The sequence below is a fragment of the Spodoptera frugiperda genome, chromosome 2 (assembly GCF_023101765.2).
Source record: "Spodoptera frugiperda isolate SF20-4 chromosome 2, AGI-APGP_CSIRO_Sfru_2.0, whole genome shotgun sequence".
In the NCBI taxonomy this organism is placed as follows: Eukaryota; Metazoa; Arthropoda; class Insecta; order Lepidoptera; family Noctuidae; genus Spodoptera; species Spodoptera frugiperda.
Genome location: NC_064213.1, coordinates 6,792,708 through 7,081,065, shown reverse-complemented (window position 1 = coordinate 7,081,065; position 288,358 = coordinate 6,792,708). Strand labels below are relative to the sequence as shown.

Here is a 288,358-nt window from a genome sequence, read left to right as displayed (position 1 = left end):
TACGTAATGAAACATCTCACGCTAAGCGTAAACCCCCTAAATGTTTATAATTAGATACTAAACGCGCCCACCAAGCTTAATCATTAAACTTCAAGCATTATGCCCCGATAGAAACGTAATTAACAAAACGATATTAAGTGGAAATTAATACAAGTTCTCTTTACAGCAACAAAGCTCGTCAGGGCTCGAGGTCGGCTGAAACTTGGCTTAGCGTGTTTCCACCAACATAAACTAACACTTGAATCACTCACCACTCGTTACACACACCTCCTTATTGTTTAAAACTTAAGGTTGATTTTAGTTTGTCGTGTGCGGATGCTGTCTGCATTGAATGGTGGTAGGTGTGAACAAGTAGAGCTAACTGTCATTGTCATGCCTGGCCTTTGTACTAGAAACAGGGCTAACTTAATCCACGCTCATGTCGACGCGCAATTGACTTAGTCAACATAATTTGTATTTAAACCATATTTATACTTGTGACGTCATAGTTTGTGGTTTAAAATAGACGTTCATTATAGCTATTTTAGGGAAAGCAGTTATTACATAATGATGACTGTTGATGGGTTGTTTATGGAATTAAATTAAATAAAATTACCGGTAAACTATGGCAACTTTACCAGACCCTTGGCAACTTTACCATACTATAGGTATTCGGTATAAACTCATTTATCTAAAAATCTACCCACTAGAATTCTGTTTTGTAATAGTAGTATTTTTTAGACTTTAAATGGAAATATTTACTATATTTTGCGTAGACGTAAGACTGCTATTATGCCAGTAATGGCCGTTACAGTGTAGTGCGTGAAAATGTGCTAAAAGTTAGTAGTTCCTAAATTGTGCTCACAGAGCCTAAATTATTTGTCACAGGTGAGTGAAATTTTGATCTTGTATGTATAATATAGTTGGGATTACTGTTGTAATGTCAGCAATTGCTTTTTCTTTAATTTATTGATAAATAATCGCTTCGGTAATGTTGACACAGGTTAGGTAAAGTTGCCACGGCCTGCTTTGTGGCAACTTTACCTACAGTTAGGGTTGGCAATAAATGTTTTTTTCCTTGTTTGTGTGTATGTAACCATTTTCGAATACCTAAATTTCCCAGCATAATAGTGAATATCCTGGATGATAAGTTATAATGTATTTAATAATACCTTTTGTTTTAGAGCCAAAATGGCTCACATGAAACAAAACCGCAGAAAACTCGGAGCTAGACAATATAAAAAGTATACGAAAGTAATGTTAAAATTAGCTATGGAGATAGTGAAGTCAAAAAATTAAAAAGTCAAAAGATTAAACATTATTTTGTCGCCTTTTTTTACAATTTTAAACATAAATACTTAAAATTTTAGAACTTAATTTAGTTTAAAAGGGAACAATATTTTTGTCAGATATTTATGCTTTTTTTTACTTTAGGTTTAAGGTTTATAATTTTTTTTTTAAATATACATGTCATAAAAAAATTTCTCATTTTTTGACAACCCCGAGCGTAACAAATTATTTGTATGTAAATTACGATGAAACCCGTGGCAACTATACCTACTGTCTGTGTAGCCGTTATCTTTATAGATTTCCTCATATTGTTTGCATTATAATACGAAGAGGTCCTAGATGAAGCCCTCTGTACCTCAACAACTCTTTAATATGCAATACACGATGAATACGGCGCGTAGGTAAAGTTGCCAAAAATTTGGTATCTTTACCCATGTTGTTTTTTCTTTACTACGGCTAAAGTAAGCGTTTGTATATAATGACGATTACAGTAAAGTGAGCCAGATAGACTACAATTCTAAATATATAGTTTTGGTTTCTATTCGTCTTATGGTTAAAAATATATTTCGATTTTTGTTCCAAAATATGGTAAAGTTGCCATGTTTTACGGTATGTGTGATGTGACGATCATGTTATTCGAGATAAAGGTAGAAGGAATAAGATCAACATCACGTCTTTAGATGTCCAAAGAGATTGGTAAAGAAGCACAATCAATCAAACGATTGACATATCAGGACAAGTGGATACTTCCGCCATTTAGGTTTAAGGCATATAAGACAGATTGATACATTTCATGCTCGTTGTTTTAAAGCTTTTAATAGTGTTAATCATATTTAAATATAATATATATAACTGAAAGGTGACTGACTGATAGATCTATCAACGCACAGCTCAAACCACTAGACGGATCGGGCTGAAATTTGGCTTGCAGGTAGATGTTATGACGTAGGCATCCGATAAGAAAGGATTTTAGTCATTTATAACCTCCAAGGGGATAAAATTGGAGATGAAAGTTTGTATGCAACTTTGCCAATTTTAAACCGATCGGGCTGAGATTTTGCATGCATAAAACTACTAAGACATAAGAACAAAAAGCTTTTGGTAAATTCCATTAACACATTAAACGCCATGGGGGGCGAAAGTGACCGGCACTATTATTAATAATACTTCTTAACGCGAACGAAGCCGCTGGCAGAAGCTACTTTCATAATACAAGACATACATACACATACATATCGTCACGCCTTTAATCCCCGAAGGGGTAGGCAGAGGTACACATTATGGCACTGTGTACACCCACTCTTCACAAATTATGTTGTAAGTCCCATGTAATAGATGGTGAGCCTATTGCCATCATAATACAAGAATGTAGCCTAAAACAAAAACAGTATTAACAAAAACTTTATCTATTATACAATAACCCACACACGAACACCGAAACTTCTTCGCGCAATATCACGTTAAACTAAACTCGTCACAAAACTAGTTAGCAATATAATTGCGTATCTCCACCGTATCGTCTTGCTTCTGTAACTCGAGTACGGTATGAAGCACTACACTACACTAAATACTAATTAATTGTCTCAATTAATTGCTAGCTTAGCTTTACACAACCACTTATCTGTAAAATCAATATATGTGTGTTTATTGTATAGGTTTAAGACTGTTTGTTTTGTGATTGATGTGTGCTACTGTTTCTGGGTATTCATACGAAATTATTTTTTATCAATTATGTCATATTTGTATAGCAACACGTCTGGGTGATATATTAGTGGCCACTGCTGACCAAAAGCTCTTCTCGCATGGAGAATGTTTGAGCATTGACCACAATACTTGCTCAATGCGGATTGGCGATTTAAACCATATAATTAGAAATTAAGAGCTGAGGATTCCTCACGATGTTTTCCTTCACCGTTTGTCAGTGGTGTCTAAATAATCATAGAAAGTACCGTACATATAATTCGGAAAAGTTACATTGTTATTTGCCGTTTGTAGGCTTCGAAGCCGCACCCTCATGCATCAATAGCGAGTCTCTTAAACCTCCGGGCTACCACTACATAACCGACATACAAATATTTACTTATAGTGTCAAAAACAAGAATTCTGACCAAATAAAACAAATAAAATAATAATTGATAATAGACCAAAAAATAACTAAAACAGGAAACACAAAATTAGAAAAATAAGTGCTTTTTTACGAAGAACGTAAGAAGTAATTATTATAGTGATCTACTACTGCCCGTCCCCTTTTCATGCGGGTAATCGGCTAGTTAGAACAAATGATTAATTACCATGCATAGCACGTGCAATACACGCAACGAACCTATTTTCTGAGCAATAAATAATGTACTTAACAAGATTAATTTTATGGAAGATAATGAAACAAAGAGATATTGATAGACAGCGGCCTTAGGTACAACTTTTCTTAATAAAAAACTGTGTTTGGCTACCTCGTAAGTCTATAGATTTTGACATAATAAAGAGTGGAATTTTATATATTGTTACTTACATAAAATTCCAATCCATAACACAAAACATTGGGTACTTAAGTCATATAGGATCGCCATAAAAATTAAGAACTATAAAGGACGTAAAGGAGATGGCTAAATGACTGACCCAGGCATAATAACAAGAATACGAATTTCACGCTAACCCGTATCATTTAAATATTCACATATGAATTATTTTATGTTTAACTAATTCTTATAACTTGGTGAACAAAAATTAACAAAAATAAGTTTCATATTTGATTTTTTTCCGTTGTGGTTTGACATGACAACACGGAAGTAGGTACTGCAAGCTATTATTAGGACATTAGTTTCCCCGAAAATCAAATCGAAATAATTAAACGAACATCAATTTTTAATAACGGTAATATAATGACTTTTTTCTGAAACCAAATAATTGAAAATGTTTTGATCGACACAAAATATATATTTTGTATAAGATTGCACAATCTTACTATATATTTTGTGTCTGTCCTTGGTTACTTTGTGTTCATTATCTAGTATAAGCAGAATTGTTTACCTATCTACCTCATATACAAATAACTTTCGACTCAGGTACATCAAAACGCCTTGATAAAAGTTCACAGCAATGTTGTGGTTTGAAGTTTTTGTAACGTTGTTTGACGTAGGAGCGCTACTTTATTTTCAGGATTGCGCAGATATGCTAAGTTTCTGGACCTTCTTAATTACAAAATATCAATTTTTAATTATGCGGCTTTATTTATTGCTAGGTACCATATTTATACAATATTTATTTGTACGGGTTACGACGTCCATACTTTGGTTTAGCCATGTCCTTTGAACCACTTTTTAAGTAAATACTCAAAAAACAGCATACTAAACTCAATATTAGTAGAAGAGGGGAGATTCACGCATTCACTCTTTATAAACATGTACAAAGAAATGTAACTTTGACAATCTCAGTTCCACACAAGAGTTCCCAACAAAAACCCATAACAATAAATCTTTTAAAACTTCCCAATGTACACGTCAAACTGTCTCATTCTCCTAAACTCACTACTAAATTCCAAGACTAGTCCTTTAATGAAGACGGAACCACAAGCTGAGCTTAGCTGTACCTCTACCATGGGTTCAAAGCGATAGTAAGTATAGTATCTGTCGATACGCGATAGCGACGACGCAACTTTTTGTGTATGCCAAATATTACACCGTCCCTAATGGTCATTTATGGAGCTAAAATTCTGGTACAAAAAAAAATTAGGCCGTCGTTATCGAGTATCGACAAATTCTGTTACTTTTGACCGCCACTGTGGGTGTGTGGCAACGTTTTATTAAAAAAGAAAAAAAAAACTACAGACAAAATATACTTTTCTTGTGGGCTATGGCCAACAGTGTCAGATTGGCCCAGATTTTTTTTATGAACTAAGCCAGTGAATGAGCAGACTTAGTAATTGGGCCTCCGGTAACCTCACTCACACGGCGTTGTTTCACGTCGGTTTTCTGTGAGGCCGTGGTATCACTACGGTCGAGCCAGCCCATTCGTGCCGAAGCATGGCACTCCCACAATTTGTCGTCTATAGCCGACTAAACCCATAGTAGAGGCACTGGTACAAGTTAACTATCGGTACACTGGGTACAGTCATAGGCTTAAAGCTGTTTAACTGTTTAACCGCGTTAAGGGTTGCGCTGTCACTCCACCAGCCACACTCCCAAGCTCTCAGAGCTAACTTAATGTGATGCCGAGTGTACCTAATTATATCTCCACTACGATATGGTTGGTGAAGAGTTAGTGGGTCGCTTTGTAAACTTTGCTGTGTGTCTGTTATACGGAGATTTTGTAGTCCAAAGTTATTTCTGATGAGAACAGAGTATTAGTATCTACACCATGTACTTTGGTTTTCTCGACTATTAACTCTAATAGGACTATAGGTTTAGCAATTTGGTAATGTTGCTAACCTTCTAAACCAATCCTTAGAAATTGACTTCATATTTAAAAAAGGAAACCTCTCCTGCTATAAAATAATCTAAAAAAATGAATGAGGTACTCAAAACAAAGTAAAAACTACAAAATAGCACATTTTTTACCACAAAAAATCTCCTACAAAGCCTTTAAAACACACACCCACAACGAATGTACCTACTGAAATTAGCCTCAATATACAGCACATACATCTAACACACACAATTTGCCAGCGAAATGGCTGGCAGTGTTGCGATGCTGCGATACGAGCTATAAGTCAACAGGAAGCCCACGGGCTCCTTATCTAAAATGACTCGCCCCTGGACACACTCTCGTGACGACGGGATCAGCTACATAAAATATACAAACACAGCATGTGCAACTACCCTAATCTGTCAAACAATTACAATAAAATTCCAACCTTATTAATTCTATGATAAAGTCTAAAATGTGTCAAGCAATGTTAACTGATTAGGGTAGCTTAACGTGCGGTTGTCGTATGAAAAACACATACACAGCCACTAAATAAGACATACTGTCTGTACATTTCTTCCAAATTGTGTACAACGGTGCCAAAACGCTGATTACGTATTTTCTTCAGCTTAAGCTTCCGTTACTTGGTGCCAAAGTCTTTCGTATGTCTGCACAAATGGTATACGTTAGTCTAAGACATCGCTTGATCCTGAGATTAAAAGGTAAAAAATACTTTGCTGCGACTTTTAATTGCACTTATTAACGCTTAGAACCCGTAAATGTAAATTAAAATGGTTTTCCTATCTGTCGCCTAACCTATTTCCCAAAATGTGTGTCCAAGCCTTCATACAGGTCATTACTGGGTAACCTATTATCCCAATACAGTCCATACAAACGAGGTACATCGACAAAACAAGGACCCTTTAATTCCTTTGAAATTCGAAGCGACATTGGCCGACCAAGCAGCGAGTTTACCAGTCAACCCATCGCCTCTAATGAAGCAGTAAATTCTCCGAAACTGAAGTTTCTCTAACGGCATGCCATTTCAAAACCGCATCAAATATTATTCACGACGGGTTGGACACCATGAATAATGGATACCAACCCGTGCCCAGCTTAGTGTCAATGAGATCACGCGCACCCGCTCTCATATTGGATTATTGCGAATAAATGACAAAAATGGTTTTCGATCTAGCATCAGCCGCCGCCGGCGTATACAGGATTCGCAAAATGCAATTTCTATCACGTAGGATATCGAAATGAGCAAGATTTTCTCTCGCACCGAATTAATTATATTCGCTATCTTTTGAGAGGGTAAGTAAACTTAAAAATACATCGGTATAGGTAATTATGGTAAAAGATTCGGTCGGATGGCCCCCAGCAACACAGGTAAACATCGCCTCGTATTTTCCCTCCCTTGTAATTGAATAACGACCCCTGCTGGCTCAGCGGATGCTCAGAAAAATAATTCTATTATTGCCGTCTCTTTCTCCTGATCTCACTTTGCATAGAACATTTCAAAAACAATATTCACTCTGCGAATATGCTGGATATTTTGAAATTATAATTAGTTTTGCCTTGTTACGTCAGCAATGCATCATGTTGGAACAATAAATCTGGTTTATTCACTCCGTGTGTGATTCACGGAATTGTACGAGTAATATGCAGTACGCGGGTTTCGGTTATTAGTTTCTGATTAAACAATTTCACTCATCAACGTATGGACTTATATGCTATTATCTATTCGATGCTATTGCATCATTAGTGCGCTATATAATATCAGCTTCAATGCTCTAATAGAGTGGGTTTACCGGGGCTTTTGAAAATCAGGAGTAGGAACGGGGTGGTTTTTAGTCAGTAAGAGTCTGACACTCTCTCTGGCCTCGCCTAAGGCGAGAGAAGTCATAGGATGATTTTCCCCCCTTAAAAAAAGCATTGCATAGGCTTTTCATGCCCACTCCAAAGTTACAATAAAACACAGTAATAGATAACCTAGATTTTACTAGAACTAATCCAGCAAACGACACGTTGAATTCGTAACATCGTCTACCATAATTCAGAATGTCTAAGACGTGGGTTTCGCCTTAATTTGATACTTGACAGGAGAATGAAATTCATAACGGTTACACTAACGACCTATGAGCACTAAAGTTATACGTATTTGAACATTTAGACCGTTGAAAGCAGGTCGCTTCCTCCCGGTCGATTTGGAAATCATTGAGCGAAGAATATGATCAGCAGTAGGCGACTTGTACTTGATATGATGTTGATTATGAGAATTTAAACATGTTTTGTCTGAAAAACAAATGTTATCTAAATGTTCGGCTCGAATGGGCCGGCTCGACCGGAGTGATACCACGGCCTCACAGAAAACTGACGTGAAACAACGCTTGCGTTATGTTTTGCTGTGTGAGTAAGGTTACGGGACGCCCAATTACCCCAACTTCCCAATCCCCGATTTACCAATAACAACCCTGTATCAGAATTCTACAACCAAACATCCCAAACATAAGTATTTGAAACAAACACATAACCTCATTTTGCGAAAGCCGCATCACCAAGCACTCAATCAAAAAGCCAGTTTTACGAGCTCACATTAATAATATTCGCAGGACCGTAAGATGAGAGGTGAGAATGAAATAAAAGTAAAACCAATTAAGGGAAACAAGGTGGCCGTGCCTACGGATTAATTACCTTAATTAACGGTTAAGGAGCCAGGGAGGATCATTAAAGGTGTCTCGGGAACTACTTAGTGAACCAATGTCTTCCACCGACTAGTTTATTTCACTAGTTAACAAGTAAACGAATGGTCAACTGTGGTGTTAAGCTTAATGTGTGATAAATTGAATTAATTGATTTCAGGTTTAATTCAAGTAACACATTTTTTTTTGTGTTAAACGGTTTTAATGCCTCATAAAATGTATGATCATCAAGATTAAGGGTGTATATCAAATATCAGATCGGTCGGACGTCAGAAAGGGGTTTAAATGTCAATTGCACAATTTGACTCAAACAAACAAGGTCAAGCTATAATATAAAAGCACATTTAATAAGAAATCTTCTGTCGTCTCTTGAAGGAGTTGTTGAAATTGAGTTCTTGCTGAAGTCTCACTATTCCTCATCGACCATTGAACACTATCAAAAAATATTACATACAACGTGAAGTGATAAATAATATACATAAACACGCAGTAGCTTCTAATAGAGTCAACAGACGTGCATACAAGCAATCAAAACGTCATACTAAATCCATTGACAGGTGAGTGCACTGACCTCATAAAATAGCTCACTAAAATCTATAGGAATTGGAAATTATGGGGACACAATTATTAACCCAGGGATCTATGTCGTAAAAATAAATGATCGCTTTTATAGCGTCGGCGCGAGTCCAATTTTATGATGTGGCAACTTCAGTAGCCACAGAGTATAATATTGCGTTTATCTCGCCGTCGTCTTGGACCTAGTCGGGGGTTACATCTACTAGAACTTGTTTTATGAAGTCTTTACAATGTGTAAATGGATTGTAAGAGCATGATTTCATGATATTGTAACAAAATGAATTTATTTGGAAAATATTTTATACGTAACTTGCGTAAATGCATGAGGCCCAATTACCTCCCTTCCCCCTCTTTCCAATCGTTCCAATGCCTGATTCCCCAAAAACCATTAAATTCCTAACCCCCAAAATGCCGACAACGCACTTGTAACGCCTCAGTGTTTCGGGTGTCCATAGGCGGCGACGATTTACCAGCTTATACCATAAAAACATCTACTTTTATGCTTTACTTACACAGCCCTGATCTCATCTCTCTTGAAGCAATCCATCATCCCCACCTCCATCAAAAATATATACAACAATATTAAAAACTAATAAACTCTTCAAACTGCAAAATCTGCACCGTAAACCTCGAAACTAGCAGCGGCAGCCGGCAGCATTCCCGAGATGCTGTACATAAAATGTTCGCAGCATAACGTTACAATTACGTACACACTTTGCAAGGGATTCACGCGATATGTACGCGCAAACAAATTGCATTCCTCTCCTCGCAGCTAGATATTTTGCCTTGCCGTACAAAGGGGATATGACACGCGTAATAAATTGTCTATCCATAGTGCCGGCGTACCGGTTGCGGACATGAAAACATTAAAATGACAAATTGTTCATCGCTGTGATTCCATTTTTCACGACGAAGGAGGTACGCCCCAACATTACGCCTAGATGTACGTATATTAATTCGCGCAATTTAATTTACGTCGCCGATTGATGCGGTAAATTGACGAAAATGCTCCAATATACATTTTTTTTCTCATTTTCTATATTGATTGCCAGGTCTACGATTGATTTGGAGTTCACGGGTTTCTGAACACAGAACTTAATAATCCGCCATTGCTGGGAATTTTCTAATTATTTTTTAGTTGATGAAGTGTTTGTTCAGACGAAGAACGTTATAGCCAGACGATATAAATGCTCACTTTAAAAACTACTTATTAGGTAAATGGTTTATTAGTTTTTGGATAGTTAGTAATGAAATTTTGACAACTTTACCAAAGAATAGAAGTTTAAGTATAAATTTACAAATGAAAACTGTTCTGAATATTTAAATGCGGTGGCATTTAAATATTCAGAACTTCATCCATAACTTTAACATAGTAAGTAAAGCACATATGCCAATAAAACAAACACATAAAAAACCAACCTTTACCATTCAATAATAATAAAGCAAAACTAAAACAAAGAACACAATCTAACAACACAATTTGTCAAGTCCCAGACGGTTTCTACGGCGCAGCAGTCACAATGCAACTCCAGTACAAACAAATTCACATTTAAATGCAACTAAAAGTTTGTCGACTCCGGGCTTAGGCGCTCGACACACGACCGAAAGTCGTTAACGTTGGTTTAACTATTTCTTCGAGTTAAACCTTAAGCCCGTTACACACGTAATACATGTGTAGACATATCAGTGTCGATTGCTGAGCCGCTATCGCAGGAGGATGACGGCAGTAAAATGTGACTGGCTGTTACACCGTCGCGTAATGGATATTTAAATAAAAAGTATTTTTTGCAACCCTTAATTTGATGACAAAATATAAATTACTTTGATCCTAGTAAATATATTAGTCTCATTCCTAAGACGAACTCCATCAGAGAGCTGGTGCAACGTTTTACTCAAACAAAGTACAGAAGTAATTCATTCATCTCTAGGTCCCTGTACTGCAACAATACTTTACAAACTCGACGCTAATGCACTTTAATTATAGTTGAAATTGCGTTGCAGCTGAGACAAAGACATGAAAGTCAAACATCCAACTAGGTCGCAATGCAAAAAATATAAACTAGTTTACTATTCTTTGAACTGAAAGAATCGTATATAGTTTTAGAAATAAGTCCCCATAAATAACGCATTATTTCACAGATTTCCAACTGAAAGCACAAATCAGTAACAAAGTTGCGAGAGACGCTTATAGTTCAGTCGTAAAAGGATGCTATCAATCCGAGACGGTACTAAACACGGGACACGAAAGAAATCGCACAAAGAGACAAACGGATCCGTGATTGCCGAACCTTATCTGTGACATAAACGAATGCCGTAAAACGATTATCAGTCATCTACGCGATGTTAGTGTAAACATAGCCCGAGCCACGTCGCTCGTCGCTCGTCGCTCGTCGCCTGCCACTCATCCGCCGTGTAAACAACAGGCTGTAAACGAACGAGCAAATATAATTTATTGGCGGCAAAGCGCTCACAACGGTGACATTACCATTCACATAAAATCGCTTAAATTCAAATCGTCGTGTAGGTCCCGGCGCGGTCGCGTAGGATTGAATCGCTTAAGCGACAATGTCGTTTCGGTTCGCCTCAAATTACTCGAATGGGTTTTCGATATACCGCCCATTTGATGGGGAGCCCTTTTAAGTTAGGTGAAAGCTCCTGGCGCAAATTGTAACCACTAGCCGTAATGGCAACACGTAGTATCTATTAGGGCACCACTCTATAGGCACTTGAGATGAAGAAAGTATCACTTAGGAAATAACATCGGATGAGCTCCATCCTAATGCTGCATTACCTAGATACCGTTCTATTTCTTCTACTCATAAAATTGCTCCAATTCCTTGAAATTATAATGAAAGAACGAATTTATTAAACCCGGTTCCAAGAGAATGTCGATCGTAAAATGCGAAGTTTTGTTTAAGTTAAAAATGCGGAATAAATGGAGAGGCAATTCTTGTTGTCTTTCAGTCCTCTGTAAACTGTGATGGTCCGAAGAACTAATATTTTGCGGGGAAGTTTTTATTACGTTTGTTATGATATCCACGGAGTAGGATCCTGCGATGAATTTGGAGATCCGTTCCGTGATTTTACTAAAAACACTTTCCGAGTGTCGGGCGGGCGCGGGCGGGCGGCGCGGAGCCACGGTGCCTTGCCACCGACTCGTGCAAAATACTTGACTTATATAACTTTATACCCGCCACTCCTGTGACGGCTCCAATTTATTTATTTTGTTTTTTATACGAAGACTTTCTGTTTGGTGTGTTATGTTAATTTCTAGCTATTTATTTGGGTGCTTCGGGAGGAGAAATAGCCACTTGAAAACTATTACCGACGTAAATACGAGAATTAGGTACTTGTAGTTTGTTTTATTCTGAGATAGATCAAGACATTTAGATATTTACAGTGCTATTTGTGGTGAAAATCGGTGTGTTGAAAGTAGTTGAATGTTTTGGCGTTAGATTAGTTATTCAATAAAAAAATACACAGCTTTATAAACCATAATATTCAATGATCATAAATATATCTCTTATCCATTGCGATGGCTACCTACATATATTTTTTACCATAACAAAGCAATAGTGGCTATATACAGATTCATTTTAATCTAGTAGACCCAAATTACAAGGGCAACCCGAAGTATATTATTACATGATATTTGACCCGCACAAAATCTATTATAATAATTAATCATAGCGAGTATAACACAAGTTTAGGGCTCACGAATGATTGGCCCAATAAATTGTGCCACAAACATGCGCAAAACATCAACAATTTGAGATACCGACTTGACGGCAGCAAATTAATGAACACCGGTCACAACGGATTTATTAGGGTCCCGCGGGGAGTGTGCTCTCATCGATTACGTTGCTCCAGTAATTCCTAGCTTTGGCTCAATATGCTCTTTGAAGTGTACCGAACGGGTTAGTGCTTACACAAACGTTCTTCTTTCAAACACGCCACAGATTTCTCTAGAGAATCCAATCGGGATTATCGTCGGTTATTGAACGGACTCTGTCCATTTGGGATAAGTCATTATTTTACCAAATAAAAGGATTTTCTAAAGGTTTTCAGGGCAAAACCAATCACTATATCGGACAATAGAGCCACGGCTGATTACATTACTGGATCTAATAAAGTAGACGAGCCTTTACAACAGCAATTTGAATATAGTGAATTTTATTAAGTACGTGAATGGTTACGGCTCCATTGGCACACGACCGGGGCACAAAATTATCTAAGCGTGCGCTCCCGCTAAAAGCGCCTTATTTAGTATTCAAACTTAGTATGGAACCTTGCCATTCAAACTAGACTAGTGAAAAGACTGCTTAGTTGTAGTACAGTGCGCCCAAGCTGAATGAAAACACTTCTCGAAATGCTGTTTTGAATACTTAAATGTTCACGAAATTCGTACTTTAATGACGGAATTAATTCGTTTAATTTTTATAACATGGTAAGAGTTTGTAGCAAACGTAATTATTAATATCCATTTTACCCGTAAATGCATAATGTTAACGATAATTTAATAATATTTGTACAAACAAATGAGTAAGTCGACAAAGATTTAAAACCCAAATAACCTTATGAGAACGTCTGACAAACCGCGAGTGATATATTTCTTTCGTCTGCTAATAAAACAACAGAAAATAATATCAAACACACTGTACATTTTCACTCAGATACAGAAATAGACTGGAACGATACATAAAATGTGACATCAATGTCGCGTTAAACTTCATGTTTTACTAAAAGACTAATAAAAGTCTGCACATTTCACCGAAGGCTTAAGGCCTACCGTCAAAAATATAGCCAATAAACCCGGCTATCAAACGACCCCATGATAAATGTGTGACAATCTATAAGTTTTGTTCGCGAACCGTTTCTAAATCACTAGAATGTATTCTTTTACTAAAAACGTACGATTCTTGTATTGAATAACTCAGAAAAAGCCGTGGATAAATGGGCCCATCTATTTCACCAAACGGAGCTATTTGTGATCTGAATTGTAGATTTTTAGTGTAGATAATGTTTGTCTATATTTCAGGGTTGATACGAAAGTAGACCTACCTACGTATTTGATAGTGATTGTGGCCGTGCCTTGTTATTTTTGTCACAGAATAAACATTGTCTACTTTTTTTGCAAACTTTTCTAATAACTGTGACAAATAGGTACAAAAATAGGTCTCAACATTTACTTTACCTGTATTATAAAGTAAAGTATACAGTCATATTGTGGACTCTAAGTTGTCGTCTATAGTGAACATTTCTCACAATACAAAGTTGTACCAATTTATAGTCATTCATTATTGAATGAATGATTGATTAACTACCTTTTGATAGGCTGTTAAATGTCACTATTGAGAACGAAGTTTACATTTCCTACTCAGACATAATGTACTGTGGATAATTTGGATTTCTATTAGTAGTTTAAAGTAAGTCTACTATTGAAAGCCCTCAAAGCCCTAGCCCTAGTCAAAAATCTGTTTGTACCTATATATCTTCATACGGGAAATAATAAACGACTGCCTCGTTGGTCGAGTGGTCGCAAGTGCGACGGCCGGTCTCGGGTTCGATTCCCGGGTCGGGCAAAGTACCTATTACTGGGCTTTTTTCGGTTTTTCGAAAATATCTCAGTAGCACGGAGTCTAGAGATGTGCCCGGTATATGGCAATAAGCTCAACACCTATTACATGGGGCTTAAAACACAAACAGTGAAAAGTGGGTGTACATTGTACAGTGGCATTACATGCCGTAATGTGCAGGTCGATCTCTGCCTACCCCTTCGGGGAAAAAAAGCGTAAAGCAGTGGTAAATAACAAAGATGATAAAAAAGGTTGTACGTTAAATTAGTTAGCGATCGCCTACAAACAAACCAATAAAAGTTAGTTAAAAAATACCGTCCAGAAATATCTAACGCGAGGTGTAAAATGTATTTGGCCGGTGTTACGTGAGTAATATTTTCACGTTGAACTTTCCCCTGGGTGGGGGTGCATTGATGAAGTTTGCTCCATAACTTTTTTGTGGTCATTGAATTTGTTTGCCGTCCACTCACCACCGAGCTATAGAAGTTTGATGAAAACTTATACTTTGCAAGGATACTTTTGGCCTCTTTTGTATGACTTATATACGAAGTTCGAAATGTTCAATGTTCGCCTAACTAACTTAGCGAGCACGTTGTGAAATTAAAATGAAGTTAGACGAGGATTGGTTGCTGTTAAGTTGTTTTTGTGTGCTTGTAAATTGTTGAAATTAATTTAAACTATATTAAGTAATCATTTTAATAGTTTTAGAATGTGTTTTGGTTAGTTCAATACGCGTATTCAATGGTCTACCTTTTTATTTACATGATTTGTGTTATGATAACGGATAACAAAGGTGTATAAATCTCATTACTGAACACGACTATCATCGAACATCTAGAATGAAAAGACATCATGAACAAAGCACTAATAGAAAAGAAATATCACATGAAGAATTAATAACAACACAAAGATCATTTTCAAAGCAAAATATACAATATACACATTGTAAATTTCAAACAAACAGACAAATAAATAATAAAACAAATCCGATAAAATCCGTAACAGTGAAGGCTCATTAGCGAGATAAAAGAGAACAAGCCACCGTGATATTGAAAGCAACTCTGTCATCATTAAAATAAGAAGGTCTTTTCATTTTCAGGTATTAGACGCACATAACGCGATCCCACTAAAGATGGAGTCGTGAAATCTTTTGACAGCCCACCGTAAAAAATGACAAAAGGACTTCATATGAAGAATCTTCTTTTTTATTCGGGTTTCAAGTTCGCTTGTAAAATGTGAAGACTACTAATAAAATGTGTGCGTCGAGATTGTGTTTGGCCCTTTTTGTACCGACGGTCGTTTTTTGAATAACAATAGAATTTAATTCGGTACCGTGCGCAATTTCCGTGTGTTTCCATTATTCGTTTTTTCTCTCTTTGTGAGGTTTTAAACTATGGTTGATATTGGTTGCTTTAAAGCTGCTCAAAAAGCGGTTCAGCGATACTAATCAATATAAAGGCTACTGTAAATATTTAGAATATGTTAGTGTAAAAAAATATGGAACCAATACGCAATCAAACGAAATGCGCTGTACCGATACGAAACTATTTCAACAAATTCCACGCTAACATGCACGTCAATTGGTCTGTTTTGGATTGTGACAATGGAATGAATCAATATATTGTTTTCAATCACAGAGACTGAAATGCGTGGTAATAAGCCTACCCCTCTAATAACAATGAGGCTTACATAGTAAACTAAATACCGCTAATCTCTATAGGTATATAAATGTGACCGTCCAACAAAATAATTTGCGTATTCTGCAGATCAAACAAGACTATTTGAAGTATATTCAACCAACAAAGGAATTAAGATTTTCAACATCAAAAAATGTCTTTGCCTTCACCAAAAGCCGGAGTAATCATGCCACTAGACTAAGGAGCATTTAGCCAAAAATATAATTACACTGATGAGCCAAACAAAGCAAGGAGACCCATAAACACCTCTCTTAACAAACACAAAGGCTCTTAGACCCGAAGACGTCCTCTTAACTCATAGCACTTTCTGCGATAATATTTCTTTGATGTAACACGAGGGAGCAGTTCTAATCTAGCCATGTTGAACTTTGCACGGTATGTACAGACAAACGCAAGTCCACCTACCTAAACCTCTCAAAACTCCTTAATCAATTTTGAACTTTATCATACTTCGACAAGGTTGAATTTCTATTGAGTAGTTTTGACAGTTACGGGTAGGTTGATCTGCAGCTGTTTGTATTGAGGTGTCCGAGACCCAGTGATGATACTGAGTTGTTTAATTGAGATGAAATGCTTACCCTGGGGACCAAGCTCAACTTAGTGATCAAACTGTGATGCCTAACTGAGGCCAATTTATAAAGCAACTCCGATTTAAATGGAGTTTCATAACTTTAATGTTAATTAACTATTACGTAATTGAGGTTTATTGCAGTGTTTTGCTGTTAGTTGAGTGGATATAAACTAATAAGCTCGGCTGGTTGATTATTGTTTCTCGCGGTTTTGGCTCTGTAATGTTTTGTTCAACTTAGATAGACTGAGTAAAATATTATTCGGTGTTTCTTCGTCATTATTATCATAATTATTGGCTACATGACTGGTAAAATATTACTGCCGTTGTCTAGTTAGTAGTAGAAAGTAATTGTTAGCAAAAGAAAATAATAAAAATGTGTCTAATATTTTTAAATAATTTAGAAAACGGACGTTAAAATAAAAATAGGTCATCTACCCTATTGTATGCAAAGCACCTCTGCTTGTAGCTTCAGGGATAAGTAGGCGTGACGTTATATTATAAATTAAGTGTTATAAAATATTTATCTACAAATTCCCAGTACATTTTAGGGTATGAATATCTCGTATTACTGTTTACCAGCCCACAAGACAAACGAGGCATCAAGAGACGTTTCCTAAAGGCAAATATTATACATATTTTTACGTAACCTACGTAGATTCCAAGTTACAATCTCGACGTAAACATCAGACGTACAATATTTGCCTAATAAATGTGTACATTATATGAATACAAATACATTATATAAATAAAAATGTCCTCTATGTGTACAGCGAGTTTCTGTTTACAATTTTCTCGGCACGTTTTTATTTCGACGTCGCACGTGGTCGAAAATATTATATTGAAACAAAGGGACACGTGACACGGTAACCTTCAGGGGAGGGAAAATTAAAAAGAAAATTCTAGATAGAGTTTTCATGTTGGTTGAATGGCTGGAAATCTGAATGCCAATGAAAGGTTTCATACTCAGTAGAAACACGGAGTTCTGAATTGTATTCTGTATTTTGAAAGTTATGTAATACATTTGGACACATAACGGAAAGAAAAAATTAGTTGTCATAATTTCTTCCTTGATATTTGACACCTTTGCTAACCAAAAACCAGTCTTCCAGCCAACCACTTCAGATAATTTCTCTGTCTCATTTTATTGTTGACAATGCCATCCATGCCGACTCGGAGCTGCGAACTCGCTAGCGGGTTTACCGGGGCTCAGGCTCGAAAAGCAGGAGTAGGAACGGGGTGGCTTTTAGTCAGTAAGAGTCTGACACTTCGTCTCGCCTCGCCCAAGGCGGGAGAAGTCATTGGATGATTGTGTCCACCCAAAAAAAGCCATGACATTAAGTCCGCCCATGTAGTGAAAATGTAAATGAGAGATATCTTTGAGTTTTTGCACTCACATTTTGTCAGTTATTTTATAGGAACCAGACTGACATATTCAGTTATCAAATATAATACCAAAATTTCAATATCACATCAACAGCCTAAAACTGACCACTGTTGACCAACGGCCTCGAAGAAGGTTTGATCATTAATCACCACGCTTGCTCAATTGAGCCGTGTTGCGATTTCAAACTTATAGTTAGAAATTATAAGCCCAGGTTTCCTCACGATGTTTTTCTTCACCGTTTGTCAGTGGTGTCTAAATAATTTTAGAAAGTACATACATATAACTCGGAAAAAGTCACATTGGTATTTACTGTTGGTAGGTTTCTAAACCTCCAAGTCACCACGATGTTCCACCAATATCACGTAAAAGAACACACCAAGACCTACCTACAAGGTGCTAGTAGGCGAACAATCACACGCGAAGTTTTTCCAATTTCGCTGACCACGTTTTAGACAGTTGCTTACATAAGCACAAAGTTATAACTACAGCCTCCGAGTATACTGTGATCGTCTTGAAACTTGTAAATTGTCACAAACTACTGTAATAGTTCGCCGAGACTCGTCTATCTACAATCTTCGTTTCAACAAGCAATTTGGACGAGTTTCCAAACGTTTTGTTTACCACTGTTCGGTCATTTTGTAGGTAATTTTCAATTTTGTGAATGTGTTTGATAGTAGATAATGCTGTGTGGGAGATTTTTGTATCTCCACGGTTGGTAAATGGGTTTATTTTTATGGAATAAGTTGGTAAACGAGCAGACAGATCACTTGATGGTAAGCAATCGTCGCTTGTCATAGACATCTGAAATACAAGAGGCGTTACAAGTGCGTTGCCTGCTTTTTGGGGGTTAGGAATTTAAGGGTTGTTAGGGAATCGGAGATTGGGAAGGGGGGTAATTGGGCCTTTGGTAACCTCACTCATACAACGAAACACAACGCAAACGTTGTTTCACGTCGGTTTTCTGTGAGGCCGTGGTATCACTCCGGTCGAGTTGGCCTATTCGTGCCGAAGCATAGCTCTTCCACACTTAAACACACATATTTCTGTCTCCTGAGAGCTTATTTTATACCTGCGGAAAGAAAAAGCGTGGCAAAAAATAATGTATTAAAATTAACTATCGTCACCCGGCCTAAACATAACATATTAGTATACAAACATATGTTTGTCTGATTGTCCATGCAAGTATTGAAAATCGATATTTTAAAATTCTATTACACCCCAAAGGCTGACTTTCACTACAGTGTAGATGGCACGTTGCCAGTATCGGAAACGACCAATATACAAATTAAGCCCCCGATTCATATATATTTCACTAACCGAGGGTCGAAGCCAGACTAGTGTCATTAATGTTCTAATGGTTTCGTTACTGCAGTAATAAGAACCACAGTATTTCATGGAAATAGCTTCCTTTGATTTTAAATTAATATAACGTTCTTAATAAAAGTGGTTTCATAGAAATGCAGCGGTTTCATGCAGCCATATTCGCATTTTGAAAAAAAAAAAGTAAAGACTCTTCATTGACGTCTTACTCGAAATGACAAAGATAGCAATATCGGATGCTTTCTTTCTATTCACATGAAATTAATTTTTCTTTCCCACCAGATAACTAATAAAAAACAAAAGACACGTCAATGACGTCACGCGCGAAAATGAAAATGAAAAGGATAGCAGCATAACGCTTTCTCTACTCAAATGTGTGTTCTTCCACAATTGAATGAAAAACAAATGACACGTCAGTGACGTCATGCATAAAATGACAAGGACAACAACATAGCATTTTCTCTTTCTTCCAAACGAAGTTGTTTTTAATCATACACAGATAAAATAAACAAAATCTTCACCATGTACTAGTATGTTTTAATTACATAGCCCTACCGCCGTACTCACCGAGTCATTTAATGATTCCTTACCTGAACCCAGTAATTTGTAATTATTGTTTTTTTCGAACAAAATCGTTACTAAGAAATAGTTTAATTAATCATTGAATGTCTCTGAGAACGACAGTTAAACTTATTTCCAATGTAAATTCAATAATTTTCCCATAAAAATCTGTCGTAGATTTCTGAGAAGCATGTAAAATGCTCACAAAAGCTTCTTTCAATTTATTGGATCTCAGATTATCCCGCAATCGAGCAGGTTTATAAATATTTTTTTGAATACCCAATCGGATTAGCGGGATAAATTATCTGTGAATGGTAATGTGATATGAGTATACTCAGGCTTTTTTATAGTGAAGCTTTTGATATTTCATTCATTTTATAATAAGTATCTAAGGCAGACATGAATTTCTATAATATGCTGTTGTAAATTTTACTCAAGTTATTCATCAATATGAATGTATTTTATTATTTTTTTCGCATAAGACAAGCTTGTTGCTAAATACGGCGCCGTCGACTTCGGGTTCTATTCCCGCACGGAGCAACTGCTTTTGTGATCCACAAATTGTTGTTTTGGGTCTGTGTGTCATGTGCATCTGAACTTTATTGTTTGAAACGACACAGGAGACGATCAGCAATGTTATAGAAAAACAATCAATAATGCTTTTCGACATAAGGCAGTTCCCTACCTTGACAGATATGTATTATCAATTACTTTTAGTAGTTACTCTCCCATAAGATAATGAATTACCTCAAAAAAATTTGTTTATTCATCTATAACCCAGCCAAAATGCATCACAAAGCCTGCAGATAAAAGACCTCTATAACAAAACTAACCCGCACCACTAGTTATCTACATTTTGCCTGCGAACCGAACAAATATTTATAAAGAGTTTGCGAACAGCCAATTCAGTGAAATAAACCATTCGGAAACAGCATCATCAATTAAAAGCCAGCAGTTTTATTTTTTCAAATAACATATCCACTGTTAGAATTTGTGCATGTTTGGCCAACTCAGCGAACATTGGAGCCAATTAAACTTTGGGAACAAAAGTATTTACCCTGTATACAGCGTGTGTTACTAATATGAAATAATTTATAACGCTCAGTATGCAAAAGTATTGAAATAACAAATCTCTTGCACCGGTACTAGGTTATATATACCCACTTTTTACCATTTGTGTTACAAGTCCCATGCAATTGTGAGCCTATTGCCATATACTGGGCACAATTCCAGACACCTTACTACTATAATAAAACAAGTTCTCAGTTTGACCTATATGTATGTATCTATGTTTGTTCGCTATTATCTCGTGTTTGGCTGAATCGATTTTGATGCGCTTTGCAGCATAGTAGTTTTCTGACTTAGGAGAAAACTAAAAGTGGTTCCCATTTAAAACAAAAATTAGTTTAAAGTTTTGACTAGACTTAGTAAAAGTCTAATAGATACCTATTAGACTTCAATGACATAAAAATGATAATTATTATTTCATATATCTGACACACGCTGTATACGGTATAGGATGATTCATATTTTGCATGACCTGATACCGAAACCGTTTAATTTAGTAGGTGTCAGTTTCAACATACGAGTGTATTGCCAATTCAAAAATTGTTCCGACATTAGAGTGTTGTTCGATTAGGGAAATTAAAAATGAAATTGAGTAGCATTTGTTTAGTGGTATTGTGATGGGTGCTTTAGGTATTAATTAGGTGATGGGAGCATGTTTTTTTAGCTAAATAAATAGTACTTTTAATATTATAGTTCCGTTCAAGTATCGAATTTCAGTTTCGTGTAAAATATGGTCGCAAATATTTTTGAATATTTAGCACCAAAACATTGATCTGTAAAACTTTCTTCTGTAGGTTTTAGCAGACACACCAAATTGGTTTTGTATTTGATTGTCATTAATTATTGTAAAATATCTCAGAGTCAAATTCATTTCTTCTGATATTGCTTCTCTTTTTTTTTACAAATAATTACAATGGAAAAAAAAAACAAGTTATCCGAATTGTTCCAGTCGTTTCGTAGTTGAGCACTTACACCCAACCAACCCTAATTCACACCACATACATACAAAAATCCAGATTAAATCATCTATTACAATATTTCGCCTACAAAACAGTGTTCTAGATACTAAAATATCTCATGCAAGTTGTATTGGTCATTGATTTTACAAAGGAGGCCAAGAACCATCGTCTACAGTCTATAAGTAGACTACTTAGGGCTCGCCACAATGCCTGCACCAAAGAGGCTTAATTTTAACAGCCTTGTTTCAAGAAAATGTTATAGTTTAAGGTGCTTTTAAGATAAAAGGTAGGTAAGACAAATATAGTAAGATAAAAAAAATAAGACAAATAGAGTAAGTAATTTTTCCAAGAAGTTTTTTCGGTGATAATTTATTCAAATAAATATCTAAAACTTTTTAAGTGCTGTATTAAGGAATTATCTTTTGTTAATTCGATATAGTTTCTGTGAAATATGTAGTATGTTTTTGCGACCCGTGTGAAGAGTAGAGGTTGTTTGGTTAAATGTATCTATTTAACTCTGCTGTCACCCTATAGCTTCCATAGCATAATGCTTGAAATAATATACGATGTTTGCAAATAAACATAACTTTTCATACTAGAACGTATGAAGACATTCCAGTATATTTTATAATACAAGTGCGTTACCGATCTTTTGGGTGTTTAGAATTTAAGGGTTTTTGAGGAATCGGGGATTGGGAAGGGGCTAATTCACACAACGTATCAATATTTTTTGTTTCACGCTCCAAAACTTGGCTATACAATACTTTGTATATTTACTGAATCCACTACAATATGTGTGTTACCATACAGTTGAGTGAATCTGATTTTTATTTAAAAAACCATGCCGTAATAGTACAAACACACTCACTCAATTGGTTTTGAACGTTACTGTCCAGATATAAGGTCGAAAGTCTCTTAAAGGGATTTGACAGATTGGTATACGTTGATCTGCTGTTACTGAACAAAGTCAATAAAATAAATTCATTGGTACCCAGTAAATATTTACGAAGTATGCGTGGGTACGACAGTAATTAAAAAAAACACGTTTTGCCTATAAAAAGTCCAATAAATATTTTTAAAAGTTCAATGAATAAATAGTTTTAATTCGTAGTTGAGCAACTTTCATTTATTGATGGTTAAAACAATTTTGGTGTTTTTTTGGTTTACATTATTGGTCAGGCAGCTTGAGGTCTGGTACTGGTCTGGTGGCCTCGTCAAACAGTTACGTGAGTAAGCCGATAAGATAATAATTTATACGGTGACAAAGATAACGGTTGAAAAGTGAATTGTTGCATCAAAAATGAGCCCTCTTCTTATCCTTTTGTGGCATAAAACTGCAAGATTTTATGATGTTGATTAAAATTACCTATTTCAGACACTATGGATTAGCCATTAATTTCCATATTTAAACAAAACGTTATAATTATACTTAATTTATTTCATATATTCCCTAATTCTCTTATGGACTAAACAAAATTTTCCGGTACATGTGACTTTGAGGGAAGCCAACTCAATTTGTCGAGTAACTTGTTCGGAAGGGTACTTGTGTTTAACAACTTTAAGTTTCTTACTACTTTTACTTAAACTAAGCCACAGTTAGAAATTAAATTGTTTTGTGTGAATGAATATTATTTGAACATAAACTTTAACATTTCTGTTACAAAATCAACCTACTGGTGGACCCAGTGTACGGCAATAGGCTTACCCCCTATAACATAGGAGTCGTGGTTAGTAACTAAAAAGCATGGTACATATAGTCCAAATCCTGATATATTTTATCGACAAAGGAGCGGAATCAAAGGTTTAACCTTTTTCACAACTCACATTCATAAATACATCAACAGCCTAAAAGTGGCCACCACTGACCAAATGCCTCTTCATACACAGAGAAAGTACAAAGTACACATAAATATTTGCAAAAAACCAAAACGTAATTAACACTGCACATTCAGAAACCAATCACATTCCAATACAACAAATCCAATCTCATAAATAATTCAACAAGCCAAAAGGCAAAAAATCAAACACATCCAAAAATGAAGCCAAAAGATTTGTACTTTAATTAAATGCAAACCACTGTTTAAATCGCGACGAAAATCCACTTCAAAATCCCTTATAGCAGTTAAAAAATGTTAAAATGCCCTCCCTTATAATTACACGAACCTTTTTACTCGATGTTTAAAAGAGCACTCGCATTTTATACGACCACTGGGAACCCATGAAACATTGTTTTAATAAAAATACCTTAATCATTAAAATGTATGGGAATTAACAGACGCGTATATTCCACAAGGCTATATCGTTTAGTGAGTTTTTAAAGTTTCACGCTGATGTTGTTCTCTTGGCTTTGTTGTACCCCAGAGTGTAGTCTCTGGGCTCTTCTATTACTCAAGTTTTTCCGTACAAAAGTTATAAGTACATGTATTTTTAGCTTAGTTTGCTACGCACTCTTTAAGAAACAATGTAAATAAAAGAACAACCGGGTTACAATTTCAATTTACTGCCTCACTTTCGCCATTATATATTTATGAAGTAAAACTCCTTTACATTTCATTTTAACGAAAAATATGATTATGTTTATAAATTATTAATCAAGCACTGACGCCCGGATACTGAAACGGCTATCAAATATTAATTGTGTTAAAGAAATAAGTCAATATAAGGTCAATTTTGATGGTAGATCGAATAATAATAATAAGACTAGAAGAAGATTAAACATACATGTACCTATTTTCTAATGCAGCCGGCTACATTAACAGATGGTCTTAAAAATATCCAAAACTTAAGCAAATATAGAATACTTATTGCAGCATAACTTTCATAAATTAATTGCAAGTTTTCCACAAGCAATTTCGAATTTCCGCACATTTCTTTAAATACGTACATAGGTACAAATTAGTTGTAGTTCAATTAGGGAATGTAATTAGGAAAGCTGCGGTGTACACCGACGGTCCGTAGAAATAATTACGATATTGATGTCGAGCAGGGTCGATTCCTACCTAATGAATTACCTGCGAGCTGCAAATTAATTACAAGCTTCACTGCCCCAGCCTCCCAGGACATTGTCGGCGACGATATCGAAATGACTTAAATGTTTTTTCAGTTAATTATACCACTTCGCTAATTGGATTCCCGATTCCACATTTCCAACTTCACATACTCCTATAAACACAGTCATGTTGGAGCCACAAAATGCATGCGTCTTCAGATAAAACGTTAACGTCGCCTGCAATTTACAAGTTTCGCAAATAAAGCCCATAGATATGCTAAAAGTTCCGCTTATCGACAATCTTCCACATAAAATTGGTATCCGCCACCACAATACCAATGCGATGTCTTGGAACCCTCGGCGTCGCCCTCCGATCCCGTCCCCAAGGAACGCAATGCTGACGTATTGGATAAAGAGGGGAGATAAAAAATTGCCTCACGACTGTGACCACGCAGCTGAGCCGGGGATGCATGTGCATTCCCGCCGAGTAATTTGATAAATTACACCAAATTCAAAGTGATGAAATTTCCCTGTGAGGAGATTACATGCCGCTTCGTTTTTGAAAGCAATAAAACCTTGCAATATGGGACCACATTTTTACTACATCGCGTTGTTTGAATAACGTTTTCGGTATGTCAAATAAATATTTTACTGACAACCGTAAACAAATCTTAAATTAACCATATTCATCCCACGGACGGGAGTCACGTGCCAATTTTTCAACCATTTTTATTTTATAACCGTATATTCAATTCATAGGCCGTAACATAAGTGACTATATTATTATGAATAAAGCAGCGTTTGCATCGACCGTAGTTATAAAACGGGAATGGTGCTCGTAAAACGAAGCAGTTCTGAGTTGTCTCACCGATCCATAAGAGTTTTATATTTCCTATAAAATATTATATTCTGTGGAGCCCGCAATATTCCAACATTCTATACAGTGCAATTTTCTGTCTATTCTAGTCGTCTAAGAAAGTGCAAGGAGGTTGAGGGGTTAGGTATTCGTGCAATCGCTTTATGAAGCGAGGGCGGGCGCAAGCACTCAATTGATTTGCATCGCGGACTCCCGGACAAAGCAGTGCCAGCCCGACGAGGAATCCCGCTCAATTCACTCCTCAAACTAAATCGACAGATTAGAATTCGAACTGTGAACGACCTGCTACAAAGAATTTCTTTTAATCAAATTAAGATTTTCATCTGTATACGTACAATCGCTGTTCCTGGAGAATGTAGATAGCCGAGGTTTTTATACGCAGCGAGCACAAATGAAAGAAATAAAAAAGAAAGTATTCATGAAGCAGCAGGACTTGAGCGCTTAATATTCAGTTCTTTATCATTGTAATTAGAAAAATATAATCAAGGTAGATATTGCATTTTATTGTATTACGGGCGCAGTGCACGTTCTTATTACGCAATAATAATACAATGCAGATATGAAGTACGGTTGAGTGAGTGCTACAGCGTAATGAAAAACAGTTGAGCGGGGTATTAACAGGTTGCGCTTGCACAAACAATATTAAACTACAATTGCAAGTGGTTGGTGTAAATGAGTCCCTCGTTTATATTTCCTTTCGGGGACAATGGCTTCGCCCCGACGTTATTACCCTCGAGGACAACAACGAATAAGTAGGGAAAACGTAAAAATATCTAATTGAATTTTTCATCTCACTCTAGGATCCTCTGGCGCTTTATTAAACTCGTTGAATAGCTGCGAGGGGCAATCGGAGCTCCCTTGATTTGCATCAGCGAGTGAAAAGACACAAAGCACTGGCAGGAATCTAGGAAGGAATTGTGCAGTCAAAGGGCCTGAGCCGGCGCCTGCGACCTCTCGGACGCGACAATACCATAATGCCATTGTGACGCATTTAAAATTGTAGCCTCTTACACGGATACTGCACTACTGAATTATCAAATGCTAGTTTTAGTTCTAAATATATTTTTTGTTTTACATTTGATGGTTCGACGTTTGGCCGCTATCTCGCCTCATGGTAAGTCTGTCCATAAGCAAATACATACAAGATTGGTGGGTGCTATTTTAAGTTTTTTCTTCCATTATAAACCTTAACAACAGTGTCACTTATTGAAAAATAAACACCTATTTGGTTCAGATACATGTCATAAATAATGAAATACCTTGTAATCTAATTAGTATCTACCATGAACATTCAACTACCTATTTGGTATTAGAATTTATCCATTAGCAGATCAATGGCAGCAAATACCCTGTATATGTATTAAACCGCAGAGCCTTTTGGTCAGTTTGCCAAACTATTACATACAAATTCGTTCTCAGTCATATGATATGATACAAACTGCCAAGCAAGGGATTCGATTTAAAAAGTCCAAAGTACAAAGTGTAATTTGGATTTTCGTTCTTCTTAATTTTATTGTCCTCAAGGTTATTTTCTTTTTCTATCCCTTTGACTGAATATTAGTGTTACATTGTTCTCACATAGTTGAAGCAATCGAAACAATGTAACCAAGAATTGTATTGTGAATCTGATTGTAAAAGAGTAATACAGAGTTTCTTGCTCGTTCTTCTCCATAGGAATCTACACTTTGAAACGAGCAAATAGCTTCACTAGAGGATTGACCGACAAATAGACATTTTTAATATTATTTTTGCTTTCACGCTCAAAAGTGCTTGTCTGGTCTATTTGAAATAAATAATTTTGACTTTGACTTTCACTCTTTTAATTATCTATATAAAAACAGAACAGTCAATTCGAATTTTCAAAGTGAGCTCGATCGCATTCTCGCCCGTCATTGGTCGAGATTATTCTCACAACTAATGACATGGCGGACCGCGATTGAGTTCCAGAATAGCTTAGCAGATTGAAATTTCACCTTGGTTATGGTAATTCTAAGGACTCATCCCCATAATACAATGACTTGGAACTCTTAACTAGAAAAAGCGAGTAACTATTACATTTACGCACACTTTTGCAAAGTAACCCAATGGACGTAGTTTAGCACAAAAAGCATGTTGTGATGTTTATGATATATATCATGATATCGAGAGTAACACAGTTTGTTCTATCCAAGCTTGTTTGATTTATACAGCATTTTATTGACAATGATAAAGGTCTGCATTGCTACTGACATTTCGTTATGTCGGGGTGAAAAATGGCGTCCTGTCAGTATCGCGATAAACCGATCTTATGTCGCATTAGCTTGTTTTTGTCACAAATATATGATCATTATCTTAGAAATCCGGTCGAGGAAAGTTTTTTGATGTTTTTGTTTCGATATTGTGTCGAATTTTTTGGGAGAGGTTTGTTTTAAGTGTTATACCTAAAACAGAATGGTCGATAGGTTTCAAGCTACTGTGGGCTCAGAATTATGATTCTTATATGGGTAGTATACTTGCAATGATATAAGTAAACCGTAGTGACTTACTAATTTAATAACGTAATATAAAATTGACTATGTTATATTGTGACATTTTAATCCAGTAATTTTACAAATTTTATGTAATCTCAATTAATCTATACGACCTTATATATGGCTTTGTCATTTAACATTCATATGAAACGGACAAGTAACAAATTAACCGACTTCAAAGTAAAGTAAAATAAAGCTAATATACATAAGTAGCTATGTAAACGTTAACCAAACGAAGCTCCAGCAAAAAGCTTGCGTTTATTAATAAAATTAAAATTAACTTTTCAAATTACACAAGTCAATTACACTGAAGAATCTTATTCCGGTTTCCAATTACGGAAACAATTTGTTTGTAATTTATTTCAATGAAAAACGAATCGTTTATCGTCTTCACGTGCGAGAGAATTGATAAAGAAATCGGGAAAATATTTGGCAGTTGAACTCTTAATCTTGCTTTAATTAAAAAATGCTGCGACTTTGTCGTTGATTGGCAGGCTTGCAAGGGAGGTTTGGGATTCGATTCCAAGGTTAAGTAGAGTATTGGTAAGCGTATTAAGGCAATAAGATGTGAACTTTTTATTTGAACTATGCATGAGATGAGCGAAATTTTAACCAATTTCCTGCTTGTACTAATTTTAAGAAGAAGCGTAATCATGATACTACCACTGATTTACATACCTAAGTAAAATACAAGGAATTGAGAAGATGTTAATGAGGAAAATTACTGTTTTTAATCATGCACTAAGATTCTAAGACTTAATCAACTCACGGTGGTAGCCAATGCACGTAATAGAATAATACTCTCAATTCTGTCAGTATTCATTCACTATGCACGGTATACACACGGATACAGTGATTTACCGCAGGTAGATGTGTCCAGTGTGCGGTCAGCGGCACAAATTTTTATCGTCACCACTAACGTCCGAGCGTCGACTTAATTGCTTTACTAAATTTCCCCACAAAATGCTATCGATGTTCTAAAAATATCTCTCTAAAAATAACGTTTTAGATGTATAGGTATATAAAAGCTATGTAACTGAAAAAGTACATAAACAATACTCAAATATTCTATCAATACTCAGTTTTTATACAAAGATACGTAATAAGATAGTACATTCTGTATGTTTGCTACGAACGCGATGAAGGCTACGCATGCTTGCTTTCTATCTTTCTTGCTACGCGTCTTTGCTACGAGGTGCTACGCGCTACGCATAGCAAACTTTTCTTTAAGATACGAACCACAAAAATGCAGTAGCTCTTATGTTAGATTTATTTTGTATGATTGAGGAATAATAATATCTTCATAATAAATGCATAGTTCTACAGTTAGTATTCAGACATAGAGAACACAATTTACCATTTTGATTTGAACAGCGCGATGAATCCGAGTCCGTTGGCTACAATATTCAAACATTCTGTGTTATGCAGATTACACACAGTATCCTAGTGTACGGATTTTCATAATCACGCCAGCTAACTGTAGAGAAGTAACGCAGGTGTGGGAAACTCGCCCCTCACAGGAAATTATGAAATACCTATATATATACGTCACTTTGACGTATAACATATATGTGTACGTCGTATGGACGTATGATCGTTAATTCTCGTCTTGATTGAGACGTGACATTTGTTATTGGATACACCACATGTTAAGTATGATGGAACTTTCCTTATTTATATGTAAAGCAGTGTGTGGGTCGTAATGATTTATTTCTTTGATATTAAGAGTGATGATATTTTTATGACGATTTCTTTCTGATTTAGGTTTTAATTTGTCTTTGACTAAATGCGGCTAGATGCTGGTTTGTTGTATCTATTTCTCCTACTATTACTTTTTCCTGAGGGGAGAAAATCATCCAATGACTTCTCACGCGGCGAGAGATGTCAGACTCTTCTTGACTAAAAACTACCCCGTTCCTTTTCTTGCTTTGAGCCGAAGCCCCGGTAAGTTACGTTGTCCGAAGCTCCGGATCGGGCATCAGCCCTACTGAGTCCCATCTGTGGTGGTCCGGCTAAATGATATAAGCAAGTATATATTAGCAATATACACTATATAAGGTAATATCATAAATTTTCGTCATATAATTATGCAGACTCGTATGCTTAACTCAAGGTACTAGCAAGTTCTGGACTTAATCTTTACAATAGCCATATTATTAATTTTTTTTTTTTTATATTGAATGGGCCGACGTTTGGCCGCTATCTCGCCTGATGGTAAGTGATGATGCGGCCTACGGTGGAGCACGTCTGCCCATAAGCAACCTATTCACTCGGGCTTTGAAGACACCCAGGTTGTACCCATCAGGAAACACAGACTCCGGCAAGGAGTTCCACTCCCTAGCAGTTCGCACAAAGAAGCTTGAAGCGAAGCGTTTCGTGCGAGTGGGTGGGATATCCACCATGAAACGGTGACGCCTCGCCGATTGTCTTGTGGTTCGTTGATGGAAAGGACTAGGGGAATCAAGTTGTGCAGTTCCCCTGCACAACTTGATTCCCCTAAAAATAACAATCTTAACTCCTTAAATATACACGAGACAAATAAACGTCATATATCTTCGGGCCTCATCAAATAAAAACATAGTAATCAAGAAAATAACTTCGCAATATTTTTCCTGGTATTTATTCATTATAAGTTATAGATACAATATCTGAAAAACGAATAAGGAAGACGAATTATTATCCTTGATGATCGATAAAGGACATTACACACAGATATATGTATGTATATATGTATGTAGTTGTATATATACGTTGTCTATATGTTTACAAACATACGGCAAGATATGTATCTTTCAGCGAATAATGTTTTGTTTTCATATGTACACTTCATACACACGAAAAGACGTAACTTTTTTCCTTATTATTTATGATACGCGAAAAATTCCAATATATTCTTGATTTGTCAACAATTGCCCTTACCAGTACCGCTGCTGAGGGCAGGAACTTGGTTTCGATTGGTTTAATCCACGGTTAAAGTAAAGTATTATTACATTTTTAAATTAATTAATACAGCGGTTATGAATGTCGTGAGGAAACATGGACGTATAATAAACATTACATAATATGTATATTTTGGGACTGCGGACTTTGCAGTTTACGGGGAGTCCGGCTCAAAAAGCAGCAGTAGGAACGGGGTAGTTTTTAGTCAGTAAGAGTCTGACACTCCCTCTCACCTCGCCCAAGGTAGGAGAAGACATTGGATGATTTTCCCGCCTCACTCAAAAAAAAAACAAATAATACTAACTGTACTCTAACGCACAAGCTATACATATTATTGATTTTACTTTGACTTTGACAAACAAAACTCTTGCCTCAAACTCAATACTTTTACACAGCTACCAAAGAATCGGTGGGCAAAAGTCACAAATAGTCCCGCCATTGGATTTTTATGGCGCAACTAAAGTGATATGGTGGGTAGAGGGAGCATGAACCATGGCGTTACATGAAAGCCAGTCAATTTCCAGTAAGTACCTGTACTAGTGCCCAGTATACGTTATGAGCGTGTCTTTTATGTTATTAAAGAGTTTTTTGTGATTGGAGAATGGAAGAGGTTTGATTCTTGAGTCTTAAATAATATGTTTGAAATCAAGTTTTATTTTACAATAGCTTGTACAGTTCTGCCAGTGGCTTCGCTCGTGTTCTCGTGAGATAAAACGTGTTCTTTGTGTTATTCTAAACCATAATCTACACCTATTTCAAATTTCATCTCGATCCATTCAGCCGTTTTGATGTGAAGGAGTCATTTGTATCTGAAATTGTATCTGATACAGGAGCAATTCCCAATATGGGCCTACATTTAAAAAAAGACGCAATAGTGATATATCATATGTAGTTTTTCTTTGACTACGTGTGTAAATTCATAATAGCCCATAAGATTGATATTAACTAACAATCTCAATTATCTCACCTTCACTCCTATCAAACTGAATTAATAATTATTTAAAATCTCACAGAACTCCATAGCAACAAAACCTCGTCTTCCTCGAAACAACTCGCTTATTATGTAGCCATGTTGTTGTTATATCGTAAGGCAACAACAACTTCCAACAGGTTCATGTTCTGACTCAGAAATTAATATATTTACATACAACAACCTGCCCCTGTAAGCCGACCTCATTTACTTGAGAAATTAGATCAAGTTTCGTTAACAATCATTACTGTTTTTATGAGTGTTTTAATATTTATCGTTGTCTTGTGGAGTGTTTTAAGTTGTAAGCTGGTAAACGCGCTGATGGATTACCTGATGGTGAGCAATCGCCGCTGCCCATAGATACCCAAAACACCAAAGGCATTACAAATGTGTTGCCGGCCTTTTGGGCTCGGGGAATTAGACGATTTGGAGGGGGAGAAGTAATTGGGTATCCGGTAACCTCACTCACACAACGCAAGCGTTGTTTCACGTCGGTTTCCTGTAAAGCCAGGTCGAGCCGGCCCATTCGTGTACTTGATAGTAGTGGAGTAGACTAAAGTAAGATTATAAACTTAAAAAATATCTATAGTAAGTACTCTACTTTCGGGTTTAATCTCAGAACAGCAAAGTTAGGTGGGCTTATCAAATCTTACTTAAAAAAATTCAGAATGTAGTAAAATAAAAAATGCTTGTAACCGGAATACCATTGAAATATTCATCGACACAGATTAGATCAACTCAAAAATAACTTGATATCTTCACACCCTATCATTTCCATCAATTCAAAAATATCCACAACATTCAAACTTCGTAAATAGCACGATTCTTTTCAATCGTCCATCTTTTCCTCCAATTACGCGCAGAAAATACTCATCTTAGCGGGAAAAGTTGTAAAGCGTCAACAAAGTACGGTACGGTGGTCATCACAATTCGCGAAGCACTTAAGAAACATAATCCTCAAAACATCAGGTCGGCGGACAACGGAACCCTCAAATTAACTTAATTGCAATTGTAATTGGGGAACGCAGGGGACCATGGTACAAGGAAAATATTTATATTCCCTCCCCTCACGCAGATATTCCTCTCCCAGTTTCCAGATTACAACGCAAATTGTTTCAATACTCCCAGAATTATAGTACTCAACAAGTGCTTCGGAACTGAGTCCCTAATTAGTTTTATTCCATTACAGAATTACCTGTAACATGAAAGTTCGCTAATGAACGTTACCAGCACATAATTAGTTAGGTTCACGAAATGTTTCGGGACACCCCGCACCCGTATTTTTACCGAGTTTTCAAACAACGACAACTGTGGGTGGCAAAGTTTTTGTGGGGACTAGACAAAAATATAAACATGCATATTTAGTGAACAGAATGGAATTGAGGGTTGCTTTTATAAACTATCACAATTAGGAACTTTAAATAAACCCCATTATTTACCTACGTAACAGGTGTGATTCTGTTCTGTCTAGAGAATTAGGTAGACTTTTAGTGCACCTATAGTGAAGATACTATAATTTTTATAATAACTATCGTGAGACATACTAAATTAACTAAAAATACAGGTTTTCACACATAAATTAATGGAGAAAAGCTCTACCACTTCGAGTCAGAGAGGAGTCTTCATCATGAGAGAGTCTATAAGATATGATAACTTTTTCTATTTGTATAGAGATTTTTAAGTTACTTGACGTGTGAGTTGTCTACAGACGCTCATAGTTTATAGTCGGTCTTTTAAAAAATCTCGTAGCAACGACTACAACGTGGTGGTGACGCATAATTTGGCATCCAGTATCCAGTTCCCCTTCCTACTGTTTACATGTCTATTCGGCAGACAATAGCCTCGTAAATTAAAACAACAAACCCAATAACAGTAAGTTAAGAAGCTGGGGGTGAGCCGCAAAACGTGTTTTGTTTCAATTTTATTTTTCGAAAGCGAACAATTGGCGCCAGCTCAATTAGTATAATCTAATTAAACAGAAATGACGTCGGTCTGTGTTGAAATAAAAGAAAAATATTATCATTCGCTCCGGGAAGCCTCTGCAAGATTGTCACCGAGTGTTAATAGGCTATTCTGAGCCATTTCCAGGGTTTGTTCAAAGGGTTGGACAGTTTTATTCGCTTCGTTAACAGAACTGGAATGACAAGACTGTATTTATTTTATTTTTTTTATTCCATTATAGCCGCTGACAGCGTTTAAACGAGGCTTTCCTCTATTGCTACTTGGATTTACGTGGTCAATGTTTTTGTTTACATTATGCAGAGGAGACATCTTGTAAAAGTCAGTAATTTAAGTATGATATTATTATGTGAATGAATAGTAACATCAAATAATATTTTCCCATCAAGTTCCAGATAGTATTAATAAGCAGTATAATGTGATAGTTAGTAATTATGGCAAGGAAATTTGTTCACTAATGATACTCGGAAGTGAGGTGTGGCCTCATTATCGTCCAGATTGCTCATTAGGGTCACTATACTCTGTCGAATTAAATTACTCTCTAATTAACACCAATAAGTACTGACAGAAATATGAACGGATTTTGATATTATTTGACGAATCAGATACAAATGTAGTATTTAGTAGCACAAACCATGAACAGATATCACACATTAAAGAACTAATCCATTTTAAAAACATTAGGTATAAATAACGAATTGAGGAATCTAAAACAATAATACATAAGGACCTTTAAAAGTATCTGCCACTGGGAGGTAGTGTTATGTTTGAAGATTACAATAGTAAATATAAATTATTGATTATGAGTATTTTTTTCATACAAAAATTCTATGTTTCAGTTTGTGATAAAAGAGCTACCTTTTTCAGTGTCTCTATCGCTTCATCGGTTAAAACAATTGATAAAATCTGATCCATAATTTGGTTTAGAACTGATAACTCTTGTTTACATTCACAAATTCACATTCAATTCACATGGATGATAAATAGTGTAACCAATCATCAAAAAATTTGTCTTAAGAAAACAATATAAAATTCTACCAAACACATTCAATTCACATGGATGATGACCACTATGACCAATCAATAAAAATAAAAATCCTTTAGAAAAAAACATAAATTCTACCATACATACAATATTTACGTAACCAATCCATACAGCAATCGTTGAATCCACAGTAAAATGTAATCACACAAAAGTATTCGCTCACAGAATCCCTCACATTGCTCCTAAAATATGAAGATACGATCGTCGTAATATCCGGACGCACGTCTTAATATCCGCTTACATCTATCAGCCACTTAGATGTCTAACTTGGATTTACTTAATTCTGATTAGTTGCTAACGAAAACTTGAGGGCATGTTCAAGGTTACCAACATGAATTAGGTCGACTAGATTAGGTTTTTTTATGGTATTATCCAGTAAACGAGCAGACGGCACCCATGTACACCAGAAGCGTTACGTCAGTCGGTCTTTCGGGGAATTGCGCATTTAAGGGTTATTGGGGAATCAAGGATTGGAAAGATTAGGGGGGTCTCCGGTAACCTCACTCACTCAACGAAATACATTGCAGGCGTTATATCACGTCGGTTTTCTGTGAGGCCGTGGTATCACTCCGGTCGAGCCGACCCATTTGTGCCGAAGCATAGCTCTTCCACACTTAAATTGTTTTTCAGTTCTAATTGCTACATTAATGTAATCATTTTTAAGGTAATATTGAAATGTTATCGATCATCATAAGATACTTATCTCCTTCTTCTGTCTGCATCTATTCCAAATTACTTGCACTCTCCAGTTGTTTCCAAATCAATCCAATCCCAATCCGACTGTAATTTCTTCAGTCTTCAGATCCCCTTCCATCTAATGACGTTTATATTATAGTCACATGACTTAAGTGAAAGGAGATGGCTAAATGACTGATCCAGACATAATAACAAGAATACGAATTTCACGCTAACCCGTATCATTTAAATATTCACTTATGAATTATTTTGTGTTTAACTAATTCTTATAACTTGGTGAACAAAAATTAACAAAAATAAGTTTCATAATTGATTTTTTTCTGTTGTGGTTTGACATGACAACACGGAAGTAAGTACTGCAAGCTATTATTAGGACATTAGTTTCCCCGAAAATCAATTCGAAATAATTAAACGAACATCAATTTTTAATAACGGTAATATAATGACTTTTTTCTGAAACCAAATAATTGTAAATGTTTTGATCGACACAAAATATATATTTTGTATAAGATTGCACAATCTTACTATATATTTTGTGTCTGTCCTTGGTTACTTTGTGTTCATTATCTAGTATAAGCAGAACTGTTTACCTATCTACCTCATATATAAATAACTTTCGGCTTAGGTACCTCAAAACGCCTTGGAAAAGTTCAGAGCAATGTTATATTTTGAAGTTTTTGTAACGTTGTTTGACGTAGGAGCGCTACTTTATTTTCAGGATTGCGCAGATATGCCAAGTTTCTGGACCTTCTTAACTACAAAATATCAATCTTTAATTATGCGGCTTTATTTATTGCTAGGTACCATATTTATTCAATATTTATTTGTACGGGTTACGACGTCCATACTTTGGTTTAGCCATGTCCTTTAAATCCTTTTTTTATTTATTCATATTGAATTATTCTTTATAGTGGACTTTGGCTAACATAAGACAATATTATATCTACAAAATAGGACCCAGCGTTACTTTGTGAAGATCTAGTCGAAAAATATCTAGGCTTTTTCGTAGTCATATTAGACTACAAAGAAGCGTAGCATGATCAAATCTAAATATTTTTAGACTGTACAACATTTTCTTTATGTAGTATTCTAATATTATGTATGTTTTTCTTATACTGTATCCTTAGAACGAGTTTGCTTTACGGTTTACCAAGATGAGAACGAGAGCGCGTTCGGCGCCCTGATTGGTTGATTAATTCGTGCCGGCCAATCAAAGTGCCGAACTCGCTTTCGTTTAGTATTCTCAACATAAAGTAGACTCGTACTAACTGTACTACACTACTTGTACTGGTACAAAGAGAATATAATTTCTATACTGGTATAGAGAAACATGAAGAAATATGTAGATATACTTAATTAATCTTACCGGATTAAATCATTATAAAAACGCAGGTTGTTTCCTACGCAAATTGTGTAGAAACACATTACCCTCGCTGTTATCGTTTGATTCCCATGAGAGAGGTTGTTACAATTTACAACAAACACAAACTTTCGGAAAGGTCACGGCATTTGCACCCACACCTTTATGAATGTTATTGCTCCTAGTATTATAACTTATATAATGTACAACGTTACTTATAATCAATTTAGGTACATTTATTGATTACAGTTAAAAGGTTTACTTTTAGAAGCTAACTTCATACCAGACTAAACATAATTCTATTGTACCTATTGTATATACTACTAAAGCTAAAGCTTTTTAAGAAAACACTCTGAAAATGTTGTCCGAATTTGACGTAAGGTAGGTTGAGTATAAATATTTGAAACGGCTACTATCCTAAATCTACCTAGTAGTTACCTACCCTTATAGTGTCATTATCGATGTGAGTATTTCCTGTATATTTATAACAACTATCGTGAAAAATGCTAAATTAACGGACAAGGCGACGCGAGACCTCGCGTAGCCTACTCGTCACGCGACGTCACCGTTTCCGCACTCGCTGCTTAATGAAGAGTCCCTCTGTGACTCGAAACTACATAGTAGAGCTTTTCTCAATATATTTATGTGAGTAAACCGTTGTCTCTGATTAATTTATGTTTGTAAACGCACCCACGACACAGGAGAAAATTCTAATGTAGGGCAACGTATTAAATATTTTGGACGCGACATACCCGTTGCGCAGTCTACTTGTTACGTTATGTCGCCGCTTCTTTATGATGGAGAGTCCCTCTGTGACTTTATAGAGCTTTTCTCAATATATTTATATGATTAAACCATTGCTTTTTATTTAATTTAGTATTGTCTATATTTTAAAACGTTAACTTTACTCTACGCTTTATAGTTCACAATACATTTTGAAATAAAAAAAAAGTAATACCTTTTTCAACAGAATCGAAACCAAATCCTCACACTCCACAACAATCCAACTTAATAAAGTTATAACCAACACACCAACAGTTTCATTATAACAATAACTTAGACAAAATCACACACTAACATTTCATACCAACTTAGTTACTCACTATCCTTCGATCTCCGAAGCTGAGAGGTCTACCCTACTGGACCTTCATAACCGCGCCAATATTACATAAGGGGGTGTAAATTAGGGTCCCAAATACCTCTTTATAGAGATTGCCTGTCCGTTTTGGGAGCAAGTCACGTAATAATACTGTGGCGAACCTAATCGTTGAAAACGGTGTATCGTGTGGTATTTACTTAAAGCATTTCGACTCCCCTCCGTTTCGAATGCTGTGGTGTAATTCGTGTAGTTTTGTGTTGCATTCGGAAACTTAATGAAGAAATGTTGTGCAGTTGGTAGAGCTGTTTAGGTAATATTGGTCGAAATTTATTAAATGTTTGAATTAAATAAACATTACTTAGGTGGTGCTAGTTTGCCTCTAATATTTAAGAGAGAGCAAGAATTTTCTCTAACTGACACTCGATTCAACAACGTATTGCACTGTCATTATCATCAGCCGAGAAACGTCCACTGTTGAACAAATGCCTCCCCCTTTATCCTAAACAATTTAGAACCGTACTAGTAAAAAAATTGTATGTGATAAACACCATCATAGTTTGGTTTCATCCAATTCATGAAGTCAAACCCAAAACTCATATCATCATTATGAACCTATACAAACAAATAAGTACGTATGTAAATAAAAAATCGTATCAATCAAATCTATCTATCTATAACGTCACGCCAATCCCCGAAGAGGTTAAGCAGAGGTGCACATTATGGCACATAATGCAATGTACACCCACATTTCACAATTTATGTTGTAAGTCCCATGTTGGTGGTGAGCCTATATATCTATCAATCAAATCGTTTCCAATAATGTAGCTAATGAAACTCCGCGGAAAATCTGTCGTCCGTCCGTGTGACTAACGAACGACTAATAGGTTAACAGGCTAATAGGCTAAACCTGGCTAAACCTGGTTAAACAGTTAATGGCTAACACATCAGCGGACAAGTCCGTGAACCAATCTGACAACCACATGCCAGATGTGTAATGTGATCCGACTTGCATCGGACTGGCTTCCGAAATCCAATTGATTTTGTAAGCATTAACAGACATGTACTCTAAAAAACTCGAATGAAACGTTAAAAGCTTTGGTTAGTCAGTTTTAGTTAAATATAGTTACCGTGAAAAAAATAAGTTAGGCAGTTTATGACTTATATTTAAAATACTTTTACGTTTTTCTATGCCTATATTATCTGTCCTAGTAGGAATTTAGTCAGTAAGAGTTCGACACTCCCTCTTGCCTCAGGTAACTAGTTTGTGTAGGAAAACTTTGTGTTACCTATTAATAATTTCAAAATAAATTAGTTCTCTATTTCACAGAACTCATTACCTCTAACATTCTGTGCTCATAACATTACAAAAAGTAGGTATAACTGTATAATATTAAGACGAAAATACTAGAAGCATAAAATTCAAAGAACACAAAGAAAAATAATTCACTAAAAAAATAACACAAGGACTTTAACATTTGCATTCATATCAAGGAAATAAATTGTTAGATAAGCGTTCGTGCGTGACAGAGCTTAAACAAAACGATAAAACAGCAAACAATCATTACTCATGTCACCCTTTCCATAAAGGGAATCGATAGAGCAGTTATTACGTTCCTAATATAGACATATTAGCGACAACTTCAATGCAGACTGACACACCTGCTCGCTCCCACAACACAAAGCCCGCAATCATACAAAGCAACATGGCGGCTTAAATGCTGTATAAAAATAAAACATTGATAATAGAAAAACGTTTCCGCTTTACTCTATTTTTCTGGTTTGCTCCCGCTTATCAGGCTCTGGACGTATTTGAGAGGTGGTTGTCACACCGTACTGTGCTATTTGTTGGTTGAATAATGGAAAATAGTTTTAAGCATGAAATTACACTGATTGCTTTGGAGATCTCTAAATTGGTTGGAATAGAATACGTAAAAATTCGATTGCTACGCGGAAGACTTCTTTAAAGTTTGTAAATGACACGAGAAAAGAAATAAAAGAAGAAAGAAAGAAATACTTACAATATATTTTATTTGCACCATTACAAAAAACAATACAGATAAAACAAAACAAAAACATCGAAATCACGCAAAGAGACTCAAATAACATACGCCGTGGACCGAGCACGATGACTCGAGTCACGGCGCTGATTTTCAGCACTAGCCAAATTCTACGAGATATTCGTATATCATTTGTTGAGTTCATAGTAAGCATAATCGTTAATCACCAACCATGTACAAAAATCACTATAAATTGTCTTCTCATACGCTAATTGATGTGTGTGTTGTATTTAGTTTCAGAAAACTGGATGTTAATAACTGTTGTTCTATCCAACTTATAATTATGAGATGAAAAACGAGCTTAGAAAATATCCCGGGGAATATTGAAACTCTAGCAACGCGCGTGGGTGCAACAGTCTAAGGGTGATTTTCCAACAAATGTGCTATGCTACGTTGCTGTGGAGGCGTTTAGTTTTCAATAATCATATTCATTGGTACACATAGCTTGGTACCATTGATGTAAACGGACTCAGTTAAGCTATGTTTTTTAAAGATGCGTGTTGTGAATACGTGCTATGATTGGCTTCCCTACTATCGATACATCGCATACTCGAGCTACGCATCTTCCTCGCACAACAACAACATGGAAACGGTCACATAGTTTCACAGCTTAGCTATTACATCTTCGTAGTATAGCTACATAGCACATATCTGGTGGAAAAACAACGTAAGACCAATACGGAGTTATGAATAGAAATAACATTTATTACATGCTGTCTATCAAACTTTTTGTTTACAGTTCCATTTTCATCAAAAAACAAAGCAGACAAGATATTCTGTACCTAAATAGAAACTATTCCTATTTATGAAACTTCCTAAGAGCAATTCTTCATGTCTTATCTCTTTATCCCTATATTTGGGGTAACCTAATACAATCTTAAGGGTAAACAAGTAACCAACCCCAAACCGCCAACGTTAAAATACGAAAATAGATTCGCAAAGAATTAATTACAGTGTTGAGTATACGTATCCAATCACATTTCGATTCCCCCTTGATAATTGTATCAAAAAAATGGTGCCTAATGATTTCGCGTTCCCTTGGTGTTACGCTCCTATAGTCTTGTTACGCTAGGGTGTGATATGCAGCCGAGTCGCGTGTCAGTTGACGGATGGGCTGAGCAATAGATTAATGGAATAGAGCACATACCACGGACGCGTGCGGCCGAAACGGATTTCTGTCAAAGCTGTCAGTAACACGTGCGCAAGATGCCATTTTCACGCCTTTTCTAACTTTGCTCTTATAGTTTTTTGCGCGTCATCGTTTTTTATCGAATTTGTAAATTATGTTTATTAATTTAAACTGTTAAAGTTCATGGTTTGGACAAGATTCGGTTTCCACGCCATAGATTTAGATATCTCAACAAAAAAGGGGCGACAAATAATTTAATATCATTAAAACATTCAACGCATGGACATCTAACCGACATTACCAAAGTCGCAGTCAAAAACATTCAGTATCTATACGTATAAGTAATATTGTACTATTCGTTTATTTACTACAAATCAATACTACCTTCCATCAACATAGCAGATACATAGTAGACAATCAATAGATACACAATATAAACATGTCCAAGCAATACACGGCACAGGAGCCTGTCTACAAACATTCAAACATGACTATGTGCAAACATCTGTCATCCATACTCTTTGACCACGTCGACGTCGCTTTACCTCAAACAGACATCGATCTTGTGAATTCCAGGTAAGATACTGTGAGCAATAACGTGTGTGACGTCACGTCATCCTTTGATGGCAAGTGTATACTAGCTATAGCTAGTGGTATACCACTAGTATAGTGCTATTTTTGTGATGACGAGGGGAAACCTTCAGGCGCCTAACTTTTTGGGAAGAAAGACTAAGAAGTGTGGGATTTTACCTCACTAAAACCACCCCTGGTATCTTCAGCACCTATAAGGGGCACCGAGTCCTCTAATTAGACCTGCTCCGGAGCAACTACTAGCACTGTGCCTAAGTATAATTATAAGTAATTTACTTTGTGGTACTACATAATAACTTATTTAAGTAAAATACATTATAAAGGAGTGCATATAATTCGTGTAATGAACTAAGTTATATACACTTTATTTTTATAATAACTATCGTGATACATACTAAATCGTTCAAGAAAAAGAAAACTGGATAAAAAAAACACTATCAAACGAATAATAATTTTAGTCCAAAAAACTGTGCACCATGGCACCATGACAGTGACTAAGCATCATTATTTAAAACACCTGTCATTCCCCCCGATTTAGGTTTATATTTTAAAGTCTAAAGCCGGCCTAAGCTGGAACACGGAATAAATTGCTCAATTTATCTTTTTTTGGCAGCAGTACACGCTTTCGGTCTATTCGTATCTGACTATAATATATTTAGCTGTCTAACGTGAAAAACAAAAAGTTATGTAAGCCCTATGTAATGTATATCAAGCAAGAATAATGTATTGCCAATAGATGAAACATGGTTGATTTAGAGGTCAAAGGCTTCTCATGTATAAGTACTTGATGCCAAACGTCAAGTACCAATGTGACTTTTTCCGAGTTACAAGTATTTTCTATGATTACTTATATTATTGATTTAGAGACCACTGACAAATTTTATGTGGAAACCAGGACTTATAATTTCTAATTTGAAGTCTGAAATCGCCAACCCGCATTGTAGCAAGTGTGGTGATCAATGCTCCATCAACCCTTATCTGTGTGAGAAGAAGCCTTTGATCAGTAGTGGCCACTTACAGATTGTTCATTATATCATGTTCTGCTTTTTATAGATGAAACATTATTATCAACCAATAATGCTGTCTCCAATTCGCGTCCTCGCGTAAAATTTTGTCACAAATTCAATTATAGCAAAACTACACACTCGTTTTGTTAAAGGCGTTTATCGTTTAGGATCAAAAAATCCTATAGATATCTAAGTTTTGCCTAAACACTGCGAGTGTACAAAGAATAATTTCTAAACGTTTTATGGCTACATGTTAGGTTCTCACTCCATAGAATGCCGATAAAATGGACTCATTGCTGTTTCTAAGTCAAAATGTTATAAATAAATACTTTTGATTGATTTGAATATCAAATGTCATTGAATTCTACTGTATTCTGATCTAGTACTTAAGATTTGTTTAAATTCTAAAAGCATAAAGTCTTCTTCCTTTTATTCCCTTGAAATTCATATCATCATCCAGTCTACACCTTTGAACTAGAATTTTATTTTCCTTTTTATGATTTATCCCCCCACAGGATTTTATGACTATAATACTAGTTTTATGACGTGAAATAGAACGCTTCTAATGTCATAAAAGACCAGTAAAATCGTTGCATTGTACAGTGTGGTATGCATGGCCCATAATATTCTGTAGAATAGTTTATGGCTAGGCTAGTTTCCTACAGTCGCTAAGTCTTATAGTTAATCTTGATTAAACTTGAATTTCTAGGCACTGTGTTTTGGGTAGTTAGCTAAAACTTGCTGTAACTAACTGATTATTTTACTTCATTGTGTATAACTTTCAGGTTTATGGCTATTAATTATAGCATCCTATTTACATCCCAAGCCTTTCTAGCTGCAGACTACCTAGCGGGTTTACCAGGGCTGCGGCTTCGAAAAGCAACAGTAGGAACGATGTGGTTTTTAGTCAGTAAGAGTCTGAGACTCCTTCTCGCCTCGCCCAAAGCGGGAGAGTTACAAGGATGATCTTCCCCTCCTCAAAAAAAATCCCGTATCTAACTATTAATAAAGATCCTAATACGTAGCTATTAACAAATTTAATTTCAAGTAAAAAGGCACGTCATTTAATTTATTAAACTCTTTTAAAACCATCCCCATAAATATTCACTACATCTAGCCACTAAGATACAAGCTATACATATTATGTCCGAATACTCAAACGCTACTCAATTTTAAGACGCTCTCAAAACTAGTTCTGTCTCTATCAATTCTTTATAAAATGACAGAGATAGCACGATATTTAAGTACAACTTAAAATTGAGTAAAATTTCAGTATTCGGGCGATAATTTGTTTACCACGTCAACCTCAGTTTTCTATCGACATATTTATCACCACATTACCTATTTATAAATGCATCATCGCCCAATAACTCAATAGCAAAATACAGTCGACTCCATTGTAGTAAACACAATTGAATTCTTGCAGTCACCATTGTGCGGTGGCCAGTTTTTCTTATTTTTCCCAGAGTCCAGACCACAGAGTATACGGCGAGAGTCCGTCGTTGTCAGCGAGTCATTTATAACGCCTCTATTCAGCCGATCCATCCATCTATCAAGGACATTGTTCCTAGCTGTGTGGTAGAACCTTTATTTAGGGACGTTGAAGGCTAGAGGAATAAATTCTATTATGGTCTATTGGGCGGTGGGGACTTGTTTTGATGTTAAATATCACATAGGAATATTTTGTCTTGAAGGTCATATTGATGTGGTGTTGCTAAAATTTATGATGGGATTAGTTGAAAATGTGGAATACGGATCTATCCTAGCGCATCTATTACTTCCACCAAAGTAAAGGTGGGATAATACTCGTGTAGGTACTTGTACTACTGATAACAATAAATTTACTTAATTATTATATTAATATCTACATCCAATTTTAATTTCGAATAAAATCACATAGTCTATATAATTTTTTATGTAAAAGTGTATTTATTATACACTATATCTTCTATGTGGAAATCTGAATTAATAATACAGAACAAAACTGGTAAACCAGCTCTGCTTACCCTTCCCATAACTTTTAAATGGATTGGACATCTGCCGGTTAACATAGAAACTAAATCGAACATGAGACTTCATTCCGTACTCCGACATGTGGTGAGTGAACGGTGTTGTAGCGCACCGCTAGGTGGCAGTAGTGTTCCCAATCTGTATTTATAGCATAGATGGCAGCACTGAGCACGTTAAATGTATGTGTTTGTAAACTTGTTGATATCTTTAGATAACAAAACTATTCTGACGAAACAACTGAAAATTAATATAAACAAAAAAAATGGGATAATTACAATCGTGCATTTAATCGTGGACTGGATCGGAACGGAGTTATCCTTGAATATAATTTAAATACAAGCAGGTGATGTCAACCAATGAAAATGTATTTCAGACAATTTGATTGTTTCTAATCGATAAGCTTACATCAACATGTAATCAAAGTTGATTGAAACACACTCACTCAGCCGCCAGTCCCGCCGCCGCCGCCTAAAAAGTCAATTTTAAAACTACGCAGTGTGGTGTAGCGATTCTGGTGTCTGTATGGTAGCTTACGGACATCACGATGATGCAACTGGTTGCGCCGCCACATCGTCCCGGCAAAATATAGCCCTTAAACTATCTATCACAGCACTATCACCTGCTAACCTCCTAGATTCCCACGCACAAACAAACGGGTTGCCCACAATACCTGACGCGGGCACCGACTACCTGCACATACCTTGCAGCCGGAATGTTTGACGTAACACCTAGTTGTAACACTGGAAGCCAGTTGGCACACCCACATTACTGCCTGTACCCTGTAAACTCTAATGATTACTGGCATATTTATTGCGGATAGAGTTTCTCAGTTGATCAGAATAGGCGAAGGAATTCATAAATATGTCTGGAGCTGTTTCTAGAGCTGTGACAAGAGATATGATGGATAGGAATTGGTTAAGCGGCTTTATCAACTCTAGAGATATTCTGGAAGTAATAACTTAATAATCTATCTGGATTAGATTTGGCTACTAAAGAGATTAATTTTTTTATGGTATAAGCCGGTAAACGAGCAGACAGATCACCTGATGGTTAGCAATCGCCGCTGACCACGGACACCCGAAACACCAGAAGCGTAGCCGTTATAAGTATTATTTAAGGGCGATAGAGCCTCCGGTAACCTCACGCAAACGCAAGCGTTGTTTCACGTTGATTTTCTATGAGGCCGTAGTCTTACCCCGGTCGCGCCGGCCTATTCGTAGCAAAGCATGGCTCTCCCACACTTAAATGTGTCAAAATTCTATCAAACATATCGATAGAGAGATTAATGAGATTGATCAAAACAAAAATCGTGATGCTCAGCGCTTTTCAATCTATAGATGGAAGGGAGTCCTGATTGAGTCAAGGATGATTAATGATGACATAAACTATAACAACACAAACAATGAGTCCTGTTCACATAATGGATGTTAGATAATGCTTGAATAAATAAAAACAACATTATGTCAGGTTTCAATCCAACTATAGTGTCTATAGTCCATTCACTTCTTATTATATTATATTGGATACCATTAAAGAAAATAAAAATGACGAACAGTCATAGCACAATATACGTGCCATGAACATTAGATAAAAGATGGAAGATTCTTGAAACCAACCTGTATATACTTTTATCTCCCTCATAATTGTCTGACTATCTCTTTCTTAGCAGGGAAACTATTATTAAATTTATCCCAGCATTCAGCAGCATTAAATATGCCTTCAATTTAATGGATTCCAAAATTTGTATAAATAAATATATAATCAATTCATATTATTTAATTCAAACTAATGTTCAAAGATTTTCATCCAGATTTACCCTATAGCTTCGTGGTACGTGTATGTCACTTTTATAACAAAGCCTAAGCCCTACAAATAAGCTTTTTTTTTACTTTTGTCTAATGCTATTGTGAATAGACTTTAGAGTCTGTCTTCACAAGCAATTTTTCTCCCATATTCCTTAATTCCCATCATATGTAGGTACGTAGGTACGTACACATCTAATTGATAGTTTTGTAACATGTCAAAAGATAACGATATTATTTATCAATGAGAAACAACACTATGTAAGCTTAACGGACCGATTTGCAATAAATACCATTGTACAATAAACTATTGGCAAACACAAGTTATATCTAAAGTAATATCGGCAGCTCGTGATTGAAATAGAAAGTACTAACCTATGGGTGCTATACACACTTCAATTCATTTAAATTATTACCTATTACATGTTTATCTGTCGTTATATCATTATTTGTACATACGAAAAGGCTGCCCCTAGGCACCCATTACTGCTGATAAGTCTACACAATGATGCAAAGGGGCCATGGATGACATATAGGAGAAAACGTGGAACACTGACACCAATCTCAGATAGCAACCTCTGATTTGACCCGAAGCATTCTTATAAGGAATCCGCCCGTTAGTCACTCGCCATCGATTACGGTTGCCACAGAGCGCTGTGCGGTACGTGGTCCCCGCACAATTAAATTGCAACAAGCAACCTCACCGCGATTAGTTCGCATTATTCCAAAATGCTAAACTGTGACCTCAATGGTAATTGGAGTCGTGTACACTTCAAGTTCAATGAATTTGTATCAACCTCATAAAATGTTATTGTCTCTACAGTCATTTCGAAATTTGTTTCAGTTTATTGATCTATTAAATATAATCCATTAAGCACTATAACGGACATTTATATTTACGCCAATTACTGTAATAACTTTAACGGAAATAATTTTAGTTCAACGGTCACCGTCACACAGCTGGCTTATATGTTAATTTTCACTATGCTGGGCTCATTTTTTGCCAAACAATAACTTGAAGCGTGTGCTTGAATACCCGATCTTCATTTAAACATTCTTAGGTGGTTATACCTGCGACTTTAGCCGCGAGAAATGTGTGAGATAACATTTTATAACCATGGCTTATTGTGGGCAGCCCTGTACTTTCAACGGCTAATCTCCATAAACGATATCGCAGCGAGGACTCAAAGGTATCATTCAAAGTCGGAGAGTGAAGCTACGCGTGTTTGACATAAATCTGCGAATGTATCTAAAATAGAGAGTCGGACTCGGTAACAGTAAAGCACCGATTTTTATGGCGCCGGCGCAGCGTTCCCCTCACTGACTTGTGAAGTGACTCACTGCTTCTAACTCAATTTAACTGTACTTCTCACAGTTTTATTTTACGCAGATCAAGAAACAATCGCTTCAACAGATGGCGAAGATGCCAAGTGCATATAAATGTGCTCTAGAATACAACTGTCGCTCCTTAAAGAGAAATGAAATAAAAGTGGGTATTTTATTGTTTCTATGATTGAGGTTGTATGGGAAGTGGCCCAACTCAACGACAATTGAATGAGAAAGGCTTCACCGACTGATGAATGCAAAGTTCAAGAGTTCACGTTTGCATAAGATTATTGGTGATCACGTTACAGATACATTAGAGTCGTTCAATAAGGTCCTAAACGATATCGAAACTGCACACATGCGGCGTGAGACACAATCCGCAATTTGTTAATGTCAGTACGCTGTTCTGGGCCATTGAACGGGTCAACTGAATGGCGGGCCCGCGTCTGGATTCAAATCGCTCTGTTTTTAGGTTGCGCACATCAATCAATATTGCTTTTTATTTCGATATCGATTTAAAAGATAGTGATAACCGGATATTTGACCCAACATGGCCTAGAAAATCATGAATTGACATAAATTACGAAATAGGCAATAGATACACGGTAAGTGTGCAATTACTATTACACACTTGATTTGGAATTATTTACGAAACTTTCAATTTTTCTAAATTGTATAATTGTTTTTGCGGACAGAATTAAATTAGTCACTGATTTGGCAGGGTTTTCTTCTAAGAAAAGCCGATGAAATAAGCAAAACTAAATGATGACATTATCAATACTTCACTGCTATAAATAGAACAAGTAAATTCAGAAACGCAGACGACATTACGATACATTACATTGGTTGTAATAATAGGTGCTGTGTCTCGAAACATCCAGTGAATGAGATTACTCACTCGTTAGCTATGTGGGTTAGTATTTCTGCAATTTGTGCCTCGACTGTTGACCTTTCACTTATCTCTAAGACAACCCCCTCGTTATGTGCTATATTATTTATTATATTAATAGTTGGATTAAGACGTGTGGAGTGAACGGCAGCCGATGACCAAGCCCCAGGTTCGGCCTTCGTGTCAGCTGTCCCACCCACATCTATTGAGTCATTCGCAACGTCGCCCACCGTCTTAAAGTTACTCCCTGTCATTAGCATAATCTTTGTATAAGCATTAACGGCTTCCACGACCTTGATGTCTATACTTATTTTATTAATTATATCAATCAATGTCATTTAATGTTCTGATTCACTAATTGTTCCAGTCTTTAGTCTTGCTATAGTTAATGATCCAGCATTATCGGATTACCGTTAATGTTTAACATATTGTACTTAGAACAACTTCCTCTTTTTTTCGAATTTAAAAATAACCACTTCTAGCTAAGTGTACGCTCTAATATGGAAGGCCATTTGTTCGGCGACGCTTCAACGACATAAGTTATGATGTCAGTAGTCATGACATGAATATTTGAACGCCGCAACCGATTCCGCGAATCCGCCGTACCTAGCTACAACGTTTAGGAAATGTTTGCGATTCCCAAGTTAACGATGTACAGGTTAAGTTCTTTGTTCATTATAAGGAATGTCCACATGAAAGATAGGTTTGTAGACATAAATTCACAATAGATACGGATTTCGTTTCTAGGTTACTATGAACATAGAAATTAGCGCGACCACACACTGTGACACTTGGGAAATAAGTGAGAACTCACGTCGCACCTACAAAAGGGTGTTATTTTGAACCAGATCTTGATAAGATACTGGTGCACCTGACCGGCAAGTATAAGTTGGTATGTATGTCATAACGAGTTGTTTCATAGCCTCGGTTTATACAGGGGATCCTGTCCGGTTTTACGACGTCCGGAGCATCAAGTCAACGGACGCAGGCGCGCAAGTGAAGCTCCAAAATTAGCCAGTGCGAATGCGGACCACGTGACCGGCACTCCGGGCCCGATGCCCGGTGAGATAATAATTGCGTGTTTAGACGTGCTAAGGGGATACACACACGTGACGAACGCAAATTCGTGTGTGAATTGTAGCGTTTTTGCTAAAAGGATAATTGGTTTATCTCTCAATATTCAAGCAACGACTACGAATTTTCGAACGAGCGGTAGGTCGAAGCCTGCCGGGTGCGGTGAATCCGTAAGGGCTACCCGCACCACGGGCACAGGCAGTGGAGGAACACCGCAGTGGTTTTAGCCGGTAAGAGTTCGGTACATCTCTCCGTTGTCCGCACGACTTGGGAAGTCCATGAGGATTTCCATCGCGATTAAAAAAAAAAAAAATACGCAATTATTTCTTTTACTTTTTAGTGCATATTAATTTGTTTTGGAATATTTATATTTGAAGTCGGTTTTTCTTGCTAAAAGTTCAAGTTCGAAGTTAAGATACTGATTCGCATTTTAAATACTATCTTGTCTAACAGATTAATCTTGTTTGATATTACACAATATTTATATTCTCGTAGTCCTTGTGCCCTAGAATGTAGAGGTGTGCCAAATACAGTTTTAATAATGTCTAGGCCGAGACCTTTTCGGGCTTAAGCACCCGCGCACTTTGTATGGAGCCTCTTTTCGAGGCCTTACAACAGCGTCATTCATGAGCTCCTCGTGGCAGAGTGTTGTACGTTGCCCCTCACATAGACGGGAGCACGAGGTGCTGAGGAGCAGGGGGAGTGTGCGCATGAGTCACACGGCGGATTCCATGTCAATGTAGCGCCGTTGAACTTGCGATTATAATACACTTCGTCGCGCAGCTTAATTGGTGCTACGGTTTTTCTGAGTGACTGAGATTAAATTGGCCCCAATTACACACTTTTGTATGCAATTACTCCTTTATTATAGAGCGCATAATGATTAAATAAAATGTGTAATTTAATAAATTTATTCGGAGCCGCCACTTTCTGGCTACTTGTGATTCTTGGTAAGTGTAAAAACAAGACGAAAATATAACACCCTTAAGTGCAGGAGAAAATAGCAGTTACTACAAGTTTACGATTTTACGCAGGAATGTTTAATGCGTCTGCGCTGCGTTGGTAACGTGAACATTGAACGTTTAGTTTGAGGGTATATACCTACCTATTACGTCACTACATCAATCTGAATGCAAAAACGTACAAGACAAGACAATCGGACACCGGCTAGTCTATCACCTGTCATAGTAATGAGAGGGTTCGCACGAACTGTTTTCTAATAAGGCGAGCATTACGAAACATCAGTGTTGTTATTCAACAATTAGGTGACAATTCGATGAAGTGAGATAACGATACAGGCGGCTGGTTTCTGATGCTGTTTTCTCCCGACCGTGACGGCCTGTCTTATTAACATTCTTGTTCATTCACACACCGGCACCGTCTTCTGACTCGACGTGTCGATGAACAAGCGAAATCTATCGATACTCGCCCACGCCTACGATCAATCAAAACAAATATACGATTTCCGCATGTATTCAGACTGCAAAATTATAATTTTTATTACGACATTATGCAATGTGGAGTTATAAAAAACTAGTTATAAATTCCATGGCTAACATTTATTTCATTCACCGAATAAATTTCTTCTTGATTGAAACGAAAGGCGTTAGTTATCTAATTGATAGTCTTAATTGACTCATCAAGTCATCACTCGCCACAATTCAGTAGAAACAGTAGTAGACCTGATCAATCATTTTCTCCTATCTCCGGAGCCGCATTAAACTTTCATAGTGTGTACTTTCACGGCTGTAATGACGAATGAGATTGTTTATTAAATACCGACCAGTTTTTTCTTTATAAACGTAAGAATCGAGCGCCACGCGTAACGTATCGTTAATTATAGAAACTGGAACCAACCTTACTGAGTTGTCGTAATGGTCTCTCTCACGCATTGTTCTGAAAGGCCTTTATCAACAAATGTATGCGCGTAGGCAACGTACCTTCTCTCTGAGGAATTGAGTTCACGTTAGCACTTAGGTGATCGTTTATAGATTTATCACGGTCGCGTGACATAGATACAAATTTTCAAATATCGTATAACTGAGAGTTAATTGAAATCTATAAAGTTATTATTGATTAACACAATTATTTTGGCCTTTTCTCACCTACTTAGGTTAAGGTTGAAACTGGGTTTTAGATACAACTATATTTTTTGACCTGAAGGTTGAAAATCAACAGAGTCCTAGCTACCATCATCGAGTCTGAGGAAAACTAAGGGGACTGTCAAACTCTTGCTGACTAAAATCCACCTTAGTGTACATAGAAACATATCTAGGTATTATATCTACATTAGTGTCCCATCTCACTCGTGGGCATGCAGGTACGTAATCTAACTCAGTATTTATTGTATTTCTTAATCAGACACAGTACCCTATTTTAAATTTGTTTGTTGACTATATTATAAAAGACAATTTATTTTGTATTATTTTGTAGAAGATTTTAAAGACAAGAACCCAATGATTAATTTATTATCTCCTAAAATCAAATTTGAAACATTACAACGCATATGTACAGAGTTGTTTATACACATGTAACACACGACCGTTCGCAATGGGGTAATGTAACAAAAATATTAATAAATATAGTTGCGAAAACAAAAAGTGGCACGGTCTCATTACGTGCGGTAAGAGGAGATCGTCTTCCTTCATGCGGAACGATGGACTTGTTTAACTTAAAAACAATTCGGTTGTATCATTTATAGAGTTACAATATTGAACTGAAGAAGCCGATGTGTAAATATGACTGACGAATTTGTTATCATTCACAACAAAATTGTCCTCAGCCTATAGCCACTGCTGACCAAAGGCCTCTTTTCATACGCAGAAGGTTTCAGAATTAATCACCACGCTTGCTCCATGTGGGTTGGCGGTTTCAAACTTATAATTAGGAATTATAAGTCAAGGTTCCTTAATAAACTTAGAGAGTACAATATGACACGGAAAAAGTCACATTGGTACTAGCTGTTGGGAAGTTTTGAGCCCGTACTCTCATGTATGAGAAGCGGGGTCTTAGACCTATGAGACACCACGACACGACACAACAAAATTGTAAAGTATACCTATATAAACAACGTTCTGTCATCAGCTGATCAGGGAGGAAAATCCTCATAGAACTCCTTTCTTGAGGAGTACGGAAAGGCTATCGATACTATTTTCCGTATGCGTATAGAGTGTGGGAATCTGAACCTGTATCTAGACTAAACGTACCCCGTCTGACTAGATACAAACCTAGAACCTCATAACGAAAGACTATCTAGACAATCATAATTATGAAGCTTTGTACAACCGTGTGAAACACTAAACAAATATCCGATAGTAATGGCGTGGTACATCGCTTGCTCTAGAAACGTCAATCATATCTCTGGACAAGTGCATTTGATTATGTTAGTTGTTAGAACAACGTTGACTACGGTGCTTCAGTGATTGTAACCAAAGAATCTCACTATTGAGGTTAAATCTTCTAATATATGTATTAAAACGAATTGATGTTTGTTAGTCTCGCCAAAACTCGAAAACGGCCAGACCAATTTGGGTAAATTAGGTCTAGAATGATTTGTAGACTAAAAGGTGGGAAAAAGCTGTTGGAGACGGCACAAAGTTCGCCAGGTCAGCTAGTTCTAAATAAAAAATTATTGGTACACATCATAACGAATTTTGTGCTAATAGGCTCGACTCCCAATTAGCCATTACAAGAAACTAATCGGCTAATTGGCGAAAACGATTTATATAATCTACCAGCAGCTTAGGGAAAATGATGCAATTTTCCGTGTTTGATCTTGGCTCAAATCTTGTAGTGTTCTCAGAAAAACAATTCAAGATATTACCACCCACTAAAAAACCACCTCCGGGAAAATCTGATCTGTTCACTTTTAGATGCCGACTAATATTGTTTACAAGTACAATTATAATATTTATACTTTTATTTCAAATCAGTGACATCCACCAAAAATATCTTGTTGCCAAAGTCCTTGACTTCGGGGAAAAAATAAATATACGTTTTATTTACTACAGGGCCAATCTGAAATGTAAAAATAAGATTAGTCATGACTAATGCCTCTCAAGGAGCGAACTGTTTCAATTTCAATGTCTGGCGCGCAGTCAATGACTTCCAAATATTTAATCCGCACAGACTTCGAACAATTTATTACGTTGTTTACATGAATTATATGGAAACCATGATATAATAAATACGAGTTTAAATGTTACTTTAATTCCACAAAATAAGACATGTGGAGTCGACGATGTCTTGCCAGAATATCGGGCTTAATTAATATTAATTTTCTCGTTTCCCTATAGGCATTTACGTCAGAAATGGAGTTTGGAAGAAACCGGCACAAAGCCAAGTCTTTCTTATGTATATGACGTAGTTGTTTTCAAACAAAACCTTTAGAAGAAACTCTATGGGTTCTGGAAACCGCTCGCAATCGCTCCTCTGAATCTCTGATCTGAATCATTAACATGTATGATCCGCATGAACTATTAAAAATTCAAACCGAAAAATATTCCCAACCATCAAAGGAAGTAATTCGATTTTTATTGCTGAAATGATATTGAAATCCGTTCTACAATTTAAGCGTAACAATCAAACGAGCGTGGTAAGTATTCTATTCGCAAGAATATCAAACGCAAAGCGGCGAACGTATCGCAGACGCACATGCATCAAAAGCTTTACCTACTTATCAGAGGCGGCTATTTGAAAGGCCGTGATTATGTGGTCATTATTAACTAAATGTCGTATAACGTTTTTTCAAGAGTAAATAGTGAAAGCAATAAAGTTTTATAGACGGTGTTTAATATGAATGAGAGTAGTAGTAATGTCGTCCGGCGGACGCGGTTCGGTATGGCTCGGCTGAGCTCGGCGGTCGTGTCGGGCGCCGCTGATGTGCGCACACGCCGGAAACCACAGGTTCGCAGAAGCGCCGCGTGTAAATATTATTGCGCTTGCGCCGAACCCAGTGCCGCTCTTTAATAACGTGGCGAAATGCAGGCCGCGGGAAACATTCCGCTGTACCGCTACACGATGAGCTATTGGCAGGTTTTTGACCGCTACGCATGTTCACCGCCAACAATTTTCTTTGTCCCGCTCAAGTTCAGAACGAGAAAGCGCAAATATTTCGGAGTTTCTTAATCCATACACACGCGTGCCACAAAGAAAAGCATACAATCAATGACAGAGACTCGTAGCTACACGCACACAACGACGCATATCTACGAAACAGCTGTAGATAATTCGATTCATTAATGAACAGAAAGGGAACCATCTTTTCTAAAAACTGGGCCAAAGCAAACGATTCTTCGAAAAACTGGAAGTAGATTTAACGGTGTCGTGTAGAATCAGTCCGCGGCTCATTACACACCCGAGAGTTATGTTTGTTCCTGTGTGGACATAAAAGCTTTGATGGTGACCAAATCTAGACAATCTAAACAACAATATTGCTTAGAAAATCCAACTTCTTAAATATAAAAGACGATGTAGGGAACAGGTATATTTAGACATCATATTAGCTTGAAGTGCAGTCGCTAGCCATGTGTGGTTTCTAAGAGTTGGGTTAATGTTCCAAAGCGGCGTGTACACGCGTTTCCCCGGAACGAGTGAAGGTATACACACATGTGGACAATAGGGATGTGTCGTGTCGACGTGTCGCCGACAAAGACGCGGGCACGAGGCTATTTGTCAGTCAAACCTACACAATCACGACTGGCCCCGACGTACATACAAATGAGATGAGCCTCCACAGGATATGTAATACAAAAAGTCACTTCGTACTCTTGTTACAAAGTCAACAAGGTTCATGTAACCCGTCAATAGTCAGCAGTCTTTCAAATAACTATTTTTAGTGCAGAGAAACTAAAAGTTATGAAAAGCCCACTTTTTTGTCAGCAGCATAACTAGTATTGTGGGTTAATCTACCTGGTTTAAGACCTAATCTACTTAGTTTTTGTGCGACTTAATCTGGAACACTCACTCGTAGTAATATGATGTGCCTTACTGAAACACATTAATCACATTAATCAACAATTGCTGTGCAGTATGATAACTCTTTTCTTTATATCCACATCAATTTCTTTACATTGTGTGTCGTCATCAGTATTAGCTTGTTATTATCAGCACAACATTATAACACAAAATGGCCTTCTAACAAGATTAACGCTTGAAAAATTCACACATTTCTATTTTCTTTTAATTTTTCTTTAAAGGTTACCATTTAGCACCAAAGTTTCGCTTACCAACACTTTATAGCAGCATCGCGGCGAGTACTTTGATCAGCATTAGAGAAAGTAAAATATTTACTACCAATGCAACCGTAAAAATTCTATCATACGCATCATAAGATTTTGTTGTAAAAACATTTTAGGGAGTGAGAGCTATAAAGCTGATTTAAGGGCTTATAAATTAAAACACCTTTCGTTTTAACTTTCTTTAAATACGCCTATCGAATAACTTGTATTAGTTAATGATCAACAACCATTCATTACTTGAAAAGAGGTCAAACTGTAAGGAAAGCGATTGTGACTATACGAAATATTGATTACTTTCCAAGTTATCATTTGATTAATTTATCGCTTAAGTCTCGACATGAGTTTGTGTGAAATAATAAATGTGGTATTGGTTTGGTCCTGCGTTCCCACAAATTGTGGAAGCATGGTGGATGTATCGGACGGTTCCACCGGCTATGACGGCTATGAGTCACCATCGACTGGAGGTCAAGAGCACGCCGCGCCGGCTGACTACCTGATGAGCTTAGCGCTTGCCACAAATCAACCTCTCCACGCTTTTGCACATTTATATACATATTTATTATCTCCATTGAATTAATTTAATGTCTGTTTATCAACTGTCTTAATTAAAACGTAATGATACAAATTCATGAGCGGACGGAAATTATGTTTCGCAATTTTGTATAGAGTCGCAAATAGCTACCTATTATTTTGTTAATTATAACAACTTGTTAAATGAAACAAAGGATAAAATAAACATTGTAAATAATAATTACGGTCTTCTTGAAACAGCTTGATATAACCAAAACAAACTTAATTGTGATATATCCATTATGTCGCTGGAACTCATAGCAATTTACAAAGCACTTAATTACGTCCTGAATCAAAATTTGAGAAAAGTAGTAATTTTTACAGATAGTAAAAGCGCACTTCAACATATCGCTCGATGCACCTCTGGCTACAGCAGAGGTACATCGATAGCGTATGATATTCTAAAACTTATAATGATACTGGAAAATAATGATATAGAATGTAGATTGCAGTGGGTTCCAGCACATATTGGACTGAACGGAAACGAGGAGGCCGACCGTATATCCAAGTCGGCTGTAGTGGAGGGATGTATAACTTATTATGTACCTGATTATTGGGAATATACAAGTAAATACAAACTTGCATGCTTTAATTCCTGGAAAGATTATTTTTTCAAAGTGTCTATGGATAAAGGTATTTGGTACAAAAGTATTCAAGGTCAGCCAGCTTGTGTTCCCTGGTTTGAGAATACTAATTTAGATAGGAACTATGTTAAATTAATATTAAGACTCCGTTCGGGACACTATCCGTCGGCAAAATTCGCATTTCTTATGAAAAAGGCTGATTCTCCTAATTGTACAGTTTGCAATCAAATTGAAGATATTCAACATTTGCTGATGGAGTGTGTTCGGAACGGAGTAGAACGTGAGTTATTTGTGAAGGATTGTAAGATAAATAAATTTGATGTAGGCGTTATCCAATCCATTTTATCTGTACCATCTTCGACGATTATGAAAAAGCTGTGCTATTTGATTCTGGTCCTTCACGAATAACAATCTATTAAGTAGCTCTAGACTAATTGTATACAAATAGACAATTAATGTAAAAAGGGTACGATGGGGCTGACATATCTATGATAAAAGCCCCTAAATAAATTTGGATTAAAAAAAAAAAAAAAAAAAACAAAACAAACTGTCATGAGATCCGGTATAAAATGTTTTTGTTCATCTCACGTATTTGAATTGAATGGATCATAAAATATGATCTATGTGTTTAGCTCATAGAAGAGAAGCCGTGACGCTTTAATATGGAATACAATCCATTTAATGAGCTCAAACGATAATTGAAAATTACCTCTAAAATACCGTAAAGGATTGACTTAAAATTGACCTATTAAGAGTCTATAATAGTCCATCTGAAAGCGGCGATTTTAATAACGATACAGTTGAATCGATTGAGTGGCTATCGCAGTATACTGTCACGCTCTCTTCGAATCGCTTTTAATAAAGGACAAACTAGCCATGGTATTCTCACGATAGTCAAGTGTAATCTTTATATGAATAGCGGGTCCATGCGCCGCCGCCGCCCACGCTGCCACTCTCGCCTCGGGCCGGCAGTCACACGTGACCAACGGACAGGAACGCCATTCTTTACTTATTATTGTACGAGTACTCCGAGCAGAGATCGAGTACCCTCGCGTTCGCTCCTCAGGAATGCTTGATGGGTGAAGCATCGCTGAAGATTTGCATTACTGTCATTCCCATACGTCTTGTAGACTCGCTCAATGGTCTACAATTATTGTGAATGGAACGGTTGAGAACACAAAGCTTCAGAAATACCCATTACTTGTAATCACAGAAATCGACAGGCGTTTTCAGATCGATGGTAAATTATAGGCGTATACATCAAGTTTAATGTGTGCAACATTATCTAGTAATAACGTGTTTAACGAGTACGTCGGTATAATATGTGAATAGTGGATCATTATCCAGTAGTTAATACAAATTTCGCCGTGTGTTCGTGGAACAATTTCAACCGTAATTATAGCAGCGAAACAATTTGTTTGATCTTGCTCGGCGCTACAATATTCATGCCATTAGTGAGCTTTAAAAGTTTGTTTACCTACATTTAATGTGTTCTCACAGCTCGGTTTAAAACTTCCCGTGTAACGTATACATGCAACAATAGTTACGTAACTATTACTTACATATTTCAGAACACAACCAAAAACAAAACGTTGTCATAATAAAATGTAATAACACAACAAACTATTATGACAGTTGAATACATTTTATCTACATGGTAACATCTGTACTATGCTACTTATAACAAAATAAATGTCGTTGCAGATTATTTATGTGATGTTGCGCTTGCGACATAGCACGTAACACGGCGATTGTATCACTGTGTTACTGTGCTAAGGAAAGTGAGATTTGTATTGGGAGATCTATGAAAAAGTGCTCGGGACTGCGGCGGAGTTAGTTAGTACCCGTCGTTAAAATTTGAATGCCTTTTTACGGTGCGGGCGCAACCTAGAAACCTGTTTGCGCGGGAGGATCGACCACACACCTCGTATCATAGAGCATCGAGATTGCAACGCAGAAACGTCTGCAACAGAAAATATAAACAAATCCTTTTTATTTATAAATTTTCTCTGATCTCTGATTAGTCATAAGCTGATTAAAATACAGACGAAAATGAGTGAATGTTTTTTCATATGCTATGATAAATCGCATTGTTCTTTCGTTTTTCTAAATAAACAAGTATCTAAACATAACCAACGTCACGTGGGTGTCGTAAGAACTGACTAATGGCCAAAATTATGAATCAAATCATAATACAAAATCTTTGGATCTAGATTCTTGTCAGAAACTCCATTGTACACCTAAAGGCAAAATCAATCTTAATACAAGGACTTTGGATTGAGATCGGTAATTAATTTCGATCGTAAAGGACAATTTGACAGAGACTGGACAGAAATGCAATCTGTACCCTTAACAAAAACGAAACGAGACCTCGTTCGGCATTCTGATTAGTTGGATCATTTGTGCTGGCTAATCAGAGCGAACGCGCTCTAGTAAATCTGAATCTGTTAAACTTCAATTTCAAACAGACCTGCCAATTGCGATTATGGATTTAGGAGAGATCCCTCGTAAGGCATTTGTAAAGAAGACCCTACAAGGGTCCAGCAGCAAACTTTCTTCTATTTAATCCTTTAACCAGAGTCACTTAATGGTTACTTAACCCAGTCCTTAGCAATTGTTTTCAGAACAAAAACGTTACTAAGGAATAGTTTAAGACATCATTAAATGTTTCTGAGTTCGGGAGTTAATAAATTAAAATCATGTCTTTTTGCGACAACTACTTGCATCTTATTAACTTAATTAAGCTTCATTCTCCCAACCATATGGTTAATTCAACAAAAATAATTGTGAAACGCTTCAGAAGTTAAGATTATCGCAATCTTATTCACTTAATTAAACTTGAATAATACTACGAGTATATTTCGTTCGTGAAACTCTTAATTAAATTTAAATAATAATAAATTATGGTGATCATGTCATTATGGGATCATCATTACGTCTTCATCAGGTTTGTAACGAGCTGCAGAAGATAGACCGGCCTCTTTGCTGTACCATAATTCGAGTCTTGTATTATGTATTTCATTAATTTTCTTCGTATTTTTTGAAGTCAGCCGTTAATTTAATAAGTGTATACTTATGGCATGGTATAATACGTAGATAATCAGTGATGAGAAACCTTCACTTGAGTTTTTTTACATTGGATCTTGCCTATGATTTCCCTAGAAGTTCGATTGTAATCACGGAACCCGGAGCACAAGACTAGCCTCCACATTTTGAAATGGAAAACCCAATAAAAATACTTCAAATTACCTTGAAAAAAAATGTTCATTGTCTCGAATCTTCATTTGACAAACGCGACTTGAATTACTTTTTGTCAAAAATGTTATAATAGCACATATAAAATCTCATCAAAACTGAAAAAAACGTTAGGTAATAATGAGAGAGAAAAAGGACAAAAACTAAATTAACTAAAAGTCACGGTTTACTCACGTAGTTGTGTTGTGTACACATGTCTTACGATAGTTATTATAAAAATACTAGCAAACTCCGTTTCGCCACCAATGATTTTCCCTGTTTTCCTGTTTTTTTCCTGAATTTTCTGAGCCCGAGACCTTTCCAAGGAATGCAAAACCGTGGGAATCGGTGCGTGCGTTCTGGAGTTATAGCGTCAGGGAGAAAAACCCGACTTATTTTTATATTATAGATAGAAACTCAAAATATCTGGTTAATCCACAATCAATATATACTCTTTTTATAGAACGTAACACTTTGAGTGCTAACACTAACATCGGAGATAAGGGAACGGATTGGTAATGTTATGGTCCAAATGTAGGCCGAACAAATAATGATAACACCGTACCCACCATAAAGATAACGTTGGCGAAATATTTCAACAGGTACTCGGCAACAAATGGTTTTGTCCGATGTTCCAAAAAAAAAAAAGTTAGGAAAAAAATTGTCATGGATACGACATACGACCTATAGTTGCTCCAGGGGTGTTCCCGCTGTTAAAGTCAATTTTTATGCTTGACACAGACAGTGTCTACAAAGGGGTGTTTGAAATTCGATCCCCATTTTAAAGTAATATTGGGCTTTTTCGAATCGTAGTGTACCTACTGGAAATTTTGGGAACTGTCCCACCTCAATAAAGTCGAGGTAAAAAAACTGTCGATAAAATATACTTAAACATAACAAAAATAAAATACAAATTGTCTAATATTTCAGGCTGCATCTCCTTAAAGAATTCGTCCTTTCGTCGTAAGAGGTCGTCATCCATTAGCCTCTGTTTGGCAAAAACATCGTAATTATCAATCCAATGATTTATTAAAATAACCTCTACGACCGTTGATGTAGAGGTCGTTAGAAGTGTACATCGAAACACTTCAGACAAACTACGTGACGATTGCGGCACAAAAACTATCATCTCGACTCCACGATCATTAACAAAGATCTTAATCTCATCGATACGAAAGTCACTATCGATTTCCACGGAACTTATGTTTGGAATGTCATTACAAACTAAAACATACCACCCACGGCACGACCCATCGATCACGTTGCAAATTATGAAGTATTTCTGATGAAATACAAGAAATTTCGCCAAGTACCTCGACGTTCACACACTTTCGCTGAGACAGTTTGGAGTCATGTGGGTTTGAAGTTAATCGCCAATAAATCTAGACCTCACACAAAATACATATTGCATACTGTCATTAAAGTTTTTAAGACCCGCTGTAGATCACTTAATAATGGACGAGTACGTACGATATTACAGGCTTGGTGGGCCACCCAGGGAGTTCGCGGTGGGTTCTCGTTTATTTCCTATTATCTTATCTTGCCTTAATGATCAGTATGGGTCACATTGGTTGGGTTCTGTAGTGTTCTAAAAATCCTACACCGCGTGTTTGTAAAAAATATGTCATTATGGCTTAAAGGTACAACCGTGACTTATAATGTATTGGTAATATTAGATCGAATAACCGTTCCTCATTTTGTTTTTATTTATGGACGTTTCGTTTGTTATTCTTGAGTCAGTATAATACCACATCTGTTTTTAGGAAAGCAGGTGTGCAACTGAATCCACATTTAGTAATCGCCAAACTCTTCATTTTACTCAGTACCCTTAGTACAAGTTTGCATTCAGCGCTCTGATTGGCCAGTTCGAATACACCAACCAATCGGAGCGCCGAACGCGCTGTCTTTTCGATTACTTTAAACGTAAAGTAAACTAGTACTAAGGCTAACTGCTATTTTGAATGCTACAAAACACTGATGATACGTAACCAAGATCAAGGTTGGCAGACCGACTTATATTTATTAGCAAAAACATAAAAGGCATTAATGCAAAATATCACTTCTTACAAAGTAACTTATCCAGTTTCAAGGCTGTGCTCAAGGAATCATCACAGATATCTTCATCCAACCAATAATTTTAAAAGTAATCTTAAAATTGCTGACCACACAGCTTGTAGCACTCTTGATGTATGAAAGGCTCGATTTAACTTTATTTATTTTGTCATGTAAATATTCCTACATGTTGCAAAATATTTATAGTACACTCGAGGAGGCTGTTCAAGTCGGTGTCGACATTATGCAACACATTTTGACCATGACCTTTGTTACTTGCAATCAAATTCAAGTGTATGACACTCAGTCAGCATTATTTGTAACATTTATAAGAGGTTTGCGCATTTTTCCTGCATGGCTGTTAATTTTCCGCAACATTATGCAAATGTTTGCGTCTTGCTCAACACTCGTCTCACATCTTATCCTGCTTTGTTATATCATACACCATGAACAGATTTATACCACGAAAGTAGCATAGATCTCACGAATAAGGCTCTACGTGGTCTACGTCATGAGTATGAGCATGTTTCACATTTACAAACACTCAATATCACACCCGCGCACTGTCAGGCCACATGAGAATTCATTGACGAAACGCCGAAAGCAAAATGACAATGGGAAAATATTTGCTTACGATTGATATCTGTTCAGAACAAATATTTTCACACAGAAATAGATTGCTACGGGTGTTGTATTTTTCCAGGAAAAACTGTATATAAATTAGATGTGGCAACACAAAAAAATACTGGTGCTAGGCAATTTAAAGTTCTATTTTTAACTTCAAATAAACATTCGTTCGATCGTTTAAACTGTTGTGGGTTAGGTCGGTTTTAAGATTAAACACATGAGCGTATTTAAGATTATAATTTCGTCACACAAACATGTACCTATTTACAAACTGGCTATAAATAATTATACATCATGTCTTGTATATAAACGATAACGTTTTGACAAATGATTGAACATTAAATCGCTTTGCAAATTGTCGATTAACGTCTGATCAACCTTGCGTGTAGACTCCACTTAATTGCGGTCTAGCTGTGATGTATAAAAAAGTAATGACGATTATATTGGATTGGTCATTTCACAAGCATTAATATAAACTTCTGATTACTGGTACAACTCAATAAAGTGACCGAATAAACGTGGTAAATGTGTCCAGTGTCTTTGTTTCACTTGGACATTAAATGGGTATAAATCGTTTAGTATGACAGCTAACTTGCTTCTTAAAGACTTGGAATGCAGCAGCAATTCGAATCGGGTTATTTTGTTATACATCGACTTTATTACAGCAAGTGCATATTGCGTCAGATGCCGTAAGAAGTTTGCGCGCCAACTATGTTCCTCTCACTCCATCAGGGTTACCACTAAACACCATTCGTAATGTCAACATTTGGTAACTAATAAAAAGTTCTTTAGGAAAACAGGTTTATCTCGGCCACTGATGTAGCTAATTTCAATTTCACAATTTATCCACGTCCATATTTCACAGTATGGTACATTGGCAATTTTATTGTATTTTTCCAGTAGATTATGATCTTGTATCTTATTGTAACCTCAAGAAGCCTCAACTTAACATGTTGTTGGTCCCAATTCAACTTATACAACTTTTGTTTTAAACCCCAAAAGCGAAAAAACGTGATTCGAGATAATAACTTTAAAAGCAAGTATCTCTGGACACTTCCTTGCCTTAACCTTCGATAAAATTATGTGATCAAACTTGAAAGTGCTGAAATATAAAATGTGAACACTAATAAACATTTAAGACTTACAAGGCATGCAGCCAATGGCCGCGGTTACCTTGTTTCTTTGTCGCCGGCGTGCTCTAAATAACTTCGAGTGCACATGCATATTTGACAGCCCTATTTGGCAATATTGACTCGAGCATTTAGCGGTACACAAGCAAGTAATCTGTACCTACGCTCACGTTTGCTGTATGAATGTAAATATCGAATTTACAATAAACCAACTGACATTCGCCAGTGGCTACTTAGCACTTTTCGTAATGCCTTGTGGTCTTAAGCAACATTATTTGCCATTCTCATAATGCAAAGAAACAGTTTATAAACAGAAGCTTAGCAAGCAAACGTCTTTTCACCGGTCATTAAGTAAAATAAATAGGATTTTATCTTCCTGAGGCCATTACGGCCACCTTGGCCAAAGTCAACTAAACTCCAAATGTTCTTGTCACTTCCGCGACCATTTGCAGTCCGAATACTTTGCCTTGGCGATTAAGCCATTACATTACCTGATCGACTAAGTACAAAAGGAGAGTACTCCTACTCGGAAATAAGTTCACAATGATTTCTTTAATCACCTGTAATTTACAACGACCCAAATACAAAAGAAAAGTGAAACTGAGGGTCATTATCAGAGTTGATTGATGTCGTGTCATTCAATAAACCACATTTCTACATGAAGGAGATTTATGCTGCGCTGTTGATGTTTCATTTTTACCGTGGCGGCGAAAATATGGCATGTTCGTGTAGGCATGCTATACACATGCAAGTATGTACTCTGTCGCCATTTCACTCGTTCATAAAGACAATGACCGCAAACTCGAGTTTGCGCTGCCCCAAAAGTTTGTGAGGACGCCGACGGCTTTGCAAATGATGAATATTTACGCAACGCGAGACTCGACACTCGACAGTGACAATAATTTACAGCCGACCTCGACCTTGCCGCAGAGTGCTCCCACTGATTGCCGAATGCAAACCGCGCAAAATTCACAATAAAACACGCCATTTCGAAGCACCCACATGCACTACTTTGTTATTCCACAAACTGGGACGCACACGATGTAAATTTTGATAGCCTTTAACTTTTATAGCCAGAGGTTTTAGTTTAAGGTCGTCCTGTTTTATGTGATATTTTATTGCGAAATATTCTTTTGATTTGCAAATTAATTATGATCAGTAACTGTAAAGTTATAATCAAAGTAAATACCGCGATGATGTAAAGTTCCCATGATCAATTCGAGTACAAAGCAAGGTTTGCCAATAACCGCAAGAAATTGAAAGCAAACTTTTTGTGGGTGAGACCTCGATGTAGGTAGTCTATGTTTTATATGTTGGCATTCTGCACGGCTCTGCAGTTGTACTAGAATTAAATGGTCCATTGTGAATGTTGTACTATTTGTCAAGCATCGTGATAGGATCACTTGTGCAGCTTCAAGCCACGGACAAATTAATTGCTTCGCCAGAATAAAATGTTATTGTGTCAAGGCTCCGAAGTTTTATTTAATTCTCGACTATTATTATGAATAGATGACCTAATTTTAAAATAAACTGTTACACAATTTATACCAATTCAGCGGCTGTATTTTACAAAACTCTACAAATATTTGCACAGACAATTACTAAAACTTAAAATACTATTGGCATTTGAAGAGAACCATCTTGTTTACTATTTCAAACTCAATTGACTTATTACTAAAATAACTGCAACACTACTCCACCCGTGCGTGTGACAGCTGTTTTTCACTTCCTTACACAAAATTTGTCGATGCAATTCTATCCAAAAATAAACTCCCAAAATAGGTCGGGTCTGACTTTGCCACGTAGTACCGCCATCTGTTCCGCCCTTTAGCAAAAAATGTGTGACTTATTTTTTGTTCGACGTCTGGTAGTGTCACGTATTCACCTCCACTCATTCTGAAAGTGTCTGCTAACAACAACTCCAACCAAGGTTCTATGTGGGTTGAAACCATTTCCACTTGATACTTTCTTAAATCATTTTTCATAGAAGAAACAATGCATCTTAATAGGCCGCCTACACATGGTATCTTAAAAACATCTTAACTAACTGGTTGACATTAAAAATGTATTAAAAACAAAACGAAACAAGTTGTCTAAGCATACCATGTTTAGGAAGTTCAACATGTTTCCTCTAGTATTGGACCATAAATCAAGTGGGAGACGTAAGCATATTCAAAGAGCTGCTTTGATTTACTTTTCGTAAATGCAAGGCGGCAAGAAATGAGCGAGCAAACGATGCGAACGTGTATACATTCGCGATTGTCGGAGGACCCATAAAACACCTACACGCTAATTAAACACCCTTTATTTGACTTATCTGACGCTGTCTGTAGACATCACCGAGTGCTTACATAACCGTGGAAAGTGAACCTGTCCAGGATTGCCATTTGTGAACAATTGACGCTTCATCGAAATTACAATTTGGAAAGGACAAAAAGTGGTTCGAATATTTACAGAAAGTTGTCGCAGGACAGGGGGCATCGCATTCGCTTTCGTCGATCGAGCACGAAAGTACTGTATTGTAGTGCTATCCGGTTTTCTGACCTTGGTACAAAACAACAAAACCAAACACTTATGGCAGGCGTGACTACTCTATATAGACCACAAAAAGAAATCACTTGCGAACTTTTTTGGCGAACTAATCTCGAGCAGTTTGATCTAGTGAAAGTTAACTACTTACTTTACACTTAGCTGTACAAATATGAATAACTATTTATTTGTTACTTCTCTCTTTCAATTAACTCGGTTAACGATGTAACCACTGGGAATTGGACACTCCCTTGAAGTGGCTACTTAATTGAAAAACTTTCTTCTACCATTTATACCTACCGTTAAATTAAAGAGGAAAATTACATCATTACTGACTCATAGAATCTCACATTCCGAAAATCCGCTACGGTTTGTATTGTGAGAACCAGCTAAAATTATAACATCTTCTAAAAATACGGTCATATTTACTTCATCATCCGCCTTATTTTCACCTGAACAGAATGTCTTCCGTGAACGTTAGTTTCCAACACTTGAGATGAATCAACTAATAGACCAATTTAGAACCGAGAACCAAACATCTTTACACAGATGTTACACGAGTCGTGGAGTTATCATCACGAGCGATGCAGTTATGATAGACCGGGTAACGATTCACACTATACCGATGAGTGATTTCACATAGAAATCAAGTTAGTGCGATAATTATCGATTCAATTTATTACCCCGACCATAAAATCCGAGAGGTCGACGACCGAAATTAAAAAATATGTGTATCTCGATGCTCGCTATTGAATGGAGTATCGCCTAAAGCCTTTTAACCGACCGAAGGCGGGGTCTCACAATTTCTCTATAAGTTTACGTCTTCCAAGTTATGTAACATTCAATTACGAACCGTAATGGGTATATCTTTGACAAATTATCAGCGGCCGCTCCAATGTTGGGACAATGCGAACTTTCCTGGAACCTCATCATCATATAATAAGTCTATCAATCAACGAGATTATTCTATTACAAACATGCTTGCATTCAAATTAGCGGAGCGTGACCGTCGTCACACAACAATAGGTGCGGGGCGCGAGTGTCGGACTGGGAGGCACTTTCACTGCGGCCTTATCAGCGGCTCGAGGCCCGGAGCGCAGCGCAGCGCCCTGGAGGAGGCCGGATGGCCAGCACCCGAGCCACGCGGAACTGGCCCTGCTCGCACCGACTACTGACCAACTAGCGTTACATAAACCAACAGGATGACGTCGTTACGAAGTTTCCACATTTCTTTACCTACCTTACCTACCTTGTACGGTCATTTAACTAGACTTCCGTAGTTTTAACGCGAAACACACAAAAACGCTCTAAGCGGATTCTCTTAATGTTTTTCTAGCCTCCATGAAGAATCGCCAGGAAGGGGAACATTAACCGCGTTTGAAGCATCGTCGCTGCTCTAAAGTTCCAAACATTAATTAACCTACAAGTTTTATAGAGTTGAACACGAAGTGTCGGCAATTATCACACCTTTTCAGAAAACGGCCGATTGATGTCCTCATCTGGACTTTTACGAGCATCGCAGTCGTTGTACCACGAAGTCGCGAAACAATCATAAGTAAACTATTTAGGTCTCCAAGTAAAAAAGCCATAATAAAGTAGGCTAACGAGCGTCCATGGTTTGTTTAATTACAAGCTCATATTTATGCTTACGTGAACATCGTAATGTTAGGTGGCAAGTGTAACTTATTGTGGTTATAGCAACCGACGTGAGGCAACACCAATGATGTATACTTGCACATTACTGTACAAAGGAACTATTTGTCAAATGAATCGTACCTTACCTAAGCTGGTGGTACCTACTGCCTTATTCAGTGCTTGGAAGATTAGGTGACTGTTAGGAAACTATTCATATCCTTAATAATATAATTTTGAAAGTGTGTTTGTTTATCCATCTTTCACATCGCAACGGAGTGTTTATATTATTGGTCAGGTGATCATTAGTAGGCTGGATAGTTCTGTAGGTTAAATTTTCCATAGACGAGGCGGATACAAAGGCTTAACTTTACCTTCCTAGGTATTAATAAGTTCCTACTTATTAATAAAATTATCTATAATGAAGTTTATTGTAGTAAACTTTATCAAAATCATTATTCACACTTATTGGGATAAATCAATGAACACACTTAGGAAAAACCATATCAAACAAATAAGATTATCTTAACACTGCAAAGTCAATGTTCACAATGTCAACTATTTTTTTTCGCAAATGGACCAAAAATTTTGCAATGACCGCACGTAGTTCATGCTCTAACGCGGATTGTTCCAAGCTACTAAACATTTTTGCTACTATTATGATAGCAGTTGTTCAAGACTAGCTCTCAATAGTAGGTACAAACAAATTCCAATTACGAAAACGTAAAATAAAATCTATAAACGTTTGATACACAACAACAACGACACCCGTTTTACCCCCGAAGGAGTAAGTAGAGGTGCATCTGCACATTACGGCACGTAATGCCACTGTACAATGTACACCCACTTTTCACCATTTGTGTTATAAGTCCCATGTAATAGGAGGTGAGCCTATTCCCATATACCGGACACAATCCCAGCAGTGCTACTATTGAGAAATTTTCGAAAAACAGAAAAGACCGACACGGAAATCGAACCCGGGAACCCCTTGTCCGGCAGTCGTATTTGCGACCACTCGACCAACGAGGCAGTCAATAACGTTTAATATAGTACTGACATAATTAACAATAACAATAATATAGTATCCGATATCCAATCCATATCGATAACCAAAACCCAACACTACATAGTTTGTAATCGTTCCTTTACCAAAACAATGGACTTGATACTTCATAGTACTCTTTACATTAAGTATGCCGTCCCCGTACCAGCTCCGTTAACCCTGTTATCTTCATAGCAGGCCACACAGCACACCGTTACATGACTATATGCAATCAGAACTTACATCGCTCCAAATCCTTTAGTTTTGATGTCTGTTTGCCGAAACACCGTCCATAACCTACGTGAACCGACCACCAACCGTTTGATCTTCCGTCAACAACCTTGTCTAAATTACTTCGTACTTGACTTTATTTGGATCAACCAGGAAATTAAGCTGTGTTAAATTGCCTAGCCACAGGCCGGCAGACTAGTGAGACAATAGAGATGACAACTAGACACATTCAATACTTTTTGAGGTTAGAATCCGCCATTTTGGCAGTTGTTTAGAAATAAACAGAAGTGATGTAAGTAATGTTATTTGGATTATGTTACTGAATTTGCGGCAAATTTTGTAAATGTACTGCACGGTTTGTGCGGTGGCTGGACAACCGGCTGTCGCGCAACGTGTAGCAGGTTGGATTCTCGCACGGACCTACTCTTTGAGTGATCCACAAATTGTTGTTCCGGGTCTGGATGTCATGTGTATGTGATCGTGTATCTTTGTAAACGCACCCACAACACAATCAGACATGTGTCAAAATCCTAGTGTTAGTAGTAAACAAAAGTCTCGTCAAAATCGGTCCAGCCATTTCAGAGATTAGCCGGAACAAACACAGACAGACAAAAATTGTAAAAAATATTATTTTAGTGCATGTATCGTATGTAAATTCATATGCACGTAGTAAAAAGCGGTTATTTCAACATTACAAACAGACACTCAAATGTTATTATTTAGTCTAGATAAACTTAAAGTACGTATAATAAGAATGCTTAGTTCTCTTTTAAAGTTTTGAAAATGAGAAAAAGACTCTCAGAAGCTTTAATACCTATGTATGGAGTACTAAGTAGTATACCTCTTGTAGCTGTCGTTACCTCCAAAGTTAAGATTAGTCCTTCCTCAACAGTTAGCGTAGTAACTATTGAGGGAGCACTAATCTAAAAAAAATGTGAACATAAAACATCGACATTTTTAACCATTATGCAATTACAATAATACTAAGACAATCGTTCAACTTTTCAATTGTTTCCCTCTGTTTGTTTATACATTACGATGCGGTGATACGATCGATTTAATAATAGGAATGCAATCGGTTACCACTGCAACCACAACACCGAAACAATATCCGATTGATTGATTTAAATTAAACGACAATTACACCACTGAGCATTTTCTATAGGTCAAGGAAACCGCATGTACGAGTGTTCTCGGACTCAAAACAAAACAAATAATCAACCAATGAGGTTTGTCTAACTGCAGTTCCGAGCTCGGAAAACAATGAAGTCGCTAAAAGGTATGTTATGTGGCAGACGCCGATGTATCTCACGCTCCATCGACGCCAGTTTAAATACGTATTCAGTTCCATCGACCTGGATTTCCTACTAAGAATACAAATAGCTCAACCAATAGATAGAATTAATAGACTGAATCACGTCGCGTAATACTATAGGTTTCTGTGTCGTCTGATAAATCAAATGATGTAATATCATATCATACATTGTTACAACTATTCAATAGATATTAAAGTCCCGCTATTTACTTTCTTGTGACAAGTTACTATAGTATTACGAAACTATTACGCCTATAGCCCGCGACTAGATAACTAAGCACATCAGCGGAGCACGTGATAACATCAGTCGAGTCGAGAGCGCGAGACTATTTCCATTTGCCATTTCTCCAATTGGTTAGTCATGCAATTCATGCAAACGTGTACCAATGTTATTAACTTATCGCTTCTCATTATCTAGACATTACACTTAACAAAAAATACCTCTCTTTTTATCTTACATTCACTATTCAGTATTCAGCGACCAATCACTGTAAACATTTCCGAGAAACCTTGGAGCTGGCACAATCGTACATTGCTGAGATCCTAATTACAACATGTATACATCCTAATCTGAAGAAATCTTAATTAATTACAACCGGATTTATGATAAGAGACTCGTACTTGTAGTTGACACTTTGACATGTACTTGAGACGTAGAGGAAGATAGCCCGGCCTAGAAAGCTCTCGCCGTGTTACGTCCAGCGTCCAGCGGCAGGCGACCGCAGCGGCTGTTACAGCACCCACCTGCCGGTGCTACGCCTCCGCCATTCATCGCGTAAGAAAGCAAAGAATATTATAATTTAAATAACAGTCATAATCAAGCCATTGAACTTGCGTCCATAGGCGAACAAGTGATTAATCCAGAATACTTTCACTCGAAACGGCCAGTTATTGCGCGACTGAATTTGACTATGAAAATTATAATAATTAAGAGAATTGTATGGGCAATGAGTCAGCTAGCGATGCTCGATAAGCAGCCGACAATGTCATCGGCTGCGGCCATTGTATCCGATGAACTTTCGATCGCTGATTCTTTGTAAGTACAGAAAGAAAGCGGACATTTTCTTTTACATAATGAGACGGATGATAATTCGCACGACTCTCATGGGAGCGTGCACTAAACGGATTTCTATTCTAAGCCCATACGGTCTGTTAGGTTAGAGAGTTTAGAGACAATAACCAATGTTTCGCAATAGCCTACAAACTGAGCATGACACTGTAAACGCGGTAATAGTGTTACGGAATATTCGCAAATTTTCAATACAATAGCGGTGTTAGCGAGCTTTACGCTTTTGGATAATGGCCTGCTAACAGTACTTATAATATCCGAACGCCAGATATTGTTCTTGAACTAAATACAAGATGCAAATACACTTCACGGTTGTGTCTGTAACATTTTGATCACTGTATGATGATTTCGAGTCGGTTTTCTCTCGACAGCAAAGAACATTTGGTTAGATAAAGTATCGTCGTTAACTTAAACACATTTCTCTCACCTATGTATTATAATTTCCATAAATATTAATGCAAGTAAAAAGCAAATCAAAATGAAAGACTATTAGTCATATTTACGAGCGAGGCCACACCTCCCACGTTTAGTCAAAGTGCACTATTACCTAAAGCATAAATTAAAAAGTACGATTAGCTGGTAAATTGGACGTAAAGAAATTATGTATGGTTACATAACGACACAGCATGTAAATCACCTATAATTACTATAAATGAAATAGTGTAGGTAATACCAACAGGTGGGCCTTAGGCTCTAATATTTTTAATAAAGTATTACGCAATCCGAATATCGTAGTGGAACGGACTGGCCAGAAAGTGGCTGGAGTAAATGGTTTCATTCATACACAAAAACTTGTTTTTATGACTTTAAAGTCACTTTTTCTACCAAAAATGTACAACCGGTATCGATCAATCAATTTCTTGTAGCATTCGTGGAGCTTTATCATTATAATACTAAAGGTATTGAAGTCTTGCTCAAACTATTCATGCGTAGTTGTTTTGTGTTTACAAGTATAACATTTGTTTTTCTTTTTTTTTAAGGGGGGCAAATCATCCAATGACTTCTCCCGCCTTGGGCGAGGCGAGAGGGAGTGTCAGACTCTTACTGACTAAAAACCACCCCGTTCTTACTCCTGCTTTTCGAGCCGGAACCACTACTGGGCCCCATCTGTGGTAGTCTGAATCTTTGAGTATTTATATTATGTTGTTATAACAATGACTTTTGGTCTAAGGAATGGATAATTTATTAGATTCATAGTCCAGTAGATGGATTTTCACGAATTGTTGGTCTTACTCGGTTTGGACTCGATTTGTTCAAGTAGCTTCTCCATTGGTCGAAGATCAAATAACATTGTCAGTCCTAATCCTTGTCAATCGCAGAATATGTTATCAAATCAATATATTAATTGAAATGCTATTGTAAAAACGGCTTTAGTACCCATATTTCTAAGTTATGACATCCCCTACCAAAATAGGCCAATGTCAAACAGCTAACTGTTCCTGCTGTTCCTGTGATCCTGTTCTATATCATGTAACATCGTTTCGCATTGAGGGGACAATCGCAAAAGATCATTCAAATAGACAGGAACCATAAAGAAACCGGATGAGCAACGAGATTTTTTTAAACCAGACATTGAGGCTTGGGGCGTTTGGTCTTTTGGTTCTATTATGTCTACTTACATTATTAACGTTACCTAACTTGTTTTATTAAAAAGTGTTATGGGCTTCTCTCATTCTTTCTACTACCCTTACCTTTTCTCAAACGTCAATTTTATCAAAGAGTGCCTTTTCTTTCATATTCGAGTCAGTTCGTATTCGTTGCACAATCTGTGTGGGTATGTTTAAAAAACTAGTTTAGCTTAATGACATAACAAATACCGTAAAGTCACGTTAGTTTTAGTCAAAATGACTTTGAATTTTCCCAGCAACCGCTTAACTTGAGCAAAGATCATAAAGATAAACTTAATTAGGGTAATCAAACGATCGGCACGCAGCACTAAGCTACGTTAATATGAAAACGATGATATAAAGTTCCTATCACTTTATTACATAATATCTGGGATAGCGGACTAGTCTAAAAAGGTAACAACAAAGTGGGAGCATTGACCTCCGCCCCTAGCGCCGACCGTTACCGATTGATAAGGCAGGTTAAATGGTCCGTGCCACCATGAACCCATAACAATACTTCTCTATTGATACACGCCATTCAATTCGCTAATGTCCCCTTAATTGGTTGAGTGATTTATCTGAAAATAACCAGATTTACCGGTTTCAATTTAAATCATTTAAAAATAAACTCTAGATTTAGCAAGACAAATTATACAATTTTCCTGCTCCATTGACTGAGATTATAAATTATTCTCTAATTATGTTTGTTTTTGTAATTTTATTGGCTTTGCTAAACCGGTTTTTTCGACGAATAAATCTTTTTGCTTGTTTAAACAAACAGTCGAGTCTAGATGTAATACGAAGTGTAGTGTACCGAGAAGTTTATTGCCTAAATATCAAAAGGTAATTTATTTTTGGTTCTGTCTCGGCAGGCACGTCGTATCTGTTACTTTTAGCTCTCAAGACTCAAGCACATGAGACGTAGAGTGAAACAGAACGCCGCCACTCAACCGTCTGATAAGTCATCGTCGGCCGCCGAAAACTTGGGACAATATGAACATAAAAAGTTACCAGAAGAAAAAATGCGCTTGTGTGTTTCCATTGGACATAAATGAACACCAAAAATGCCCTACTACCTATGTTAATTTCATCAAATTGTCTAACTTTTATCACAAATCAAATAATTTTAATGCACAGTGTGGTCTACAATTTTAATGCAGTAGGTAATATGTCCCAATTATGGGCTCAGAATTACAAACTAGAGTCTAGAACACGTCTCTTAGGTACTTTTTCATGTAAGACTGTGGTCTAATGCATCCAAATATCGTCACTTTTTTGTTTTTTAATACACCTAATGTCTCTTTTAAATAACAAATTAACAGCACTTCCTTCCTTCCTTCCTTCCTCTACTACTTTTGTAATATTATTGTTCCCAAAACTTGGATGAGAATCAAAAACCCATTGTTAAGTCAAGTCTTTGTCACTGTTGTCCATTGTCCAGACAGGGAAGGTATCAGACAGCTGTATTCTTATTCATTAGGCACCAAGCTGTCTACCTTCACACCTTAATTTAATCAAGCCATTAACTTGCAAATTGTTCTTAGAATATTGGCACTACAATGTTTTGTTTATTAGTTAAGGAAAGTTGAAAAAGCTATTCAAAAAGGTTCATTTAACTGAATATCGTGCTCGAATGTGTCATGGTAAAAAACACCATCAGTGGTTGTCGTCTTTGAATCGACGGAAGTCGCCGGCACGACGCGATATTTTGAGCAAGGCGCGTCGAGTATGCGACTTTAAAGGTATAAATAAATTGTAGTCCCATGCCACAACGCTGGCTCTAGGTTTTGTAACGAACATTTAAAGAACGCTACTTCAATTGCGAATTAAATTAGTCCTTCTTCTGTTAATAGACACATTTTTTTTCTCGACTCTAATTCTTGTAAAGGGCTGAGTAAGATGACCAGAATAAAATCAGGGTCTTTTTATTTTTAGATCGCTATAAATAGATAGTACTAATTTTTGTGACTTTATAAGACGCAGAAACATATTTTAGCGAGAAACAAAAATTCTCAGTAAACGTAAGTATGTAACAGAGCATAGCAGAGAAACCTAAGTATTTGCCAGAAACATAATAATTCCGTCAACAAAAGAAAAACTTTCTTCGTTTTGTTAAAATGCAAATTGTGCTCATTTTACTTCGCAAACACTTCTAGCAAATTACAGACAATTTGTTTAGCTAAAAATTACAAAGTAAGTATACTTATTTGCTGTTGGTAACGGGAAAATGGCCATTAGTAGGGTTTTACAGCCACAAAACAATTAATATAAATAAACCAAATTGTATGACAATGTCAGGGCAATGGAGGCCTATAGGAAATTCATACTAGTACTTGTACTACTAAGTCGCAATAATCTATAAAACTTAGGAAACGAATTACTAAATATGCATTGTTGGATCTTCTTACCTCAATCCTATTGACCTAGCTATAAAATGTAATAAAGAGTATGTCTATATAGGAGTAACCATACAGTTACTATATGCAGTTTTGAAGCAACTATATTAAAGTTGCTATGTTTCTTAAGCATATCCAGCAAAATTGCAATCGTAGGCGTACAGTCAATCTTTAGGACAGTCTTTAAGCACAGGGCATAAAGTTTTAGAAACGTCCATTATGTGTCTCTTAGTTTAATGCTTGTACAACCGTTAGGCATGTTGACAAACGGTGAAATATTATCCAAGCAGGCAGGTACCATTAGCATTTATCCTTGGACCGAAATAGAAAGGATATCCGTTCGAACTGTGTGAACTTACATCAGATACATTATTTATCTAAAATATTTCTCTACTGCATTATTTATTTATGACATCATTATTATTGTTGAAGGGATTTCTGGAAATTGGTATAGGATTCAAAATTATTTTGAGTAAGTAGGTATTTACGTTACTTATCTAGTAATAAAGAAAAGCTATAAGTATTAACTTAGTGTTAGCTATTTGTTTGTTAGAATTCAAATATACTAACTTAAGTCCTGTAAAAATTCAAAACAAAAACATGGGAATAGAAATTTCCGGTTCCAATGATGCGAGTTGAACTCAACTCAAGGACGCACCCAAACCACACCCAATTTCCGTTCCATGAATTGGGGTAAAGTTTATTGTTACCTAGTGAGTGAGCAAAAACAGGAACAGATGGTTCCTGACTTGCCAACAAGCTACAATATAAATAGGATCTTCCCAGTATGATAGATATAACTTAATGGCCAATTACGTTGTAAACTGTTTAAAGCGAGGTCAAACTCAAAGTTCGCGGAATCCCTTCCCTGTTCACCGGTAGAAAGGTACAAAACACTATGATCAAGTTGTCGCATTAACACTTCACTTTCCCTACAACCCAGAATTTAAAGCATTTACTCATCTGCCGGCAAACTACCAGTAATTACAGGCCCTACAGGGGTGGTTATCCGAGCCCCGTAATGATAAAGGAGAAACTCGACGCACTCCTTGATAGATAGCCAATGAAGGATCACTTTCTCGAAAATTAACAGAAAGTAGGCCGTGCGAAATCGTTTTTTTTTTTTAATTCGGAAATATGCAATGAAGGCATATCTCTGTCGTCGAAGGCCAACCACTGCACGGTGCGCATGCTTTCCTCTGCTAAACAGCTGCTTGTTTATATTGCCATTCGCGCATACCGCGTTCCAGTCGACTACAACTCACCCGTCCACTTCTGTGATAGTTCGACAAGGTGCATCATCATCCACATGATCGCTGTAAATTGCTGGATCGACAAAAAAGTTCTCACGGTGCATTGTTGTGTATAACGTAGTTAGTTCGATATTCTACATGTATGGTTGCAACTTGTAGTAGTATAATGTTATGTTGCATCAATAGCAATTCAAAATAATTTATTTTAAAATATAAGTACCTAGATACCTCGAATACGTTCTAGGAATCCTATTTAGATGGCTTTGACGTCAATTTAGTAAAAAAATATGTATCCAATGGAATAGCCGAACCTGTAATTTCAAGCGGCGAATGCATTTTGATAATAATCTCGTTGCAGTAGGATACTGAACGCAGACGAATGCAGGTTCAAAATAAAATAAAATGAACGTAACGTAATAATGAAATGACTTGCGAGACGAGGCGGGAAGGATAGGGGGCGCGGTAGACGCGGTCGCAAGCCCCTCCACCCGCCTGCACACCCGCCGTCCCCGCAGTCAAGCGAGAGGCGACAGCTCGCCAGCTGCGCGTCTTGTGTTTTTCGGATTTTACGGTGCGATCGACGTTCCTTTCTTATTTTGTTGTTATTTATATAAAAGTAATCAAGTTTAATTAGACAAGATACGCGTGTGAACTTTTTTTCTAGTACTAATATTTAACCGTCAGTGAACTTTAGCGGTGCATTGTGACTTTTTAAAGTGTTCAATACATGGATACCTGTGTCTTTTGTCTGTAAAACAGTGGATTATATGAGAGGTGGTGATATTTAGTTGTTCAGTACGTTATTGTCAGATCTTGTGCCCGTGGACCCAACAGTGTGACCAGTGATTGTTGTCGTGGCCGGTTTCCAGTGAGGAAACTTTCCAAACGTGCATAAAACAGTGGGTAATGCTTTCCTAGCGAATGCGGGCCCTGCCTGCACGCATTCCGTAGGGAAGCAAGTGCCGGCAATAAGCATTTTACGGTGAGTAAAGCGCGTTCAAGTTCATCGTACTTTGACCTAAAATTATGACAACGGATGACAACGCCTGTTGACCATCCAGTGTCAAAATGTCAAGATGTTGTATCGCGCAGTGCATGTCAGCGTGTGAAACGGCCGAGATTTATTGCGCTTGCACCAGTGATAGTTCGTGGAATTAATGAATAAACTCGACTGTGGCTAGTAAATTATCTTGAACGTAAGGCGAAACTAGCTCAGTGGGCTTAATTAGATGTAGCATACAGCACCAGCTGGCACGAAAACTACTTGTAATGGTAAACAAGTGGTTGCTCCCATTATTGAATAACAATGTGGTGGTGAGGCAACACCCTCACTTGTCATTGTTCCAACAACAGCACTGCTGTGGAACAACACACCTGTGGAGCTAATCATTAATTATGCTTTTATTTACTCAGTGGTTACTTATAAATAATCAGTGTTTGCAAGAAGTTCTACTTGTTTTGAAACAACTTAAAAATTTATTTTGGTCTGATCACAACAGAACCTATATTAAATCACAGACTACAAAACAAGAAGTATGGTACAGATAACAAATATGGTAGAAATAGAAATTAAGTACTTACCTATGTAAATGTAATCATCAAAGATAAGGATAAACTATAAATGGGTTAGCCTTCTTGCAAAAAATAAACAAATGATAAAACTGCAAGTTCTTATCTCCCTTACTTTGCATAAGGTGTAGTTGGGTTTCTGTGGAAGTGAAGAATAGGTAAGTTACCTATTGCCATTTAAAAATAATTGTATCCCCTATCTTCACTAGTTTCTATGTAGTTAATAGTTTTCCTAGTATAACAGATAGTTGTAACATACTTTTGTAAAAAGATTATATGTGTATGTATTTCTCTTCAACATACCATACACCTAAAAGCACTTCCCATTGCTTTTTATGCCAATCATTAGACATCATTACAAACATTTTTTTATAGAAAAGTCCTTTCTTGTTTCATTTAAAGAAAAAACATCTCTGCATAAGTTTCTCTTAGGGAATTTGTTCCAACTGACAGATAATTTAATGTTTTTCCATAGCAAATTTGTCAAAATATGTGCTAGTTAAGCTATCAGCCAGTTATTCAAACATGGTTTATGTCTTAAATGAACTAGGTAATTTCTAATGCTTTGCAATGCCTTCCAGAAATGAAATCATTGTTTATGTCATACTTATGTATGCCTAAAAAGTATATAAAGGAAAAGAGTATAAATAAAAGGGTGTTATTTAATGGCATTACTCATAAAACCATGACACAACTACCTATATTATAATGTAGGTCCTTTTAATAATTTTATTAAAATAAAATATTAGTTATTTATAATTATAATTTAAAACTCACTTGCACACAGTACTCACAGTAGTCATAAATTAGAAACATTTATTATTAACTTTACCAAGAATTAAAATGAATAATTTATTTAATTTCATATTATTTAAAACTTTTCCTCGATATCAGCCTTTTCAGTGTAAAAACCATATTCAAACTTTTATCATTTCATGAACAGAACTTTTAGTGATAAATAAAACAATTCGTATTCATTGCAGACCATCATTCATTCATGTAAATGTTAATATTATTAAACTATGCTAATCAATTTTATTTCGTTTCTCAACTGTAGACCACCCAGTTAAGTAATAAACAAATACATACCTACCACAAATAATACATTGAGTAAGTGTTCTAGCCATTCTTTCTTCAATCCAAATTTCTTTTTCCAACATCTGAATGCTGTGAACCAAATTGTTTGATAAATAAAAGTAGAAACAGTCTCTATTTTGGTCACAGTCTTACACATGTTTACAACAATCACCCCTAAAGTCATTTTGTTTCCAACCTTTTTGATTTTATTTCCTTGTTAAGTATGTAAAGAAACGGGAACCATTCTTCTCATTAAGTTGTTTCTACTTATTTTTATTTCATGTTGATGTGAAACAAATGTTTAAAAATGTCATTAAACTTGAATAATCGCTTCAGATTCCAAGATAAACAAGCTATTGTGAAAGTTTAATGTATGTAATCTTTCAAGTGCATTTAACTTATCAGCATTAAATCAAATCTTCCTATATTGTATTACTGTTATCTAAAACACAATTCTCTTTAACCCATTTCCGTGATTAAGGTTTTATAATAAAACTAGCTTGCTACATTTCTGTGAGCACAAGAAAAAACAGTTCTATAATAGTTATTACAATCCAGTCTCCAAACAACCTCCAGACATAAAATGACAAACAAACACAATTTCGCATTTTTGTATTTATTTATTTAAATCAACACATCCTAACAGGTTACATGCAGTATTAGTATGGAAATAAGGATATCATCATGTTTATTAAGACTCATAGACTCCTATATTGTTAACTTTGTCTAGCAAAAGAAAGTAAGAAGTCACTGAAAAGACATGAACTAAATAGAACAAATGCACCTAATGTATTCTTAACAAACATCGTAATATCCATATTCCAAACTTACATTGACATGTTAATAGTAAACCCTTCACTGAACTGACAATACATTCATGAGAAAGAACCATTGTTAACATTTCTAAGTATTTTGGAATACTCCTGTTTTAGACTACAGCAGTACAATCTATGTTTTTTGTTTTTAAACTACTGACAATGACACTGAATGAGAGGCAGTGCATAATACTTTGAATTCTACTTAAAGCTGCTTTGTCAACAATTTTTATCTTACTCCAGTTGGCTTAGTATTATTTAATTAAGTACTTTATTAATATAACTACATCTGTAACTGGTTATGTAAATCTTACAAGGGCATTCACCTACATGAATGATATGATAAGATAAAACATGCAGCATCAGTAAGTAAACAGTTTTTCAAAGGGTTTTAAGCAAGTAGGTACCTTTATCACCTCTTTATCTATTGCAATAATCTGAAAGCAGTTTTAGACTCATTTCTACTAGTTTAACTTTGAAATAGTTATCACTTGTCACACTTAATTAGGATTCATTCAAAATATTAACTAACTGCTACTATAGATATATAAATAGTTAAAAAAATTTATAGGTCCTAGGTCACCAAATTGTTGTTTGTTACAAGATTAGATACCCTTAGTTAGTCATGAAATATTGAAACTTTTTAACCACTGTGACATTCAAGTTCATTGACATTTATCATGACCAATCACTACTAATGATTCTTACATTTACAAGCTTATTTCAATTAAGTATTTGTTTATCTAATCGATCTGAGGACTAATTTAATTGTCATATAAAACATATTGATGCATTAAATGATAAAAACATTTGAATTTATTTCCTAACTACTCATATAATTATAATATCGGAGAGATCAGGTTTCTTCGACCCTAGAGGGTAACATCCCAAATTCTAAAACCATTAGGAATCTATAAAAAAGTGTAACTATATTAGTTTTTCATTGGTCCAAAAGTTTGGGTCATTATGGTAGGTTCTTTATGAATAAAAAATGAATCATGTGGTCATATTCAGCCTTCTAATTTGGCACTACTTCCTCCACATAAATATGAGGATACACAGGCAGGCATACACTTCATGGAACTGTTTTAATAAATGAGTCAGAACTCACATCTGCCCATAAAACATCAGTTCTGTTAGCAAAAGGCCACTGCTGATAAATGTTGTTATCTTTGTACACATTTATTATTTAATGAACCTTATAAAACTTATTTTTTGAAAAACATTATACTAAGCTTATTTTGCCTCGTGTTTCTAATAGAATTAGGTAGGTTTCTAAGTCAAAAATAAATTACCGATTTCGACTTTTCAATAAAATATTCTAAAATAATCACACTCTCATTCATAGATTAGACAATCGAGTTAGTTACTTAATTTTCGTACATTTCTCCCCAATTTTTTTGGAATGAGTCTGCTATTTGATGTAAAAATGTGAATGAAAAAAATTTGATCTGATAATATCTCATAATTCACTATTTCATAAAAAAAAATTGTTTTTGATGTTTCGAAAAAAGTATTGAATTTGACTAACTAGTAGGAAACTAACCTATTGTAAAGGATCACTAAAATATATCTTAGTTACTCAGTGTAAAGTTCAGTTATTTTCTGTATTTTTTTGTATATTAACTATCTGTAATTCTGCTAGCTTTTCACTACAGATATCTCTGCTCATTTCACATTAAATAGTTACATATTGAAATGAATAGGCATTGTATATGTAATGATCATTATGTAGGCTAATCAGCAACAATTTATATATTATTGCTCTAATGGTTTAATCACACAGAATACACACACTAATGACACAAATTATTATGAAACTGTTGCCGAATTATTTCCTAAAATGTACCTATTGCGCATCATATACCATTTCTAACCCAAAGTACACATCTAAGTAATAAACAAAATCATTACCAAATGTTACCAAACAATATTCGACTGCACCGTTGGCGCGGTGGCTGTGCAACTGGCTGCCGCGCAGTGTGTAGCGGATTCGATTCCCGCACGGAGCAACTCTCTCACAAATTGTTGTTTCGGGCCTGGGTGCCATGTCTATGTGTAAACTTGTTTGTTTGTAAACGCACCCACGACACAGGAGAAAATTATAGTATGAGGCTTACAAAAATGTAATAACTCTATTTATTTTCTATGAAGAATGTTATTACAGCACAATTTTGCACATAAAGAGAAGTAATTGTAACTTCTTTAACAAATCGCCATTATTTAGTCTAGCTACCCAGTTAGTACAATGGACGTATTAATCGACTCCAATTTCGCCTAATTGACGAAATGGCTGAAAACGTGACTCTGTCACCTTTGCCTATTACTATCTTGGATGGTTTTCTATTACTAAACTCCTCATGAAATGTGTAATTATTAATTAGGACTCGTTTAGCTACTGTTCCACTTGTTTATTTATAAATAGAGTAGCCCTCTATCATAACATTTGAATAATAATTTTCATCAAAAAGGTCGAGAATGAAAAAGTTTTAAATTTTCAAATTAACGTGTAGACAGGACAACGTCTGTCGGGTCCGCTAGTTTCCTATAAAATATAACATAATTTCATATTTATCGACTGATGACACTGAGTTACCCAATTTATGTAGAAGCACCCAAATAGTTACTTACTATTAAGAATAGTTAGGTATAATCTGTGTAATATAAGCTGTACTAATGTACGAAAAGTGGGTGGGTCTAACCATAAGTATGACTTGGTCTACTCCTTCTGTAATAAAAGACATTATGAGGTTACTATACAGTCCAAACAATTCAATAATTCTTGTAAACTTTTCTATGTCTTAGTCCCAAAACACAAACGTTTATTGAATCCCAAATAACTAGCTAACTAGCTATTATTCTTTTGAATTTGAAAGAAGACAAAGAGACAAGGGTCATGGCTTACATCATAGGCGACCTGTCACTGCTTATAACTGTTGTGTAGACTTTTGATCTTTAACCCGACTAATAACTCCTGGATTGCTTCAACTCTTGGCTACAGAATTGGAGATTACCAATACCCTCGCAGTTTTCGAACTCAGATTTTAAATACGATGAACATTAAATAAAACCTTTATGACTAACAAATTGTGTGTAAAATACTCGACATAACTATCAATAAAGTATCCGTCCGTGATCAAACCAGTAAACATTTCGATTGAAAATATTCATGTTCACCAAAATATTATTACTTACGAAAAAATGCACTGTTAAAAATGTCGCTTTCCAGTTGAATTATGAGTTTTCGAATTCGCAAATATTCAGAAAGTAGGTACCTACTTCAACAGTACATGGGAAGGAAATTCTTGAGTTTATGTATCGATCTTACAATAAATCAATCGCGAATTCGATCTGCGACTTTGGAATTTACACGAGCGATGCAAAAATTAAGGTTCCGTTCCTTATCGAAACAATAGTGGACGTAAAATACGTTATAAAACATTCCTTTGCTCAATGATCCAGGTACACACACATACCTAGGCAGTTACCATTCCATTAATTCCTCTAGTTTATAGAGTCGCAATGTTTAATTCCTTTGTTCTACATGGGAGTACTTCTGATGACTAACGCTTGGCAAGTCAACATTAGCTTAGTTATTAGTTAGTACATCGCTTTTGCAATTGTTTTTATAGTCTACCTAATTATGGTTATGCAATAGACCAATTAGCTCTCTACCATCTCAGCTGGAGTCTTCAAGGTCTCTGTTTTTCTGTGCTGATTGCACTAAGAATTTCCCGTGTTATTGCACATTTCCAAACCGAAATCTCCTATACAAATGGCCAGTAGTTGATTCTAATCCCCGTTTCGTGAGAGATTCGATTCCGCAACTCGTAGCGTAACAGTCGATGAGCCAGTCACTGCCAAACTACCTAAATGATCATTTGTTTAGGTACACTGGCACTTCCATCCACTTTTATGCGCTGATGACGCCATGTTGCAATTACACATCCGCCAGCCAAGCTTGATGATGATGACATCATCGCTAAGCCGATTGGTAGTGAAAAACTATGGCAGTGAATTTGTGAAAAATTAGCTTTGACTGACAAATCAGCAACGCTTTTTGGCTCGTGATCTAAGTAGCGGTTTTCTGTTATTTATGGGGCAATAACATTCTAGAGAAACAATAGACTGATAATTTATGATTATAGTCTTCATGAAAGTATTGTCTCCGAACTTTTTTAAATAGCCTTGAACTAAATTTTGCATTTTATTCATGCTGTCATGTCATGCAAAGGCTGTTGCGTGAGTTTTTTTATTTACTAGCATATTGTGGCTTCGCCTGCGTGCTTTTTCTTCAACCTCCTGACTAGTTAACTCCAGAGACAAATACCATAGCCAGTTACCGTGGAAATTCTCCATTGTAACGTAAGAGAAAGAAAAGCAAACACACTTTTGCATTTATAATATTATAGAAAGGATTTATTGATTTCACGTAAAACAATACGGTATTTTCCCACTACAAACATGAGATGTAACTAAATAAAAATCTCCTAGCCATCGAAGAAATGTTTTGGTTACTCACGATAACCATGGAAAACTGAAATCATCTCTCGATGATTTCATATAACATCTATCATTTCATACATTCCCATTGTTGCCTGCATGCATGCATTGCATGTACACGTGTAATATAGTTATTTTTTATTTCTCAAACTATTTTCTGTCTTTCTGTTACGTCATAGTCTTGTGTTTTGGCTGCGTTTTCCATTTCGATATTTTTCGGAAATTACACTAAGTCCAGAATTTTGTCCTTTAAAAACAGTAGTAGATTCGTCTCCTATTCAAAAGGACGAGTAACTTTTATTTCTTGCATAATATGAATTGACAAATCGCTAGTTAGATAGTTAATATGGACGTGACAGAATTCAGACGAGCCTCCCATTATCTGTCTAGACCAGACTTTACTACAATAATGCGTAAACGTCGTACTCGTTATCAGAATTATTGTTATCGATAAATAATTGGTTCCATGAAAACCCATTTCTCATTTTCCTGTTCCCAAGCAAAACCAGGTCCATTGTATGTAATCGTACTAGTTAGTTAGTTGTGAAATGGCCAAGCCTTGAAACATTATTCTAGCTAGGTCACAGTATAGAATAGATAGACATGTTCTAGATTCTGAAAAAAATAACAATAGAGAAATCTGTTTTTACAAATGTGTACCTAGTTATTGGAAGTTGTTGTACGATATGTGCAGCGCTTTACTAGTTACCATTTGTAGCAAATTAACTACTGAATATGTATATCATCAGAAGTTAATGAAAATCTTTCAATAACAATAAAGCTAACTAATTAAAAACAGGTCATTCAATTGGTTCTAGGAACACGATAACATAATAAATTCTCCAGACTTCTTCGCAAACACAACACACCACTGAGATTAAAGCCACGACTATTCCCCAGGTCATGGGCAAATTGAGTTTTTCTCCTAGGAACATGAAGAGTTAATAACTACAGGGAAAGATTCATAATGTTGGCTACACCGCCTGGGGGGTTCGGGGAATACATGCGAGATATTTGTTATTTAATGTTGTGTTTACTGTGTGCAGAGAGGCGAGCGGCGCGGGTGGCGGGGCGGGCAGCGTTGGGCTGCTGGCCATGAACGCCACCCAGGTGCAGTGCGAGCCCCACGACTCGGTCGTACTCATTAAATGTAAGTAACACCCACTCATGTTCACCGTTACCTTTCAAGTGTACCAACACGCTATCTGTTATCAACGTTTGTGTACGCACGGGCCTGCGTCACACTTTGTACTGCGCCGTGCGTCTGTTGATGCTGCAGTGCACGTATTTTGTAAGTTTCAGTTCTACTAACTGCAATTAGTACTTGGCAATTGACTTGAGCAAACAGAATACTGTAATCGTGCAGCAAAGTAGAATTTAATGATTGACAATATTTATCAAAAAATTCTAACGTGATGTGCATTACATAAATAAATCTGTTTTATTCTATGGTTTTCCTAGGAGATCCAATACAACGACATGGCCAATTCTATTTAGTGAGTATCAAACTATGAGTAATGATGAATGTTGCAGATGTTCAACCCAGTATGGATGCTATAAACATTAAAATTAGTTACCATAGCCATGCTAGCAGAAATCCCCAGCACTCCTGTCCGTATTTATAGTTAATGTTGTGTTTATTTAAGTCGCTAAACATAATCGAGTAGTTGACTCACGCATCTAGATGGTCTCTCGACGTACTGCATCTTTGCATTTCATTTTTGTTAGACTAAAATGGCAGTATTTACGTATCACCGCTACATCTACAAACCCACATAGAGTCCCGCTCAACGTCTAGACTAGATACAATTATGTCTTATTACTCTAGATGCCACAGTACGCTTTTATGGAAATATATTTAGCTCAATAATGTTGATTTAAATTCGTCCGCCGTCGTCAATCAACCTTATACATTGATTAAGCAGTGTGGAGCACGGCTCTGCAATCGCCATAGATTCATTGGCCTCATTGCAATATGCTTTTGTATATTTTTGGACTGGTCTCCACTGCGTACTGCGTCAGATCGCCGTGTTGTTTGCTGGCACGACTATTTGATTACATACATCTTGATTATTGAATGTGCGTTCGTATTAATTCATGTGCCATGTAGCTATAGCCCAGCAATTTGTCATTACGCGATCGCTTCTGCAATATTTATACTCGGTTATTATGTATTATTACTTGGATCGAATATCTTCCCAGCGTGTGGTATGCATTATTATGGACAATCCGTGTTGTTGTAAACGCAATAGCGAGAGGCTCATCAATCGCACGTCAGCTGACTGAAATCAACCTTGAACTCAACCGATGTAATTTATACAAATAAAAGCTATGGTACGTCTATCAAATACATCAATCGGATCTTAATGTAAACTTCAGCTCAGAGATTCATTAGAATTACATGAATCATATTTGAATGCAACAACATTCAACCCGCAAAACATTGAAAGTCCTGGAAAGATAGACCCGAACAGAATTTTCTCATACATGAGTGCATTTTCTTGAAATTTTACCTACTTACCCTTTCTTTTCACAAGCAACTGAGTCACAAATCATACTGGCTTTCAGGAAAACAACAACATTCAACTAGATTATTACAGCATTCATTAAAGAAGTCACTTAGTAAGTCTTCACCTGATCTATCATAGTTTCCATGAATGAATGAATTTCGCGATAATGTTTCCTCGTTTGCGGTTAAACTATTCATAGGTTTGCGGTGGTTTAGAGCAAATTAACCAGTAAACATTATTCCGAAAGCTTTGAAGTCGAGTAATTATTGTTGTAAATCCTGTAAATACCCAATGGAAAATATTCAAAAACCATGCAAAAAATATACAACAATGTCTGCGATCCCTTTACACTGTCGCAACGATTAATATCCCCTTCTGAACTCGCCATTTCTACAAATAGTAACAATTGTGTTTATTTCCGTCACAGAAAGTTCTCCCGTTGTGCCGCCTCCGATGCGCTCAATTGATGCGGGAGGCGCACATATTTACAATTAGCTTTGTTTGCGTGGCTGATAATAATAATTACTGGACGTAAGCCAATGTTGGTATTAATTTTTCAACATGGCTGCGGAGTGGTAGGCTCGGCAATTGCCACAAGCACCAATTATGTTAATCCGGGTTAGTTTTGAAGGGACTGTGCAGTACGCTGCACGTTGCGAACGATGCATTTATTAATTTGTAGAAGTTATGTGAGAAAATTGTGTTGTTTTTGTGTGTGTGCCGGTTGTGTGCGACAATGCAGTTTACGTTGGTGATCGTCGTAAACAAAGTCAAGCTATGTCCGGTGATAGAGGAGCCGGTGAAACCAATAGGTAATTGAATACGACACTCGTTGCGTAATGTTTTGTCTGAACGATTTCTAACACATAGTTAACATCTATGTTTTTGATTTTCCTGAAGCTATTAAGGAAATCGTAGTTTCAATTATAAAATCACTTTTAGTACCGTAACATGCTACATTGTGTTAATTAGTTACCTACAGTAAAATATGTTAACGGTACAGTTTTACTCCATGTACTTTTCAGGCTTCAGACCTTAGCTTATGTCGATAAGCCGCAGTCTAATTATATTATCAATGCCTTATTAGCATATTCAATGTTAATGTATCTGTGTCAATGTTCAAAATGAATTACCCTATTGGAAAGTAAATAGGTTTTATAGCCTACATTAATTTGCACTTAAGAGACTGAAAATAATATCGACATGCGTTATTACCCTGCTTTTAGATAAACCCGCGAAATGTTTTGGCAAACATATTTAACCTAGAACGATATGAATCATAACCAGCTTAATCTATACTAATATTATAAAGCTGAAGAGTTTGTTTGATTGTTTGATTGTTTGTTTGTTTGTTTGTTTGAACGCGCTAATCTCCGGAACTACTGGTCCGATTTGAATAATTCTTTTTGTGTTGGATAGTCCATTTATCGAGGAAGGTTATAGGCTATAAAACATCACGCTATAACTATAAGGAGCGAAGAAATAAAGGAAAATGTGGACAAAACGGGGGAAATTATTAATTCTTGAGGGCTTCCGTTGCGTGCGCTGCGAAAATGGTTCAAGATACGAAAATTATATGTATGAAAGAATTATTCCTCTTAAAATGATCTAAAAAAAAGTCCGCGACAGTATATGTCTATCTTTTAGGATTAACTTACTAGAATCGTTTTTATGGTAATCAAACTGGATCGAAATTAATGCATTATTTGTTAAGAGTTGTATTAACGAAAAAATATTCATCTTTATCGAAATAAATGTGTTGTTCATTAAGAGTATTTAATTGTGAACAAAATTGTCTTTGACATCACTAAACTTCAATAAACATCTTAGAAGATATTACAATTTTAAAATAATTCCGATATAAAATTCACCCGCGCCGCATGATGTGCGAAACACGACGCTGCCAGGAGGAGAGGCATTGTTTGCGAACGACGCGGAGCCTGGTGTAACTATACTCAAAAAAAATATAGTCTTACTAACGAAGTAGGTAAATCATTTTTTAATCATTGACCACAGAACGCGACGCACGGTACGCACGGGTCTGGTTTTGATCGGGCGACGAACTACTCTTACTCGCCGTCCGCAGACCCGCGCTTACGGTGACCGGGGATCGTCACGCGATCCTCGACGCCCAGAGTGTCTTCTGCGGCGGCTGGGGCGTGATGAGGATCGTTCCCTCACGCGCTCCGCCTCCTCCTTAGCTAGGATGACTGCTTCGCAGAAGGGGGAGACGGCGTCCCTTTCCCCCTCGCTCCTTGGCCTGAACTAGAGCCGGACGTGAGAGGTCGCCATTCACATCCCTAAGGACATGGCGATGCTCAGCACATGCAATGCACACCGCCACTGTATGCTCCACCATATCTTCCGGGCGGTCCTCGCAATGACGACACCCAGACGAAACGCCCGGGTGTTTCCTCCAGCCGAATTCGAAACAGGTACCAACCGAAAAACTTCCGTGTTCGGTAAGTACCTGCGTCAGGCGGTAGGTGAGGACGCCGTGACGCCTCTCAAGTCACTCTTCAAAGATGGGACTTACCACTGCTATAACGCGTATGTAGCGAGCCCATCTAAAAAGTACCCTAGGAATTTTATTTCTGAAACACAAACCGGGGTGGCGGTTACCCAACCTATAGGCGCAGGTTTCCGGAAAACAGTGGAAACACATATAGTTGGTATAGAAATGAGTGTGGATTATTCCTTATAATCATAATCCAGTGCTATCACGAATTTTCAATGCACAAATTAACCGTGGGTAACAGATATAATTTATGAAGCTGAGAAAGTTGTTTGCAAAAATAAATATAATGCCTAAAATAACTATTCCACGCGGACGAAGTCGCGGGCACAGCTAGTATATTTTATGCATGAAACGATGGAACCGTTAGAAGGTAGGTGTCCCCAGCTGGAGCCCATGTGTGGCAACCACTACGAACAATATTATAAGTGACATTCTTAACCATCTGAATAAACGTAATTGGACAATTTCTATCAACCCATTGCCCTTATCTACTTGTGGTAGTAGCTGGACAAATTCGAAACACAATTGGCCGCAGTTAATCATCGTAACGTCTTTAAATTCAGTCAGTTAGTAGGGCACTTTTATTGTTCTGGTTTCGAAAGTGTAGTAAAATACAGGTTCAATATTACTTTTAATAATTTGAGCTATTATTCTAATCCTGTGGTTTGAATAACGAGAAAACCGCACGAGTGTTTGAAATTACCTTAATTACTCACCCGAATTGATATTATTCCTTGTATTTCCTGACTAATGTCCCCATGACTCCTGAATTGACGTCAAGCGAATACGCGATAAAGCGAAGGAACAACATAGGTACTGCATGTGCAGTAGAATGAGCCCACATACAGTATGTGTGTTCCCGCACACCATGCGTCAGAAATTATGTCAAGCACATAATAATGGTCGGCTTCGACGACCGGCTGCAACGCCCTATTTGCAGCATTCTTATCTAAAACTTGTAATATGGCCGTATGAATCATAATATCTAGACGGCCTAACAATGAAGCTGACTGACGGGGTGCGGCGCGGCTCCTCAGATCTCGCCATTCTCGACCCACTGCGATACTCAGATTATACTGACCGAACATAAATCGAATCTTGTTATGGACCTGCTATTTCGCTATTTACATTTACCTGCATCAGATTATCCCATCTAATGAGGTTATCGGCTTCCACCCAGTTACTATTGTTCCGACTCTGTGCCGCTCTGTCGTGCTTTATTAGTTCCTTGCCTAATTTAGTCAGTCTCGAATTGCTTTTATTATAAAGTGGGAATGTCCATTTTGCGCCTAAACGATGCAGTTTTTCGCACACCACCGGTATTCGCGTTTGGCGGAAACTAAAAAGCCAAAAAAACTGTAATCGCGATCTGGATTAAACGTCTACCGCTAAGTAAACTGACAAATAAAGATTATTTATTCATGAAATGCAGTCAAAGATAACCTGGTCCCGAAAATATTACGGAAACTGATTTCTGCACGTGATTTGTCGAAGGCATTGAACAAATATTCAAATATGACTTGATTTTTAACTGTGGCTACACCCACATGTGAGTGTGACGCATTCTGACATTTGCCATCCTTTCCGGCACAATAAATTAAATATTATTAATTCAAATGTTATTCTTGTGAGCAATTTATTACTAACCGATTCTTTGTCACCGCTCCATGGAGTATTTCTTCGAGAAATATCGGAGCAGTTACGAGAAATGTCGGACCGTTTAACTCATGGTTTGGTCTATAAAATGCTATCTTTCCTCGTCGGTTTGAGTTATCTTTCACCCCGGTTACAATATCAACAGTAGGGAGGTCAGTAATGTTCAGGATGTAGACGTCTTAGTTTCGTCCATTATGATAACACTTGGAGTCAGGGCTGCCACTAAGACAATGCACACAACACATTATTGGATAGAAGTTTTTGTATTACCGTCTTTACAAAAATGTAAAAGCAATTATTACGTTCCACAGTATTCATTGAAAAAATAAATACAGACCTGTAATACCTCTCTAACTACCATTTCATTGAAGAATTGTCTGTGATTGCAAAGAATAGAATAGTTGATACTCGATATGCTACTAAGTACTTTTTGATTACCTTACACGAAAATGTTTCATCTCAATTAATAAAATAAACATGGTAAGGTCTTAATTAGAACAAAACAAACAATGAAACAAAAGTTTGCAAATATAATTTAATAGTCATTAATGGCCGTTAACGGGTCGTCAACCCTGGTCAGTTAGTGGTCGGCCTCTGTCAAACTTACTATAATGATACGTCACTTGAACACCATCAGCTCATTGAGAAGTTCTCAGTTAGTGTGTGATCAAACATCGCGATGTCGACACGTGGCGACGTTAATTGTGTTTATTGTGATAAAAATTAACCAATTTAATTCCTATTCGTAATAGTAATATGTACTTAATTACTTTTTATATTTACCCATTGTGTTGTGTTGCTACCGTGCCATTAATGCAAGAACCTTGATCTCGCAACAGAGGGCGCAATTACGTAACGTGCTGTGATGGATATGTACCGGTATAGTGACACGAAGAATGCAAGAAAGTGTGATAAAATAACTAAAATTAAACACAAGTTGATAAAGAAACACAGGCTAAGTAGGTAGTTATGGTAATATTAAACTTTTATGCATCACGGTCACGTTGGAAATTATGTATTGAAATCATATGCAGAAGTTTTAACGTGTTTCAAAGTCGCGGTTAGGAACTGTTGGGCGTATTTACAAAACGTGGTCGCCTCTGCCGCCTACACTCGGCTTCAAGGCCCCTGATCCAATTAATCAGAGTTTCGACTTATGAAGTCGATTATAACTTGGAAGAAATATTTGCAACGAACATTCCCAGTGTATTTCTCCATCTACAATGTTGCTTTTCACGCTAAATTAAACTTAGATAATTGATGTTACGTACCAAATTGGTATGTATTATAAAAAAAGAATCACACATTCGCTTTGCGTTCATGCTTACTCTGTCTGTCTGTTTCGAATCCTCTGTAACGCCGAACGTAATAACTTTATCTATGGAAATTAGCCCCTATTCGAAACTACCGACTTTTTTGCCCTTATTCAATTACGACACTTCTAAGACTCAAGGTTAAGTCAATATTATCCGTTCTCACAGAACTGTGTACATATGTAACTAATTGTGATTGTGTGTCTGTGAATATTTGAGATAAGGAATAGTAAGGTTTATCAGTAGTAGTTTACGATGTGTGACAAAAGGACGGCTACTTGAATGTAATAAATAATATTACAACATAACAACTGGTTTTGAATCACTTTTTGTTCTACATTAGTCATCCCCTATGTAGCAAAGGGTCTATGATACATCTCATACATCATCGGTTAACCAAAAATGTCTCGTCAATCAAAACTTGTGACCAATAGGCCAGCAAGGCAACAGGGCACATAAATTATGGACCCAAATGCCCAATACTTCTCGGAATCATAATCATGTTTTGACTGACTTTCAACCGATATTGTTTGAGTTATTGTTTCAAAGTTAAATACTACCAGTTATATCATAGAAATATAACACCCGGCTACTGTAAACATGAAGCTATTGCGCAACAATTAGGCTTCTTAGCTTAAATATACCTTTTTTTATATACGAACATTGCTTGCTTCTTTTATAGTTACAATGTTGAATAGTATAAAACACATAAAGCAGTGTATTATTCCAATAATCCGCTTTGAATGTGTGTATACCTGACGCCGGATTTTTATTTTTTTGTTTTGTTTTGGCAGATGAGCATCGGTCAGCCGGCGGCAGTTGGGAGGAGCCAGTGAGCGCCGTGCGGAACACACCGCTACGGCGCTCACAGAGGCTCAACTCGACCCTGGACTCCAGGTAACGAACCATTGTTTTTTTATGTCAGCTATCCGGTTTCTTTTGAATCGGTGAATCTCCGGACATAGTGTTCTTATTACGCATGATTTTGCCCTTTAGCTTTCGTTCTAATTCGCAGACGATAGTGCACGAATTTACGATTTTAATGCCTCGTAAATTAATTTCTGAGGCCCAATTAGGGAGATAATGAGATTCAATTGTGTGTTGGTTTGAGAGTTTCGATACAAACGTGACATACCTATTTCAATAGGATCGATACTCATCTGGAAACAAATGTATCAGTGTAGAAACGGTAAGCTTGTTTACAGGATTTTGTCTAGCTTTCAACCAAATGCAATAAATTCCCTATCATTCTTAGTATCGATTTGTAAATTATACAAACAAACCTCTTTATTATTCACCGACAGATTCAGTTTTACTCAGAATAGAAGCACTTTGATTTCAATGTCAAGGCGACTCAGTAAAACATGCACATCAATATAAAATATTTAACGAAAAAGAAATCAATAGTTTTCTTACTTAAAACGTGTTGCGTAAATAAATTAATCGGTAATTTATAGTTGTTCCAACCAGTGCAGTTAAACGGTTACGTACCTACGTCACGATAATTAAAGTAACAGCTCCAAGTCGCCGCTGTAATAAAATTAATATTATCTTTCGCAATTATTATTATATGAAGCATTAAGTCGATACCACTAACATAATGTTTCGTAGCACGAACGTTACACATGTACAATCAAACTCGAAAGTCGTTTACTCTTGTCAGTGGTAAGTGTGATTGATTGTACTTCCAGAATTAGAACCAATTCTCGCCTTTTAGGAGGGTGGATGTTTATGTATCTAAAATGGAACACGTTTTACTGTCAATAAATTTACTACTGTCGACTTGATGTATACTTTTTAATAGTCGCGTTGTAACGTATTAATTTTCTACGGACACAATAGGCTCAACAAAGGAAACCAACAAGTGTTGTGGTTAATTTTGAAATTACTGTTGAATGTGTTTGCGGATAAGTGCTTACTCATAATTAATTGCTACATGAAACGCAGTACATAATGATATGTGATGGAAGACCCAATGATGCGCACGCGCATTGTTGACAGTCGGCGCATGCGACTTCCCGTCGTTGCGCGGTGTGGTCCAGTCTCGCTCGACAATTAGCGAGCGGCGCTCGGCCAATTAACACGAATTTCCTGTGTTCAAACTCCAGGGGCCAGCGGAGGGCACTGCCTCCCGACAAAATGTTCGGTCACGGTTTAATGGATGCCGTCTATTGTCATTCAGTTCAAGATCCGATCGCGAACCGTACACTATCAAGTAAACAATCGACAGTTTCAGTTAATTTACAAGTCTGTGACTAATCCTATAGAATTTGTTATTATTCCATGCCACATGTTTCTACAGTATTTACATACGGCACTTAGTAAGAGCTGAACAGCATGCAAGATGTTAGGCTTGGCTGTGGGAAATAGGTTACGAATAAACCATTGTTAGCTAGACTAGCCCTAATTTTGTTATATCTGATCCATTTTTACAACCGATTTTGACTTCGCAATGTGTTTCATAAACATGAGAACACTGAAGTTATACTATTATATCCTACTCCTTAATTTTAATGGCTTTTATTTCAATATTGTTTCGAAACCCACCTATTAAAGCAAAAGTAATATCCAATAAATCTTTAGTGTCGTTAAAACACCTAAAATAGAGCTGGAACGTGCTAATAAATGGTTTCTCAACCTCACAACCAGGATTATAAACTTAAACATATTCCTGGTGTAACTTTAAGTTAAACCCTTTTATTACTGACAGAATTTCTATATTTAAGAGATAAATTATTGACTTGTGACTGCCATAAAAAAGCAGAAGATTAAAAAATAATGTCAAGGCTCCAGCGATTTGCGTGTCGATGATGATACCAAGTCGTAAGTCACAATAATAATATATTTTCGAACGATTCTTCGTGACCCCATGATGTTAATTTTATGTTGATGCTTGTTTAAAACAATTGTTGGGTTACTTGGTTAGTTAAGTAGTAAGTAAAAATAAAGTGTAGTCGTGGTAGACGGAGGCTTAAGACGCCCGATTCTCCTACATAAGTGTGCTACCATTCTTTTATTTTTTATATACCACTGACAAACGGTGAAGGAAATCACGGTGAAATAAAGGAAATAACGGAAACCTGGGCTTATAATTTCTAGTTATAAGTTTGACGTCGCTTATAGGGATTGCAATCCGGTCCGGCGGATCCGGTAATCCGGCGGATCCGGCGTGTTTTTGGACCTACCGGATCCGGAGAGTCGGCGCCGGATCCGGTGGCGGATCCGGTAAAGCAAAAAACAGTTACTTGATGGCGATTAGGCCAACTAGTGTTGAGGCAGAGAGGCTATATTTGTAGTGCCATCAGAAGCAGACTAGGAGACAGTACAATAAACACTATTTTTTTACTATTTTTCAGGCACAGAAATAATTTTCATTTGAATTTTGCATTGCAAAAAATAAATGCTTCTTGTTTTGTTTCTTAGGATTATGAACTGAAGTTGTTGATTTTATTAGTACAAATTTAAAAGACTGTTTTGTTATATAGGTAACTGTGTTGTTAATAAGAGTTTAATAGTATTATTATTACTTAAGTACTTTTAGATACTTAAATAGGTACAGCAATAAGTGAGAGTCAGACTGATTAGTTTATTATTAAAAATAGTTTCATATTTTTCTCCAAATAGTACCAATTTAGTACAAATAGTACCGAAAATTACAAGTAATACCAAAAAATATAATTAAAAGTGATTTTATTTTCCATAAATACGTATTTTATTTTCTTTTTATACATTATTATCAAAACTAAAACCCACTAAATACTAAGCCCTAAGTAACTTTAAAATCCGGCCGGATCCGGACGGATCCGGCCGGATTAGCATCAATCCGGTGAAATCCGGCCGGATTGAAAATGATACCGGATTGCAATCCCTAGTCGCTTACCCGCATTGAGCATGCGTGGTGATTAATGCTCAAACCTTCTCCGTGCGAGACCAGGCATTTGGTCAGCTGTGGCTGACCAATAGTTCCAAATGATATGGCTTAGTTAAAAAGGTATACAATTCAATATAACAATAACTATTGCATCTTGCATCTGTACTTTGTACTAAATCAACCTCTATTTCCTTACCTACGTACCAAATAGTTTGACTGACTGTACATTTCGATTATTTTCTATGCACCTTATGTCCGAATACTCAAACGCTACTTAATTTTAAGTCGCTCTCAAAACTAGTTCTATCCTTATCAATTCTTTATAAAATGACAAAGATAGCACGATATTTAAATACAACTTAAAATTGAGTAGCATTTCAGTATTCGGGCGTTACCTACGTAAAATAATTGGCTGTCAACTTTATACAATCATCGCTTCAATAAAAACTCAGGCGCCACGACATCACGACACCTTTCAAATAATATAACGCAAACAGTTTATCACACGATAATGTTTGATTTTATTATCTCGTTTATGTCAGGCGCCACGATACAGTTTTCCTGTAACATTATTGCTTTTATGATTTTCCTAGACTTTAAAAAATTAAACTGACTACTTAACAACATATTTATTACCTAAATAAAAACGTGTCGTGCTAGTTTTTATTGCAAACCTGTTTGCTAGTAATAAGTGTCTGAAATTTACGGAAATGATTTATTGATAAAGTTATTTTAATAACTGTCGTGAGACATAATAAATTAACTTTAAAAAACACGGTTTAATCACGTGAATATATGGAGAAAAGTTCTACTAGTTTCGAGTCACGTCGATGTCACGCACGCTGCTCATGATAAAGAGTTCCTTTGCGACTCGAAACTATTGGATCTTTTCTCCATAATTATATTAACGTGTGTAAACTGTGATTTTATTTAGTCGATGAAGTTATATGTCGACTTCGCAGTAAAAACTCATCGTTGTAAAACATAGTCGTAATAGCACTCAAACTGTGTACAACATAAACTTTCAACAAACGAACTAATCTGTAACGCAATTCATTAACATTGATTGTTTTGTCATTGACTATAGTTTTTATTTTCTCTAATTGAGGTCAAATGGCTGTTAGCTCTACAACTCGTGATGTTTTATAAAGGAAATAACTTTTTAGGTCTAGTTTTTTTATGTACTAAAATAAAAAGGTCATGCTTCGTCCAATTGCAGATGACTAAAAATGTCTAATTAGTTCTGCTATGAGGAAGTTGGTGCAACCTAGATAGCCAGGGTCGTTAACGAGGGTTACGGAGGTTCAGTGTCACAGAGCAGAGGATCTTTAAACATATTTGTGTATACTATCTGTGAATGATGTAGTTATTTTTTCTTGATGAGGATCTTTGTTATCATCAGACTGTTTCTATCTATTGCTGGATATAGGTATCTTCAGGCCGGCAGGCAGGAAAGTAAAAATTATTTATTTCAAATAGACCAAGAAGGCACTTTTAAACGTCAGAGTGTATTTTTAAACTAAATCACAGTCATCGTATTGTTCTTATGTAACATTACTATAAACGTTTACAACTTCGTAATAGTTCTCATTCCTTTTTCATTCTGCTCTACTTTAGTGGTTGCGGTTTTAAAAAAGGTTTAGTTAAAGAAAAATCTTTAAGTGTTACGACATAATAGTGATGTACACTGGCTCTCAGCCAATACGAAGTGCGCTTTTATCAGCATTTCATTATATTGCCTAAGTAACTAGCGTAAGATTGGTCCATTCTGAGTCATGAAGTAATAATATTATGTTCGAAATGATTTTGAATGCAATTAATAAAACAATTACTTCCTTATCTTGGAATGAAATCAAAAGCAACAAAAATATTCAGCTGCTTGTTAATTAAAATAACAAGGTGTTTCTTCTAGTTATAATATGTATTTATAGTTGTTACTAGCTGATGTCCGCAGCTTCGCTCGCGTGGATTACGGAGTTTGTGACTTAATTTTCTAAAATAAAAATAGACCAAGTTACTCCTTAGTACATCAGCTACCTGCCAATAAAAGTCCCGTCAAAATCAGTCCAGCCATTTTAGAGATTAACCGGAACAAACAGACAGACAAACAAAAATTGTAAAAAAAAATATATTTTGGTACTTGTGTGTGTCTTACGATACATACTTACATTCACATGCGTATAGTAAAAAGCGGTTATATCAATATTACAAACAGACACTCCAATTTTATTTATTAGTCTTGACCTAAATAAGTGCTTTTAATAAAATTATAATAATGATTCGAAAAGGATAAATGTGTGTGAGGGTTGATGAAAGACAAGGAAATGGATAATGAGATCATGTCACATGTCTTATGTTACGGTACTAATGATCCTCATATTTATCTTTCCATTAATTACTTGACTAATGCACATTTTTATTTACTCAACCTCTATGACAGAGTAAATGCATTTGCTAATTTGCAAAGACAAATCATTTAACTCGACAAACATCGTTCGATCGACTTGACTAGCTCTTTCTTCTTAATTTGTAATACTATGTATTTGTTTGTTTCTCTTATCAAAACATTGCAATTTTCCGAGAAAAAATATACATTCTACAACAATGATGAGTCCAACTCGTTGCTGTTGCTAATGCCGACTTTCCGATCTATATCATAATGTCAGATTGCGTGTGCGCCGGCTGAGAGCACAACATTAACTCGTTTCCCTCACTTTAGTACAAGACGGTAAACAGAAACACCTGATACTTAATGTTTAACAACTTTTTTAATGCAAACTACACGACTGTATAATCATGTCCCTGTTTTTGCACAGCTGTGCTTGTTTATTACGAAGAGGAAATCTTAATTAATCGATGATAATTACCTTTAATGGAAATGTAAAATTCATGCTTGGTGGTAATGGTAATGCAAACAGGAAGATGTTTTTATCGATTTCATGTTTAACTTATTCCGAGTGTTGATTAAATCGTATTTAACTGGGATCACTAATAAAGTTGTTCCTGCTAAGTAATCTAAGTTTATCTTTACGAGAACATTAATACTTGGAATAGCTACTGCCCATGTGTCTACAGACAGAGTGGTGGTGGAGTGGGGTTAAAAATAAGTTGGAAGAAAGTAAATGTCACGAATCTCTAGCAACACAAGGGGAATAGACGTATCGTCGCTTTCTGTCTATATTTACTGTGATACAAAATATTTAAGAGATGTATATGCCCTGTATAAAAGCTGAAAGAGAAAGGTCAGGGTCGAATCTGAGAATGAGGTCGCAATTTAAACCTTAGTGAAGAAAACATAGGGGATACAACGGTTATAGTTTAGTATTGTCTTGGCTACGTCCGTTAGTCAAAGGAGTTTAGACTCTAGCATCCTGAATTTGAAAAGCATTTGAGTAATTGTCAAATGACTTAGGAATTTCCTTTCGTAATCCAATTTTGCTTGTTGTTGATGTTTAGTTGAATTCTTCACAACGCGCCTTTGTTTATTCCTTTTGTCCATTCATTTAATTACAATTCCCTTATGACGTTATGTTTTCCTTATTTAGCCAAAGCAATAGATATTAATAAAACATTACGAATTTATATGCAAGCCACTTACGTTTGAGTATTGCGGTTTACTGATGCATTAGCGGTGAGCGGTATCAGTGTTTATTATGAGTAAGGGTCATTGCAACAGATAAGCTGACTGGAAGCAGACAGTACGTCGTCAGTTATTCTTTATTACATATTGTACAAACTTCATTACATTTTCTACCTTATTGCAAAATAGGTAAGTTAAAATTCTATTAAAAGATTGACACGAGTTGTCTTGCTGCCGTATGCGCAATTGTACAATCATCTTCTTTACTTTATGACCCCCTGTACAAAATTACTGTTAGGACGAAATGTACGTTTCCATTGTTCGGTAGACAATATTTTAATGCACAGGATTCTAATTAGCAATATTATAATTATAATTGGTTAGCACTAGACCTTTTGTAGTGTTTGTTTATACTTGACTGATTGGCAGTTATGATTATATCTTTATAATGATGTTTTTGTTTGGACTTAGGACTTTAACCTTGCAGGCCATGCATAATTGGCTTATGTAATAAGAGGAAGTTTGTTTATCATTTATTGTGATAATATTATCAACTACTTGCGAATAGTTCCGTCCTACCTTCACTAATATCCTTGGTTCCACGATATATTTTGTGAAGTTTATTAGGTTATTTTTCGTAGATGTTAATTACCAGTCTTTTCTGACAACACGAATATATACAGCAAAAAATAAGCATACACTTTAGTGCAGTCGTGCAGGATGCTAATACATAAAAAAGTAATTTTGAAGTTATCTCAATGCTTTACAGAGAAGTCATTACAGACTCAGACTCGTATTCGTCGTTATAATAAAATTAATTACAATCAACTGACAACATTTACTTGTGTTGAAACAAGTTGAACCTAATCGTTTATTTCCTAAGTTGTAAAAGCTATGTTTGCAATTAAACTTTTAAATAAATTACCACGTATAACATTACTAAAAATAATATACTTATTAATTTTGCATTCAATTTTAAAGATACTTTTTTTAAGGGGGAAATATTATCCAATGAATTCTCCTGTCTTGGGCGAAGCAACACGAAGTGTCAGACTGTTACTGACTATAAACCAACCCGTTTCTACTTCTGCTTTTCGAGCTGGTAAACCTGCTAGCTAGGCTGCAGCTCCTGGATGTTAAAGTTACCTAAACAATCTCCACCCTGCCTTTCAAGCGTAGAGATTAAGAGGTGCCTTATAGTCCAGCAGTGGGCTCTCTCAATGAAATAAAGTTACCTCATAACGCATGAGAAGATTGACTCATCTTTCAAAATCTGACAGTGGGTCGTGAAAGCCAAATATTGTTCAAGTGTTAGATTTTGCACACATACATTTAAGATGACGAATTATAGGTAGGACTATAATTACAAAGCTAACTGTTTGTGCTACCTACTGTCAGTGTTAGCCAAGGTGAGTGAGGACAAATAGGAAATCGTTTCTGATAAAAACTTTATATATAAGCTTATTTGTAGTAAGCAGCTACATCTATCTAGATTCAAGATTATGTTTACGATTAGGATAGATCGTGTTGATGTCGAAAAATTAGTTTCTCAGCTACCCAAAACCGTTTTATTATCCCCTAAAATGAGATATTGCAGCAACAGCTTGAGCAATAGCTGCTACGAAAATATCTAGCAACATAATTTAGATACCTATTATTGAGAGCTGAGAGAAACAATAAACGACCTTGGTGCTCACATTTTTTTGGTTCAATTTACAAATAGGTGACGGAAAACACTAGGCAACAGCGATGGATACGGTAGCGTGCCCTCGACTCGAGTTGACACCCCCATCATAAAAATTGCATTACGCAGATTGCTTTGGGTTGAGCAAGCACAAAGACAATATTTAGTCTTTCAACACATCATCACCAAATAAGTTGTAATGTATTCGCGACTTCATACATAATTCAATAATTTTATAACTCTTGCTACAGTGTTGGCATAACCTTCAGCTTATTCTTTGTTTAGTATTTAGTCCGACTAATTGCTCCATTGTCGTTTTATTGTTCAGTCCGACGATTGTTTCATCTGCTGTCATCGTTAATTTGAATGGTATTGACAATAAAAATAATATGACTGATAATTGGATTACGTTGAACGATCAACGGAAATTCATTAGATAATACCGATTAAATGGCCGCCCAATTTGCCTATTAAGTAATTGTATTTCATTTTATAGCCTCTTTATTACTTACATTATAATTTGCCATAGTAAATAAAAATATGTTGCATAAGTAATGGCTAGCGATTGTACTTAAAGTAATAGACTCGTAAAGAAAGTCATCGGGTTGCCTCTAGTTTCTATAACAAGTTTCACCAGTAATTATTGTTTTCTATAATTAAATGTACGTCTTCCGTGTTAGTTAATTGTCCATATCCTTCAAATTACGTCACTGCGAGCTGAACACCGGCACAAAAGGTAAAGGGACTGGTCCACTTCAAATAACTATCAACTACTTTTATTTCCTGTTTCCTCGTCGAAAATTTGAGTTGTGGAAAATGGAGTTAATCATTTAGAAAATAACGTTTTCTTGGAAGCTATGAGAACAACGTTTCCTCAGGTATTTTATTGCATCCTATCCTACATCATCGGCTGTGACAGCTGCGCAAATATTTGACCACGAACGACTTGGTATTTTACCCACAAAAACGCGAATATCTTCAAGTTCCATTAACTGACATCAGATGCCTATCCTCTGACGCTCATTATTCGGTTAACAACATTGTCATCAACAAAAACATTATTCTGGAGATTCACCATCTTTGTCAAAGCTGTTTATTAATCTATTGAAAACTTCAGTCATTCTTATCAAAGCTTATGCTAAAATATATTGAGCTGCGGAGAACCACAAGGTTTACCGTGTCTCCAGCTCGAAGCAGTAGTTGGAACGGGGTGATTTTTAGTCAGTAAGAGCCTAAAACTCACTCTTGTCTGACCCAGGGTGGGAGGTGTCATGGTATTCGCCGCTCAAGCTTAAATGTCTTGATCATCTACTTATTTATATTTGAGACCTACTAGATTTTGATGTTTCCTACATCAAATACTAATTATTTTATGTAATAAAAATAATTAAATCTAATAATTTTGTCCAACAGGAGCACCGGTCAGTTGCGTAGCACGCTGAGCCGCGCTCGTGAGTTATGCGAGCGATGGCGAAGTGGCGGTGGAGCGACTCCTGCGCCGCCGGCTCCCCCTCCCGACGACGAAGGAGGGGGACGACTGGCCCGATGGTTCAGCGTGCGACGCGGCTCTTCTCATCAGTACGACATGCATGGTCACGAGTCCGACAAGATGCCCAAACTACCAGAGGTTTGTAAAGAATATATGTTTTTAATATGCCAAGCAAATTCAGGAATGCAATGCAGGATAAGTTTTGGCGTTACAATACCCTTTAAAAGCAGAGCCTCGTCTTATAATTAGATCTACTTCCTATTATAAATCAATTTGTTGAAAAGTGTCTTCAGAGCAAGCGTCAAGGAGCTTATATTTGGCAACCTGATGCAAAAGATGTAAGCACTGCAACTGCAACTACTGTAAGAACCTTTTCGTAAATCATAAATATTAGTTTACCACGCCTGATGTTCCCGGATACGCAAATCGTAAATACTATTTACATTGCGTTCTTTAAAATGCTAGGCGCAGTATAAATAATCCTCATTATATTATGCAGACTCTAATAGCTCTAGCTTGACTTGGGCTTGTGGATTATTTTTATGTTTTGACACCAATTACTAACTCCAGTTACGAAGCTAAACCATTTATTAAATACAATGAAAACGCTTGTTCTACCTCTGTATGCTGGTTTATTTCCAGCTCAAAAGCATTATCGGTTGAACGGTGCTTTCTATGAATAGACAATAATGAGACAGTTCGTAATACTTTGTCGATCACCAGTACACAATTCTCATAACAAGTATTTACTATTCAACATTCACTTTGTATGAATGACCACTCTTCATTCAATGAAGCCTCATACGTACAAGGAATGCATTTAAGTACTGGTATCAATAAGTACATCCCTGCCCGACCAGTTGTGACGACAGTGACATCTCTGGAATGAGTTCCTCAATGGCCCTATGTAAGGACCGGCCATTTAATATGTAACGTTATTATCAAGTGTAATATACTTAGATGATTCACAATTATGTATATTTCAGATGATTCATGATCGGGTCATTGAGTAGTCAGTCAACAACAAACCGCAGTAACGAGTGTATCGTAGTGCGCGTCGCCTCCGCGCCTCTCGGAGGTCTAAGTCGCTAAACAAATAATCTATTTTAACATGTGATATAATGATGTCACAGTGGATACCAGTCAGCTACCATACTGGATTCATGTACACGATAGTAATTTGCTTATTTCAGTTTATTTTTAGTGTGACTACGTGAATAACGTGTGATTCGTAAATGTCAAAAGTTAATTCAATGCCAGTACGCTTGTAGACGATATCGTAACAATGTTTTGTCCGTCCTGCATGAAACTTCTCCATGACAAGGCTCAGTATACGTTGTCAAGTTTTAACGTAAGTCACGTGGTTGGGATGGTGTTACTTTTGACGTTTACGTTTTATAAGTGAGACAGTGGTTCTGATGACGCGATTTGTGACGCGACTGGTTTCGGCTTTGTGAGAAATTGTACGCTGCGGCCGGAAAGCGTCCTCGAAACGCGAGTTACAGCGGCGCGAGTTGAATAATCACAAGTTATTTCTGTGCGTTTACCAGACACGCGACTCGGATCGCGTCATCGGAAACTTGAGTGAATTGTTTTGTGAAGATTAGTGTTGTGGTGCAGCAAGCTGATGTGTTGTGTGATGGTTTCAGTTGGAGGAGGATTTGTTCTCATGCGGCGGCGAAGTACGAGGCGGTCGGGTGCCGCCGCCCTCACTGGGCGCGCCACCGGACTCCCTGTCCCCGGTGCAGCTGCGCCGGCGACATGTGGTCGCTGCCATCATACACAGCGAGAACTCATACGTCGCCACCTTACAGAGGCTCATCAACGTAAGTTTAAAAAACTATAAGCCTTTAAATCGTCAATATTCAGTACAGAACTTACATTGTAGAGTCACATGCTCGTTTAGTTTGCAAACAATAGGACTAAATAATACGTAGAAGTAGACATGACTGTAATTATTAAGATAAACATACATACTTCTAACTTCACACACTCGTTAATGACTGTTACGTGTTTCGTTGTAAATATTGTTCTTTTTATCTTTAAGTGTCCAATACAAGATCCGTGTCGACTGTCCGTACTTCTACCATTCTTGCATTACAACTAACTGCGATGACAAATGACAACTCTATGACTCCATACATGACAAATGTCAATAAGTAATGAAGATTGACATCACTGACTCGTATAAAACTGTATAATTGACGTGTGACACTGCATTGTTCTAATAATTAATTAATTACTATACGCTTTGTTCTCAAGCAAACATTACCCAGATAAAATATACAAACTACAGTAAATAAACAAGCAAAAACAATCACATTTATCTTTGGCAAATACAATCTGTAATTATCCGTACACGGTAACTCGCTAAATATTTACGTTGGCCATTTATGGTCAGCCGAAATAAGTACACTGTCAACAAACTAAGTCACAGTAGTACGTACCAAGAACCGGTTTCCAACGATAATAATCTAAGTATATAAACACGCTGACATTTCACATGGCTCCGGTGAAATTCGTGATCGGGAAGGAAGCTTTAGATTGATGGCATAATGACTTACAATTATAATGCCGTCATAACGACAGTTCCCATTGCGTAACTCATACTCTTGGTACATTGCCACTTTTGTTTTCACCAAAGACCTGATTGACTTGACAAGCGACTTGATTAAGGAGTTGACTTGCAAAGTTGCGTGTTAGAAGTTAGCGTCCAGGTCGCTATCGCTTTACTTATTAATGAGATTACCTGTTCTGAAAGTGGAATAAGGTTGAAGTAAAGTTGTTTAAGTACTTTCCTTACGTAATAACTATGTATAGAATTTAATGAATGCCAATAGGGTAGATGACTTATTTTTATTTTAATGTTAAATATTAGACACGTATTTTTAATTTTCTTATAAAAACTAATACTTTCGAAGATATTTGGATTTGAAATATCGGGCGACGTCACTTCTAGGTACGTTTTATATGTAGAAATTATGTATCTGTTCCCACTCCTAAATTTTGATTTGTTTTATCTAAGTACATACATATAAAATAGGTACGTTCTTCATACCCCTTCAACATCCCTATTGAAGTTGATTTTGTTGGTAAAACTTTTTGTTTTGTTCAAAACAATGACTCTAGATGTTTATGGAGAAATCACATCATCAATATCCACTTAATTAACGTTTATTTATGTTTATTATTGCAATTGCAATAATCTCACAGATCTCACAAACAAACAAAGGAGAGAAAGCTATATTTAAACAACCGAATTTAGTCTTTCTTATTTTCGCAACTTTCGTTTCTTTTTTCTTAATAATATAAAGTTGTAACAGTATATGTGTATGGGTAAATAGATGTCGCATTTGTAATGTCAACTAAGTAGTGTGTGTAAATATGAACCTGTCTGGCCCACTTTGGTATTGTTTCGCCCACAATTCACATGCCATAGATTAGCATATTAGGAAGTGGGGCAATTTGAATAGCCACTATTTGCAAGCGGTACACGAGGTCGTCTCTAATGAAAATGGCGCCGACGTCCACTGGTCTGTGTTTAATGCGGTAAATTACTGCTTTTGTTCTAAATGCTGGCCCGTGTTTTCATGGGACATTTCCTATGAATATATCTACATGATTCTACGTGTGTTTGTGTATGACAAACGCTTCAGGCACGATAGAAAGTTCAGCACATCCTCGTTTGCAAATCTGTTTTCCAAAACTGCCAAAAGGCTGTCCTCGATTTTCTAAAAATACTTCTTATGTGACTAATGTTATGAACGCATATAGTTTTAACTTTTTGCTACCATATTTTAGTGAAATGTCGTTTCTGTACTACTAAATTAATATGCAAATCACCTGAATGAGTTTTGTAACATTACAAAGAGCATACTTATGACCCTACAAGGCTAAAATATGATACATTTGTCGCATAAACTTCCCACTATTATTACATATAACTAGTAACGTCACTGGTAAAACTAATATGGAGTACAACATACCTCTGCCCAGGACTTCGGGGAAAAACAAATACACAATAAAACCAATGAATGTGTCATTGACCCTATCAGTTACCAAGTAAAATTTCCTCATGTCTCCATATAAACAATTATACCCAATTAGTCTATAGTCAGTCGTGTCCAATGATACGATTTATCCTTATTATTTGAGTATTCTATAAGTAAATAAGCCTATTGTTAAAGTTATTGCCTACCATCATCCTTAACCTACATGGCTTTGGGTTTACGATCAGTTCTTAAATACATTATAAATAATATACATAACCTAGTTTGTTTGTTTTGTATTTATCGCTAAAGAACTGAGCCGAATTCGATGAAGTTTACACACAGAACGAACCCAGCTAAGAAACTAGACATTTGACAGAAACCATGGCACCTATCAGAACCTTTTATATTTTGATCTCATTTTGGCCAACACCTCTAATGTAGCGGAAGCCTGTAGTCCAGTAGTGGACTATCACGGACTGATGATATTGATAGAACCCAGCAGACAAGCATTCTTATTGATGTTAGTGAAATTGCGAGCATAATTTAGACTACTACGTAATAGAATAAATCAGTGATGCCTCAGAGCCTTCGCGCAACCTTGTACAGCTTTTAATTAAAGCTATCTTTATAAATCTTCATGCTATTTAATGTCATACGTAAGTAATTATCTTAGGACCGTATATTGAGCACAATGCAACAGTTACCATTGAGAAACATATAAAATGCACTACGCACCGTACAAAGGATTCTTATGTCATAAACCTACCAGCATAACATGACCATTTATGAGTAAAAAATCCAGAAATAATTACATAAACGTTGACTTGCGAAGGACGTTTTCAGTAGGAAATTAAACAATGCTCATACATATTTATCTAAGCTAGGTTATCTGAGAAAAGGGATGATGACGGGGTATGAAAATTAAAAATCTAATTAGTCCGTCAGTTAGGTAATGAAAAAATATTAGACACGTATTTTTTTATTTTGTCATATAAGATAACAATACTTAGATAACACGAATCAAAGTTTAGGAGTGGGAGCTAACTACGTCACTATAGAGTATAAAACGTGCTCTAAAGTGACGTCACGCGATATTTCAAATCGATATATCTTTGAAAGTATTTGTTTCCGTAAGAAAATAAAAAATACGTGTCTAATATTTTAAAATAATCTACAAGACGGACATTAAAATAAAAATTAGTCATCTACCCTAATATAGTTGTTATAATACATAATATGTAATAACAAGATCGCAGTTTAAAAAGATCATGTTTATTAGAGAGCGTTGCTGCTATGTCTCTGCCAAAGTACATAGTCACTCAGGATGATTTTCCAACAGAGACGTGCTATGCTACTTTGCTGTGGATGAGTTAGGCTTCCACCAAACATATTTATTGGTACACATTGCATAGCACTGGTGGAAACGGACTCAGCTAAGCTATGTTTTTTTATGGAAAGATGCGTGCTATGGATGTGTGTATGTGTGGATATTTTCTTTTTGCTATTTTTATTCTCTGTGCCTTATTTTCGTAACCCTTGTATTTAAACCCTAAAGTTGCCTGGTAGATAATGCCATATGGCGTTAAGTTCGTCTTATGTAACACGGTATTGTGTACTGTTACATTAATATTTAAAAAAAGAACTAAATAGAATTCTCTGCTCTTTGTTGTATGACTGGAGCATAAATCTTACACTCGCGGAAGCAATCAATGTCCCATACACATTTTTTTCCACCTCATAAGACCCATATAAGTTTGTCCACAATTTACATTCAATAAGCCTATAAAAAGAAATGACGCAACGTATGACGGCTTACAGTTTTTATATCTAAACAAGGCTGAACAAAATCAACATGCCTGACGGACTTTGCTTATTTTATTTTATAGCACAAAGTTTATTTAATACAAAAAGTGATGTTTGAAGTGTCTGGTATCGATATTATTGGCTTTAACACTAGTATGTTTAAGATGTATGCAATGGTTATCTGAACTTCAACAGCCCGTGTCAGTCCAATACTAGACTATATGCCTCCTCTACTATATATCTATAAGAGATCTTACCATAATTTCTAGGTGTGGTAGGCGGGTTGGAGATCGCAGTTTTGAAAACTCAGGTTAATCAGAGAGCTTATTATCTATGTAAAATGTGTAGTCCTGTAGTCGCCTCTTAGGACCCACACATATTAGAAGAAAAGGGTTAATGACAAAATTCCACCATGAAATTAAGTTTAAACTTGTCCTGGTCTTTGAGAAATAAAGAGTACATACATACTTCACGCCTGTCTCCCATAGGGGTAGGCAGAGACAATGGACTGCCAATTGCTATGACTCTTACTTACATACCTCTTTCGCAGAAGTAGAGAAGCCTCTTTTAAATTGTGGACGAATGCAGTAGAATTTTCACGTCGTGTCTATGTTTTCAGAGAATAGCTCTTGGCGCAAACTATGATATAATCGTTGAATGTAAATGAACACGGTAATGCAGGTGCATTAGTATGTATAATTACGCTATATTACAGGCATTACTGCAAGTCAGGGACGAACAACTTTTTACTCGTGTGTCTATGTAGCAAGTTCTATGACAAACGAGTTAACGATGTATTGTGATTTTGTTGTACATACTTGGAATTGTTATACAAATCTTTATATGAGACAAAGCTAATATAATATTATGTTTGAATTAAGTCCCTGAAATCTATAATATAAAAAGTCGGGTTTTCCTTCCTAACGCTATAACTCCAGAACGCACGAACCGATTTCCACGATTGGGCATTCGTTGGTCCGAGACCTTTCCAACGAATGCTCCGTGAGGTTTATAGCAAAGAAAATTTTGTAAAAGCAGGAAAACAGGGAATCATTGGTAGCAAAACGGAGTTCGCCGGGTTTGCTAGTCTCTTATAAATCAGGTGTCCATGTAAATTAAGAAGGCACAGGAAACTGAACTCAAAAAAACAAGTCTCTCAAAGTTTAATGCTAGACGGCTAGTCTGCTAACTTTGAATACCAACAAAAAGTTCTTATCCAACTTGTTTCTAAAACAAATCATGATACAAAAACAAGTTCACTGATTCAATTATCCTTTATTTGATTTCCTCTACAGCAAAGTTGCAGACACATATCAAATCTCAGTGTAAAACTTTACACTACACACACAACAGATAATGAAATAGCAGGCGTTTTGAAACCATTTTATTTAAATTCTCATCTGAAATGTACATACTCACTGTGTACTGTGTACAAATAAATATTCTTAAAACTTTGACTGCCAACAAAAATCTGTTGAAAGCAAATCCTCCGCTAACGCCGGTCACTTTTGGCGTCTGGTGGCGCCTTCTGTGCTGTACAGAAGATACAGTAATGTATTCATGTTATTTTAAACAAGCTAACCATGTAACCCTTTACTTACAGGACTACAAGAAACCCCTCGAGGAGAGTAGTCCAGCGATTCTGAACGCCAGCAAGATCCAAACCCTGTTCCACCGGCTACCTGACATACTGCAATGTCACCTCCACTTCCGAACGGCACTGGCTGATTGCGCGCGGACGTGGGACCGCGATGAAAAAATTGGTAATTATCACACACTCTTACATAGCTTCTATATAATATCTGGAGCTGCGGACTACCTAGCGGGTTTACCGGGGCCCCAGCTTGAAAAGCAGGAGTAGGAACGGGGTGGTTTTTAGTCAGTAAGAGGCTGACACTCCCTCTCGCCTCGCCCAAGGCGGGAGAAATCATTGGATGATTTTACCCCCTCAAAAAAAAAGTAGAAAATCTCCTTGTAGTTAGTAGAAAATCTGTTGTTCTCATAAAATTTATATTGCCATTGACATTATAATCATCTAAGCTATTCTGTAACTGTCAATTTGTACTTTCGAAGAAAGCTTTATTGCATCTCGCCCGTCATTTGTCAAGATTATTCTCACAACCAATGACATAGCGGAACGTGATCGAGTTTAATTCTGTTCTATGGCACAAGCCCTTGCCTTTAATAAAATGAGCTAAGTATTAAGTAAAACCTTTCAATAAAAACACACTAAACCTAGAGTTGATTTCGCAAATACCAAACAAACGTTCACACTATAAAGCTTAAGATGATGGTATAACCACTTTGTCACTGGTTCTACAAACATTTGAAGGAAACCAAAATAACAGTTAACTTTTCTAGTTTTAATGTAGTTCTTAGATCTTCTCTCAACAACTCGAGGGCTTCATGTCTATGACATAATAGTTTGTAATGCCATGCCGCAGTAATTACGTCCGTACTCGCGTGCACTTCTCAATCTAGAGTCAGACAAAAAGTACACAATTAAAATTACCGCTAATCAATGTCAATGAGTTGAGCTTGTGACTCCATACTAATATAAATCCTCCTTCAAGCCATTAGCTAGTTGACTTTTTCATCGTCAACATCAAACATTATCACCTTGTTTTCGTCCACTAATGGGTATAGGCCTCTTTAAAGAGACATCAGACCACCACAAGGGGGCCCAGTAGGGCTGATACCTGCTCCGGAGCTGCGACTCGAATAGCAGTAAGAGTCTGACACTCCCTCGTGCCTCGCCCAAGGCGGAAGAAGTCATTGGACGATTTTCCCCCTAAAAAAAGGCATAGGTATCTCCAACAGCACGCCACTGATCTCTTAAACGTACTCTTGTAACTTTTGTAATAATAATCATTGATCAGATCAAAGAACTCACATTTATTTTTTTCTCAATACGTAAAAAGTGTAAATAAACGGATGCGGGCGGCATCATTGATTTTTTAAACGTTTCACTGACGACTTAAATTAAACCCGTATTAGTTGATGCGTATGTCGTCTTCGGTAATTGTCACAAAAACAACCTTAATCCGTACAATCTATAAATTAGTCGTAAGTTTGTTTTACTTAGCAAAAAATTAGAAGGACTACGTATAAAAAAATGAACTAATGATGAATTGAGTGGCTGATCTTGTATCTAGTTTATACCTGTTCTTAAAGTTCAACGGGTATTTGTACAATCATCTAATTGGCTCTGATAATGATTTAAAAAATGGCATCCTGAAGATTTGCTCTCGCCTTGTATTGGAGGTGTTTTTAATAGAATTATAGTTACGACAAATAGAGAAATAATGTGAATGTTAAGACTAATCTCCTGATTACAGGACATTTGTGTCAATGCCAATTTAGACTAACTCAACGAATTGAATTGACTTGAATTGCACGGTTGACGCGGTGGCTGAGTAACCAGCCGCCGTGTAACGTGTAAAGGGTTCGATTCCCGCACGGAGCAACTCTTTGTGTGATCCACAAATTGTTGTTTCGGGCCTGGGTGTCATATTATGCATGTGAATTTGTTTGTTTGTAAACACACCCACAATACAGGAGAAAATGCAGGATACATGCATACAGTGGGGCAAACTTTTTTTTAATAGAAAAATGTTTATAATTTAATTTTCTTTATTTCGCAGGCGAGGTCTTTTTGAGCGCGTTCTCGAAAGCCGTGGTGTTGGACGTGTACTCGGACTTCATAAACAACTTCTCGGTAGCTATGGAACTGGCCAAGATGGAGTCGAAACGCAAGTCGGCGCTAGCAGACTTCTTCAAAGTGAAGCAGATCAGCGCTCACGACCGACTCTCATTCTTTGGTCTCATGGTCAAACCTGTGCAGCGGTTTCCTCAATTTATTATGTTTTTACAAGTAAGTTTTTTGTAAACATATACATTTATAGACTTTAAGACTTAATTACACCGCTTTTTATAGAAATTTGAACTTTGTTCACTAGACCATAAGGTACAAATTCTTAGGAATGATCGAACCGCGCAACAACGGCGCGATCTATTTTTGTGTCTTACTTATATCGCCCTTAAAGGTAATAATAAGGAAATGTGTACTAGACAAATACTTTAAAATTATAAGTACTTTAGATACATGTATGCGGAACAATCTAAAGAACTGATAAGAGAAGTGCAATTCAATTCTAGGTACACGTGTACTCAGAGTATTACGTTATATTATGTACTAACTTCTGCACGCGACCTCACCAGTGTTCCTGGGAAATACAAAGTAGCCTATGCATCCTTGTTCCAAATTTCATCCCTATCCCTACAGCCGTTTTGGCGTGATTGAGTAACAAACATATTACATATACACAAACTGACTATAACATCTGACTATCAACATTTTAATTTATAATGTAAACAAATATTATAATAATCAATATTGATTAACAATTGTAATCGGATACCGATGGCTTTAAGTAGCTTTATAGACTGACTAATGAATATTAATAACAGATTATGCATATTTAATACGACAGGTGTCAAATACATGCATAAAATCACAAGTTTGTCAAACAGGGGTAGACAACAATTACAGAGCGCTACCTAGTACAATATGTCGCAGCGCGAATTAAGTTTTGATTATGAATTAGAATCAATGCACATGCCATCGGCCGTCGCACCATGTCCATGACACCTTTCAGCAACCATGTCAACACAACAGGCTCAGCTCTGCCCCCTTCAGCGATCTAACCGAACTATTGACTCTTAATACTTATAACTACAGCCGTAATCCAATACATGGTAGTATATCGTACTCAGGAACAATAGCTATCCTCCACATATATTATTCTTTATTGCATACCAAATAACATAGAAAGCACTTTATGTTACTACACATTTCTTTAACTTAGCCGTATTGTACGATAACTACACTGAGGGCCTGTTTCACAATATCTGATTTATTTTTTCTTATGTCTCTTAACAGATACATTTTATCGAATTAAAAATGCCAATTAGTCTAACTAAAACTGTTGTTTATGTTTACAGGACTTATTAAAACACACGCCACCGGGACACTTGGACCGAGTGGCGCTACAACGTGCCTTGACGAGGCTAGAAGCTCTAGCCGATGCCTTGAATGAAAGGAAGCGAGACGCTGAACGGACACAGGTAATGTTTCATATACTAAACCCATTTAATCGCTAGTATTGTTATGGACCTTATTACATTTTATAATAGGGTCTAAATATATTTAAGTTTCTATCTCGACTAACTTAAGATCTATGTAATCTTACAGCATTGGATAATAAACATTAACTGCTAAGATTGAAACGAAGAGGGCACGAAACGATATTTCTCAAAAAGTTTCTTGTATGTTTGTGTCTGTCTTTGGGACGGCGATGAGTGGTAATTTTGTGTAGTGTCTGGTATTTAGAATAGCATTGAAACACTATCCCTTGCAACATTACACAGGCAATAGAACATGGAATATTCGTACTAATGTATATATTTATGTTTGTTGCAGGCGTTCCGAGCGGCTCTCAGACGGTTGACGCGCGGCGGCGTGGCGGGCGCGGGCGGTGCGGGCGGCGCCGCGCGCTTCGGGGCCGCGCGACTGCTCGCCTCGCGCGCCGACAAGCGGCATCTGCTGCGCCAGGACGACTTGCTGCAGTTGGTTAGTAGCATATAAAGAAACTAATAGGCATGTTTCCTACTAGTCAAATTCAATACTTTTTTCGAAACGTCAAAAACGATATTTTCTACGAACTTTGTATGAAATACTCTATTATGACGTCATAAGTTTTTGACGTCAAATAGCAGACTTATTAAAAAAAATTAAAGAAAATTAAGTAGTTCATCAATGAATGAAAGTATGATTATTTTGACCCAGTCATCATCCCAATTCAATAAAAAAGTTAATTGATTGATTGATTAATTTATTTATTGTTCTTATATTGTTTTCGCAGGAATTCAACCAATCAGGTGGTCTAACGAAATGCAAGCCCCGTCGTTTGCTCCTGCTGAACGACTTGGTGGTGTGTGTGTCGGTGGGCGCGGCGGGCGAGGACGCGGAGCGGCTCGGGCTCAAGTGGGCGCACCCCGTGCAGGACGTCGACGTACTCGACACTGGCACCTCGCCCACGCTCAGCAGGGTGCTCGCACAAGGTAACTTATTCTTCTATATGTTTCAGAGGTCTACTAATGGTCGAGATTATTAATCCAAAATCTCTCTGAATCGATCTGGGGCCTACTCTAATTCAACGAACGAACGAAAATCTTCGCAGATTGCATACTACATTTCTATGTATTGCGAATTTTCATGAACAAAAATGAACGAATGAAATGAAGATAAATAAATAGGTTTTGATATGAAATTAAAAATAAAATGTTATTTCAAGTAATTCTATTAGTAAATCAATAAAACCTACGGCCGAAGATTAAATAAAACTCCGGATTCGAGAACCGGAATAGGCCCTCTGGTTTTGGCAGTAGAAGGAGAAATTTTAAACGCCGCCAAAAATTTTGGATTGAGATCTGTTATTTATTTTCCATTCCATTAAGACCCATTTGCTACGAAAGATAACGAATGGTAGTTATTTTATTCAATAGACGACCCTTTTATATAAAATTTTGTACTTATTAGTATAACAAAAACTAAACAATGCATATTATAATGTCTCCAGGTATGAACCGTAGTGGCAGTCTCCGGTCCAGCTCAAGCAGTAGCATGTCGACCTCGACAGGAGACTCCCTCTGCAGTGAGATGTCGGCGCTCATGCATGACTATGAGACCGTGTCTCGTATGGCGGACCTGGCCGCGTCACTTCGCGCGCCATACCCTGAACTAGGCGCAGATACCTTCCGAGCCTTGCTGCAGAATATTCAGAGGAGTATACAGGTATGGATCCTTCAAATTATATGTTTGTCTATAAATTAAACGGAGATAAACGGTCCCAACACACCTCTAATTGACAAACTTTAAGGTTAAGAGTTAATTATTTAACTGAAATAAAATAATCAACTATTTTAAACCCAGAAACTGCTTACTCCTAATAGTCGCCAATTGAATCTGACTTATCATTGTCAAATCAGCCAAAAGACATCTACAGTTAAACATAAGCTTCCCCTAACGACTTCCAAAAAAGCTTAAAGGGTCAAAATAATTTATCTTTATCTTCTATAAAACAACCTAGTTTGATCATAACCATCACCAATCTTTATTACAGAAAAAAGACGACGAGATGGCATGGGTAGACTCTTGCTGCCTCCAGCTAACAATACGAGGCCGTGAGGAACCACTGACCTTCCGTGCCAGTGAGCCGGGCGCCCGCCTGGCCTGGGCCACGGAGCTCAGGCTCGCGCAACTGGCGCAGGCCTCCGCCAACTCGCCCGCCTGGAGACTGCCCTCACAACTCGCGCCGGCGCACAAAATGCCACTCTTCGTCGCTGCTACACCCGTGTATTCTTCGCGGCAACTTACTGAGGTTTGTAATATTTGTGTCTGATGGTTTTTTTATGGATTACCAGAGGCATAAGTTATAAAAGTTAGAGAAATATGCTTTTTTTTTAAGAAATGAAAGAAGGATCCATAGTATGTAGCACTCTCTGCCATGAAACACATTATATTACATTTATATTGATGGTTTAGGTGACGCCGTGAGGGTAATGATTATTCAGGTTACTCAGTTTCATTTAGAGAAAACTGATATTTTAATACTATATGTAAAGTACAGTAGGCTTAAATAAGTATTATAATAAATTGTTTGCAGGTTCGTTGCGGTTGTTTCTACACGTCGTGCGGCGGCGGTCGCGGCGGTCCACTACGTCGCGCGCGGTCCTTGCTGTGGGTGAGCGCGGGCGGCGCCAGCGACTCACACGTCGCCGTGCTCACGCACCGCGCCGCCAAACTCAAGACGCTCGTCACGCTAGACCTGCCCGATACCAAGGTACTGTCTCCACTCATTCTCCACATTTCAACTCAATCCTCCGTCTATCAAATTCAATCGTCAGTAATCTGTGAGTTAACACATTCCTACTTGTATCGTTTACAGGTTACCTCAATGGAATTCGCACGTGGAGTACGACAAGCAACAACACTCTGCGGCGACACAGTATGGCTCGGAACTGATGACAGGAAAATCATAATATTTTCTGCAGTTGAACCCGAGAAGCAAGAAAAGTTAACCGAAGTGCCAACGATCGCGGCTATCACGCAGATTCGATATCATTGTGACGCCATGTTCGTGGGGCTGGCTAATGGACGAGTGTCTGTATACCGACGGAACCATGACGACTCCTGGGCACTCCAGGAACCGCTCGCCATAGAGCTCGGGGACCGACCCGTGCACTGCGTGCTACCTGTAGACGGCATCATATACGCGACCTGTGCACGCAGGGTCTTCGCCATCAACGCACTCACCGCGGAGATCATGCGCATACTCGAGCTCAAGGGGGACGGCGACCGATCCGTCAAGTACCTCGCGCACTCCGGCGTCGGACTCTGGACCGCCTTCTCAGACTCCACCTACGTCAGCTTGTACCACGCTGAAACATTCGAACACCTCCAAAACATTGACATTGCTGCTGATGTCGCGAAAACGATTGGTGCTAGAGAGGGAAGTAAACCAGCGTACGTGTCCGCGCTGCTCGCCTGCCAGGGATTGTTGTGGGTCGGCACTACTGCCGGCGTCAGTGTCACTGTACCACTGCCCAAACTGGAGGGACTCCCGCTCATCGGTGGACACATCGCCGCATCATACCACGCCCATGCTGGACCGGTGACGTTCCTACTTTCATTGATGCCAGAAACTAAAGATGTAGATGTAAATACAGTGCGGCGGAATCTATCCAACGCTCGTGCTCTCGCCGATACCGTCAACCACACGTTACATGAATTTAAAGAAGAGAATGGTAAGGAAGATAATGATAAACCAAAACTAGAGCGACGGATATCAGAAGACGCCAGCCCGTACCGACCGCAGCGCGTTCAGTCTGCTGTGGTGCGGCGGAAGAAACCGGGAGACGTGCGTCTCAGTAAGACGTTACCTAAATGTGCGAACTTGAACGCTTGTGACGTATACGGGTTGTACGGAGACTTGATGTTCGTGAAGGACTGTGTCGGCGAGGCGGACGTGGGAGGCTCGGGCGGCGAGGCTCTCAGGAGGAGTGACCCCGAACTGGCCGCCATACCATTCCGAGTCAGCACGCTCGACCGACGTCTGCGCATGCGGGCTGGTAGGCCCAGGAGTTTGGACCTGTCAAGCTGGTCGGTGGACTCCCGCGCCTCCAGTCTGTGCACGTCGTCGGGCAGCGAGGAGTCCATGGCACTGCGCGGGGTGTCGCGGACTAGTTCGGGTGCATCAGGTGCGGCCGCCTTGGCTCCGGTGGCTGCGTCGACGCCTGACTCATCGTCAGCCAAGTCCAGCGCGTCGGAGCGTTCGTCGTCCCGCGCGGAGGGCGGCGCGGAGCCACGCGCAGGCGCGGGGCGCAGCCTGCGCGGCGCGGACTACGTGGTGGGCGCCAGCGCGGCGCGGCGCTCGGTGCTGACGGTGGTGGGCGGGCGCGGGTACGTGGACTGGCGCCAGACGGCGGACGCGGCCGAGCGCCCGCAGCCGGCCGCCGACCCCAACCCGAAGGACGCGCACCTCATCCTGTGGGAGATGCGCTTGTGACCGCGCTGTACGGCTCGACTCGGGGAGTTCGCCGCTCCCTTGGGATCGTTCGCTCGGCGAATGTTTGTGTATACTCGGCGATTTACGTGTCATATTAAATTTGTCGACGGCCTGTATATATAGTGCTAATACGTAGACTCGTTATGTTAAGGGTTACACGAATACGAAGATGCTACTACACTTATACACGTCCGTTAGCATTGCACTGAAATTATATTGATGTGTGACACAAATATTTACATTTGTAAAATTATGCGAAGCTTTAAATTATTTTTTGAAGTTGGAGCTACTTATGCGCTGGCTCGACGTTTACATTGGTTTAGTATTAACACTTGCGAAGTGGTGCATTATTTTGTGATCATCTATTGAAATGTTGATAAATTCATATTTAGGGTACCTTATAATGTAATTTTACGTTCTTTAGCGACTCTAGTTGTGCCCTTTTATGGACGACTTGACCAATCACTTACATATTACGTGTTTATAAAATACAGTTTTAGAATTCACAGTTATCATGATTTTTAAATAAAACTTAAACGTTATACACAATTATAAATTGGATCTGTGATTTGGCCTAATATTTTGAATTGGCAGGACCATAAGACATGATTTGCAGGTAACGTCATTATGAAATCATTTGATTTAGAAATTATTCAATCAGTTAATCTACCACTTGAAGTTACTAAACCACGTCAAATGTGTAAAGGAACGAAACGAAAATTTTATTACTACGAAGATTGTTATGTAAAAATATAAATTAATCAATGTATATTTTCAGTGTAAATTATAATGAATAACATACCGCCTCTGTTTAAGTTAAATTACATTCTAATAAAATTTGATTTTATGATCCTGAAGAAATTCCAATAACATTAAATTAGTTTGGTGTCAATATTAACATTTTACTAATTTTATCTTTAGTTTTGGATGTAAATCGGTTTGCATAACAATTAACATTACACATAGTGGTGGCCTTATTATGTACTTGAAAATTTCCAGTGTATGATTTGTATAGCATTTGTTTAAGCTTTATTGTTAGACATTAATGTCGCTTTAAGAATTAGACTGATTTAGCTAAGCGTTAAAATGTACTGTTAATGGAGTTATTAGTAAATAAGATAAAAAAACGACATTGATCTTTCTCAAATATCGGTGCACTTTAACAAAGCAATGCTCGCATTGCAGCGAAAGGGGAGCACATTTTAAAATCGAACGAAAAGCTTTTACAAACTTGATTCGAACATTTTGTTGAATTTATTATATTTATGTATATTGTATGTAATGTTCTTGATGTTGATCTTGTCTACACTATGTTGTTAACCACGGCCGCAGTTCCGTATGAAGTTTGCTCATGTTTTGTCAAAGTTTATAATTAAATTATCACTTTACAACACATGTTGTTTTCTCAATAGTTGATATATTCTTACAATTCTATTAAAGTTAATCGTTATTGTATTTGTTTTCGGTCAGTAATCTCACAAAGCAATTATTGTTTTGCACGCCCAAAGAATTTCATAGTAAGTCAGGCATTACGAATATTAGATGAACCACAAATTGAAATGTGCCAAATTGTAATTATCTGATACCTACTTATTATTTGGTGTACATACATTTTGTACAGACGTATCATATGACATGTATTTCTTTTCTCATGTATTTAAGCACAAAGTTATATGATACATGAGAAATGAAATATCTCTTTATTAATTTAATTTTGTAAATACAGGAATGTAAAAGGAAATCTTGAAATAGACACAAATCTGTTTTTGTTTACCCACATATATCTATTATACCATTGGAATATTTATGCTGCAAAACGTCACAAGTGTACTTTTTGTGTAAATAAATTTAAGTTTATACATATACACACTGTATTTGTCGTTTTATTATCGTTTTCCATAAAGTATTAAAAAACCAGTATATTTGTAAAGGTTTATTGTTTCTTAAATGTTCATTATTAGATAGGATTGGTTTGTTTTTGTAATATTGTTGTTATGTAGGTGTCTTGTTCGATGGCTAAGGTAATCCTGCAACAAAAAAATAGCTAATTTAGGAGCATGTCTGCCCATAAGCAACGTATTCACTCGGGCCTTGAGACACCCAGGTTATACTGGTTATATATTTAATATCCCATCAGGAAACACAGACTACGGCAAATAATCCATATATCTAAAGGTCGTGTGCATTTAACACTTACGGTAGTGTTGTTTGCATTGTTTCAGTGCTTCATTGTATGCTTGGCATTGTGAGATGTCATCGTTATTAGTTGCACAATGCAGAAACTGAGATATTTCGTATGCGCAGGGACCGCTTGGTTCCGATCCTAGTTGGTAGTCGCGTGGCAGGGCGTGCACTACTTCCTCTCGACGTCGACCACTAAACAGGCTTGTTATAGCTTCGCCCGCCACGTGGCCCTACAACAGTAGAAATTGTGAAGCAAAGCTAAACTAAGAAAAACATTCAAAACATAAATATTTTTGGACAATCTTAGGCAGTTGTCCCACCAACGGCGAGTGAACGACTAACTATCGGCTATTTTCTCGCTCAAGAAACGTACAATAGATATACTTTCCGTGTAAACAAAAGAGATGCATATACAAATAGTTGATCGCTGACTGTTCACACTGCCGGCGAGTGCTCGCTTCACTAGTTTGTCGCTGAGCGACAAGAGCTATGAAAGATAACACTCGCTTGGCGACACTCGCCAAGCGATTAAAACTCACGCTGAGCGAGCAACCAGTGGTCATTTCTCTACAGTGCGTATCGTAGTGCGAGTAATCGCCCGCCTCACTCGCACACTCGCTTATAGCCGAGCTACACAAACATCAGAACTACACACTCGCTCGCCACGTCTCGCTTAACTCGTTTCTAGTTCTAGCTCTACTCGTTACTCGTTCATCGTTGCCGGTGGGACAACTGCCTTACTCTTACTCTACATACCTAATTAGATAGTGAGATAGATAACCTGATTAGAGTGACGTTATCATTTATTATATCTCGAGTTCTTTACGTACCAAACAGATTATGATTAGAAATCTCATAAATAAATATTATTGCAACAGATGCAACTTGACCCTGTGTGAGGCTGCGAGGCAATATTTTAATTACCTACATTTAGTACAAGTGTTTACAAACAAGTAAAACAAATACAGTTCATTTTTACAAACTTAATTTAAAAACTTCAAGATCCAAGAACTTGTTTCGTTATTCGTACCATAGCCGTGCCGACGGTGACGCCTCCAGCGATAGATGCCGCATCTCTGAACAAAGATCTCTGTTGCGGCATGGGTGTGTAAACTGGGGGAGGCGGGTGAGCGGGAGCATGTTGGGAACCCCGCGAGTATCGTGAACCGCCGCTGTATCCAAACGTTCCACATTAAGATAGTAGCAGACTTAAAGCGCTTAATACCTAGGTACTATGACAAAATCTATCAAATAGGTACTACCGTTTCTTTCTTGCTTGACATCTGCTACACATAGGTATTTTTCTATTGTAATTGTAGGTTGATTAGACTGTTGGTACTTAATTATTTCGAGTAGAGCCTGCAATGCAATTTAATTAAGTACTTAATTCCACAACGACATCTTAGAAACATTTACAGACTCGACTCTTTGAGATTATGTAAGTCAACTAATATTGGGAACATTTTCTAAATAAATTACACAGTACCTACATGAGTAGGTATTTCGTTGTATTAAGAACTTGCTTCGCTGTGTAGATTAGTGGTTCCCAACTGGTGTTCACTGTATTTATACGTGTATGAGAAAATCAGTGTGGGACGACATGAAAAAAAGTAATAGTAATAGTGGTTCCTAACTAAAAAAAAGTGGTCCTTGACCAAGAAAAGGTTGGGAACCCATGGACAGCACAGATCCACTCAGCCACGGCTGATAATTTTACGTTTTGCGACGTAAATGTATAATTCGATCAGGCGCTTCAATTTATTAGTAAGTAAATCAATCGATCGATGTGAGTGCACGTTAAATTTGTATAAGCGGTTGTTCTTAATATTCAAGGAATGGTTATTAATGCAAGTTTTTTTATTTCAATAAAGATTTTTGAGGGTTACGTTTGACCAGTCTAGGTGGGTAAGCAAATACATTACCTACCTCCTGCTAATAATAGGTTAGCAGATCTACTAATAAACTTCCTATTCCAAAGTTCCTATTTCAAAGTTCTAAGTTCCGATAAAAATCTCACAATTTTCCAAGTGTGTTTATTAATTGTACCTATCTGTATTATTGAAAAGAAAATACCTATGATGAAATGACATGAAAATAGAATAGGATGATGAAATGATAAACATAATTTAATTTACGTCGTCCATTTATGACTCAGGTACTCACCTGATACACTCACAACTACGTAGCTACTATCTTCCTATGTCAGGAACGCCAAAATTGGAATCAATTGCATTTAAAATACTTGTAAAACCATGAACTCTTTCATAGTTCAATAACGTGCCAGAATATTCTTTCTTGGCAATAAAAATTTGGCGTTGGTCCAACAGTTCCGTCCTATGCCTATATTGTGATAACGTCAGCTGCGTAGGTGACAAACCTAGCTGAAACTGCCTTTTTTTCAGAAACGAACCGGTTCTTCTCATTACTCGTAATTTTGTGAATCACGCCAAGTATGAAACTAGGATTTTTGTTCTTACTAGTTTACGGAATAGTTCTACGGTAGAAAGAACAATAGTACAAAGTACTTAGTTGTTGATCAATCTAGCTAGGTATCTACTCATAGCACCATGTACCTTACCTACAGATGTTGTGATTAATGCCCGTGTCTGTTAGATAAATCTAACCTTAACTTTAATGGATTGACTACTATCACACAGTAAGGTATGAAGTCTAGCTGAAGGAGTGGTAGGTCAGGCCACATAAGTCAGCTAACTGACAGCAAGCGAATCGCAAGAGGTCCACACTCAAGGACGTAGTAATACATACAAGGTCGTAAGGAGTCCCTGAATGAAAGCCAACGTCAGCCTTTGATCAGCAATGGACGTCTTGTGGCTATGATGATGAATAATGATGATAGTTTTAACTGTCTCATTTTCTGTTCTAGGAATTATCAGGTCCGACTTGAAAATTCTTATAGGAATAGGCAGTACTTAGGCCTGGTCTAGTCTTGCTAACCGTCGGCATTGATAAATCAATTTGCAGGTACAGCTAAGAAGGGAACATTCCTGAATCGTGCTGATGGCTTGGCGCTGACGTATCTACGGCTACAGATGTACGTCATATTCCTTGACTGGCCTAATTTAAGTAGTAATTTTTACATAAACCAGGCAATTTTTGCAAGACATTATCCACTTAGCAGTAATTGGTGCGAGACTCAAACTGTTAACACTAACAATCAAAGCCGATGATCAGCAGTTTAGGATGACTGTAAAATAAGTGTGTAAATAAAGAAAATGTGTTTACGCTTATTGCACAATTTTATGAAATTGTTCCCCATTATTTGTTGGCTTGACAAAATAAATAAAACACAAGTATTGGTTTTTGGGTTGTATATTTTACTGTTCTAAAAGTTCTAGAAACGAAACGGATATAATCAGATTATAGAATCACAATAAATTGTCTTAAAATATTAAATACAAAACAAAAATAAACCACTAACAATTTGCAACATGATAACCTAAGAAGCGTAGGAATTCTTCAAGCTAAGTCAGAAATAGTAGATACTAGGTAGGTGCCCCATTTGTTTATCTAAGTAAAATGTTTTTACACTACAAAAAACTTTTATGTTAAAGACAGATTTATACAATCTCTTGTACAACATAAAAAGATGTTTTGTAAAATAAATCATTATGACAATAATTTAATTATTATCTAATGGCACCTTGAAGAATTAATTTACATGTGGTTGTTAATCTTGCATTGACGCAAAGCCTCATTAAAGCCCTCACAGAGGGTCAAGTCGTGCTGTTGTTGAGCACATTCAATGAACTGCTTGATCTCCCAAGCACAAGGTCCCTGAGGAGTCTGGTTTTGGTATTGGCTGAGAGTCTGAGCTGGTGGCTGTGCTTGCGCGTGCTGCTGTGCAGGCTCACTGCTGCTGCCTCCACTAAACAAGCCAGTGAGGGCACTACCAGCTACATGACCCTGCAGCAAAACATGTACAAATCCTTAAAAACATTCTTTAAAAAAATTGGCAACATCTCTTCATTCAAGTAGTAATCTCACTAGAAAGAAAAATCCATTATGCCAATAATAAAACATGCAATAATAATATTTATTGTGCATAATGTCAATTCATGTAAACAAAAACGACTGATTCATGATAACGTCACACTAACATGTGACCATCTTCACATTGCTTGGCTCCTAGCCCAAACTTAATACAACTGCAAAAAGAGGCATAATTCCACATTTTAATAAGAGTACGTAAATTAAACTGTAAATCAAATAATTCAAAATTTAAGGTCAAAAATACATGTTTACGTTACGTAATAACAAATTACGCACCACTGCTGAACCGACGGCGACACCTCCAGCCGTGGCTGCCATCTGCCCGAACATAGAAGGCTGCTGGGGCTGGGCCATAGCCGGGGCTGGGGTGGATGGAGGAGCATGAGCTGGGACGCGGCTCGGAGCTGGTGGAGGTGCAGCCCTAAAAACACCTCGCTAGGTTATCTTTTGAGCATGATGAAATAAAATGTAATTCCAAAGTAAAGGACATAACTTACCTCCTTTGAGGAGCTGGCGGTGGGCTCGCGGATCTTCCACGTCGAGGCATTCTTATAGATACTTTATTTATTTGCGATTACACAGAATTCGTGTTCAATCAAGAACAACACTTCCAATAAAACTGACACTTCGTTGCTTCACTGTCAAAATTCTAGCATTGATGTATGGCAACTGAAGAGCAACAAATTTTCTAGAATATTTTATAAATGGAATCACTATTGCTATCTCAGTTTAACGCAGCTATTGTGCCATGTCAGAAAGAGAAAAAACATATTGGCAGATATACCAACATCACGGCAATAAAAATATGGATGCGTTCTTATTCTAAATCGGTTGTCAAAACGCGAAAAAATATTAAAATAAAAAGTATTTTATCCACTTACATATTTTAGCATGTTTTTTTTTCTTATAAAATAATAAGCTAAACTATAACGTCAATAATTGTATAATAGGCACTTACAACATAAATAGGATGGCGAAACTGAGGGCCAACAAAAAATCTCTTCTTCTAAATTAAAGTAAATTCTAAATTAAAACGATTTACCTGCTTCTAAAACCTCCTCCTCCTCTACCTCTACCTCCTCTCGGCATACTATTTTGTTTTTATTTTTGATTATTATTTGGTTCTGGTTATTTCGGCATTTTAGTACTATTTTGATTTTGATTGTTTATTTTTTTGGGTCGATAATACTATCTATTATTATCTAAGTTATTTCAAGCCAGTTTGTCGCATCGTTATTTGAAAAAGGTTTATACCTACATATACACAAACGCAGAAAAGCACGCAAAAAGCTTTTAGAAGCAAAATATACAAACTTGTAATAAGTGCTGAGGAAAGGTCTCTTCTCACACGAAGAAGCATTAAAATACCTACTGAGTATTGTAATCAAAGTTGCTGAAAGATTTTAAGTCAGGTTACATCACTATCCACCTGATTGCCTGGCACTGCACCACCACCTGGTGCTTACCGACCAGACATAGAAGTTTTGGGGATTTAGCGGGAGGAAACTGGGTGTCGTCACTGTTAGGACCACGGAGAACACGGTGGAACATACAGTGGTGTTGTGCCATGGTTGAGCTGAGCACCGCCTTATTCTCAGTGGATCCAAGTTTGGTTTAGACCATGGTGCGGAGCGAGGGAATTGCGAAAACGTCTCCTTCTTTTACGAAATAGTCAGCTAGTAAGCTAAAAAAGAGGTGGAACGTGTCAGGAAGCTATTCTCCTGACGCCCTCAATGATAGCTCCCGATCAAAACTAAACCCGAGCGTACAGGACACCTTGCGTTGGGCGCGCCCCTCAACAATCAGACAATCACAAATGTTGCCTAGTAGGACGATTCCCGATTAGAGCCGAGGACGATTTTGCGAAGTACCGGGGCCCCATCTCATGCCCCATTTTAGTCAGTAAGAATCGGACACACCACAGATTATTCCTTAAAAAACAACCGATGCTACAATACATATTATTGAATAAAAAAAACTTTAAAACTCTATAAGACATACGGCTAAATTTCAAAACTATTTTGCCCTTTATCACATTTGTAGAATAAAAGGAAAAGAAAATTTGAAATGGTCTCAAAACTGGTAAAATCTCGTTTAAGATAGAAATAACCTTTTGTTGTATTAATTATGATAAATAATCAATACCACGTGGTTCGCATGCTGTTGGATGTGCGAATAAAATAAACTTCACTGACCGCGTCGACCTTGCAACAGTACGATTTATTTATTGAACAAAATGTTCTTTCATTCACTCATTCAATGAACGTAATCTATTGTATCATTCATTCGCGTAAGTGAGAAACAGCAAAAATATCTGTGGTCAGTTATTGTGACTTTGTGACCGCGTGATCGTAGCTGTCGTGATTTTCGATTCCGTAAATTAAAACGTTTTCGTGAAGAATATTGTGTGAAAATGGGCGGTAATTTAGCCGGTCAGAACGTAAATGTATTCCTTCTAGGAGGAATTACAATATTTTTCTGTGTTATACTGCATTTTGTATACAAGATCGTTTTCAAAAGCAAGAAAAAGGAAGCACTACAAGATGAAAATGAGAGCAATTCAGGTAAGTTTAATATTAAAAGAATACAGGTAGCAATAAATTATGAAAATAAAAACAATTCGCTTCAATAGTTAATTTATTAATTAAATAAAGGTTGGGAGGATGTTATAAAATTCATATATAAAAAAACGGCGGCAGAATTTCTTCGCTGGGTATCTTGCGGTTTTGTTGGATGTGAATGGACGAAGCTATAACTAACTGTATACGAAGAATGCAGCTGACACACTTCGTGTGTGTCATGAATAGATATATCTTTTGCTAAGCATCTTTACCCACATTTCAAGTTGGCTAAAAGTTAGCTAACAAGTAGGTAGGTCATGCCATGTGCTCTCTCATCCCACAGGACTATAAGTGCTTAGAATGGCGCTCATATAAATTACTAGCCATTTATTTTTATTTTATTTAACTATAAGGAAACAGTTTATGTTTCTAAAAATGAGGATAAATAAAAGTAAATTAAATATTGACAAAAAAATTACAAAGCATAATATTTATAGGGTAGTACATTATTGAAAAATGCAGTTGCTAAAATCATAATAACTTTGTGTGAGAGATTGTTGTTTATAAAAATATTTAATAATTATTTCATTCATTGATAATTAAGATCTAATCTCAGGTAATGTCCCTGTTCAAGATAAACAGGTAAAGATAACAATTTAGATTGATTTAATGCAGAATTTAATTTTATGCATGCACATGGTAACCTTCTTGCACCATGTGGCTGTATTACAAACCAGCAATACTTAGCTTATTTTTTGTAAAAAACAAAATTTTATTGCTAAAAATTTAAATAAATTTTACATAAAAAGGTTGTTCCACTTATTGCCTCTAAATAACTGCTTTGAATTACAATAACATTTAAAATAAAATATATTATTGCTCAAGTATATATTTCCTGGTTTGTTGGTTTTGGGGCACTATTTCATATTTACCCGTTATAAAAAAAAAAATGTTTAATAACAATATTCTTAGAAAACTTTGTTTTATTTTCATAAACATTTGATGTAGGTATGCCATGCTATAGTTATTCAATCTAAACAATACATTTTAATATGCTATAACTAAAGTCTACATTTGAGCAAATATTAAACTATTCAAAGAATATTATTGAACTTGTATATACAGTTAAATAATATGTACTATTTATTTAACAATATGATTCATTCTGTAACAATATTTATTTGACTTTTCAGGTCACTTCTACCTTACATTTTATTGTATTTTTTTTTATTTATTGCTGTTTATTAACCATACAATTAAATTTATTTTTCCCATTGTGTTGAAGAAAAAATAAACAAAAAAACATGATGATTACATATAATAGATGATATAAAATAAAAAAAACACAGCCAATTAAAAATACATACACTTTTTTATCTAAATAAATCCTTGTTTTTTAACATAATCTGTACTGTTGATCATTAAGGAAATAATCAAATGTTACTTTCGTGATCATTAAAAGTTAATTGTAATAGACAGTAGGAAAAAATAAAAACAAATAATATTGAAAAAATAATTTCTCAATCTAAGTAGGCAATATAAGTTTTATTTCAGTAACTACAGTATGCTGGTCTCACTTTCTCTCGACATTTAAGTGAACATTAACTTACGTAAGGAGCTTTAAGTCGCTTACTTTCGACACTAAATATATTATAGTGTAAATACTAATGTTTTTTCCTCTCGATTTCATTGCATTTAAGAATTAACATATGCAATATTTCCCCCCCACATCACTATATTTTATCGTGTTTAATTAAAACGATCAGCTTTTCTGCTCGGGATGTTACCCGCGTTTTCGGGATAAATAATAGTCTATGAGTTTTTCCAAAGTATAGTCTATCATTGTGCTAAATTTAATTCAAATCTGTTCAGTAGTTTTCGCGTAAAAGAGTGACAATCGTACATATATCCTCAAAAACTCATGTTTAAAATATTTCTAGAATAAATAAAAGGACTGAGAAAACAATACAGATTTTTTTATATTAGTCATGTAGTCATTCTAGGTACTCGTATTTAAAAAAATACGGTTGCCAACCACATGGCGATGCTTAGAACTTTCGAGTCGGTCTACCAACATAATGCAACAATAACACCATCTGCCGCCAACGACTTTGTACGAGTTGAATGTGCTCAAGACCATAGTAAAAAAAACAACAACATAATACGTACCTTACAATTCTTTTGTTCAATCCTACCTTTCGAAGAACGAAAGAACTTTCTTTCGTTTCCAAAGTTATTAACTAAACTTGCGATCCGCTTTAGATATAGTTAATTTTCAGCGGTAAATTAGTTAACAGCTCACTAAACAAACAATAGCTTAAAAAGTCTTTCAAAATTAACTTTTCGCACGGCAACCACGCCACATTTCATTTGTTTAATTAGGTATAACTGTTACAATAATGACATTGTTAAGCAGTTGCTTGCTATGGTTATTATTATAAATAATTATTGCGATAGGTATTTTCAGGTGTTGTGTCATTAGTTTATCCAAGAAGGCATAAGTTTATTCAACTCTTAAGATGTCTAGAGCGGTGTGTTCACCGTTTGATTCGCCTAAATACATATAAAATTCTGATGAGTCATTTTAGAACTGAGTAATCGCAAACTGATTATATTACAATTATCTTATCCGAGATCAATACCATTCTCACAGAATGTTCGTTGTATCGTAGGTACTAAGGTCTAATTTGGCCAAAATATATCAATGTAATTAAGGGTCGAATGTAAATCGGCTGTACGGGAAAATGTTGGATTGTTTTGAAAAATTGATCGAAACTATCTTATCTGTGATCAGCGCAACATTTCACAGAATAACATTTTTATCGTGTACTCCGTGTGTACTAATTAGTAATTTGTCAAAATCAATTGATAAAGTAAATATTTAGTCAAAACAATGTGAAGAAAATGCAATATTTATTAACGTAACGGAAAATTTTATGTTTGAATGCTTCGAGAAGAAGGTACCTACTGCCTACCTATAACTTGAATTCATTTTCAAAGGTTGTTAAAACATACGCCTACAAAAAGACACACGTTGGTGACTGACATCATCCTCTAATTCCTACACGAGACAGGTACGTCCGTACGTACGAGGAAACTATAGACTTACAATTGTAACAACATATTATACAGTGTATGTGGCCGTAGGAATATCAGTTCAGACATTTTTGTCCGTTAGTCATCACGAGATCATGACTTTTTATAACGGGAATTTTATAAGCATAACGTCAACCTAGTTATTTTTTAGCTGGGTCACTAACTATTATAATGAGTCGTTTCGTCATCACAAAACAATTTTTATGATGCATTCATCATTGTAACTATTGAAGCATTTGAGAAGAAGGAAAAGATGTAAATAAATCAGCGCTAAAATAGAGGAATGTCCAATTTGTTGTTTAGTGCAAAGTGAATGACCTGTCCCCAGTCCGTTCTGCACTAATATTTAATCAATATACCACTTAATATTTTTTTGGAAGTCGTACAGACCGTATAGAGTGCAAGAATCTTAAGTTCATCGTCCTCGCTTAATCGGTGCGGTCGGTCTGTCTTTTATTTAGGTAGGTATAGGTACCTGTAGATAATGAGTGTGTTACTTGATTTATAGGCGCTCCCGCGGAAGAAGTAAGCTCCGAACCGGCGACAACTGAGACACGCGTTAGTGGGAAATCGAAGAAACGGGCAACATGGAAAGGGAAAACGGAATTCAGTCATCCATGGCTGTTAAAGAATCTCAAGGGACACCCGGGCACAGTACTTCTGGTGGACTTCTCAGCCAACGGCAAGTTCATGGCCGCTACATGCGATGGTGAGTTGCCTTGCTGATAACGTACTTGTAACTAATGAACATTCTCACGCTAAGAATGTATCTTAATTACCTTTGAACAGTAACGGGCTCATTTTCAATTTACACTGTAATCAAATCTGATGCATGATAACTAGATTAAAAATGTAAATACAGTATGTGTGCATGTGTTGTAAATATTATACGCTATGCCAGGGAAGGGAAGTTTTAATGCAGGCATACTTTAAACTATATAAAAAAAACTTTAAAATATTTCGTTGAACTGTTAAATATTTATTTATCTTGAATTATGAGGCCGTTAGACGCTAGTCTTTGTTTAACAAGAAAGTAGGTGTAATAACTGTTATGATAATATTATTATTTTGGCTTTTAATCTAGAGTATATGCATGCGTACTCTCTTGTTACACCAAACTAGCAAAATATATTTATTTATTTCATTAACATACAGATTTAATGAGGAAACACTGGCTGGCATGCTTGAAATTCTATATGACTTAGTTGGCTTACACAAAACAGATAAAATAAATACAAGTTTACATAATTCGTTTATTATGTTTTTACATAACACATAAAGCTGGTCTGGCCTCACTAGATTTGGAGTTACGTAATGGATCGGATCTAAATTTCAACAAGATACCGTAAAAACGGCGTATACACGTAGTAAATTTACTAAAAAAATCAAATAACTCGTTTCTAGTATAAATCTTGCTGAAATTAAGATGAACGATCACGTGACTTATAATATCGTATTTGTAGTTTGGACATAGTGCTCTCATAAATACTTATGACATCTCAATGAATCAATGTTAAAGTCATTTGTTGCAATAGTTTAATGTTCTGGAACAAATCTGTCGTATAAAGAGAGCAATGTGTCTAACTTTATCAATCTAAAGCTTATCGTGCAGCCATTGGATAGTTTTGATTCGTCTGATATAACATTTTGAGAAATGATGGATATCGTGAAATGTATTGTTTGCGTGGATGGATGGCTTTACGTCTAATGACTGCATGAGGAAGCGGCGGGCTCGTGGTTCCGTCCAAGGCCTCGCGTTTTTGTCCCACTCCGCTACGCCACTGTTATGTGTAATTTGGAGGTCCGCCGGTCGAAGTCACTCCCAAGGCTGTTTGCTACTGGAATCATCCAGACTCTACGACAAAATATGCACTTAATTTCATCGTTGCATAACCTGCAACCAATATTAGATTTCCTAATCGAGTGAAAGGCGTAAACAAAGTGAAGTTGATTACCATTTTCAAATATTTAAGCCGAAGTAAGATTCCTAGAGCGTGAAATCGAAGCTTTATAATACAATTCTAATTAATTATAAGTAGCTCCATGATAGAAGAGATTGATTACCACTTGATGACTCTTCTTTTAACAGAGTAGTTACTTAGTTGTAGTATTTAATTCTGATACTACTATCTAATCTAATTATGTTAATAAGTGCATAATACCACATAAGAGTGATAGTCGGTTCATTCAAACGTTATCTATTGATAAGTTCACTCTAGCACGCAACGTACCAGCAATTCAAAAGGTACTATATTTAGCAATTTTCGTAACAAAATCGATAAACTCGTATTAGATTCGTCTTCAAAACAGTATTGTATAATATCGCACTTTAATTAATAATTTACACAAATGTTAAATTATCATAACTGGTATCTCAATATTTATTTTTAAAGATTTCGGTACTTGACTATTACAACATGAGCGGATTCCCACTATAACTGTAGGCATATTGATATTGATAAAATACCTTATTTATTATGCTTCCTGATATTATTATCGATTTTGATATCGGATAGTTGTATAATAGTGTGCATAATCGTGACAGGCAGCTGAGCAAATCGGCGATATCCGAGTAGTCAACAAATGTTTCATGCTAAGAAAAGTAGCAAAGCGTCTCGTCTGTGAGGACCACCGTAGCTAAATGCTAAAACCGTTCATTTTGTTATTGAAAAACATTGCAATAAATCAGACAACGTGTATGTAAATTCAACGTACTCCTTATTATTAATCAGATGCACCGGACTCTTAAGTTTCGGTTCATTGCTGTAACTAATTATAATAATTCTTAGTTATCAGTCAAAGTCAAGGCTCCCGTCAGTACATGTTAAATGTATCGTGGAACGTACTGCATTTGTAAATGGGTTAATTGACGTAAACAATTTAATGACATGCCTTATTCGACCGAAATGTAAAAATAAACCTTAAAAGGCGTGAAGTATAATATTGTAATCAAAACAAAATGTTTCATGTTTATGTAATTTCGTAAATGATTACTTCATGGCACTGTAGCAATTGTATTACAGCTATTGAAACGTTATAAAATTGGTTTCTCGCTCTAGTTTGCTAGTGAACATTAATTGGTGGCTGCTTCTGTACCGATAAGCTAACCGGAATGATCGCCATGATAGCGGGGTCACTCACCTCGCCCAAACGTCTGTGACCCTGTTCTGCAGGCTTTGTTTACAATAAATAACTAGGTCACACTATTAAAAACTCTCAATAAGGCCGGAAATGTCCACATGTGAAGTGCGTACAATTAAAATTATCGATTATTTTTTCACATCTCATGGAAAACGTATATCAGGTAGATACGTGCTTATCTTATCAGTTTTTCGGAGAGGAAAGTTGACGAAATGATTTTATTACGTAGCTTGATACAATTATTGAGTAATCTCTATTAAAATGCATGTCGAAAATAGTTTTTTTTACGGGAAAATGAACTATGATCGCGTGTAAACTATTTTTTTTTTCATTTTATAGTGGCGTGGGTTGAAGTTGGTCTTACAATCACATGTTGGCATGAAGTGAATTACATAATTTAAACACGCAATGACAAAGATGCTGAATAATGATAGACATTATTATGATTAGCAATCGGCTAGTATAGCCGCAGGGCGGAAGCATACGGAAGGCTATGCCTATGTAGAGTCGTATCTGTACATACATAATTCGTGAGTAAAATATTACCTCTTCATTCTAACATAAATCATGTTATTTACATAAGGCGTAGGCTTCATACTTTCAATCGGATTTATACGTTGGATACGCTATGATTTATGTTTTGTTTTTTTGCGTAGAAGATAATAGATTCTAATATGACATGATGAAAATGATAATTGCAAAATGCATCACGGCCAATTGCGTCGTTTCTAAATAGTAATAGTAAAAGAAACAATTAGGAGTATTTGTGAATTTAAATAAAAATATCTAATTTTCTAGTAATTTCTTAGTCGTTAGTAATGATGATATGCTACGATGAACCATATCTTACAGATCTATAAAACTGTGATTGCAGAATAAAATCCGTGATAGTGACAATGACGCGATGACGGTCGTCGTTCCTAATCTTTCAATCGCAGATAAATGTTAGCCGATCTATTTACGTAGCGGAACAATAGATAATGTTTTGTGGCCTGCAAACTACAATATGAAGTTGTCGTTATGGTCCATGGATGCGGCGGCGAGGACGCGAGCCCTAGGTCGCTCCATGGCCATGCTTCACGCGTCATCGCTTGTTGTATAAGCTATACCCGATCCGTGACTGCCTCGCGACCGGTGTAAATAAATCAGCTAACAGCTGTAGGAACAAGATACTGATGATTGCATGCGTAACTAGAAACCCTACGATGTTAGAAGGACCGGCCCAGCGATAGTGTGGTGATAACTTTATAATGTTATGTACCAAGTTTCCTGTAAATGTCATGCCATGCAAGCGGGCCGCTCCCGTTCGTTTGGGATAACGAGTATGACACGGTTGACATTGCTCTATTTTAAGACCTGTTTTTTTTTTAAAAGCATCCAACTTTCAGTTGTTTTTACATAACAATGACTCAATATAACCAGTCAGTTGCAATGGCAACATCGTATTTGCCTTCATGTTAAAGTCTTTAATTTTATGTCCAAAAAGGTAAGGACGATTATAATAAATCGGCGTATTTTTTCCTTGTGAATTCACATCTACATTATGCTAAATGTTGAATGATAAGAATTATCTCGTTCGTAGACGCGTCGTTCGTGACCTTGGTTCATATTTTATAACGCTTCCTAGTTTCGGCAGAGCGCTCGTCTTTTTGTTAAACTTGAAGTTTTTGCTTTAAAATGTCCCCTTGGCGATTGTAATGGCTGATAACGATACTTATTACTTTTATCTAGTGCCAGGTCTATTCGGTTAATTTTGATTTCCATGTCATTAAATTATACATAACATTGATAATTTTTGTGTAGTTCAGAAATGTATTAAAATGAATCTAGTTTGACAGCATTGTACCTAGAATAAATTTAATTGATACTAATATTTAATAAGTTGTGGGCACTTGGAGCCAATTCCATTAAAACCGAAAATTGTTTACCTTGACTTTTTTTGATGTTGTAGTCTTTAAATATCAGCTTTTGCCAGTTTCTTCTCGTTTGCGTGTGAGTTTCTCTATTGCACAGCTGTCTCGTAAAATAATAATATACAGATGAAAATTGAGAGACAGCATTTGTTTTCCATGTAATCCATTGTTTATTGGGCCTCAATCAGTCGAACATGCAGTGCTTATAATAACTAATATAGCAAAATAATGACCTCGTATAGGTCTATCAATAATTTAGTTGTTAGCAATCTGTTAATTTTCAATTAGATTCAGTTAATTAACAATTCACATTGGTTCGTTAAACATTATTACGATTCGTATGAAGATTTCATAACTTTTTACATAACCTATGTAAGAATGCGCACGTTTCTTTTTTTTTGCTAGAGTTTGCCGTATTCTTGTAGTAGTGTGCATAATACGTAGTACGTTTGCATTCGATTCATGCTAATTCTAGCAACAAATCTTACAGTGTACAGGGCATACGTATAATAAGAAATACTTTTCTATTGCTTCCAAACCGTGACCACGTTATGAATTTTGTTATTCAAGTTTCGTAATGAACTTTACAGGTACTTACTCCTTGTTTTCTAATAGTACTTACTGGTGCACGCAATAAGCGTTACTTGTGCAGTTGGTGGATACATCGATTACCTTCAATTACTGGTGTAAAATCAGTGGAAAGGAAGAATTATAATATGAAATTAGAAATCTCTTCGATAAGATTTCTGGTTGGCGATGACGCCGCTAATCTCGTTCGTTAGGTGTACAGGCAAACCGAAACGTCGACCAATACAATGGGTCATTAAATTATACGACAGGCAGCATGAGCGAGTTGTCAGGCAAGCCACGCGACGTCGCCGACCTCTGAAACACTCGTTTATACCTATCGTGATGTAGGCCCCCCTCGCATAGGCTTCTGGGTGGCATTGGCCCTCAGAAACTGCGAAGTGACTTCATTAAGCGAATGCATGCATGCCCCCTTATTTGTTGGCAATCAACATACCTACACACATGCACTCAAATCACCCATTATGCACGAAACAATAAACTATTGCTTAATATTGTTATTGCATTGAATTATGGGAATTTTCTATTAATTAAATGGAATCTAGACTCATTAGATGGAGAACTAGAAGACTGCCTTGACATCATTGCTTGGATCATCTCAAAGCGCAGTGTTTAGTGCATTTCAATGGACAAATTACGACTTGAAATAAATCTTGTTGGTTTGTCTTCTATAGAAATGATAAACAATTGACGAAAGTATGTCAGCTTATCGTTTCAGTAAAACTGCATTTATTTTGCTGTACCTATTTTCTAGTTTTTATTTGCAATTAATAATTTATTTTAATAACGTTGCCCCACACTAGGATTTTCTCCTATGTAGTGAGTGCGTTTACAAACACATAAGTTCACATACACATGACATATAAACCCGAAACAACAATTTGTAAATCATACAAAGAGTTGGTCCATGCGACAATCGAACCCACCGTCACCAACCGTCAGTCGTCATAATTTGTCTATAAAACGTAAAATCCATAGAGAATTTATAGTATAAGAATAGCATCCTTATAAAGCCGGGATTAAGTCCTCCTTAAAATGTTATTGTCAACATATTTTCAGTACTACGTCAGTTCTTTGTGCCTAAAAATAGATCCTTAATTAAATGAGATTTATCTTCATCAGAGGATATTTATGAAACTCTAAAAATAGCCTCTGTTATTGTAATTCCATATACAATTGAAGGATAAAAGATTACTCGATTTCATGAATCGTTATTTACTGACAGATACGGTTCATTATTAATAACAAATTGGATACTATTTGAACATTAATTATGAAATATAAGACCACATACGAATACTGTAAATTAAAATAATTGGTCCCAAAAGGAGAATTGTAATATTACATCGTTTTTCAATTTAAGGATGTGGTTGAGTTTATCAGTCGAATGTAGGGAAAATAAATGAAAACTAATTAAAATCTTCTATTCAATCGGGGAAACACTGGCATGACAATAAAAACCTATTAATATAAAGCTATAGTGGGTCAAATTATCTATGTATCGAATAATCTTATCGGTCAACGAAATGATCAGGATTTACCTAAGCATTTTTCTATCGAGTGTATCACATAGTTGCTCCGATTAGGCAAAATTTAAGTTGTAATTAAATGTCAGAGTCATGGGCACACCCAGTGTAATTCCATAGTATTCTTATCAAAATGTAATTACGTAGTTACGTACTAATCATTGCCGTGCACGACTGATAAAAGTTTGCGATCAAATTGTAAAATAAAAAGATAAATTCCCTTCCTGGATTTAACGGTCTTCGTGTTACTAGTTGTCGATAACAACAGTTAGTAATCATGTAATTATTACGTTAAAAATTATAGCTTTACGTTAAAACCTATAATTACATATTACTTTTATAAAATATCTATCAAGATCTATATTTTAACGGTAAAAGTGACGTGGATGGTATAACAAAACTTTCCCTGTACGGTAAGGCGGTGCAAGCTACGTAACTGCACTGCAACATATCGATATTACAGGTTGTAATCATGTGCTAAACTAGCACTAGACTGCTAGTAAAACCACAAGAAAGTTGGCTCCTTCCTTTAAGCCCCACCTACATGCCAGTACTGACGAGAAGTTAAATGATTAGTATTGTAAGACAATTTTAAATGTCAATCTAATAAATCTATTCTTACGTGTATACTATGGGACATCACTATGCTATGCCTTTGCCATTTTTGTTCATTCATTTCCTTGTTATATGAAATCATTACTTCATCATTATGTGATAGATTTTCTCATAAGTTGTAAGCGTAATAAAAACGACAACTTCCCAACCCGTTTACATCATTAAATTGTTTTAGGCTTAGATTCTAGGAAGTCTTGTAACTTGCGTCACGTCTATACGACATCCGCCGGAATAAGACGTAGTTCCTCTCCATAGTAAACGTGAATGATTTTTTAAAGGTCACTTTTTTATTTTTCATCTATTTGGCAGTGATCGTGATACATTGTTAGAAAGTGACATCTGCCGTATTTTTAGAAAATTGTGTGTGACTTGACAGATCGTTTCGATGTCAATGTCATTCTACGCGTGACACACTTTTTTGTTACTTAGAAAAAAAAAATAGAAAATTTCTTTTCATTTATAAATTGTATGCATAGTAAATGTTAGTTTGCAATTTATTACTTTACATGCTTTGTGTGTTTACTTTATTGTCGTAAATTGTATTGTAATTTACACTAGGCAACGATCGCGTGTATTTGTTTCAAGTTTTATTATTCTCTTAAGCTTTATTGCTATGGTTAAACAGCTGATTTATTTTATAGAATTATTAACTGTTTTGCATATAACAAGTCGCTGCTTAGAGGTGACGAAGTGCTATGTAAACAACCTATCATTTACCGAAGCCATGTATTCAGACATCAACTTTGTTGGCTTATCGCACTTTATCTAATTCTAAAGTTAGACATACGATTAATAACATCGGATTAACAGTTATACGTTATGTAGAACTCGGTGGATAAAGGTAGCAAATTGGAAGTATACCTATTTATTTTACTGAGCTTACGTACATACGACATACATTGTAAAAAAGATCAGTTGTTTTGTTTGTACAGGAAAACCTTTAACCTCTGACCGCGCCTCGAGACACCCAAAAATTTCCATAGCCGTGCGCACAACAGACTATTGTCATATGGAGTTTTGATACAACATATAGGAACTAACCTTGTTCGTTGAAAATCCCCCAAAAGAGCCTTGTGCTTATGTTTGTCTTATATACCCGTTTATTGCATAGTCTTTGTAAATATTAAATGTGCCGCCTTATCACTCGTGGTACAATTTGTGTGTATAAGCGTTGTTTTGTGAACACGAAACGTAGATGGTGTGTATTTGTTCAGTAACGAGCATTGTGCTCATGAGATCAGCGATGACGGTGCTCTAAGGTCACCGTAGACTTTAGGCCTCGCTAACTCTGGTAACTTAATTAGGCTATTCATTTGCGCTGTCCTAAAACAGGTCTGGTAGGATATTTAAGCTACCTATTTATATCAGGAACGGGGTCACCGTGAATCTATTTAGTCATCAAAAGAAATCTTAGTCATCAGTTCTATATCAGATACCTGTTTACTATTTTAGGAAAAACTTACGCCTCAGCTGCATTAATATGATTCGCAGAAATTGATGAATGCTGCTAAATCAATTGGGGTTATAAAGTTGTTATTGGTTTCATGACAGTGATATGACGAAACACATCACTGTTTACATAAAAATGACTTTCCACTTTATCAGTAAACTACCCACCTACTTTTAGAACGCTGTATCAGTACGTATTATTAGCGACACAAGTACGCAATTCATCTATATCAGTAAAATTATGGTTACCGCTGTTATCAATAAAATGCGTATCGGAATAAACAAATCCGAAGAATAAGGGAACTGTGCTAAAGATGATAATTGAAATATTTATTTTAATCTGGTCAGCGGTACAGAATGTAGGTGTCAGATAGGAAGACAAAGAACTCTGCCTACCTACAAACGTTTCACTGTCATGGCGTTATCGCCACGACAGAGTTCTTCTCATTTGTATGTATTGCCAGGCTGTGAGCTGTGACCTTCCATTGTTAGTTTCTGTAAATAGGAGGTGTTTAGTGCGCCGACATGTTAATTTACCGTGCACGAACAATGTTTCCGTGGATGCTGCGCCAGCGCAGCTCGAAAGCGAAAGCTGATATTTTTAAACAAAAGTTTTGCTGCCAAAGCGGATACTTGCTCGGTTCGTATAAGCAATTCCGCTAAGCGACAACACTATCAATGTTTTAACCGATTTAACGAAAGCGTAGTATTTATTTTTACTGACTGTTCGATATTGCCCGCGTAATAAACGAGTTATTAAAATCAAGCATGTTGATACATACTTTTATTTGTAAACATTGCTTGTGATATAATCCTAAAGTCGGATAAAGTGATATAATGTATGCGCGCGGCGCTCCGGACTACTTTCTCTTGAATTCGGTCGCGAAAGTTGTCTCACTGCGCACTTTCTATAGTTCAGCATGAGTGTTGTGCCTTCATATTACTATGTATATTAAATTTTACGTTGTACATTTTGCAAGCGATAGAAATACCTTTTTAACAGTTAATTTAGCATTCACATTAGTAAAACAATGCGCGATAAATTATCTATGATATAATCCCTATCGCTTACAACCGATTGATAATGATTTGAGCACGATATAGCAAAACATTGTTCATGTAATATTTACACATGTGTAACTAATTTATGGCCTTCGATTTGCTAACTGGTCATTGGATAAATATAGTATTATGATGTGTCTATTATGTATTATTGTTTCCGTAATAGCTGGCATTGATCAATGTTGCTAATGTTGGAAAGCTAGGTGAAATGCCTAGCTCGCTGGGTGCAGACCAAGTCACTAAACAAGTCGATCCACTTTCACCCTCCTTGCATCCGAGCCAACTCTCAATAAGCGCTAAATTTTCAAACGCTATATTGTCAATACTTAAACGTGCGTATACGTACTAGTACTACGATACGAGAAATTAAATTGCGTACAAATGTAGGTAAATGATTTAGCCACAGTAAACATTAATCTGTTTATATTTTTTACTTGTTCGACACAGTTTACATAGTAGGTACTGAGTCGCGATTTACGATGATTTGTTTTGTACCGACCGGTGAACCACGTGGTGTGCGTAGTGCGCGTATTGTTAGTAAATACGTTTTTACTATTTATGTATGAATTTAATTACTATTGCCGTATCACTCGGTGGTCAATGGCCTTATTCTTTTTAATTAAATCGCTGATTAAATTTAATGAATATCGGCACTTATTATTCTTTTGAGAGGGTTAACTTTATTTTATGAAGGAGAACTACTAGAATGAAGTTAACAACATTAAATATTATTTTTCCGCCACGATCCACGCCATCTAGCAGTGAATTGCAGATTCACTAGCTTCAGTCAGCTTAACTAAGGTTCTATGCGTAATCGCTAGATGGCGCTATGAGTTCTTAAACTTAATTTTTCTGTCGAGTTAATATTTGATGTTAATATAATCAATTGTTTTTTTAATTAGGTATTTATATTGTTTTATTTTTAGAGGTATACAGGAAGTACAAAATTAGTCGATTTAATTTCGAAATTATTTAATTAAATAAGAACAACATATTTAAAACGAAAACTCGTAGGTGAGTTTACAATTTTAGGCGCCGATTAGGTGTGATTTACAAACATGCCAGTTAATTGTCGATTTCAAGGGCGTTAAAATTTACAAAAACTAGGAAAAGAGTAAAACGTCGAGGTCTTTTGTCTCCAAACAGCGGCGTCACCCCACAGTGCGGAAGGTCCTCGGTCCTAACCTTGATTTCATGCACATTTACACAGTTTGTTCAGTTTTTTAGTTCATTTACTTCAGTTTTACACTTATTATATGTTTGATGCATGAGAACTTTGAATTCAGAGGACTTATCATTTATTTATTACTCACAACGAGCTGCTTACTTTATATCTAACGTAGTTTCCTTACTCTTTGCATTAGTATGCATTAAAGTAACTCGTTTTCTCTTTTCTATAATTACTCACATATTACTTCAACATTAACTTTGACAAAAGTCATGATGTCGACCAAATGAATAAATATCCAGGAAAACCTGTATTTAATTTATTCGAGCATTGTTGTTCACGATGTATTTGTTGTAATTACGCAAATCTGCTGAAGCGAATCGTGCACCAGTTAGCATTTTGCTATGAATGACACTAATGTCATTATATTAAGTAAACAAACATAAGACCATGACATCAGCCTGCATGGAAATATGCAACTGATCAAGTATTTTTAAATCCATTGACATTTAAAAACAAAATATGTAATAAAACCTCTCGGGTTTTTGAACTTTGGATGGCATCCAATGAATGTATGAAACTGGTTTAATATTATTAGACAGCCTGCGAAAACATGAAGGAGCAATTATTTATTGTTGTAATTTCTACGAAGTAGGTACAATTATTATTTTCCTTTGTTCCCCTCAGACTTACATAATGCATGTTGTTTGTGTACTGCGTACTACCTACTATTTATTTTAACGACTTAGCTTTTTTAAGTTATTCTCACTTATTATTATTTTAAGACTGGTTATTATATTTTTCGTTTAGTACAAGATTTGACCGTTGGACCATCGAAAATGCACATGACAGATCAACTGTAACATAATGACTAAACCGCTACGCTTTATTTATTAACACTGGTGATGGTATATACTTAAGATAATACTAAAATATTATGTTTATAAATAAGACTTGCTTGTGTACACAAAGAGTCGAGATATAGCGCGTTAAAAATGTCTTTAATTTAAAATCCGGAACAGACCACGTGCTGTAAAAGACTACTAATTAATCGGTTTAAAACGACCGGTGACTATGTCAAGTGACATCGTAAAAATATGTAAAACATTAATACTTTAATTCATTCATTAAATTAACCCGTGTTTTCGTTCGCGTGCTAAAATACTCCGTAGTCTCCGAACTATCGAAAAATACAAAAATAATACCATAAAATCGCTCTGTAGTGACGTAAAAATACAAACACTTTCGCGTTTACAATGTTAGGGTTGCTGAAAATAGCTAATGGTTTTTGCAACTAATTTGACCTTCATCAACGTTCACTTGTAACTCATTACCTAACAGATACTAGTTGCCAAGGGCTCAAAGATTTAACTGTTGATGAAATCTAGCCTCTAATTTAAAGGATGTTGGATCTACTTAATCTTGAACTCGTTCGCTGACCGATAACGCCCATCCTCAAACGTTTAGAAGCAGGAAATTTTACTCAAGAGTTTCGTCTGCATTTACTAAGAAATCTTAGATAACGATTAAGATGTGTTCAGAGAGATATGAAGAAAAGATGACTCATATTACCGTGAATTAGTTTCCTAATTTTCTACGTCTAATATTCTTTGAAAAATCCCATGCACATATCATGGGATTTTAACAGTTGTATACAGTACATGTGTGCGTATTCCGAAATTGCTGAAGGAAAAATGCTTGCATTTATGTACATAGGTATATAAAGTTAGGTCGAAAATCCCACGATAGATATAGATATAGAAAGTCTATCTTCTGTTTTTATTTAAGCAGCTGATAAATCGATACGATGCTTTTTATTTATTTTATGTCATCAATCTTTCATCTGCCAAGAAACTGTCTATGTTTTTACGTAGTCAATATAGAGATATAGTAGAGATATGTCTAGTTATATCCATTTGTTGTTCAAATAATACCATGGCGCGTGGTATTTATAGATACTTAATATTATAGAAATTATGAGGTAATAATTTCAAAGATGCAGTCTTGTTCACTCGGCTCGGAAAGCAGGAGTAGGAACGTGGTGGTTTTTGGTTAGTAAGAGTCTAATAGTCACCCAAGGCGTTAAAAGTTATTAAAAGATTTTCGATCCTAAAAAATAAACACTACCTAACATGGTATTTTCCTGCAAGTCAAATGAAATACTTTTCTCTAAATGTCAAAAGTAAATGAATTTTCGAGTTATGACGTTATATTGTTTTGCGTCAAATATTATCTTATTTCCTCTTAAATAGCTAGAAAAATACAGAATCGTTATTTTGACGTATTATATTATTAATAGTTTTTTTTTGTTTTTGTGAAAACAAGTTATTTCTGATTGAGTCATCTCAATTTTTAAAGTCTAAGTCATATGGGATAGGATTCAAAATAGAATAAATGCTAAATAAATATAAAAGTAACAGGCGTTCTAGTTACATTAGTGCCATTCAAATTAGAGCGATGTAACGTAAAAACGCGTAGTCCTTGGGCATTCAACTCTAAACCGTTACGAATCACCGTTCAAAGCTTCGTACAGTGTACTTATCTTGTATTTTTCTTACGTACCCAACTCAATTAGAGTCTTTCCACTAAAACATACCAGTTTCTCACTAGGTCAACATTTTCAGCCGTGGATATAAAAGTTTAGTAGGAAAAATACAAACGTGTACTCGCGAAAGGCCACACCAGCATAATTAATAACATTCAACAATTTCAAAAATGTTTACGTATAACATCCTGCAATTTCAAGAATGTAAAGTGAATCCTTAGTGTACAGAAAACACAAAGGGGAATCGTGGCGCTTGTATCGAACAAAGCCTGTAATGTAAGTAGGAAGTAGGAAAATAATTCAATGACAGGCGCATCTGAAGTACGAAACGACTGCGTAATTTATTGAAAATGATCTGAATATTAATGCAAGAATAGTCACTTGGTACTGAGGGTGTATTGTCTTATTTGCCGGGTAGGAAGGAGTCATTGTGCGTAGCTGCTACAGTTATGTCACAAGGAAATATATAGATAGTAAATATGATTTGTTACATAAAATTACCGACTAAACACAGTCTGTTAGTGTGGCCACTATCTGCAGATCTATAGACACAACTACATAATTGCGCCGTTCCGCACTGGGAAATGCTTTTCAAACAAGTAAATTAGTTTTACCGACGTAATAAAGAAAAATTTTCTGCCAACCTTTTTCTGATTGAATCAAGCCCCGCAGTCTCAAGAAAAAAGTATGATTCAACAACATCTTTTTAATTTCATTTCCAATAAGCTTTAAGATTTCTTTGATAAGAATTTACACAAGCACAAGAGTGCTTAGTCAGAAATTAGGTCAATTCGAAACGAATTAGTCAGTTATGTTTGTCGTATTATTATAGTCAGAGCGGACTTTGATTTCTCTCATCTGATTTTTGTTTGCTAATTTCTCGAAGTTGCTAGAAGCGCATTGCCGAAACGGCCATGTTTGCATAAGGCCATGGCCGCCGAAATCGCGTCACTGCTTCTTTCAATAGGCAATAATGGCTCCTAAGTAACCAGTGATTGACTAGTTTTGGCTGACAGTTATTTAAAATAGAAATAGATTGTTATAAATCTTCATGCTTATTTTAGCATGAACTCTGCGAAACTATTCTGCATGAAGTTTATTTACAAATGAACAACGTATGTTTATTATTTTCTGCCTATTTGTTAGGATCAAAGGATAGTTGAACTCTGTGTGAAAACCTGACATTAGGCTATATTTGGCGCAGGCCTCGGTGCTGACCCTATCCAAATTGGGAGAAGGAAGCGATTGCAAGGCTTTGTTTTGAAAACGATAACTATTACACGGCTATCTGTTCTGTATTGTGAAAACTAGTAAAAGAAATACAAATGTAACTTGTGTCGATCATTTTGAAAGCTCTTTTTACATCAATATTAGATATTTAGGTGACGCAAGACCGGCAAACCTAATTCGGTCTCATCATCAGAAAATTATTATTTCGAAATTGCCATTTTCAAATGACATTGTTACATAAAATCCGTCGTCTATTACGATATTGCAGTTTTAATTATTATAATTTAACAAAATTAATGGTTATTTTGACTAATTGTCGACAAGGTGATTTACTAATTTAGAGTAGTAGTTAGTACGAATGGTTAGTCATCGGCATCGGCGAATATGACTCAATGTGACCGGTCCGATCGGAGAATATGACCAATTGGTCTTCATACTAATTGACATACTTATTACTATAGTTATTTGTAATCTCCAATTGCACTATCAGTGATAACTTTCTATCCTGTAAGATATTTTTCACAGATTAGTATTAAAAAAACAACTTGAAGCTAGCTGCATATTAAACAAGATAAGAGTAGGAATTTCATAGAAGTTATTCAAAACACGGACCAATTGTCTTGTGGTATTTATTTAAATATTTGAAAGCCTAGCAACATATCTGTGTTGACATTTGTATAATTTAGAATAATCGAATAGTTGATGGGATTCCGTTATTCACTAGGTATGTTATAAAAAACATAGTCAAAACAATAATGTTTTATTTTATGTGTATCGCGTGAAAATTTGACTCTAATCGTCATTCATGACACACAAATTAAAATCTGAGAACAAAAGAGGTTCGTTCCGTTACTTCCGTTAACGTCATCCTGCAATCCACACAGTTGCTGAATAAACAGAGGAATTCATAGCTATACTGTAACCCAATTCCGTTGCCAATTGGCAAGGGATCGTATCCGGTACGAATTTACCTTTATCGATTACTCGCACACTTATCGAATCAAACCAAAATAAATAATTATTATGATACCGCCTTATGTAAGATATTTTCCTTATTTAGAAACAAGACCACGTGCCAGAAAATATAGTTATTTCGCGTGTAAAAGACGTTATGTCTCTTGACTTGCGAGGTCAGTTTGACCATTTAACTTATGGTTAAATTAGTTACGGTTTACTAAACCTCAAAGTTGTTTAGCAGAATGGCTTAATGTACGTTTGTTATATTTTTTCTATGAATGTTGAAGAAACTCTTGATTCTCCTTCCTTATTAAATTAAACGTTTCTTTTTTTATGAGAACCAGTGTAAATGGTGTACTTTTTATTGTTGTTCTTGTTGTAGTTATAATGAAAACTAGTTGTGCGAATCAATCGCCTCGCCCACTGAAGTTTTTAATTGCAAGACCTTCAGCCCCATTACATGGATAACTCGGCTTGCATAACACTCGTACAAAGGCACTACAGCTTAGTGTTTCCGTTTAGAAACCAGCTGGTTAAATTATTAAGCAACTGCGATGTCTGCGGTCGCGTCCTATTCACATGGCACTGGTGTTCAAGGGTAGCTCCGTCAAAAGGCTAATCATCACTATTTATTACATTAAAATTACCTTCTTAATAAAAAATCCACGTATTATTCATTCTAAGCGTAACTGGAATCTAATTTGAATGTAGTATTCATATGTGTCTGTGTATAATTCTTCAATTAATGCGAGTAGAGCGTAAAGCTGTAGTATTTCTTAATAATGTAATGACGTATCTTGTTATATCATAGAAGCGTTTTGTAATTCTAATTTTCCTTGTTTTTGAGATCCGGTAATTCCTCTGATACGTTGAGGTAAACGAATTATTCTGTGTATATCCCGCTGCGCTTGTGAGTAAGATGTTTGACGTCACACGTGCAACATTAATTTGGTCGCACATCCTCTTCGAAATGTAACGTCGGTGTACAACTCCGGGTGAATGTTGCTCGTCTCCTAGTTAATTGGCACTACGCTGTAGTAAACTTTAATTCGTATACCGGCTGTTACAAATCTCTCTTGGTTACGTATTTGTATTTCCTATACTTTTCAAAGCTTTAAATCTGTTTATTAGTAGTGGTCACTGCTACTAACAAAATGAACAGTAGTGCTACTTATCACTTTTTTATAACTGTTTAGCATAATGTGTGATTAGCGTTGTCAACATCAATCAATCAAACAAAACTGGTTTAATTACTATTTACATTACAAGACTACATAACACCATACTCTTGTATTATTTAGGGTTAGACAGATAATGCACATAATAAGTTACGTGTTGCGCCGCGTATAAGGTGCGTAGCCGTAACGTAGCGCTCATAAGTTACTAGCTACGATTGCGTAGAAGATGCGTAGTAGACGCGTAGGTCGATGTATCAAACTCGTAGTGCAACGTAGTAGATGCGTAGCGTTGCGTAGCCGACGCATAGCGCTACGTGGAAGTTGCGTAGCACGGTGTAGTAGATACGTAGCGCATCGTAGTAGACGCGTAGCGTTGCGTAGTAGACGCATAGCAATCTCGTTGCGTATTACTTGCTGAACAGAAGCGTCAAGCATCTCTTGGTAAATACATATGCGTATCAATAGATTCTGTGTGGAGTTGGATATTGTATAGTTACATACGTGTCACTTAATTCTACTTAAATATGTTTACTTAAATAATACAATTCTTTTGTAATTAATAGATTTTTAATAAGTAAACAAACAACACTACTATTTTCTTTTACTTTTCTTTCTTAATGTATTTGCGTAAACAGTGAGTTGTTCATTTGACTTTTCCTTTAAGATTGTTTAACCTTGGTTAACCGTTATGATTTTTAACGACCTGTGCGGCGTATAAATGTTAATAACTGTGTTTATTATGATACCACCATTTTCCTAGTTTTGTTTTGAACATATTTCTAATGAAATCTTACTTTAGACTAAACGATTATTATATTCGATTCCTGTAGCACATGTTTATAAAATGTTTCATAGAAAATTAGGTGGGAACATTAGCCAGCTGACCAGATTGTAGGAAGAATAAAAAATCTAAGATCAATACTAAAAACATTTACTGAACCCGAACTTAAACTCGAAAGACTTTTGATCGTTTCAGTACTAGGTTACCAAAATTAGGTATTTATAAGTACCTACTAGATTTTGACTCATACTTAGCGACAAAAAGGCGACAAGTAGGTGACTATAATCATATTATGGTAGTCAACAATTTATCAATTGAGCTCTACTGTAATGTTTGACCGGATTACTTGACGAGTTGAACCGATTCGGGGTCGGAACTAAATCAACTACTTAATGTTGGTCTTGGCAACAAATCGTTGTAGATTCAAATGTGGCCTGAATTCTAGCTCTGGCACTCTACAACAAATTCCTATTTATCTTAGTAAAGCCAGTAGAAGTTATAGTAATGTTGAAGTGAATTAGTTGTACTTACCATATCTGGTGTAGTAATACTCTTTGTAAACGATAGCGAATTAGCCTTTGAATTACATTGATTAATTTTTATTGTACTGTACATGAAACAAGCTAGACGCACGATTTCAGCCACTCCTTTCGTCGGTATTTCGTTTCGATAAAAACGTTTAGTTTAACATTTTCGTGACTTTAATCTTACACGTCGATCGTGATGATTTAGTGGGTGGCATTGTACTCTTCTGTAAATTAGCGCAAAGCAATTTGCATATGACGACAACAACGCTCATAGAATAACAGGGCCGATGACCGCCATACGTTTACTTCGCTCGCCATCTAGCATAAAATCATCGACTTGTTACACATATGCTTAAATAACCTGTTATCAAAGAAACAACTTCATGTATAACGCATATCTGAAGTGGTTACAAATCATGACAAACATTTGTTGAAATTTCCATCTATTAGCTATACTTCCTAGAAAAGTGGTAATAAAAAAATACCATTTTACCCTTAGCCACCAAAGAATTGCAATTCGCAGAAAAGAACAATACTTACAAACCTAATGCTTACTTTCTTGTGTACTGGGAGATAGCAGGAAGCAACTTAACTATGGTCAATCAATTGTTATAAAATTCGTTGTAAGAAATGAAAGAGACCGCGTTTTTTGGTCGAATAAAAAGTCCTAAACTCCTTGACTTTTTTAATATGAGAAAATGCTCCATAGAAAAAGTGAATAAGTCAACCGGTAACTATTACTCAAGGTACTCCAAGGTCATGGGCACTATAGACAATTGGTGGTCAGGAAGAATGTTGTATGAAGTCAAGTAAAAGCAAGACTCGTTTGAGTACTAGTAGTCTTTTGATAACTGATGACATGTCAGAGAGAGGAAAGTGATTATATTTATCTCTTTAGTAATTGTGCTAACAGATTTATCGAAAGTAATTAGAGTATGAGTTATCATATTTTCGTAATGAGCTTATCAGATCTTTGCGTAGTATGAGTATGACGCACGTTGTAGTAGCGTCGTACATTGGCACCGCGCCACTGAGAACTCGGGTCTCCGCCCCTGCTCGGTCAATCCGATGGCGCGTGTCACCGCCTCGTTTGTCCTCCACCTTGAAATTATATTGATCACTGCTAAAAATAAGACATCGTCCCCCGACCAATTTATCAATCTATAATAAACCCATTTCGAAAATTCCTCAATGAAAGTTGGCGTCACAGCGCCGCTCGCTAGTTTCCTAAAACTTTGACATCATTACGACCCGTTTAGTTTACGACAACACAAGTTTATTTACATACACAAATGTAGATTTATTTAAGTAGGTCGTATATAATCAACTTCAGTAGGCATTTAGGGAAGTGTGATTAACATTATTAAGAGTATAGTAATAAAAATAAACATAGGCGATATACAAGAGGTTCCCTTGTACTGCGCAGTTACGTGCAGATAAGCGGTCAATGTAGGAAATTACATACAAGTCTTATTACTATCAAATAGTTTCAGACGGGTCGCTGTCTGGCATACATTACGACTTTTAAGCAACATATATGTGAAAGGGTAATTCTGAGAATTTTTAGGTAGATCTTTTCAGTGTTCATTTAATACTGGAACAATAGGTGATAAAAGATTTTACTGTAGGTCAGGGTGGGAAAAGATTACGTGGTGATTTATTTTATCTTACAAAAGTAAAGTAGACAATATTAACAATAATAATATGCTTTAAGTCAAAAGATTACAACAATTAGACACTTGATCTTTATCTAACGCCATAAAATAAGGATTAGTCGTTAGTACAAAAGTAATAATAATAGGCGTATGTGTGGGCAGCAAAACCCACGTGTTGATTCTTCTTGCTACCAAAACGAATTCTCTTTTCTAGGTAATCATTAGGATGTAACAACACGTAGCTGTTGTCCATGTCACATGTAAAACGTATGTATTAGGTAATTAGTTCTATATTTGGTCTTTCAGTGTTTCTCTGTTTTATTCTGCACTAGGTTTATTACCCACGGCTTCTCTTGTATGGTCAGAGATTTTATAAATGCATAAATTAATATTCACTGAGTTATAATACCACAAAATCAACTAGTTACAACGTTAAATAATTGATTGCAGACAGTTAGATTTTGAGGTCACATTCAAAAGTGAGCACAGACGGGCCCCGCAACCACAAACAAACAATTCAACACGTAATATTAAAAAAACAACAGTGAACAGTACTGCGAGCAGTAATCGATACGTTCTAAAATCGTTTTCAAACGTCGACTCGATCATTATCGGCTGTCCATGAGTTTTCAAACGTCAATTTACTCCCATTTATCGTTGACTTTGATGAGTATAAAAAGTATTGTGCGATAATTACTAGACTGCTTTATGTAGGTGGCTCTGAAGGTAACGCTGAACATACATCTCTGTCGATAAACACTACTACTATGTCCTTTGTAATATAGTCAACAGTTGACGCCACTCAATCTTCGGACTTTGAATTCAATCTTTAATGTATTCCCCACACAAAAGGAAGAGATCTAAAATGGAGTTGTTTATTATAATGACTAGAACAACATGGCAAATATGATATGATGCGACCGTTTCAGATGTATGCTTACATTCACGTCTCGTATAAGGTAGTATGTGAACCACGGTGTCAACGCTGTAGTTCGGACGTGCCCCGAAAACGTTATTTTTCCGGTTTGTTACAGACTAGTTTGGACGTCTTCACTTAACCGTTATTTCAATAATCCTTATTAGTGCCAGCGTTTGCTGTTCTTTAACACGTAGACGCCATTTGATTACCTATTTGAATAGATTTTTTATATTTAATGGTAATCTTACTGATATCGTTTACCTACTTATAAATCTTTACGTGTTCGACGTTTATTGGCTACTTGGCCACTTGAGTGGTTGCCTATTCGCTTACATTAGTGGGTGTGTTTGTGTGATTGCGACTTTTATTGTCGTATTTGCATCACTCACTATATTTCCGTTGTTATGTTATTTGTTATTTATTAGCTGTTACTCATTTCCTCGAATATTTGTAAGATTCAGCGAATGTTATAATCGATAAGGTTATTCATATGGCTTAAAACTGAGCCATTCATACGGTTTGCTTAGTCACAGTGGCTACGCAAGCTCCTTGACCTACTTGCAGTTGCGTGACAGTGGTCAGCTGCCGATGATGTACAACTTTCACCAAAACATTGGCTCGTGATATTATCAGCTCGCTGCAGCTTTGTTGTTACTCTGTGACCCACACACTGATTATCACAGTTATTTTGGAACGTACAAAACAATGAGAACGTTAGATTTTTTCAAACAATGAATTAATTTAACATAAGCTGTAGTTTTATGATTAAATTAAAATTATATTTCTTTTTTAAAAACAAAATTTCAATAATATTAATGCAAAGCAATACGTTGCGTAAATTGGTAAACTGGTTGTGATGTAACAGGTTCTTTAATTGCGGGTTGTCTGATAAATACTGTTGTCATCATTGTCTGAGCAAAAACAGCAATACAAACTATTTTTATGTTGATATTAACAAGCAGTACCAAAATTCTTATTTTTGGGACATCTGCGTAATAAATTTCATTACCCATTCAATAATTTCCCAATATGGCCACAGTGTGTCGGCAATATTTAACGTGCGCGTATGAGTTAATACGTGGAGTTGGTCTGTAATCATTTACCATATATGGTTTTACTGTCAAGGTCTTTTGAACTTAACATCGGTAACTGAAATTTTAAGTTCCGGTAATACTCATCGGTTACCGTGGCCCACTGACCGCGATCGCGAGTAGAACAACAAAAGTAGGCGTTTACGTTTATTATAGACGTCGCAGCAAGCACTTATTCCATTTATACAGTTCTCTTATAACGGGGGTCATAGCAATGTTGAAGTGAATCCAGAGACGCGACTAGAGCATCGACATGGATGGGGATGCCTCGGGTCCCGGTTCATCTATTGTACGCGATTCGCACGTTACATAAACACGTTTGCCTTATGAGCATTTAACGAGATCATATCGACTCCATTGTGGCCTTAATATACTTTAACGATCCAATTAAATAACCATAAAAATGTCAATTTTTACAACTGATAGATTAGTGGATATGTTATCATAATTTTATCGCTGAAAAATAAGTACAATTGACATACTCCACAATCACCATATTAATGTAACCGTAATTTGGGTTCTAGTGCATGAAAAAATGCCATGTTACAAGTGTTCATATATAATCTATTTAATTTGCATACTACCAACGCACACACCCACAAAACAGAGTTTCATTTCAAACATTAGAGTAGATCGTCCTACATTTTCTTAAGTGGGTAATCTGCTGGTAACATATAGGCGGCAAATATCTACTTGTAACAGTAAAGTTATTACAATTAATAGAATTAAAACATTTACATTACAAATTGTAAGGCATTTTATTTAAACAACTGAGTGGTTGGAATGATTTTAACGAATTTGCTACAGACTTAGTAAAAGCTTTTCACAGAATTTACGGTGCCAACAACATAGTTGGTCTGTAAGCTGTGCGATCCGGTGTAGAGTCCGGTTTCATTTCCCAGAGTGGCTCTACCGAGTCTAGTTTTTGCACATTTCATTGAGTACCATGCGCGTTTTGATGATGAGGTATAAACGTAGCGACATGAAAGATTTGAACAGGGACGGTATCGGGTTAGACAAAGTGGTCGCACGGGCCAATACAAGTATCATGTACGGTACCGTTCGCCGAGCCGATGCGCGTTTGACATCGAAGGTTATCGTCGGTGTCAGCGACCAGGCGCGCCGCGCCCACACGCGCTTCTGTATACAAACAACGGCCCAGCACACATGCTCACACATTCATGCTATATACGTGTCTGTATACGTGTATACTAGTCGACAGCAACCGCACGATGTACGCACCGACAGACAGACAAACATATCATTGCGATTATATACCGTATCCATCGTGCGCACATGCGCTTGATAGCGAAGTTCAATACAGATTATTGATCCGAATAAAAATAGCTTATTAGAACGATTATTTATCAATAAAAACAATTAACATTGTATACAAACAGATATTATATTTAAAGATACCTAATTATTTCAAATGATAAATAAAGTAAACCAATAGATAAAACTGATAAAACAACATTTAATGTTTTAATGGAGTTCATATATTCTCAGTATTTGACCTATTTTTTACCATAAAATATCTGCCTTAAGTCACGTCAACTTTTTCCGCTAATCTATGTGTAAGTTAAAAATAATATCTGTGACTCACTTATCTAAACAACTTCTTTTTAAAATCGAGCTTACATATATCTGGGAGTACAAAAGAGGACATAGATTTAATTTATTCCTTTCATGGGAATTTTGTAGTTTAACATATAATGGTCTTTATTGAGCCCTTCAGAACTTAAATAAACAACAAACAAATGGAGAGTTTAATTAAATACGTTCTTCTCATACAACGGAGTCAGGGTAGGACAACGACCGTCCTTCCTTCCGCTACCGCCTGCACCAAGTAACAAGTAACTCATTTTGTGACACAAATACTTCACCAACAGTATCTGTCAATGTACCTTAGCATTTTCCAAAAACACTCAAAAATCAGTTTTGTTTAACGTTGGTTTACAATAACTATGCATTAACGTCTTAAAACTGCATGTACTTCAATGTCTCCCACATAAAAAAAAAATACTTAAAAAACATGTGGCGTTTTTATTTATAAACACCACGCGGAACATCAGCTGATCTGTGTAAACAAAGCGCGCGGGACTTTCTCAATAACATTAAGGATTAGAAGTATTAAACTAATGTCTTCACTTAATTGTCATATATTCTTCAATTTACAAATTACCATTTTATTTAATAACAACATTAAAGCTTTTATTGTTTAGAAAAATGAGAATAGGCCGGTCGATTTGTGTGTCCCGTTAACAAACGAGCGCTACCTGCACGTATCGTATAAAGCGTAGGCTGCCCCACCATCGCGTCATTAGTACAGCGGCCGCGCGCGCGATAGCACGTACGTCTGCTCCGGCCACGCGCTCTATCTCGATTCTCGTTATTAATGAAAACAACAAGTAAATCAACATGCATCATTTCTGCTTACAACTTCAAAACTGGTTCTATGAGGAGACTGTGTCCACAGTTGGGACGGATACTACAAGCGCAGCATCACGCCGGCGCAAGCCGCGTGATCGACGCCGCCCCCCGTCCGCGCCGCCGACGCCGTCGACGCCGACGAGAATCGCCAATGAAGAACTGAAAGAAGCACTTCAGCATCATATACTGTCACCAAAAAAGATGTGGACTCTTGGATATCCGTTGGAACTGGAGCCAAATTCTTCGAAGGCCGTGGTGTATATTAATCCGCCGCCTCGACCTAGACCTCTGCCTACCTCTTGGGATGTCAACGCTCCGGAGTTTGTACCCGGTTCACAGGGTGACAGCGGTCGCGGGTCATGGGGTTCGACCCCGCGATCCGACAGTGACGAAGAGGCAGACACCGTAGAACATACCTGTGTGAGATGTGATCGACAGTTCCGAATGACTCGCGATGGTGAATATACCAAAGATGAGACTTGTATTTATCATTGGGGACGTGTGAGTGAGAGTCGTTACTTGTGTTGCAAGTCATTAGTGGGTTCTAAAGGCTGCAGCGTGGCCCGATTTCATGTGTGGAGTGGCACTCGTCCTGGAATGAATGGGCCCCTTGAAGGATACGTACGAGCCCGTTCACCTCGCGGTGGTGTCTACGCCTTGGACACCGAAATGTGTTATACAACTGCAGGCTTGGAATTAGCTTGTGTTGCGGTTATCGCCGCTGATGGACGACTAGTGTACAAATCATTTGTAAAACCCAGTTCACCTGTAGTGGATCCCAATACTCGTTTCTCGGGCATCAGGCCGCGCGACTTGGCGCGCGCGACTAAGACGTTGAGAGACGTTCAAAATGACATTCTTGGATTTGTGGGTACTGACACAATCCTGATCGGTCATGCACTCGAAAATGACCTACGTGCACTAAAACTTTTACACAGCGCAGTGGTGGATACGTGTGCAATGTATCCTCATCCTCGGGGCTTTCCCATGCGAAGATCGTTGCGGGCTCTCTCCGAGGAGGTGCTGGGTCGCATGGTCCAGTGCGGAAGCGCTGGCCACTCGCCCGTGGAAGACGCACGAGCGGCGCTAGATTTAGTGCTACTGAAAGTACACGAAGAACGAGCGAGCCGTTTACGCGCTCACCAGCACCCTATACTGCAGCCGTACGATCCGCTAATTAGTGGCGCTTAGATATTGTGTTAAGTGTAAGACGACTGTTCTATGGACATGACTAAAATTATATTGTGTGAACGGACTTTTGTAAGTGACAAATTCGTCACGTTGACGGAGCTGCGCGTACTGTAACAGTATGTGCCTTCGAATTGCAGTAACAGCAATAAACGTGATATTTTTCTATAAAAACTTTGTTTTGTTTTATCCTTCTCCTAAATGCACAAAATACGTGGTATGTAAATAATTTAATAGTACAGAATAATTCTGAGACTAGGCAACTAGTGTGATAAATATATCTTTAATCACTCCTTCAGAATAGCATCCTAATATGTAAACAAATATGCACTTACGAACTTTGCATTTGTTTCGAGCTTAACTCTATAAAGTATATAAAACATGCCGAATAAAATTAAATGTGACACCATTTTGTATTCAACATTAATAATCCGTTAGATTAAATTGTGGTAGTGTTTTGTGTGTCACTGTAGGTAGAGCCATAAAAACTTTCACTGTGTTAGGTTTCTCTACTACGTAACCAGTGCTAGCTAAGCTATGTAACTCGACAGTTTTTCACTCGCTCAGTTATATTTTTTATCGATATAAATACTAACAGTTGTTACATCCGAGAGATATACGTAGCTACTGGGGACCGTATATTAAACATTTTATGACGTAAGGGATTCCCAGATTGCGAGATAATAAGACTACTATCAATGATTCATGAATACGGGGCAACACGCCACAATTACGTAGTTTTAATTTCACAGGAAACTTATGAATATGAAATGAAACTTCCTTTAGAATTTTATAAAGCCTGATTATTATCAGTATTTGTATACATACACACTATACAACAAATAATAATGATGTAATTTTCCTGATGACTAAAGTCTTAGCGTCAGCATATATTTTGTTATTCTCAAGAACTGAGTCAGCGCTCATTGGTGTAGTTTCCCGGTAAAGATTTTTCAAATACCACCAGACCTATATGATGTATGAGAGTTATATTATTAATCATCACACTTTTAAATACAAATTTAAGTCTCAAAATAAGATGCTCTAGTTCAAATTATAATGAAGTGCTTACTTAATCAGATATAATTAAGTGACCGTGCACTCAAAGCCAGTTTACATAATGCTCTTATATAAAGAAAAATGATGAAACTGCTATGACATGTCTATTTGTTCGTAATTATTGTTAGTAATAATGCTCAATTCATTAAAAAACTATTTAAATCAGGACAATGAGTATTAAATTTACAATAGATTGGTAAATTCCTAGGCTAGATAGCAGTTTTCAATCATCCGTGTTTAGATGTTTAGTGTATTGTATGAAATATCTAAAAACATCGTGGTAAAAACATAAGATACTGCGTATATCAGGCTAAGAAAGAGCAACGCCCTCTCGCCCGGTCGTCTGTATGAGCGCTGTGTTTACGTTTAGTGTCCCCCAAAACGTTTATGTTCAATTCACTAAAAGATCGCACATCAACAAACTCGAGCGAATATTACGCGCCACAATACTTGCTGATACAAACAATAATAACTACCAGTTAATCAAACAGGGTCACTAATCATTAGGGACATTTAGTACATTTAAGATTTCCTTAACAGATATTCTTATCTAATCTTAGGTAACAATTAAATAGGACATAGTTTTCTGAACGTTTTCATTAAGATGCTTTATTTATCTCGCGATTGACATATTACAACATGATGTCAAATATTTAAAATAAATACAATAACAGCCGGTTTGTTATGAATGATAGCATAGTTTGTGATGTGACTCTTAGTATCAACAAAAAACACAATGACGCGCTGGTTATCGGTGAGCGAGACATTTCCAGTTCCATCAAAGAGAGCAGACGACAGGCGCGCCACGTCAGCACCGGATCGAATGGAACAGCCTAAAATAGATCGGTAGAAACGTAAGTATTGTACAGTGCGAATCCGTGATACCGATACTGATATCAGTACAATCGGATGATACTGGCATGTTGGTATCGCTGGCGTTTGTATGTAACCTCCGTATCGTGTTCGTGTTGTCTGATTGTTACAATCGCTGTGTCGTAAGGTTTGTACGAAAACTCGATAAACGCGTGTTTAGTATCGCAATCGAAGAAACCAATTATTACATTAACACTTAACTGATTTGTAAATATTTATATATTTGTTTGGTGTTTACGATACTTGATCTTTTTCTTAACCTTCAGTTATAAATGACGATACATATAGGTACTGTCATTAGACAAAGTAGATGGTAATAAAGTATTTGTTTCTTGCTCGTGTGTTAAGTTTTTGTCCAGAAACATTGAAGTGTCGTTGGTTTAACATTATACGTAATGTAGAGGTGACTTATGCATAATGGTATTGACAGTACATTGAGGTGGCCTCCATGGCGCCGTCGTTGGACTCGCCTCCGCGTCAATAGGTACCTCTTTCACAATATTACTTGCACAAAATGAGGCGTTGTTTCGTCACCGGCCACACTCCGACACGCCTACGTGGACCTCACCATGCAATACTTTATTCATAGACGCTTTGTATAAGGTGAACATTATACTCACACTATTCTAGCTTTTAAACAGGCCAGAGTTTACTCGATTTTGAAAAAAAAAACTGAATGTCACTGAACTCTTTAATACGATGACTAGTGTATGAACCGATGAATCACAAACAATAGCTAATGTCTGTGATCTTTAACGAAATGATTGAAATCTTAAATGAATTAAATGCTTTGTTGGCAGTGGTACATGTGTAACTGCCTTCTGCCTACATAAAGAATCGCGATGGTGGCTGGCCTCAACCAGACTGACAATGCCATTGGACCTTGAATTTGGTACGAGTATTACTGACACAGACGAGTTTTTGTCTCGGATAAGAATCAGTGGGCTCATTATGTATGTATGAACCAAGAAGTCATGATTATTTTAAATAAACACAAAAATATGTACCTATGGAATAATCATACAAGATGGCTATTGTATGTAATGCGTTATATACAAATATAGTTTTTATCACACCACCAACACTTCCTAGTTTTTGATACTCGGAAAGGCCAATGAACGAAAAGAGTTAAACGCGTTGATAATAAAATAATAAAAAAAATCGTTACGGATCTTCAGGCAATATTTTAATTGCTAGGATATAGAATATAGACGGAGCATCGTGACATGAATTATTTAACAAGATACAAGGATATGCACTGGTGTTATGCTGCATCAGTTAAAGCGCAGTGGTTCAAAGTTACTATGAACGTATTGGCAATTTATTTCTACATTACCTATACAGTTATTCGGGTGTAGGTCACTAAGTCAGGTGCCTATGTACGTTTTTTCAATTACACCAAACAACTGCTACTCAAAACGTTTCCTGAATTGACAATATTTATTTATGTACCACCCAAGGCTGTTTTATAATAGTAACTAAAAGTAAGCATTCTAAGTTTATATTTGGTATTGTCAAGATAACCATGAATTTGTTGCCTCTTAATGTTTCGCGCGGCAGGGAACAGATTCGTAGAGCCTGAAATCATAAGGCCTTGATACAGTGACTCAGTTTCGATATCTCAAGTGGTCCGTTGACCTTTTACTGGTTAGCTCATTGTTGCAAGCTCAATTCGTTTTACCTACTTTGATAGTGCACTACAATGCTACACTTTGTCCGCGAGAACATCATTATCTAAGTAAAAGATAGTAGCTCTATTTAAGTAAATACTCCCTACATCTTATTCAAAAAGGAACGACTTTATACATAACTGATAATAATTTATAATTACTTCTCGCGGGAAGCCGAGTTGGTTTAAACCTGAATTATTATTATAAAGTCTATATAGAGATATTGATCTAACCATATGACCTTGTTTCCATGTATAACGTAACACAATGTAATTTATGAATACATAATTAGCAAGAACTGTTCTCAGAAAAGTATTTTTGGACACAGATGATACAGATTTTATTCATTTACATAAAATACACCTAAACTACTTTTATTTAAAAATAAAAATAAAAACACAATGAACTCAAAAATACTTACAAGGTACAATAATAAAACTGTTTAATCCACTATACTTAATGTAGCTTAAGATAGAGATATAAAATTATGAACTCCGTATCGACTACTTGCAGGTATTAACATATTCGTATTAGATATTCGACATTTCAGTCAGTACACACTGACACCGTTTGAATACATTCACGAACAATAGAATTTGTAAAACATTAACGGTAACGAACAGCATTTTGGGGTGACTTCACTCTCCTTCATGTCGAACCTGAAGAGGTTCCATGACCTCAAAGGTATTGATTTTATATTTCTTAGAATTTTGTGTAGCAGACGTGCCAAAAGTCACGTGGGCTGTCTGGGAGCGTTTAATAACCAATAGGTGTTGTATTCAGATGGCTCCGTGATCCTCTGGGATATTCGGGATCTAAACCAGAAAGAACACAAAACGTTGCGTGTGAACATCGAATTTGACTACGCGTCGCACGTCGCCTGGAGCCCGGACTCGAAAGCGTTTATCGTTCACACCGTACGGGACAATCACATCATAGTCTACAAGATTGAGAAGAAAAAGGATGGCACCATAGGGTCAGCGACGCCGGTCATCACCTTTGATAAGGTCAGTGAGTTTCTGTCTACATCGCTGTCTCTACCTGAACCGGGACTCCACAACATTCCTAATCACTTACTCATGCTTGTACGCTCGAATTTTAAACGATTTTGAGAAAGCAAAGTGCAACGTCTCTTCGTTTTTTGTATCGAGTGCAGATGCTGGAACACATCTAACAATCCTCTAATATTTGGTAGCCAACATAAATAATGTTCAGTTTATGCAACTATGTTTTCTTGGCATACTTTTACGAGCAGTTTCACGAAATGTAATTGTCTATTATTGCTCAGTTTATTGTCGTTGGAACACGCAAGTTATATGTTACTATTAGATCGTTATGTAACTACTATTTGTTGTTATCTCTCGTTATCTCCACTACAGATGCATCGTACCATCTACGTCACGCGCTTAGCGCCCGTACATTGTACCAATACGAACGTGTACTATCTGCTCAAATATACAATGTATTAATACTTAAGAAAGTAGGTCATTAGGTTATGTACTTATTACTGTCATAATAGCTACTTACATAAAAATTAGTTGCTAACGTAGCGGAACCATTGTTTTGATAATTGTATGAGAAAGAATTAGGTGCATGTTGAATTTTGATACATGTGCTGTTTTGTAGCTTTGTTTAGTAACTGAAGCTTATTATTTAGTAGTTTGTAGGAGGTAGATTAAAGCTTTCATTTTATCGGTGGATAATCGAGGATACATATTTCATTACTATTAATTCCTGCCCTTATCTAATCGAAAGTATTAAGGATTATTTTGATAAGTAAAACAAATATTTTTATTTATCATCTCGGTTGGTTGGGCACATTGACCTACCTAATCGCGTATCATTGTCCTGTTTGATTCGTCCTCTAGACTAGTTTGTGGAGGAGCATTTTATTTGCGTAACATCTACAATGTGACATTCGCAAATATTTTGATCGAATAGAGGAGCAATACTCGAGTTTGTTTTGGAACAAGATTTATATTAAAGCGTGGCGCAGCTGAAAATAGGTGGGCGTCATAGTGTAAACGCATGCGAGGAGCAATGGCCGCCGGTGTTGAAAATTCAAATTAGAGTTCAATATGTACATGTATGCCGGTCGTGGAATGCTTGACCACAATACAATTTATTAAAGTGACCGATGCCAAGCTCCTTTGAGACTACTACTGGATTATGCAGTTGGTTTCCAATTGGCAATCATGTAATAGAAAGAAATTATCTATGTTAAAACTTTTTACCATATAAAGATGAACTTTTTATTTTATGGTATGAGCCGGTAAACGAGCAGACGGATCACCTAATGGTAAGCAATCGCCGCCGCCCGTGGACACCCAAAACGCCAAAGGCGTTACAGGCTTTTTGGGGGTTAGGAATTTAATGGTTTGGAGAATCGTGGATTGGAAAGATTGAGAAGGTGTAATTGAGCTAATGATAGAATAATAATGAAATAACAGGGAAACTTCTTAATATAACCATATTTTATAGGTTGAATTCTTATAACCAAGCATACCAAGACAATATCACGTATCTACATAGGTGTGTGTTTCGTACAAAGTATACAACCAGCATATGTACTTATCTCTAAGAACACAAACAGATTATGCTAATACGTATGTAAGATTTCCCATCACCCACAACAGGTCACTTAGGTCATGTAAAAATAAATTGTAAGTTACTACGAACATATTATTCCATAGTTATTACTCACAACCTTGTTAGTTTGTGTGCAGTATATGGCAATAGGCTCACCCTTTATTACATGGGACTTATAACACAAATGGTAAAAAGTGGGTGTACTTTGTATAGCGGCATTACATGCCGTAATGTGCACCTCTGCCTACCCCTTCGGGGTTAAAAGGTGTGACGTTGCGTGCGTGCGTGTGTCTGTAAAACAAATAACACCTTTGTCAATATGAATAAAAAAAAGGTAATCAACAGCAAACAAGGTATTTATTGAAGTAAAATTCTTGATATAATACTCAGTATTGTAGGTAATAAATCAACAGTTATTAATAATTGTTTAGCTGTTGCTTTATGATATCGTGAATCATATCTACTCGCTACGGAAATACAGTGTGATGCAAACATGACGTGTGGTGACATTGTGATTTGCTCCGATTAGGTCAGTGCCGAAACATCACGTCATAAGGTGCTATGTCAAGATGTTTTTCTTAGTATACTATCAAAACACTTAAACTCGTGGAATTTTCACATCTATACCTATTTTGAGATTCTTTTAAGGATACTCCAAATAAAATGGAGGAGGAATTAGTTGTTTTAGACTTGAGATGATAAAGATCTTATCGTTTAAAAAAATCTGACAAAGGTTTGCTACGGGTGACAAGCCTTTGCCCTTACTCCCTCTCGTCTTATCCAAAGCGGGACAAGTCATTTAATGATCCCCCATCCCCCTACAAAGGTCTTTGCTCGCAATAAAGGCGTACTAAAACTATTCACAGAACAGTTACGTGAACTTTACAATACTTAAAATAATACAACTCATCATCTATTTTAGGATTATTTATGCACAAAACGTCGAATTTAACAAAAATATCAACACAACAAAACTTGTTGGATGTATAGCAAAACGTCGCCATTGATTCTAGTCATTTCCTTTTATTAGAGCTTAAATTATTATTAATACCATGGCAAAAACACAACATGTTGACTATGACTTGTTTTTTAATACTAGTCTGTCCTCTTAAGAGGTTCATTGATCTCGTATCCTTCCATTATTATTTTCATTGACCATAAAACTCTTTATTAAAACTCCTTACTGTCTGTCATTTTAATAACACTATAATTGTTTGTACTTGTATGACTTGAACATTGGACATACAAGAAGGTTGTGCATAGTAGCATGGTACTTAGTTGAACGAGCGAAGGTCCATTCAGATATAGCCGAGTATCGCAGGATGCTGTTAATAATGAACCAGTTGTTACTGCCGAGAGTGGAACATGTACTAGTGTGCACTGATGGAATTAAACGTTACGTCACTACAAAACGGGTATCGAATTTGTGAGTGTATATCCATTGTTGCTATCTCCCATTTCTCACTTGCCAACGGACTTTGTGCCTATCCAGATAATGTTCACACGTCTTTGTTCCGCGTAGTACGAGTAAAGTCATTCGGTCTCGCCAGCTTATCGCTGAAGGATTATGGAAGCCTTCGCAATCACAGCAATTAGTCAGCAGCACTACGCCGCGATAAACAAAATCAACTTTCTTATAATAAAACAGCAAATCAGTTCTCAGACTGATAACATTATGGGTAAACAAACATACAAAGTATTCGATGTAGGTATATTATATTATTATATACTTCTTATACATATTAAATACAATTTAACAAAGATACATTCGTTCCCCGGAAAGGCATGTAGTGTTCGTGCAAATAATTACACAGACTTTATCAATAAAGAGACGCTTTGTTTCGGAAATAAGTGGGCTAATGTACTTGCCATAACCGATGTGTACATTACTAATATTGATGCTAAAGATATAAATATATTATCATAAAAATGTAACAAGTTCTCTTTGTCCTAATATGACTTATATGTTATGGACTGCCTCTAAATAATAATAAATATCACAACACCAGACAGACTGTATTATCACTAGACGACATGCATAGGTGATAAAATTACTCGTAGATTTACGATAAAACCGTTGAAATAAGTCATTAGCCTAGTTTACCGACTTACTGTTGGTAACATAACAGAAATTCCGAGATTTTTTTATTATAGGAATCGTTCGAATTTTTACGAAAGATGGTATATGTCGTGTATTTCAAAATCAAAATGCTTAGCGAAAATTACGTAAGAATTAGGTAGAATTCATTAGTTTTCAAGTAAAACGCAAAAACCTCTACCGTATCTGTGACCCAGGTAAGTACATATTTAATAGCTAATAAATGACAAATCATATAGATCGGTCATTAGTGTTAACACATTAAGGGCGACTGTCTATCATACGAAGACGAATGACCGACTTAGGTACTTATATCAATATTGTCGCGCAACTAGGAAGAAGCCTCAATCATTTAAGTGGTAATTGACGTGGATGATAGACGAGCTATGCATGTGTGAGTGCTGACCGTTTAGCCGTTTACTCTTTCAAGCGAAACATATTAGTATTCTAAATGGCTGTCAAACGTGTTACACGGTAATTAATCACCAACGTTTACTACTAATTGCATATTAAGGCAAAAATGGCCGGGAAATGTAGTAAAATGACTCATACTTAACGCGAAAATTATAATACTTCATAGAACAATCAAAGTGAGAATAATGGTAACATTTTCGAAATTGCTCACTTTAGAATCGGTGCATGCCAGCGCATGGGAATTCACAGAAAGGAGAATTTTTGTTACATAATCAACAAAAACCCGATGGAGTTCTTGGGCCCATGATCTGTGTCGAATCATAATTAGACAGACCGGTACTTACTAAAGAAGTTGGCTACAATATTCCCTAGTTTATAAGTATTGATAGAGCTAAGTAATACACATTATGAAGCCTCTGAATGGGGAACTCTTCAAAGGTTCATCTGCTCCAACCGAAAATCCGTCGTCTCGTTCCTGCAAATGCAACAAAAGGATTGCTTTTTGTTTGTGAGCCCCGTCAGCGCCAATTTCCACTCCCCTGTTGCGATTGGGATTAACAATGCGGTATAGCTACATGTTGCATGTCTGATTCCAGCTTTAGATATATCCTCTTGTTTGTTGTTGTTTTTATGTAATCCTGGTGCTAATTTTTTATTTCTTCTACAGTGTAATCCCAAAATAACTACTAATATGCAACTACAAAGCGTAGGTAGATGAATTTATAGCTCTAGTGGTACGTAATTTGTGAGTAGAATTTTAGAAAGATCTTTTTCCTTTCATCCATGAATAATGGGTATTTCCCCAATACAAAGTCGTCCGAAAAGTCAATTGGTGCGCTTTAACATTGTTTTCACATTGGAAGTTTTTATAATAATATTAGCTCTATCATTCGTAGACAATTTAATGAGGGAAATGATAATAATAGTAAGTAACTATTCAGACAGGCAGACAAACACAAATATGTACAAATGTGCATAGTATATTTGCACGTGCTACATTGCTATATATCTACATAAAGTTAATTTGAGAACGAAGAACAAAGCTTTGTATGGTTGTGTGTGTATACAATGCAGTAGGTATTGATACAGTGTGGCCAGCGCCGGCCGCGGCCCGGCCGATATCGGCTCGTAGCAGACAGACGTTACTGCGCAGATTCATACAGCGACTATTTCCGAGATGACCCAAATGCATATGTGCTTATTGATTTTTAATTGCTCCCGTTCAAATATACTCGAGTTAATTCTAGACTATCAAGCGTCTGCATCGTTATCGAAACTGATTATTTTATTGAAGTACCTATCTCCCCATCTATCTGCATATTTAAACTGATACAAATCTCAGTAGTAAGTCAGATCGTGATATTATGGGCTCGTTGCCAAACTCACGACCATTCAATATCCTGTGGACGAGTTATGTACCTATGTATGTGAAGCTAAACTCTTTGTGTGTCATAGCATAGTTCAGGAGAAGGTATAATGCATTAGTCATACTTTGTAATATGTACGTGAATAACGGTATTTGCCTTATAGCATGGTGTCAACATTGCCCCTGAAAATGTATTAGTGTTCAAGTCTTACTCATCACTTCATTGATACGATATGTAAAATATTACTATGAATTCAGAGCGACAACATATTTACGAGTAATTTCATGGAAATTATTCTTTGCATATTATTGAATCAGCAATCACCTTGTACAGAATTTAATTAAGATTATTCAGTAAAAGAGTATTTCATTTGTATTTTAAATTTATTTGAAGCTAAATGAGAGTCTTTGTAATGAAATGCTCAAGGTTTCACTCAATTTTCAGCTTTGCATAAGCTTTGACAGGCTTGAAACCTCGCATCCTCATTTTGCACAAAGAAACTACACACAAAGGAGGTACGTTGCTTTCTCCGATGCCTTTAGTGAACTCCTTTGCATAACGTTTCATCAGCGAAACCGGAATAGAAATGTTTATTATGGAATCAAGAAATGTTCCGATCACTTGTGTCGTACCTATTTCCCGTCCATGTTTTGACGAAGCTTTAAAAGGTTGTATACAATAGCTACCCTATTTCAAGCGACCGTTGACGTCATTCAGAAGAGCCGTTACCGTGACGTAATGAAGAGCTACGAGAGTGGAAACTATTTTTGGTAGCAATTAAAGTGTTATTATGTAAATAATTTATCACTGTAATCATGAACCGCGTATTTTAATTGCTGTTTTGAGGTTGAATGCAAGTTGATGTTGTTCCGTGTTATGGTACGAATTGAGGGCCTGTTTCGTTCTATTAATTGCTCGTTAGTGTATCATCGATGCAAATAAAACCATTTGTTTTGATAGAAATAAAATTTGTTGAATCGTAGTGTGATTTTGATACACATTTTCCTTTATGTATGGAGCTTTCTATTGACACTAAAGTCTCTATTTTGGTTTTTTGATATGATAGCAATATTTTGTCTTAAATTTGAGTTTCTATACCGGCGTTATTAGGCTCAGTTGCATTTAGTCTTACTCGTATTATGTGTAAGTTTCGTGTTTATTGTATATGCAAATGATGAATTGATGTATGTATATAAAACTTTGCAGGGAAAATCTGACGCCATGTTCTGTTATGAGCTTCTAATTAATTCTTGTGTTTAAGTTGTATCGTGACTGAACTCCGCGCATCAAACCTCGATGCGTGACGTGAAACTTTAGCTTTCCCCGAAAAATATTTCAACACGAACATTCAATCCTTATTGTGAAACACTGGGGCAGTTTCTCTTTGAAACATTTTACGTAACGCTACTTGAAAGGTCTCTTCCAAACGTTTTGTTTCATACAAATGACGTATAGCTAATTGTTCAACAAAAAACAAGGAGGTTTTATTATTTTATTTTATAGTGGAACCTATCAAGCTACCAGAACTAAATAAAGATTGCCCGTGACATTCAGGTAGGCGGTATTTAGACATCATGAGGGTCCCTAATGACTTTGCGAGTCGCAAAACAGATAATGAAGACACAAAAACACAATCAACCTTGTACTTAGTTCCTTGTTATGGGCATACATAACAAATGTTTCCCAAGTTTATTTCCAGCCAATGAGTCACCAGTCGCGGCTAGTGATAAGCTGCAGTTGTACTTGATGGTTAATCATCATCGTCCCCTACAACGATATTGGCCTACATACCTATTTGTACGAACTGAACACACCCACTAATTATGTTGCCTGGTAAAATTTCATATTCGCTGCACTGGTGTTCATTAATTTTGACTGAAACAAACGCGCGGACGGCTTTCAATTTGGCGTAGTGGAAATGAATTTCATACTCGGGAACGATTCATTGTTTTCATGGACCACGGAGTTCCGATTGTTTGTAGTAGCACGAGTGTAAATGTTCATTTAAAATGAGTACCTAAATTAGCACGTTAGCGCTCGTTTACTGCAGTGCCTGTCTACTATACATGAGCCACACCCACGCTCCCACAATCCACTTTGTTTAAAAGGCACTCCACTCCACATCATGGCCATTTAATTGATTTGGATAAGCAAATTAGTACTTCCATTACCCTTTACGGTGGATTTTCGCAACATGATTTGATTTAGTGAGTAACTACGACCCATCCGCTCGGAATAATCCCTTAATCTCCTGTTACGACGCCCACGGGAAGAAATGGGGAGGCTATTATTAGATCGAGACCACAGCCGGGGATGGGGCACACGTGTTACCGTGTGCAATAAGTAATTGATACATTTGCAATACTGGTAAACAAGTTGCGCTATCACTTCATTTATCAAGCGATTACAGATCCCCTGCGTTAACAATAACATACTGAAGGTGCTACCAAGTGATATTTCCATTGTTCCTTTTCATTAATTCATTAATATCGCTTCAGTTTAAAAGAAAACACAATAAAACGATGTTTATTTGCACATTATTTATTATATTACTCATTCTAAAATAAAGAAAAATGCATTCCATTGTCATTCTTTGCTATTGAACACAGAACATGCTGTGTACTTGCAAATAAAATACACCTGAGGTTAATTGCGGTATAATAAAGCGAATTTTTAAACGAATGAATTTCGAATATTTCATCCTTTAATTGCTACTTTTCTTGAAGGACTAAAGGGAAAGGTACATTTCACCACAAAGGAATTTTTACAGAGCAATTAAGTCGTAAGGGGACCGGTACAGCTCCTCAGAAAACTCGTCAGGAATGACGTAGTTCAAAACTGTATTATTTGGAATTCAATGGTGTGACGAAATAAAGTTTTTTAAAACGCAATGTTGGATTTCACAAGCTAAGTTTTGAAATATTACGTCATAATGCTCATAATATCTGATGGAAATGAGATTATATTGAATGTTACGTGCTCAGTGTGCAAGTTAATGGTTGATTGTAGACATTGTCACGTACGATTTATCACTCATCGATGCTCTTTGTGATACGAACAAAGATCTCTTCGTTGCACATTTCTTTTTTAATTTTGCGTTTATGGTGATGCAATCTTAACAGTTAGTTTTCAGACGGATTGAACGTCAAAAAGTATTGTTTGTGTAGAAACTTCAAACTTCTGCGAGTGATTATGAGTGTTAATAAAACGCATTTTTAAATATTTGTTATAGTTTTTTTTATAAAAAAACCTTGCCCCACACTAGGATTTCCTCCTGAGTCGTGGGTGCATGTTATGTAATATTTTACAGTAGAATGAATATACAAAATCATCATTATTTTTCTCCTATCTATAAGAACGTCGTAGTATTGTAGAGTACCTATATGACTATCATATATACCACCTTTATACGTAAGTTCTAATCACATACCAGACGTAGCTGACAGCTATCAGAATATACACAATACCAGTACGTGATTTATCTGGTCTTAATACTTCTCAAACATAATTCAAGTTGCAACGCATATTAAGGAATTTACATAATCAATTACACCGTACAGAATATATCGGCTTTAGTGGAATATTTTATCTTCCGCTTATTAATAAAAAAGTGGATTCTCAAAAGCAGTAGGAGGCACAATGTCAGTCACGCCCGCAGATGCGTTTCGACATTTTGTATAAAATTGAACAACCTTGCGACTCGGCAATGAACCTCCGCAAAAAATAATATAAAATATGAAATGACTATTGTTTCGTCTGAAGTATGAATCTGTATGAAAATCTTGTCGTTATATATCTTACACGGCTCGTGTTTTTGTATGTTTGCTATTGTTAGCGGTGATACAATCACAAGATTTCGCTAATTGTGGTGCATGAACCGACTCTCGAATGTTCTCTGCACTGTCTCAATGCTGCAACAATTCCCATCATTATAGAAACAGCGAAAGAAAACGCCATCATATCATGAACTTGTTTTCTGTAAAGTGTCTCCTCTGAGCATGTTTAAATAGAAACTCTTTTCTAAATGCGGTGTGCTATTCAAACATTTAAATAGGTCACAAGCTCATACAGTTAACAGATGTTCATTTTGGTTACTGCTAACGTTGTTTTAATAAGCAAAATGAACCAACAAAATGAAGGATGGAAACGCCTAGTTGTACTAAACTAGGTTTGATGAGGCGGTTGCCTTTGAATGAAATAAAGATTAAATCGAATCCGTTTATTGATATGTGATCTAGAACACGCGCAATCACACTTATAAATGAGGACTACTATTAAGGAAGAACAGAGATTACTAATTTTAAGTAGGTGTAGATACAGATATGTACTCAAATACTGATATGAAGTACCTATTTATAGTATAATGTAATAAAACGTATTACTCACTGCACTCTATTGATTCTAGTTGGTAATGTAATAACATTTACACAAATATCGGGGTCGATGTAATGTCGCAGTAGTTGGCGGGTTGACATGGTGCCTGCCATTTATGCAAGTGTTGCTCTCAATAATGTTTTTCTTTGTTATTGTGTTCCAGACAATAATATTATTCGCTTAAAAGGCCAAATAGGGTATTCAGCTGTAGGTTTATCTGTAAACTTAATGTTATATCAGAAATACTCGACTATTATGGATGGATTGATAAACCACACAGCTGGTGTGTCAGGCTAGGAGGCGTACAACTTGAGTCTTTAATTATTTGATTAGTCATTATCAAAACAAATGTATCTTAACAATCACAAACGTATCTCCGAAAACAGAAAGAAAAACATGTTATTATGAAATTAAAAGTCTTGCAGGGGTATTTACATATGTGATAATGTAGATATAAATACAGTTACTGGGTAATTAATAAACATTCAAGTAAAAATCCCAGTACATAGCTTATTGAAATATGACATAAGATTGCGTCATACGGGTCACGACACTGGGGCCCGAATCATGTTCACGTTGATACCCAAAAACCTATGTCTCATCTGTACACGAGTTTACATCAGTCTTAAACAAGAAAACACGTTATATGTGTACGGATGGAAGGTTAAAAAAGACCTTCCACCGGAACAATGGCACTTTGATGTTGGCGGTACACTGATCAAAGCGTTTACGCCATCTGTTAAACATTTATGCTATCTTTAAGCGAACGCAGTAATGGCTATAATGGCTTGCTTACTACAATATTTATGGTTCGCGTATTGTGTGGCCGATTGTATTGGCTGCATTGCTTAAGTATAGCCACGGCTCCGTTCGGATCGACGCACGCGCAGCCTCGAATAATATTATTTTTAGCCGCAGGAAGGTTCTCTGGTTCGTTTTCCGCACGCACATGTATATTGCTTACATAAAACATGATGCGCGAGGCGTCAGGACTACGCTGAATATTCAACGTTATACTAGTTCCGTGTTAACCTATTCACTTCGCATTACTGCTACAAGGTATCAACCTCATTATGGTATAGCACCTTATCTATTATAATCCGTTGGTTAAATATTAGATTTACATCCATGTTTGGTAGTACCTCTTATCACTTCTCGTTTGCTTAACAGTAACAGCGACCTCTTTATGGCTGTAACAACACCGTCTATAGCCTCTTTGTGTGCCAAAATACATGTTCGGATGTTTTTAATCCGCAGGTACATGAGACTGATGCAGTTGGTTTCGACATATCCAGCAATGGCAAGTTTATGATGTCGTGCTCGTCTAACAACGACATGGTGATATGGGACCTGAAGGGGCAGCAGCTGGAGCGGCTCGACACGTACCTGATGACGACACACACCGCCAAAGTTTCGCCTTGCGGCCGCTTTGTCGTCGCGACGGGCTTCGCGCCCGACGTCAAAGTGATGGAGGTGTGCTTCACAAAGACTGGGGAGTTCAAACAAGTGACAAAGGCGTTCGAGCTAACCGGCCACTCTTCGGGCGTGTACGACGTCGCCTTCGATGTGGACACGTCACACATCGCGACTATATCGAAGGACGGCACGTGGAAGCTATATCATACAAAGAGTAAGTATACGACTTGTAATGTTAGTGCGCAAATGCTTCCTTATTATCACTTGCATTTTACGTACATGTTACATTGGACGTGACTCTGGAGGACTGAGTAAAGTAAGCAGACGTGACGTCATCGACGGAGGGCTTGCTAATGCGGCGTTCGTGTCATTTGATAAAACATTTTAAACAAATTAATTGGAACATCAGTTGGTTTATTGTTATACGTAAGTCGTATATCAGTTTTATTGAGTTTTAATACTGCGTTCCTCTTTATCTAGTGTTGTTATACAATACTATGCGACTTGTTTACGTTAGTATTTACATAGACGGGGTACACACGGGTAGTTGGTTCGTTACGTAGAGTATTAATTACACTATGTATTGCGCAGATTGCTCTCTCACACGATTAAAGTCAATGAATTATTATCATCGTGTTATAATGGATTCGCCAAGAACCACGTGACGGTTTCCTGATGTTATTGTCAATATTGTTGGTTAAATATTTGCAATGATTAGCAGAATTATTATTGCGTGTTATGGAGGTCACATACATAATAGCTTTTGGTTTTCGTGATCTGGAAATTACTGGAGATTTAAAACAAATAGATAAAACGGTACAGATTATACTGGTAATGTTAAACACTTAAATAGAACGATTTTGTGCCTATAGATATTAAAAAAGAATGTATGCGCTATGCACGTATACATCCCACAATTTCTTGGTACGTTATTAATCCCATAGAACGTACACACAAAGAAAAATATGTATGTATTAGGTATTTAAAAATTTAACAATAAAATTCAATATTTTATTTGCGAGGTACTTAATAATTTCAATAAAAGTTGGTAATTTTTCCTGTAGGTAAGGTCACAAGCCACTAATCACGTCACTCCAATTTCCAGTTAACCAATATTTTGTCGTGAATGAATGCATCGTAGGTTGATTGCAAGTTTGCAACCACAACTGCTGTGTTAAGGGAATTCGGGCTCCCAATTCCCGGATTGCATGCCGCCACGAGTTCGGGGGCTGCGGAAGAATTTGGTTTCTCGAATCCTCGTTCTCACGTGTGAGACGGGACACCGGGGTGGGTTTTAGTCAGTAAGAGTCTGACAGTCCCTTTCGTCCTCACCAGGCGAGGCGGCTCCATGAGTGTAGGAAATCCATTTTTTACCTGGGCGTAAAAAAAACTTAATAAACATATGTTTGGCAATAAGTTCCCACCTCTCAGACAATAAGTCCTTACATGTAACTCAAAACACACTTGATGAAAAGTCAAATCCTCCTACAAGACCTGCAACGCACTTGTAACTCCTCTGGTGTTAGAAGTGTCCATGGGCGGCGCTGAGCTTACTATCTAGTGATGGGATCGGACGATCCCATAACAAAATGTGAGTGTTACATTGCATTTGATCTCTTCCTACATATTCAGTGATTAAAAAGCATGATAATAGGTGTAATTATCGTACACGTGGCTTATATTTTTCTAATCATAACATTAATTGCAAGGCCCTTCTGATAACAATGTCGACATACAATTTGCAACTTGTTGCTTGTTTTCCTATTTCCTTATGACACAATGATGTTTTATTGACTTTGATGCTACACTAATGCCTTTTTACGACACAGTATAAATCTACTTTTATAGGGGAATAATTTTACCACATTTTTTCATTGGTAACAACAAAGCCGTAGGCTTGTGGTATACCACCACAGATGGGGCCCAGTTTGGCTGACGCCTGATCCGGAGCTGCGGACTACCTAGCGGGTTTACCGGGGCTCCAGCTAGAAAAGCAGGAGTAGGAACGGGGTGGTTTTTAGCCAGTAAGAGTCTGACAATCCCTCTCGCCTCGCCCAAGGCGGGAGAAGTCATTGGATGATTTCCCCCCCTCAAAAAAAAAGGAGTAGGAACGAGGTGGTTTTAAGTCACTAAGAGTCAGACACTCCCTCTCGCCTCGCCCAAGGCGGGAGAAGTCATTGGATTTTCTCCCCTTAAGAAAAAGGCTTTTGGTAAGCACCGTAGCCTAACTACCTACACCTGTAATGCCTGAGGTATCACAAGTCTGTTGCAGACCATGCAGGAAAATTGTTCAATTGCGTCATCATTGCGCAGCAGGACGACTTCCCTAAAGCGATGACGCATTTAAACAACATGTGGGGCATACTGAATATTACTCTCGCTTTCCAGATACATGGCAGTGATTTCTACGGACTTTACGTCATAATCTCTAGTTATATCATTAGAACAAATGAACTGATCATGTTCATCCGTGATCATGGCGCTTGCTACAGTGCCGAAATATCGGAAACTCACAAAAACTAACAACCATGGTAAATATCCCGTTTAAGTTGTAATGATATAACTACTAATTAAAATCTCTAGTTGTTTAAATCTAATGACAGTTAGGTTGTTGAGGCTGGGGGCCTTAATAATGCCTAACTAAACAAAAGGAAGGTAAAATATAGTTCATATTAAAGGAAAATATGATTCATGTTATGTAACGGTAACAGACCAATGCACTACTTATTTAAAATATGACATCATTCAGATTTTAATTACTAAGCATAAGGTAATAATTTGTTTATGTATAAGGAAAATGAGGTCACTTTAGTAAAATTCACAAAAGTTTTAAGCGAACACTTTAACGAATACTTCTGAAGGAAAATATAAAAAAAAAACAAAGCGTAGCCCTCCCCCCACTAGGGTTTTCTCTTGTGTCGTGGGTACGTTTACAAACATACAAGTTCATATTCTTCTGTCTTAAGGATCCTTTAATTTCTTCTTGTCCTTATCCCAAATTGCTTGGGGTCCTCACAATATGTCCTCTTTTCTGAATCTCCGTCTCGAGACATCATCGTATCACAAACTCCTTTCTCTTTCATTTCTTAACACTATCTATGCATCTTTTCTTTGTCCTCTTTTTTTTAAGGAGGGAAAATCATCCAATGACTTCTCCCGCCTTGGACGAGGCGAGGAGTGTCAGACTCTTACTGACTAAAAACCACCCCGTTCCTACTCCTGCTTTTCTAGCCCCGGTAAACCCACTAGGTAGTCCGCAGCTCCGGACTTTCATTCATTCATATTTGTTCCAACACTCGCTTAGTCACGCACCTATCTTTATTTCATTTTCCATCAGTAATATTTTCAGACGATTCCTTGACATAGGTCACGGGTCATGGTACGCGCTCGGCATTGAACCTTATAGCTTCCTTATTTCCTTACGCATCATAATATATACCTGTATGTCTGTTCTTAAATTGAGAGAGGTACTTGACTTGCCATGGTAAGGAAAAGTATGAGAAATTCTTAGTAAGTTATTGTGTAAAGGTTCATGATGACGTCATTTAAAGCTCGGATAGTCTTACGGTCAATAACAATAAAGTATTTATCAGTACATACCTAGATTTGGCTTTTTTAGGGGGAAAATGTTCCATGACTTCTAGAGACCGGTAACCCCTAAGTAGTCCGCAGCTTCGAATCGGCATTAGCACTACTGGGCCTTATCTAGATTAGGAGAGATATAATTCGACTTATTGTATATCGACTTATACTATTAATATTTCGACTTTAACTTCATACAAAATATATCCACAGCCTCACAGAAAATTGGCATGAAACAACTTTTATGTTATGTTTCCTCGCGTGAGTGAGGTTACCAGGGGCCTAATCCTCCTACTAAGCCGTCATGCACTTGTATTGTAACTCCTCTAGAGGTGCCATGGACACCCGTCCATGGCCATATATTTTTAGTAAGGAAATCTACCGCCTGATTGTGTTATTGAGACCAGCCGTTTGAATGTATATAAACTAATATAAAGAGACAGTGAGTTCGGCCCCCCGTGGTGAACAGATGGTAGCCGCTAGTAGGAGAGCATTGACATTTAATAGGATCCGTTTAAAATTTGGTAAACAAAACATAACAAGCTTTTTATACTTCAAAGCGTGTTTTATCGTATATATTTTATCCAATCTATGCACTAATATAAGACTGAATCTTTGCCTGATTCTGAAATCAAACGCAGGACTTACAGTTGTGGTATCGCTGTGTATACTTATAAATTATTATTAAATTGATACGTTGAATTTACCAATCCAACAGTCCCTAGTTTAGAAAATGCCCAGGATAAAAGGGAAGAACTATGAATCACACACTCGTACATCCTATTTGCATAATTCTCCGTAAATTTACTAAAGAGAACCATTTATAAATGATAAACTGCATAAATGCAGAATACAAATCACTGACGCTAATGGGAATTAAGGAAAACATGCTTCTATGTATTTGTTTACTACGCGATGTCTGGAAATTACCTATGGCGTACGGACACGTCATATGGGTCAATCCCGCACTACCAGATCGCGTTTCATTACCGACTTCACAAAAAGGAGGAGGTACTATGTTCGGTTGTTTGTATGTTTTTTTTTTTTTTTTGTATGTTTGTTCATCGAATACTCCGTCAATTGTCGACGGATTTTCAAAATTCTTTTTTTGTTCGAATGTAGATAGTTCTGAGGTGGTCCCATTGTCACCAAGTTAGGATCTGATGATGGGATCTTAGAGAAATCGAGGGAACTCCTCAAATATTATAGGGAACTATATAGTGATTTTGGTATATTCATCTAGAATTGAAGCATTTACAGTCAAAAAGTAACCTTTGAAGAGGTGGAACTTATGAAGAAGACCAGAAATGGCCAATGGAACTTCATACTCACAAGAAATTTGAATAAAGTTATACTTCGTCAATTGTCGACGGATTTTCAAAATTCTTTTTTTGTTCGAATGTAGATAGTTCTGAGGTGGTCCCATTGTCACCAAGTTAGGATCTGATGATGGGATCTTAGAGAAATCGAGGGAACTCCTCAAATATTATAGGGAACTATATAGTTATTTTGGTATATTCATCTAGAATTGAAGCATTTACAGTCAAAAAGTAACCTTTGAAGAGGTGGAACTTATGAAAAAGACCAGAAATGGCCAATGGAACTTCATACTCACAAGAAATTTGAATAAAGTTATACTCCGTCAATTGTCGACGGATTTTCAAAATTCTTTTTTGTTCGAATGTAGATAGTTCTGAGGTGGTCCCATTGTCACCAAGTTAGGATCTGATGATGGGATCTTAGACAAATCGAGGGAACTCCTCAAATATTATAGGAAACTATATAGTGATTTTGGTATATTTATCTAGAATTGAAGCATTTACAGTCAAAAAGTAACCTTTGAAGAGGTAGAACTGATGAAGAAGACCAGAAATGGCCAATGGAACTTCATACTCACATAGAAATCACAAAAAAGTTAATAAGTGACTGTGACAATACAAATAAATAAAGTAGTTATTGAGATAAAGAATTTTAACCGACTTTGACCGACCGATACTGAGTATCGCAACTAAAAAGTGTGAAATAAAATATATTTTACAAAAAAATAAACCGACTTCACTAAAAAAGTTAAAAATAACTTTAATTTCGGAAGTCGGTGTAACAAACAAATAATACCGAGAAACACCGACTTCCGAAATTAAAGTTATTTTTAACTTATTTATTTTCAATACCACGCAGATGTTTCATATGGCATTATTCAAATTTTATTACGACTTTATAATGCTTTTATAGATAAACTTGTTACGGCAGAGAACCATTTCCAGTAACTGGTCAAGCAGGCTGGTGACTTTAATGCTGATTTGTTTTATCTGTGCGTCGCGTCGATGTTCCAAGTTTGAAACGTGAGAAATTAACGGTATTAGAATTTCATATAGGTTATAGCCGGCCATTAAGTGTTTTGACACAAAAATATTTGCAATAACATCGTCTTAAAGAATTTTTAAATCAGTTCTCGATAACTTGTTTGTTTATAAAATGTTGGGCTGATTTATTGGATACTTTAATTAAGGAGTTCATTTTGTTTCGAGAAAATTCGGTTTATTAGTTTGTTGTGGCCTGATTTGATGTTGGAGACATTTAAAGTCGCACGTAGTTAGCAGTGTATTGTAATAATTTCCAGTATTGTCGTATATACAGTTATATACTAATGCGCATTCATTCAGGGAATAAGGCGTAGGTCATATTATTATGTAGTGAGTAAGATTCCAAGGCTAGACTCAGAATAAGGTCAACCTTGTTCCTTCAATGCTTCGCTCTAAAGTTTATTTTCTTTAACCTCGCTTACTCAGATAGTCTTCGTCAGATCAATAAAATGGTAGTTTTAATTTTTTTATACATACTTTATAACGTAGTGTGAACTACGCAGTTGCGACTTTTTCCAATCGATATGATTTTGTAGTGTATGGGTCCTAAGAGAGCCAATAGGCTTTGTGTCCCGCAAAAATAGGGATGTACAAGAGTAAGATAAAAGTTAAACCACATTAATAAGATGCATTGATTTATAACCACTTGATTAATCTACTTTCTGGGTTTTTAACATATTTTAAAAGACAAAGAAGTTGTGTTTCGAATAATAAATATATGTATCATCGCTAGTTACCGTAAAATGGGGTGACTAGAATTCAAATGGTGAATGGATACAGGAATGGGCTGAAAAGCTCTATAGCGACATTACCGCTACTCAAGTACTAAAACTAAGATAAACAACAGAAATTTAACCCTATACTTCTTTTATTCCAGTCGAGTACACCCGTGGAGAGTCCCCACATGTGCTGGAGACGGGCACGTACCGTCAGACAGCCAACCCACCGCACATAGCACTCTCACCCAACGCCGAAGTACTGGCCGTCTCCGTTGACTCCAGCGTCGAGTTCTACGACACATATACAGGAAAACTTTATGATACCGTCGAGAATGTTTATTCTGGTAAGTTAGTCATTACATACCTAAACTATAACATATTTATTTCTAAGGATTAAGCTGATAAAGAAGCAGATGGATCACCTGATGGTAAGCAATCGCTGCCGCTCATGGGCACTTGTTGAAACACCAGAGGCGTTGCAAGTGCGTTGTATGCCTTTTGGGGGTTAGGAATTTAAGGGTTGTTGGGGAATCGGGGATTGGGAAGATTGGGAAGGGGGGGAATTGGGCCTCCGGTAACCTCATTCACACAAGCATTGTTCCACGTCGGTTTTCTGTGAGGCCGTGGCCTCACTTCGGTCAAGTCGGCCCATTTGTGCCAAAGCATGGCTCTCCCACACACATTAAATATGCTCACACTTTTGTTCGAAAATAGAAAGTACTACTTACTATGAATACTTTTAAGTTGCACGTTACTGTCCAGCATCTTACCTTGCTACCTATCAGTAGTAATAAAAAAGTACCTATATATTTAGTCCATCGCGTTTTTGCATCTAGTCACAGCGGTTATATACAAAGAGTACTTGTGCACCTGGCCTTTTCCACAATCTTTCTAATGAGGTCAGCTATGTTTACGTTCCCCCAGGGCGCCCCTACCGGCGTTACTACTCTCATCTTTACATTATGTGCACTTTATCACTATAGATGCGGAATAGGTCTTCATCGACCTGTTTCCATTCACTGAAATAGGATTTTAGCTCTAACTTAGCACTACCTAATGTAAATGTATTTTATGTGTGTGTGCAATAAAGTATAAAATAAACAAATAAATACCTAAGGCGAATAATAGTATGCGGTACTAAATCGCATGGTTTTTTACTTATAGGTAATAATGAAAAATAATGATAAACGCTCTTCTTATCTTCTTTTCTAAGGAATGTGTTATTTAAAGATTCGTCTTTAAATAATACATTTCAAAGTAATCGGCATCTTTTATTTTTTGAAAAGATATAATGGGAGCCTATTGTCTGGAAAATGTCATAAACTGAACTTCTTTGATAGCAAAAATGTAATGTTTCTTTCATCGTAGTATTTTAACACTATCAAGATATTAACATGTTGTTAAATTATACCAATGCTAGTCTTAGTATCCAAATTTAGACAAAATATTATTGAGTTTTCGCCATTCTCAGTATAGCCAGTAGATACTACATGACGTCATGGGAATCACAAAGTGACTTTTGTAACTCACTGTTTACATTGAACATGTGTGTATGACGTATGTCACGTATGTACAACTCTGCTCACTCAATATGCCCATGGTGGTGTGTAGTTTTAACTTTCTTTAAAATATTTTCCTTGTAAAACTAAAAGTTACAAGGATACGAAAAACCAATACGAAAAAGTTAGTTCCATCGGAATTTATGACGTGTGTTTAGAAATATGTACAAATACAGGCAAAAACATCTAGACCCTGGTTTGAAGAAACCATCTTAAGATCCTCTAATAAAAAGTTGTGCTTACCGAAATAAATCTGGCGGAAAATTATTTGGAATTTCCTGTACGTAAGTAACTGTTGAATCATTATCGAATTTGGGATGTCCCCCAATGTCAATTACTATATTATGTATTATATAAAGTGTATAAATAAATGGAGATTATAGATTTATCACAAAAAGTAGCGTACACGCCTACTTGAATGATGTTTGCCGAGATCGAGGTCACGGGTTCGGTCCTCAGTTCGGGCAAAAAATATCGGTGTTTTTTTCTTCGATTTTGATATTTCGTAATGTTAGTTCGGAGTATAGAATTTTGCTCGGGTGTTTGAATTACGTGGGTGTTAAGGCAAGTTTTGAGCGTAAACGGCGGGATGATGATTTTTACCCGATTTTAGAAAGGGTTGATATTATATCAATACTTTACAAAGCTCTCTCTCTACTGTAATGATTTTATTTTAATGGAGAGATGGGCAAATTTGCTGTTAGATACTCAAAATGGTATTTATCCATCTTCCTGGGTAAATATTTCCGTAAAATCGGATAAATAATATAATCAGTATTTACTCCTTATTTATCCATTTTGAATACTTATCCGATAAAGCACCCATCTTTACTGTTACGTTTATATCAGCCATCAGCGTTGGTGCCAAAATACTATTTCGCGTTGTTGGACCGTCTGGTGGAGGCATCCCTCTTATGCAGAGGAGACCCATCGTGCAGCGGAAAACTGACACGGGCTAATGCTCTTATGGAATGTAAAGCCGATTTTAGTTTTTCCGCTTTCCGCTTTTCCTTTTAATATTTCCCTCGTATTTACCGTTTTTAAAAGAGAGATTACAAATACACAGGTAATCACATTAAACAAGGAAAATATCAGATTATTCAGATGCGAATTTTTATTGGCAAATACGCGGAAAAACGCTAAAGTCAAAAATAAAGAAACATTACATATGTAGGTACATCGGAATCCATTCTAATATTCTAAGAAATCGTAAGATATAGTCAGAGCCTTCTTCTAAAATGTATCACCCACTTTTTACCCCACTTATGATTGAGTTTGAGTCCCGTATATAGGGGGAGGGGGAGGGGAGAGCCTACGGCTATACACCGGGTACCGTATTATTAATAACTTTAAAAACATAAAAAAAAACTAATAATTTTGCCCAACTCGACCAAAAACAAACACTTGGAGCAAAGAAACGAAGCGTGTTTTTTTTTCATTTTAATGAACCCTCTATAACCTTAAAAACAATTCGTTTAACCACTAAATACTCTCATTCCCATTTTTAAGGTAATTTACACTGCTTTTCATACGACATACGTTACCAATTAATAAAATACTGGTTTCAGAAAATATTTATCAAGAAATCACAAAGAAGAAACGCTTATGGCTCCGTTTCTTTACTCCCGAGTGTACTTATAAGAAATACTCAATAAATAAGAACGTATATTATATTCTATTATAGTCTATTTATTTACATAGAACGTCACATACATATTTTTAAATAGACTATAAAATGCTACTCTTATGTTGTTTTTAAGTAAGCCATTTGAATAACATTGAGACCTTGGATAAGGAAAGAAAAATATACCTAAACAGTACAATTCTTGCTAAACAGGCTCTTGTTAGTTTACCTTAATGTTTTCATGTTACAGGAATCGTGAATACTGTTTTTGTTGATTTTTTCCTTTAAATAAGTAACAGTGTATCCAATGTTGCATTAAAATATTGTGTATTTCATTGTTTTTCAATGGGATAAGGTAGATACGTGCAACGTGTAACGTCACGCCTTTTATCCCCTAAGGGGTAGGCCTCTGCCTATCTCGTAATAATGAATGAATGTTGTCATACAATGTACACCCATTTTTCACCATTTGTGTTATAAGTCCCATGTAATAGGGGGTGAACCTATTGCCATATACTTACTGGGCACAATTGCCGATTCCGTGCTACTACTAAGTTTGCGAAAAATTGAAAAAGCCCAGTAAATCTTTTCCCGACCCGAGACACACTGTCCGACAGTCGCACTTGTGACCACTCGACCAACGAGGCAGTCTAATAATGAGGTAGAGGCGTGTATGGCATATATTTTGCAGTTTCGGTACCTTTAAATAATATTTTTACTTAATAGAATGGCGCTGCATCCAGAAAAACTAATTCTAGTTAATGATAGATTCCTATATATCTTGAACTACTATCTGGAATTCCAAAGTTTATAGGAAACTACATTATATACCACTAACTCCTAACAACCTACGTTCTAAATAAATAGTATCGAAACCTACGCAAAAGTAGTCACGGAAAGCGCCAGTACATTGAGTACACTTCATTATTTCCATACTGACGCTTTCAGTAATAAAACTCCTAACAAATAACTACAAAAACATAAAACATAGGTAGCCCTCCACTACATGGCTCTAATGGGCGTGTAACTGTATTTTTAACTCGGCGGCGAGGTTACAGGAGGCCGTGAATTATTGAATAGGCGATTCAAGGTATCGTTATCGATCACTTGCACTCATATAGCGCCCATAAATGCAAGAATTGTGATAACAACGACGGCTATTTATCAAAATTATTACATAATTACTCAATTTTTGTTAACAGGATTAATCAACTACATGAAATTTGATGCAAGCGGAAAATATCTGTTCGTTTGCGGCGACCGCGCTGTACGCATACTCCATAATGTATGCGGGTACCAGACTACCATAGCCAGCTGCATCAGACTTCAGGGAACCAAGCAAACCTCAGCTACTATAGAGCGACAGAAAAAGACCATCGAGGAATGCAAACAGGCCCTCGCAAAATTCGGCAAGTAACGCCATCTATGATTTAAACGACAAACTATCTCGTCAGAAATGCATTTATTATTTGTTCGTAATTAATACTTTAAATATATTTGTATGATTTACCGTACGTATCCTTCTATATTTTGTGCAATTTATAATTCATTGTCCTTGTTGCCAACTCTTGGGTATTTCAATTAAATTGAGAAATTAGAATATATCAATGACCGGAATTAAAGAAAACGATATGATTTTGCTCAATATTTTTAGCTGATTATTTTCCTCGGACATTGGCAACATTGACGATAACGAATGATGTTTACACGATTAAAATAATGAATGAAATGATTAGTTTATAACTTGAAGTAATTGACATTTTGATGTGTTGATCTCGGCCCGGGAGTATTGGCAAAATTTTACCTTATATTGTAAACGTGAGAATTGCATTTATACATGCGAATTTTGTAAAACTTCGTATTGCATGACTGAACCAATATGTTACGTGTATTCGGGTAACAGCAGTGGTAATTTGCATGTCAATTATAATTATTGCTGCTATTGTAAGACCACTAAATAATGTGATAAACATTATATAACATAACAGACAGTAATTTTAATTTTACGTTTAGGTATTACACTCCTGTATATGTATAATGTTCCTAATCTTAAGATCTACACGTCCTTACATGGTTCCTTATACAGGTATAATATCGCCTTTGTATGTATGAATAAATCAATGAAACAGTTGTTCACTTCAGGAGCAATTTTTTATTCAACGCGTGACCAAATTTTGTGTCGTTGTTCCAAATAAAGTTCAATTAACAAACCGCCTATCATAAAACAATGCTCAATTTTTTTATAAATAGTTGTATTACCATGGGCGCTTCTGATAGCAACTACTTATATTCAAGGATAGGATAGCGTACACTAGTCTTCCCCTGGACCGGTTAAAAATCTTCCAATATCTCAAAATCTAGAGGTCCAAGCAATAAATTTATAGCCTTCCATATAGTTACTTTATTCTAATGGCGCCCATGAGTACTACAGTAAATAAACTAATAACTGTAAAATGTAATCTTTAAGTTTTATCCTTGATACATCTTTTTATACTGAAAATGTAACATTTACAAACATTCTGATGACAGAATACAGTAGGTATAATATCGACAGCAGAGTGACATTGCGATGCGTGGAAATGTCGAAATTCCTGAAGTGTTAACAATTTCACCTAGAACCGGGGTCAGGTTTCATAATGGCCGCATCATAGTTCAAGTGTCTTAACGCAAATAAGTACAATTTGTATTGTTATTGATGGCGGACGCTGTGTGACGTGGCCCTGCGTGATCGTATATTACAATTAAGTCAAGGAACTGAGTAAGGTTATTTTTTTATAAAATATTTCGTGCACACGTTTACGTGCAATGTTCAGTGTTTTCTCTCAGTGATAATCTCTCTGTATTTAGTTGTAACTGATTTATTTTTCAATAAAATTATATGTTTTTAATTTGTGGTTTTATTTCTTTTTCAACTGTCTTTTTATGTGGTTTATTGAGACTACCGAGCATTAAAATGCGTCGTTAAATGATGTGGTTAGATGGCCCATTATTTCTTGTAATTAATTCGATTTTAATTACTCTTAATAATGACTATTAACTGAAGATTCATTTTCTGTGATACCGTTTTACGCAATAAAGATAATATTCTTAAAGATTAGGGGCACTCATAACTGTCGTGAATAATGGTGTAAAAAAAAACAATAATAAATTCTAGCAAAAATACACCTTATTAGTTCTGAAGTGTACTAGTCGATAGGTACGAGTCTATAACATATTCAGAAGATTAAAAGATTTATTTTTCTTATTTGCAATTCAGTTTCCAAGGGTAGAAGATATTATTTTAATGATTGAGTTCCAATATAAACAATTTACGGTGGCCAGCGCAGCCTCTTCATTCCATAAAATTTTATTAGATTTTCAACTTTAAAATGTTGATATAAAGTTCAAAATATAATGAAAAATATTTACAGCTACTCTTTTCTAGTAAAAAGGTAATTTGTACTTTACTACAAACTCACTCATGTCTCGTCTTGTCAAACAAAAGGAGAAACTATTTATTTTTGAAGTATAAACTAGGTATTGTTAGGGTGATTAGATGTGCTATGCTACGTTGCTGTGGATGTGTTTGACTTCCATCAATTATATTAATTGGTAAACATACCTTAGCGCTGGTTTTCACCAGCGCTTCCACGTCGTTTCCACGTCCTAAGCTATATTTTTCTTATATGGAGAGATGCATGCATGCTACGGACGGCTTCCCTACTATCAATACATAGTATACTCGAGCTACGCATCTTCCTCGCACAGCTACATAGCACATCTTTGGTGGAAAAGCACCCTTACTCTTGAGATAATATTAATATTAGGTAATGTACTTAAGAGGGTTCATAAATAAAGTAAACAAAGTATCATTTTTAATTTAACTTTATTGTGTTTTGCACAAAAGTGACGTTATCGACATGACACTGAGATACTCTGTGATTATATAATTTAAGTACAGATTCACAGCTTCTGATAAATAAATACACTTTAGCTTTTAGGCGTACATACAATCAATAAATGAGTTCTCTATCAATTCCATCAATTTTGTCTGAAAATAGTCAATCTGGTGCCAAAATAGATTTATTTATTCATCTTTTAAAATAATAGAACACTTTTTCACTATGATTCACTTTGAACAGTTTACATCTAATGCAAAGAATAAATTATACTTCGTACCTATTATTATTATTTTGTACCAATCTGCTGTTGAACTGTTTATTCAAATAACTATTTTATAAGATACTGTACTGTTTGTGAATAACTATAGGGAGGTTAAGCAGATAGATTTATAAGTGTAATCTTATTTTAAATGCATTAACAAAATACAGGCAGTGAATGCGAGTTGTGACGGTAGGATGTATGAATGTAACAGCACATAAGACAACACTAAAAGTAATTCGGTTTACAATGTTTTAAAGCTGAAATTGTTCACGACAACACAAGCACACAACGTAATACAACATACAAACAAATACATATATCTAAGTTAAGAATCGTTTACAATTCAATGAGATAAATATTTTTATATAAGTCTGGTAACCGCAATAACAGTATTTGTGTAAACAGCTGGTAAGGGAACAAACAGGGTTGAATAATAGACGCTATAATATGGTGCATGAAAGTAAACAAACGATTATGTAAAGACTAACACTGAATACAATCAAAGTCATTAACGTTATGCAACTAAAGACGATCTTAAAGGAACTTTATTAATACCTAAGTTATTCAAGTGAATAAATGAATAACTAAATATAATATTATGTATGTATGAAGATGCGCGGTGTAAGACATGATATTCGAGTACTTAATGAGAACATGACATGTGTAAGTAGAGCTCACTAGATCAGCTTGTAACGTTATATTGCTATGATGGAGCACAATAACCTGGGTGCACTTCCTTTTAATTATGGCAATTTAAACCAACTAGAAGTTATTAAAACGAGTTGTAGCAGACGCAACTCTTGTTCTTGAATATTGTACTGAATTATATTGGCCTGTTTCGATTATAGCGAAATGTGTCTAGAGATAATGACAAACGGAGCGTTAAAACATAAACTCATTCTTTAACAATAAGGTTCAACTATAATAACTATCGTGAGTAAATTAATGGAGAAAAGCTGTACGAGTTTCGAGTCAAAGATGGACACTTCATCATGAGCGTACGTACGTGAGTAAACCGTGATTTTTAGTTAATAAGGTTCAACGTAAGATGTTTATAGTCTGACTATTGAAATCCACCCAAATTATTATGTAAATAATACATTTGCAAACTGTACGTCCAACAGTATGTCAGTCCATCTCAACAGTTACGCGCATTTCTAAATTATACATGCCAATCACGTTTGCTTCACGCACTATGCTAATTTTCTTAACTATGGTGTGTTTAGCAACAATACGACGGAAAATGGCATCTATACGGCTGTTAGAGTTCATTGCATTAACGTTTTTCGAAACCCTTCGGTTACATACTACGTGTTACGAGCACTGGTATGCAGTGCCGGATAAAGCCGACGCGAAGCCCGTAGCATAATATGTGAACATGGGGCCCTTTGAGTTACATTGCCTATTGAAGTTTAGGATGTAAATAATTTAGAAAGTTAATAGTTAGTTTTTTAGTTTATAGTTTTTGGAGTCGGTTTTTTTGTTGATTTGGGCACAAGCGCGGGGCTCCCATATGGGGCGGGGCCCGTAACATTTGCTACCTCCCGCTACATGACTAATCCGGCACTGTTGGTATGTGTACATGTGTAACTAGCATGCTATAATTTACAAAAACCTTTGTAAGTAGACAACAGACTAGATCTAAACCCACAATACCGTTAACGGTAAACCCATCACTTTAACTTAAGCTATACATATTAAGTCAATAACCGAAAACTTCATATACAAAACAAATTCCAGAAATTTTGATATTTGTTAAGTAAATAATGATTCATTTCGAATTATTTGCGAGTTACATAGTTTTGTATTAACAGTAAAGCAGTTCAAATTATAAATTATAATATTTTTATACTTATTGTTATGCTAATATGAGGCCTTGATTACATTTCACATGAAAAAAAAAATACATTAATGAGATTCCGTTGTTGAAATTGCGTTGACGTCGCAGCCATGTTAAAACAATAGAGAATATGTATGTATTGTGCAAGTTGAAATACATAACAGGCTTTAGAAGTACATAGTAATTTGTCATGATAATGTCTTTAAATAGTAATTTGTTACATGAATTTATTGTGTAATGACATAATTGCTAGTCGCAAGGGACATGTGTCGTAATAACCACTTTATATAGATATTTTTTTATTCATTTATTTATGACGACGAGATCATTCAGGTACCAGTAGGAACCGTGGTGCAAAATGAATGTTTTATTGCAATAAATATGTTTACAGAGAAGATATCACCCAATAGTAATACTAAAGAATTTGAAAGACGTACATATTCCCTATTCGGAAAATTTTAAATCAACAGTTTCCATTCATTCTGATTAAGTTAATGTTCACCCATTTAAACTCTGAATATCATAAGCTATACTTTACATATAATAAAGACCAACTAAATGAGATATATTTTATAAGAATTTTAATTATTTGTTAGGAAATAACGATAGCTTCAATAATAAACAGTCAACGTTACTAAACTATAGCGAAGAGAAATTTACTTAAAACTAGTTTAAACTGTATAGACTGAAATTAGTAGAGAAGACCGGGGTTGCTTATCTTACGTCTGAAATGAATAGAGGCTACTGTTTATTTTGCTCAACAGATGGCGTTAATCTAACAAGAAATATTTTTCTTGAATGGCAATCGAGTCTACAATACAGTGGTGTCGACTATACTGCCAGTGTCGAGTGGTGACGGCAGATTAATAAACCGTAGCAAGAAGTATTTTTGTTCAATCACTGTAGCTACCAAAAATTCAACGTCCAAATTTTCTTCATAACTGTAAATATTTGTAGTCTCCTGTCTGCGCCAAATAAACGTATTTTTCTTTCTTTCTTTCTTTCAATGGTGTGACACTAATGCTCGGGCCACATTAACGGGAAATGCCATTAATTATCGCGATAATGGACATTAACCGTAAGTGTAGCCACCACTTAACTAATTCCCTATTGGACAACGAATGCGAGATTCACACTGGCGCAAACTGATGGGACAGTAGCTGCGATTGGATAAAAGATGGTTATAGTATCACATCTCTTTCAACGCCGATTGTTGTTGCTGTTATTTTTACACGGATTATTGTGCATATAATATTATTTCATTCTTTATTATTATTTTGTCTATTATAACCTCTATAACAATCCACCAGTGAAAAAATCAACCCCGATCTCTTCTACTAAATGATTCGTAGTATATTTATGAGTGAATTTACTTTGATCGCATGATATGATGTTATTATTCATACATTCATATTTTTATTGAGCAATCAATAATTTTGAAATTTTCATCATCAATGCTATTCGTTTTGTTCGCAAATAATTTTGTAAATAGCACTCGTTAATATTTTAATTAAGTAGTGTAAGTAAGTATATTAATTAATAATCAAAATATGGCATCAATACCTCGAGAATTTAGAAAAAAAAAACCAACTAACTTATTCGTAATAGGCAGATATGATTTGTAATTTCAACCTGAACCGTTTTACCACAAAAATAATGAAAAAATTAAGTAAAATATCGTTACCGCTAATTTTTACTGGGTATATGTATTTTTTATTAATTTATTTTTATAGTAAAACGATCCAAATATAATGCGAAGTTTTTAACAATAAGATTCTTATTTGTAAATGATCACATATGTAGCTATTTCATATTAACTTTATATATAGCGCATACTATGGTATTTAACTGGGTGCGGCTTAGTACGAATTTGTATTACGTTAAACGAGATCGAAACGAAAGCGCGTCTGGGGCTCTGATTGGTTGGTTCATTCGCACAAGCCAATCAGAGGACAGAACGCGCTCTAGTTTTGTTTACGTTCAACGTAAAACAAACTTGTACTAAGGGTACAGATATAGACGACTTTTTATATAACACTGAATGGGGTAAGTAGAAGTGTATGCTTAACACATACTTTTTACCGTGATTAAGTTTTTTTTAACATTCAGTCGTTTAGTAAATATCTGGTCGCAGACTTAGAGAGAAGGCTAAAGGACGGTCGATGTCGTTTGGACAGACAAACAAACCGACATGGTCCAACTAATAACAACGCACTATCACTAAGCGTACCAAACAAGGCTACTGGATATGTACCGCGAAAACTGATCAATTTTGAATTTTTCTTTCACTATTTCGTATTATAAGAATAGGCAGGAATACCCCTAAATAGATATCATTATTATTATATCATAAATATTGTCTGTATTCAATATTATTATGTGATCACAAAGATCTATCATTTTTCCCAAGAGACAGAACACTAACTAATGTTAGTTTAAAAATAAATGCGTTCGTCTTACGACTAGTTAAAGCGAAGTTTAGAATCGCCAACAATTTTGATGCGTACAAATAAATAAAGTGATAATTTCACTGACAAGAATATAAAGACTAATTCAAAAACATCGCCGATTGCACGGTGGATCAACCAAGTTACACTTGCAGCGTATAGTGCAAAAATATTAATCAATAAGTAATAATAATAATTAATATTATCATAAAAAAGTCACGATTTGACGTTCGCACACCAGCGAAAACTAAGTAAAACGAGAAAATATTACACATATAAATCAAAATCAGTCATAATATTGTCAAATTCCGTATAAGCGTCGAACTAGGATCGACAAAGTAAACGTTTTTAGAAAATAACTTAATCAACTTAATACGAAATAAATACTGTAAGTACTAAAATATAGTTATTGATAACGCAGTGGCCGTCGCGGGCCGACTAAAGACTTTGGTGCAAGTATCTCCCCTCGCAGTCCGTGTGTATGGCCGTCAGTTCGATTCTCCGTTATAATATTGGACTAGCATGAAATTCGATTACGTCGCGCTCCTGCGCCCGCCCCGCTCCCGTCTCGTTACGCGTCACCTGCAAGTAACAATTTATGTTGTAGACAATATTTACCTTTAAAATTTGTTTTTGAAAGAAACGTTGCCCCATATTAGGATTTTCTTTTGTGAGGGTGCGTTTTCAAACATACAATTTCACATAATATACTACATAACACACAGATCTTAAACAACAATTTATAGAAAAAAATTACACACAATGTTGCTCCGTGCAGGAATCGAACAGAACTATCCAAAATGTAGTAAGCAACTACAATTTACAGTCTCTATTAGGATGATCATTTATTGTGTTTATTTACATTGAAGTTTTAAGAGATAATAGACTATATTATTATATACAAATATCACAATTAAAGCACATACCCAAAACTCTTCGCCCAGGGTTCACCAGTAAGTATGCAACCTCAAGCAGTCGGCAGCTAGGTCGGCGAGTAACACCCGTCGATTAGGCAACAACGTAAGTCCGGCAACACGGCGGGGCTTCTTATCGGCCAACTCTGACAGAGCCAGGACTTTCCCAGCGCCAGGCTCCAGTACTAGCAGTGCGGGCCGGCCTCGCACTGCGCGCGCGCATACTACGTGTCGCGTTCCTCCCTCGCTAGATGTCGCTAGTGCTATACCGCCGTATCCACCTCGACCTGGATAAAGGACATGTAGGTTAGGTTAGGTCTTAAAATGCAGTTAGAATGCAACGTCATGCCTTTTTATCCCCGAAGGAGTAGGCAGAGGTGCATATTACGGCACATAATGTCATTGTTACCGTTGGTGTTATAAGTCTTATGTAATAGAGATGAGCCTATAGCCATATACTGGGCACACATTCTAGACTCTGTTCCACAAAAAAAAACCGTGCCGTAAAACCGAAAAACGCCGAATAAATCTTTGCCCGACCCGGAAATCGAACCCGAGACCCATTGTCCAGCAGTCGCACTTGCGACCAACGAGGCAGTCAATAGTATGCAGTTACATTACTTAACAATTGATTAAAAAAACAACTTTATACCTTTTGGCACCGGTGCGAACACATTCTTGAGATTCCCCTCAATATCGTACACCCTGATGGCGACGTCCGCAATGATCAGCAAATCTTCAGACAACGCGAGCCCGCCCACTAGACCCAGCTCTCCATTGCCTACCTGGGAAAATATAATAATGGTATTGCATTAATCGAAGGTAGAAAAATTCTTTCATTTTTAACATAAGACAGAAAATAGACTACACATTACACACTAGCGGAGGATTTGCCTTCAACAGTTTTCTATTGGCAGTCAAAGACTTAATTGAGCCTTCCTCGATTAGTTTCAATCCACATCGGGGCTTATAATCATGAGTTACATACGCAGGTTTAACGCGACCAACCGAGCAGTAATCTAGTTGAGTCTCCTCTAACAGTTTACGTGGGTAAGCCTTAAATTTATTAAATTGTCATGATAGTTTAATATACTACTAGATAATGCTCGCTCGCTCGATAACTAATCGAATACCAAAAAAAAAACCTACCTTCGTTTTCGGTAGCGGTCTTATAACACCTAATATGTACTAAAATTGTGATATGTTTAAAAAATGTAAAGAGTAGTTACCTCTCTCTCAATATTTCCATGGCTATCGAAGAGGAAGACGGCGCGCGCCCCGTTGTCTGCGACGGCGAGGCGCCGCGACGCCAGGTCCGCCGCCACGCACACCGGCTCCTGCAGCCGGTCCGACCTGATCGTACGGAGCGTCGCTCCTTCACCACTCACCTGGAAATAAGAGATGAAGTATAGTTACAGTTTAATTTGATTTGATTTGTTAAGAATATCAGTCGTCTACAAGACTTTAAGCGCCAGTGGCGCCAATTGAATGGAACTAAAACAATGTTTGAGAATTTTTCAGTAAAAATACTTATGTAGTAGGTTCACTAACCCGTTGTCTGTCGGAACGCAGATCTACGCGAGACACAATGTGTTTTCTATTGTGTCTTATATACCGACATACAAGTGGTTAAGAGTTTCGAGAGAGATAACACATGAAATATTAGTTTTAAACAAGATACATTACTTGTAAATTACTTTTAATGCCTGATAATTGTTTGAAGGTCTTACAGAAAGAAAATACTTTGCTATAAAATATTAGCTGTTTACCTCAGTGAGAGTTCGCGTCCGCCAGTTGACGGCTACTATCCCCTCAGCAGTTACCGCTATCCCTGTACAACTCCGACCTGCTAACCCTGCAATTATAAAATACGAACGTTAATTTCATACACACTTCTATCAAAGGGCTTAGTACGAGTTTGTTTCACGTTTAACGAGATCGAAACGAGAGCGCGTTCGGTACATAGTACGAGATTACGCGTTCGACGCTCTGATTGGTTGGTTTATTCGAGCCGACCAATTAGAGCGCCGAACGCGCGCGACAATAGGAAATTTTATTAATTTTAACTAATAAATGCTATTGTATTGTAGTAGTAACTAGAAAACTGTGAAATAAATATGCTTTGTTGTATGCTTCTACATAGAAGGTAGAAAATATATGAATGACACCATAATATATTGTTCATTGTCTTATTTTCCATTTAGTCATTACAATAATAGCTATGAGATAACGTAACTTTCATTGAATGTTTTTAATTGAGTTCACTTGTAGTTTTAACATAATAGTGTATAGTAAATAATGTTGTATTGGTGTGGGAGAGCCATGCTTCGGCACGAATGGGCCGTCTCGACCGTAGTGATACCACGGCTTCACAGAAAACCGACGTGAAACAAAGCTTGCGTTGTGTGAATGACGTTACCCAAGGCCCAATTACCCCTCTCCCTAATTTTCCCAATCCCCGATCCCCCAAGAACCCTTAAATTCCTAACCCCCAAAAAGCTGGCAACACACTTGTAACGCCTCTGGTGTTTCGGGTGTACATGGGCGGCAGCGATTGCTTACCATCAGGTGATGCTTATACCATAAAAAAATTGTTACCTTCATTAACGATATGCGTTTTGAAAGCGAACGTCTCGTCATCCAGCACCTTGACTCTCGAGTTACCCGCGTCCAACACGTAGATCTCGCGCCGCTTCGGACATCTGTCGATACAAGTACAACAACAGTCAATTTATGACAATACGCTATTCATTCTTAAAGCAAGAACCGAGTAATTTATTAATTGAATGGGCCGCGCCGGTTCACTATACTGCGTATCATTTACTGCAAACATTATTGTGATATTTCTGGTTTTGTTATACAACATTATAGGCCCCATGTGTGGCTTGAAACTAGTCGAGTAACCCACCATAGTAACAGTTACGTATAACTTAATAAATTTATTACCAATATTTGGACTTACCTAGCCAATGCGACAGGTTGGCTGAGTTGTTCCTTCCCAGTCCCCCTGGATCCCCACACAAGTAGCGGGGCCGCGGTGGGGGACACCTGTGCACGTAGGGGGGAGTCTCGTACTCCGCGCGCAAACACTAACACGCGCACACAGAGTGCTCCTGCCGTCCATGGACGCATTGTGATTCTGTGGAGATTTAAAGAATTTATGGTAAATGTAATGTTCATGTCTTAGTTTATTGGTACTTGTTACTCGAGTAGGACTCGGGTAGAAAAAATGGGCTAAAGTACCCTGGAAAGTAACCTTTCTTATTATAGTTTGGAATCCAATATCTGAACATGGACCAAGTTTTCGGAATCAAGAATTTTTCATTACTTACTTTAGGATTATACCAACTTGATAGAGACGTTCTCTATTTATTAACACATTAAACGCCATGGGAAGCAAAAGTAACAGGCGCTAGCGAAGGATTTGCCTTTTAACAGATTTTTGTTGGCAATAAATATTCATCCGTATTAGGAGATGTTATGGGTGTTATATTAACTGTGCTGTGTAAACGCTGTGAAGTGAATTGTATAAATACAGATGTCTATACGACGTTTAGACAAACATCGTTATTCATCAAAAATAAGACAGAATAACAAAATCATATCGTAAACAAACTCAGAAAACCATCTATCAATACATCGATACACTCGAAACAGACTTCGTGAATACAGTTCATGATTTTATTAACATAACAGAACTGGAAAGAGGTCGTCTCGAGTCGACCTCGCAGTATATTCAGTACATGAATAATACCCACAGCGAATACAAAAATAGACTGGCAAACCTGAAATTCGCCTGTCAGCGAAACGATAACCCGTCGTAAACAAATCTCTCACGTACATAAACATGTGAAAAAAGATTTTAAATACTTTAGCTTAGAGTATTTTTTCCAAGGTCACCCGATTTGTTTTGCACGAATCCATGGTTTTACGGAATAGTTTGATGTTGAAACAGGTTCTGGGATAAAAAAACATTGCGTAGTTGATTAATATGTTCGGTTTGTGTACTATAAGAGCTTCCAGTTTATGTTATTCTCGTCTATTGTTTATTAACAGTTTGTTAAACTTCCTATCTTCTCGTCTTTACAAATTTTGGCTACACGTGTATGAAATGACTATAGCTTAGCTATGTCGTATTTTGCGGACAACGTAACAGGTCAGCAGGGTTCCCGCTCAATGCAGGAGAAGGAACGGGGTGGTGTTTACACAGTAAGAGTCTGACACTCCCTCTAGCCTAACCCAAGGCGGGAGAAGTCATTGGATGATCTTACCTCCCCCTTCATAATAAGCTCAAAAGTCCGCTCAGTTGATTCTCTACCGGATTGTAGTTGAATTATCGAGTTTATGATTCGAATGTCAGTATTTGTTGCTGTCGGCAGTAAACAGGTAAACGTCTAGTCACTGCATTGCATGCTTAACTTACAGTTATGTGTTTCGGTTAAAAAACCTAATAGTATCTGTCTGCCTCGATAATCTAAAGAAGAGACGCGAAATCCGGGTTAGTTTTCTATAATACATCGAGAGATAAAGAGTTTTTGAATAGCTTTGCGTCTTTGTTAGCTTGTCTTCAAAGTCACATTAAAGTTTATGTCAAAGTTAGAGTCAAAGTCAAAAATGAATATTATCTCACACATAAACTTCTTCCCCATCGTTTCACAAAATGCGCAATAATATACGAGTATGTACGTACCTATACAATCCAGTGTCGAGATCGGTGACGGTGCAGGGCAGGGGCGCGTCGTCGATGGTGGCGGCGGCGCTGACTGGGTCCCCGCCGGTACAGCGCGCCTCGCCGTGGTAGTCCACTGTACGCAGTACCACTACCACCTCCAAACCACATACACACGCCGATTCTGAAACGGAGATGGTTTTTGTTATATCTTAGCAGTTTTAGGGTCTACGATGTTTGTGTATGTGTTTTCGAATGATGAAGAAAATGTGAAAATAGATTTTATATCCCTATTTAATGCAGGAATTCTCTCACTAGGATTTTCTCCTGTCGTGAATGCGTTTACAAACATACAAGTTCATACACATCACACCCACCAGAAGAAGGAAAAATGTATAAGATGTTTTAGTACTTTTTACTTCATTTATTTATTACATACTAGAAAATGAATAAGAACCATAGAAGGAAAGATCTGGGTTTCTAGATTTAATGATTTGGCAGTTCAAATAATAAACAAACTCAATAATAATTTTAAAGTAACATAACCAGTCTTCAAATATTCCACACAAATTAATAAACCTACAAGGAAAATCCCATTAACAAAATGGAGTAGGTACGTCTACATAACATAAATATGTATATTCGTTTGCCGAATCTGAATACATCGCATGTCCAGACATAATGCTGCGGCGACACGCACGGATTTTGTTTATTAAACCTCACGTAAACAGTCACATCATTTACCTATATTCGGTTTTAATTCAATTAGACGTACACAAGACTATATTCATTTTATAAATGCGATATTTTTTCTATATTTTTAAATGGCTGAACGGATTTTGATGATAACTGAGTTTGGCAGAATAAGTTTTGATTAGTATTTTTACTTTTTCTTTTTGATTAATTTTCAATGTGTAAAGAAGTCATGAATTCTATGGATATATTAACATGGATTAATAATTATATGCGCAGCAGGTATTAGTTAAACTCACCTAATTGTAGTGTACAGAGTCCAGGGAAGGTGGTACTGGTGCGTACCCTGCCTAACTCTGCCAGCGCTTCGGAGAATCTTTGCTGAGCGTCATTGTGGGCGAAGTCTACGGCGAGGAAGGCATTCTCCCGTGGTTCAGCGAGGGCTGCCGCGTCTCCCAACCTGGCCCCCAGTGCCGCTGCACGACTGCTCACCTCCCGTACTTCCACCTGCTGCTGAAGACCTGAGCATTCTGCTTCCACCTGTAGGTATAAATTAGAGAGTTATGAAATGCTTTGCCTTAAAGGTTGTAATAATAGGACTATACGACTAGGTCTTGAAAGTGACCTAATTTTTCTTTGATAATTTTCGTAAATTGAAGAAAGAAAATCTTTATTTTTTAATTTCTATAAATACGAGATTAAATTGTCTAGTCACATGTCCTAAACCTATTTATTATATACCTTAGCTTTTTCCGCATCAATTAATTTGAGTTGTTCTTCAAGCAACTTTCGTTTATGTGTCGCTGCAGCAGCGGCGGCTGACTTCAGTTCACTGTGACGTTTGTCGATAGCAGCCTTCAGTTCTGCGAAGTGTCGGTCTATAGCCTCGTCCGCTGCAGTCGCGGCCGCCTCGAGCCGTCGCAGTTCACTGGCCACTGCATCTCTCGCGGAACCGAGTTTACTGAGACATTCATTCGCCCTATATAGCAGTATTTCAGACATTCTTTTCAACGCTATGGAGAATGGCACAACTGTATGGTCGCAGGGTGTGTCGCTGTGTGGCCCGTCCGCGCAGTGTCGACAGAACACGCAATCACAGGTCTCGCAGAAAAGCAACTCTCTGCCCGGATGCGAACTACACTGCGGTATCACTTCCCGACGTTGGCGGGCCATCAAGTCGAGGAGCTGGTTGACGAGGAACGAGGGCGGGAGTGCGGCCACCCCGCCCCGTGGTATTGTGATCAGCTCCCGACATATGGGACATCGGAAACTGCCTGCGTCTCTGGTCTGTGAAGCAGCTATTCGTGTGAGGCAGTGGAGGCAGACTGTGTGGGAGCACGGCAGGAGCTTCGGTGTGTGTTCGCCCCCGTCATAAGTGCCTGGAAGTAACATAAAGTGTTACAAAGACATAAACATCGTACATTGTCTTAAAAAATTAACTATTCAAAGGGTTATTACCTACTTAATATTTGGCAATGACTAAAGAACCTAGTTGGTTGTTTAACTAATTCGTCAAGTTTTGTTTGTACAGCCCAGCCATGGCCACATGTGTATAAACAAATAACTAGTACTCGTACCTACCATATAGATTATTTAGTCATTAACAGAAATAAAGCAGTGACTAACAAGGCACTCACAATGAAAACATTTAACACACTGCTACTACTGTAAACATGCCAAGTGTTAGCAGATACTATAGAAATAGTAAATAGGTACAATTCAATTAGTAGGTTTACGTGTTGAGTACTTCAATGAAATGATGTGATTCAAAAGGAAGTATGATAAGATAAAGGCTTTTCTCTATGTGGATACATACTTGAATAGGTATATGTTTGCAACTCTATAGGTACTTGAAAACTCAACATATAAACTCTTATAGCAAGAAAATATATACAAGACGGAAGAGATACCATAACTTAAACCATTTATTTTCTGTAAAATTAGAGGAATGTGTTTTTAATAAATATTATGATGCAGTTGTATAGATACAGAACCTCTAAGAACATCTGAGAGTGTCCTAAGAGACATTGGTAGCCATTTAAAGTGAATCAATACAAATCACTTTTCTATTTTCCCCTTCATCAGTTTTTTTTTACATTTAATGGGTCGACGTTTGGCCGCTATCTCACCTGATGGTAAGTGATGATGCGGCCTACGGTAGAGCACGTCTGCCCATAAGCAACCTATTCACTCGGGCCTTGAAGACACCCAAGTTATACCCATCAGGAAACACAGACTCCGGCAAGGAGTTCCACTCCCTAGCAGTTCGCACAAGGAAGCTTGAAGCGAAGCGCTTCGTGCGAGTGGGTGGGATATCTACCATGAAGCGGTGACGCCTCGCCGATTGTCTTGTGGTGTTTTTAGGACAGGACTACCACCCTTAAGTAGTAGTAAACAAGAGTCAGGGGCTACCTATACACTTTCTAATTATTTTACTGATAGATAACTATTATTGATAGGATTATAACCTGTATTACTAGAGCTTTAAGTTATAATATCTCTTCCTCCATTTAAAAGTGAGCAGTGTACTAACATAAACAGGTGCCGCATGTGAGGAAGCTCTCGTTAAAGTCCTCGTAGTTGATGGAGACGGTCTCGACGAGCGTGGAGCTCATGCTCGCCATCCCGACGCCCAGCCGTGAACTGGTACACAAGAAATAACTTTAGCATAATACCTTGCATATTTGACTTCTTTTATAGCAGTGTGAATAAAAATGGTGGTTGAAAATTGTAGAGGGAATTTTATTTTTCAAATATCATGTGGTATTTCATGCTCCAAATCATTATAAATGTTTTTATTTTTATCAATCAACATATAGAGACTATACTAAGGCATAGTTCAAGTTAAAAAGATCTTTAATTTTAGGGTACTATAAAAGCAAAGTCAAATATAATGAAAACACACCACACAAATTGACTATTCAAAATCCACTATTCACTTAATAAAAATAATAATTTCGTAACATGATAAAAAGTTCCCCCAGTCATTTCATTATTTTTAATATTTTAGTTAACTTGGTCTTTCACATCTACAGTCTATGAATGGCCACTGATGACCAAAGGCCTCTTCTCACACAGAGAAAATTTGAGCATTAGTCACCAAGCTTGCTCAATGTGGGTTGGCTACAACTTGAACTTGGACTATTAAACTTGTAACACAATTTTAACTACTTCTGTTACTTGAGCTTTTAGCATTTAATGCTAAAGATACAAGTAAGCTTAACCACTAAAAGAATATTACTAAGTAAATAGTGTAGGCATTTAAGCTTACAAGGAAAATTGTATAGAATAACAATGCAATAAGGAAGAAGTGGAGCTATTTGTGCAAATTATCTGACCTTTGTACAAACAGGAGAACTATTTTGTAAGTAAATTTAAATTTGCAGTTCAAAAGCCTTGTATTATGTGTGTATGTGTTATCTTATGGCACTAGCAATACGGAACTTAGTATGTCAATCCATCAAGCATGTTGTTAATTGGCATTAACTATTAAAAATTCAGAGATTACTGAGGTGTTTTTAACAAGTTACTATTAAGAAAATAAAAGGTTAGTGTTCATTCTGGTGTAAATGTGAATTAAGGTACAATAAATTAACTTCTCCCTAGTTACTTAAAGCTACAAGTAGTGTTCTGTTGACATGGATCCTATTATTTCTAATTTTAATTAGATTACTACTTGTTATGCTCCTTGCACTCGCTGGTTATTTTCTCTGTACCACCCAGGTCAGTATTAATGTGCATAAAGCTTTAAATAAATAAATAAATAATACATGTACAAGGGCCTACAGGGATTTTATAAAATAAGTCTCGAATTCATTAAAAGAATTGTACAAAAAGAGCTTTGTATTAAAATGATGAAGTTTGATTAAATCCCGAAACTAGAGATATATATTTATTTACAATATGAAATATTCCGACTACACATTCGAAATTGTGTCGAGGTATTACATTATATTAGATAATAATAACTGGGTTAGTTATCAACCAGATGAGAGTGCACACATTGAAATTCATGATTCACCAATCGCTGCAAATTGCTCTGGTTACACATAATTGTCTCCAATTGAACTAATTATATAATCGTTTTGACATTCATCATTGCAATTGAGCACATAATGCTGATTAAAAGTACAAATAAATTTTAGTATTTACTTTTGAATTATGATTTTAATGTAAGAGAAAGTAAGTTTATTCACGTTTCACGTAGCTCCTACTACAGTTGCTTGAATTCCCATAGGATAAAAAGTAGCCTATTCGTTATTCCAAACCGTAATCTACCTCTATTCCAAATTTTATCCTGATCCCTTTAGTTGTTTTGACATGAAGGGGTAACAAACATACAAAAATGCCAACGGTAACATTTAAAATATTAGCAGGATTAAAAAACAAAGCCCCTTTTCATTGTATTTAAGTGAGGGCTTTGATATGTACTTCAAGTTATAAAAACATAATTTAAATATTGTATTGAATAAGTACAAATATCATTAATGTTACAGGCCTTTCAGCACTGGCTGTAGGCTGTGGATAAGCAGGGTTATGTTCGTTAACATATACATAAAGGCTGTAGGAATTAGCATAGCACTAGCTTGGAGGTAGGAGAAGTCATTGATGATTTTTCATCTGTACAAAAAAGGTGTTGTAGGAATCTACACTGTAGTTTTAAGTATAGCAAATATGCCATTACAAATAACAAGAAAAAAGTAATATCTATTGTAAGTTAAATACGTGTTACCCACAGTGAAAGTGATAAATAATAAAACAAGCTAATTATATGTAGTTATAAAAACCTTGCCAGGAAAGTAAATTATAACTCAATTTAATAATCAGCTGATTTATAAATCATGAATCTAATAAATAATCTAATTTATGACCTAATTTGCATTTATTAATATCATGAATAAATTACATTTAGAATCATTACAGAGCATTAGATTGGAATTTGTTCAGAAATGAACTCTAAATCAAGATTATCAGAGTTGAAATGTAAACAGATCATGAGCTAGCTACATTGTACCAAACTGGGTTACATTATATTTACAAATGATGAAACTCACCTCTAAGATAAAGATAAGGTGATATCTCTTAAATAAACCAGTAAAAATACAACACACACCCACACAATCACAGAGAGTTCGTTGACCTTACCAAATTCCTTTCAGTTATGTTGTTATAGTGTAGTGCAAAATCGTGACTGTTGCAAAGTGCAGTTTCGAAAACAAAACATAAACAGCACAATGTAAGACTGTTACATCATAAATCATATAGTTATTACTGTGATTAATACTTTTATTACATGTCTAATATATAGCTGAATAACATACAGTGTGTTATTATCGTAAATTATGATAATACTCACAGGAAGGAGCAACAATACATGGACGTGATGTCAGGAACAAATTGCGATATGCCTGAGGCTCACACTACGTATCTCATATTACACGCGACGGCACTAGCTAGCTTTATGACTTTTTTAAGTAAATTGAACGCGAGAATACAACGAAAAGCGAACGTAAACACATATTTTATTTAACACGTTAGCAACTTCACAATCACGCACACTCATTAATTTTATATACAGTCCATTCTGCACATCTATACTTATTAAATAAATGATTCCCTTAAATTATTATAAGCCACAAATATTTTTAACACTGTAAAACTTAAAAGCTCTTTCGTAATCGATCGATAGTGTTATAACGAAACTATTCTCATGACAAAGAAACTTCATTACAATAGCCTTTACATTAGTTTAACATAATCGTAAGAAGAATAAGCGTAGCACTATTTTGAGAATGCGTTTTGATGATTTATTGTTGACCTATTCATATTTGGATGGAAATCCCTACCCAAATATTTATCTAAACTATTTTGTATCGACCATTAACCTCACCAACACCATCACCTAAACATTTTGTTTGAAGGTTTGAACTGTCAAACAGTAATGATGTACCGTTGCTCAGTATATCGATACTTGAATACATTCGATTCTATACTCAGCGAAAAATTGACGTTCCTAAACATAATTTTTCCCGATGATAATACAACTGTTAGTAGTTTAATATTTTTAGAAGAATGTACATATTAATATAATTAAGACATTGCAGGCGTCATTATAGAGAAGCTACATATAATCTAAGTTTTAGTTAGTTTTTAACTGGGTGATTAATTACATAGGTAATATAAATTATGCAAATGAATAAAATAATTATCTAACTTTAAGACTAAACCTTTATTCACTTTCTGACGAAAATATAAATTATGATTATCGATACTCTCTAAGACTGATTCTTGTCCAACACTATTCAGTCAGTGTTGACAGGTCAAATAATCATTTCACTGCGTTCATTTTAAAAACTACAAAAATCTTTTTCATTCACTATCAAAAACTGTAAAGACATGATCAATGATGGCAAAACTACCCTCTTTTAGAAAACGGTTAGATATAACTAATATGCAGTATGTGTAATGAAAAATTTATTTAATATGTATATGAAGTATGTATAATAATTCTAGCATATTGGGCGATTATTGTAGTGATGCACTACTATAAAAAATCAGTTTAATATTGTGGCTGGAAATTAAAAGTACCCTAGCAGAAAGTACTGCTAACTGTAGTTATTGTTATTCCTATGCATTCATTTTATAGTTTCGTTCATATTAGACCAACTTATCTAACGAATCAAGGTCAGACTAATCAGTTTTCAGGGTCAATCCAAATTCTGTATGTAGTAGCTCTTCTATTTACATCGGGTGGGACAGTTTGTTATTCTGAGAATTTGGACGTAAATAATAGTATTTAACAATAATGATGAGAAATAAAGCTTTGAGTGAGTGTTGTACGTTGTTTTTCGTCAGATCCCATTCGTCCTTTCAGTAAGTATAAAAATAGCATCGTTTAATCATAATTTTGATATGAGTATCACGTTTGAAGTGTTTTTATTGCAATCTAATCACGTTTGCACGAGAGTATACTTTGCACAGTAATTGTGATAGTTATATTTCATTTATTTGATACATAATTTAAGATTAATACGAACAAAAAATATACATTGTCGTTTTAAGAATCGAACCCGAGACTTCTTGCTCAGCAATCGCACTTGTGATCACTTCGCCAATAGTGATGTATAAAACTATTCTTAAAAATGTATTTAATTATAGAAATGTTCGACGAAGTTATTCGGCGGCTCCGCCCGCCCAAGTAAAACCATATGAGTCGATACCAGGTCTTTCCTCGTTGCCGATTCTTGGTCCTATACATCATTTCTTACCTGTGATTGGTGAGTATTACGTATTTACTGTTAAAAATATAACAGACATGATTCTAATTATTTTATATGAATTTATGCACTTAGGTCATTTTAACGATTTTTTTTTATCGTGTTTTGTGCTGTGTGGTTAAATGTCCATTTTTTTTTTAATTAAATTATTAGGTATCATTTAACTCTTTACGACACCCCTTAGAAATACGGGAATAACATTTAGAAGGTTTTATAAGTTGTAGTTTTTTTTAAATTTTATAGTACCTAATGTTTCCTAATTGATATTTTCAGGAGAATTCGGACCAGGAGCAAATCTATTTGATATGGTATCTACTCTGCATGAAAAGTATGGGCCTATAGTAAAAATGCAGGGGGTGCTTGCTAGAGCCGACTTTGTTTTTTTGTACGAACCAGAACACATTGATCAGGTGGGCCCTATACCTATACAGAAAGATTAAGTTAAATATTTATACTAGACCATCAAATCCGGCAAACTCCGTTTCGTTTCGAAAATTTTCCCTGCTTTTCCCTTGAATTTTTACCTGAATTTTCTTTGCTGTAAATTTCACGGAACCGTGAAAATCGGTTAATAGCGGAGTCGTAGCGTCAGGAAGGAAACCGGACTTATTTTTATATTATAGACGTTCATAAATAACAAAAATCTGTTTTCGTAGGTTTACAGGAGTCAGGAGGCAAATCCATTGCGACCAGGGTTTCAAACTCTCGAGTATTACAGAGAAGTGATCAAGAAAGGTTCTCTGGATGGCATATACGGATTAACAACCGCGTAATTCACTAATATAAATTATAATTTCTTGTTTTTTTTTAATGAATATTGTATTTTTTTTTTATTAATGATTAAGTTTTGCAGACAAGGGGAAAAGTGGCGCGATTTCCGCACAAAGGTCAATCCACCTTTGTTAAAACTGAAATTGGTTAAAGTTTACGCCCCACCGCTTGAAGAGATTGCTCAAGATTTAGTGCAGAGGTAGGAAAAGAGTTGAAATAATGTATAAATAATATAATTAATTGCGTGTGTTGCATACCTTTACGAAATACATACTGTCTATTTTAGGATAAAGCGATACAAAGACGACACCCAATATCTGACGAAGAACTTTGACCTTGAAATGACCAAATGGTCATTAGAATCTGTGGCCTATGTGGCTTTGGGGTCGAGATTGGGGTGCCTCGGAGATGAAGTCACCAAGGACCATCCAGGATTTACACTGCTGCAGTGTAGCAAGGACATCATCGATTTAGCCTTCAAATTGGAATTTTTCCCCAGTTTGTGGAAATACATCGCCACACCTGCTTATAAAAAGATTATCAGCACATATGACAAGCAATGGGAGTAAGTAAAATACGTTTTTTAATCCCCTTTATTTTTTTTATTCTTTGGCAGGGTTTTAAGCACTGAAAATTGTTTCACTCACTTCCAGAATAAGTACGAAGTACATCAATGAAGCAAGGAAGCGAATTAACGAAAGAGGACATGACATTCCTGAAGAAGAGAAGGGTATAGTGGAAAAATTATTGGCCATTGACGAGAAGGTTGCCATCTTGATGGCTAATGAAATGCTGTTTGCTGGTATTGATACGGTAAGTCGAATTTTTCAAGAACCTTCCACGATTCCTTTTTAGACGTAGGGGCATCCGAGGATCCGGATAAGGTGTTGTGTAATATGGGGTCTTTATGGTAGTGCAAGACGGTGACTTGTGATAAAGGGCAAATGAAATCGCTAATTTTTGATTCTACATATAACCTTTTACACGTTTTTTTTCAATAATGTGTTCTGTCATAAGAACATTAGACCTAATTTACGCTTTGTTTCCAGGTCGCGTTTACAGCAATCAGTCTAATTTACAATTTAGCGACACATCCAGAAAAGCAACAGAGACTTCGTGAAGAAATTCGTTCACCTGACACACATAAACGTTATCTTCGAGCGTGTTTGAAGGAGGCCCTTAGAATGCGGCATGTCATCCCGGCCAATTTGAGGAGGACAGATAGAGATCACTTTGTGGCTGGTTATCATATTCCTCCTGGGGTAAGTCAAAGCCGTGTTATAATAAAGAAAACTTATAGAAAGAAACACCTCTATCTTAGACGGTAATTCTAAGATTGTTCTGCAAAATAGCTGGCAGTGGTTGGGTATGAAGAGTTTAAATCAAGTTCATCAGCTTACTATTGGAGAAGTTATGTTTAGCAATGAATGGATGGTCTGGACTTGCGGGCTACCTAGCGGGTTTACCAGGGCTCCGGCTCGAAGGGCAGGAATAGGAACGGGTTTGGTTTTTAGTCAGTAAGAGTCAGTCACTCACTCTCACCTCTCCCAAGGCGGGAGAAGTCATTGGATGATTTTCTCCCCTTAAAAAAGCATTGAATGGAAATAGAACTATGGTGAAAGTTCATGAGATAGATTACGAGCTATGACTTATTTTTCAGGTGGATGTAATAGCCCCAAATGAATACTTGTCGAGTTTGGAAAAATATTATCCGAGGGCCAAGGAGTTTCTTCCCGAGAGATGGTTGGCAGACAAATCTGATCCTATTTACTATGGGAATGCGCCTGCAATTGTGACATTACCATTCGGTTTCGGTATCCGAAGTTGTATTGGGCGCAGAATTGCCGAGTTAGAGGTTGAAACTCTAATGAAGAAGTTGTTTGATGAGTTCGAAGTAACTTGGGAAGGACCACCGATAAAAGTTGTGACAAAAATCAGTAATATGTTTGCTGAGCCTTATAACTTCAGATTTAAGAGCGTTAAATAATCTTTTACACTTTTTTAATACAATAATCAATAATGATAATCACTTTTTTATGTTATAATCCGGTAAACGATTCGACGGATCACTTGATGGTAAGCATTATGCCGCCGTCCATGGATGTCCAAAACACCAGAGGCTTTACAAGGGCGTTGGTTTCCGGTCTTATGGGGGTTAGGAATTTAAGGGTTGTTGGGGAATCAGGCATTGGGGTAATTGGGTGATTGGGCCTCGGGTAACGTCACTCACACAACGGGTAAGCGTTGTTTCACGTCGGTTTTCTGTGAGGCCGTGGTATTACTCCGGTCGGGCCGGCTCATTCGTGCCGAAGCATGGCTCTCCCACACTTGAATTATAATATCCGAATTATATATCTTAAAAAAAATTATTTTTGTACAGTTTCCAAAGTAATTAAAATTAAATGACAGTTTGATTTAAAAAAGGAATACAGCATTTGATTTTTTCTAACGATACCATGTTTAATAATAAAAGCATCTAGTCAAGCTGTTACATTCCTTGGAGCTAAGGTTGTTGTGCTTATATAAATTGTTTTGTATTTTTGAGATTTTATTGTTGATATAAGTAAGAATAAGATATATTAAAAAATATTCACTTACACTGTGTGCTTTAAGATTAATAGTATATTTAGATATATTGCTTGCAGTTTGTACTATTTTTATTCTAATTGACTTGCAAAATCACTGTACAAATTAGTGTTCAAACTTAATCGTTATTTCTGTAACATTTTGTAAAGTAGGTATTCTATTTAAGGCATATTATATTTTGTTATACTATACTCTTAATAAATGTTGTATCTGTTATAAAGGCTTTCTGTATTTCCCTTGTATCCATACTCTGTACATTTTTAGCATTTTTCCTCTATTTACTTGAAGTCTCCTGTCAATAAGATTTTGTTCTTCTTTAAACCCAGCATCTTGGAATAATTTCGTTATTTCTTCTTGTGTGAAGAAGTATACTCTAGTGTTGTCACCACGAGCATAGAAGTTGTCAGATATACATCTGCCCTTCTTGAAACGGAGCTGTGCCAAGTCATATCGACCATAATCACGGAATACCACCAAGCCTCCAGGCTTTAAATATTTATACATATTGTTGATAACAGTAGTCATTCTGAAAATAAAAGTGAAGATATTTTAGTAATACTTAGTAATTAACACATTTTCATAGATATCAAATAGGAAATAATAATATAAACAAATCAAATAATTGCTGATATTCATTACTAGTACTAGTGTAGCATTATGAAAAATTGGATCTTTGTTTATTAAACTGCACTTAGCACAACTCTACAAAATTAAATAGTAGTCACAGTGAAGATCGGAGCTGCAGACTACCTAGTGGGTTAACCAGGGCTCCAGTTTGAAAAGCAGGGCAGCGTTTTAGTCAGTAAGAGTCTGATGCTCCCTCTCGCCTCGTCTAAGGCGGGAGAAGTCATTGGATGATTTTCCCCCTCAAAAATAAAATGTTGTAGTGAAGATATTATTGTAAACTTACTTTGCAGGATCAATAGCAGACAAAACAAATATCAAAACTATGATATCAATAGAATTTTCTTCAAAAGGCACATTCCATTTCTCCAGTGTGGCGTCCAGAACAAACACATTGCACCTACTTGTCTCATACAACTCACTTTGTTGCATAATATCTATAGCTTTTGAAGAAAAATCGCAACCATAAATAAAGAGGTTTGGGTCGCGACTGTACTGTAGTATGGGAAATATGGTGTTGCCAACTCCACAACCTATTTCGAATATAAACCTCTTTGTGTCACTTTTTGTCTGTTCTGTTATTTGTGTGGTATTGTTTTCGCCATCAGGATATACTCTGACTGGAGCTGATGTGTTATCTGGAGCCAGTTCAGGGAACTCGGTGAATAACCAGTGGCGGTCCTTGAAGAACCTGTAAAATTAAAGTGTTTTTATTAGTTTTGATTATGTAAACTAGCATGGTTCTCAATTAGAATTAACTCATTATTATCATATGTTACGTTTGATGAAGCAACCAACTCATCTGGGTACTCTGTATTAAATAAAGCATCAACATCAACTTGATTTCAAAAAAAGAACTTACATAAAAATCATCTCAAAACTAAATATGTAGATAAGTGCTTTATAAAAGTTTCATATAAGTACCTGTTCTGATGTATATCATAAAAGGCATCCCAATGTTTATCAGCATCATCTTCTAATGACTTCAAGTGGTCTTCAGAAAATGTTATCTGGGAATTCTGTTCAACTTTTTCTTTTGCAACTTTCTCTTGTTCATCATCCCAGTCCACATTGTCCCTGTAACCAACCAAAGAGATTTTATTGTCAAATGATAATTAGAACTAGGCTGAATATACGTAGTGCTTGTGAGTCAATGAGTACCAGGCATTAAAAAGATAAATGTGCTTCGAATCATTCAAATATCGGCCACCGCCAGCAGGCTTTTTCCTAAATCTAGTTTTCTCCAATTCTGTTACATTTATACTCTTATCACATCGAGAGTTCTTACAAAATCTAACCAAACAAGTAAATACGGTACCACGCGTTATGTTTGAACACTTCGTCAGCATTTTCCAGATATCTGTTACCGAATTGTGGTCTTTTATCACTTTCAGAGTCTTCCATTTATGTGTAGTTTAATTTTTATTCATTAATTATACCCGAGGATGGTTTATTTATATTACTTTTTTATTATTAATAACAATAAACAGGAACATAACCTAAAGTCAACTCTTGCAGGTCACAGCTGGCTATGACAGTGACAGTTCTGTGTCAAAATTAAGACGTTTCGTTTATTGAATAGCATTTTTCAGGTTTGTCTGCAATTCTTTATACAAAACAAATAAAATGTAAGTATTAATCAAAACCCTCCATATACTACATATTTTACATTAAAGCCAGATTAAGAATAAGAAAATAAAGGTTTGTTGAGTCCACTCAACTTCAACAACAAGCAACGGTAAAATAACTTTACTATCCAGCAGATGGCAGCACTGACTCCTCATGAACTTTATAAAATTCACGACAGTGATAAATCGTAGAGCTCAGTTTTCTAACAAAGTTTGTTCGTTTAATGCTTAATTATTATTTAACTATGGTTATAATTATTAACACGCAATACGTTAATCACGGTTTTCGAAGACTTATAGTTTTATTTTTAGTAGTCAAATAGGTAGATATTCTCTCGCATAAAAGTTGATGAATATAATCGACAGTCAGATCATGAATATAAAACTTTAAAATAAGTACCTACGTAGTTCTTTAGACTTAAATATTAAGAACCTACTAATTTATTTAGCTGGGCAACTGAGACCAACATAGGTAAGTACTGAAAAAAGACAATATAAAATTAGGCAAAAAGCCGTATCATTGTCATCATCTTAATATAAACGCTTTATATATTTCATACCGTAGCACCTTGGACATTTACAGCGAAAGAAATAAAAGCGCGATGGTGAAAAAAATGGGGCGCATGAAATATCGTGTCCTCTAATTAACCCCATAGCCTCCCTTAGTTAAAGGGGATTACATCTCTAATGAAATTCTTTAAAGGAGCTTTATGGTGCTCGGAGAGTTACTCCTGTTCTGTAGGTATACTCACTATGTAAAACAAGTGGATTCCTGAACAAATATATGCAGTAGCAGTAGGTACTTACATAACGTAGGACTCTTTTTTAATACGTCGTATGTCGAGGTCCCTTGCCACTTGATCATTATTAATAAAAAAAATGTTCATACTAAGGTAATCTCTATGCATCGGTAATAAGATCTATTATGGAGTTTAAGTGTTGGAGAGCCATGCTTCGGCACGAAAGGGCTGACTCGACCGGAGTGATACAACGGCCTCAGAGAAAACCGACGTGAAACAACGCTTGCCTTATGTGAGTGACGTTATCGGAGGCCCAATTACCCCCAATCTTCTCAATGCCCGCTTCCCCAAAAACCCTTAAATTCCTAACCCCCAAAAGGCCGGCAACGCCTCTGGTGTTTAAAGTGTCCATGGGCGGCGGCGATTGCTTACCATGAGGTGATCCGTCTGCTCGCCTTATCACAAAACTTAACTAACAACTTAATTTCAAGTACCTACTTAAAGTATCAAGTAAATCAAGTAAAGACATGACACAGTAAATTGTTCTACCATAGAAATGTATCAGTTTAAGAATATCATAAATCAAAATCTAATGCAATGCTTTTTACTGCGAATTTATTATAATTACCATACTACGTACTAGATATAATGTTCTAAGAACTTCCAATTTTGTGTCGAATTCAAAGTTATTGCGTCGTAAAAGACGTTCTGATGCTGTTCTCTGATCAAAGTAAACACCATAAAAACGATTCCACGGGACATTAAAGACTTTCCACAAACGAAATAGCCGCACGTTCAAAATTTATATCTTTCTGTATAAAGAAACTTAGCGAAACTTAGGTTTAAGTAGTTGTTAGGATAGGTTACTCACTAGACGGGTTTGCAAGCTATTTTAAACGTCTTACAAAAATGTACAAGTGCGGTTAAATCACCACATTGTATTAAAACAAAGTCGCTTACCGCTTTGTCCCTATGTATGTTTAGATATTTGAAACTACGCAACGGATTTTGATATGGTTTTTTTAATAGAGTGATTCTAGAGGAGGATTCAATCGAAGCCGTGGGCAAAAGATAGTTTTAAAAAAATGTATTTTTAATGGTAATCAGTCAAATTGGTCAACAAAGGATCTTGATCTCGGTTTTGTTTCCTAGGTCTGTCATGTATTTAGTATCAATAACATTTTGACACACAAAGCAGTTGGATTTCTTGAAATAATGTTTAATCTTAATACGTAAAATTCTAAATTTTTCTTACGCTAAAAATATTATCCGTAAGTTAGACCAATAGAAAATTACTCATAGGTACTTAACCTCACGTCTATCTCCCATGGGGGTAGACAATGGAACGCCAATTACTACGAATCTTACATACTTCTTTCGCTTCATCATCAATTATCAGATTTAATCACACTTTAATAAATCAGAACTTAAAATAAGCACTAAGTATAAACTAAAAACCAATATGAGCATATACTACAAGGCTATAGTACTCGCAAAGAATGTGATAATCCTCTACTAACTCGTTTGCAAACTTTACGGAAAACGGTTCGCAGGCGGACTTTCCCGACCTGTTGATGAGAATTTTCGTTCATCGTTTTTCCTATTCCCGAACCAGCGTGTTGTACGGGAAAAATAATATCGTCGTTTTAACGATACACATTACGATGACTATGTGTAGCTGTAATCTAGTGTTTAGGTGTATTTTAGAGGCCTTTTTCTATTTGTTATAATGTTTTAGGTAGCTTAACTTTTGAGGGGATCTTTAAATACATGTGATAAAATTTCAGGTCTTTTTAAACGTGGTTCATAACGTCCACACTAGGATTTTTTCTATGTCGTGGTGGAATTTACAAACATACAATTGCACGTACATATGACATTCAGTCTCTATGGATCACACAAATAGTTGTTCCGTGCGGGAATCGTACCCGCGACACGTTGCATGGCAGCCAGTTGCTTACACTCCTAGTCCAAGGCGGTAGAAGTCATTGGACGATTTTCCTCCCTCAAAAAGGTATGTATTTTAAACATTTGTTATGGAAGGATACTTCTAATTATTTATAGACTACAAGACTAATTGAAACTTAATCAAATAGTGAGATAGCCTTGGCCTATTTTGCTGGAGTTTCACGACCCAGATCTGCGTTATTTTTTTAATATTTTTACCTCCATCATTAATATGCTGTTAAAATTCCCCGAAGCAATATTCAGTGGTTTAGAATACCTAGATATTTCAAGTAGCTACATCATTGGTACTCCCACTTTGAGTAAGTACTTAATGTAAGGTTAATGTGGGTGTACCTAAGTACTAGGTAAGTAAACTTCTGCCTACTCCCTTATTACTAAATGTTATTGAAATGGTATTCCACAAATTGGATACCTTATGTTTAGTAATTATTAATTTCTGTTTTAAGAAACACTACGTGATGCTAGCCCAAACGTAGATCACATCATCCCACAAGATGTGATCACATAATCTCAATTATGAATATACGTATACTTTGCCCGACCCGGGAATCGAAACTGAGACTCCTTACCGGGCAAGTCGTGACCACAGTCACCAGTCGCGGCACTTGCAACCAACGAGGTAGTATACAAATATGCAGATTTAGATCAAATATTGCAACAAATATGTAGTTTTCTTGACTGGACACCACCTTTCTCACTAAAGCATTTAATTTTACAATCATCTTCATAATTCGTATCAACGATATCATATGCGTTATCTTCCATAAATCCACTCTTCCATTTCTTTAAAAATTTGATTGTAATCGATTAATATCCAAATCGAGAACGTTAACTAATAATGCAGGAACCTCTATACAACTGTCGTACTAAGTACTCACTTAGTATTGTAGGTTTGTATGTTCGAACACATGACTACACATCGAGCTATACAACCAGTATAAACTGACCTTCCAATGTGGGGAAAGATCACACAAAGCGAGGCCATGATAAACTGGTTGTATGCATGTGTAGTTGTGTATGTAGACGGGAGACACTTCCCAAATCGACTGCATAACTTGGATGAAGTTACTTACGTTTGCGAGAGAGACATGAGACATACATACAGTTTAGTTCGCAGACTTGCATCCAGAATTTGTGTTGCAACTTGAATGTTTCACTTGCGAAGGTACACAAGTGTTATTTAGTGTACAGCTAGTTATTTTCGTAGCGTGCCAGCTGACAGCTTAACTATAAGGATTATTAATAGAAGCCATTAGAAGTAGCTGACCTTTGGTCGTAGTTTGGAAAGTTTTCAGTTCATTATTGAGTTGGGATTTATGTTTTGAATTGCAGAAATAATAGAGATGGTAGACTAATGACGAATGAGGTTTAATTCCTGGATGAGGTAGTGGCTCCACGCGACTGTCGCCGTGTCGTGGGTAGCGGAATGCTGCTCATAAGTATGAGTCTCTCTCTTTTTTTGAGGGTTGAAAATCATCCAATGACTTCTCCCGCCTTGGCCGAGGCGAGAGGGAGTGTCAGATTGTTACTGACTAAAACTACCCCTTTGCTACTCCTGCTTTTCGATCCTGAACTCCGGTACACCCGCTAGGTAGACCGCAGCTCTGCAATATGAGCCTCTAGCATGGCTTGAAACTAGTCGAGTTCTTCGTCAAATAGTTACGTGAGTAAGCCGAAAAACATAATAATTAATTTAGTATGTCTCACGAAAGTTATAATATAAACAAGTCCATGTGTGCAAGTATTTACACACGTAGATATAATATCTAATATACGAGTATTACTAAATAGAAACAGAGTATTCGCTACTTAATAATTCATCTCACATCTTGTTTAACTGACAATTCTCCGAAGCAATTATTTCCTTCAAGTTTCTCTTCTTTTAAACTCTTGTTTTTGTCATACAGATTTCACTGTAACTGCAATTTATTTACAAAATTACTCGAGCACTTTTTTCTAAGAAGCACAACGTCACGCCTTTTATCCCCGAAGGGGTAGGCAGAGATGCATCTGCACATTACGGCAGGTAATGCCACTGTACAATGTACACCCATGTAATAGGGGGTGAGCCTGTGGCGACACATTGACAAGTAACAAGTGACAGATGACAGAAGTCGCACATAGACTATCGACGAGCAAATCAACGGATGACGTCACAAACATCCTGCATCGCACATATGAAGTTTACATGCGAATTAAGACGGATAGAAAATCCCAACGAACAACAGTTGGGCAGAAAGCCCGCCAGGCTGATCACCTCGCATGGTCGGAGGATCCTCCTTTTCTTAGGGAACTTTACTCTCTGTTCCCTAAAAGCCCATTGCCATATACCGGACACAATTCCAAACTTCGCACTACTACTGAGAAATTTTCGAAAAATCGAAAAAAAGCCCAGTATATATACTTATGCCCGACCCGGGAATCGGACCCCTTGTCCGGCAGTCGCACTTGCGACCACTGGACCAACGATGCAGTCTAGTTTTTTCTAAGAACTCTTTGCACAATGCCATTTAACCATTGTGGCCACCAAGTCTTGAAATCTCACTTGACCTGATTACACGTATTATGATATAAGATATTATGTAGGGCTTGAAACTTTTCCACTATTTATGTGTATGTAGACGTGGGTGGCATATTACTGTGAAGAGTTATACGCCTCGGGGGCGTGGAAGCGTGGCCCATCAAGCACTTTACGTTAATCCTGCTCCAAGGTCCAAGTCCTGAAGTTTCGATACCACAGTTCACAGTTTTAGTACCTATTGTTCCTTATTCGACATGTCTGGTTTCAATATACTTTATGCACTCGTTGCAATTAAAATTTGCACGACTTACCTCACGTTGAATTGGTAATTTTAATTAGGTCAATTTACTTTTGATACTGCCTCGTTGGTCGAGTGGTCGCAATTGCGACTAGGGGTCTCGGGTTCGATTCCTACTGCGGGGCATTTTTCGGTTTTTCGAGATTTTTTTAGTAATAGCATGGGGTCTGGAATTGTGTCCGGTATATGGCAATAGGCTCACCCTCTATTACATGGGACTTATAAAACAATTGGTGAAAGGTGGTACATTGTACAGTGGTATTTCGTGCCGTAATGTCATGCCTACCCTTCGAGGATAAAAGGCGTGACGTTGCAAAAAACTTTTGATAGTGAGTTCAGTACTTTTCCAAAAGCCTACTTGACCAACATTTATCTTCTACACGTACTAACAAATTTTTATGTTACTAAAATTCAAAATCTTCCTTAAAAGGTACTTATTTAGGTCGTGTTTTCTTAAATGTAGTTGGACAATCAGCATTAAAAGCTTATCTACTTAATAAAAAGGTCACATAAACATATTGGAGGCAGACTTTTACATTAAAGTGACTAATAGGTCGTAAAAGTAGGAGTCCATCACATTTATGCCAAACGCAGCGTGTGTTTCTGCCAAAAGAAAATGTTTGGCACTTAATTGCAACTCTACTTGACCTTTCTAATCATTTTATTATTGTAGGGGTTTTCTGTAACAAGTCTCTTATTATATGAAATGTTATTTATTTATTTAAACACATGGAAAACTAACAGCTCTATAATTTGATTAAAGAATCTGGTATAATGTGACAAGAAGCCAGTTATGGATTTTCACAATAAAATTGTAGTAGAAAATATAAAAAGATTCCAACAGAACTATACACTTTTAAAGTTACTAATATAAATCAACTATAGGTAGCCCACAACGTTGCGCAAATTAATACGTTATATAGGGACTATATAGGTATTATGAATTCAAGAATTAATATGGTATAAACCATGATATAGATAGATATAATAAAGAATTTCTGTGATCCATAATACGTACAACTTATTACGTAATGTTAAGTATGTGTATGCAGTGATTTTATTTCGAAATTCCTCCGATTCCAAAGTGTCTCGGTTTTTTTATTAACTTTTATTAATTACTTCCACTTAATAAGTACGACCTAAGTGATAAGAGCAAATAAGGGGTAAGTAATTAGTAGAGTAGAAGAGGTTCAATTACGGAGACATATCTTGTGTTCTCCTTTTTTATAGGGCCACCTGGGCGATCTATCTAGAGTCTTAACTCAATTGCATTAAGTCTCAAAGTTCATTGTGCAAGTAAACACGACATTTGCGAAAGAATTTCAATAATACACCCTTACACAATTATAAATTCTTTCTATAATCTGTATATTCAATCGCGTCTGCCTTGGGGCGCATTCGCGATGCCTCCGGGTCTCTGCACAAGTATTTATTGCTACCCTTTATATAGGGAGTCTACTGAAATATATTTGCAGATGCCTGATTCCATGTTATGTGCGATACATCCTTCGAAGGTATTCAAACATACGGGTGTATTTGGTTTAGTTTACTGACTTTACAGCTGTTTTTCTTGCTTACATTGTAAAGTGTTTATTTATGTTAGAACTTTTGTTTTGGTTATTATTGCAATTGGTGGGCGTAGTTGATATTTAGAGCATAAAACATACCGGCCGAATTGAGAACCTCCTCTTTTTCGGGAAGTCGGTTAAAAAGTGCATGTAGAGTTTTTTTGTACTAGAACTCTGTACGTAATTTCATTAAAATCGGTTCAGTCGTTTCGGCGGTTTGAGCGTGACAACGCAATTAATAAGTAGGATACGATTAATTATTTCTCAAATCAAATTGTGTGATCGTTATATCTACATCAGATACACAAAAAAGATTAGTAATCTTTCTTAGAAATGAAATCAAACTAATGGCAAAATGTAATTTTAGATGTAAAACTTAAACATCGTAGAATACGCGATATTGTGTAGTTCAAATACCCAGTAATTAACACTTCCACGAACGGTTTTAAACATCTATCGGCTAATAACGATTCACGTTTTGTGGTTTTATTCACTTGCCTTTATAGACATTACGAGGTACGTAATAAGGGTGATTTTCGTATGAGTAAAAAGGGGATGTTTCTGTTACAGGTATACGTTTAACAGACTTTGATTTCCATCGATGGATCACTAATTACTTTGATGGACCTCTTGGATGAAGGGAGCAATGGACGTAGAAGTGTGTCCACTATCAGCTATTGTGTGCCAGAATCATCAGGGTTGGTGCTGGTCATTATCAGTGTAAAAAATAACTTAATGTATGAATGATTTTTATAGTTAATGCACGCTATGAAAGATATTGGATTCGGTATTTATTCGACTGAACTGAGAAATTATTTTCAACTAAGTGAGAAGCTTTGATAGTTGTTTCTTAGATTTTAATCCGATATCAAGTTTAATGGATTAAGTAGGTCTAGGTACTAACTACACAATATGTGAAGCTAACAGAACACCGTCGCACAGAACTTAATAATAAATAGGTAAATTATATGAATCCAATAAGTCGCGCTCGAAGGGAATTTAATTTAAAACTAAATCTTAAGGAGGGATATCATTTTATCGTGAAGTCTATTTCTAAAACGAGACACCCTTGCAGGCTCCATTAGAGGCGGTGGTATTGGCGGGTAGGGGGGTAGGGGATCGCGGGGGGGGAGTGGTTCTACAAACAATCCTCGCGGATATTGAACGGCGATGCGTTCGGAAATGCAGCGCCCGTTCGCTGCGTGCAACGGAACGCTTGCTCACGTCTCCTCGCGACCAACGTGTGAAGATATGAGCGGCCTCATTTTCATCTCGTTTGTATTCATATTGCATTCCAATTTTGAATAGACAATAGGGGATTTTTGTTTTATAAATACTCGTAGGTATCTATGGTTCGGGTGCTGTTTGATGGAGATTGGAGTTCTTATTTGATGTTATTACATTCTTTTGATGCTTGCTTGCTTTTAGAAGTTTTATTTTATTTGTAGATATTTTGATTAGTCCTTCGATTACACTTAACTTTGTTTATCATGTTTAGGTATACACCTCATAGTAGTGGTGATTCAAGTAGTGACAGCTTCGTTTGGTTTAGTGGCCACAAACGTAACTGTTGAGTAAAAAGGCTTGTTGCTTTGTTGAGTTCGATTCTCGGCAAGGATTATTGAGATTTTTAATGTTCGAAATTCTCAGTAAGGCGACAGAAAAGGTTTTAAAACGTCTGTTTTCGTTGTCGTCCGTTTTTTGAAGTAGGTAAAGATTGGCATTACATTAGTCTGTAGTCTGTACGTCTCTCTTATACCTCTTAGGCTTTAGAAAGTCAAAGTTGCGATGATATACTATAAAGTAGGTAACCTTATAGTAATTGTAATTAACTATCAACATTTTTAATAGGTTATTTCTTATAAGTATAGCATAAAATTCTTATTAAATTTTAATCAAAATAGAAAATATGTACGGGATACTTATAAAAGATTTCACTTTAGATGAAATTGCTTCGTTCAACACTATCCCAGTTATTTTAAACTAGGAGCAACAAGAAGACTTGGTACCTACGATGATTTTATAATAAAAAGAAACTGCATCGTAAACTCACTACATAGAAGAACCTCTTTTTAAGTTTAACTAAGCTTTCAGGCTGAAGAATTAAGGAAGGGTCTACACACATAGTCATTATTTTTTTATGGGATAAGCCAGTTACCGAGCTGACGGATAACGTGATGGTAAGCAATTGGCGCCGTTCATCGACACCCCAAACACTAGAGGCGTTATAAATTCGTTGTTGCCCTTTTGGGGGTTAGGAATTTGAGGATTGTTGGGAAGATTGAAAGGGGCAATTGGGCGTCTGATAACATCAATCACGCGACGAAAGAAAAACGTAGCCGTTGTTTCACGTCGTGACGCTGCGCCGTGAAACGAGAAGATAATTAGAAAATATATGAGAGAGTGATTAGATTGAACTATTTAGTTTTGACTAACGAATTGGCAAGAAGTTATATAAATACTTACTTTAAAAAAAAGTATCTCTACTGAGGAATAAAACTCATCCAAAGTTATTTAAAAATCTGATTGAACCGGCCAGGTCAGAGTTGTGTAGTCAGAGAGTGAAGTAGGGTGAATGTATAGATAGGGCTACCGAAGACTCCAGCCATCTGTTGCGGTCAAGCGTTCTCCTTCCTAAGTGGGATGAGGCACCATCTTTCATGGACCAAATAAAACGATGCGCGAACTATACGTACATCTCCAAAGTATTGTATTGTACGTACGTTCGTGGGTGGATCTTTACGTCCGTACGTCCGCTTTTTGTACGAGAATAGAAAGCATTGTTGTTGTTTTTTTTTCTGGATAATAGATGATAAAATCTTAATTTTTGCGGAAAATGTTCGTGCTGAACGTACCTATACTTAATGCGGGGTTTTGTGCTGTTGTGTATGTAAAATAAAAGCGTTTTCATTGGTTTTGCTCTGAGGAATACATATGGATTAATTATTACAAAATAACATTATTGTTTCGTCGGATTAGACGTTTGTTTCGATCATAAGTCGTATAACCCAAGTTAATTCTAAAATAATACATATAATAGGCGCACAAATTTACGAAGAATTTGGAATAAAAATCCCTTCATAGATTCCAAGAAACCTCACCAAATCGAATCGTTCAACAAAACTCCGAAACTCACCCTTATCCAAAACCAAACAAACTTTCAAAACGAACAATAATCGCTTTGACAATAACAATCAAAATCTTAAACAAATGCGCTCAAAGTTCTTTTTCGTTTAAAAGATTTCCTCCAACAAGTTGCCGTTTTCATTTTTATTAAAAACAAAACATTTGTATTACAAAAGCTTTGTATTGTACGTTATCGAGTCTGGCTCCTTAAGAAATGAAAACGATACGGTTGCCAGGAACCAGGTAGCCGAGGTAACCAGTAGGGATTGCAAGGACAAACATACTGAATAACTTGGGAAAACACAGACGTCCCATCTTCAATTCCTTTATTTACTTGCAATGTTTGGGCTTCTAATTCGTTTCGGAATTACATACATATTGCCGACTCACGTCTGCGGAGATATGAAATGAAAACTTTCCGCGTCATGTTTATTTCTCGTCTCCAAAGTCGAAGGAATAAAGTTACGGCTTGTAATTATCATATTAAATTAACCGTCTTAAAGTCCTCTACACACGGGCAAAGTATCTAATTACGTACGTCGGGACCGAGCAAGTACGTTGCTAACGTTGCTAATTCTCAAAGGGAGAGTTAAAACCTCTGGAACAAAATGGCCGGACAAAGAACCTGATTCCAAAGACGAGTGCATCCCTAGTGCAAATGTAACTGTGTGCAGACATTGTGTTCTGGCTTACTTCCAACCCCACGACCCTTGGTTACAGCCCGATGTGCCATGTACTATGGGCTAATACTAGATTGCCTACGTAATCACATAAAAGGTCGAAGTTTGACGAAACTTTTTGCTCTACGCTGTACTGGATTGCGATAAAAAATATCCGTCCAACAATTTGTTTCAGGTATCACGTTAGCTCGTTTATTCGCTTTATTAAATTTTGGTTTAAATGCCATCAATTTTTCTAGTGGCTTTTTGTATGTTATGACTACAAAAACTCGTGTACAAAGTAACGAGGGTCGAAACAATCATTATATTAATAGTCATTAATAAATTCAGTATAATTGAGATAATTATGGAAGAGTTGGTAGCAATTAGCGTCAGTCGGAGGCGGCGGAGGGTGCTCCTCACAAGAGCCATCTGGCGGGCCTCCAATGTGGCTCTCCTTAACACGAGAAAATTCACTCGTTCACCGGCAAACTGTTTCACAATGACGATGCCACGAGAAATAAAATTTGGAGACGTCACTGTTAACGACTGTGACTGCAAATACACTTGGAATAAAATATGAATGCCTTTTTGAGTTCACAGCGACAAAGCTAAAGCAAATATTCAATTCCAATCTTTGTGATAGCAATTTCTGTTTAATATACATAAGTACTTATTTATAATGCAAAGAAACACGGAACCTTTTACCCTTCCTCGAGGATTCATCGAGTGAATGACTCGCTCATTTCTGATAAAAGATAGGCGTCGAATAATGCATGGCTGTAGACGAAAAATACTTTAACGGTGAGGTCCTATTAGCATTTTGAAAGTAAGCCATTAAAATATATTTGCTTAATGTAATTATGACATATATTGTAATATTAAATATATTTTACAATTTGGCGTAGCTCCAGCGTAGCTCGTAGCAAGTATTCCCTACGCTTCAATTGTGCATTTTCTGTTTAACTAGTAAAATGTATTGCGTTAAGTGGCTGGGAGTCTGTAACTTGGAACTATGTAAATAACTAACTGTTTGTTATGTGTTCTGTGTTAAAAATAAACTGTTTAATTTGCATATTAAATACTTTGACGACTTAATTAAGAGGATGGGTAAGAAAGATTTAATTGAAGTTATTTAGATAAGTTACATACAAGTGGTATTTAATTAAGAAAGTAATAAAGAGTAATGAAGATGTGTGAGTGTTGTATGTGTGCGTGGTACAATGGGCCAATGGCGTACACGTGTGTACAGGGATCACAAACCTGCGTACCGTCTTACATCAGTGCCTCTGTGCCTCACTGGTGAAGTAGGCAGAGGCAGAGGTCGAGTGCCCCTGGCTGGCGTATTTCCAAACTATTCAGTTGCTATATGTACGTATTTGTCGCTTTGTATCGATTTAACTCACTGAAACTGTAATTTCTGGTAACGACGTGACCGAAAATGATTGTCGGTTGTAAAAGTTTTTCGAAAATTATGTGATAATGTGTTTTGAAAGGCCTGAACCAGCTGCGTATTTTGTCAGGGCTTTTTATAAACATACCTATTTTCATTTGGTATGCAAATATGAGTGGTATTCAATCATGAAGCACACAAAATAAGACAATCGTTAATTTAAACTCTTCTCAATCCTACCGAAACCGTGAACACTGCACCACAAACCGCCAGACAGTCTAAAGAAGCGGCCATTAACCCAATAGGTAGAAGGCATTGTTCATAAATATACATAGATGTAAGCACCTTGAACCGCCTTCATTGTACCAACTTTAAATAACTTTTGAGTCTACACTGTTGTTGCGTGGGCCACGAACTTACGGCCAGGTGGGGAAAATTTATTCCATTTATTAATATGCAGGTTTATAAATCCCTTACAAAGTACAGAAGACTGCACATCAAACTACACAAAACCAGTATAAACTGACCTCCGAACCTTCAGAGAAATCACACAAAGTGAGGTCAAGATAAACTGGTTTTTATAGCTTGATGTGCAGCTGTGTACACATCGGGCGACGAGCCTTCCTTGAGTTTGTAGACAGATTATTATGGCTATTGGTAAACACTTTTCTGCAAGCCCTCGTTTGTTCTTCAATAAGTATATTTATTGCGGTTTAGTTTTGATTGATCGTGTGCGGTTTTTGATTTTGCACTTCTTCATAATAATATGTCAGTAGGACTATCTAATTTCTGAATGTTTGCGTGACAATTGATCAATAATGTAATCTTTTTCACATTTGATTAGATCTATGTTAACCTGATTTTGCTATTAGAAAGGTGGTTAAGTATTTGTTAAGTCAAGTTATTGAAGTATTTATTTATTAGTAAAAACATGCATTATTTTACAGCTTAAGCCCATACATTATACAGTTAAAGTGATATTAATATTAGTAAAGATGTAAACACAGTAACAAAAATTAAACTAAAGTAAAAATAATGTTATTTAAAACGTTTCAGGTTTTTGGTTTTGTAATAAAACATCACTCGCAAAATAGGCTCTGTTTACCATTCACTTCTTTTTTTAAATGTTCCTTTTTGATTTAATTGCGACGTTGCCAATTCTATAAAAACAAATGACACGTCAATGACGTCAGACCCGAAATGAGAAGGGCAGAAACACCGTGTTCTCTTTCTAAATGCAACTATTTTTCTTTTGACAACGTTGCCAGCAAAAAACAATTGACATGTCAAAGACGTCAGACCCAAAATGACAAGAGCAGAAACATTATAATATTGTGTTCTCTTTTTAAATTAAAATTTCATTCGTAATGAAATGAATAAAGCAAAGTATTATTATAAGTAGGTATTCAAACTTTTTTTTCGGACATGTGGATTTTTTTTTTATTACTGTCAGGTATTTTAAATTTTTTTTGGCTAAAACATATCGTGTGCTCTTTCAGTTAAACGAAATAATTTTTTGCCCATAAAATAAATTACATGTATTGACATGTAATTTATTTTATGCTAATTGTAGCATGGGCCTACTTTTGTTTGAAGATTGACATGGTGCAGTTTTTCATAGTTTCCAGTCTTAATTTATTGAAAATACCCATTCGTAAAAATGAAATATTAGTTAAAAACTATTTTAGTCCTTGCTTTAACTTGGTGAGAAAATAGGAAATTTGCAACATCCAAGTAACTATGTAGGTATCCTAGTATCAGGCCAAAGTTAAAATGTGTAGACAGTATTATAAAGTGACAGAACAGAATAATAATTATAAGGAATCAATCAGACCAGTGGAATTTACTAAAATTCTTTTATTGATTAGAAAAGACAATCCCCATTGGTTAAACACATTTTTTTGAACAATCTTATTTAAGCTTTCGTCTCGCAGTTAAAAATCAAAATTGGTCCATCCGTTTGCGATGACACGACAAACTTTTAACACCCCTGTATTTGCGTCGGGAGTTAAAAATGTTCACTCATCCGTAACGTGGCTTAGCGAATGGCCCACGTTTTAACTTAGCTATGAGCTGCATGTTTCGGTTATCATTAGTTGGCAAGTGGTGAATTAATGATGCTTATATGGAGTCCGATAGTGTACACTACACACACGCTAATGTGATCGGGACCCGGGTGTGATAGGTTAGTGTGTGCGGTGTTATGTATTATGTAGCGCGAGAAGGACGGGTAGTCTGTACTCTCCGCCGAGCTTGAAACTTGAGTGGCCAACTTTGTCCGCCACGCGGTGAAACTTCGTTTTTCATTTAATTTGCCCGAAACGAGTGCAGCTTACAATATTTTCAACGCTTGCAACTTTCGACTTGGTCCTTCGTTATAAATTTTATAGCTAGACCGACCGGTGTTGTTACCCTTACCTTAACCATCACTTATAAAACCTCCCCAACTGTAATGAATTTAGTGCCTGAAATGTCAAGCAAGCTAGTGTAGACGACAGTTTTAAACTAAGTTTTGTACGGCGTAAAATGTTCATTTTTCCTGCTTTCTCTTGTTCTATTATGATGTATATTTCATGTCTAGATCGTAGGGCTGCTTTATTGTGATCGTTCTGTGAAGGAAGAAATTACTAATAATCTCTCAACGAACCAAAGCGCCATGGTATGGTAACCGTTCACATAAATCGGATGGTATCATCAAACGTATTGCGGACAATACATTATTTTTATGTTCCCATAAATAGAGCATATATTGGCAGTAGGTGGAGGCTAAGACATAACAGAGAACGGTTTTCAATAAACAAGCTTAGCTCCGTGAAGCGTGAGCGCACGCCTCAATACTTGCGTCTGCAGTCGGCGCGCGGCGTGCGTGCAGCTCCTATGTAGAATGTGTCGCAAAGCCTTTTTAGTGCGGGGCTGTAGCGGAGGCTCGTTCCGGCGGACGATAAGGACTGATCTGCGGAAGACAGCGGTGCAGCGTGCAGCAGACGCGATCGATACTGCAGCGGGGGAGCCGCCTGCCAGCCCCCGCCACCCACCGGCGCCCCCACGCCCCCTCTCGAGCCGCCGGCTGAAACTTTCGCGATAAGTATGGAACTAGCGCGTGGCGTACGCAATGCAATATTGTTAGCCGGTTACGAGTCTGAAACAGCGGATATTAAGGCTACAGAGACTGCCGTCCCGTTTTTACATTGTGCCTGAGTTTGAAATGCACACCGAGTTACGGCGCATTGTATTAATTTTTATTATCTGCTCGTAGGTACGTGTTTACTGCTAATGGTATGTGGAAGCGTGGCGTACCTACCTACGTACCCGCCTTACGGTACAGCTGAGATAGAATTACACGTGCATACGCCGTACACGTAGCGTGGAAGTATCTTCATCAACTTTAATGCTTACAGCTCTGGTCACAGATAATTATGGTGAAACTGCTTGGAGTCCATCTTAAGGCAATACGAAAACTAAGGAAAAGTTCCCCACAAGTGCAACGAGGAAGGATTGAGTATTCTAAAACTAATTACTTGCAATAATTTATCTTTAAAAGTTTCCACAGAAGTATGCCTATTACGTGCTCAGACGTGCATATATTTGGCGTCGTAAAATATCGCATATTACATCAATAAAGCATTTTAATGACAAAGAAGACGGTCGGCATTTCGGTGCACCGCGGCGCGACGCGGCTCGGCGCGGCTCGGCGCGTGGAGTTGGACAAGAAAGTTGCCGGTGGTCGCGGGCACGGCTAAGTTTTCCAGTTCCGACCACGCCTGGCACATACAGTTTGCAGCTACCCTCCCCAGATGTGACACATATATTTTTTATTTCACACTAACATGTTCTGTAATATTTTCTGAGAGTAGACACGAACACACACATGCATTCACATGGAAGTGATGCGCAAAAATGAGAATTTAACTACTGCGCGGACAGTAACTAAACGCTGACTATTTAATAAGCTACCACACATTTTCTTTAGAAGCACTATTTTGTTTAATATTATACATTTTTGATATTAAACGCTATATGAAAGAATTTTACCAAGAATCTCAAATTGATATTTCTTTGAAGAGCGAACCCACTTTGTTAATACTTCTTTTTATAAGGACACGACGGTATTATATTGCACTAATTAAATTATTTCTAGCAATACTTGGACGAGCTTTTAGTTGAAATGTGCACTGGAAACATTAATAAGTTTTCGTGTTCATTAAAATGTCGCCGGTAGGAAGCAGTACAATTTGGGTATTATTAGCCGGCGCAATAATTAAAACTTTGGGAAGTGTCGCAAACTATGGACGTAGGTAAGTACAATGCTGCGGAGTGAGGAGCGGACGCGCGGACGGTAAGATCGTGATTTCTCTGACGAGATGTTAATAAATGGGGCGCTTACACCTTATAATTGGGAAAAAGTGTCGCGTTCTCGTCTCAGTTACAGAACGGAATAAATCTTTATGTAGACGGGGATCGCGGGGCTCCATCGGTGTCGATAACTTATTCTAAGCACGTGCTCCCTCTGTCCTCTGAATATAAGGAATATAAGGCGCTGCGGCCCATTTATTGCACGTCGCTCGCTCCCGCTAAAGATGTTCAAACTACGCTAAATAATTAATGACAAACGTCACCTAAGGCAAATTTTAATTATGTTCAGGCACGGAATGCCGGCTGGCTAGAGGTTTTTGAATTGCAAATAGGTTATAATCTACGGTTGAGGGAGCTATTTATTGCTTATTAGAATTGTGTTTGATTATTTGAACTGTATGATTGGTATTTGGCTGTTTCGTTATTAGTAGATTGGGGGCTTTAGTTCGATTCTTGAGTTGCTAATATAGGAGAGAGGGCTTATTGGCATTATGGTTGTAATTTTTTTTTTGTGAAATGCTTCTCCCGGATTTTTCTTCAAACACTAATTATTATTGTTATACATACACATTGCAATTTGTGCCATATCACATGGAATAATCCGAGCAAGAATTTTTAGGAAAGAGTGAATAAAGTCCTTAAGAAAAAGAGCATCCTCCGATCAGGCAAGGTGATCGTGACTGGTGGGCTTTATACCCAACAGTAGTTTGTTGGGATTTTCTATACATGTTTATTCGCACGTACATTAACTTTACATGTGCAATGTAGGATTTATGACGTCATCCGTTGATTTTTTTGTCGATCACCTATGCGTGATTTCTATCATCTGTCACTTGTCACCACAATTTAATCCACAATACGTTCTTCCAGCCACTACGCGAAGTCTCACTCTTTGAAATTCAACTCGAGTTAGTAAGAGGCTTACCCTCTCTATAACAGGTTTTCTTTTTCTTTTCTTTTATAAAAAACGTTGCCCCACATTAGGATTTTCTCCTGTGTCGTGGGTGCGTTTACAAACATACAAGTTCACATGCACATGACACCCAGACCCGAAACAACAATTTGTGGATCACACAAAGAGTTGCTCCGTGCGGGAATCGAACCCGCTACCCGTTGCGCGGTAGCCAGTTGCCCAGCCACCGCACCAACCGTGCAGTCAAGAAGGTGAAGATGAATAGCTTGTAACTTACACTATTGTGGACTACACAGCATCAATTTGTTTTTATTACGTTGAATATATTAAAGCATTGATAAAACCCATAGTGAGCTCGTAGACTGGCCATAACCATGGCTGTGGGCTGTATCATGGCGCCCCATAAGCCATTTATTGCTTCCTAACTAGCTTCATCCACGAATCTCACAATTACTCCTTTGAAACTTATAAATCAATTTTAATACTTTACTTGGTGCATTGCGCTTTCAAACATAATATTTCGTGCATGTTTTAAATTATTTTCGACTGTAAAAATGTTATTTCGTGAACGGTATTTGCTTTATTGCATTTTGTTTAAGATACGGGGGTTGAAACGTTCAATTACCTGGCTTTAGTTTCTTTGGATTGCTTAATAGAAAAATTCCTAACAGGAGATTTGCCATTAGATATATGCGGCATTTATTGTGTTTCTGGAAAGCCATTTTTGCTTTAAAAATATATTTAAAACCACTTTCTACCACATTTTATATTGTTAAAGAACACTACAGCTTGTTACGTTAAAGAAAGCAATGAATAAAATTACCCTTAATAATTATTATCCCAAAACATCACACATAATAAAGAAATTACTGTAATAAAAGCATGTCAAAACTCATAAAATTAAAGCGACGAAGTTATAATAACGTGTTTACTTTCACACTGACATAAATAATTACGAACATGTGGTTATTTTCATGACATTCTGATGGAATTAATGGAACGTAATAAATTGAGATATCCTTAACGCTTCGTATAAATATTATAAGGAAGGGACAGCTCATTGCGTATTCCATTCACATATAAGCACTTCGTGAAAATGTGACTGGTGGGTACAAAGAAGCTGTGTTCTGTTTTAACTTATGGAGTAAAGAAAAATATTTCTTTAGCGTATTTTCTTGTTGCTATGGCTTCTAAAAGAGAAAGATTTTATTTAGCTAATCAATGATATATTTTCTTACTATAGGATGTTTTATGTAGGTACAGCGATATGTCTATTTCAAACTATCCTGAACGTAAAAAGTACAAGAGCTCCCTAAACCGTGATGCTGTGAACACGAGTCCGCGACTAAGTTTTATTTTTATAGCAAGGAAGCTTTCTTTTCGTCGCTGCTTACTTATGCATAGTTTCAGATAAGTTTGCATGAAAATGTTGTATATTTCAGCGTATGTTCGTCTTCACTAGTTCCATATTTATGACACGCAAAATAAAATGTTGCTGCCGTCGTCGATGCTTGATAAAAATGCAAACCGTAGCCGCGGGCTCGCCGGCTCAGACGCCCACTGAATATGGGTATCATGAGGACCGAGACAAGATTACATTTTAAGAGTGTTTACCCAGAGACACAGCAAACAATTTGCTTAACTTGTACGAGCGCGGCCCAACAAAAAGTTTACCCTGCGATGTAGTAAAATTGGCCTTAAATGCTTATTTCGGGTAGCGGCGTACTACGTATAGGTATGTACGCGAGTGTAGTGGAGGCTCGTACTGCTCGTAGCGTCGGGTCTCACCTGACCGTCAGGCGGTCGCAGGTAAACATTGTAACGTGACCCGACCACGTGCGAAACATGTGACCTCCCGCAGCCGGCGGCCGCGCGCCGACGCCTGCACTTACCCACCGATGCGATCGGCAAATCCGACGACAGTGGATCTCTAACACCAACACACAAATTTAATGATTTTTACCCAGTTTTATTTTATCGAATTTCCAGTGAGGAAGCGCAGTTACCGAGTTGAACCGGTGGGCGTGTTCCAGACGGTATTGATTTGTTCTCTCTTTTCTGTCGGCGAGGCAAGAGTCGTGCGTGGGGGAGAGAGAGCGCGCTACGAGCTGGAGGTCGGCGCCTAGTGTAGAGTTTCCGTGTAAACCCAGCGCCGGCTCCGAAAGGACTTAACTGCGGGATGAATGAAAGCGTGTTGCGATCCTGAAGCGACGGCCGCTGTCGACGCGTCCGCTTCCGGTAAATCCGCTCTACAACTTCGTGCACTTAGTTTTGTTTAAAACTGTTCGCATTGCTCTCGCAAAAACTAAACTTGATAAATATTGTGCCTGGAAGCAATAAATATGCGAGAACTTGGATACTGATACGTAACATTATATCTTTGCATGTCAAAAGAATATCATAAATCATGTAATGTAGAGATAGCAGTACGAGTGAATGCTGACATATCATCAATTATTTATATTGAATGGGTACTCTTTACATTTGACTTCAATGCCTAGCTGTGAGCTACCCAGGCTACACTTAATGGTCTGAATGTGTTTAAATATTGACCGAGTGCGTGCCGAACACGCATTACGCTCGGCTTCCGTCACCGTTATACATAGAAACACTGTTTTTGTGTATTTAAACATGTCGTAAAACTTTTACTCCTGGTACTTAGGAACTTAATATTAACATACCAAAGCTTTAAAACTTGGGATTAGAAGTTAAAAAATAGGCAATTAGAATAACAATTTATATTGCTAATGATGTAAGGTCTCCAAAGGTGAATAATAATGAAATGTTCGTTTTGAGAAAATACTGAGTCATACCTATTTGTTGATTCATTGTTGTTGTTCCCCACAGGAGTGAATCAACAATGTTTAGTATATAAAAGTACCTCCTTATATATATTTTGTTATAACCTGCTTAGTCACTATTTTCTTGATTAAAACGAACTTAGAGGTTTTAGAACTTAAACAAAGTTCTCTTGTACAATACTTAACACGGAATTCGTACCGAACTGAATGAATGAATTTAAACTTTATCACTTCGTAATAAAGTCTACAATCAAATGAAAAAACTTGACAGAATCGGATAGCTTGAAGTGCTGGCGTCCATAAATTGTGATGCATGAAAAGTTTTCCGAGATTTTTTAATTTGTGGGGATGAAAAGAGCATGGTTTGCAATATGGATGGTCATATGATTGGTCGGTCGGACGAATGCACCCGACCGTTACACGTTGGTACTCGATATTACTAAAATTTTGTTTTTAATGAAATAATTACAAACTGTTTCATTTAGATTACGAAATTTTGATATGAAAATTCATATTAAGAGGCAGAGTTTTAATGTATAAGGATGCTTTTTCAAGAGAGATATGTTACGAAGATGTAATAACTATGATAACTGATAACTGATATAATTGACTGCACGGTTGGTGCGGTGGCTGGGCGTAGCTGTGTAAGGAAGTAGCGTAGCTCTAATATGCAATGTATTGATAGTAGGGAAGGATCCACAGCACACATTTTTCCATTTAAAAAAACATAGCTTAGCTGAGTCACTTTTCACGAGTGCGAAGCTATGTGTACCAATAAAAAAGATTGGTGGAAGACAAACGCATCCATAGCAACGTAGCATAGCACATATCTGGTAGAAAAGCACCTTAAATGTATGATTTATTATCTACTAACTGGTAAATAAAGAAATATCATACCGTACAATAAAAGATCCACCGTAAAATCTAGGTCTGTGTTTATGATAGGTTGTGAAACAAATATTAAAAGCCTCTAGGCTATGAAAACTATCACAAGTATTGACAGTTCTCTACAATATTCTGGTGAAGTTTTAGAAGTTTATGATTATTTTTAGTGAAGAAGAACAAAACCAGAGAATCCAAGTAACACAAAAATATAGTGATATTTTTATACGGAATCTTATCTATACAAGTAGGTACCTACTAATACTGAGATATAATCATATAACACCAAAAGAAATCTATCTTTGTAGACATTTTACTACTTAACTACTGCGTCTAACAGTCCAAGAACTTCTAAGTGTTAGTAATAAATAATGCTAGACTACTTAAAATGTCTCGTTTTCTTTCTTACAACGACGTTCCCAAAGAAAATTCTTAGTAATCTTATGGGTAGTGTTAAGTACAAATATAATAAAAATAAGATAATTTTTATATATTACATAGCTTCTGCCAGCGGCTTCGTCCGCTTTCCCGTGAGATAAAAAGTATTCTATCACCCAAGTCAGCTTATACCCTGTCTGTATACCAAATTTCATTAAAATCCGTTCAGTAGTTTCAGCGTGATTGATGAACAAACAAACAAACTTTCACATTTATAATATTAGTGTGATAATCCTCAAATAAGGAAAAAAATAAACCAACTTTTCACCAGGAAAGTTTTGATTTTCAAGTATAAGGGTGAGTCTACACTTCCTTTTTTATCATCCCTGATGTAAAATGTTGTTAACTGGTTTCAGCCAGCAGTTTCACCAGCGATGCCAGGATACTTCGTCTTGAATCAATCTGTATATTAAAACCACCCAAAGAAGAAGGACAAACAGGGGAAAGCTACTTTCTTTTATACTATGTTAATCCCTCATTCATTAGTTATCTTATGTATAGAGGGTTTATTTTTTTTGAGAGGAGCAAATCAACCATTGTCTTCTCTCGTCTAGGATGAGGTGAGAGGGAAGTGTCAGTCCTGTTCCTGTTCCTGCTCTTCGAGCCGGAGCTCTGTTGGTCTTATGGCTCTTTGAGGCGTGTGTGGCGACGCGCCGTACGCACGGGTCTGGTTCTGGTCGGACGGCGAGCTGTCCTTGCTCGCCGTCCTTGTATAAAGAGGGTGAATGAGACGACAATAACCCATAAAATATTTGTTTATATTTCCAAAATATAAAACAACATATAAATTACTTCAATTTAATTTGGGGACTTCAAGACTATTATTTGAAAATCTATATATTAATACGTGATGCAAAAACTTTGGACCGCTTTTTACGAAAATTGCGCGGACGTAGGAGCATAAAATTTGGTACACTTATAGTTTATGTGTAGGAGAAGTGCAGGACGCTAATATTTTTCAAAAATAATGCTTATAAAGTACATTAAATTAATAAATAAAACCTTACACACACATGCATAGTATCTGATCGTATTTGACAAAACGTCAAAATCGATAGACATTGCGATGATATTGACGTCTCATATGAATAGAGTTTTATAAAAGAGTTTGTTTGAGTTTGAGTTAAATAAAAATTATCCTTGAACGTATGTTAAGTGGTATTGTAAATTAAATCGTATATGGTTGAATTTCAACCACCAGGCGACCACTAGTTTTAGTAAGTACAAAGCGAAGGTGACGCAGTACAATGACCTCTAAAGTAATTTATAAATGAAGGCTCGTTTTCAGACAACTCGACTCGAGAATTTATTGCATACAATTACAATAAAATTCTAATATGAATTTATAATACTAAATGTGTTGTGTAAACTAAAATAATCTTTGATAAAAATACGTTTAAAAAAGCGACTTCAATTCACATGTTTAAACACGAGCAAAAGTGCGAAACCATTTTTTTAAGTCGGGCAATTTACCCTAAACCTTCTCCTAAGTCTGAAAGATACTATGCTGAAAACTGCATTAAAATCGGTTCAGCCAAACGCGAGATAATCGCGCACAAACATAAATACATACAGGTCAAATCTAAAACCTCTTTCTTACTGGAGTCAGTTAATAAAAACATAACATCACGTTTTTTACAAACCAAGAGGTAGGCAAGAAGTGCACAAAAACATATAATAACGTAATATTCATTTTGCAACATCAGTAAATGTCTGTAATTGTTTACAGACTGCGTATCTATTATTATTAATAAAATTAGATATTATACCCAACCTGAAAAGTGAACCTGAGACCCTCAGGCTTAGCAGCAACAAATGAGACAGTCTAGCCTGTATAATAAATAAATCAATATAATTGTCTGGCTACGTCTCTTAGTAATAAACTTTTTTGAAAACGTCTTGGGGTGTCGTATTTGCACCATTCAAGTCTGGTGTGAAGAATGTCTTGCCTCAGGGAGGTTGGGGGCTTCCTCTCAAATACTTGTACTTCCACCTCGTAAAAATATCCATTTAGCTGTTTTTCCCCTTAAAATCTTCAATAAAGGTTGATTTTATGTTTATTTTTTGAAATATTTTGTCTAGTTAATGGTTGTAAATATGTTTTGTTTGAGCTTTAAGAGGTAACGTTTCAAATGATTTATAAAATCATGTTTGCCATTTTACAGAAGGGTGGTAGGTAGAAATGTGTACAAGGTATTTGTTAATAAAATGTGTTTGAACCTATATGAATGAATATTTAAACTATTTCTTAATAATGTAATCGAGTATTGGACTTTAGCAATAAAATTGAATAAAATTTCTTCCAAAAACAAAATTAAATTTAAATTAAATTAAGACAGATGGCAAAAAACACGCCACCTATGGCTATATTTAAAACTAATTCAAATAACACCTAAAAAGTTAATTATACTCAATAATTTTATACCAAAAACAATTGCTCCGGAGTACGGCCGCTTACACTTGTTCCAAAATCAAAGAAAATCTCATCAACCAATCACGAACGAAGCAAACCATCATGGCCGCTTTGTAAAGGACAAGCCATTAACAAAGTACTTTGCGGTACATTTTTGCGATTAATCAATCAATTATAGCAATAATTACCTCTCACCAGGAAATAGGTAAGAGCAATTTACCGATTTCAATTCGCATGAACGACCCCTTTGTTATCATGGAATAGCTATTGCCGTTGAATCGATTATTATTCTTACTGTCTGCTTTTCTAAGAGGTTTAAGCTCTGCCTAATGAAATACCTTTGTTAACCTTTATGTTATCAGGGGACATCATTTGTTATTCACGAATAAGAATTTCTTTTTTTATAATTACAAGTATGCTAAGATATTATCGTGACGGGTTTACCGGGGCTCCGGCTCGAAAAGCAGGAGTAGGAACGGGGTGGTTTTTAGTCAGTAAGAGTCTGACGCTTCCTCTCGCTTCGCCTAGCGCGGAAGAAGTCATTGGATGATTTTCCCCCCTTTAAAAAAGACTCTATGTGAGTTAAAATTCAAATAAGTTTAATGCCGATACTCAGAGACATTAAATGATTACACAAACTATTCCTTAATACCGATTTTGTTCCGAAACCAATTGCTATGGACGTTGAATAACCATTAAATAACTCTGAGTACGGCGGTAAGTCTGATAGACATTTAGTTTCGAAAGTGACCGATTTTGCAACAACCTAAATCCCCGTATAAGGCGATTCCAAAAGATAAAATTCCAAAAATTCCGAGAATTCCCATGAGCAAATTCAGAGCAAAGCTATACCTATGAAACCTTATAAAATTGATCTTAAAACTTTCCAGGAAAAGTAGAAGATAATTGATAAAGTTTTCGTATCAAAATTCGAATAAATTGCGTAGGTTTACCTCGTAACCTTTTGAATGAACACAGATGTTTATGAATGATGTTCGGGTGACGAGATGTTTCATTCAATCCTGTCAACATATAATATGTATGTCGCGATATAAATAGGTACAGGTGTATTTGTTGGAATCTCGTTGTATTCTTGTTTTGGAACAGGAAAATTGTTACATTTAGGTACTTACATAGATTAACTGATGCTCACGTCTTCGCTCGCGTGGATACGTAAAAGTAGCCTTAGTTACTCCTTAGTATATCAGCTACTTGCCAATAAAAGTCCCGTCAAAATCTGTCCAGCCATTTCAGAGATTAGCCAGAACAAACAGACAGACAGACAGACAAAACATAAAAAAAAACATGTTTATTTTGGTGTATATTCATATTTTATGACAATAAATTAGTACACTATCGCACTTACCGCCTTACTCAGAGTTATCTAATGATTACTTAACCCAATCCTTAGCAATTGTTTTCGATACAAAATAGTTTACTTAAGTAGTCATTAAATATCTCTGGGTGCGGCAGTTAAAATATCAACATACCTAATGAATATTCGTATACTATCTATGAATAAGGAACAAATACAAATCCGAACATAATTACAGTTAGTCCAAATGCTAACAGTAATCAAATTAAAACAAACAGCCCACCGGTATTCGCGTGTTTTCTATAAATAATATATTTTTTATCGCAAAATGGTTTGACAAATTGAGCAATCCGCCGGTGGGCAGACACAAATATCTCTCTAATTCGCTACAAAAATAACAACGGGACCGTGACCTTTTATTCGGGGATGTTATTCCAGTGTTATCTTTGCATACAATTATTATTTCAAGGGCATTATTCCAATAAAATAATCGGTGGAAGCTGTTAAGTGAGTGTAGAACATTATTGGATGGTATTATGTTAAGATACATGTTAATATTCCTGGTCCTTTTTAATATTTAAGGAAATAGTTGTACTTATACAGTTCAGAACTAATTTCTAAAAAACTGCATCAAACGACGTACTTATAAGTCTCTTTACGCTCTCAGACAATCAAGTTCATATAAAGCAGCGTTATTGGTAAAATTGAGCAGTGCACCGGCTGTGATAAATTGCTTCCCCGGCTCTTACGACCTCCACCGCTGCGAATTGAGGTCCCATAAAACATACACGGTAAGTTAACAAGTTGATACACTCTCATACCTAAATGATTAAATGAACGCTCTACGAACAACAAGTTTTCAAATAATGTGAGCCCCATCAAAGTCTGTTCAGTGGTTTTTGAGTTAAGCCAGACGCAAGCCTCGGGCCAACTTGGAACGTCGTAATTACTAGCCTGTCTGCAGACTTATACCTTTCAAATACACGACCATTCATTCAAATAAAAAATAAGCACAGAGTTCCGTGAAAATTTCCACACATTGCCTTCACTAAAAATGTATTTTTATATGAAAACTTGCATCGAAATTATTTTCCAAGCATTCGCTGTATAGACGAGGGGAGGCGATGTGTGGAGGACTTTGTAAACATTTGAGACGAGACTATTATATTATAGGTACGAATACATTCAAAGGTCGGAACCTTTTGTAGCTTTGCGCGATGACTGAGCACAATTTAAACTTTTATCGATTTCGGTTCCGTGCGATGCCTGAAAATACAACGGTCGGTGTGTTTTTTCATTGCTTTACACCTTCCCATTTCAATACAAACAAGTTTGTGTTTGAACATAGCACATAAACTAGTCAGCGCCTACCTCACAAGTTATGTTGAGAGATTCACTGAGTGAGGTAATAAATATAGGATGTCGGGAGGCGTTGAAAATTAAGTACTTAAAATAATCTCACTCATACATTTAACAAAGCTCTCACCGCACACACTACGAAGTTGGTGCTCATTTACCTGAGTACTGTGACGTTCGTCTAAAAAGTGTGTTTATTCAAAATTCTTGGAAATAACGAGATGAAGCGGAACATTTACGTCTAATTTATACGGAGACAATGGGAGGTGGTCGCAATTAGTGAAATGGCCACTGAGAACAAACGCGTTTCCAACAAAAGAGTGAAGGCTTCGGCTCAGACAAGGGCCCTCTTTCATTTCTTCCAAATGAGCAAACTACAGTCGCTAGTAGGGAAGATTTGTTGTTGACGAGCGAAGGGCTCACGAGTGCGCATTGTTCTTTCCGCGGCCAGTTTGGTAAGCACTTGAGTTCCGTTGTTCTAATCAAGATTACGACCGAGAATTATTTGGTTTCGCTTGTTATTTGTTTCAATACAAACTGATGTTATCGTCCACCATATGTTGGAATTTGTTCCTAATGACTTATTGTACTGGATTTGCGATAATTTATTTGAATGAACTTAATACACGAATTGAGATAACGACTTTAGGACCCACTTAGGTAATAACGTTAAATTACCTATAACACGTTTTGAAACTATACGCTTGTTAGTACGGTTGTATAATGTATAATCATGTTCTATTTTAAGCAATTTACTATTGGAATCTGATAGAGGTACTTTAAGCATAATTTATAGTTATATACAGGCGTTACGAATCTGTGAGCCGACGTTAAGTTTCTTGCTCGTTCTTCTCTATTCGAAGCTACACTTTGGAACGAGCACCTAGCTTCACTGATAGACAGACTGACGGATAATTAAATTTGACGTTTCAAAAGTGCCTAATTAAGGATTAATTGAAATAAATGCTTTGACTTTGACCAGCACAAACATTATAGATTATACATAGATTGCAGTCGATACAATATACTGCAATTGTGTAATATATTACTGAATATTCTAAGATACATTTTAAATTGTAAAATAAACATTTTTATACATAGAAAACAATAAAATTACGAAAATGAAATCCAAGAAACAGACAAACATGAACTGTAATAGTAAATCATTTGAAGCAAAAGCAATTGTAACGGCGATAAATCAGGTAACTTGGACGTGCATACAATTTAACAAGTCTGTAAGTTAACAATACATTACTATTCCCCCCGGCTGCCAACCGCTCGCACTACAAACCTAGGTACATATACTACCCATATACTTACCTACATATAATGTAGGTACACGTACAGTGCACCGTCGACAGCACGTCAAGCTACCCCAATCTGTCAACATTTCCATTGGATTTCCGACCTTAAACAAAAATTAATAAGGTTGAAAATCGAATAAAGGAATTCAAAATTAGTGTACGTTCTACCTGCTGTGGACGGCACCATGAAATGATATTAGGATTTGCACAGGTTAGTCAGCGTATGTTTAATTGTACTGTTCCTGTTAAGTCTGCAAACGCTAGCCTTTGATTGTTGGCTCTCATTAAATTTGTTTTGTGTCTAGACTTTTATAAATATTATATGTTGCTTTGTATTTCTCTAAGGGGTTGTGGTGAACTTTGGTCAGTTGTGTGAGGGGGTTGTTTGTGATTGTTGGCAATGATCACAATTTCTCGTGGTTCAAATGTTGATTCTGAACAGATAGTCTTTTCAACTATAATAATAATTGTCATTAACTATAGGCTGCTTCTACATAAGAGGACAGTTTAAAAGGTCCGAAGTTACCTTAGAGCGTTACTGTCCGGTCCCTGTCAAGTATGACCTGACTTAAAGTTCTATAGCCCCTAGATAAGGCAGAGGGCGTCCACAAAGGTCGTCCAGCGATCTTTTGCGATGCGAAGCATAATTCCATCGATTAGAAGCGGCGACAGGAGGTAGCATTTTTCCACTACAACCATGAAAACGCCCGAACACTGAAGTCCGGCGCGTCCCAGGGACATGAATGACTGTCTTGGATTCCGCAACGAAATAAATCAGAAGATATTACTAGAGGAGAAGAAAAAGAAAACGAGGAGGCAGCCTTGACGAACACCTGTAAAGTGTAGTGTCTTTCTTAATCTAAAGGAAACATCGCTAAGCCTCCTCTTCTTTTTCTCTTCTTCTTAACTACTGACCCTAAGATACATTTCGTTCCAAACACACCTTGTCACTACAAAATATATTTTGTGCTCAGTTGCAGCTAGAAACAAGACAAAAATACATGCGAGATTCCACCTACCTAAGAGAGAAATAAAACAGATAGTCATACAAAATTGTCTTCTCCAATATTAATGTTTGTCACTCTATTTTTATTATTCTGAAGTGGAAGACAACTTCATCACTGTGGGTGTACTAGACTAGTATAAGTTAGGTCAATCTTTATAACCTATATCGTCATTCTGTGGGCGTTAAAACTTTCAATAGTCTCCTGGAACTGTCAGAAAGGTTTAGCTTTAGTTTATATGACGTAATAAACCTTTTTTGTGTGTCATATTAACTTATCTACGTGCCTAATACGAATATGCTAGGACTACGATACATAAATAAAGATAACTTTGTTTTTTAAAAAGGAAGCAGCCTTCAATTGCCTTCCTCCGTAAAACCTTGTACTAAGTCTGAAAACCTCATCGAAATGGGTTTAGGTAAACGCGAGATAATCACGCACAAACATTATGTACATACATGTCAAAAGGAGCTTTTTGAAGTCTTTTAAAAAAGTATCTACATAGCTATGTATTATAATGTTCTTGATAAAAAAACGTTATAGTTATGAGTCACAGAAATGAGTCAAATGAATCTTGGAAAATTTGGAAAGGAAATCTAGGGGAACAAGGTTAAAACCACGTGATACACTTCCACGGAACTGATTAAGGGTGTTTTTCCACCAGAAATGTGTTGTGTAGCTATACTACGAAGATGTAATAACTAAGTTGTGACACTATGTGACAGTTTCCGCCAGTGCTATGCTATGTGTACCAACGAATATGATTGGAGGAAGCCTAATGCATCCACAGCAACGTAGCATAGCACAAGTCTGGTGGAAAGCACCCTAAATGTGTCAGAATCACCATCAGATTATTTGTGTCTTTAGATTCAGTCTTCAGGCCTCTTAAACAATAGGTTAGTAACACCAATGATGTACTGTTACTCCACGTAGCTGTAGGAAGTCTTACGCTAAGTTTTCCTAGGCTTGGTATTAATTTTAGCATCCACTTAATTTAAAATAATAAACATATTTATTTTGGTAAAATATTTCATCACTTTTATTACAGTTACCTACATACCCTTGATACCGGTTCGATAAGTCTACCTGTCGTAGTTTTAATCAAAATTTCATCATTCCTGCTAAAATTGTGTGCGAATTGATAACGGATTAATAAAACCTATGGTCGGTTTTCTCAACGTTCATACTGGATATGGAGTTTTTTTAAACATTGCTCCACACCATATTTTTTGACACCGGTTTTTCTCCTGTGCGGTTGGTGCGTTTACAAACATACAAGTTTACATACACATGACACCCAGGCCCGAAACAATACTGCACGGTTGGTGCGGTGGCTGGGCAACTGGCTGCTGCGCAACGGGTAGCGGGTTCGATTCCCGCACGGAGCAACTCTTTGTGTGATCCACAAATTGTGAAACAACAATTTGTGGATCACACAAAGAGTTGCTCCGCACAAAGAGTTGGGTCTGGGTGTCATGTGCATGTAAACTTGTATGTTTGTAAACGCACCCACGAGTCCCACGACACAGGAGAAAATTCTAATGTGGGACAAGGTTTTTTTTTAAAAAAAATTGTGGGTCACACAAAGAGTTGCTCCGTGTGGGAATCGAACCCGCTACACGTTACGTGGCAGCCGATAGCCCAGCCGCCGCACCAACCATGCAGTCTGTGCAGTTAAATTACTCCAAAAGTTTATTTTTTATGGTATAAGGCGGTAAACGAGCAGACGTATCACCTGATCGGGGGTTAGGAATTTAAGGTTGTTGGGGAATCGGGGATTGGGATGATTGGTAATTGGGCCTCCAGTAACCTCGTTCACACAAAACCACCTCGTATTTCGAACCTCGTTCCAAAAGTTTTGCATTTCTACTAAATCAAAGGAAGATTATTATTTGTTGGTCCTTTGGTACGAGGTTTCGTGGTTTATTCCACATAATATTAAGGTTTTTAATCGAATTTACATAAATTAAAAAGAATTAGCTTTAAGAAAGTCACATAGGGAATCCTTCCCTGTAGGAAAAATTAGATCTGAAAATAGGAATTTAGGTACACATAACGTAACCATTTTGCCAATCATTTAGGACATAAAAACCTACTATTACATTTCAGAATTTAAACTATTATCAGCTATTGACAACTTCATTTATCTATTTCCACAATAGATAGCAAAAAACTAAGTACATAGAAACATAAACACACATGTCCAATAATTTCCGAGCGATATCTATTTAATTTATCAATGTGTGCCGTTAACATTCGATGACACGGTTAGCTATGAAATTCAATTAGAAAATGTTATTGAAAACTGATCTCATTTTGTGTTGCGTCCATGATATGTTGCTGTCACACTGCGAATATTGGTTAAAGTTACGATTGGCTGACATTTCATTTGGGTTCTGTTTAGAACGTGAACTGGAATGACGTCGCGGTCGCGTCCTAGCGGAGCTCATGACAGGCTTAATAATTTAATGTGTATAGCTAAAATTATAACAAATAAATTTTTAAACATGTTTGTTATTGGTCTTGTGTAAAGTTAGGTATGTACATGGTATCCAAAATAAGACTAACTCGCGCACTCAGAGTCAATTAATGGTTACTTAACCCCTCCCTTAGCAATTGTTTTCCATACAAAATCGTTACTAAGGAATAGTTTAAGTAAGCATTAAATGACTCTGAGTGTGGCAGTAAGATAGGAAAAAAACAAATAGATCACGAATAAATTGAACTAAAGTGCTGTAGCAAAGATGGTAGCAGTATGGTGACAGCAGTACCCTTAGTATGAGTTTGCTTCAGTCGAGGTTAGTATATTCCAGCCGGCTAATAAGAGCGCGGAATGCGTTCTCGTTTCGATTACCTTAAACGTAAAGCAAACTCGTTTTCAAGGTACTGATTAGAAAACAATTTGTTATGGAAAAGCCACTTATATAAATATAAATACATAATACATAATTATAATGCTTTAATCCAAGGTATAATATCTACGACAATATAATGGTAGCTATAGCTATATAAGTTTTGTAGATACTGCACCTACTAGATATTTCCTCAAGGCGGCGCTGCACGGCGCGCGGTGCACTGAAGCGCAGTGCTGCCGAAGAGTTAAGTTTCCGTTTGCATTGACAGACAGACAGACACACATAGACACGTAGTTACCACTACATTTGTATAGGTTTAGAGTAAACTATGTCGTCGTATTGAACGCTACAAGCTGAGAGGGACAGGTCTATGTGAGAGCGGGGAATTATAGTGTTGCATTAACGTGGACGAATTCTTACTTTTTAAAGTGGCTATACAAATGTTATGGAGCTCAAAGCTTAACTCGATGAAAATTAATTGTAATTTGGTCAAAATTTTGTAGTAGCCTCGTTGTACATTATGACATATTTTGTTTTTTAAAAGTAGCTACCGTAAAACGGTGTGAATAGAATTCGAGGGGTAAATAAATGTTGGGAAAATATTCTAACATCTATTCACCCATTCCTTTTCCTGTGTCTATTCACCCTTTGAATTCTGTACACCCTGTTTTACCGTTATCCTAATTATTTTTCAAACACACACAATAATACCTCTAAACAATCCATTACTAAAAACAAACTAACAGAGAAAATAGAAACTAGTAGCATAGAAAAATTAAACCATACACAAGCACTTTGCCCGCGACTTCGTTCGCAATTCCTATTCCCGCGAGAATCCTTTACTTAGTTGTTCACCTACGTTGTCTAAGTCTAGTGCAAAATATCTAGAGAATCTTTCTAGACTGTACGGGGTTTTGCAGTCCTAGGTTTTTTCATCGTAGATGTTGTTTTATACGTAGGTATTTTCATTATAAATTAGGTTTGTGTCTTTAGTCTGTAATTCTGTATATTGACTTAAACATTGTGATGATATCAGACTTTTTAGACAGGGTCTAATGCTAATGTATCACCCAGTTTATCTTAGTCACTTATCACATTTTTCTTAATCAAATTGTATAAGTGTTAGTTTATAATTATTATACAGCAACTGGCAGTCATAATTTATAATAGTTGCATAACTTGTGCTCCATAAGAACTGCAGCATTTTTTAAGGGGGAAAAATCAACTAGAACTTTAGCTACACACGAAAAAAACGCTTCATAAAAAACGATACAGCCTATATTTTGAACCCAAAAATCAAGACACCTACTGCGTACCTACAGATGTCCCTACTCCTTAGGTATAACAAGTAGGCGTTTTAATTTCCAAGATACAAAGGCAAAAAACAAACGACAAAATACCACCAGTGACGTCAATATACCCAATAGCCTTAATATTAATTTTAGATCAATGAAAATCAATGAAGCATGTAATATTATGCGATATTTAGAGAAGGATAGTGTGGGTCGGATAAGAACGACCCTTACCCCTATCTTAATCTATACTATCGATATTCAGGGTCTAAAAACTAAAAATAAATTGATAACCTTTTTGTAGTAGTTGTGGAAGGGGTTTGGTTGTTGTGTCCAGTAGTTGTTAGATTTACTGCTGATCGTGTGATTTTCAGTTCGTTCTCTCTTATTAATCTTCAAAGGAAGGTATACGATGAGTGTAGATAACTTTATTGAAATATGTCGCGAGTCTACACTTTTTACGTCTACACAATTAATATTTATCAATTGTCAAAAATATTGGCAATACAAGACTCCATATAAAAACCGCTATCGCCTTATTTTTTCAGGGGGAAAATCATCCAATGACTTTTACTGACTGCCTTGGGTGAGGCGAGAAGAAGTGTTAGACTCTTATTGATTAAAAACCACCCCATTCTTACTACTGCTTTTTGACCCGGAGCCCTGGTAACCCGCTAGCTAGTCCGCAGTTCCGGATCAGGCATCAGCCCTACTAGGCCCCATCTGTGGTGGTCTGATGGCTCTTTGAGATCTTCTAAGCAAAACTAACCGAATATTTCTTTATCCGCCCCAATAATTTGAACCATGACTTTGGGATTTTTTTCGGCCTTATATTAGTAATCTTGCGGTTAGTAGTTTTCCGCTTGCTTTTCTTTGAAAAAAGTAAAGGTTTTTTATCATCACCGCTACACATGTAACCACAGCTCACACTAGTAAATGACACGCTGAATGTACTGATTGAATTGTTTACCTACGCCATGTGCCATATTGGTATAACTAACATGATTCGCGTTCATTAATGTTGCGCACTATGAATTTAAAGTTCGCCAGTTGATAGTAGTTTATTCAGATGCTAACTACGACTGAGTTTCAGATGCAATTTCGCTGTGGTCCGTCTATAAACTGCTACGTAATATACTTTATATAGGATGCTTGGTTTCTATGTAGGAGGTGGATAGTATATATGATAGTATTGTCTCTGTTGAGAATTGCGTGATTTGGTAATGAAAATATTTAGAACATTTGTACACAATTGATTCACTTGTTGAATGATTGCAAGCGTGAGTAGAAGGAAAGAAACTTGGGGTCAATTTTCGGGTGTTTTAAAATAGTATGGGGATTTTGATTTCGAAATTCACAGTTCTAGTGGAATTCGAATGATACATGGTAATTTGTATCGCCTTACTACATGGACCACATAGCAGTCTTAAAATAACTGACATAAAAACTAGGAAAAATATTAAGAAACAATTAAAATGTTCCCAGCTCCTTCGAACTTTAAAAGCTTTCTCTCCGGAAAATAAAAGAGACAAGTATAAAACACATTTTTGCTAAAACACAAATTGAAAAGAAACAAACATACCTGCATATAACACATGTTTATTTCACCTATATATCAGAACAACGGTAACCCCTTTCCTCAGCCAAGTTTTACGAGCCGCGTCGGTTGATAAACAGCAAACATTCCGTTTTCTTTTACTGCCAGATCAACGGGGAAATGTATTCAAAGATATTACGGCTAACTTGGTTCGCGCCGTCAGGAACTTCCCTCGTGTAGGTGACGGCACAGAACGGCAGACAATCAGAAATCGAATGCCAATCACGATAAATAAAAACAGTTTCCCCCAAGCCCTTTATCCAGAAAGTTAGTCGAGTCGACACACGCGAGTAACGGCTCAGTAATTCGTTTTTGATGTGTGTCGCGTAATATATGGCGTGCTAATCAAAATATATTGCCGACTCCTTTATATTGTGCCGTTGCATGCCCCGATTGTGATACTTGGCTCTTGCCACTTGGCATTTGACGCTTAGTGACACGTGCCGTGTCTCTGACGAGTTTAATAGCTTGTTCGCAGCTTCTCATATGTCTTTTCATTTCATTTGTGACGGCAGATAGAGTAAGCTTTTGTCTATGATGACCGACCAAAATATTTCTTTGACGTAAACATGCGGTCTCTGAGTTCCCTATTGCATTAACTTGTAAAGTATGTCAACGGTTTTACTTATAGGAAATTAAAGGGGGCGACCCCTTTTAAGGAAGTGTCGCGCGCCCCACAATAATTTAATTGTGAGTTCATAAATGTTGAGTCAAGAAGTTTGATCGAAGTATACGATACGTTAACTTACTTTGTAGACTATACATATGAAGTTAACTCTGTATTAACGAAGTTTAGCCAATACAAATTATTTTTAAAAGTGTTTAAATAGTATATTTATAGCGAGTTACGTATCGAAAGTAAGTTTAACTCAATTACAAGTTGTACTATAAATCAATCGGTGGTGGTGGAAAATCTCGTAACGTGCCGGTGTACGCGCCCTACGCGCCCCTTGCCGCCGCCGCCTCTCGCCGCACTCCGCGCTCTCCGCCGCTCTCCGCTCGTCGGCTATTTTTGCGCAGACGTAACGATTGGCGACGGTAGCGCCGAGCGGGGAAAACTCGAACCCTTTGACAGGCGGCAAAATGGCCGCGTGAACACGCGATCTGCCACGCTGAAGTCGCTACGTACGTCACACGCGAAGTTATTACTTAACGCCGGCTCAGTAAACTATGTAATAGTGCTTTTTCGGTTTTTGTCTCGCTAAACGTTCATAAAAAGCTATAATACGATGGCTCTCCACCTCGAGACCGCGTTGCAGCGCAAGTTAAACTTCAAGATGACCACGGTAAGTGCATGCCGCCCGCCGTGCCGCGTATCGATCGGAGCCCGCGTGGTCCGAACATATGGTGGCCGCTACGATCTCGTAGCACGGTCTAACTTATCTACTACGTCACGTCAACCCTGAAAACATTTCCGCGTTCATTTAGCGTACGGACGCTTTTGTTATTATGATACAATCAGCTTCTTATTATTGTATACTACGAGATCGTTGTGTGAGCGCGTAAATAGGTAAATAAACACTTGTAGAGACACGCGCTACGCCGACTTCTTAACTCGAAATATACGAATAGTACGTGAAAAACTTTAAGTTATTTGCATTTTCTTAAATGATCTGCTTATTATCTGTAGAAATAAATAATCAGATGAGGCTTTTTTATTTATTTGCTCGTTTTTAAAGAAGGTTTTCCGCCGGCAACGTGGTTTTGCCGGCCGGCGTGTCTTTAAATAGGGTTCTATTAATAGGAACAAGTAAATAAATGTTGTATTTGCGAGATATTTGGTTTTGTCGTTAGAAATGGCGACGTGGGCGGAAGGTGTATGCAAGCGTCAGTGACATATACGTACTAGGCTGTATGTATGTGTGGGTGCCGAGTGAGGCTGTGTGCATGTACTGCAATTTGCAAATTAGATCTCGTTCACGCCTCCAGCCTTAAAAGGTCACATCATTCCTGTAATTTTACTGAGAATATTACAAATTAAAACGTTTAGTGTACAGTTTTCATTAATTTTACTTTATATAAAAATTCTTTTTCATATTTTCATTACTATTGTAAGTTTCCTTCAGTGATTTTAATTAAGTGTGTAGGTGGCTAGTTACTTTGGATTATATTTCCAGTAATAGTATCACGCCTTTTACCTCCGGCGGGGTAGGTAGAGGTGTACTTGTAGCACCTACTAATATTTTGCTAGTAATATTTTAATACTATTTTATAATTTATTTATTTAATAGAAAAAGCATGCCATAGGTGTAAAAATACCCTTTTTTTATTAAATAATTTTTGGTCGTTTCCAGTAGCGCAGCTTCTGGAACCACGTGGTCAGTTAGTAGAGCTAATGATCAAAAGAAAATGAATTACTTATTAATTTTAATTTGATTTTAATTTCACGATTAAACTTTAGTATTTATAATTTGTTTAAAAAAATACTGTTTCTTTCATTAACATACAAAATATAATATTATTTTCTGAAAGTTCCCGAATAATATAAAGCAATTAATATGGGGAACTCTTAAACACCATCCATTCTAAACAATTCTACTAATCCTTTTTGCTTGACCCGGGAATCGAACCCAAGTTCCACTTAGGACTTCTCACCCAACGAGGCGATCAAAAAAGACTAAGAAGTCGACACTCAAAAGCCTCAAATACCTACATAGAAACAACCATCCGATTGTAATGTTTTACGAAGCTTTTATTCAACTTGTCTTGTATTTATAACTGAAGTAATCCCCCACTTACTTTGGATAAACGTAATGCCAGTATTGTTCCGTAATCGTTATCTTTTCAAAATTTGCATATCGCCCTTAGTATTGAGATTAACGGAATCACATTTATCACATGCCCCGGGGACGCTCCCATTGATTAACTTTAAGTAATTGAAAAACGCACACTAATGTTGCGTTGGATATCTATCTAGTTTACTTTATACAATTTTGTACATTAAAACTTCTCACTTACAGCCTAAAATTAAATAACTAGGTATGTAAATAAAATGTCAATTGTTATATGTAGTTGGGCCATATAAACTTGCGAACTGTCACGTCAAAAGAATGTTACTATCCCAATCCACGATTCCCCAATAACCCTTAAATTCCCAACCCGCAAATGACATGCAACGCACTTGTAACGCCTCCGTTGTTTCGGGCGCCCATGAGCGGCGGCGATTGCTTACTACTAGGTGATCCGTGTCAGTATTCATTATTGCCCAACATCATCAATAGGTACATTTAAGGTGGGATTATTCTAACAAAAAGGTTGGTAGGTTGTGGACGGCCCAGCGTCCGTTATTTCATCATCTGCTAAAATATTACTGCCCTTAAATTAGGCCATTGAACCTCATGAGGATATACATAGAATGTAAAACTGTAATAATATAAATATAGGTTTAAAGATTTACCAATAAATCTAAAATTAGATATGAAAATAGGCGCCTAAACGCGAGAAGCTAGATATAGGCGCCGCCGTTGACTCGGTGGCCCTGCCCCGCATCCGACTACTGCCAAACATTCATTACAATATGACTGAAACTCAAGTAACTTCTGTTTATTACGTAAAGGGAGAAATGTTTATTGCTAGTACCAATATATCATACTATATATCCTCAACTACTTCTTTGGTCTTCCTCATCAATAGCCTATAAGTAGCCACTGCTGACCAAAGGCCTCTTCTCACACGAAGAAGGTTTGAGCATTAATCACCACGATTGTTCAATGCGGGTTGGCGATTTCAAACTTAAATAGGTATAAGCCCAGGTTTCCTCACGATGTTTTCATTCACCGTTTATCACTGGTGTCTAAATAATTTTAGAACGTACATATAATTTGGAAAGAGTCACATTGCCTACTTGCAACTACTAAGTCGGAAATGCAAATTTTAGAAATTATCAAAGGTTGTATGGAGCCTGTAATTGAGCCCCATGTATGGTAATAGGCTCGTCCCCTATTATATGGGTCGCATACGACTATAAAATGGGTGTCAACATTTTAATATGTGCACCTCTGCCTACCCTTTTATAAAATAAAAGGCACAATGTTATGTTAATGTTTTTCACTACGAAACTCGGTTTCAGCGGTCTCATTTCGTGCTAAAAACTCATCAAAATGTTTTTCTCCCTTTTTAAAACAAAATTATTTATGCTCCTGAGTTTATATTTATTTGTAGGAACTGGGTAAAGTAAAACTGTTTGAAATTAAGCCACAGAACGGTCGGCATTATCCGCTATAGCAGAATTAGATGTACAACATAATTAAAAACAGAAATACGTTCGTATTTTAAAAATAAAAAGAAGATTAATTTTGCCTTTGCCTCGATTTTGCTGTCTATTTATTTTCGTACTCGTCTTCTCCGAAACGTCAATTCGATAAAAACACTTTCTTTTCGTCGTTGTACGTTTTCTGTTTTTATATTATCTTCGATTACTTTTTTTGTAAATTTTATTTACTTTTTGTATGAATTGATGAGGGTTTATAGTACCTTAACCTGATCATCATGATCCGGAGATGCAGAATACCTAGTACTAGTAGGGTTTACTGGGGCTCCGGCTCGAATAGCATAGTTAGTAAGAGTCTGACACTCCCTCTTGCCTCGCCCAAGGTGGGAGAATTCATTGGATAATTTTCCCTCTTTAAATAAAAAACCTGATCACTATGGACTTTACCATGGCTTTATACAAACAAACACACTAGCCAGGGTGATAGCAACGTGAAAGCAGTAATAACAAACAAGGCACTTTTTGGAATACAAGATTACAATTCAATCAAAATAACAACAAGAAATTGCTAACTACAGAAACTATCAACGCTTTCTCCTCTCTATCCAATATACTACGATAACAATAACAACAATATGAATTTATATTAGCAAACAAAACATTTTATCAATGAATAGCACGTACGAAACGCATGGAGCCATCGCGGAGTACAATGCAGGGTTGACAAAAGACGATCCACACTCCAATCCAGACAGCGTTGTATTCCGCATTCTCATACAAATGCGTGTTAAATAAAACATTAATCTCGACAATCTCTACTAATAGGATGGTACTGTTAGAGGCTTTGCGTTCACTTTAAACGCATTACGTTTTATTACTTATCTACAAATCCTCGCGAAGCTCGGGCGCACACGTAAAAGCGGCCAGTCATGTGTATTCGAATGGAAGGGTCTACGCTCCTTATACTAAATGACGCTTGCTTCAGACTTGAGTGAGAAATACGTAACGTTATCAAAAGGTTAGTGAAATATTGACGGTAAATAAAAAAAATCCCCTCACCCTCAATATGTTGTGACTGATTTGTTGAAATATTTCAGGTAAAGTAAACATATAAAGGTTTATACTTAAACGGTTGATTGTAAATCAAACGTTCTGTGAGGTCTATTAATGTTGTCGTGAGACGAATTTTGATGAGTAAATTATTATTGGTGTGAGTTATGATATTACCATTTTATAGCTGTTTTGAATACATATTGTGTTTATTATTGAAGATAGTGTAGTTGTTAATACTTTATAATAGAGAATTTAGAAAACCTTCTGCTTCATTTTCAGCGTTCTATGATATACCAGTGTGAAACAGCACTTCGTTGTGTTTCGTTGTATGTATTCCCAATCTTTTCAATCCCTAATTCCCCAACAACCCTTAAATTCCTAACCCGCAAAAGGCCGGCAACGCTCTTGTAACGCCACTGGTGTTACGGATGTCCATGAGCGGCGGCGGTTGCTTACCATCAGGTGATCTGTCTGCCATCCAAAGTCCAGCAGTGGACTATCTCAGAGACACAGATAGATACAGATTACCTTTATTAAAAAAAAGATAAAATTACGTAAACATTACACAACACAGATAAAAGATAAAGAAGATTAAAATCCGCGAATCAATCGGCAATATAATCTTAACTTATCTGTCATACGGTTAGTCCTCTCGAGCAAGGATAAATACATTCTTATACATGATTATGTTTACTTTGTGATCCCCTACGAAATTCTTAAGAAGAAAAAGTATGTACCGACCGATAATCCGGTTTAATGCTTTCAAATATATATGTTACTGTGAAAGTTGGAGTTTTAGGAAATTCTGAGATTTTCTGACTCTAATACTTTGTCTCTACTTAGAAAATCTGGTTGATTGTTCAATGTTCATCCGTGAGTAACTTTAAGGGGTGAGTAGAATACCAGCGCAAGGCTCTGTCTTGCACACGCTGAACTGGTCACCTTTTACTGCAGAATTGGGACATGAACATGTACCCGTAATCCCTCATAATATTTAAAAGTCTATAATCTGTTCATGTCACTTGTGTTTAGCATGTAAAATAGATTTATTTCCTATCCTTCTTTTTTTTCAAAATTTAAGAGACTGTAAGGAGCCGCCGCGGGCTGATCAACAGCATTATGGAAACAATGAAAAAAACGTAAGCGTTGTTTCACGTCGGTTTTCTGTGAGGGCGTGGTATCACTCCAGTCGAGCTACTTGACACACACACACACTTCGAAGACACTTAAGAGCATATGTAATCTGTAATCATTTTTTGTTTTTTCGGTTACTTCCAAATTTTACCGTTAAACACACTTTTACAGCAACACACGCTGCTTATACGGCAAATCTATAAATTGTGAAGCATTTTTTCAATCGTATTGGTTCAACAAAAAGGTGCTATACACATAAATCACTGCTATCCTTTTCCTTGTGAGCGGTACTTTTGCTTTGAATAGATTTTCTTTTGAAAACTGTTCACCTTGCAGTGTTTCGGAACAAGTAGAGGGGAGATAGAGGCAGTGAGAAAGGAGTTTTAAAAGTTTTGAAAGTTGTTTGATAATGATTTTGCGATTTTTGCATTATGATTTTAGGAATACTATGTTGTCCATTTTTTAAACCCACACTAGGATTTTCTTCTGTGTTGTGGGTGCGTTTACAAACATACAAGTTCACATGCACATGACATTCAGACCTGAAACAACAATTTGTGGAACACACAAAGAGTTGGGCCGTATAGGAATCCCGCTACACGTTTCATGGCAGCCAGCTGCTCAGCCACCACGCTAACCGTGCAATCAAGTTTAAATTAAGGGCTAAATTTATTAAATTGATTCCACTTGAGGTGTTTTTTCTAACACTAACCTTACACACATAAATGGTCTTACGCCCGGAGCAACAATTTTTTTGTGCTGCAAACGTACCTGCGACACGTTGAGTAGCAGTCGATATGACTCAACAAAACCTTTTTTTTAAAACGTTTTTCCCTTACTGTAACTTTTACAAACTGTCTACCAAAATCTTTTGTAATAAACCAGTGTAACGTAACTTTTGAAATATGAAATATTTGTATGCATCAACCTATGCCTCATATTCCACGGTTCACTCACATCCACAAACTTTTGAATACCATTGACGGAACAGGGGGTATGTTTGTTCAACCGTCTAATGGTTGGAGCTATTTTTAATATCGCATAGAATCCACTTTGTCACTTTTATTATAATATAAACCACAAGCAAAGGCTTTACCTTGTACCCACGTATTTTCATTTCGGTCTCTTAAAGTGGCTATGAAATTAAAATGTATACAATTTTCTCTTCCTGCCTTATTAGTCTAGGTTGCGAGGTTTAAGCTCCTGCTTTAATTACAAAGAAAATCTCTAAAGTATTAGTTTTAAATTAATCTTGATAAATTGCAGTACGTTCACTTCTTATTATATCGGATTGACGTGCTTCTCGGGGGATAGCGGCTCTATTAGTACCCACTTACATCACTGCCCAGGATAAAACAATAAGTTTACAACTAGGATAGTTAGTTACTTAGAACTTTCATCGCTGGCTAGTTTTTCTTTCCATATTTCAGTAGCTCTGCTTAGAACCTATATTTATATGACTAATGATCCATATTCAATCAGAACGTGTCACTCAAAGTTAGCTCATGACGTCAACAACACAGGAATATTGATGTTTCTTCGTTATACTGTAATTATGGAGCTTAATTTATGCATAGAAAACTCGATTACTACCTATTCTATTTCCAATTATTTTGTCTCTATTCCTTTACATTTTAGGGACGTTTCCGTGGTATATTGCTTATCTACTTATACGCAAACTTTCATACGAAAATCGCTTCAGTTAACAAGTTCTCATAAGTTTTTACAATTTCAACAAACTAGGGAACAGTATTAAATCACTAATTAATACGTATCGTCCGTTCGAAAAAGCGAATGAATGCAAAACGAATAAACGATCAAAAGGCGAAATAAACATGATATTTAGCTGTGAATGGAAGCAACATGGAGTTCGGCAGTCCTTGGTGGAAGCCGATTAGTTCCCAAGTGTCTTGGCTGCAGTACTTAGTTACGTACTTGTTTGTTGTTCTTAATGAGCACTGCCAGCCAACTTTGGGCTGTTTTCGCTTCAATTAAGACTAAAAACATGACCGAATGTCGTCGTTTGGTCTCTCACTTGACGTTTGTCGCCGCGTCTTGTACTTAGCGTACTTGTAAGTACGCTGGGTATTAAATATAATGTTTAAGTAATGTTATTGTTTTGTTGTATTGTGTGTTGATTAGTGGTTAGAGCGGTTTAAACCAGATGTTGTATACTGAAGCAGAAAATAAAATAGTTAATGGTCAATTGAACGGGGAAACGAATGCGTGCTGAGCTTCTCAGTTCCATAATAACGACTCCACGCAACGTCAGTCATCCCATTGTGTCTTATACATACAAAGTCTTGATAAAAAAATAATCATTCGTCATCGACACTTGATAAAAACTCTTTATAGTACACGTGCGCAAGTCATTGACATCGATACGTTTCATACAGTTATTATTGTAATAAAAAGTCACACATCCATCGAACTGGTTTATAATACTCGAAAAAATTGCTACATCAACATATAAAAATAAAAAATCCCGCATCATTCAATCTTTAAAACATTCCTCTTGAACCCAACCGTGAACGTCTTACGAGTCATTATCGCCCCTTGATTAGGTACTTACCCCGAAAGCTTGTGCTCGGAAAACTCAAGCCAAATACAATTTCCTTCATAAACGATACAATGTAGGAGCGGGAACACTACCGAGAAGCATTCAACCATTCATCGCTTATTCTTAAGCACATTCGTTAAGCCCGAAGGCGATTAGCTCCAGTTGTATTTGAATTCAAGTTCATACAATCAGAAGGCTCGTTTGTTTTAAGATTTCCCTTATTAGCTCTCGAGATCGCGAAGTGTGGTCCGATCTCGAGGTCTTTGCCCCTCTACACGTGCGAATAGCAGCCACACCCGTTAACGGTTGTTACCGCTCATAATTCCACATCTTTCGTTTGAATGCCTAGTAAAAGTAGAAATACCATGGATCAATCGAACACTGAGCGTGAGTAAATAGAAACCGCCGAACAACCTAGACCAATTAGACAGATGGACGGGGGAGGGGCGATGATAAATGTGCTGGGTTACATTTCAAAGGTCGCAAAACAGGTAACGTCGGGCCACGAAAATATGATGCGCTGAACTCGGGGGCAAGAACCTTTTAACTATAAAATAGTAATGTCTAGCGTTCTCTGAAAGTCTAGCATCGATTTTACATACTATTTTAGTGACCGGCCTCATGCCTTTTTCGTCCGACTCATCCTACTAAGCAGAGGAATTTAATAGCGAAATCCGATCATGTTAGTCGTCACTCCAAGACCCTCACGATGTGTGATCACATAAATTATAATGAGCCCCGTCAAGCGATGTCTACGCGAGTTTACGCGGCTGACATATTGAAGTGACTTTATAATTGTAAAGCTAAAAAGTAAACATGATTTTCGTTTCCCATTTAAAGAGTAAACACAGTTGTTTGCCGATGAGCTCCCTCAATGATGTACACATAAAACGCTGGCTTAACTGCGGTAAACGAGTCTGTACTCTAAGAATACTTACTTGTATATTATTTTTACTTGACCTAAATGATAAATTAAAACTGCCTTCCTGGGGAAGAAATAAGAAAAGTAATCCGCCTTAGACTCATTCACAGCGTGAAACTATCAGAGCTTATTTGAAGTTGTTGGCTGTGAAAATATTACTGGACTCGCTTAGGCTGGAAAAAGGAGTTTTTACGTTGAGACTGTTTTATTAACGTTATTATTCTTCATAAAGTTTTTATAAAGGGAGTAGCCTAATGCGTTTAATATTTTTTTTCCTACATACAAACAATGTATAAAATGGTCTGTAGATTTAATCAAAGTATAGTAAGAAATCACATACCTTCACGTTATTATGTAGCCATGCGAAGTGGCAATGCATTTAAAAAGATTTACAGCCATATAAAAGTGAATATATTTTGAATAACGATGTACTATTTTTACTATCAACTGCGTCGTGGGCCGCCCTTTTGTGTCTCTATACACGATTGATAGTATAAGGATCGTTAAAAATCTTGTTAAAAGGAACTTTTGCAACTATATTAACCATAAACCACTGTAAAGTTAACTTATTTATAATGTCATGTTTCTTTAGTTGTAGCAAGCGCCTACGTGCATTAAACGCACAGTGATGCGCGTGAGTGAGTCGTGTCGGCAAAAAAACGAAAGTAATAATAAATTGTACATTTTTATACACATCGTATGTATATTCCTTGTGCTTATCTTTTAGAGGTAAACATTCATTTTGCATTAAAATATACACAATAATTGGAAATTGTAGATTCGAACAGGTTTTACTTACCTTTTGCGATTTTTCTTGTTCATTACAGTGATGCTATCGACGTTGCTAAGCCTTTTATAGGTATTGAAGAGCAGACAATATAACACGCACAGATAGGTGCGTGAAAAACAAATGTATTAAAATTCGCCTATAAATAGCATTATTAAAATCCGATCGTGGCGGCTGTTGAACCGCGGGGCGCCACTGGGAGGCGCGGCAGCCGCGATAATTGACTATTATAATGTTGCCGACAGTCATAATCAGTGTTTTGCATAAAAGTCCACTGTTCATGCGTGCAAATGCCAGTGCAGATACGCTGTTTATTGGAGATTGGATACGTTAACATATAGTTGCAAGCTACGGCCGATTTTGGCAAAGATATCATCTGGCCGCTTATTTAATAGTTCTAGAAAAACAAGATAATACATTAGATGTGATAAACAGAGTGGCAAAAAATTGGCACGTGTCTTGTTTGAATCAAAATAACAGAGTATTTTGTTATTTGATGCTTATTTGCCATCTGAGTAAACGTGAATCATTTTTGTGAAGTATACAATCTCAGCATATGGTTGAGTTCATAATAAACTGTTACCTTATTTATTTTAGTGTTTGGCGTATAAAATATTTATGACATTCGATGGACATTAACAAATAAATCATAATATGAATAGTAGTGAATCATAAAAAAAACATTATTCGCTTTTAACTGTGTTGCAAGCGTTCATAGGCCATGGTAACCACTTACCATCAGATAGGCCGTGTGCTTTCTTGCCACCGTCTTTAAATTTTTGCTTTTCTTCCTAAAGCCCTAAAGCTACACCAGCGCCCCTAGCGGCGCAAAAACCTTTATTGGAACACGTGTCTTAATATTTCTAGCTACTCTAATCCTAATACAACGAAAGTATGAGTCATTTATTCATAGAACTGTTCATTACAAGCCCACACTACCCGTGTTAATGAATGGTCAAAAAAAGTCTAAGTACTTTGACACCTTATGAATGTAATTGACCGGCTATAAGCGTAAATTGATAACTTTTGAATCATTGTTTACATTATAAATTGCGGTAAATGTAAACATAATATGTGTATATGTTGTGTACTGCACATTAGCGTGCTGTTAAAGACAAATTTTACTGTTATTAGGTGTAATTTTAACATTATCTAATAAAATAAAATAAAATAAAATGTGTATTTAACATTTGCTTAAAAAATTTCAACCTCAAGCCATTCAAAATAAATTCGTTTAGTTTCGAAAATACTATAATTATATGAAATTTAGTTTCTCTAGTAAAGTATAAAAAAAACTCAAACATATTATGATAAAACAGCTATTTGCTTGTATAAAGTTTGAAAGGAAAAATAGAAAATTTTAACACGCTAAGCCTAAAAGGGACAGGACAATAACCGATTTAGCGCACTCTCGGATTTTCTCGGATCCAAGTGAAGCCTAATAAAGAGTTGTTCAGTTTAGAAACTCCTTACAAACGTTTCGAATAACAAAACCCTTTTTCAATTCACGGGAAAATAAAACAGAACCCAAACAACGATGCTTTAGAACAATTTAAATTGATGTTAAAGTTTTTGCAAACAACGTTAATCATATCGCGGGCGGATTGGTCAATGAATATCCCTCGGTGAGTATTCATGTAAACACAACAATACACGTACTTGTATATCTATAAGAACCTATTATAGAATTCATAACCGCACGTGTTTGCTTCATGTCTGTGTTCCTATACAGTATGTGTCATCTATACAAGTACCTATATGTAAATTCCACCTACCGACATACGTAGATATGTTTATAATGGCACACGCTAGCTCCAAACATCTGTTCAATTCTTATACGCAGTACTCGACGTAATATTAATTAAAAGTTAACGACATAATGACTGGCACGAATTTGTTTGATAAATATATTCGTGAATTTGTTTCACAAGTGTCTGGTAGATAATGTCTGTATATAAGTATCACGTATCTAAATATACTGTTGTCGAAGTAAGATGTGCAGCTAAAATCTCTGTGGTTTGCCGTCTGCGATGCACTTAAGCTCCTTGTATCTCCATAAATAATAGAACAAGGATCAGTTTCAAGCCCTGTCTGGTTTAAAAATCAATATTTGAGATACAAACATGCGACTACAACTTGTAGGTACACAGGAAGAATTTTCACTTATTCTGTTTGCTTCGAAAATTCCTAGACGGGGGCAAGAATGTCGAATTATTTTCTTTATTCAGTTCGAAATCTCACAAAAGATCTGCGGCCACCACTAGGGTATACATTGGCGTTTTGTCAAAACTATTTCTAGATTTATTCAGACAACATTTTTCTCGATGCTCATTATCTGTTGAGGAGTTCTCGGTACATAACAATACGACGCAGATTTTATTTAGTTTCCTTTCAGTAAATATACCTACATAATTGGATTTAAACTTGGTGATTGGAAGACATTTCTATAAACAGTTTAAAAAGTTTTAATAAACCTTGCGAGCACGTTCGTATGAGATTACTTTGTAGCGTTCTTCGGTTCAGGGTTGATCTTTGTCTATATTCGCATTGAACGAGTGCAAATTGTTTACTCATTTAGTTCATTCGTTCGGTCCGCCGCTCGGTGCAGTGCACACGTGCGTCTCAGTGCATTGCCTTTGTTTTCAATGTCAATAAATGGGCGATGAATCAAGTATTGTTTACGCGTCATATTAGTTTCGTAATGATACCAAGTTGTCCGAGCGAAATTAAAATGGAATGAATACAAATATAATATAATAATAATAATAATAAATTGATGAAAATGACATTTCACCACCATCAGCACCACCACCCATTCAAACCATTGAACATCCAGACCAACTATAACATAATAACATGTGCTTTACTTGGCTTAGGCCCGTAAAGTACATTACATCCGGCCTTGGAGCCGAGACTTTAAACAAGTATCGAAAAAATAATAATATAATAGCTTATATCATTACGTTTGATCAGAATAGTGATTGGCGAAGCATTTTTCCGCTACTAAAATATTGAGATAGATTTTCTATTGCTCTTAGGAAACTGCTGTCATTGTTGGCTTTTGTTGAAATGTACTCATAAGGCTCTCGAGTCTTAAGTCTGAGGGTATTATTTCTTACGTCATAGGTTTCATTGAAAACATATATCAAGAGCTGAGTTTCACTGTGGAGCGAGGAGAATACGTCCGCATCCACAATGGTTTGCCCTTAACCTTTCCATTGCGTGGGAGGCTGAGGAAGGCAGTAGGAAGGGGTTGGGCCGAGCCCACGGCGCTGTTTAAACTAACGAGATCTCTTTTAATACTCCAGCCATTGTTGAGTGCACAGCGCAGTTTAGCTCTTCCGTCATACCAAACATATAGTTCTTTAATATATTTCGCTTACATTTCAACAATGAAATGTTAGTTTTGCTTGTTACAAGTATGAATATTAAAACTCTATTTAGTCCGTAATGTCTATTTAGTTATGTAATAAAAATATCAGACACGTATTTTTTTATTTTGTCATATAGGAAAACAATACTTAGATAAAACATATAGATAGAAATAAAGTTTAGGACTGGGAGTAAATACGTTATGTCTATGTATAAAATGTACCTCACGCGATATTTCAAATCAATATATCTTCGAAAGTATTTGTTTCCATAAGAAAATAAATGTTTTAAAATAATCTATAATACGGACATTAAAATAAAAATTAGTTATCTACCCTATTATTCTGTATACTCTTAGCACAAAGAATGTCAATATTAATGTTACATTAATAGAAGATTAAGATCTAATTAGCGTCACCAATTAGTAGGAAATTATTATCACATTAAGTTAGATAGGTAGTAAATGACGTGTAACATCTTGTGTGAACGTTATCGAACAATAGGTTTCACTTCATTTCATATTCAAGGCTTGTATTCGAGGGAATTGTGATGATAATCATCAAATTGATTTTACTGTTATGTAGCCTGTTGCTCTAACTTATCCGTTGGTATATAGTACAGACAGAATTTTAACATGTTTTGTTAAGAGTTTATTTATCAAAAGTAGAGTTGAATACCTCTTTTAGCGTTACATTACTCTTGCCAAGGATGTCATATGATACACTGGCTAAGGAAGTATATGTTTGAAAGAGGTACCGTTAAATATACTATGTAGCTATGTTACGAAGATGTAATAGCTAAGCTGTGAAACTTTGTAACCGTTTCCACTGATACTAGCTATGTGTACCAATGAATACCTATGATTGGTGGAAGCCAAACGCATTCACAGCAACGTAGCATAGCACATATCTAGTGGAAAAGCACTCTAAGAAAACATCACGATACCTTGATGAAAAATAAATTCTACCTGAATATTCCAAAGTCTGGCTAATTTTCAAAGTTGTGCCGTAGCAAAGTAATCGAGTAGTAGTTGGGAGCCTTTGCCGCCTTTTTAGATTAGCTAGTGATTTTCTTTAAGACCACCTTCTTTTTAGAGGTAAGTAGAGACGTTCAGAAAATTTCGATGACAACTTTTTTTACGTTTTTCAATAAACTCTTCCCAATATTGGTCTTAATTAAGATCGCTAGACTGGAAAGTTATCTGGATATTATTTATGAACGAAAATATTAACTTTTAAAATAGAGCAGCTTTTCCATTTAACATTTTAATAACGTACAGCAATAAATTAGTTTTGTTACATTAACAGTAAAATAAATGAGTAAATATTAACAAACCGTTGTTTAATAAGCTTCAGATTATTCCATTAATAATACGTTGGACAGAAATGGCATGAACAGATCCGTATTCGCGGACATTCCGTAACCATGGTAACCGCAATTATTATTTCGGTAAACACGCGATATAATTCGCACGTTTAATCATTACAATGTGAAGGCTTAACTGATTTTACGCCTGCGTAAAGGTAGCTCCATTTATGAATTCATTTTATGAGAACTTTTGTTTTTATTGTTACGGCCACATAAGTATGAGTCTTTACCTTAAATGCGTTTACAGACAATCAAAAACTAGTCGTTTATAGGTATCGTAAACGGACTTGGTTTATACAGTCGATTGGTAGAGAATTGTCAGGTATACTAAGCTTATTTTAAAGGAATAAATTATTTTCTACGTTCGCAAAAACATTTAACATTCTTAAATGTTTTCAATAGTATGCTAAAAGCTATTTATTTGTATTTGTTATTACTTATAAATAGTTGTGGTTGAACCCTAATTGTACGTAGAATGTCGGCAAACAAGTATTTAATATCGTATAATAATACGAACTTGCGTCATACCTTCTTGTTTTTCCTTAAAAAAAGACAGCCGCTGCCCCAAAACGGTAAAACTCCATCAAAACAACGACGGAACAGGGTGGGAAAATGGAAAATCTTAAAAAGATTCATAATTAGGGTTTAAAAACAACGCTTCAGTGGAAATTTTAACAATTTGTCGGGTGCCATTTTCCATCACTTCTTAACAAAGTTGGATGGGACTTGAACTTTTTTGGGATAGCCCCGGTGCTGGTCAGAACCCATGTCAACAAACTTACGAGGCCCGCAAAAGGTTTCAGTAATTTTCTTAGGTACGGGAAAAACATTAATTACAAAAGTTTGAATTTGTCCCCGTGTCTGGGAAGGCGGTGTTTTGACAGAAAACTTTTTAGACTTGCTTCACACTACGGGGGCGTTTGTGTCGCGTTAGGGTTCAAAAAGGTTAAGCGCTAGGTTGGTTTGCTCTTACCTAGACTTTAATACACTCTTGTTCATTATTTAATGTGGTTAAGATTTAAAACTTGCACGTGTATTGTGTGATGTGACATCTTGGAACTGAATTTTAAAGCAGATATCTTCAACCGATTGGGCTGAAATGTTGTATACACGTTTAGTTTACATGATTATAGCTGGTGTTTAATGCAAATAATGTCAAATCCTGTTATGAGATTAGGTGCGAATGTCAGTATCTCGTATTTATTTTATTTTATGAGAATTTTTAACCCCGACGCAACTGAAACTGAATTGTGCTCGCTGCCGGCACCCTGCCTGTATCGTCGCTCCCTAACGCATGAAATACTTTTTTTATAATCGCAGGTACGTGCCATTCCTGGAATCAGCATGTTACCTTTATTTATTCTTTGAAATATGCTACAGAATTACGTGATTTTTACTCTTTCGTATTTTGTTACACATTTTCCGCTAGTGTAGCGGTGACAGCCGCGACTGTATGTGACGTCCCGGAACCAACATAGTACAAGTAAGACATAGATAAACGCTGACTTCGGTCATAAAATGAAAATACTAACTCGAACAAATAAATAAGTTTACGATATAATCGTATCCGTATTATTTTATATGATCGTATTCGAAATTAGTGAAACTCGTGCAGTATACTTTTATTTGCTCGTAATGTATCACATCCCCGCTGTATTACGACATATCTGCTTTTGTTTGACACAGAGATTTGACAAGGTTTATATTTTGATAAATGTGTTTACCGAACCGTGCCACTTTGCGGACTAGCCATAAAATACTAGCGATATTCGCAAAGCATTTTGTTGAACAAACTTGATAAAAACTGTGGGTTAGCTTTGAGAAGGAATAATAAAATAAGCTGAAGAGATTTATGTTTGTTGTATGGTTTTTAAATAAGCCAGTACTGGGAGGAAATTGCAGAAAATATGAAGTACAAAACGTTAATGCTGTAAAGAAACTCATTCATCAAAATTGAACCGCAACTGTGAAGCTAAATTAAAAAATAAGTTTTCAAAGAAATGCAACATTGCTTCCTTCTCCTTCAGATCATGGCTTTTAGTTACATTTTTCAATAGAATTTTTAATATCTACGCAATTGAAATCTTCGTTTTAATAGTGAAGCAAAAATAAAAAAGCGCTTAGGCTCCAATCTTCTTTCTGTGGAGCATTGATTGCACCCCCTACCACAGCTTTGTAGTTGAATAAAAAGTCGCTTGGTAAAATGCCAGCGCGATGAAAAGAATAGCTTCGCTATACTGAAATATTATGGGAGCTCTAAGGTTTGTGTACACCGCTTTCTGCGTAAATAAATTCTATGGCTTCCGACAGAACGTAATTTTTCTAATGCGGCTTGTAGAAATGATTGGAGCGGTTTATGTTCTCTGCGTAGCCGCGTAGTAGCAACTACAAATTGGTAGGACAAAAGGTTGGTCGAACGATGATTCATGACGATATTACGCACATGTATCACCGGAATTCGTATTGGTATGTTTATGTGTAGGCTCGGAGCCAGTGTGCGTGCACTGATATTTATTTGTCGTGGAAGGGCGCCGACGACCGACAGCGAGTGTCTGGTCGGGCGACTTCGACCCACTACGGGGGTCAAGGATCCGCGCCCGACGCCCGTCGGCTCGTGTAAACGCCACTTACTCATTATAATCATCCTGTTGCAGCGGTTTTCATGTGTCGAACATTGTAATCAACATTTACGTACCATATTCAATTATTTAAAGGTTATTTTTGTGTAAACGGGAATATATGTCTCGTGTTGCTAATATTTATTACACTTTATGGAGCTTGGTCGATTTTGTTAAGCCTTGGTAATACGAATGTATTTATAATTATTTATTGACGATTATATCAAGAGACGTGAATTTACTGCGCTGCAATATCCTTCCTCTTTTGATATGAGATGGTATCTGACGTCATTAATTATTGCGGTCTCGCAGGATAGTCGATCAGTTTTACGGGCCAACCTAGATACATAGATAATAAATAATTTACTGTATATTAAAAAAGGTTATTGTGGAATGTGATGGTTGTGCGTCAGCTCGTTTAGGGTTGTCACAAAACGGGGATGTTGCGCGCTTGATAACTTGATACTGACGCCCACGTTACGTCCGTGTATTGAATAACGTAATGCTACGCGGTCTATGGTATCTCGATTATCGCTTCGTGACACACTTGAAAACTGAAGCTGATAAAATTGTTCTCCTATCATGAATTAGATAATGTTATGTAATTTATGAAATTTCCCTGTGTATCATCGTTTTAATGATATTCGTATCACAAATGTTCATAACAGAAACCACTGGTGTCATTATTATATCTTAATGGACATTGCTGTTAACACTAGATAGTGGCTAATACATAGAAGAGTCTAAAAATTCAATATTTTCCTCTTACGTAAGTGTGTTGTTCTAATTTTCTGAAATTACATTTCTGTCTTCCTAGAGATGGGGAGCATGAGGTCGGGTATTCGTTAATCAATCACGGCTTGACGGCTGAACGGATTTGCGTGAGATTTGGCCCTTAGATAAACCAAAACCTGGATTACAAATGTAGGGATACGTTTGTAAACGGAAAATGGAAAATTCCCGTAGAAATGTTTTGGTGAAAATAGTATTTGAGTAATTGTAATTTATTTGTTGACATCTACTTATGTGATTTCTGTTTGGAAAAGTGCCATTTGGTTTTCCGATTATTAAATTATTTATCAGCTACGGACAGATATTAATCAGAGGCGTAGACAAATATTATTTGGTCTCTACTGTAGATGCACTCTATAGGGGTGGCTTTTTTTAAAAAATAAACAATGCACCCAAAACTCATTTCCTCCAATATCTAACTAACTTGCGTATTTTGTATGTATTTGTACCTGTTTCGAACAAGCATTGTATTAAATTCGCCATTTTGATGCTTCTCTTTCAAAACATAGAGGTGAAAATGGGTAACCCATTTCGTTAAAAGACAAATGTTCACAAACAGTAGAAAAGAAAAAACGCGTAAATTTTTAGATACCAATCTCCATAATGAGTTATATATCTTAGGTTTACTCCAGTAATAAGTCTTAGTAAAGTCGATAACGGATTTAGTTAATGAGCCAGAAGAATCGAATGGAAAAATTCGGGGTATTTTGATGAACGTTCCGACTTTCAACCGTTTAGTTAGATTTGTCTGGATTCTGGATTCTGGATCATTTGCGAAGTGCCACGTTGCCTGTCTGGTTGGCAATAAAAAGTCAAATCGTTATTTTATGTAGACGTCGTCGGGAAACTAAGTCATTAGTTTTTGCGAATCCGAGTAAAAAAATCTGTGATTGTGTGAGGTTTCTTTTTCTTATGTGTTTAATCGTATATGTGTTATACGCGGTTAGTCCTACGTCTATATTAGTTTTAATATAACGTAGAAACGTAGATAAATTAAACCAAAATTATAGGTAGACGATTAAACAAAAAACTGATACTGAACCAGATTGGTCAATCGAGTCTGAAGGCTTTTTACAGTTTCACTTGTAGTAATTCATTATTTAAAGCAAGATTGCTTAGTCTACCACTAACTAACACCACCGAAACATAATACACTCACATTTTACCTCTTATTTAAAACTTAACTCCATAAAGCCACCTCAATACGTTATTAATTTAGTTTCCTTAACAACAAGAATAATTCTGCCGTTAATCTAAACTGCACCCTACAGCAGACTTAATAAAAAACATATTGGTCTGGAACACTCCAAAGCGTACATAAGACGCACCAAAGAAACTTTAATTACAGGAGTTGAGCTGTAACTAGAACTTAGAACTTCGAGAAGACACGTTTTGCAATACATGTGCACATGTCTAGGCTTTGAGGGAGGAAAAACGACCTTCAGACTACGACATAAGGTGCTAATTTGTAATAGGCAGTGTGGTAGGTCTTATATCTAAGGTAGGTATCCTGTGTAAACTTTAATTTCATTAAATTCCCTGTGTATTCATTAGTTTTTAGAGACCCGTTAGGAAATAGTCTATTTTTATATTGGAAAGTCATGTTTGAACAGAAGTTTTGATCGTATTATGAAACTACACAATTTCCTTATTCGGCTATTGGAACATGGTGAAAAAGAGACGGATTTTTTTGAATAAACCAATACTTGTCTTGTACTACATACTTAAGTACACACACGCAAGTATCTTTAACAAAATATCAAGTGCCTTGGAGTTTTGTTAAAAAGACCCACACGTTCCGATTGATGTAAGCATATCGCAACCGTTTAATCACATTACGTTACATTTCAGCCATTTTCCTGTAAATTATTTATTAACTAACGCCATAAATAAATTCAAGGAAAAAAAGCGAAAATATTCTATCCCATCAAATTTTCATAGCTTTACATCTTCAATCGTTACACTTCTCGATTTATGTTGAGCATAATTTGACCTTTCATGTTTTATTTATACAAGCCAACAGAATATTGAAATATTGTCGGTATTAAATTTCTTTAAATACAGGCTCCAGCGGTGTAGGGTACGTCGTCTCCCCGCCCATTACTCCCACGGAATCCTCAAGCCGCCTACGCTTTCTGCAATTTATTTATAGGTATAACTATAGGCACTAGTTGAACGTGTAATCTAGAATTCCTAGCTGGAAACAAATGTTCTACAATGCGTGAATAATGAACGGCGACTGACTCAGCGGCAGGTACGATAACTGACGAATTACTTACAAATTAAGCAAAGTCTCCCTTTGAGAACATCCACAATGTTCCTCATGGCAATTCCCCTAGGGACCCATTGTGAACAGCTTCAATATCTGAAAGGAATCCAAGCTTTTTGTTTTGCGACACAATAAATAATAATGTGCTTACATAATATATTTTTGTGATATAACTTGGTACGTCATCAGTACTAGAGTTGTACAAGTACATCATTTGGAATGGGGGTGAACTAGAAAAAAATCTTTGTCTAGAAGAATATAAATTGTCCAATCAAGTCTAATGCAGGTATTAGGTATTGTGTTGTGGTTTTTCTTAGCATTTTGAGAACATAAACCTCAACACTTAAATGACTTCTTGGTATTAATTTCAAACATAACAAAAAACAATCTGCATAACTTTAAACCCACCTGTATGGGCAATATCCTGATTAGTCTCTAGTCTCTACAATCAATTCGGATAATGCTCACTTAATGTGCGAGTTAAACTTGGCCTATAATTTAATTTTAGACCTAATTGCTGTTGTATTTTAAGTCTTTTATTTTTAGCATGAGATCGGTACTTGACCCTATTTAATTTTAATTGAAGTACATTGTGGACATGGGTAGACATGTTGTTTATAGTTATCTTTCCACGCTTGCAAACTAGATGGCGCTATCAAATTACGATTTATTGTTGGTAGTGGCGTGCGAGGTGCGCGGGGCGCGGGCGGCGGTTATCGTTCCAATCGAGACCGCTGATGGATTCCCACTGTCACAAGAGAGATACGACTATTTAATTCGAGTTTGCACACAGTTTTTGTGAGATTTTCCCTCCCTACTTTACAGTTTGTGGGTCCGATGCCAGGGATTTTGAAATATTGGTCTGACAATTTGTGAAACTTTTCCTATAAAACAAATATGCGGACTGGGAGTGCAGCGCGGCTAAAGGGTACTGGAACCCTGTTGATGTATGACTTGTATGCATTATACGGTTTATTTAAGTGGCCATTCAATTACTATAATGAACTAACGGGCTCACGATTACTGCATTACAGGCTTTTGACATTTTATAAGTTCATACAACAAAGTTTAGCGATATTTTGCAAGTGATGACGATATTCAAGTGTACCGGTACATCAGAAAAGGGTGGTATCCAACACAAGATGTTATGTCGTTTTTGTAGTTTGTTTTCCCCTTGTTGGTCGTAAGTAATTCCCTTATCCTCGAAGAAAAGTTACAGTAGAGGGATCCCTACTTTACACAGGCCTGTAGTTTTTTTCTTTATTTTTGGGAACGTATAATTCTCACTTTACCAAACAGAGAGCCGCTTTTTTGTTCCCGGCCTTTTTATTGAATTCCACACTTGGTAACTGAAGGAAGTTTGTAGTGCCTACCCTAACAGCATTCTACAAATTCCACGTTACCTAATGTGATTACAGAAATACGACTGTCACGTTCATTTTTGGGTTTCGTAAGTCCCATTGCTTTAATACATTTACTCGAACAACTAAAGAACGCTAGACCTTTATTTATGTCTACAACTTACTAGTTTCGGATCGAAAACACGCAAAAAATATGGTATCCGTTCAAGTTATAATGATCGTAACTATGAAGGCTTGTTTTGTTAAATGACTCTCGCAATTCTCGGAAAAGATATTTCAAGAAAAATAGAGTAGAATAGGATCCTTTAGCCGGTTGCAAATGACGTTTTCTTTGTGTTGTATCTGTGTCAAACGTTGGAAAGAAAGTCCTTGCGGGTGGCATTGCAACGTGGGTGCATTGTTCTCCCTACACGACTGACTTACCGACTGCACGTACTCGGGTGCAAGTAGCGAGAACACAGCGGGTTAATTAGGTGCCGACTTTAATTATTTGCAGTTTGCTAAAGACAGAAGTACAATGCAAGGTTATTGGCATTACATCCGTCACTGTAGACGGGAGTCCGCCCACGATGACGATGACGTAGCGTGCTAAAAGCAAGCCCGGTACAAGCAAAAAATATTCGAGTCCTTGAGAGGCAATGCCCTCTATGACTTAGTTAGTAGGTACACTCACTCACGTGTGAGTGTTTATCGTAAACACCATATTAACAAGTCGTAATTAAATTTTATGATACCTGTCTGTGACGAATATAGCTAAATCATATTTATAATACTTTTATGTATTTGGATATTATCAAAGGCATGATATTTACCTACATCCTTTAGAATTTATGAGCGTCACTTATACTAAATTGATCTCAATCAAGTATTCTTAGGTAAATAAACTAAAAAAGGTAGGTAGTAAAAACGTCGCTAATACCTAAGTACTCTATTTTCCTTTATAACTTAAACTATCTTAAGTTAGGATTCATCTTTCGATCTAAACATGACTAATCCGTAATCTGTTATATGTTAATACAGGCGTATTTTCCACATTTCCACTAAAACGTGTATGAGTAAGATATTATTATATAAATAAGTTGTTGAAGGTACGCTTCCGCTCACCTCTTACATTTGTTAGGTTTCTGATTATGACGTACAATACATAACATGTTCATCTTTAAGCGCTTCGTTCGGAGAACCAACAAATACGCAATAAATTCTTAGGAAGCTAGCTTTACAAAGAGCCTTAACAATTTTAAATGAATTGCAATGCCATGACATCATTTTGAAATATTAAATTGCTTTTATAATTTAGTGGTCTTACTACCTGATCACAACAATTTTAATGACGGTGAGGTACTGATTGTTCTTCTAAGAAATAAAAAGTTGAGCCCACCTGATTCGATTTAAATTGAAGATAATATTATACTTGGTAACGTAACGACTAGCGACTGCTCAACGGCTAGCTTCTAGCTGACCATGGCTAATACAAAATCTACTCGTAAGTAAGTGCTTAGATCTTATCTAACAATGAAATGCAGATTTTAATCTTGATAAATTCGATCTGGGGCCTGTAAATTTTTCCTTTCTTGATAAACAAACTTGAAGAAAACGGTAAAAGATAAAACCTTCTTTAATGTCTTCTAGGACTGGCATTAATAAAAAAAGAAAATGGATTCCATTTCGCGGAGATCGGGTGGAAAGAGCATTTAAATCGTAAGTCATTCAGCAGGGCTACCGTAAACATCGTGGCGTGGGATCTAAAAGCGATTTGTCATCCATCACGGGTGAAGCGGGGACGCCAAGTGCAGTCCCATGTCGACTGTGACTCATTAGACAATCGATCCTCAGCAAAAACCGGCAATGTTTCTATTTCTAACGACGAACTCCGCGGTTAATGTGCCTAAAATAGCAACACTTTAGGCGCGATCCGTGTTGCTAGAATTGAGACCAAGCCAGAACTAGATGCCCGCTGTTATGTCATGACATTCAAAGGTGAAGTGCTTCAGATACTTTTAATACTCGGATTTGGAACACTCGCATACAGAGACGAAAATTTCTAACACATTTTCTATTTAGTAATGTTTCTTTTACCCATTATTTCTAAAAGTTTAATGAAGTTATTATGTGAATCCAGAAAATACAGAAATGTCGATTCATACTTGAACAAAACGTTCCAAATATCTTAATTGTGATGTTTATTGCCAAATTGGGGCATTCTCGTGTTAATGTTGAGTCATGTGAGCGAAATAATTTTTAGCACAATTGGATGGAATTGACCGTCAGGTTGACTGACCTTGTGTGTATAGGTACTCGTATGATAAGAGAACGGGGGTCAGAGCTTCAGTTATCAATGGCTTGGGTTTAAGTGGCGTCTTGAGATCAGGCCCCCGCGTCTTATTCCCACATGTAAAATGATCTACCATACGTACTAGGTAGCGATACTCGTAGGGTCAACGACATTGTGGCTAAGGTGTCATTTTTGTGATAGTATTTTGTTTTTATATCAAAACTTTACAATACTTCACTATGGACCTTAACTATCGAGAAAATTTATAGCTGCTGAATTAGTTCAGTTGCATAATCGCTACAATTTACTATATTAAATTGCTTGCAAACCTAAGTGAGAGTTGTTTGAGTACTGGTTGCTACAAGTGACATTTGAAGTACAACACGGAAATTAAGTACCAAAATTAGATGGCGTTTACAAACGATTGAACATATTTACACAATACAGAAGTTTGTATTGTTGTTCGCACTATTCCACTTCTATTACTAAGACAAACACTTGTTAAGCTAAGTGTGGAACCTGATAAGAGAGATACCACTTCAACTGAGCAAGTGAACATGGGCGTGAATGCCGCCCTTTAAGGAGCCACTTACTGAACTTACGCATACATAGTACTAGGTATACATGTGTTGCCTCCCCCATGGCCTCGACAACCGATCTTGAGGGATAATAGTCATAATCCTAGCTTGGCAGGCAGATTGCTGGTCGCAGTATGATGGAGAGAGGATAGTGGGTACTGCACATTCATTCCAAGTAATCCCTCAGTTGAAGATGGCGGGGGGAGACATATATGTGTGTTTTATGGCGGAAAATGTCCACTTATTTCCTTAGTAACTGATTTTCCTAGTAAGTCTGATGCAGTATACCCGTAATGATACATTCAATGATGCTATTAAGTATTTCCTAACCACGTAAAGTATAATGCTACGTCATGAAATACAAATTGAAGCGCAGACTAACCGATTAGTCATATCTTAATAAACACAATCCGGGGTTTTCCCATGTTTTGTGGAACCGCAAAACCAGTCGGCGAATAGGTATCGAAGTGAGCATCCAATTGACGAGTAGATAATGAAAATACGGAGTGCATATGAACCCTGCAACCTGTACTTAGTCTTTTATTTACGAAGAAAATGCGGACGAAATATTTCCATTCAAGTTTTTTAAGTTCCTCCTCGAAGTTCTCGCTTCTCTTGAATCCTCCTCATAGTGTCATGCGGCTCTTTGTTCGCACACAATGGCTCCGTGGCTGCATGTGTAGAATTGCGCAGACCGGCCAACTCATTGCATCGAGGATATTTGCCATGAGAACGCCTAGTTGCTACCCGCGCGGCCTGCTGCGTCATACGCGGGACCGCTATTCATTTTCTTACCTATTCATCTTGAAACTCATTTTATACTTTTGTACTTAGCCTTCTTATTATAACCCGCTACTAGAAATGCCAGTTATTAGTTATTTTCATTTAACAAAGCCATTATTAACGAGCTTGACGTCAATACACAGGATTGGCGGATATTAGTTCAAGATCGAATGCTTGGGAGAATAGAGCGGCTTTTGTTTATCGTTCAAAGAGGGTACGGTACGAATTAAACATCTTAACTATTAAATGATTTAGTTGTCCTATGTAAATATTACGCTTCTAAGCAGGAGCAGGCGGTATAAACCATTTTGGGTCATAAAGTTTCATATCTGTTGACAATGTCGGTGCGCATTATGGAAGGATGTTCCCGAAATTCTCAAGGGTTTCGAGCCTTTCCATGTACAATGCTCATCAATAAAAGAAACAATAGTCAATTTCTTTTCTTATAAATTACTAGCGATCCGCCCCAGCTTCGCATGGGGTTGAGAGTGATTTAAGAGGAAGGTTTGTATGTGATATAAACCTTCCTCTATTTAAAAAAACCGCATCAAAATCCGTTACTTAGTTTTAAAGATGCCTTAAAAGGGCGTAGGGACAAAGAAAGCGACTTTGTTTTATAATATGTAGAGATACTCAAACATGTCTGTATCCAAAAATAGAACAACAAAATGAGTTCTTATAATTGATTGCTAGTAATTCTCATTTCAATAAACCGACATATTTTTCCTAGTTAGGTGTTTAATGGAGTACAAACTATTATAAAATTATATTCTAAACGAAGTAAAACTACAACGGAAAAATATACTCTTGAACATTGTGAGTTCGTTTTGTGAAACGTTAATTAAAAATTATGACGTAGAACTAATTTATTCCTCATACTTTTTCCTTAGTTCCTTTATATTAGGTACCTATTTTATTTATAGTATTTTAGATATAGTTACCTATATTAATAACTGAATCACGGTAACAAGTAGCAGTTTATATTATAGATGCTTTACAATATTATTGGAAATTCTTAGGATGAGTATTTAGAGCGGCGTCCTAACTATGTTTTCGCTCGGTAAGGGTATGTCTAGATAAATTTTCCAGATAAATGTTTGTTGCAGAGCCGACTCGGCTGTTTCAGATAAGCAGTACAGGCATGCAACCTGCTAAATATGTGAGCGATAAATCAGTGAATAGAATACAAAGGACTCGTGTATCCACTAAATTATCGTCCAGTTTAACAAACCGTGTTCGTAGTTAGCGAGATAGCTTTATGGCAACTTTCCAAAGGCATTTCTTTTTAATAAGATTGTTCGGACTGTTCGTTTACGAGGTGAGCGGATCCCGCAAGGGTCGCACACTCGCACCTGTTGACTTCAAGTAAACGGGATAACGAGTTAAACCTACATTGTTACTCGACTTATCCATTTTCTTTTATCGTTCTGTTCTGAATAGCGTCATGGCCGACTGAGCACAGCGCTACAATTGGTTTTACCGTTTCTTAATTGATATTATCACGAAGGCGTCGCAATATTCATATAACGTTGACATAACGTTAGGTATTAGCTGATGTAGCGCGCGGTTCCGCTCGAAGTAGGTAAGTCCGTATTGAGGGCCCATCGAGTATTGGTCCTTGAGACGAGCGCCCTGCACCGGAGACTCTCCATGCTCCTACCTACCGACGCTTTGTAATCACCGTTCTCTACCCACCGCCTTTGAATCACGCCTATTGTTAACATTTATCTCATCTACATTATAAAAAAATACTTTGATATTGTAATATCACATCTACCTGGATATTCAAATTATCGCACGTTTCAAGATATTACGCTATTTCGATTGGCGATTACCGAAACATGAATACATTGATTCACAGGCTTGAATAAATGAATAACAACTTATTTGAAGATTTTAATCATTTATGCTTTGAATAAGCGATTTATTTCATTCATGGTTTAAAAATAAACTTAGGGAAAGTAGGTCAAGTTCCGAAAATAGCTTCATTGACGAAAAGTCTGTTCACCGAGGGAGTTACTCGTCTAGCGCTAATGTTCGCGTGTGAACTTAGAACAGAATGAGCGGTGCATGGCTGACCGGTGCAGGCGCTGCATACCATCGCACAGGACATGACATCACACAACGTGCACAGACGTCTCAGTATCTTGATGCAATCAATTACCATTTATTGCAATACCTAGACTATGCGTGGAGGGTCGTAGCGGGTCGTCGGCGAGACTCCATTGTCTTTGATTAGGCTTCCTGCCACTTTATTGGACCAACGTAGCGAGAGCAAATAATTGAAACGTATATTGAATTGTATGTCATGTTGCGAACTTGAGAAATTGATCGTCGCTATGTCATTTATTTTGTTCCACTTGTTCTTTTAAGTACTGAGAACAAAATCCTAATAAAATACTGATGTTTTTCTAACTTCTGTTTGTTCCGAAAATAGTAGCAATTATTCCGTCGGGTTTTACGAATACTTAACAAAGAAGGAGAAACTAAGAATGGACCGACCACAAACTACACTGCGAGATTCAGACTTACCAAAGGGAATGTAAAGCAACTTGTTTGCACTTAAACTTTAAATTGCATTTTAAATTTTGTTCGTTACATTACACTTACTAATTCAAAGAAGCATTTCAATTATGCGCCGAGTTTTCTAAATCAAAGGAATAATGAAGGCACAAGTTTAAAGTTAGCAGTGCCACTAGTATTTAAATACAAAAACATTCATCAACATAATTCAGAACACGTTCGTGTCTGATGATAGCCATCAAGAAGTAAGCCCACTAAACAGACATTACGCAAGTAGTAATGTTTACGACAAGTAACGCCTAAGAAAATCATAGGAATGCCGTAACAGTTGATGCAAAAAGCCAGTTTTAACGGTACTAAAACATATCTATCGACGATTGGTGTCTGGTCTAGCCATTGCAAGTCTCGTATGTGATCTAATTGTGGCATGCGGCCGCTGACGTAACGGGCTTTAGAGCCGGTTGAGTGACCGCATCGCATGCTACCAAACGGCATCCCGAACGAACTAAATCGTCTCCATTTATTACTAGCCGCAGCCCGTCAAGGCAATCCTCTTAATTTTGCAACATAACACGGGATGGCTTGACCACTGCACACGCATAGAAATAGAATTACGAGATGCGGTTAACTGGCGATATTCAAAGATATAAAGCGACCTTGACGTACCTGTCTGCCATTTTTTGGGCAGTTGTTCAGTCTACGTGTGCTAGCTACACATAACACTGTTTGTTTGTGACCCAAACCTGTATCAAAAAGCCATGATAACTTTTTATAGTTTGCGGTATCTTTTTTATTACTTCTGATTTTCAATCATCTTTTCAATTCCGAATAAAATGTTTCGATAAGATTTATTATAGACTGGGAGTCGTCAGGGCTAAGGGTCGTTTCCTCCTCGTGGTATCATTTTCTCATTAACCATCTTCCTCCATTCGGTCGGCGGGTAAACGAACTGTGGCGCGGCGTCGGTGTGGGTGCGGATTTAGTCGGATCAACACCTTCGGCGTCCCTTATTTTCTGACTTTCGTCTTCACAATTCGCAGTTAGTTTGGTCAAGATTTACAGGATTTTGGTGGTTCTAGTAACATTGTATGGAGATGATTTTTATCCGTAGTTGTGGGTACGAGTAATGCGTTCAAGATCGAGGCTCGCCGCAGCTTCGTGGAATCGTGAGTGCATCTGTACATCATTTACAATGTTAATGTTGCGTGCTTTTGCTTTGAAAATACATTAAGCAGCCAATATGGAGCTAGAGAAAATTACTTTATTAATGATCATTTTTTAACTACATAATTATGATATCTAGAAGTAAAGAGAGCAGAATGTTTGTTTCAGTCCTTGTTAGTAAATTAATAGCGATAACTCATTATGATTAATCGTCTGTAAATTGTTTACCTCCGCAGGTTTATAGAAAATCTTGTTGAGTTCGTAATAATTGCAAGCAATTCGTGCTCTACAGTTTTTAGCTTTGCGAGTCGTAATATAATTTGGTTTGCGTCCTTATCGTTGAAGCTGAAGCGACCCGGGGTTAATCTTAACTGAGTTAGAAGTTGTAAGTGCACTGAGCTGATACGGACCTTTGATATTATTGCACTTTGCTCCAGTAAACGTAGCTCTATAAAATATTCTAGTTTTACCAGAAATGTCGGTGCGGCAGTAATTTAAACAAAAACAGTTAGAGTGTAAAACGTGACGCGTTTGGTTATAAAATGTGACGGGCGTATCAAAGCAAAAACTTTATGAAAGCTAGTGACGGGGACATAAAAAAATCCTGCAAAACAAACGCGTATGTCTGTACTTTTTTGATGTTAATGACAAACGCATGGAATTGAAACTGTATAGACGTATTTAGAAGCGGTTAAACATTCTTCTTTGGCCATAAACGTATCCAGTAAGGCAGTAGCCTGGTCTAGCCACAAGTTAAGTGCGGAAATTCAAGTGTGTACACGATAATAAGATACATAAGATGCAAGTGGCCGCACGTTCCATTTTAGCTGGGTACCGCTACCACTGCCGAGGGTTCTGAGAAAAACACCAACTCGTTTACGCTGCCTTCCGTTCCACCTTCTTAGATGAACTAAGGAATGCGAAGCGAAATTACTGTTGTTACCATGTTTTTACTGCATCCTGATCCACTGAGCTTGTCTTTACTAGCGTCGGTCTTGTTTTTGCTAACAATATTACGTTTCGACCGCTTGCGAAATTAATAGTAGCTACTACTGTTTGTACAAAGTTCGTTAGTTTGACCTTTTGGTTTAACAACACGCCTGTTTTTCCGCGAAATTATTGCTAGAGGTGTGTAAACCACCCACGTTGCGTCCTATTCGCAAAATTAAAACGAACACTAAAAATAACTTTACTTACCTTTCGATACACATTTACCTTTACATTCGCCAGTTACGCTAGCAACCACTGATCTAACTCCTTGTAGTCACATGCCTTTATCTAAATATTTACCTTCAAAGTACATAATCTCAAGCAAGACACACGAGAGGTGAATTTAATCTCTTATCTCATTTAATCTACAAGTTGCCAACTTTGAAGTCTGCAAACTATTTCCCCAGGATGGAATGTTGTCATAGAGACTGTGGTAGCTTAAGTAAACACATGCGAACATTTATGACTAAGAGAATACTTACAAAGTTGGGTATAAAATTTAATCGTGAAGACTTCCCCGTTTTGTATTTCGTATCTATCCAATCGCTTCGTAGATACAATACATTCCATTTAAAAATTAATTTCAAACAAAAACAACAAGGTGATTGTTTTATCAGCTGATGTACTGATAACATAGATACAATAACGGTGTATTTGCTTTTCCCGCACTGTCCCTCGTCTCTCGATATTAGCTCCGATATATAATCGGTATTTCTCAGAATGTTTTCCCGGATACGAGCGTAACCGTGCTCAAATATGCAAAGGATAGGGAAAGAGGCTTTTCTTAAAATCTTGTACAAATATTGGCAATCTATTAGAACAACATAAAGAGTAGTAAACCTCTTATAAAGTTCTCAACTTTGAGTTGTTTGTCATTGGTATAAAGTTCATCGTCTGACATAGGCTTATCAGTGACTTAAGTTGGGTAATTTTGGATAGTTTAAGAGTTACGGGTGAAAAGTTCATTAGAAGTTACTCGTTTTGCAAATATTAACTGCCTCAGTGCTCTTTGGATTCATAGAAACGAATGATAGAGATTGTTTAATGTTAAGATTGGAATGTGGGTTATAATAGTTAGCTAGAAGCGATTATGTTCCGTGGTAAGTTCAACTAAATGTTAGTAGATTTTTGTTTTCATATTACTTTAATTTTTTTTACTAAGTGAACCCGTTTTACTTCCTTTTAGTGAATCTCTTAGCCTAACCAAAACATATTTTTATACTGTTATCTTTTTAAAGTTGTCATCCATTAGTGCAGCACGTCCGTAACAGATTACAAATGACTGATAATCATCAGTCAGTATTGTATATGACTGCAAATATTTATAGGTACAGTAATTGCTAGCAGACTTATCGAAACTTGACGATTCTGATAAAATAAAGTCATTATAAATTATCAACGATTATCAACACAATGACGAAAGCCACACTTTCTGAGAAAGCTAGTGACGTAGGAGGTACCATTGTTATTTTGATAATTTAATAATGTTGATAGGGTGATACGGAGTTATCAACCGCCTACATGCAAATTTTTGGAATAACTTTATGTTTAAAGATAAAAGTGTGATTCTAAATTAGGTGCTTGTTTTCACACTAAAGCCTTCCGAGAATTTTCACTACCTACTTAAAAAATATTGCCCGATGACATTTAGTAAGTGACGCACATACTTACTCGTAGACGCCGACTGCCTATGCCGATTGCGTAGATAGGACAAAGTCAGTTAAAAAAATATTTGAAGAAATGCTCTAGCTCTTTATTAGATTCGTAGGTTAATTTATTTAATATGTAGACTTAACTACCTAAATTTAAGTACTCTTTATCGATATATAACCGATAACCCTCCAGCTAGATGAAGTGACGATATCCGCGAGGTTGGATGGGAAGAGCTGAAGATCGAGCTCAGTGGCGTGCTATTCTCTCTCCTATCTCCAATCATCGTCATCATCAGCTTGTTCTAGGAGAACTGTGATTATCGACACATATATTAGCAATAGCTATATATTTTATTCTGGTAAAAATACTTACATATTTATGTGTTATAGAAATGAATTCAATTACACAATTAAAAAGTAATTGTTAAATATCAGTCGTCAAAATTGAGTTTCTATTATCTAATATATTTAAAATTCTTTATGTCCTAATATCTAGGTATTTATAAATAAACTAAATTATTCTAGAACAAACACGTGTATTAAAACAATTCTCTGTTATAATAATATCTGTATCTAAAAATAAGGACAAAGGAATTCCCATTGTAGGGTAAATGTTATTTTTTCCGTCTATATTGTTTCTATTTAGAGGGCAAAATTATTTCCTATGTATTACTTCTACTTGTGCCTTCGCATGCGTCGCTTAAACCACAAACAAATCACAAAGCCTTGCATAATTTAATTTGAACTTTATATAATTTATAATACAGTTTATTATCCTTTATATTTTTTATCATAGCAACAGGACTGTCTCATTAATACACAAGATATAAAGCGTCGTTAACATGGACAGTTATTGGGCTATTAGAAGAGATCATATAAATGAGACTTCTACAACAGAATGGTCCATAACAATTGAGATAGTCTAATCATATTAGTCCTCCACGTCATGATCAGATATTCGTCTCAATAAACACAAAAGTCGATAGGTAACGTTTTCCTTGTCATTTCAGCTTGGCAATGGCAGCTGCCTACCGTCAAATCGGATCTCCTTTTCCTGGAAAAGGATATTCCGCGCAATTTTATTAAGCCTCAACATATTTTTTTTACTAAGAAATATTCGCAAGTAATAGATATGTTCGGATCCTATCAATAATTATTGACATAGACTTTATTATGTATGTGAAAAGAGCTAGATTCGTACAGTCAATTTCGTAAAGCTAGCCACTGAACAAGGTTTCCGTAGTGAACCTGAAAATGTTCAATGTTAGAGGCTTGCCATACCTTATCGTTCCGTTTTGGCACTCGACGTGAGTTCGTGATATGATCTAGGCGTCTCTCCGACATTCAAGAAAATATATTTCGAAGTCTGGACCACATCACATGGCCATGTCTATTGCACTTACAAAAGGACTTATGTCTGGTATTTGAAGATAGCAATAGGAGATAGAGAAAACATTTTTATTGTTATTGCAACTTCAAAGGATTTCATGCAGTCTAATTGAATTTGAGCAAAGTAATTTTGGAAAGGTAACATCAATTGCTTTCTTCGCCATAAGAGCATCGGAATTTTGGCACATGAACGCAACACGTCAAGAACTCAAAAACACCCGATGGACATTAAAGATTTTCGAACAACAAAACAAAATAAGATCACATTTTTACAGACACGATGCAGAAACATGTACGAGTAAATAAATAATAATTGATTTACAACGTTGCCGTTGCAATAAAGCGTTATCTGAAGCACAACAGAGGTATTAATAAAGTTATATAAATATCTCTTTTACAACTCTATAAAATGAATACCTCTCACATGTCGGGTCATTCCTCTATATTTTCTGACCTTTTTAACTAAGAACAAAGAAATGTGTGTGAAACCTCTCCTCATTCGGTACTTGATGACATGGTATTAAGATGATCATCATTTGATTACATCTTTACGTCAAAATGTCATTGTGCCAGTGTAACTGCCATCGTGGTGCTATTAAATATAGCAATGTCTGTCATAATAATTATGTTTTCCTCAAAAAGAGTTTGTGTTGTGTTTATTTTTTATGGTTTAATTCGGTAAACGAGCAGACGGATCACCTGATGGAAAGCAATCGCCGCCACACTCACTTACAACAACAAAACACAACGCAAGCGTTGTTTTACTTCGGTTTTCTGTAAGGTCGTGGTATCACTCCTGTTGAGTTGGCCCGTTTGTGCCGTAGCATGACTCTCCCACACCTAGTGTTTTTAAGACTAGCATGACAAAAATATTGTATAAGAAAATACTTACACGTATTTAGTCATACTACCAATTATTAAAGAAAGTCCTTATTATAACTACGATACCTACTTACTCACATGTATCGATTTCATTACGGATTTAGTTTCCGATAAGACATTAATACACATCACTCATGCCTGTGGCTTCTACACTTTAGTAATACCTACAATGACATCAGGGTATTGAGCGTTAAGGTAACATAAATAGAAGTGATTAAAGTTTAACTCAAGTAAAAGAAAATCTCGCTGTCAGCCATTTTATTGAGTTACGTGACAGGAAGAACAACCCCGGTTCACTGTTCCTAAAATAGCAATGTCGTGCTAATAATTTAGATTGTTTAACTGGACAATACGATGCGGAATTGAATAAAAACTGTCCACCAAAACCGAATTCAGTAAAGGAAACAATGCAATCACCGTGATTCAGACGTGGTCACCAATACAGCCGAATACACGATGTAAAATGTAATGAAACATAGGCCCGTGCATTTTTGATGGCGATTTTAAAGTCGCCTGTAACGTTTACCCGACACTACTCAATAAAAAAACATTCAATACGGCATGAAATTTTCCGCAATAAAAAGTCTATTCAATACCACTTAAATAAAAACGGGAAAAATTGTACCCGATTCGCGTTTCACCCGGCGGACAGATATTTTTACAACTAATCGTTACGTTTTCGCTTGGATAGACGTGAACAAATTACAAGGTTTTTGTAGAACTGAATCTTACAAATACTTTTCTTTCAACCCTTGAACAGATGGGGCTTCTTTTAAATCTAAGTAAGTACGTACGTCGGGGTCTTGAGGAAAATATTGTCAAAAACACAAACACGGGTGCCAAAAGATTAGTTACTGCCATATTCCGTCATAAGGACAAGATGTGCCTCCACATGTGTTTCCTAAATGGCGCGGTTATGTTCTACGTCACATAAAATTACTTCCAACCCACACACAGTTAGACGACCTGCACTATGCCGGGAGGTAATTATGTAATTTTTCCTTTCCACTACATTAATCTCTTAGTGCTGAATCTAGGCTTCCAAATCTGACTGTAGATTAGACATATCATTATAATCATACGAACGAAAAGCGAGGCCACGAGACTAATGAAATTTGCGTCCAAAAACGAAATATAGTCCCGCTTTTTGTCGGATTCTTCTGCAATTCGGTACCAGGAAAAGAATTGTGTGAAATGTGGGTAAATATGTAAGAGTGGAATAGATGTACTTAGTAGCACGACAAAAAACCGGGGTCCCGGGTCTCGGCCGTCGTGCGGCGTCGGCTCGCCCTGTCACTACCAGCTCTAGATTATATCGCGAAATCCAATTTCGTGGTTTTGTTATCGCTCTCACAGGAAATTCACTAGATTATTTTCTTCTAATGAAATTTAAGTTTTCTTTTAATGTGTTGAAACTTAAGTTTGACGTCCGATATGACGTTGCATTATTTACTTTTGGAAGTTAATAGGTTTAGGTTGTTTAATTGTGTTTTGGGGTGAAAGCCGAGTTTTATTCAGTAAACTAACAACAAATTCTTCTCAGGGTGACTTTATACTAGCTAACAAATTAGTCATGCAAGCTTACCTTGGCTTGAAATAAAAATAGAACGTTCAAGACGTTCAGGTTTCGCTAAGTAGATTTATTATTGGATAAAGTTGTACGAGTAAGTAATAATATTTGAGAAATGAACGTAATGTCAGCGGCGGCATGCGACCCGGCTTTGGCAAGATAAATGTGCACATACAATGCAACCTACCATAAACTTTTAATAGAAATCACAAACAATATGAAAAAAGTAAATTAAAATAAAATTGGCCCGTCTACGAACAAGTTTGTAGGGTACGTACGTTTCTAGATATTTCAGTTCAAAGACTAAACCTTCCTCAAAGAATAAGCCTATGTAAGAAACCTATGATGAAACCAGTGAAATTTAGTTTACAGGATTTTGGGGATTAACTCACACGCTCAGATAGAAATGGATTTCAAAAGTGTACTTAATGTCAAGAGTTATATGTTTCATTCTCAATTGAATTCGGGAATCGTATGTTCCTAACCTACATAATAGATGACTATTTTAGGTCCCCCTTATAGACATATTTTTTATTTACTTACGGAAGCAAATACTTTCGCAGATATATCAATTTAAAATATCACGCGACGTCACTTCTGTCGTTTTATGTAAGTATTGTTATCTTATATGACTAAATAAAAAATACCCGTCTAATATTTTTTCATTACATAGCTGACGGACTAAATATTTTTTTAATTTTTATACCCCGTCATCATCCCTATTTCAGATTTTTAAATAATGAACTAAATAATAAAGCAGACACCTCTTATAACGAACAACACTATAACTAAACACATCAATATCTATAAACCCAACACAGACCGTGAATAAAATCTCATATTGAACATTAAACTTGTATATGATCGCATTATTTAACCCTGCATTCGTTCTAGGGTTACAAAGCAAGCGTCATTCTTCCACGGATCAAAATAAATTACTTTGTTGCCTTACCTGCATTGTCACAGTCGCTTTACAACGAACCTCCTGTAGCTTCGGCCATTGGGAATTGTCCACGGCTTTGTGGCTGCAAAAAATAAATTGCCCCAATACAACGTGGCTTAACAACTTAATTTAATTAACAATCATCTTAATGAAGCATAAATTTCCCGGTCACGGCTGAGCCTACGCGGGTATCTCTTGTTGGTTCAACTATACGTAATTGGTACGATATGTTCTTTGCATTTTCGTAACTCTACAGGTTACTATGCTAAATATAATGCATTGTATATCTCTGGTATGTTTCTCGTCGGTTTTTATTATGAATCCTTTAAAGACTTTGAATACATAAAAGACAAGAAAATGTGATTTGCTGTAACGAAATGCAGACACAAATTATGCCGAACGAATTCTATCCCCTCCGCGGCCTCGTAAATTCAAATTTACAAGAATAGCAAGAATTTGTTGGCGCATGTATCTCTAACAAAATTTATTCTGAAGGATCAGTTTGGGACATCCCTAGTCTATCTGCTATATGGCTTGGGAGCCTCAAGTGTCGTCCCTCCCCGCAGTTAATGCTTAGTACAGACTCAATTCATATGAGTCTAGAATACTAGAATTGTAAATACGGTCATGTGGTTTTATGAAGCCTAGAATGACAATTGCATTAAAGAAATCAATTCTTTATACAGTTTATCATTTAACGTCGCGCGGATGGAATTTTCATTCGGTTTTTATTTCGTTTCGAGAACAGACCACAACTTTAATAGCGTTCCGTTTTTTGTTACATCTGTGTGTAGAACAATGGCAATCACAACAAAGTTCTAATTGAAACCATTCCCAACAAAGTATTTGAAAATCTCGTTCAATTAATTACGAATTTTATGTAAGGCAATCTCGCGAGTGGTGACGATGTTACAGCCGTAATAAAATCATAAGCATCAACATTGTTACGTTACACACCGTCAGTCGACACGACACATGACACACGACACACGGCAACCTTTCAGGCCTGACTAGCTGTACTTATACATTTGCATACTGTGGACGGCCATTCGAGGCTCGTACACTTCGTACAGACAAACTTTTGGAAATCATGCCTTTATTATGATAACATCGGCACAGAGGAAACGACGCCACTCCGTAATGATGTCATTTTGTTACCGATAATGTTGTAACTAGACAGTAAATAACTACACCGCTCTATCCTCGTGATAAATATCGTTTTTAGGAAATTATTTACAAACACATTAGGGGTATATGCGATAACGTTTTGTTTGTAATAATAGTTTACATTACTTCGTCAAGTTTAAAGGTCAATGGGTGCATGAAGACTTTAGCTGATTGCAGCTCAGGATTTTGTTTTTATGTGTTATTTTCCATATATTATCCTGGTCTAGCTGAGATCACGCGCACGCAGCATAAAGGTTGGTTTAAATTTTTTTATACGATGAATCGCTTCACTATTAACGCGATGGAGAGGCAATATCTCGGTGTATTGCAAAAGAATAAAAAGGGAAATAAAGTAACTTGTATGGCGGGTCGGTTGCAAGATGCAGAAATCTGTGCGGTGTGGGCGTGGGTGAACCGGTCTAGACGAGATGAACTTTAAGGATCCGACAAAACAAAAATAAAAGTTTGCTATATCGCGACACCGAGCGGGGACGCTGGCCTTAATGTCTGATTTTAGTCGAGGCTTGATTTAGTAGGATTTACGAAACGTTAAGAAATTCATCGAGCGCTCAGCAAAACAAGTCCAGTCCCAGCTGAGGCAGAAAGCGAAAACTGCAAACACAAATGAAATTGAAAACGAAACTCAATTTTTATTGTATGTGTCGCCCTTTACTAACTATACTCAACCTATAGTGACCCAAGAGAACTGGTTATTGTTACACTCAAAGGCTTAACTTACTACATATCCAATTGTGCTATCATTAAACCAACATTATTGCTAGACATGATTCCAACATGCTCCATGTGTAAGTATCGGTTCAGCCTCGGCTTATCACAAAAAGTAATAACCACATAACTAAACAAGGATGAGATTTGATGGAAATAATCTTATTTACTTACTCGTACTACCATTATCCCCATATTGTAAGTATTTCGTTTTCCTCGACGATCGTTCAATATAAACTACGTACGAAATTAAAAATTATTTGGTTTATGGACTCAAAGTAAGTATAATTCATTGTTTATAATGTCTATCCATTGCAGCTTTACATCAAGGTTATTGTCGAAAGTTCTCGTTTATTGCCTGGTATCGGAGACTACGATTGTTTTATGCAACTGAATATAATCGTTAATCGCTAGCACAAATGCAATTCAATTTAATGAGATTTTTCTAAAGCACAATGAACTCTTTGTCGGAGTTTATTGTGGACTCCCAGGAGAAAACCTCTAATTTACCTCGAGTGGACACAATTGGAAGAAAACACAAGAGAGGGCGTCGCGCCGGATTAGATTAGCGCTGATAAGATTAGTGGCGTCGCAAGCGAGCGATGCACCACCGCACCGGCTGCCATGTGAACCTGCTAATTACAAACTCCTCCCACCGTGCCCAACGCACTGCCATAATTACTGCACAATTGTCTTCAGACCATTTAGATAAGATCTCTTTTGAAGGTTCTTAGAAAGATCTAAAATATTCAGAGTCAAAGGTAAGTGACAGCCGATCAGCTGACCGCTCACGCAATTCGGATGTTATTATTGGTGCTCTCGCTGAATATTGATGGTCGAGGCATAGACCGGAGTTTCGCGGGCTGGACTCGGGCGGGGCTGCACCCTAATGCAATGATTCATATTATTCGGTTTGCGGGCGAGTTGAACGTCTTCCATTATTGTCATTCATCGGAGGAAGTGGGCGGCGAGGGGCGGCGCGGGTGCCGGCGGTGGCCCCCGCTCGACTCTCAGTCGCTCGCCGACACTCTCGCCGCCAGCACGCGAGAGCCGCGATGCACGTTGCCTTCGCTTGACGCATTCAGTCGCGATCCGCGTGTGTGTGCCACTGTGCCCTCTCCGTGATCCGAGATCGAAGCTCGTTTGAACCGCGTGCAGTGTAGCTGCAGCAAGTGCGCTTCTTCGGATCCTATTCAGGGTCCGAGTGCAACGAGCAGCCGGTGCCAGTGGACAGCAGCACGCGCCAGCCGCCGCTCAGCTGATCGGCACGTCTGCCTACGAACGCACGGTGAGTGCGATCGATCACTGCATGCACGCGCTCGACTTCACTTTGTGTCTATTTCGAGTCGCTCGCGAATCAGCTCCCGATAGATCGCATGTACGCATCTCGGACATCACCGCCGACAGCTGCCAAACTTCGATGATTTCGCTAAGGAATAATGACTTATGTCAAGTGTCGTCGCGCTGGTGCAGCGGCCGTGTTGATAAACAGTGTCGGTTTACTGCGAAAATGGGTAACGAATCGAGGTGCTTCAGCCGTCCGTGGAAATGCGTTTTATGTTACAAGTTGACTCGTTTGTCGTTAGTAATGAGGTGAAATCGCTTTCGGAATGGAAACATAGAGTAACAAGGATTCGAGGAGTGCAACGTAATGTGGTGCATTTGTGTACGGGCGTAGTGTGTGTGAGTTAGACGCAGTTTGTGCGTAGTAGTGCAGGCCAGCTGAGTGCCGTCGCGTTGCACTCTTGCGCAAACCGCACGTCTAGCGGCGGCGGCCGCCCCACGCCCGCCGTCTGTCTGGCCGGAGCCCCACTACTGCTGCTAGCCGCACCATGTCTCGGAATACCAATATTTTGCTAATGGAAATATTTATTGATCGCAGACTTAACTACGTATCATGTCGAGACTTGACTAACTAATTAGATTTGTTGCATGCCTTCGCACGTGTGATCATTACGTACTCAGAAAAAATAGAGTTATCGAAGTCTCATAAAATTCAATATAACAATGAGAATATAATCGATTGTATAATGAACTTAACAATGAAAAGTATTAAAGAATTATTTAATAAATGAACAATACGTGCAGGTAGTTGGTATGAACAGTAACGAAACCTGTTATCTCTTATCAATCTGCTCTTGCGAAGGTCGTGCTGATACGCGGATTCCGGTAGTTACCGCTCACGTTGTAGCGATGTGAAGAAAGTTTGAATAAATTATAAATTCACTGAAAACGGTCAATGACACTATTAAGAATACAAAAGCCACATTTACCTATCACATATTTACGTGTTAATAAAAATAATTAAAAATAGGTATTCTATCCTTATCTGTCTATTTGAAAGTAACGTTAGCTACAGCTAATAAATATTGCAGTCAAATAGCTCATTCTAATTCACATTCCTTTCTGTCATTACTTCGGAATTCCATTGGATTATCTCTGTCTAATAGTTTTGTAAGTCTACATCGTAGAAGAAAACTGTTTAGAATATTGCCATCAACAAATTAGCTGTCCTTTGCATAATAAAGTAGGATTAACAATGTTTAGACGGGGCTGGCTATTAACTTCAATCCCGTTCAATAAAAATATTTGTTAGTACTAAATAAGGTTGAGTCGTTGATTTAAGTGTTTGGTAGAGTTCTCTTTGATACCCATATCGAGTAAAGTAACTAGTATTAGTTTTTCATTTCTTAATAATTTAGTATCTTGAATTAAGTTCAGTATTTGTTTTAGATACAAAATTATAAGGTACATTGAAAGTCCAGATCAACTTTACATTTTCAAAATCTATTTAATATATGTTATGATAATTAGAAACATGCATGGAAAGACTGATGACTGTTGATGAAGCGAAAGAAGTTTGTAAGATTCGTAGCAATTGGCGTTCCATAGTCTCTGCCTATGGAACCCCATGGGAGACAGGCGTGATTTTATGTATTAAGAAAGAGTATATACTATTTTATGCAGTATACGTAATGATTACATCGCCCGCTTTATTAGAAAACTCGCCTCTTGATTAGTTAGTTAGGTAACGAAGTTCATTACACTGCACCACTGAACGAACGCATGCAGTTACTTGAATGCATCTAACCATATCTACATTATCAGTACATAGCTTCAAACGTGTTATCACAATGCAATGTTTTTCAAGTTTGACAGATTTCTGCACAAACATGAAACCACAGATAAAGTAAGCACATTTTTATAATGACATTGACATTTGACTGATTATCGGTCAGAATTTAAAAATAGAATTTGTTAATATTTAAAAAGAAATCAACAGATTCCATGATAATAATGGCAACATAATAAAATTAGCTGTAACGTAATTACGTAAAAAAAAACAGGACTACAATACTCAGGTCGAATATGTGACGCCCATATTAATTTAAATAAATATTATTCAAAGCGACATTTGTCACGGCAA

At 36.6% G+C, this 288,358-nt stretch overlaps 7 protein-coding genes across 33 annotated transcripts in view; 4 read left to right on the top strand and 3 right to left on the bottom strand.

Moving 5' to 3' along the window:
• The first annotated feature begins 78,425 nt into the window (after positions 1-78,425).
• On the top strand, positions 78,426-121,805 carry LOC118269092 (rho guanine nucleotide exchange factor 10-like protein). Of its 7 annotated transcripts, XM_050702938.1 has the most exons (15): positions 78,426-78,906; positions 86,935-87,038; positions 87,350-87,384; positions 94,680-94,782; positions 104,434-104,647; positions 106,159-106,335; positions 111,908-112,067; positions 113,949-114,178; positions 115,309-115,431; positions 115,787-115,936; positions 116,229-116,427; positions 116,946-117,160; positions 117,489-117,746; positions 118,032-118,208; positions 118,314-121,805. In XM_050702938.1, coding segments are annotated over exons 2-15 (3,663 nt in total). In that variant the 5' UTR covers positions 78,426-78,906; positions 86,935-87,036; the 3' UTR covers positions 119,934-121,805. The 7 variants fall into 7 exon arrangements, with proteins under 7 accessions (XP_050558895.1, XP_050558892.1, XP_050558888.1 ...); XM_050702935.1 differs by lacking the exon at positions 87,350-87,384; XM_050702931.1 differs by lacking the exons at positions 78,426-78,906; positions 86,935-87,038; positions 87,350-87,384 and adding an exon at positions 88,980-89,210.
• A 48-nt stretch (positions 121,806-121,853) lies between these two features.
• On the bottom strand, positions 121,854-127,336 carry LOC118269093 (coiled-coil-helix-coiled-coil-helix domain-containing protein 10, mitochondrial-like). Of its 4 annotated transcripts, none has more exons than XM_050702982.1 (5): positions 127,171-127,332; positions 123,380-123,476; positions 123,148-123,289; positions 122,131-122,347; positions 121,854-121,960 (listed from the first exon to the last, which is right to left on the bottom strand). In XM_050702982.1, exons 2-5 carry the CDS (start codon positions 123,409-123,411, stop codon positions 121,950-121,952), a joined length of 402 nt encoding a protein of 133 aa, XP_050558939.1. In that variant the 5' UTR covers positions 123,412-123,476; positions 127,171-127,332; the 3' UTR covers positions 121,854-121,949. The 4 variants fall into 4 exon arrangements, with proteins under 4 accessions (XP_050558939.1, XP_050558929.1, XP_050558932.1 ...); XM_050702972.1 differs by lacking the exons at positions 123,148-123,289; positions 123,380-123,476 and adding exons at positions 126,405-126,549; positions 126,626-126,797 and having other exon boundaries at positions 127,171-127,324; XM_050702975.1 differs by lacking the exon at positions 123,380-123,476 and having other exon boundaries at positions 127,171-127,336.
• A 1,102-nt stretch (positions 127,337-128,438) lies between these two features.
• On the top strand, positions 128,439-186,346 carry LOC118269089 (transducin beta-like protein 2). Of its 2 annotated transcripts, XM_035584013.2 has the most exons (6): positions 128,439-128,692; positions 132,294-132,494; positions 162,137-162,360; positions 173,453-173,825; positions 180,434-180,619; positions 184,661-186,346. In XM_035584013.2, the coding sequence occupies exons 1-6, from the start codon at positions 128,542-128,544 to the stop codon at positions 184,873-184,875; spliced, it is 1,350 nt and encodes a 449-aa protein (XP_035439906.2). In that variant the 5' UTR covers positions 128,439-128,541; the 3' UTR covers positions 184,876-186,346. The 2 variants fall into 2 exon arrangements, with proteins under 2 accessions (XP_035439906.2, XP_050558920.1); XM_050702963.1 differs by lacking the exons at positions 162,137-162,360; positions 173,453-173,825; positions 180,434-180,619; positions 184,661-186,346 and adding an exon at positions 156,610-157,925 and having other exon boundaries at positions 128,445-128,692.
• Positions 186,347-187,306: 960 nt separating this feature from the next.
• Positions 187,307-204,093, bottom strand: LOC118268817 (tripartite motif-containing protein 2). Of its 3 annotated transcripts, none has more exons than XM_035583495.2 (12): positions 203,521-204,093; positions 200,698-200,807; positions 198,906-199,543; positions 198,464-198,704; positions 197,493-197,655; positions 195,765-195,941; positions 195,401-195,504; positions 194,572-194,657; positions 194,032-194,190; positions 193,455-193,587; positions 192,815-193,089; positions 187,307-192,470 (listed from the first exon to the last, which is right to left on the bottom strand). In XM_035583495.2, the coding sequence occupies exons 1-11, from the start codon at positions 203,538-203,540 to the stop codon at positions 192,836-192,838; spliced, it is 2,085 nt and encodes a 694-aa protein (XP_035439388.1). In that variant the 5' UTR covers positions 203,541-204,093; the 3' UTR covers positions 187,307-192,470; positions 192,815-192,835. The 3 variants fall into 3 exon arrangements, with proteins under 3 accessions (XP_035439388.1, XP_050554710.1, XP_050554713.1); XM_050698753.1 differs by lacking the exon at positions 203,521-204,093 and adding an exon at positions 201,070-201,604; XM_050698756.1 differs by lacking the exon at positions 203,521-204,093 and adding an exon at positions 201,075-201,604.
• Positions 204,094-204,835: 742 nt separating this feature from the next.
• On the top strand, positions 204,836-209,018 carry LOC118268818 (cytochrome P450 12b1, mitochondrial). Its single transcript, XM_035583496.2, has 9 exons — positions 204,836-205,037; positions 205,323-205,441; positions 205,715-205,851; positions 206,098-206,210; positions 206,295-206,411; positions 206,499-206,777; positions 206,866-207,025; positions 207,262-207,474; positions 207,873-209,018. The coding sequence occupies exons 1-9, from the start codon at positions 204,970-204,972 to the stop codon at positions 208,197-208,199; spliced, it is 1,533 nt and encodes a 510-aa protein (XP_035439389.2). The 5' UTR covers positions 204,836-204,969; the 3' UTR covers positions 208,200-209,018.
• On the bottom strand, positions 208,647-210,961 carry LOC118268819 (methyltransferase-like protein). Of its 2 annotated transcripts, none has more exons than XM_035583497.2 (4): positions 210,741-210,961; positions 210,347-210,499; positions 209,709-210,113; positions 208,647-209,324 (listed from the first exon to the last, which is right to left on the bottom strand). In XM_035583497.2, exons 1-4 carry the CDS (start codon positions 210,824-210,826, stop codon positions 209,012-209,014), a joined length of 957 nt encoding a protein of 318 aa, XP_035439390.2. In that variant the 5' UTR covers positions 210,827-210,961; the 3' UTR covers positions 208,647-209,011. The 2 variants fall into 2 exon arrangements, with proteins under 2 accessions (XP_035439390.2, XP_050554907.1); XM_050698950.1 differs by having other exon boundaries at positions 210,584-210,955.
• A 35,957-nt stretch (positions 210,962-246,918) lies between these two features.
• LOC118269164 (protein alan shepard) overlaps positions 246,919-288,358 on the top strand; it is a 116,925-nt gene continuing 75,485 nt past the window's right edge. For 5 of the 14 annotated variants that reach the window (XM_035584124.2, XM_035584121.2, XM_050702995.1 and 2 more), the window contains exon 1: positions 246,926-247,132. In XM_035584124.2, coding sequence (XP_035440017.1) covers positions 247,076-247,132 — 57 coding nt within the window. In that variant the 5' untranslated portion in view covers positions 246,926-247,075. Of the gene's footprint in view, positions 247,133-285,902; positions 286,220-288,358 lie in introns of those variants that run through there. The other 9 variants (XM_035584127.2, XM_035584128.2, XM_050703038.1 and 6 more) reach the window with 6 other exon arrangements.

Bases quoted from the DNA above. Each gene is read 5' to 3' on its own strand.
- LOC118269092 (XM_050702927.1), top strand. From the start codon at position 93,438: ATGGATATGTACCGGTATAGTGACACGAAGAATGCAAGAAAGTGTGAT. The intron at 104,648-106,158 runs GTTTGTAAAGAA...TGATGGTTTCAG, and splicing joins AGATGCCCAAACTACCAGAG to TTGGAGGAGGATTTGTTCTC. The intron at 115,432-115,786 runs GTAATGTTTCAT...TGTTTGTTGCAG, and splicing joins GAGACGCTGAACGGACACAG to GCGTTCCGAGCGGCTCTCAG.
- LOC118269093 (XM_050702970.1), bottom strand. From the start codon at position 126,675: ATGCCTCGACGTGGAAGATCCGCGAGCCCACCGCCAGCTCCTCAAAGG. The intron at 126,550-126,625 runs GTAAGTTATGTC...AGGTGTTTTTAG, and splicing joins CCGCCAGCTCCTCAAAGGAG to GGCTGCACCTCCACCAGCTC. The intron at 126,042-126,404 runs GTGCGTAATTTG...GTTTTGCTGCAG, and splicing joins TCGCCGTCGGTTCAGCAGTG to GGTCATGTAGCTGGTAGTGC.
- LOC118269089 (XM_050702963.1), top strand. From the start codon at position 128,542: ATGGGCGGTAATTTAGCCGGTCAGAACGTAAATGTATTCCTTCTAGGA. The intron at 128,693-132,293 runs GTAAGTTTAATA...CTTGATTTATAG, and splicing joins TGAAAATGAGAGCAATTCAG to GCGCTCCCGCGGAAGAAGTA. The intron at 132,495-156,609 runs GTGAGTTGCCTT...CTGTGTCCACAG, and splicing joins CATGGCCGCTACATGCGATG to TTGGGACGGATACTACAAGC.
- LOC118268817 (XM_035583495.2), bottom strand. From the start codon at position 203,540: ATGTATTGTTGCTCCTTCCT. The intron at 199,544-200,697 runs GTTAGTACACTG...TGTTACTTCCAG, and splicing joins CACATGCGGCACCTGTTTAT to GCACTTATGACGGGGGCGAA. The intron at 193,090-193,454 runs GTATAAAGTTGT...TCCTTTATCCAG, and splicing joins GTTCGCACCGGTGCCAAAAG to GTCGAGGTGGATACGGCGGT.
- LOC118268818 (XM_035583496.2), top strand. From the start codon at position 204,970: ATGATGAGAAATAAAGCTTTGAGTGAGTGTTGTACGTTGTTTTTCGTC. The intron at 206,412-206,498 runs GTAGGAAAAGAG...TGTCTATTTTAG, and splicing joins GCTCAAGATTTAGTGCAGAG to GATAAAGCGATACAAAGACG. The intron at 207,026-207,261 runs GTAAGTCGAATT...CTTTGTTTCCAG, and splicing joins TGTTTGCTGGTATTGATACG to GTCGCGTTTACAGCAATCAG.
- LOC118268819 (XM_050698950.1), bottom strand. From the start codon at position 210,771: ATGCTGACGAAGTGTTCAAACATAACGCGTGGTACCGTATTTACTTGT. The intron at 210,114-210,346 runs GTACTTATATGA...TTAATTTTACAG, and splicing joins TATGATATACATCAGAACAG to GTTCTTCAAGGACCGCCACT. The intron at 209,325-209,708 runs GTAAGTTTACAA...TTTTATTTTCAG, and splicing joins TCTGCTATTGATCCTGCAAA to AATGACTACTGTTATCAACA.